Genomic DNA, 284,954 nt, shown 5'->3' with positions numbered 1-284,954 from the left:
TCTGGCCCTTCATTCACCAAAAGCATCACATGTTGCTAAGAATCAGCTGATTGTACATGCATCTGCCCCCACAACCAAACAGAAAGCAACTTAAGAGAAGCACTTGAGATGACAATGAGATGACTTCCCCAAATCTTAGAAATGAGGCTGGCCTCTGATAATTAAACGTTTTATAAAAGCAGGATAGAAACAGAGAAATATAATGTCCCCTGTTCCAGTTATTAAACTGCTGGCTTTCAGCTCCAAACCCACCTTTCCATACCCTGCTCTGTGGTGCTGGCTGGAATTCTGAAAAACTGCACTTTTGCTTCACCAGCAGCTCTCTTAGTCTCTGCTAATGTGGGTGCTCAAGGGAGCTACAAGTCTGGAAGAGGAAAAGGCTTTGCTCTTTCCTGTTTGCTTTTTGTGGAGTTGTTTTGAGCATCACTTATTCACTGCGGCAACAGTGGTGCAGTGTCTTCTTGTAGCACCAGCTGAGTCCAGTTTGCAAGTTTCTTCAAAACTTGCAGACCAGATTCTAAGTCTTGATAATTCCAATGTCTTTCCTTCATTCCTTTCAGCCCTAGAGGTGGTAGATGCTTTCTGCAGTCACTACCCCCATGAGAGCTTAGAGTTCTTTTGATCCTTTCCGGGGGACCTACTTAACAACTTTATACCCTGTTAACAATTCTTTATATTGACTTACATCTGTTCAAATAACTGGTATTGCTTCTCTCTCCTGACTCAACCCCGATTGACACATTCCCTTGAAGGGGCAGAACATCCCCTGAGACCAGATGCAACTGTATACCTAAATAAAGACATAAAATCTTCAAAAGAAAGATAATGTCCTTCAGCAAAGGGTTTGTCAGCGCCTGGCCCAGGGAGGGTCAGAGAATAAACCCCAGGATGACATCCTCAGCAGTGACAAGAGAACAGACCATCACCATGGATAGCCTGGATGACTATAAAGACCCCTGCTACAGACTGAATAGCTGCTCCATGTGCCCCCTACCCTCTGCCCCACCATCCATTCATATGTTGGAAACTAATGCTCAATGTGATTGTATTTAGAGTGGGGCCTTTAGGGGGTGATTAGGTCATGAGTGTGGAGCCATCATGAATGGGATTGGTGCCCTCATAAAAGAGACTTCAGAGAGCTTCTTTCCCCTTCTGCCATGTGAGGACACAGTGAGAAGATGGCTCTCTGTGAACCAATAAGGCAGCCCTCATTAGACATCAAATCTGATGACGTTTCAATCTTGGACTTTGCAGCCCCGAGAACTGTAAGAAATAAATATTTGCTGTTTATAAGCCACCCAGCCTATGGTATTTTGTTGCAGCAGCCTGACCAGCCTCTACTGGAGGATAAAACCACCCCTTATAAAACCACCCTTATAAAAGCAACCTCTACTGGAGGATAAAACCACCCCTTAGTGTCTGCAATCAGATGCATTTCTTGCTTCTTTAAGCACAGGAGCCCTTTGATGGTCAGGTATAGTCTGGATGAGCAAAACAAACTGTTAATCTTATATAGGTTTGGGGAAGAATTCGTTTGGGGATGAGGTTGGTTTCCAAGCAGAGAGAGGAGCGACACCAGCCTGAGAAACCTACTCACTGCAGTGAATCTGGGGCAGCTCGGCTGATTCTCAAAGCACAGACTATCACTGGTTGGTTGGTTTCAGATGCAGGTTCAGTGAGATGAGTTGCCGTTAACCTATTAGGTTTAAGACCAGTTCTGGTGGTTGCTTATTACTAAGGCCATAGAACAATCAGTCTTTTCAAAACTATGAGGGTGGGGGCTTTTTAATATTCGCATCCCACTCGGACTTCTTGCTTCCATCTTTGTATTCTACAAGCTAGTCTCAACACAATCTGGTCACAGCAACCAACTAGATATTTTTCGAAACTTAAATCAGATTTTGTCATTCCCCTGTTTGCAATCTTCCAGTGGATTCCTATTATATATAGAATAAAACTAACCCTCACCACAGCAGGGCCAACAAGGCCCTTAGTAGTAGCTGCCTTCTCCTTAACCCTTCTCTTCTCTTCTCTTCTCTTCTCTCTGCTTTTGTAATCCAACCACCCAGGTGAAGTCATGATTTTTTTTTTTTCCTGTTCCTTCTACCTGGAACACCCTACCCTTCACTTCTTACTTGGAAAACTCCTATTCATCCACCAGGTCTCAACAGAATCATCACCTCCACAGGGAGGACCTCCATGACTACACTCTCCTCCTGCTTTGATTGGTGGAATGTGGGGAGGTAAGCCTAATCATTTTCCTATTACATTTATCACAGTTTATAATCACACTGATATGCTTGTTTGCTTCTTTATATGCTGTCTGTCTCCCCTGTGTCACTGTGAATGCCAGGAGGACAGAGACCATGTTTGTTTTGATCACTAACATACAGCCACTAGCTAGCAGACACGGAACACTCAACAGATGTTTCTGGAAAGAATAGACAGATGATCATATGTAGAGGTCTTCCTAGATTAACCAGAGCCTCACCTCATGGTCACTTTCGGCAGCCAACCCTCCACAGCCAACCCTACACTTCCTGTATCATGGCTGCCTCAGTTTTTCAACAAATGGGCAGCTGCTCTGGACAAACTGAGCCAGTTCTGCAAAACTCAGGGAGGTGTCTAGTGAAGCAAAGTGACCACAGACCAGTTAAGGAACCCCCAACCCACCCCAGGCTCTGGGTTCCATGACTCAGCTACAATTGAAGAGAATGAAAGCAATGGATGGCGAGATGGGGTCTGGAGTCAGCAAGACTAGCTCATTCTCCCCACCCCAACAACGCCCCCCGCCAACACACACACATATCTGTTCAGGCCGTTAACACCAACTCTCATTGACTGAATACCTCTCTAAAGTAGAAGCAGGACCTTTACTTGCTTTTGTTTGTGTAACCCCTGCACCAGACCCACGAGTGAGTTCCTACTACTACCCCAGGACCCACAGTAAAAATGGCAGTATTCAGCCAGCATAGCCACACCAACTGTTAAAATATTGAAATTATTCCATATTCATTGGTAAATAGTAGCTGCCTCAAACCACTCTTCCCCAGCAACCCTGACCTCATCTTCCATCTCCAATGGCCCACATTCTAGTAAGTAAAAGGGTTAAAGCCTTGGCCATACTGTGGGGGAGGCAGAGGGACTGTCTCCTGGGACCCTGTGGGGAGGGGCTGTCTGTTCTGATCTGTCAGTACTGGTACCTCCCTGGGTGCTAAATGTTTTGCATTGTTCATTAGGACTGTCTGCTTTGTTGTAGCCAAACAAAATGTTGTACTATTGTAATGTGGTTACTCTTGGACAAGCAGATTCCGGGGGGCCAAGCTGAGCAGTGGCTGGAGGCTTATCTCTGGTTCAGACAGATGCAGGGGATTCTAAGGCCAGCCACCTAGCGAGTCTACAGCCTCCCTGAGCTTGAATACAAAAAGCAGCAAACTCACCACCAAGTCCCAGCCTGGTTACCATTTTCAGAAGCACTGAGCCCTTGCTGTGTGTCTGCTCTGAGTGAGGCTCTGTACGAGGAGACTTGCCAGGGGGCACTCCAGACCCAAAGAAGGGCAGTGTGGTCATTTCCAGGGCACAGACCTGGTCAGAGTCCACTTGTTCAAGCCCCAGATCTGCCACTTAATAGCAGTACAGCAAATGACCTAATCTCTCCGTCAGCTTCCTCGTGTGAAAAATCAAAGTCATAACAATAATTCCTCATTCAGGGGGTCGGGGTAAAGGTTAAATTAGATGCAGTATGTAAAGTCCCTAGGAGTAAATAAATTAATGCAAAATCCTTAAAACAGCCCCTGATCCCCACTCCAATGTTATATTGCTAAGTGGCAGCTATTATTTTTATTTACTGTGTGCATTAGAAATTTTGCAAATCTCAGCCAGCTGCAGTGGCTCATGCCTGTAATCCCAAAACTTTGGGAGGCCAAGGCAGGAGGATCACTTGAGCCCAGGAGTTCGAGACCAGCCTGGGCAACATAGTGAGGCCCCCATCTCCACAAAAAAACTTTAAAATTACCCAGGAATGGTGGCGCATGCCTGTAGTCACAGCTACTCAGGAGGCTAAGGCAGGAGGATCGCTGTCCAGGAGGTTGAAGCTACAGTGAGCCATGATCGCACCACTGCACTCCAGCCTGGGAGACAGAGTGAGACCCTGTATCAGGAAAAAAAAAAAAAAAAAATGAAAATTTTCAAATCTCATTGCTTCTCCAGTGCCACACACACACACACACACACACACCCACACACACACAACCAGCTTGCTTGATGTTGGAAGGTGGCTTATGATGCCAGCAGAGGGTGCTGGTCTCCTGCAGGCGGCTTGAGCACGCCCTCCCGGGGCTGACAGCCACTGCTCACCAAGAAAGTCCGGCCCCTTCCTGGGCTCCACTCACACAAATACACCATAACCACCACCACCCGCCACCCACCCCCCCACCCCCACCCCCAACCCCACCCCCACCCCTCCGCCACCCACTTCCTGGAAGAACGATCTTCGCAAATTAAGTTATTGTGAGTTATGTGAACCCCTAGCCTGCAATCGCTGGTGCTAGACTGGCTGTCTGCCTCCTGCCCTTTTGCTTCCCGTTTCAAGAACCAAGTCACCATGAATTTTCTTAATGATACTTTTATTCTCCTGTTTTAGCCACTTTTCTTCTCTTTCTATCTGAGGCAGAGAGTGGTCTTAAGGGAGACAGCGCGCTATTGCAGAAAAGACAGAGGCCTTGAAATTAAACAGAGCCAGGTTTAAATACTGGCTTCACCACTCAACCAGGTAACTGTGGGCAAATGTCTAAAGTCTCTGTGCCTCAGTTTCCTTGTTTGTAAAGTAAAGGTGACAGCAGTATGTGTTTTGTAGAAACATGAGGATCAAATGAGATAAATCATGTAAAGACCTTAATACACAGTGTCATCTATATCCAGGATTAATAAGTGTGAAAAAAATGAAGAATTAAATGCACAGTGGAATGCTGTTTCCACTGAGTGGTATAAAGAGAAAGTCAGACTGACTGGGTACCAGCCAGGCTGAGGTGCCTTAGCAAGTTTTTCACATCTCTAGTCTTCAATCTTCCTCATCTGCAAAATGGGCACACTAATATGCCATAGAAAATTGACAGTTTTAAGTGTGATAATGTGTATAACAGCCTCCAGTATAACCCTTGGCACATAGTAAACCCATGATAAATGCTAGTTCTATTTCCTTTAGCAGATAAATGAAGGTTTTGACATGTATGAGCTACCATGTAAAAATCCTTTTGGGACGGGCACAGTGGCTCATGCCTGTAATTCCAGCACTTTGGGAGGCCAAGGTGGGCAGATCACTTGAGGTCAGGAGTTTGAGACCAGTCTGGCCAACATGGTGAAGACCTGTCTCTAATAAAAATACAAAAAAAAAAAAAAAAAATTAGCCGGGCGTGGCAGCAGGTACCTGTAATCCCAGCTACTTGGGAGGCTGAGGTGGAAGAATTGCTTGAACCTAGTGGGTGGAAGTTGCAGTGAGCCAACATCACACCACTGCACTTCAGCCTAGGCAACAGAGCAAGATTCCATCTCAAAAAAAAAAAAAAAAAAAAAAGGGCCTTTTGGTGTGGTGGCAGGGATTGTATTTGACAATAATTCTATGTGAGAAGGGCCATGATTAATCTGTAAGTGTTTAGAGAGATTTAAGTATAAGTCAAGTTCATAGAAACCTTCCATTTACCCACAGGTCATTTTTGTTTATTCAATGATGCAACCATTATTTTACAAGGTCAAAATAAGATATTGACCGCATATTATGTACTATAATAGATACAATAGATATGTTCTAGGTAGTAGAGATACAGCTATGAACAGGACAGTCAAGATCTCTGCCATCATGGAGCTTACAACTAATGGAGAAGTCAGAAAACAAAACAAAGTAATATGACATGCAGTGCTAGGGAGAAGGCTAGAGCAGGTTAAGGGAAGAGAGGGGTGGAGGGGCTGAATGATAGGAGACAAAGTTGTCAGAGAACACTTGGAAGAGGAGATAACAGAGCATGGCCTGAATAAAGTGAAGATGGAAGCCATGTGATGAGCTGGGGGAAGAGCATTCCGGGAGAGGGAACGGCAAGTGCAAAGGCACAGAGATGAGAAGAAACTGTGTGTTCAGAGAATGGGAAATTAGTATGTAAGACTCAAACAGTAAGTTAGCAGGAGAGTAGGAATAGATTAAGTCTGAGAAGTAAAGTGCCAGATCATCTAGGGTCTTGTAGACCATGGTAAAGATTTTGTCTCTAAGCTCCCCACCACTCTAAAGATGGGCCATATAGTCCAGGTGCGGTGGCTCATGCCTGTAATTCCAGCACTTTGGGAGGCTGAGGCAGGCAGATCACTTGAGGTTAGGAGTTCGAGACCAGCCTGGTCAACATGGGGAAACCCCATCTCTACTAAAAATACAAATATTAGCCAGATGTGGTGGTGCACACCTGTAGTCCCAGCTACTTGGGAGGCTGAGGCAAGAGAATCTCTTGAAACTAGGAGGCGGAGGTTTCAGTGAACCAAGATCATGCCGCTGCACTCCAGCCCAAGTGACAGAGGGAGACTGTGTCTCAAAAACAAAAAATAAACAAAAGTCAAATGTATTAGAGAACTGAGAGGGGTAGATAATTCACTGACACAATACGTACTTATGGAAGACCTACTATAATTTTACAATTTTATAATTTACAATTTATTGAGCACTTAAATGCAGACATTTTGCTAACTGTTGTACATTTATAGTGATCTCACTTCTCATAACAATCCATTAAGGCTGGTACTGTTATTCTTCCCATTGTACACATGAGGAGACAGGCTCAGAGAGATCAAACAGCTGGTAAATAGCACAAAGGTCTATAAGGTTCCAAAGCTCAGAATCTCTGCTATCCTCTCCCACGTGCCAGACACCATTGCATTTGTGTAATCATGACATTCAGTTGCAGGTACTCCTCCTATTTGATCCCAGCCTGAAAACAGGGCACCTGAACCTAGTTGCCCACTGGGAGCAGCTGAGGTGGATGGAGGAAGAGGGATCTAGAACTCTGCACTTCTGTGCAGTCTTCGTGGAGCTGTCCATCAAGGTGCCTGCCCTCCTTAGCTAAAGTGTGGATGTGTTACCTGAGCTCAGCCAGTCAAACCCTTGCTCCAGGGACTTTGACTCTTCAAAGAAAACTCTGGTCAAGAAAGGGAAGAAAAACATAGAATTGATTCACTTGCCTGCCTAAACTCTCAAAGCATCTCCACTTTCTGTCCTTTTCTAAGCCTGATTCTCCAGCTTCCTGTTACCTCTGTGAGTTAAACACTAGCCTGCCAATAACATCTTTTTTGGGTAAAGTTAGCCAGAATTGATTCCTAAGACTAGCAATCAAAGAACCTGCACTGGCAATATCAGGGGAAAAAAATGACACAGTCTTGTAAAGCTAAAGTGAGTGATTCATTCCTTGGATAAATGTGTATTACGCAGGGCCAGGACTAGGATGAAGCAAAGTGAGGCACCCAGGGTACAAATTTAAGGCTTTCATCTTCAGTGTTGTGTGAGTGCAAGATTGACTCTAACAGCCCTCTCTACTATCAAAGTTAATAATAAAAGGAACGGAGAAGATCATTTCTCTTTCCATAAGAGTATGAAGTGAGTGTCCCAAGTAGGCAGGTAGCATTTGGCACCTTCTGTGCTGTGGCTTTGTCCCCTACCACATCATCATCCTCATCACAAGGTCAAGGCTGGGTCCAGCCAGTGAGAAGGAGAAAGAGTAACTCCTGCCAGAGCTTTAGCAATGTTAGTTATGGCTAAGCCTCAACCTCCTCAAGCCTCACTTTATTCACCTGTAAAATAGGACTAACAAACAAAAACCATATTTAATTCCAAGATGTTTTGAGGATCAAAGGAAACAACATATGTAAAACTGCTTTGCAGACTGCGCAGTGCCCTATGTCATTACATCGTCTCTTTGCTGAGCATCAGTTTCTCTATCTGTAAACGGACAACTGAATACGCACCTCCCAGGATTGTTGTAAGAATCTGCTAGACGAACGATTAAAGTATAAACTTTGGAATCCAACAGGCATAGCTTGGCATCTTGCTCTGCCCCTCACCAACTGTAAGATCTCGGACCTTCTCTGCGCCTCAGTTTCCTCATCTGCAGCGAAGGGATCACGATGCTCCCTCCACCACAGGGCTGCTGTAAGCATGAAGAGAGACAGCAGGAGTGAGTCCTTGGCGCGGTGCCTGGCCTTGTTCCGATCCGCAGGTGCAGTGACGAATGCCACCTCCCACGGATCCCTTCCAACAGCACAGCTGAGTTGTACCCTTCTGCCTCTGCTCAGCGCCCACGGTCAGCCCTGGGTGCCGGTATAATTAGCTCCAACTCGGTGGTGAGCAGCGCGGCTGCTCACAGCCTCTGACACGACTGTCACCTCCCACTCAGTTCCCCAAACCACAGCTATCCCCACTGTTGAGTGTGCGGTTAAGTGCCCGCTGGGCACAGGGCGGAGTGCCACCAGAGGCCCGCTTAGAGCTCACAACCTATGATTTGACACAGGGAACAAAAGCCTTTTCCTTCACTCTAGGACTGCATACCAAAAAGAAAAACAAAAGTTTAGGGAAAAAGAAAGCTGCCTCTTGGGTTTGTTGGGAAATTTCGTTCCTTTAGACCCTGTAGCCCGCAGGGGAAAGGCGTCCTGTTTCTTTAAGAGGCCTCCACTGGGGGGCGGGGACGGCCGGCGTTTTTCCCCTCTACCGGCAGCTGTGCCCGCCCCTGCTTGAGTGACAGACAAGCAACCCAATTGAAGAAAGAGAGTTCAGCGTGACGGCGAGTCGGAGCAATAGGAGCCCGGCCCGGCCTGTGCGGGGCGGGGTCCCAAGAAGGCGGGGCGGGCGGAGGCTGGAGGAGCAGCCGAGGGGAGACCCGGGAGCGGGAGCTGGGCCTAGGTCGGCGCCCTGGTGAGTGAGGGGCGCGCTGGGGGATGGGGCGCGGCAGGCAGTGGAGAGGGGCCTGGCCTGAAAGACGCAGGGAAGAGAGGCCGGGCCGAGCGTTGCGGCCTGCGTCTGCCCGGGTGGCTGAGGGGCTGAGAGGGCGGGCCTGGGCTGGACCGCGCCGGTTCGTCAGGTCAGTGACGGGTGGCGGCCCCGGCCGGGGCCTTAGGAAGGGAGGTGAGACCGGGTCCTGGACCCAGAAGGGGCGTCGCGTGGCGGAAGAGGGCGGGCCAGGCAGGCGCGGGGGCTGGGCCGGGCAGCGGTCGGAGGGAGAAGGAGGGAGGCGTTGGGTGGGAAGATCGGGGAAGGAGGGCAAGGAGAGGGTCTGGAAGAAGCCGGAGAACGCTCGGGGCGGACCCGCACGACTTGAAAGCCCGGGGTCATACTCGACTTGGAGTCCGCTGCCCGCGTCCACCAGTTCGCCCTGTGGATCCTGCCGGCTCAGTAGCCCCACCAGTGCATGTACTTTCCACCTCCTGCGCTCTCGCTTCAGTTCAGGCCCCTCTCGCTTCCTGCCTGGACAGTTGCAGTGTCCTAAGTGGTCTGGCCGCAGGCACAGGGGCCCCTCTCCTGTCGGCCTCTCACCGTGCCCAGAGAAACCTTTCCTTTTTTTTTGGAAACCTTTTTGAGACGGAGTCTCGCTCTGCCACCCAGGCTGGAGTGCAATGGCGCGATCTCGGCTCACTGCAACCTCCGCCTCCCAGGTTCCAGCTATTCTCCTGCCTCAGCCTCCCAAGTAGCTCGGATTACGGGCGCCTGCCACCACGCCCAGCTAATTTTTGTATTTTTAATAGAGACGAGGTTTCACCGTGTTAGGCTGGTCTCGAACTCCGACCTCAAGTGATCCGCCCGTCTCGGCCAGAGTGCTGGGATTACAGGCGTGAGCCACCGCGCCCAGCCGAGAAATGCAGAGCAAATCTGGATACTTAAGGCATGAAACTGGCCCGGCGTCCCACCCCTTTGTAGCGTCAGATCCAGAACCTCACCCAGGCCCTTGATATCTGGTCCCGCTGACCTCTCCCGTCTGTCTGTTCGTCCGTCCGCTTGCTCAGTGCTCTCCACACACTGGCCTCTTTCTGTTCCTTCTGCATCGCAAGCTCCTGCCTTCCTTGGGGCCTTTTATTGAGTATTCTTCCTCCCTGGTCTGCTCTTCCTCTCCCGGCTTAGTCTTGTAAACTCTTCTTCATCCTTCAAATCTCCACTTAAGCATCACTTCTGCAGGGAAGGCATCCCTGTCCCTGACTCTTCGACCAGTACCCCACTTTATCACCCTGGGTACTTGTCCTTAGCAACACTTGTACAACTGCAGTTGTACATTTATTTACAAAAGTGTTGATATTTCTCTGCCCATCCCACCAGATTGTAAGGTCCACGAAAAAGATAGTGTCTGGTTTTGCTTCATGTTGTATCTCTAGCATCTCACACAGGGCCAGGCACTATAAATATTTACCAAATAAATAAAGGCAGGGTTTGAATTTGGCAAGAGGAAGGGGATGTGAATGGCGGTCACCGATGTCCTACCTGTAGGGGAATGAAACCGACAATTGGAATGCTTTTTGTGTGCCAGGCCCTATGCTAGAGTGATGCTGCTGTCTAATAGAAATGTAATGTGAGTTATAGATATAATTTTAAATTTTATAGTAGCCACATTAAAAAATGAAACAGCTGAAATTATTTTAGTAATATATTTAACACAATATATTCCAAAATTATATTATAACATAATCAATATAAAATTATTAATGGGATATTTTATGTGCTTGTTTTTTGTACTGTTTTTGAAACCTGGTTTGTATTTTACACTGAGGGCAGCCTGTGCCACTTTTCAAGTGCATAGCAGCCACCTATGGCCAGGGATTGTGGTATTGGGCTGTACAGTGTCACACACTTTATATACCCTCTAGCATATTCTGAGATAACTATTGTTATCTGCACTTTACTGCTATCAATAGTGAAGTTTCTAAAAGAGGTTGCCTGCCAGGGATAATTCTAGAGTTTGTAAGTGGAGGAGGTGGGATTAGGACCTCTATCTGTTATCTTCCATCTGGTCTTTCTGTATACCTCATGCTTACTCTAGGGAGGTGCAAAGGAAGTTTGAGGATACAGGAAGTAGGGACCAAACTTCTTTAAAAACTTCAGTGTACAGCATATTCTAGCTTGTTCTGTGCTGAGATAGTGTGTCCAGATGTAGCAGTATCACCTGCCAAGGTGGCTCAGCAAGAAGCATATTTGGTGCAGTTGAAGAAAACCCTGCAAGGCAAGTCCTTCTTTGACCGTCACCACACCTCGGCCCAGCCTGGACTAAGTCTGGTCCCAGGACCTGGACAGAAAAACATACATACCATGCAGCATCTCAGAGGTGCTGGGAATACTAGGCTTGAGTTTACAGCCTGGCTTCTTTCTCTTTTTTTTTTTTTTTTTTGAGACAGAGTTTCACTCTTGTTGCCCAGGCTGGAGTGCAGTGGTGCCATCTCGGCTCACTGCAACCTCCACCTCCCGAGTTCAAGTGATTCTTGTGCCTCATCCTCCTGAGTAGCTGGGATTACAGGCATACGCCACCATGCCCGGCTGATTTTTGTATTTTTAGTAGAGACAAGGTTTCACCATTTTGGCCAGACTGGTATTGAACTCCTGATCTCAAGTGACCCGCCCACCTTGGCCTCCCAAAGTTCTGAGATTACAGGCATGAGCCAGCACACCCAGCCTACAGCCCCAGTTCAGCAGTTGCTCACTGAGTATCCACCATGTGACCAGCCCTGTTCTAGGCCATTTTTGGTGATTGGGCGGTGTATGTCATAGCCTTCATCTTCGGGATGCTTCAGGTATACTTGGAAAGACGAGACTGGATCACATAAAATGACTAGATGGCATGCAAGGCATCATGTGGTATAATGAAGAGCCAGAATCAGTATGGGCTAGAGGCTGCAAAGGGGCTGTCTTGGCCCAGCTGCATGATGTGTTTTTAAAAATGTTGGATTTAAACTCCTCTAGGCAAGGTGGTACTTTGCAGTGTTACAGACCCTACGTGGAGGCTGCTTGGTTTATTTACTTACCTGCTTGGCTGCCTAAGATATTTGAATTTTTAACCCTATTAGGCATGCTATGCTGGTTTACTGTGAGTCACTAGAAAATATTTGTTCAGCACTTATTATTTGCCAGGCATTGTATTGGCTGCTGCTTTGGAACTGATCATAACATTTTCCAAAGTTCTTCCACTGGGAAACAGTAATAATAATAGTGGAACACCAACAAATGCTTTGCCTTTTGTATTGACTTTCCTCCTGGACTGCCTTCACATATGCTCTCTCATTGTGTCAACAATACACAATATACCTGCCTAGCAGGTAGGGCTTTCTGTGTTGGGGAAACGTGGTTTCAGAGCTTTTGCAGTTTCTTCAGGTTCACACAGTTAGAAATCTGCTATTATGCTTAGTGCTTTATTATCCCACTTGATGCTCACAACAGCTTTACAGGGTAGGGTTGATGCTAATCCCCATTTTATAGGTAAGGAAATTGTTAGTGCTAGGATCCAAGTTCAGGCCTTTCTCACTCCAGAACACAGCTCCTAACTGTTAAGCTACACTGCCTCACTAGAAGGCCAGAGTTGGAAGAGAGCTCAAAAACATCTAGTGCAGACCCCCTGTAGATCAGGACCTGAGGTCCAGAAAGGCTTGTGCTTGTGGCAAAGCTGTGCTGCAGGAGGAGGACTAAACCAGAAGTGGAGGACCTAGGCCTTCTTTTGTCCCTAACTGGTGGCATGGCCTTGCCAGCTTCTCTGGACTTCAGTTCCCTTATTTATATAATGAAAGGGCTTGGCCTGATTTTACGCTGAGAACAATGCTGTGCTGTTATGGTCGGTATTGAAGGAGTTCACAGCCTGAGGTTTTAGTCATAACCCAGGACTCCTCCCAGCACACCACACTCTCTCCCTACCCAAGGTCCATCTCCTTGTGTAGCCACCGTTTTCTGAAGTTTAATTCTGAAGTTCATCTGTATTTTCCATCTCAGTTTCTGTTTCCTCTCATTTCCAAAAACCGAGGCAAGTGGTTTGTAAACACTGACTTTCTGTAAATTCATCTCCTCAGTCATTGTAGTTAGGGATTTGGAAAGTTCTAGGCAATTTCTTTTAAAGGCATTTAGTTAGGTCTGGAAGCACCCTGGAGGGAGTTTTCCTGTAGAATTCTATGGACACAGCTATGTGGCAGGCAGTGTGCTGCAAACTGGGGGAAGAGTAGATGGGGGAATAGACTCAGGCTTCTTGAGTCCTTGCCCTCAGGTTGTCAACTTTCCTGGAGCTGTGGGTCGACCTGGCCACCTGTTAACATCATCTGGAGTTTATAAATGACCTGGGGTGTGCATTCACAGCCAGAGTTGAGAACCACTGTTTCTCGGACTTTATCTGATCTAGAGCCTACGTCAGGCTTGAACCCACCCCCAGGATCTTGTGTGAAGACAGATTCTGATTGGGTGGGTCTAGGCTGGAGAGGTGCTTCCCCATTACTACAGGCTCCCAGGGATACTGCCGCTGCTGGTGTGCACATCACACCTATGGTAGCCAGGGAAGAGACTGCACATAGAGAATTGTAAATTAGTAGGATCATGAAGGTATGTATAAAAGACTGGGATCACAGATGAGGCTGCAATTAAATTTCCCTGAGGTAAGAGGATTAGGAAAGCCACATAGAAGAGTGATTATCTTAGCTGGGCCTTGAAGGTTGAGTAGAAGTTTGCCAGCTGGACAAGGAAGAGGAAATAATAGCACAAGCAAACATACAGACTCAGAAGAGCATGGTTTTTCAGGGAACAGGGGGTCTGGCGAGAACATGGCATCTGCAAAAGTGAGTCTGAAAGCCAGTTCCACCACAGAGCCACGGTGGAACTGGAGTAAGTTGAATGCTCTGCTAAGGAGCTTACTTAAACACTATTCTTTAAGTATAGGAACACTACAGAAGGTGTCTATGCAGGATAAGAGAAGACCCAGGCCGTTCTCACAGCAGGAATCAAGATGAAGAAACCCAAACAGTTCCCCTGCCCCCATACCCCTTCTCACCACACTTTTCCCTCTATGTAAGTTTGTGGCTTTTAACCGTGTTTGAATGAGTCCTGTGTCTAACACACTTCAACAAAAAGGGGACACTTCAGCTGCTGTTAGTACGGTGGTCCTTCCCAGGGTTTCCAGCAGTAAACATAAGAACCTTAATCTCTGCCAGTCAAATCCTCCCTTTTCTGTACCTCAGAGTCTCATCCTCATTCAGTGGACTGAACTAAGGGAAATTGAGTCACTTCTCAGATGAGAAGATTGCAGAGGGGAAGCCTTTATAGAGATTGTGTTCTCGATTAGAAAGAGGGCGTGACTCCAACTTGCCTTCCTGATGAGGTTGCATTCTGTTGCAGGAAACATAAACCAAACTTAACCCATGCCTCCTTCACCAAATCAAAAGCAAAATAACTGAACAAAAAGCACGCATCCATTCTTATCCTTAAACGAATAGGGGAAAGGAGGGGAACTGGAAACCTGGCATTCTTCATCCCAAATTCCTCACTAATAGGAGGGGATCATCTTTCACTTCCTTCCTTAAGATGGGTTTTCCAACCCTGCTGTCAGAATCCAGCTCTGTGAAGCAGCAGTCACTGCATGGGTGATTGATAAGCTCCATGGGGCTTCTGTAACAGTGCTGATTTTATAATCACACCTTCTAGAAGCCACTTAGAGACTGCTCCATTGGAGACACTAATGTTCCTATTTTTCTCTACTTTTCCCAGCTCTATGTTTGAAAACCTGGCCTTTCATTCTTATGACTTACAGTAAAATTGTCTTCAGGTCAGTGTGTGCCTATCTCCTGTTTTGTAGCATTTTGAGTTTTCCAAATCATCCTTATAACTGTAATGCTTAAAGAGGAGTGGAAGGGAGAAGGGTGGAGAGTTGTTTAATCCGGAAGGGGCCCTCTGGGCCTGGATGTGGAACTACAGGTCCCTCATGCTGGTGGTTTGCAATTGAGCTACAGTACTGCTGAGTGGCGGAGCAAGAGGCTATTTATAACCCTGAGAATTTTGCAATGTTATTGAATTCCTTTGACCTAATTTCCACTTCCTTTCTAGAATGAAAATGAAGGGAGTAAGCAAACACGTGCTGGAAGGGTTCCCTATAAGGAGATCCTTTATCCTGGGAATATTATCTGGCGAACAGAATTATTTCTAGTCTCCTATCTCCTGATGTTTCTTTTCCATAGGGAGAAAAGCAGAGGGATGTTTTCCTCTTTCTTTTAACTAGAGTTAGGGGTGCTAGCCCTGATTTTTCAGTAAGACTTATTCTGATGTTTGATATGAAAACAACAGTTTTTTATTTTATTTTTATTTTTTAATAGAGACAGGATCTCACTCTGTCACTCAGGCTAGAGTTCAGTGACATGATCATAGTTCACTGCAGCCTCAAACTCCTGGACTCAAGCAACTCTCCTGCCTCAGCCTCCTACAGGCACATGCCACCATGCCCAGCTAATTTTTTATTTTTTGTAGAGACAGGTCTTGAACTCCTGGCCTGAAGTGATCCTCCTGCCTTGACCTCCCAAAGCATTGGGATTACAGGTGTGAGCCACTGCGCCCAGCCAAAACAAACTGTTAAACAATGGAAATACTTTGTAGTTAAAGGGTATTGGGACAGAGAGGGAACACCAGACAACCTGCACAGTTCATGTCTGTCTGTCTGTCTGGAGCCAGCCTGGTTCACAGGAGTGGAAGAAGTCAGAGCCATTGGGTTTAAGCAGACACAGGTGCTTACTGAGCCTTCACTGGACACCAAGTGCTGTGCTAGGTTATGAGACTGCAGAGTTATACCTGTCCTGGAGGAGGAGCTAGTGGAGATAGGTAAATATGTAACTGTATTAGAGTATGACAAAATCATACTCATTAATGGAAGTATGAACAGGATGCTATGAGAACACAGAGGCCCCTATCTTATTTACTTTTGCCAGGGAAAGTAGAGAAAGCTAAGACTAGTACAAGGAGGAGGTAATATCTGAACTAGGCTTTGATGCTTGAATAGGAGCTCTTCTGACAGTCAGTAGGAGGAAAAGAATGTGCAGAAGTACAGAGGAATTGAAAGAACATGGCCTGCCTTATAGAAATAGCGGGTAGTCCAGGGAAGAGTGGTTGACTGTAAAGGACCAAATAGCACATGAGGGAGTGTGGCCCACCTGTAGACAGTGGAGTGCTGTCTTCTGTTACAATGATGAGTTCTTGTTGTGAAGGTTTCTGAGCCTCAGTGTGCTCTGGTTTCAGATACACAAACCAGAAATCTCCACAAAGCATCTGCTGCAGGTCAGTGCAGAGCCACCTGCTTTCTCATGGCTTTCCAGCAACACCAGACAACCTGGGATCAAATTCTAGCTGTGCCACTTGCTAGCTGTGTGACACTGAGCCTTCTACTTAACTCTTCTGTGCCTCCATTTTCTTATCTCTAAAGTGGGGATAATAACATACCACACAGCATTACTGTGTGGATTAAATGAATTAATATATGTAAAGCCTTAAAATAGTGCCTTAGCATTATGTAATTGCTAGTTAATGTCATCATCTCTAAGGAAGTATTAGGTAGAGGGATGAGAACTAGCTTTAGAGTCCTAAGACCTAAGCTTGAGACCCAGTTCTGATGTGTTGGGTTGATTTATTGTTTTATTTCTTATCCCTCCCTTCCTTTTTTTTCTTCCTTCCTTCTTTTGGGAGGGAGATGGAGAACAAGTTTGTCAATCCATTTGAACTTCAGTTGCCTTACCTGTAAGATAGGAATGTTTTTCAGAGTTCTTATGAGCATCAACTATAATAATGATATAGAAGTGAGCAATCAACTATAAAGAGGCTACCTGGGCTGGTAGTGGCTCACCCGTGTAATCCCAGCACTTTGGGAGGCCGAGGCGGGTGGATCACCTGAGGTCAGGAGTTCAAGACCAGCCTGGCCAACATGGTGAAACCCCGTCTCTACTAAAAATACAAAAATTAGCTGGGCGTGGTAGTGAGTGTAATCCCAGCTACTCGGGAGGCTGAGGCAGGAGAATCGCTTGAACCCAGGAGGCAGAGGTTGGAGTGAGTCGAAATCACACCATGCACTTCAGCCTGGGTGACAAGAGCAAGACTCCATCTTAAAAATAAATAAATAAATAAATAAATAAATAAATAGGCTACCTGTACGTTACTATTAGATATATGATTACTATGAAGTTACCATATAACCGATCTGTTTCAAACAAATCAGACTTATCTAGTGGATAAGAGCAAACCAGAGCAAACCCATGGGTTTTGCTCTCGTTAGTTCAGCCATCGTTAATTAAGTGCTTACCCAGTACCATCATCGTATGCCAGTGATGCTGCTGTCTGCTCGGACCTCCATTTTAGAGTTCCTGCAGAGCTTGGGGGCAGTTTTGGTCTTAGGCTTATTAGTTGCAATGAGTAGAAATATAGACTAGCTTAATTTATAGGAGTTTTATTGGCAGGATACAGGTGGACTTTCAGGTACCCCAAGCATAGGAAGTATAGCCACGTAATCTGGAAAGTTAGCAGGTAATGGCTTTTCCCATCTCTTTCTGATTTCTGGCCTCAGCTCATTTAGATATTTCTGGATTCCTCCTGCAGAATAACTTCCTCTGAAAGACTCTTGGTTTTTTATTCTCCATATCTTTGGCTTATGCGAATCTTTGGCTTGCCATGGTATTCACTCTGAAGCTTACTATGATCTTACTTCTCCAGGGCCATTATCACCCAGTTCCCTTAGTCTGTGTCTTTTGTATGTATGTATGTATGTATGTATTTATTTGTGATGGAGTCTCATTCCGTCGCCCAGGCTGGAGTGTAATGGTGCAATCTATGCTCACTGCAACCTCCACCTCCCAGGTTCAAGCGATCCTCCCTGCCTCAGCCTCCCAAATAGTTGGGATTACAGGTGCCTGCCACCACGCCCGGCTACTTTTTGTATTTTTACTAGAGACGGGGTTTTGCCATGTTGGCCAGGCTGGTCTCAAACTCCTGACCTCAGGTGATCCACCCGCCTCGGCCTCCCAAAGTGCTGGGATTACAGACATGCGCCACCACGCCCATGTGGTGTCTGTGTCTTTTGGCCAGTCTGTGTCTTTTAAATTCAAGAGAAAGAATTGGAATAGTTTAGCTAAAGTTGGGTATTCACTTTGGTCCCATCAGCTATGGCAGGGTTGTGGAGAGTGTCATTCAGTTCAGAGAGGCTGCCTGGGCTTTCTGGGAAGGACAGAGTCACTGAGAACGGGGGCTTATTAATATCTTTCAAATAGTTTGGTGGTTGCAAATCTCCATGCTTTAAAATGTGTATGAATTTTTGAACAGCCGAGAATCATTCAGGGCTAACTTTAATGAAGAGAGTCAATCTAGGATATGTCATATGGGGTCAACAGAAAATAATAGCTATAACCTAATGAGCTTTAGCTTATTTATCTCCAAAGATGGTGTTCGGAAAGGAGTTAAAAATCATGTGGTTTGTTTCTTAGCAGCAGCATCGAAATTAAGGAAGGGTGTAACTTCATTTGGTAAGGACTTTAAAATGGGCATCCTCACTTGGATTTTTTAAATTCCACTTACAAATCATGGACTTTTAGACTTAGAAGGTACCTGAGACATGCTTTAGTTCTACACTCACATCTTTCAATAGAACAAAGCTGAGATTTGGTTAAAGGGGCATGGGGTATACATTGTGAAAGACCTAGGATTGGGTTCTGAGGCCTTTGGCTATAAATCCAGTCACTTTTTTCAGCAGGGACAATTATTCCAGCCCAGTGCTCTTTCTGTTGTACCTTTTGTGCCTGCTTATTTTAAAAATAAGAAGAAGCCAAACTAAACAAATGATCTAAAAAGTCATATCGTATAGTTCCATTTATATGAAGTACAAAAACAGGCAAAACTCATGGATGATGATAAGAAGTCAGAAATTCCCCTTTAAAGGACTGGAAGGATTGACGGGAAGAGGAAATATGAAGTAATTTTCTAGGGTGATGAAAATGTTCAGTGTCTTGTTTTGAGTGGTGGTTACGAGGAGATGCATGTGTATATTTATATATACAAACATATGTACCTTTAAGCCCTCTGCATTTTATTGTGTGTAAATTATACCTCAGTTTTTAAAATTGACCTCACAGCCGTGCAGTCCTGTCTACTAATTGCAGGAGCTTTGCCGATAAGGATAAGGATGCATCTTGAGGCATCCAGAGATTGATGGCGCCACCCCTGGAATGAGAGGTCCCTGCCTTCCTGTAACTGGAGCAGAGCATTTTCCCCAGAAATTATGCAGATAGGGCCAGTTTCTTTTCTGAGGTTTGTTGTGTGTCTAGGCACATAAAAATTACATGTGAAAAATTCTGCCATGAGCTGCAGAAGTTACGGAACCTTTCGGGGCCGTAAGACCAACCCACTTCAATCCCTTTAGGCCGTGTTTAATTGCAGTGGACAGAAGTTGAGGCTGGCTCAGAGGAAAAGGGGGAAGCATTGGCCGAAGCCAGTCCAAGTTCTGTCCCCCCATTATGACTTACTAGCTGGGTGACCTTGGGCACTTAACAAAACACTGAGCTCTAGTTGTGCCATCTTCCAATGGAGGTGATAATCCTCTTCTGCCTAATCCATGGGGCTGCTGGGAGGACACAATAAAATAAATGAAAGCACTTGGAAAGCTAGTTCCTTTACATTGTCATGGTCTGGAAATGTTGGCTTTTTATGACAGCAGACTTCTGAAGCATCCAGGAAATGGTCATGAAAGCATCCCTCTTTCTGAGGCCGGTGGGCTTGTCAGGAACAGGACTTTTACTCCTTTTTATCAAAGAGGTTTATACTTACCAGGCTGTGAGAACTGACATCTGTGTTTGGGCTGAAAAATTGATAGCATACATGCATAATAGCCTCGCGACAGTTATGCTTTGTACGCCAGGAGAGGCAGGTGGTCCCCATTAGCGAGGCATGAATTGTGGGTGAATGGCTAAACCTGGAGGATGCAGAAAGGTCTTTTTCATTAAGAGAGAGGCCTCTCCTGAACCTGTAGGCAAGGAGTATAAATATACATTGAAATAATCCATCAGCCAAGTGACTTTCCTTCGTCAGACCTTGGAGAGAGAATGCTTTAGTTACTGCTTGGAATACCAGTAAGCTATCAGAGTTGCCTAGGATACCAGTCACATGGGCCCATCTTCCAGACTTGCTCAAGATGATTTATTTTCCTTTATTTTGGAGAGAAGTGGGGGAGGGGGTCAGAGGTACTTGCAAAGCCTTGTCCTTGTAAGAGGGGCACTTATGTGAGGATATGCTTACCTCCCTCCACTTGAGTTGTCAGCCGCCCTTGCCCTTGGCAATAGGGACAAAAATAGCATTTCCTGTCCCAGTTCTCTTCCCCATTTTCTGATGTCGTCCCACACAGAGGAGGCTTTGCATTGTGTCCTTTGAGGGGAAAGGAGTGGCATCGATGAGTGTGGGGGAAGCAAGAGAGCATGAGGCTGGGCCCCGCTGACGCTGGGATCTTCCTAGGGTGACTGCAGAAAGAAGTTGCCTGGCTCCTCTAGCTAACCACTCAACCAAGAAAGGCTGTCTATTCTTATCTGTCTCGGAGCATATGCTTCTCTCCTCCCAAGGTCTCAAGACAGAAATTTGCAGTAAATACGTTCTTCTAGCACTGAGTCCTCTTGACTCTTAAACTGAAGCGCCACACTGGCACATCCTGCTGCTGGCTGATCTATGGATGATAGATTGTTTGTCCCATTTCTTCTTGCTGATAAAATCTCAAGAAACAAAACCCCAAGGAGAGGTTATGGTATGATCTAGGAAAATTCAAACCAAGTAGTTTCATGTGTTACTTTATGCAGTGTCTGTCTTCAGACTCTTCAAAACATGTAACAAGAGTGAAAAATGAAGAAATACTCTGACTTTTTCTACCTTTCTGATTCTTTCTCCCCAGGCAGCTGTGTCTGTTTTTGTCTCACAGAATTAGAGCCCATTGGGAACGATGCCACCACCATCAGACATTGTCAAAGTGGCCATTGAGTGGCCAGGTGCTAACGCCCAGCTCCTTGAAATCGACCAGGTACGCTCCTGAAGTGAGAAGCAGTGGTTCAAGGAAAGGCACCTGGGGAGCGCATGGCAGAGGACATCTTGAGGGATGGGGACCACTGGCAATCAAGAATAAGAACCAGCAACAGGAAGCCTAAGCTTTGGGCCTGGCCTACCCTAGGGAAGGTCGGTCACCATGGCTTGGGAGAGGCTTCCTCTTCAACAAAAGCTATTAGGAAAGAAGTTCATTCTCATGCCCCAGCTTGACCCTACTTGGCAGCCCTCTTGTCAGAACCTTGGCATGAGTAGGATGTTGCTGCTGTTGAAGGCTTTCTCTCTCTCTCTTTCAGAAACGGCCCCTGGCATCCATTATCAAGGAAGTTTGTGATGGGTAGGTTGAAATGACCTCATTTTCGACAGTGGCAGCTCCGACTGAAGGAGCACTGCCACACCTCAAGGGGAGTTCTGGGAAGGATCTCCAGTTAGGCAGGTCCCCAGCATGGGTGTCTTGGGAATCATTGTCTTGGGAAGGAAGTACAGTTGACAACAATACCCCTAAGACGTTTATACTTCTTAATTTTTTCCTTAAAGTCTAGCATTGCTCTGCTTGAGGTCCTGGTAGGATCTGAGACCCCTCCTCAGTTCTGCACACCTCCTTTTGTGGTGCTCATCTTTACAAAAGGCTGAGGCCATGATTTTTTTCAACGTGACAACCTAAAGCTTTGTTTTTTCCCACTGTATTCCAAATAGGCCACCCAATCCCTTGAGCAACTCTATTGAAAATTATTTATGAGCAGCTTCTGGACAAAAGAGTGGCCAAGTGGGATATACTGTTTTTCTCTTGCATAGGTGGTCGTTGCCAAACCCAGAGTATTATACCCTCCGTTACGCAGATGGTCCTCAGCTGTACATCACCGAACAGGTTAGTACAGGGAGAGGCAAAATCACTATGGGCCTTGCTTGGAAGTAAACCACCCAAGGAGACACACTATTTATCTTCACTCAGCATCCAGGTCGCTTTCATGTGTTGGGTAAAGAGTCACTCTCTGGACAGACTGGGAAGCACCAGCCCTTGTTCCTCCCTAGTGGCTGGAAAAAGGTGACTTTTACTTCGTGAGGGCCCAGGGTGCTAGAAGAGGATTTTAGAAGCTCTTTGCCAAGGAACAAGCAGGAGAAGAGGGCCCAACTGAAGAGCTTCAGTTACATCTACTATAAAAAAGACAACATTATTGTTGATTCAACTTGCTTGTACCACTTTAACATTTTATCTTAGTTACTTTTTTTGTTTGTTTTTCACTACCTAGACTCGCAGTGACATTAAGAATGGGACAATCTTACAACTGGCTATCTCCCCGGTACGTATTCTTCCTTCCTTAGGAGTTTATTCATGTCACAAACAAATATGGGCACCTACCATGGGCCAGGTTATGTTCTAGAAACAAGGACTCTGGAGATGAGAAAGTCAGTCTTTTTGTATCAGGAAATAGTGCAGGAAAATAAGTCTGTCTTGGTTCTCATCACCTAGTGGGGAGTAAACAAATGCAATAGAAGGCCTGTCTCAAGGGTCTTGAGAGAAAGTTGCTTAGGGAGCTGTGGGAACTCACAAAAGGGACCACCTAACTCAGCCTGGAGATTTCCAGAAAGCCTTGCCAGAGAAGGGGTCACTTAGCTCAGATGTTAAAGGATGAGCAAGAATTAGCTTGAGAAATAAGAAAAGGAAAGGTATTCCAATCAGAGAAATCAGCATATGCCAAGGCACAGAGGTGTGCTGTGTTTGGGAAAAGCAGGAGTGCTGGGTGGCTGGCAGCTTTTAGCAAACATTGAGAAGCCAGATATTCAAGGCTCCTTGATGGCCTGCTCATAGCTTTGAACTCTGTCCAGAAGGAAACTAGGGACATTGAAGGATTTTAAGCAGGAAGATATTTTATGTTTAGATTTTAAGTTTTAGAAAGATCACTTGAGTGACCGTGTGGAAGATGGGCCTTAAGAAGAAGGTTGGTGGTAGTAGGAACCTTTGAAAAGGCTAAGGAGGAATGTTAAAAGCCCAGTGAAGGCAAATGGTAATGGAGATGAAAGGATGGATTTGAAGAGTATCTAGGAGGTAAGCTTTATGAGTATGGTGATATGCTGGATGTGGAAGGAAAGGGGAGAATGGAGGATGAGCCTGGTTTCTGCAAGAGCAGCCCTTAAAGGTCACTAAGGAAGCAACCAGAAGGGTAGAAAGAACACCAAGAATGTGAAGTGACTGAGGAGCTTTGGGCAGGGAGAGTGTCAAGACTGAGGAAAGTATGGTCTGCAGTTTTTAATGGGCAGAGAGCTTTAGTAAACTGAGAACAAAAAAGCTGTCTAATGACTTGGGAGGTGAAGAGGACATGTGATATTCACAAAAAAGTGATGTAGGGAGGCCAGGTGGCCAGACTGAAGCGGGTCAAGTAAAAGAAAGGTAAAACAGTAAGGACTTTGAGTCTACTGCTGTATCAAGAAGCTTGGTTTTAAAACACAGAGAAGGTGATAACACGAAGGGGACGTGGAGTCAAAAAGATGTGCTTTTTAAAAGCAGGTAAAGCATTCATGTGTTTCACAAATCAAAAATTTTCACAGAGATGTAGCAAAAGGTCTCCCCCCAACTCCTGCCCCCATGTGCCCAGTTCCCCACCTTTCTGACCCTTCATGGTTCTTGTTTCTGTTGCAATGTTTTATGTGCCCTTAAGAATGTGTTCAGATGGAAGAGAGGAAGGTTGAAGGTGCAGGAAAGCAGGTAATCAATAGAACAGGACCTTAGTGGACCAGGAGAGGAAGGACTCAAAGCCCAGGTAGAGGGAATCACCTTGACTGCTAGGCCCATGAGGAAGACAGCCAATATGGTTGCACCTTTGGTTACATTTGTAGAAGGGCAGCCAGAAAATTAAGGGCATGGTGTCACCTCTTTTCTTGGTGCAGAGAGACTGGTTCATCTGAGAGGAGGAGAGATACGAAGTGATATCAGCCAACGTTTACTGAATGCCTGTATTTTGCTAAATACTTTGTGTAATTAAATCACCTAATCTTTACAAACATCCCACGAGATAGGTACTCTTGATAGCCGCATTCTGTAGACAAGGAAACTGAGGCTTACAGAGGTTAAATTACTTGCCACGTGTCACATAGCTAATAAAGTAGCCAAGCTCGCTCTCAGACCCAGGTCTGTCTGACTCTAGGCCCATATTCGTCCCATCATGTTCTTCTGCCTCCCCCTCTTCTCCTGAACTCTTCTTATCTTAAGGACTTCATTCTTCCCTCCTAAGCTCTGGTAATTTAATACGACAGCCTGGGAGTTACTCACTTTTATGGAAGTGCCAACACATTTCACAGACCTCTTGCACAGTGTAGTTGGCTTTCCCAGAAGCACATCTCTCTGGAGCAGGAGGCAGCAGCCCGGAAATGCTGTCTCAGGAGGAAAATTGACATTTGGAGTTGGAAGTTTCTAAGTGGGATGCAGACCAGTGCTCTTCAGATTGTTCTATGCTGTGCCCTTTTCCCGTGGCGCACATTTTGTCCACTGTAGAGATAGTGAGGGCTTCTTTATCGCAGAGAGCATTGTGCTTTGAAGGGCCATCTTTGTAATAGTAAAAGAGAGGCAAAGAAAGGGGAGAGGGCCAGCAGGCCCGACTCCTTGGCGGTAGCAGGAATTGGGCTCCAGTCATTTGCTTAACACTGAGAAAAAGGAAAGAAGACAGGAGTGTTTTGCTCTTAAGTCTCTTGCTTTCTAGTGGAGAACATTAAATTAACACCCAAAAAACAGAGAATGATGAAACAATAAATTGTGAGGCACTATATAGTAACAAGCTCAGCAGAAGGAAAGCCCGGTGAATGCTAGAGGAGGGATTTTAGCCGCAGCTTGCAGAAAAGGAGGCGGGCATCCTGCTAGGAAAAGTTCATGTGCTAGGAGGAGGTTTTGTCTTCACCAGACTGCATTTTCAAAAAACGATTGGAAAATTGTTTCTGGCTCCTTGATGTTCTTAAAGTTTCCCCAGAACTCTCACTTTGAGGAACAATCATACGGATTTTGAGAGAAAGTTTTTAAAACATTGCCAGGCTTTTCACATTTTCAGATTAAAAGGGACCTTAGAGGACATCAGATCAAATTCTTCACCCAATGCAAGAATCCCTTCTACAGCGTCTTTGACAGATGGTTGTCCAGATTCTCCTTGATTGCTTCTGGTGACAGGGAGCTTAATACCTCAAGAGAAACCTCTTCTGCTGTCTAACAGTTTTATAAATTTCATTTTATTTTATTTATTTATTTATTTTTTGAGATGGAGTCTTGCTGTGTTGCCCAGGCTAGAGTACAGTGGCATGATCTTGGCTCACCGCAGCCTCCGCCTCCTGGGTTCAAGCAATTCTCCTCCCTCAGCCTCCTGAGTAGCTGGGATTACAGGCGCATGCCACCATGCCCAGCTAATTTTTGTATTTTTAATAGAGACAGGGTTTTACCATGTTAGTCAGGTTGGTCTCGAACTCCTGACCACGTGATCTGCCCGCCTCAGCCTCCCAAAGTACTGGGATTACAGGTGTAAGCCACCGTGCCTGGCCAATTTTATTTTATTTTTTATTTTTTATTTATTTTATTTTTATTTTATTTTTTTTTGAGACAGAGTCTCCCTCTGTCTCCCAGGCTGGAGTGCAGTGGCACGATCTCAGCTCACTACAAGCTCCACCTCCCAGGTTCATGCCATTCTCCTGCCTCAGCCTCCCAAGTAGCTGGGACTACAAGCGCCCGCCACCACGCCCAGCTAATTTTTTTGTAGTTTTAGTAGAGACGGGGTTTCACAGTGTTAGCCAGGATAGTCTCGATCTCCTGACCTCGTGATCCGCCCGCCTCGGCCTCCCAAAGTGCTGGGATTACAGGCATGAGCCACTGTGCCCGGCCTATTTTTTATTTTTGAGAGAGAGTCTTGTTTTGTTACCCAGGCTGCAGTGCAGTGGCACAGTCCTAGCTCACTGCAACCTTGAACTCCTGGGCTCAAGCAGTCTTCCCACCTCAGCCTCCTGAGTAGCTAGGACTATAGGTGTGCACCACCACACCTGGCTCATTTTAAAAATTTTTTCGTGGAGACAGGGTGTCACTCTGTTGCCCAGGTTGGTGTCTAATTCCTGACCTCAAGCAATCCTGCCTTGACCTTTCAGAGTCATGGGATTACAGGCATGAGCCACTGCACCCAGCCAGACAGCTTTAATTAATAGAAAACCTTCTTCTATTAAACCAATATCTGTTTCTCTGTGATTTACCATCGTTAGTGGGCGTCCCAGATGTCTCTGGTCTTCCCTTGGTAGAAATTTTTTAAATCCACAGACCAAAGTGGTACAGAAAAGATGCAGATAACTATAGATTGGTTTTGGCATACTAATAACTCCCTGATTGATCCCACAAACATTTATTTGGCAACTCCTAAGCAGTGTGAGAAAACTAGTTCTGCCTCAGGTTTGGATGTCCACAGAAGGGCCTCTGTGAGCTATCCACAGAGTAGTAACCTTCTCCAAGGAGCAGATGGCACATATGTTGTCCCTGGCCTCCTAGTCCCGGGCTGCACGCCAGCTGATGGAGAGGACCCAGTCATCCAACATGGAGACCCGGCTGGATGCCATGAAGGAGCTGGCCAAGCTCTCTGCCGACGTGACTTTCGCTACTGAGTTCATCAACATGGATGGCATCATTGTGCTGACAAGGCTCGTGGAAAGTGGAACCAAGCTCTTGTCCCAGTGAGTATGACTAAGGTCTCGTTCCAAGGACTTTGATAATTTACTACATCCCACAGGGCATCCTAGTCTCATTTCCCTTGAGTCAAATAAGGAGTTTATTGAGTATCACCTGCGTACAGAGCAGTGTGCCAAGCACTAGAGTCCATACCGAGAGACAGAATTCCATATTGTGGTTCCAAATCGTGTAGTCTATTTGGGATCTCACAAATAATAGTACAAAACAGTACTGTGCCAAGTGAGCAGTAAAAATAGGGGCTAGAGAAGTCAGGAGGAGAGCGGTCAGGTGGTGACAGACCTGTTAATTGCCGGAAATGATTGGTCCGATGAGGGTTAGCGAGCAGATGCTCCAGTATCTCCCAGGTATCTGTTTGTAATCATCCCCTGCTCCTCCCTCTCCAGTCACCTCCCATCCCATACAAACACACACACACACACACACACACACACACACACACAGAGGCCTTCCTTTGTGTTTACCACAGGTTTCAACCTACCCATTCACCATCACCCTGCCACACTTTTGCACAGGGAGGAAGAGACCAGAACTTTGTGATACCCACAAGCATCTTCATCATACCTCAGAGTTGACATGCATGTGGTGGGCAGCTGTGCCTTATGAGCAGCAGTCAGTAAACTGGTGCTTGGAGCCTAACCTGCCGAAGAGGGAATCAGAAATCTTCTCAGCCCATAGATCAACTATTGAAATTTTCAGCCAAATCGAGTAACTAATCAGAGATATTTGTTTTACATATTGGATCTTCCAGGTGTACTGAAGTCCTGAAGCCTTCAGCTGTTATCAGCACTGACATAGTTCTACAGTCTCCCGAGAGTGCAGGGTTAGACTGGCCTTAGTTTCTCTCTCTTTAGCCTGAGGATAATACCTTGCAGTATTATTGTGAGAAGTATTGTTAATGAGAATGCGTCTGAACATGCTTTGTAAATAGGAATATCATCTGTTAATTCTAGAGCACTGTACAGATATATAAAGGATTAAATGTATAAGGAGAAGAGAAAACATTTTAATCCTTATTCTCTACCAGCACTAGAATAAGAGCTTTGCATAAATCATCATCATGCCCTCTCTACAACCCTGCGAGGTTAACGCTGTGAGACTAATTTGATTTTACAGAGGAAGAAATTGAATTTTGAAAAGATAAAATTTGCTTGGTTAGTAAGGTGGACAGGAACTGAACCCATCTCTTGCACTCTACTGCCTCTTGGCCTAAAGGTTAACATGGCATGTACACTTCCTTAGGTTCCCCCGACAGGTGTTGGAGTTTGACAAAGGTCCAATGTCTTCTTTGGTCTTGGGGAATAGATAAGGGATTCTGTGTCTCTGGGATGAAGCATATGGAGATAGAAGATCTAATTACCCAGCAGCACTTTTTTTCTTTTCTTTTTTTTTTTTTGCAGCGATAGATACCTGGGCTGAATCTGCTCTACATCTGGCTAGGTGTGCACACAGGCACTTACAGTTACAGTTGCATCGACTGATTTCCCATGGGGTGTTCACATTAAAATTCATCTTTTTTGTGGCTGCCCTCACACCTGTGTTTCCCAATCTGAATCCTTGTCTATTTTGTGTGTGTGTTGCACGTGTCTCAGCTACAGTGAAATGCTGGCATTCACCCTGACTGCCTTCCTAGAGCTCATGGACCATGGCATTGTCTCCTGGGACATGGTTTCAATCACCTTTATTAAGCAGGTGAGGCCTCCAATATTCTGTCTTTCTTTCCTCCCTCAGCTGCCAGTTCACAGGGCTTAAGGGGAGATACAGGCAATATCGCCATTCTGGTGAGACCAGCTTTATATCCCCCGGGGCCAGATTTTTCATCCTCAAGCTCTGGTCTTCTGTGGCTTCTGAAAGATTTGCATTTTGTTATACTCTCAGGGCCTGCACTGAGATGGAACTGAACCGTCAGAACTAAATATGATCAGAGTAGAATTAGATCGTCAGTGAGACTGGGGATAAAGCCAGCCAGTCAACCAGTACTAGCCCTGAGTCTTTTGACCGACTTCCTGAGCTCTCTCTTCTCTTTGTATTAAAAAAAAAAAAAAAAAGTACATTTCATTTGTAATTCTGCCTTCTATTTACAAATCTGCAAGGTAGCCTGTTTGGATTGTCAGACTAAGCTCAGTGGGTAAGAGGGGTGACTTCTGGTTTTACCCTCCTTTCTTTTACACAAAGGAGCAGTGTCAATTCAGAAAACTAAACTAAAACCAATGAATAATATTCTATCTGCTGCCCTAGAGCTTCACCTATCATTGGCTTAGGACATTGGGACTCCCTGACACTGGACACAAGTGAAATGACCATGTGTCAAGGATATTATAATGAGGACTGAGAAGAAGGATTAGAGGAAAAGGCTTCAAGGTCCTTTCTACCTCTCAGAAGTCTAAGTGTGTTTAGGGAGAATGTGTGTCAGTGGAGGTACATGGAGATAAAATAAGATCCCAGTATCAGTAAAATTCTCTGCTTTTGTATACCACTTTCTCAAGCTGGAACCCTTATTTTGATAAAAAGAATTAAGCTTTTAGATTCTGAACAATCACGATTAAGTGGATACTATAATCTGATATTAAGGTATCCATGCCAAGGGAATCCCTGGCACATTGGCCAGGGTAGCTATAAACCAGATACCACTATCCACCTAGCAACAGCTGCCCAAATGTGAAGCAGAGAGAGCTTCAAGGGCTAGCATCAGATGCTTATCTTCTATCTTTCTTGGGCCCTGAGCTTCTCAATTGATGTACCATCTCTGGGTCTAGATTGCAGGGTATGTGAGCCAGCCCATGGTGGATGTGTCAATCCTTCAGAGGTCCCTGGCCATTCTGGAGAGCATGGTCTTGAACAGCCAGAGCCTGTATCAGAAGATAGCCGAGGAAATCACCGTGGGACAGCTCATCTCACACCTCCAGGTGTGAGTAAAAGACCCTACACCTCCCTCCCTTCACTCGTATGTCTTCTTCTCTCCTCTTATTTTAAGTCTTCCAATCCTACTCTGCTTTGCTTATATTCCAAGCTGCTGATTGGCTTCTATATTCATTCATCACCTCTTCCACACTCCTGCCAGAATTTCTCCCATCATTCAGACCTGATCATGTCATGCTCCTGCCTAACATCCTCTGTAACTCTCTCTGCCCCTGAGGTTAAAATGAAGATTTTCCCAGTCTTCCCATACTACCCTGGTACCAGGCAAAATTACATGCTTTCTCCCACATGGGCCCAATAGTCTCTGTTTGTACCTATGATAATTGGATAAAATACTGGATTTTTATTATCTGTTGCCCATTTTGAACTTAGAGCCCCCTGGAAACAGACCAATCATTGTATCCCCTGTTTTGATTTAAGTAGAGGCTCAATTAGTACTTGTTGAATGAATGCTCACTGAACTGATGATGCGCTGTGGGTGATTTGTAAGAAGTATCACACAGGGCGTGAGTTTGGAATATCAGTTCAAATCCAGGCTCTTGTGCATACTGGGTCACTGCCATCAGCAAGTAACCTAGTCTCTTCTGGCCTCAGTTTCTTCATCTCTAGAATAGGTTAATCATCTTCACCTCTCACCCTGTGAAGATCAAAGGAGATTTTTTAAAGGTCCAGCATAGTGGCCAGTATGGGTTAGGTATTCAGTAAATTCAGGGACTTTTTTCCTTTGTTTGTTAGGACTCTTATCACATCCTAAAACATTTTGCCAGATAATGAGACCATATGACAAATGAACCCATTGGAGTAATGTTTCTCCCATCTCCGTTGTTTTTACTTCACTTCCAACCAACCTACACCATGTAAGGAAGCTGGACTTTGCAAAACAGCGGTGGCACTCCTGTTGATTCTCTTCTGACTGTTGCTCACTTCTGTCTTTTTGGACATTGTCAGAATGTTGCCAGAATCCCCCACCAGTTCAAGGGGAAGTCATAGCTCCCAGATTTGGGAGTTTATAGTGGCCCTGTCTTCGCTCAGCTATGCTCCCAACTTGCTTCTCCCCACTAATCCAAGTAAACAGAAAGCACAATTATTTCTTTGCAACTCTGATTTCTCCTTATCACTTTTTTTTTTTTTGAGACGGAGTCTCGCTCTGTCACCCAGGCTGGAGTGCAGTGGTCGGATCTCAGCTCACTGCAAGCTCTGCCTCCCGGGTTCACGCCATTCTCCTGCCTCAGCCTCCTGAGTAGCTGGGACTACAGGCGCCCGCCACCTCGCCCGGCTAATTTTTTTTTGTATTTTTAGTAGAGATGTTAGCCAGTGTGGTCTCGATCGCCTGACCTCGTGATCTGCCCGTCTCGGCCTCCCAAAGTGCTGGGATTACAGGCTTGAGCCACTGCGCCCGGCCTCTCCTTGTCACTTTTAAGGAATTTTCAGCCTCAGCTTTCTTTGCTTTTCTTTTTTGAGACAGGCTCTCACTCTGTCGCCCAGGCTGGAGCACAGTGGCATGATCATAACTCACTGCAGGCTCAGGCGATCCTCCCCATCTCAGCCTCCCGAGTAGCTGGAATCACAGGCACACTCCATCACACCTGGCTAGTTTTTTTTTTTTTTTTTTTTTTTTGTAGAGACAAGGTCTTGCCGTGTTGTCCAGACTGGTCTCAAACTGTTGGGCTCAAGCAGTCCTCCCACCCCAGCCTCCTGAGTAGCTGGGACTACAGGTGTGAGCCACCATGCCTGGTCTAGCCTCAGCTTTCATACCCAGTGAGCCACCAAGGTTGATTAAGGTGAGAGGGACATTATAAACTCCAGATAGAGAATTCTGATCTTCCTGTAACCTCACATCTACCTCGCTGTTTTTTTTTGTCTCTGAATTCAAGTGGCCCCAGTTGCCTCCCGAGGGATGATAGGGGAACGTGGCGTTTCATAGGGGCCAATCATGAATACTTTCAGCCCACAGCTGTCACCAGAACTTATATTTGGGCTGAGGAACACTTAGTGCCCTCTGTTAGACTCCCTGGGTACCATGTGACTAACCAGGAAGCCTGTCAGACCCTCTGGAAAGACAGCCACAGAATGCACCCAAGACATGGCAGGTGGAGATGTCAAGTACCAGGATTGTAAGATTCCAGAGAATGATTGTAGTTATTTTGTTTGTTCATAATAAAAGAAGTTTATAGTCAAAGACTTTAAAAATACAGAAAAACCCAAAAAGTAAATTATTTGCCCATTATTTCACCTCCAGACATACCCACTGTTAAACATTAAATTGAATGTCCCTTCAGTATTTTTAACAAAATCGGGATCTCATTATATATACTATGTGGACCTTGATTTTTTTTAGCTGAATAATATATCTTGAACATTTCTCCATGTCAAAGATTTTTCTAAAAGGGTAGTTCTGCGTCTTTTTTGAAACCTAGACACCTTTGAAAATCTGGTAACAAGTATGTACTCTCACCAGTGTGGAAAAAAATACCACTTAGTTAGCAAACTGCATAGAACAATTTCTGTATCATTCCTGGGGTTCACAAACACTCTAAGCCCATCCCTGAATCCCAGGTTGAGAATCTTGACCCTAAAACATGACTTTTAATAACTAATTAAGATTCTCATATGTATAAACAGTTAGCTAATGTGATCATTTGGATTACTTCCCATTGTTTTTTAAGTAGTACTTTAATGAAACGCCTTATCAGTAAATCTTGCACAGCTCTCTGATTACTGTCTTAGGATAAATTCCTATTAGTGAAATTGCTGGGTCAAGAGCATGATCACTTTGCTTATAATCTGTGAGTGATTGTTTTAAACCATCTCTAAGCATCATCTTGCTGTTCAGTCTTCTAATCTCCCTCTGCCTTCTTTCTCCATTGACACAGCTCCAACCAGGAGATTCAGACCTACGCCATTGCACTGATTAATGCACTCTTTCTGAAGGCTCCTGAGGACAAGAGACAGGTCTGTGGCTGCCTTTTCATATTTTTCATCTGGGCTTTTCTGAGAGAATTCTCACCCCATGTACTCTTTGCTGTGCAGAAAGCACAAATCCAGCCATTTTCCCAAGAGTCCTTCTTCCTAGCCATCTGGTCTGGAGCCCAGCAGGGTGGCTTTGCTAAGGAAGACCCAGGGAAGAACTATGAGGGGAAACCAGCTGGGTCTTAGATGAGAGCAGGGCCCTTCAAACTTTTTCCTCTAAAGGGCCAGAGAATAAATATGTTTGACTTTATGGGCCATACTCAACCTTGCCATTGTAGCCAAAAGCAGCCTCAGCCAGTAGGTAAATGAATGGGTATGGCTGTCTTCCAATAAAATCTTATTTACAAAAACAGGCAACAAGCCTAATATGGCCATAGTTTGCCAAGTCTTGGATTACAGTATCAAGAATAAGGAAGAGGAGACCCTGTGGGTAAAGGGGTCCAATATGAATGGGACTTTGCACTAAGTTTTATGTTTAAAGGTTCTCTGGATGCAGATTCTAAACATCTTCCTTCCCCTGTTCATTGACTGTGACATTATGTAGATAGCTCTGCCTCTGTGAACCTTAGTTTCCTCACCTGTCATATGGGAGCAACAACGTCTGCCTTGTTTACCTCACAAGGATGTCTGAGGAAAAACAAGATCCCTGTTTCACAAATGAGGAAACTAAGAATCAGCTGGGTGGTGGAACAAGCACTGACCTAAGAGTCAAGGGGCCTGGGACCAAGTATTCTCCCTGCTGCTGGCTGGGCAAGTGTTTGTAACCTCTTTGGGTCTCAGTTTCTCTTTCTGTAAAATGAAGGGGCCAGTTTAAATGATCTCTGACAGCCGTGCCAACACTAACATTCTAGATTTCGCTGAGAAAAGCCTAAGTGGTGTTAAAAGTAAGACATTTTCGTTTTCTGACAATCTCATGGGCTCAGTAAGATGAAATCCAAGTGGGATCATGTATGTACCTAGCTCTTGGTAGATTCTAGAGGGAAGACCAGAAGCATCTGTGGTTCTGTCTGTCCTTGTCTTTCTTGGATGGCTTGGCTCTGTTAATCTGCCTTCCCGGTCCTTGTTTGAATGTAAGCTGAAAGCTCATTCTGTCTGCTTCTCTCTGTGCTTTTGCTTTCTGCCGGCAGGACAAGCACCTTAATCCTCTAGACCTGCCTGTCACTGTAAGTAGCACCGCCATGTGGAAAGGGCCCCGGCTTTTCCAGGTGGGGAAGTCAAAGCTGGGCAAGAAGCTCATAGTCTGATCTAGATGTTCAGGGCATGCCAAGACCCAGGGAAAGGTTGTGTGCCATGAATCTCCTTTGTCAGGACACTTAGGGAAGTACTGCAGATTAGAGCCACAGAAAGGATTAAGGGGGTACCTGCCCCAGGGAGTGTGGCCCCAGCCTTCCTTTATAACTTGCCTTTGCATGGGTCTGTGGTTCAACTAGGGAAGACCAGACTCAGAAACAGCTTGTGACTTTGATCTAGACAATACCATGGATGCGTCACCTTCTTACTTGCTTCAGTGGAAGAGAAAAGGTATCCATGCCCTTTTTGGACTCTTACTAGACCGTAGGAATCTGAAAAGGTTTAGACAATCGACAAAAGGGAATTTGGATGCTCATTTCTTCGTTATAGGGAACTTTAGAGAGGTCAGCTTTGCGAGGAGATGAAAGGGGATAAATGCCTCCCCCTCACACCACAGAGAAGCTTTTGGTCTAAGACCTTTATATTCTAGCTACAGACCACTGTCAATTACCCACTTTGTGAGTTGTCCACAGCAAGATTTAATCTCAGTCGACTTCCTGTAGTTACCAAAGAAGTTTCTAGGCCACTGTCCTCCTCTGCTAGCCAGTATGTATTCAGTGAATGCAAAGTAAAATTAATTTAATGTTCCTGGCAGCATCAGCCATTTGGAATATGGCTAGAAATCCAGAAGTGTGAGAGAGGGGCCTTTAAGCTCTGAGAAAAATGACACAGAGCTCACAGATACTACTCCATAGGAGAGGTGTGACAGCTCCCTCAGGCCCACTGATTTAGGATTCTCTATAAAATTAAATGAAAGCAGCAGTTTAGAAAATGAAGTCATAGTAATTAACATTAGGAAGAAGTGATGGTAGACACTGGAAGGAGGAGACAAGAATTATGAAAAGCTGCCAGAAAAATTAAAGGCATTGTAATCTGGGACCATTTTGTTTATGGGAAAATAGCTTCACATCTCAATAGCTCCTCAGGGTATCACAGTGTCACAAACACAATACAGAATAATCACTGATGTTCTTTTTGATGAAGCTGACTCCTTAGCAGTGATTAAATTATCACTGTAGTCACTTCAGAAGTAAAGATATATATATATATATAAAAAATATATCTTTAAAAGATTTGCATAAGAATGGTTAAAATAATGGTTCTGAGAGAACCCTTAAAGCTTTGCTCCCTGGAAGATTCATTTATGTAGGGTACTTGATTTCCGGGGGGGGGGGGGTGCTAAATAAATAAAGCACTATCAAAATCTGGATGAAATATTATAAAAAAGGTGAGCCTGTTATAAAAAATTACCCAAAACACCGGACCTATTGTTCTCTAAGCCAGTTAGAACTGAATCCTAGACTACTTACTGTTGTAGAGTGTCCAGGCCCCAGCTGTCTGCTGTAGGGTGGGAGGGGGTTGCTGGACCAAAGCTCTTCCAAAGTTTGGAGTCAGTGCTTCACTAGAGTTCCTTCTAGCCTTAGCGGTGGAGTCTGCCTGGCATGATGCATGTGGCTTGGAAACCATCACGCTGCTGTGTGTCCACGTGCAATGTCCTTGTGACACAAGTGTCTCATCTTCAAGCAGTCCACATCTCTCTTTGAAGACAGTGTAGTTGATTGTGCCATTAGGAAGGGAAATCCTATTTGAATTAATTTGCACTCACAGAAATAGGGAATGTTTCAGAGTGTGAAATACATTTGATGGTCAGTGGATTGTCATTCATTCACCCACTTTTCATTTGGGAGGAAAAGAATTTAAGAAAGCCAAAAAGGCTCAGAATTACGACATCACCTTCCTCTCGAAGTAGTCACAGGTGTGTGCCTGCCACCCTGCCTTATATTTGCTTATTTTCCTCCATAGGATATGGCCAATGCATTTGCACAGAAGCATCTCCGGTCTATAATCCTGAATGTGAGTTCCTGGAACACGGTGTATTTTGCTACTATTTTGTTACTATTAATCACAATTATTACTGTTATTGTTATTATATTATTATTGAAATTATTAATGAGTGAGGAGGACACACAGAGGAACCTTATCAATAAGTAAAAATACCTCTCGAACCGTAGAGCTTTTTCCTGTGATCCTCTGTGAGCAGAGTTGCCTCTAGGCGGCCATCTCACCAGCAATTGCAGTGACTCCAGAGAGGGACCAAGACCAGCTCTACTGTTTGTTGCCCTGCAACTCCAGAATTTTTATCCAGAGGGAATATGTTAAAAAAGGCACAAACAGGGAAAATAACTCATCCAGCTGACACTGATTAAAAACCTGAATTGTGGCCGGGCGCGGTGGCTCAAGCCTGTAATCCCAGTACTTTGGGAGGCCGAGACGGGCGGATCACGAGGTCAGGAGATCAAGACCATCCTGGCTAACACGGTGAAACCCCGTCTCTACTAAAAAATGCAAAAAACTAGCCGGGCGAGGTGGCGGGCGCCTGTAGTCCCAGCTACTTGGGAGGCTGAGGCAGGAGAATGGCGTAAACCCGGGAGGCGGAGCTTGCAGTGAGCTGAGATCCGGCCACTGCACTCCAGCCGCGGCGACAGAGCCAGACTCCGTCCCAAAAAAAAAAAAAAAAACCTGAATTGTGTATGGCACTGACAGGACTAAGTAAGCAAGTGTATTTGCTCTCAAAGACCTTCTGGCCCGGTAGGAAAGACTAGTGATCATAGTGCGGTGTGATCCCGGTTTGTGGTCTAGGAAAGGATGGAGGAGGAGCAGTGAGTTCTGCCTTGAAGAAGAGTGTTTCCGGAAACTTTTAGAGGAATGTCTTCAGGTGAGCCTTGGAGGATGAGTAGGCAGACCGAGAATAACAGGAATTTCAGCCAGAGGGTAGCCAGAACCCAGAAGGAGGGTGTGCAAGGAGCAAGTGGGTGAGGAGGCTAGAGAGGTAGCGAGGACCAGATCAGGAAAGGTTAGTCTCATTCCTAAGGACAGCTGAGGGCATATAATTAAGCTGGTGAAATAACCAGACCAGATTTGCATTTTAGAAAGAGCACATGAAAGACATGTATTTGCTAAGGGGTGCCTGAGGGAGGAGAGCAGAGCAGGAGTTGGCAGGGGGATCTGGAAAGAAGTGTAAATCCCTGTTACCACCTGTAGGGTGGAGTAGGGCCGATGTTGGGAGGTGAGGCCGGTGGGAGTGGAGGAGGAGAGCCAAGGATCTGAATTAAAAGGAGGCAACTTTGGTCAGGTGCAGTGGTTCACACCTGTAATCCCAGCACTTTGGGAAGCCGAGGCGGGTGGATTGCCTGAGGTCAGGAGTTCAAGACCAGCCTGACCAACATGGTGAAACCTGGTCTCTACTAAAAATACAAAAATTAGCTGGGCGTGGTGGCAGGTGCCTGTAATCCCAGCTACTCAGGAGGCTAAGGCAGGAGAATCGCTTGAACCTGGGAGGTGGAGGTTGCAGTGAGCCGAGATGGGGCCGTTGCACTCTAGCCTGGGCAACAAGAGCGAAACTCTGTCTCAAAAAACAAGTAGGCAACTTTATCAATTGTCAGAAACAAGGGAAACCTGGGAGACCACAGTGAAGGGAATAAAATGAAAAATTAGAAGTCAAGTGTAAGACTTAAGCTAAACATGGACTTTGGAGTCTGCCATTTTTCAATCTTTGATCTTGAGCATTTCACATAACTTCTCTGGACTTCAGTTTGCTCATCTGGATATGAGGACTAAGTGAGGTAATGTACATACCACGCCTAGCAGGGTGTCTGGCACTCAGTAAGCACTCTGCTCATATTGGCAGAACAGGATGCAGGGGTGACAGGATTGAAGAAGTAAGCTCTGAGCACTTGTGAAGCTGAGCAGTCAGCTGCTCTAAACATGCAGAGTCTGCCAGACTTCACCTTGCAGAACCAGCTTCTCCCTGCTGGCTGCTTCCCTGGTCACACCCAGCTACCAACCTGGCAGGAGGGGCCCCAAGCCCACAGGAGTACACAGGTTCCCACACATTCCTGTCTACACTCCTCAGCAGCTGTCCTGGTCACCCTCTTCTGCATGTGCGGGGATGAGAGTGCCCTTCTGAGGGAAATTTAATTATATTTGAGACTTTAATTGTGTTAGAAGTTCAACTCATTTCTGGACAAACCTTGTGAACAAGTAAAGATTTCACTATAGAAGGCAGTTCAGCTTCAGGACTCAGGACTTAAGTGGCCTGGCAGGAAATGGCTAATGCATGGTCTAATGCATGGTCACTGCAGTCCAGAGACTTCACTGAGTCAAGCCAGAGAACTAAGACACTGAGATACTTGACAGTCAAGTGAGACTTCAGGTAAAACCTCAAACTGTCACTCATCAAACTGGAGCTGTACTTCTTTAAGCCATTGATGCTAGGATAATTAATTACCTTCCTGCCCTGATGTTTCTTAAGTTTGAGAAAGAGGATTAAAGAGAATGATTTCCACCTCTATTCAAAGCTGTTTTATAAATTAGGGAGAAAAGTGAAGAGAGAGGAATAGGATAGACAGGGAGATAGAGGGAACAGTAGAGAAGAAAAGCCTCAGAGTGAGGCAAAGGAAGAGGTATGGAGGGGAAAAGAAGTGGCGATGGCAGTGAAGAATCCCTGGCCATAAGAGAAACTGGGGGGAGTGGGAAGGAAGGGAAGTTACGGGGCAGGGGGCACAGAGCAGAGAACAAGAGAGTAAGGCTGGGGAGATGAAAGAAACAGTGAGACTTAGCTAAGAAGAGCGATCTGGCGCTTAAGAGACAGAGGGCGTGCCTGTGACAGGGCGGGAGCTAGAGGACAGGACATGGTCACCGATTCAGGGGGAGGGAGGGATGCAGGCAGAGGCCTAACTCCAGCATGTTAGCACATGCTATGGAAGTGCTGTCCACAATGGTGGCCACTAGTCATGTGTGGTACTTTAAATAAGTCTGTTGTGACTGAGGACCTAATTTGTAATTTTAATTTCATTTTAATTTAAATATCCATATGTGGCTCATGGCTGCTGTATTAGGAAGTGTAGATATACAGAAACAGCTAGAAAAAGGAGAGACCACTGGAGTCACAGTAGGGGAAGAGGTCTAGAGCAGGACCATCCAGTGGACACAGAACCCAAACCATGCACATGATTTTAAACGTTTTAGTAGCAGCATGAAAAAGGAATAGGGAAATTCAGTTCAATAATATATTTTTTTGAACCCATGATATCCAAAACGTTACCATTTCAACAAGTAATAAATGTGAAATATTACTAATAAGACATTTTACATTTTCTTTTTTCCTACTAAGGCTTCAAGATCTGGTATGCATTTACACTCACAGCACCTCTCAGTTTGGCCTAACCACATTTCACGGGCCTGGTGGCTACCAAACTGGACCTCACAGGTCTAAAGAGATTGATCTAGAGTCAGAGCAAACTCTAGAGAGAGCTGATCCAAAGTTAGAGGGAGCTTTAAAAAGATACTGAGTCAGATACCTGCCTAAAGTCAGAGTGCTCCAGAGCATTGCTATTCAGTAGAACTCTGTTAATGGAAGTGTTCCATATCTGCATCGCGGTAGCCGCAGCCACGGTGACTACTGAGCACTTAAAATGTGGCTGGTGCAACTAAGGAACCAAATTTTCAACTTAAATTTGTTTTAACTGATTTAAATGCAAATAGCCGCATATGGCTAGTGGCTGCTATACTGGACAGCACAGCCCTAAAGACAGGGCTACTGAGTAGGGAAACTGAAGGACATAGTGGTGGTACATGTGGGAAATGGGGGAGAGTCTCATTTCGGCAAGAAAGAACCAAGAGGGACAGGATTCATGATGGTGGGTGAGACAGGGGGAGTGAGAAATACAAGGGAGCAAGAAGGGAAGCACGATATTGTGGGAGTGAGAACAGGATAGTGAGAGACAGGAACATAATCAAGGGTTGATCAGCTAGGACAGACAGAGGGAGACACAGCATGCGAAAGAAAGACAGAGACAGAACATGAGATAGGACCAGGGGACCTAAAGTGGGGGGTGGGCATCAGAGGGACAAAGGAGGAAGTGATGGACCCTTAGGGGAACGTGGGGGCACAGAGACAGTGGGGAGGGAGAGTCAGGAGGGAGAGGGACATGGTGTGGGCGGCACAGGGAGCAGGGACAGAGTGATAGGAGAGCAGAGAGGACAAGCAAAAGGAAGGAAGGAGAGAGGGCCGTGGGAGGGAGCTGGTGGGAGAGTGAACTGTTCCTCCTTTGTGTAGCTATCTCAGTATCACTGAAAGAAAATGGCCTTTCCCAAAGCCTCTCTGCTTAGTGAAGCCATCCAAAACATTTTATTTTTCTAAGGGAAAAACAACTCTGCCTCCATGCACACCATCTACTGTTTTGCATTTAGTAGGCCTGTGAAGTGCCTGATTGGAGGAAGGTCCAGCCGCCAATGTTCTGTATCATAGCCTCCCCCATTTCTGGTGTGGTTGGGTATAGCCCCTGCCTTCACTCTACTTCCCCTGCCCAGGGGAATGCAGAGGAAGGGATGGTGCCTTTCAGGCCTGCAGTGAGTCATCTCTGCCTGAACCAAGCCCATTCATGCTCCTATCGCCTTCTAGAATATGAAGTCCTTGTGTGTCGGAGGAAAGTTCTGTTCCCTTCCCAGCATTCATTCCTTTTCCTTAGCATGGATGTGACCCTTCATTAAAAGAGATCAGTTCAGTCCCCTGCTCCCTGCCTGTGCTTTTTCTAGCATGTGATCCGAGGGAACCGCCCCATCAAAACTGAGATGGCCCATCAGCTGTATGTCCTTCAAGTCCTAACCTTTAACCTTCTGGAAGAAAGGATGATGACCAAGATGGACCCCAATGACCAGGTAGGTGCTAAGTGGGGCAGCTGTTTTCTCATGGCTGTGGTGCAGTCCAGCCTTAGTCTGTGTGCCAGGCACTGTGCTTGGTCTTTGTCTGCAGAAGTAGTTTGCATCTGCTCTAGAAAATCTAGCATGATCTGTACCATGAGCCAAGCCCATTTCTGTCCTGCTGTGGTAGAAGTGATGCCTCCTAAGGGACTGATTGGGGCCAGAGTTTGAACCGGAGAAGCCTGACTCACTGTTTTTTTTCCTTGCTCCCTTGGTTAGCTGATTTACCTGCTGACTGTCTGTTTCACCTCACAGGCTCAAAGAGACATCATATTTGAACTGAGGAGGATTGCATTTGACGCAGAGTCTGATCCTAGCAATGTCCCTGGGAGTGGGACGGAAAAACGCAAAGCCATGTACACCAAGGACTACAAAATGCTGGGATTTACTGTAAGTACCTCAGAGCATAGACGGTTGTAGGCCCTCCCCCTTGATGGGAAGTCAATGGTGCCACCCAGCCAGAGCCCTGACAAGCAACCCCATGGTGACCCTGGAATAGATGACAGTTAGGAAGCTGGTGGGACTTTAATGTTTGCTTTGCTTTGTTGATGGTGAGTCTGTGAGTTTATGTGCAAAGTTTGGCCCTGTGAAACGAATCCATCTGTAGGGAGGTTGGGGTCAGCTAGAGTGGGTAGAGAGGGGACCTGTCCTCCTACCCAAACTGCTAGGTTCTTTGCAAAGCTAGTGTGAATATTTTGTGATAGAGTAAGGGCTTGAGGATGGAGTTAACTGAAAGAAGTATTTCTTGCATACCTACTCGGTGTGCAGCATCTTGCGAAGTAGGTTCTGGGATGCATGGTGAGGCGGCTACCATCCAGCACTCAAGAGCTCACAGTTCAGTGGTGGTGATGGCTGTGAAAAGAGCTAGGACAGAGGTGGGTGCTGAATGGTAGCAGCATCAAGAGGAGAGGTGAGAGGGCATCCCCTCAGGTCCCTGCACACAGGGAGACTACTACATCTCAAATTGTGTGTCTTTATTTCTCTAGAACCACATCAATCCAGCCATGGACTTTACCCAGACTCCTCCTGGAATGCTGGCCTTGGACAACATGCTGTACTTGGCTAAAGTCCACCAGGACACCTACATCCGGGTAAAGGCAGGGGAGCTGGCCTCAGTCCTGGTGCCACATCTCCTGCCTTCCTCCCTCATCTCCCTAATCCTCCCTTTCTCTTCTCCTGACAGATTGTCTTGGAGAACAGCAGCCGGGAAGACAAACATGAATGCCCCTTTGGCCGCAGTGCCATTGAGCTCACCAAAATGCTCTGTGAAATCCTACAGGTTGGGGAACTACGTAAGTCTCTGCAGCTCCCTCTTCTTCAGCCATTCTTTGTCATCAAGAGCTCAGTGAGACTGGAAATTATTATAAACAGTTAAATGTCAGTGGGGCCGGGCGTGGTGGTTCACACCTATAATCTCAGCACTCTGGGAGGCTGAGACAGGAGGATCACTTGAGCCCAGGAGTCCAAAACCAGCCTGGGCAACATAGTGAGACCCCTGTCTCTAAAAAAAAAAAAAAAAAAAAAATCAAAAAATTAGCCAGCTGGTAGTGCATGCCTCTAGTCCCAACTACTCGGGAAACTGAGGCAGGAGGATCGCTTGTGTCAGGAGGTCAAGGCTATAGTGAGCATAGTCGTGCTACTGCATTCCAGCCTGGGTGACAGAGTGAGACTCTATCTAAAAAAAAAAAAAAAAAAAAATTGTCAGTGGGACTAGACAACCTTAGGTGGGTTTTTAATTTTGTTTTTTTTGTTTTAAATCACTGCATCAGCTGATAATTTCCATCTTATCCTTGTTTATGGGAATCATGGTTGTTGCTCTGTTTGAGCTGGCAATTTGAATCATATTCCAAAGCTACCCCAAGCCTGTAGGTAAGAGCTGGCTGAGTCTGTAACAGGGTAGAGGGAGGGCAAGAAAATGCACCCTGGAGAAGAAAGCTAAGGAAGTGAGAAACGCCCATCCCACACTCCCCATTAGCTGCGCTCCTTGGTCTGCTGTTGTTCCTCAGGACTTTGGTGCAAAGTTTCCGGACATGAGCTCCCAGGCCCTTGTGGACAGAGGCTTCATCTTCTCCCTGTTTTTTCACTTCCACAGCAAATGAAGGACGCAACGACTACCACCCGATGTTCTTTACCCATGACCGAGCCTTTGAAGAGCTCTTTGGAATCTGCATCCAGCTGTTGAACAAGACCTGGAAGGAGATGAGGGCAACAGCAGAGGACTTCAACAAGGTCAGTGTCTCCAGGCTGCTCTGAGGCCCACGGGAGGAGACCATCACACGACAGCCTCTGACAGCTGGCTGGCACCTGGAGAATCCCTGAGCTGGAAAAGCAGCTTGGTCTGCAGAGCTGAGTCACAAGACTGAGGCATTGGAGAGCTCAGCCCCATCTGGTTGTTGCTCCCTCTGTGATCTTGAGCTTGTTTTCCACTTGGTGCCTTAGGCCCTCATTTGTCCATTGAAGTTAGCACTTGTCCCTCCAGTCCTCCATAGAGGTCAGGAGGATAAGCACAGAAGACTCACTGGTTTATTGAGTGCTTACTCTGCAGGCACTGCTGTAGTTTTGTGAACTGGGAATGTTAGCAGAGAGAAGAGTGGACACCCTGGGTACTTAATCGATTGTTATCCCTCGGTGCTTTCAGTTCCCACTCTATGCAGAGCACTGTTGTGCCAGGCCCTCAAAAGCTGATCATTTAGGGGTTGAGTGTTTTGAAGTTGATCATCTCATTATAAAAAATGTGGAAAGTATAAAGAATAAAAAATTACCTGTATTTACACCATCCAGTGACAAACATTTTTGTTTTCCCCTAGTCTTTTTTTTGCCTATGGGTTTTTCCTTCATTACCGAGATCATACGGCACATGCAGTGTGGTATCCTGTTGTTTTCTTTAACAGTTGTTTTAAGGGGACCAGTGCATTTTTTAAAATCACCACAGCGTGCCAGGCACTGTGTCTGCCTTTTATGTGGTGTTTCATATTCTTTTTTTTTTTTTTTCCCAAGACCTAGTTTCACTCTTGTCACCCAGGCTGGAGTGCAGTGGCACTATCTCGGCTCACTGCAATCTCCACCTCCAAGGTTCAAGTGATCCTCCTACCTCAGCCTCCTGAGTAGCTGGGACTACAGGCATGAGCCACTACACTTGGCTAATTTTTGTATTTTTAGTAGAGACGGGGTTTCAACATGTTGGCCAGGCTGGTCTCAAACTCCTGACCTCAGGTGATCTGCCTGCCTCTGCCTCCCAAAGTGCTGGGACTATAGGCATGAGCTACTGCAACCAGCTGGTATCTCATATTCTTTATGACAACACCTATCAGGAGATGTGTCTTCCTTTCTCTTGGTTTAGAGATGAGTAGATCACACCTAAGGATGTTAAGTGACTTGCTGAAGGGACAGAGTCAAGATGCGAACCCATTTCTTTCTGACTACAAAAATGCATGCTCATTTCCCCACACCATTGACCAACTGAAATATATGGGAAATAAAGCATCTATCGGTGTCAGTCATGTGACCTGAATAACCTTAGATGGTTATTCATTCTTAGATGAAGGTATACCTATTTCACCCAGCAGATGTCTGTAGTGCCTGCCCTGCTCAAGACTCTGGGGTAGGAAAGAGCCTTGGTGCTCCATAATAGGCCTGTCCATTTCTCAAGAATAATGGTGTGAGTTGGCTGGGTTCTTCTCCTCTTAGGTTATGCAAGTCGTCCGAGAGCAAATCACTCGAGCTTTGCCATCCAAACCCAACTCTTTGGATCAGTTCAAGAGCAAACTGCGTAGCCTGAGTTACTCTGAGATTCTACGACTGCGCCAGTCTGAGAGGATGAGTCAGGATGACTTCCAGTCCCCACCAATTGTGTAAGCTCCATCTCAGGGGAGGCTGGCGGGGGAGGTGGCTGCCAGCTCTGCTTTCCTTCCAGAGCTCCACTGTCCCCATGACCTTCCGCTCACTCCAGTGTGTGTCTGCCCCAGGGAGCTGAGGGAGAAAATCCAGCCCGAGATCCTTGAGCTGATCAAGCAACAGCGCCTGAACCGGCTCTGTGAGGGCAGCAGCTTCCGAAAGATTGGGAACCGCCGAAGGCAAGGTGAGAGGAGACAGGGCAATCCTTGCTGCCAGAAAGAGCCTGCCTGGATGGCCCCTTTTGTGCCCAGGCCTTTCCCAGTACTGTCGTTGCTCACCTGTTTGGTTTCTCTTGTGTTCCAGAACGGTTCTGGTACTGCCGGTTGGCACTGAACCACAAGGTCCTTCACTATGGTGACTTAGATGACAACCCACAAGGGGAGGTGACATTCGAATCCCTGCAAGAGAAAAGTAGGTTCACTTCTCTGTTGATGTGTCATGGTCACTGGACTTGTCAGGAGACAGGAGTTCTAGTCCGGGCTGTTTCTAGCTGATCATCTGGGCTTGTACCTGTCACCTTTCTGGACCTGTTTCTTTATCTGTCAGTGATCGCGTCTACCTGGCCTACTCAGTGGGGTGGTTTGGAGAAATAATGAGTTCACAGGTGTGAATGTGTTATGTAAAGGGTGGTACATGACTAAGTAGAAAGGCAGCAGTTAAGAGGAGAAGCTATGAAGCCAGACTGCCCACATTCAAATCCTGGCTTTCCTCCTAATTAACTTGAATCATAATTAATTGCAAGTTAGTTCTCCCCTGTGCCTTGGTTTCTTCTCCTGTAAAGTGGGAATAATAGCCACACTTTCCTCCTAAGAGGACTGCATGAGTAATGTATGCAAAGCACTTAGAAGAGTGGTTGGCCGGTAGTCAGCATAACTGTTAGCAGCTGCCACTGCTGTTGGCAATGATAGCATCATCACTGCCATTATTGTGAAGGGGAGGAGAGGGGAGTCACCAAGGTCCCATTCCTTGGGGATATAAATCTAAGAGCCCTGAAGTGAACCTCAGTTAGCTTTGACACAGCCTCACTGGGCCATGGTCTACAAGAAGGAGGGAACGGTACAAGGCCACCCTCCCCACCACCCTCACTGAGCTCATACAGCAGCCCTTGGAGTTTGGGGCTGAGGCTTCCTGTGCATCTGCCCCAGTACCTCTGTTCCAGCACTGATGCAGGCACTGACCAGCTTGCAGCATGAACTTCCAGAGACTAATTCCCATCATTTATCAGTTCCTGTTGCAGACATTAAGGCCATTGTCACTGGGAAAGATTGTCCCCACATGAAAGAGAAAAGTGCTCTGAAACAGAACAAGGTGAGTGGAGAGGCCAGTTTGAGTAGCTAGCCCAATGATAGTTGGAGAGTGCCATTGGTGGTGTTTATTTCCAGGTGCATTCTTACCGTCTTCCCCTCTCTATTCCTGAATGTTTTATTAAGAATTTTGAACATACACAAAAATAGATGGAACCTCTGTATATGCATCACCAGACTCAGCAACCATGGCCAATTCTGCCCATCCACTTGTTTCTCTCCTTTATCACTTTGAAGAAAGTCCCAAGTATCACACTGTTTCATCTGTAAATATTTAGTGTACATCATATAGTATATAACATTACCACCAGTCCATTAGCACACATAACAGGAAATGAAAGTAGTTATTTCAGATCAAATACTCCACTGATGTTGACTTTCTACCAATTGTCTCATAAATGTCGTAATTTCTCTACAGATATATAAATGTTTATATGCATACACACACACACACACCCCCCATCTTGTTTAAACCAGAATCTAAGACTGGTCTTTTAAGTTTCTTAATTCCTAAGTTCCCCCCGCCCCCCACCATCTTTTCCTTTGCAGTTTATTAGTTGAAGAATCAGATTGCTTGTTTGGTAGTTTCCTAGCATCTGAATTTTGCTGATTGTTTCCCCATGGTACAGTTTAACTTGTTCCTCTGTCCCAGATCTGTAAATCGGCAGAGGGATCTAGAGGTTTGATCCAGTTCAGGTTTAACTTTTTTTCTGGCCAATGTCATCAGTGGTATTATGTTCTATCAAGAGGCACATAATGTCTGGTGGTCTCTCCTTTTGTGATATTAGCAGACTGTTGAAGCTCAGTGCCTCATTCCATTAGTCAACTAAGGTTTGCAAACTCATGATATTTTGATGCAGTCATTGCTTTTCATTTATGAGCTGAACCACGAAACTTGCCCTTATCTACTATTGGTTTCCCAGTGGTACAGTTTATATAGAAAATGAGAATAAATGCTGATTCTTCTTTTATGTACTTACTTTCAAAATAATGAGTTAGTTCCCTGGTATCATGCAACAGTGACCAATTTACCGTGTGTGTATGTTTTGTTTTGTTTTTTAATTGTTAAGATATTCCTGTGCCAAATACATCATGATAGAGGTTGTTAGTCATCTTGGTAATTAAAAACTTTTAGGATAACTTACAGTCATGGATTGTGACCTTCCAGGGTTCTGAGTGTTGAAAATGACTTTTTTCCAATCTTAAAAATATCACAACATCTTTGATGTGACTTGGGCAGGGAGTGGGTAAGTTAAGGTTGATTTATGCTGGGCCTAATCTCCAGCCACACTTGTGGCTGCCTAGGAGCATTGATGACATTCATTTGAATCAGCATGTTTGGTGATGATGCCGAGTCACTAGGACTTTGGCCCAGATCTTGATGTGCAGACCCCAGGCTGTTCCATCGCTCTAATTTAAACCGTTTCTCCTTCAGGAGGTGTTGGAATTGGCCTTCTCCATCCTGTATGACCCTGATGAGACCTTAAACTTCATTGCACCTAATAAATATGAGGTGAGCAGTGTGATGCTACCTTGGACAACAGAGCCATTTCTGTAACTCTTTCGTTGGTGCCAGGAATGAACAGATCAGGAACGTCCCCTGCGGTGGGTGGCTGCAGTGTATCATGAAGGCTGTAGAATGCCAAGGATCTGTCACACTCTGGATTGTTTATCCGTGAGCTGGGCTCTCCACATTACTCTTCAGCAGCAGCCGTAGGTTGTCATTACAAAGACAAGGTCAACTAGGAATGACTCATTTACTTGGGACTAGGAAAATTCTCCCCTTTTCAGTTTCTCTGTGGTCAACTACCCAAGAGAACTTGACAGATCCTTCCTCCCAGGGGCTTCTGGTCACATGTTGTAGTGGATCCAGTGTGGACTTTGAAGCCAGATGGAACTGGTCCTTCTGACAAGGGCCCTGTAGTTCCATCTCCAGCACTGGAAGATACTAGATATTAAATGAGTGGTTGCATTTGAGACCCTAGTGCCTGGTGAGCTCTGAGAGCCATCACTGGGAACTAGAAGTAGGGCTTATGAAAGAGGAGACACTTGGGCAGGGCCTGAGCTGCTGCTAGTGGAATTTTATTGGGAGGAAATGAAGAACAAGCAAGTGGGGAACCAGGCAAGCAACGGTGTGGAAAAAGGAAAATGGTAGCAGAGGAAGCAGAAAGAGTTAGGGAGCAGTGGGATCAGAAGGCTTCCTGGTTACCCCCTCTTAGCATGAGACCCACCAGTTCCATTTCTTTAGTATTTACTCTTTAATATGTATTGACTTGATTGATTTTAATTTACTTTTTTTTTGGTGGCAGGGGAAACAAAATTGAGATCCTGCAATGACTCCTGTTTGTGTCTTGCTTCTTTTCACCTAATACATATTTCCCTTCTCTCGCTTCTCATTTTGGGGTAACTTCAGGTAGATGATGCCCCAGTACTCAGATCTCATTTTGCTGTATTCATTCATTGCATTTTTAGGTTCTATTTCATATTATTTTAAGGAGTTGTAATATAAAACCCCTTATAAAAACCAGATATCTTGAGAAAGTGAAGGATCACCTCCCAATTTATCTTTGCTATCATTCCAAATCAGTTTTGCCTATACTGATTAGTTCCAAAAGGAACTGTTGTGAGCCCCATCAGAATAGAGACCTTGGCAGGATCTCCTGCTGACCGGGGGTCACGATGTGACATTTTGCAACTTGCTCCCCACAGTACTGCATCTGGATTGATGGCCTCAGTGCCCTTCTGGGGAAGGACATGTCCAGCGAGCTGACCAAGAGTGACCTGGACACCCTGCTGAGCATGGAGATGAAGCTGCGGCTCCTGGACCTGGAGAACATCCAGATTCCCGAAGCCCCACCCCCCATCCCCAAGGAGCCCAGCAGCTATGACTTTGTCTATCACTATGGCTGAGCCTGGAGCCAGAAACGACGGTACCCAGGAGAAGGGATTTTGGGCCCAGGAGAAACGCTTAAAGTCTGGTGCCTTGTCTTTTGCTTGTACAGAATCTGTAGTGATTTTGGTGGCCAGTAAATGCCAGCCATTTCTCAAACCCACCTCGGACCACCCAGAGTTTCCTCTTGGTCCCTGTCTACTAAGAGTCATGAAGGCAGGGTGCTCTGCCCACTCCATCACCATGAAGCCTGGGATTGGGCCACGAGGAACAAACAGCAGATGCCCTTGCCTTCCAGTCCAAGAAACTGCTTCTTGAAATGGATTTAACAACAGCCACTCACCTTTTCCTCCTGAACCTGCTCTCTGATCAGCTGAATCCCCACGTAAGCAAGAGCTGGCCCAAGAAAGGCTGCCTGCAGAGGACAGGTATGCTGGGCGTGTTGAGAGCCTTGGAGTGACTACCTGTATCTCAGATCTGAGTACAGGCCTGGGGCCTTTGCTTTTGTCTTTTTTGATGAGGGCTCACTCCAGCTTCATATGGTGCCAAGATGTTGCTGCTTCTGAGGTTGGCTCTAACATCTCTGGTCTTTAGAGCCACCAGATCTCTATGGCCCATACAGATATCAGAGCAGATGGAAATTTTTCCCTACAAGCGCTCAGTCTCATCCTGGCAAGTCAAAGACCTCCAGGCCAAGTCCTGCCCTCTTAAGTCTCCAGGAACGCTGCAGGGAAAACCCAGCTGAGGCCTGGGCCTAGACTGTGGTTAGGTCACTAGATTCTACCCCTCTCCCCCTACATTAATACCTTTTCCTTCCTCAGAGAGAAATCTCCCACCTAACCTGAATTGTAGCCCCCTCCAGTTTGCTTTCCTTTGGCCTTCCAGACCCCAGGAAGTTTGCCTTTCCTTCTTAGCGCTATGGTTTCTGCCATTGGCCATGATTTCAGGGAGCTGGCTGAGGCCAGCTGAGGCCACACCTGTGCCAGTGGGGCTTCCCTGGTGCTGAAGCACTTGTAAACCACACACACAGCCTCTCTCCCTGGACATACGTTAGCACATTGGCATTCAGTATTGGTGGCCTGGCATGGTAGGTACTACCCAATGAAGAGTGTACTATATATTTTCATTACTATAGGCCATACTTATACAGACATGTATATATATTTATATAAGATCTACCTATCTTAGGATGGAACCTTGGGGAAAAATAAAATTGAGGGGAAGTAAAAAGTATGTAACGCTTCCAGTTGTGAGCCAAGATTGTAACCAGAGAGCAGCCAGGAGCTTCCTGTCAGTAACCATGTTTTCAATAAATACTCTTTCATGTACAAACTGTGGTTCCTGTTAACAGCTGTTTGTACTTGCCCCCTGCCCAATGGTGAAGATTTCACCTTGACAAGACTTGATCTCAGTGTGTCCGGGAGACTCTGTAGAGCTCCAGCTGGAGCCCTTAGTCACCTTCCAAGAGTCCCTTCCTTCTTATCATTCGCTCCTCCCACACATACACACACACACACACACACACACACAGACACACACCTGCTGGTTAACAGTGTTCACAGATTGCTGCACTGGGACAAAGCGTTTTCTGCTCAACCCTGCCGGGTACAGCAGGGTAAGGCATACTGTACACCCCCATGAACACATCCTCCCTCTTCTCCCTGCCAGGGCCACAGCCAGGGAACAGCTCGAGTACTTGTGCCTTACAAAGAAGACATGCTCTTTACCCTGTGTGTTGCCTGTGCTTAGTGCCCAGCCTTCCAGCTGGTGTTTTAGGCTGTTGCTCCAAACCTTGGCCTTGGTAACTGGGAGACTTGAATGAGGGTAGTGATGAAAATAGATACTTTCTCTTGCCCCTAAGAGAGAAGGGTGTGAGGACAAGCTATTTCAAAAGGCATAGAAAGTGTATGCAATACAAGCCTTGAGGACTGAATAAAGCCAAGACCTTGGGCAGTGATGGGTACCATTGTAGGTGCTTGGTAAGCACTGAATGAACTATGCCTGCATGATGCCAGCTGGCGGCGGTGACAGCAGCAGTTTGCACAAAACACTTACACTCTGGCCTTGAGCCTTCTGTTCAGAGAGGCCAGGGATCCCAGCTGAGTCACTTGTAAGGAGCCATGTTTGCAGCTGGTCTTACTGCCGGAGAGCCCAGGAGGCGGCTAGAGGAGGGCAAAAGGCACAAAACTGGGTCTGAATGTGCAACCCTAGCTTGCCCTGGCCCAATGTTCTCCTTGACTGCAAATGCTGCCCTTTTAATCCATCCCGCAAGATGAAGAAAATACGAACTCCCTAGGCTGGCATTTTGGGGCGACTGCAACCTGCCTCTTGACTACTTTAACCACCACAGTTATAAACAACCTGAGCCCCAGGCACGGCTGGAGGCTTCTCACCCTCTTTTAGGATTCTGCCATTTCCTCTTTCTGGGATGCTCTCCCCCTACTCAACCTATTGAAGTTGAGATAATTCTTAGAAAGTTTCATACAGAAAATATTTCACAAATGTTTCGTATTACTTCTGGATCGCCTAAGTTTTAAGTTGTAACGGCCCCAGCCGTTACAACTTAAACTCCCAGAAGAAAAAGCCCATGAGATACTTATCTTCGTGGTTCATTCCACGGTTGCCTAGCACTAGACTGGACATAAGAAAAACAATTTGTTCAGTAAAAGTAAACAAGTGACCATTTTTTGGATGCCCACTGTATGCAGAACACTAGCAGGTACCGGGGTTCCAAAGCAAGCCCCTGATTGAGCGCAGGAGAGACGCAATCACACTGCTGTGCTCTGAGCCTGAGGGACTCCGCGGAGGACAAAACTGCGCTGTACCCCAGAAGGACCCGACCACCTCAGAACCGGACCACAGCAGACGCCCCGCCCCTGTGCTGCCTTTTCGCCCCGGCTCCGCCCAGCCCCTGGGTAGCTTCCGGCGGAAGTTACCGCCCCTGCCGCGGTTCGGCCGTGGCATCGCCTCGCACTTCCGGTGGGAAGATCCGGCCGGGAGCTCACCAGGCCGAGGTGAGTGGGTGCGCGGCAGGCCTCCCGGCGCACTCCCAGGGGCTGGGGGGCCGGGGCTGGAGACGGGAAGCGGGCTCCCCGCCCGGGCTCTGCGCGGGTTGGCATGGGGCACGCCACGCCCCTGCCCCTCCCCGGGCCTTAGTTTCGCCGTCTGTGGAGGGGGCAGGGGTCTCCAAGCGCTCTCCTGCCGTGCTTCTGCCCGACGCCGGCTCATCTGGTATTTCTTGAGCACGTGCGACGTGCTGGGGTGCGGGACCCAGGCCAGAATCGGACACGGCTCTGCCCTCTGAGAGGCTGCTTCCCGCGGTGGGATTGGGGCGGGCAGTAAACACGTGAGCAAACAAGGAAACGTCAGAGGTGGGAAGTGCCACGAGGATTGGGAGGGGTGGGGCATTGGGGAAAGTATTCAGCCCAGCGGAGGTCTGCGGAAGTGTACTGAAGACATAAAGAACAGCAAGTAAAGAAATACACAGGCTTGATGTGTTTGACGCGTGGCAGGGGGCCGCTGTGGCGGGTGCTGGGGCCAGTGGCAGAAGAATGAGGTTGCAGCGGCCTTCCTTGTGGACCAGGCTGAGGAGCTGGGCTTAGCCTTAGGGCATGGTCTATTCTGTGTGCTTAGGCCATCTCTCTGGCTGCTTTATAGTTTCCAGGCCTTAGAGGCGAAAGTGGAAACAGGGAGACCAGCTAGACGAGTGGCAGTCAGCAGACTGTGGTAGTGGGAATGGAGAGGAAGAGAAGTAGAGGGGTCAAGAAGTGTATTGAAGGTGGAACTGACAGGGCAGGATTTGAGAAATGACGGAAATAAGTGGCCAAAGATGATTTCATCATAGATTTTTGGTTTTGGCTTAAGTAACCGAGTGTATTATGCTGGCATTTACTAAATGACTCTGGGATAGATTGGGAGCGTGAGAAATAATTATGAAATCTTCTTAGGGCATCTTAAGTTTTAGATATTTGGAGTGCAGCTACCAAATAGGCAGTTAGATAATACTAGTCTGATGCGGAAAAGGTCAGGGCTGATGTAAAGAATTTAGAAATCATTGGCAAGTGGATTGGGTAGGATAAGATTATATAGGGTAAGATTTAAGAGAGAAGAGAAGCCAGGTTCCAAGCTTTAGGCACCCAATTTTTATAGATTGAGTTGACAAGAAGGTGCCAGCAAAAAAAGGCCAAGAAAGAGTCCAGAAAAGCAGAAGAAAAACCAGGAGAGTGTGGTATCGTAGCACCTAAGAGAAGATTTTTTCTAGGAGAAGGAAGTGATCCATTGTGTAAGATAAGAATAGAGACTAAGCCGGTGGGCGCGGTGGCTCACGCTTGTAATTGCAGCACTTTGGGAGGCCAAGGTGAGTGGATCACCTGAGGTCAGGAGTTCAAGACCAGCCTGACCAACATGGAGAAACCCCGTCTCCACTAAAAATACAAAATTAGCCAGGCGTGGTGGCACATGCCTGTAATCCCAGCTACTCAGGAGACTGAGGCAGGCGAATCACTTGAACCTGGGAGGTGGAGGTTGTGGTGAGCTGAGATCGTGCCATTGCACTCCAGCCTGGGCAACAAAGAATGAAACTCCATCTCAAAAAAAAAAAAAAAAAGAATAGAGACTAAGCCTTTGAAGGGGCAGCAGAGAGGAGGGTGTGGTGACTCAGTGGAGCAGCAGAGATGGGCTGAAGTGAGGGCAGGGAGTGCATGAGTGGGGCTGGCAGTGCGAGGCCTTCTGGGGAAGTTTCACTCTTAAGGGGACCAGGAGGGGAGTAAGCCTCTATCATGAGCCAGCATTTAATGCTGTACCTGATGCCACTTTACAGTTGGAGAAACCGAGTCCAGTGGTCAAGTAACTTAGGGTCACAGGGACACCAGGATTTGATTATCAGTCTCTAACTCCAAAGCCCACACTCTTAAGCGCTAAACCATGCTGCCCAAGTTACAGTTAGGAAGATTGAGGGAATCAGGTGCGACAGTGATGCACCAGCCAGCCTTACCTTGATGTGACTGCTGCCTCCAGCTAAGCTGCTCTCTGTGGAAAGTGGGGCAGAATATGGACTTTGTTTCCTGAGCAAATGAGATTTCAAAAAGAGTATTTACTCCTTTAAATCTTGTTTCCCTTATAAAATAAGGGTGGGGACCTTTTCAGTTTCATGTCTGTGTCTCCAGTGGTAGGCCTACAGGAGCGCTTAATAAATGCCCATTAAGTGCCTAGATGATCTCCAAGGACCCTTCTAGCTGAGATTTGGCTTTGTGTTTGTGCACAGGTGACCTTCTGAATCCCAGTAAGAAAATGAGTTAACTTGGAGACGTGCTTCTTGTAGGCGGGGTAGCCATAGGGACTTCTTGGAGGCAAGGGACCTGGCCAGGTCTGTGAAGGAAAGTCAGTATTGAACCTCTTTTTTATTACAAATATTTTGTAACAGTCCCTTTTATTACCCTAAAATGAAACATATGATTAATAAAAACAGCCTACACATAATTTTTGAAAAATCAACAATGCGACCGGGCATGGTGGCTCACGCCTGTAATCCCAGCACTTTGGGAGGCCAAGGTGGGCGGATCTCCTGAGGTTGGGAGTTCGAGACCAGCCTGACCAACATGGAGAAACCCCGTCTCTACTAAAAATATAAAAAATTAGCTGGGCGTGGTGGCGCATGCCTGTAATCCCAGCTGCTTGGGAGCCTGAGGCAGGAGAATGTCTTGAACCTGGGAGGCGGAAATTGTAGTGAGCCGAGATTGCACCATTGCACTCCAGCCTGGGCTTCAAGAGCAAAACTTCGTCTCAAAGAAAAAAAATAGTAAAATAAAATAAAAATAAATCAACAAAGGCCTATGAAAAAGGAAAGTAATTGATAGTAAAATAAAGTAAGTTTCAGTATGTAAGTTCCTGGGCACAACAATGCTGGAAGTCGCAGTGAAGCTGTCCCTTCTGTGTGGACCCTCTAGGAGTGTGATTTCCACAGACGCAGACTGACACAGTCGTGTTGTGTCACAACTCAAAAACCACTAGTGCCATTGCCGTAGATGATGTGGTTTCTCCAGAATGGGAACTTTGGTGCCATTTTGAGACCAATTTTGACCATTTTCAGTCTCCCTTCATTGTACATAGGCATCGTATTCTTGGAAATGTTAGTTCACAGCAGAACCATGGAAACACTGCCCTGTGTTTACATGTAAACAGTTACTTTCTAGGTTCAGCTGATTATAAGCTAATCTTTCACCTATATGAATGTCAAAGTCATGCGGGATGCAGAGCAGTAATTGGCTATGTGGACTGCCCCTTCTTTATCCCTGCTCACTGAATGCCAGGAGCATATCCCCAAAATACCACCACAGGTTTCCAAAGCTACTCTGAAGACAACTGTAGCCCTGGAGATTCATTTGGACACAGCCAGCTCCCTGTTTGCCCCGGAGAGGGGAAATAGTAACATGGGTTCCAGAGTGCGGAACAGAATGTAATGGCTCCCTTCGGAAATGGTGGGGTGGGAGATGGAGAGTGTTTCTGATCTTGAAGCCTAGGAAGGCTTCAAGAAGAAGGTGGCGTTTCAATAGGATGGGAATGTCTCAGAGGAGGAGCTGTGGTTGGGGGCACACAGATGAAGCAGCAGGTATCACATAACGCTGGACCTGAGGCTCCTCCAGGCGCAGACAGGTCTACCTGGCATGCTCCGGGCAGTCATCCGGGTTGGCTGGATTGACAGGGAGGCTGGGAGTGGTTTCATTTGGCAAGACCGTAAGGCAGGCACCGCTTCCAGGCAGTAGTGGTTAGAGCCTGGTCTTAGAGTGTTCCAACTGTTAGAGTGGTTTCCTTCTCCACTTTTAACCCCTAAAGACCAGACCAGTCCCCTGAAAATCGCATGCCTGCTGTCTGTCAGTCATCAAACCAAACGGAGAACTTAAAGTATGCCAGGTGTGCATAAGGCCAGTGTGGACACAGTGTTCCCTATCTTTGTGCCTCTCATAGTCTCTCAGTGGACACAGACATTACTCAAATCACACCCTGCACAAGTGCTATGAAGGAGGAGGAGGAGAGCCGTGAAAGCCACCTGTATCTAAGGGGACTGATGAAGGGGATGGGGGGAGGGTCCCTGAAGAAGTGACCTCTGAGCTGAAGATAGGTAGGATGGATGAAGGACTGAAGGGTGGGTGCAGTGTTCGTTCAGTTCCTTTGGACAACGGGAAGAAAGCTGGTGTGTTTGAGAAGCTGAAAGGCACCCAGTGGGGCCAGGTCCTGGAGAGCCTGTGGCTGAGACTGGGAAGACCAGCAGGGCCAAATCAGGCCATGGGAGCCCAAAGAAGGGTCCTGGTCTTTATGAGAAAAGCACTGGAAACTGCTGAAGGGTTTTAAGCAGTGGCCCGACATGATCAGATTTGTGTTTTAAAAGGTCACTTTGGTGGCAGTTCATGGAGATTTACTTGAGGTGACAAGAGAACAGACATGACATGGGTCTCTGGGAGTGCCTTGTGTCATTGTGGGCAGCCCCTCCGGAGCCCTGAGTCACGCAGCCTTCAGAGGCACCCATGGCTACGAGAAGTGCAGTCTCTGCCCAGGGCTCCAAAGCTGCCCTTTTTCCCCAGCAGCAGACCTCGGGACCTGTGAGCGTTGCATCCAGTTAACCATGGGAAGGGTCAGCACCAGCCACCAGCCCCTTAGGTGAGGACTCTGCCTGGGGCTCCGCTGATGGTTCCAAATCATGGAGCTGCAGAGAGCTCCTCCAGCCAGGAGACGTTCTTGGTGAAAGCTGTGGTCCAGCTGCACCGGCTCTTCCCGCACATTGTCTTCAAGAAAGGTGCCTGCCCCCGCTGACTCAGGAGCTCGGGTGCTGCAGCTGCCACGAATGGGGAGGTGGGCCCTCGATGTGGCCTTTGTGTGGAAGGCGGTATTGACGCTGGGGCTGGTGCTTCTCTACTACTGCTTCTCCATCGGCATCACCTTCTACAACAAATGGCTGACAAAGGTACCGGGAGGCCTTGCTGGGGCAGGGCGCTGGGATGAAGGTGGCTGGAGCCGTGGCTATAGTGCCCTTCACGTTTAACAGGAAGGCACAAGCTTCAGCCAGTCTAACTGGAAGCCAGTTACAGCTGGGCTGGAACAGGGCCCTCCAAGCCCGCCATGCCGGGGTTCCCCTTCAATGTTTGGATCCAGGGAAACCAAGGAGAGTGGGAGGTGTGAAGGGATGAGCTGGGGAAACGGGCTCAAGCAGCAACTGTTTACCCCAGTAGAGAAGTATTTCAATATTTTAATAAGTGATACAACGTAGTGGGCCGCTCTCACCTGAGAATGGGCTGTGAGGAGGGCTGGGCAGGTAGCTCACAGGTATGTTGAACTGGTGGAGACAGCACCAGGCTAGAATTGAGCCCCTTGGCTGCCACTTGTCTTTGTGACCTAGGAGTCTGTCATTCCAAGCGAAGATACTGTACCTAAGGGCCCTTCACACATAGCAAGGTCCTCATGAACCACCAAATGAACCCCACTCCAGCAGAGGGGCAAAGAGGAAGAGGGAGCTGTTGGGGGGCAGGCTGTCTAAACCGAGCCGGGGTGTCTGCTTTGGGCTCCGTACAGAGCTTCCATTTCCCCCTCTTCATGACGATGCTGCACCTGGCCGTGATCTTCCTCTTCTCCGCCCTGTCCAGGGCGCTGGTTCAGTGCTCCAGCCACAGGGCCCGTGTGGTGCTGAGCTGGGCCGACTACCTCAGAAGAGTGGCTCCCACAGGTAGGTGGGGTACCTCGGTGAGGGCAGGGCAGGAAGAGGGGCTGGGGAACCATAGGATGAGAACAAGAGAGACACCCGCGTGTCTGGAAGCCGAGTCCGTCCCCTCTTCCTGCACTGTTCCTCCTCTGCCCTCTTGACCTGGCCTCCCTCCACCCACGCTGCTGCCTCTTGCACACTGCGTGCCTTCCCACTGCCCCACCACACACCCACAAAACCCCTGCTGCACCCACGGCCCCACAGCTCCCTCACCTGGCAGCAGACACCGAGCCTGGAGTGTGGCCTCGGGCCTGGAGATGAGTGGTGAGCAGTTAGGGTCCCTGCCCTCGCAGGGCTGTGACACGGACGTGGAGGGCACTACGGAGCCCAGGGAGGGGGACCGACCCAAGGCTGGGGCCCATGGCTGGTGGAGGAAGATTTCCTAGGCCAGGTGCTGAGTAGGCCGAGGGCTGAAGGATGCATGGGACTGATTGGCCCTGGGAGGAGGGGCCCTTGTGGCCAGAGGGAGATTTAGTGCCAGCTGTGGAGTCTGGAAGGGAACTCAAAGTGTTTCAGGATGCTGAGAACCCGGTGCTGGTCAGAGGAAGTGGGAGAAATGAGAACTGAGAGGGTGGGTGGGGCTCACATCCTGGAGGCCGGGTTCCCCTTGGAGGAGTTGGTGTTCCATCCTGAGGAAAAAAGGGTTTCCAGTAAGGGATCAACCAGATCGGGTTAATACCTCTGCTCAGGGGCCAGCCGGAGTGTTTGTACAAACCACGCTGGCCCAGCCAGTTGGAATGGGCCCAGCCCTAGTGCTAGAGCAGCCCCCCACCGCTTTGGGGCTGGGTATTAGCCCTTTAGTTGCTGATGGAAAAAAAGGACTGAGGGCCCCAGAGGAGGCCCCGGGATGGTTCAGAAGTGGGGGACACTCAGGTGCCTCAGGGTGCCAGCCCACCCCAGCAGAGTGTGGACCTCCCACACCGTCCTGTGGGTGCCTTTGTCTCCACAGCTCTGGCCACGGCGCTTGACGTGGGCTTGTCCAACTGGAGCTTCCTCTATGTCACCGTCTCTCTGTGAGTACCGGCCATGCTCTGCTGCCTCCCTTCAGGCTCAAGCTCGCTGTCTGTCCAGCGGGCTGTCTGCACACCCGGCTGCCAGGCCAGCCACTCCATTACTCTCTGGGACCAGCCCTTGCTCTCTCAGCCTCTCTCTGACACCCAGCAGCTCTCCGGGAATTCACCAGCCTCTTCTGTAAGCCCAGCGCAGAGGGGATGCTGTGCCCACCTGCCAGGCAGCATGGGGAAGCCAGGGAGCTCACCCAGAACCCCATCATCAGAGTAGGGGAGGGCAGGCCGCAAGGCCATAGACAGGCAGCCACTGGCGGGTGGTACACGCAGTCGCAGCAGAGCCCTGTGTGGCTTGGGACTGCACAAGAGTTTCTTCTTCCCTCTGATGTTTCGCTTCAGAGAGCACAATTTCTGCCTCCTCGTCCTCCCACTCATCGTCCTCCCACTCCTCATCCTCCCACTCCTCGTCCTCCCACTCCTCGTCCTCCCACCCCTCGTCCTCCCACTTCTCATCCTCCCACTTCTCATCCTTCCTTCCCGCTCCTGCTCTGCTGAGGGTCAGGTAAAGAACAGGACTCAGGGAGCTCAGCGTCAGACCTGCAACCTCTTTTCCCTGGTGATAACCAGAGGCCCCTTAGTCAGAGATTCCTTCTGGTTAAAGGTCGCTTATCAGCTCAGATGACTTAGCCCAGCTCTGTTTGGTCATTTTGCTCAGTGATTTGTGCTCCTGCTCCTTTCTTGGTGATGGGTCTGAGCCCTGGGCTCCATCAGTGCATTGTGGGTAATTTTGCTTCCAGGTACACAATGACCAAATCCTCAGCTGTCCTCTTCATCTTGATCTTCTCTCTGATCTTCAAGCTGGAGGAGCTGGTGAGGGCCCAGTGTCTCTTTTGTCCCTCCTGCCCCCACAGATGCTAAGAATAAAGCAGGAGTCCGAGCAGTGACTTGTCCCGCTGTGTGACAGAAGAGATAAGCCCAGTCCAGGTGGCAGTAGATCCCTTTCTGAGAAGGGACCTAGACATGGGCAATATTCGGAGTATTTAGAAACCAGTGTGGCAGGGTAATGACCAAAGGTGAAAGCACTGCAGGATGTGGGTCCCAGCAGAGCCTGGTCTAGGAAGCTCCCTGCTGTGGGAGGCAACAGCCATGTGTGTTAGGCCCAGAGGGGGAGGTGGGACCTCTTGGGGGCCTAGGACAGCCGTCAGTGTGGCAGAGCAGGCAGGGCTGTTGGCATACCAGCTGACCGTCAGCCCTGCATGCTGACATTAGTGGGCAAGGACTGTCCAGGACCCCGTGGGGTAGAGCTGGAGGGTGGGAGGATTTCCTACCCCAGGGGCAGCCAAGATGGCTGCTGACCCCAGGCTGCAAATGTGACGAACCGTTGACCCTCAAGACCCCCGAGTTAGCTGCCACTGCTCCCCATCCTACCAGCGTGCAGCACTGGTCCTGGTGGTCCTCCTCATCGCCGGGGGTCTCTTCATGTTCACCTACAAGTCCACACAGTTCAACGTGGAGGGCTTTGCCTTGGTGCTGGGGGCCTCATTCATCGGTGGCATTCGCTGGACCCTCACCCAGATGCTCCTGCAGAAGGCTGAACTTGGTGAGCACATGCCACTCACCCTCCAGAGAGAGGAACCGCAGCACAGGCAGGGCGGAGGCAGGGCAGGGCCAGGCCAGACCTGATGGTAACCGTCCCCCGCCCTGCAGGCCTCCAGAATCCCATCGACACCATGTTCCACCTGCAGCCACTCATGTTCCTGGGGCTCTTCCCTCTCTTTGCTGTATTTGAAGGTACGTTGGGCCTTCCCTCTCGAGGGCACCTCAGTGCAGCAGACCACAGATCCCTGCCCTGAGCCCAGCACAGTGGGAGCTGCAGAGATTATTGAGATCAAAGATGTAGTCCCTCCCCGGAAGCGCATGGTTTGGGGGACGGCCAGACATAAACAAAATGGCTGGAGTCCAGCATGATAAATGCTACAGAGAAAGCACATATAAAATCCAGGGAACAGTAACAACAGTAAGTGTGTACAGAGCCCTGAAAGTGCACCAGGGCTGTTCTGATCTTTTTAAACATGCGAACTTATTTCATCCTTCCAAAAACCCTGTGTGGCAGTACTATTATTCCCCATTCTGCAGGTAGAACAAAGTGAGGCACAGAGAAGTAAAGATAACTTGCCCAAGGTCCCATAGCTCATAAATGAGCCAGAATTTGAAGCCAGCAGCCTGGCTCCAAGTGTTCCAGCCCTCCTCTTAACCACCGTATCCTGCCTCTAAGGAGTGGGGAATCAGGGATTGTTCCAAGATGCTGGAGTAATCAAGCAAGTCAGAAAGGCTTTCCTGGCCGTGGTTTTGGAGGGTGAGTGGGATTGTGGCAGGCTGCAGGGAGCAAGGCATCTGGGAAGTGGGAATAGGAGGTTCAGCCATGTCCAGGCATATAACATTGGGATGTGTGTTCAGGGAGTGTGGACCGTGCGGGATCGGCAGAGGGTGGGCTTCCAGAGCTGGGGGCTGAAGGCCAGGAGCCAGCACACAGGAGCCTGGGGACATGGTCAGTTGTTCCTCCACTGTCGTTGTCCAAGAAAGAGGAGAGCCCTGGAGAGTTGTGTAGGCTGGGAGGTGTGGCGCCACCTTCCTTTCTTTGATGTTTTGGGATTAGCCTTTGTCCCCTTTCTGTTTATCCTTCCTCCTAGAGTCCCCTCTGTAATACCTTCAGGGTCATTACAGAAAATTCTGTCCCACATCCATTTAAGTTTCAAGCAGTGAAGCATCTTGAACCTCCCTAAGAAAATTATTTTGAAACCCCGTTGTCCGGGAAACTTCTATTCAGGGCCTCATTTTTTTCCCTCTTTAAAATCTCTCCCCATTCCTTCATTATGCCCCCTTGTATCAAACGCCACAGTCTCCCCTCCCGGGTGTTTACACCATGCCCCATCTCTGCAAAACCTCATCTGAAAGCCCCTGGTAGTCGTCACTTAGCAAAGCTGCATGGATTTAGCTCCTTTAATCTTTTCTGGTAAATTAATCCCCCAAGCGCCTTCATTACTTATGTTGCTTTTCCCCGAATTCCCTTCAATTTGCCGACGCCTTTGCAGTACTGCTGAGCCCAGCACCAAACAAGATGTCCTACAATGTGAGGCTGTTGTGCCTGGGGGGGACTGTCACTCAGCATTTCTTTGGTGCTTCCCTCCAAAAATCTCAAAATACTCGACCAACTTCCAGCTACCACAGGTGTCTCCTGTGCCCAGTTCTGGGCCCCCCTTCACCCTGTGCTAATACACCACAAGGACTTTCCTGTGGGAGGGACGCCGGGAGTCATTCTCCCAGATGGACAGTGTTGGAAGGACCATGACGACTCCGAAAGTCTAAGCCAAATTTGGGGTAGGGGGTGTGCATGCCTGTGTTTCTGGAGCAAGGGGCCATGGCTATATGTGTTTGCATTTTCTTTTTGGGAAATGTTCATCAAGTGGCACCGCAGGTTGGAGAAATACCAGTCTGGTCCCAGGCCTCTCATTTTATCAGTAGAGAAACTGAGGTCCAGAAAGGGAACACATCTCAGCCCAGATTCCTCAGCTTTGTACTAGCAAGACCTAGATTAAAATGAACGTTTGTAGGGATAGAATTTTGACCCTGTTTGTAGGTAACCTGGCTGAATTGTAGACCAAGGAGCTCCGTGAGTGGGCTGGGGCACTGTTAGTCCTTCCTCACTTGGTGGCTGCCCTCCCTTCTTTAGCCCATTGGTTACCACAGCTCCAAAGACCCCATGAAGTCAGCAGCCTTGCGCCCCTTCCCCCAGACCAGTAAGTGAATACCGTCCAAAGGCTGAGGGCACTTCCGTCCGTCTTTCCATGCAGTGCTACCCCCCTCTACTTTACCCCAGAGGCTCAGACGAGCCCTCCCCGTCATTCTGTTAGGATCCCCATCATCCCGCTTGGATCCCATCATCCTGCTAGGATCTCCATCATCCCGCTAGATCCCATCATCCTGCTAGGATCCCATCATCCCGCTGGGATCCTGTCATCCCGCTAGGATCCTTATCATCCCGCTGGGATCCTGTCATCCCACTAGGATCCCATCATCCTGCTAGGATCCCATCATCCCGCTAGGATCCCCATCATCCCGCTAGGATCCCCATCATCCCGCTGGGATCCCGTCATCCCGCTAGGATCCCATCATCCCGCTAGGATCCTCATCATCCCACTAGGAACCCATCATCCTGCCAGGATCTGGCTTCTATTGCCCCCAGGCTCTCTGGCAGCCATCACTGCTTCCCTGGTTTCTCCAGGTCTCAGGCCATCTGTGTGGGATCACTTTATACCTCCCATGCTTTTTCTCTGGGTTGCAGACAGTTAGCAGGTCTCAGTAAGGACTCACTATGACGATGGAAGATCTCATGTGGTTGGCATTGGGCTGGCCGAGGCAGCCCAGGGCCCAGCCTCCCACTCTCTCTCCCCATTGATTTCAGGTCTCCATTTGTCCACATCTGAGAAAATCTTCCGTTTCCAGGACACAGGGCTGCTCCTGCGGGTACTTGGGAGCCTCTTCCTTGGCGGGATTCTCGCCTTTGGTTTGGGCTTCTCTGAGTTCCTCCTGGTCTCCAGAACCTCCAGCCTCACTCTCTCCATTGCTGGCATTTTTAAGGTACAGACTCGGGGGTGATGCCATTCCTGTCTTAGAGGGGGAGCCCCCAGGGATTTCTCACTAGCAGCTCTTGCACCTCAGGGCCCTGCAGAGACGGAAGTGCCCCATTAGGTGCCAGGCACTTTGCTGACTGCTGTGCTGGCCCCTCCTTCCGCCTTGACCACAGCCCTTTGAGAGGGTGTGATCACCTGCACCCCACAGACAGGGACACAGATGGAGAGCCAGCTCTGACTCCCCTAGGCCTGGGGCGCATTCACATTTTACCTTGACTGCCAACTCTGGCATTGGGCAGTGGCCTGGAGCCACAGGTTGAACAGCTCCTATCCAGACTCATCAGGAAAGAGTTCCATGATTGACTGGCGGTGTCCTCCAGGGCCACAGCCAGGGCTAGTGAGACCCTCAGCAAGCACCCCTGTGGCCAACCTCGCTGTACCTCCGCCTCGCAGGCCTGTCCTTCCCTCTCACACCTCTTCTCACTTCTGCCTCTCCCTCCCACACATTTACTTTTCTCTTTGGCCAGGCACACACCAATACCAAAACAGTGTTGCCTAAACCCAGAAATGCAGGCCTCTCTGAGTGTCTTCTGGGAGCCGGCCGCATGCTGAGGCATGGCTGTGGTTCTTGGACAAATGGCCTCGCCAGTCCCTTTTGCAGTCTCTGTTTATAGAGAGCCCCGGGACCAGTGTGTGTCTTCAGCCCAGGGTAATGCAGCATTCTCACGCAGAGGCTCAGGGCTCCCTTCTGTAACTGCCTTCTGGGGCAGCCGTCCTTGATCCTTGTGGATACAGCACGATCTGGACACCCTGGTCCCCAGCGTGGGATCCGGTTTGCCTCTTTTATTCCTGACAGAATTCCGTGACAAGCACCTCTGTTGCATCTCACAGAGGGAGGCTGGTGGGACAGCGCCGCAAGCCGGCAGGGTCCCCTGACCTCTCTGCCTGCTTGGGCCCAGGATTTCAGACAGATCTTGATCTACCCACCTGAGTGTACCCAGTACCCCCACCTTCCACCCTCCTGGCCAAGTGGCCAAATCCTCCTGTTGATCACACTTCCTCCTGCTTCTCTGCCCCCAGGAAGTCTGCACTTTGCTGTTGGCAGCTCATCTGCTGGGCGATCAGATCAGCCTCCTGAACTGGCTAGGCTTTGCCCTCTGCCTCTCGGGAATATCCCTCCATGTTGCCCTCAAAGCCTTGCATTCCAGAGGTAACCCGGAGCCCCTTCCAGAAGCCTCTGTTTTCTGTTCTTCTCCCTGTGACTCTTAGTGATTCTGATGCAGGAAGTGTGCGCGGTGGCTCTGCTGCCGTCTCTTCTCTAGGAAGATGCGGGGGTCATCTCCAGAGTGGGTGGGTGGGGCCTGGGTGACTCAGCACACATGCAAATCAGAGCAAACCAAGAAAACAACGACTGGGCCTGTAACTGTGATCTCTCTCTATCCCAAGGTGATGGTGGCCCCAAGGCCTTGAAGGGGCTGGGCTCCAGCCCCGACCTGGAGCTCCTGCTCCGGAGCAGCCAGCGGGAGGAAGGTGACAATGAGGAGGAGGAGTACTTTGTGGCCCAGGGGCAGCAGTGACCGGCCAGGGCAAATGGCTTAGAAGCAGGCCACTCTCCAGCCTGCTGCCAGCACTCACTGTGCTCAAGCCCCCGGGGCTCTTCATGGTAGCTGGGAGCTGTGGATGAGAGTCAAAGGTGGTGGGGCCAAGCCAGGGACTCCTGACTCTTGTCCCTCCCTTCAGAGCTTGGTCACACAAGGGGCGAGCACCAGGCCAGCCTGGGACCTGGCCAGAGCTGGGCCCAAGCAGCGCTGGAGTTGGAGTCACTGCAGGAGAGGGGAGTGGGCTGGTTCTTCCCAACCACTTCCCAGGCTCTGACAGCCAAGACTCATCTCCAAGGCACCGCAGCTTTCTAAGGGGACTGGGTTTGGACTGGGTTTTGGATCTCGAGGAGCTGGAGCCTCATCACCTGGGTGGCATCTTTTCTCAGAGAGCAGGTTTCTTTATAGTTTGGAAATAAATGGTTCACGGTCCACTGGCCACCTCGTGTTGCTGGAGATGGGGCAGGGAGGGACAGTGTGGGCCTGGCCTCTCCTTTCCTTTCCCTGCCTGGGGCCTTCTTCAAATGACTGGTCTTAGGCCAGGCCTCCTTCGTTTCTTGCTTATGTTGGAACACCAGTGCCCTCTGCATGGGGCCCCACTGCACCTGCTGGCGGGAAATAAATGAATATTTGCTGAGCACTGCATTCTGGAGACTTTACATGTTTTCACAGCCTAGTTTGAATATGCCACTAGCTGTGTGACCCTGAGCAAATGACCTAACATGTCTGTGCCATAGTTTTTTAATCTGTGAACTGGGGATAATAATACCTATCTGAGAGTCCTTTTGAAGATTGAGTCATTATTAGTAACATTAAATGCTATATAAGCGTTTCTTTTAATCCTTTTAACAACTAAGAGACTAAAGCCTGGAAAAGATAAAGAGCTGCCTAAGTGGCTGGGCTGGGATTCACATCCAGGTCTGTGTACCTCTGCATGCACGTGCCACACGTGACGTCCACACTGTCTCCTGGAAGGGTTTATGGGCCCCGGGGCCTGGGCCTTCCACTCCTCCTTGGCCAAGTCCCACCTCTTCTCTAGACTACAGGCCTGTCTCAAATGAGGAAGGGAGGGGGCAAGACCCTGATTCTGATGTGCTGTGGACTGAGTCTGCTGTAAGCTGGTTCCCGGGCCTTGGGAGACCCCACCAGCCATTGGAGACTGCTTTCCAGGCGCAGTGCTCCTAGGCACTCACAGCAGGTGGCGCCATTGCACCACACTGGCTCCCAGAGCCCAGCCGCCCTGCCACGGCTCTCCAGACACAGGCAGAAAAGGGGTGCTTGGAAGAGGACAGTGGGTGTCCATGGGTGGGGACAAGGATGGGACTTGTTCTAAAATTGTTTTCACAGGTTGGAGTCACTAAAGCTCGCTCAGTTAAGCGCAGGAGAACTTTAATACTTTAAAAATGGGTCTGCAAACTTCCTGTAAAGGGCCAGTTAGTAAGTGTTTGGGGTTTGGGGAGCATAGCATATGGCATCTGTTGGAGCTGCTCTGCTATTGTAGCACAAAAGCAGCCATAGACGACACAGACCCAGGGTGTGGCTGTCCCAGTGAAACCTCATTTACAAAAGTAGGATCCAGCTTGCCGGCTGAAGTTTGCCAGCCAGAGAACCCTCAAGAATTCTCGAGTCCAGCTTCCACTTCTGCAGCAGGAGGCTAAAGCCAGGAGGGGGCGGTGACTAGCCCGAGGCCCTCAGAGCTTTCGTGCTCAGGAGGAGTCAGACCGAGATTTGTCTCTAATTCAGATTCCCAGCACAGACTCAGCAGGCGGAGGTGGAGCACCAAGGGCGCTCGGAAGCGGCCCGTTATCTGGCTCCTGCACCTCTGCCCCCCTTGGATTCCACAAGCTCAGAGGCCAAGATTAAAGGAGGCTCGTGCTCCAGCTGGATGACGTGGGGAGAGCCAGCCAAGGAGAGGGGCCAGGGCCTCCGTCTGAGAAGCTGCTTGGGATGCAGGCCGCTTGGGCAGTGGGGGGAGCCTGCCAGAGCCCTGCTGGCTCAGGTGGATGAGACCTTCCTGTCTGCTCCCCCACTGCCCGCCTCCCAGCACATGGAGAAAGCGCTGCTGTCTGGTGCAGTAATTACAAGGTGCAGAGCTGGGGCCCTTACCTCGCACATGTTGGGTTCAATGACAGCCCTTCATTTAGCAGCAATTACCAGTCAAACCTAAAGGAGGGCTCCTTCTCCTCCCGCACCCGGCCCACCCAATCACCTGGCCTCACAGGCCAGACAGCGTCCACCTCGGTACTGAGCCCTAGAACCACCCATGCTGTCTGCAGTCATTGCATCTCAGGGCTGCAGCATCACCATGGCAACGCGGTGCTTGCACAGGTTGAGGGAATCTGAGGATGTGACTTGTCTCTCCAAGGCTGTGGTGTCTGTCCCCACACAGCCCCCCAGCTCCGAGGCTTCTGCAGAAGGGGGCGGAGAGAGGAGGGCTGACCTGCAGATTTGAGTTTTAAGTGCTTACATGCCCACCGCCTCTCCCAGGAGCCCACAGTGGAAGGAAGGTTAATGCCCCCAATATGTGAGGATGTCCACAGTTGGTGCTGTGGTGGCAGTGAGAACAGGCTGCAGTTTGCCTGTGGGAGGGACCTGAGCCATCAGGCAGGCCCCGGCATACCTTCATCTTCACTCCAGTACCCTTTTCTGCCTTAAGGGCTCAAGGGATTGTCTCCATCTGTTTCTGCTCCATCCTGCTGTGAAAAACCTGAAAATCCCAGTGGCTTAAGAGTAGTTAATATGGCACCAAGAGAATTCTCATGATACTTGCTGCAGCTTCCTGCATCACACACTAGTGATGGACTGAGGGTGGGGACTCCCAGGCCATCCATTTAGGTCGACAGCATTCAGTGAGTGCTGGCCACATGGCAGACACTGCTGGACTTGGGGACAGAGACATTCGTTTTTGGAGTCAGCGTTCCTCCCAGCCCAGGGAAGTGATGAGGCGGTGGGCTGGGGAATGGGGAAGAAAGAACAGAACAGACTGTTCACTGGGCACCATCTAGGCCTTTGCCATAGGTTATTTAATCTGTAACAGCCCGGTGCAGTAAGGACTGATTGTATTTCTTTCCTGGCTGTGGCAACTAAGCTCCAAGTGGGTAAGCATAACAGTGGCTAAAGACACAGCCTCCAGATGCCGTAGACTGAGAGACATGTCTCTCTGTGCTGTGATTAGCTGTGTGCTTTTGGACACGTTGTTGATCTTCTCTGAGCCTGTTTCCTTGTCTCTACAGAAGGAATAATAATATATATACCTGAAGGAAGCTACTGTGAAGGTGAAATAAAATAATGTAGGTAAAGCACACAGTGCTGGGCCCATAGTCATCGCCACTCAGGAAGTGGAGCGGGAAGAATGTCACATAACTCGCCCAGATGAGAGGAGGAGCCAGTGTTGGAGCTCTGGCCTTCCGAGATCCCCATCTCTGCTGCAATGTCTGGTACTGAGCATGGACCTAACAGATGCTTTTTTTTTTTTTTTTTTTTTTTGGAGATGGAGTTTTGCTCTTATTGCCCAGGCTGGAGTCCAATGGCGCCATCTTGGCTCGCTGCAACCTCCACCTCCCGGGTTCAAGCAATTCTCCTGCCTCAGCTTCCCAAGTAGCTGGTATTACAGGCACCCACCACAATGCCTGGCTAATTTTTTGTATTTTTAGTACAGGGAGCTCTAAAGCTGAGACGCCTTTCAGAGTTGTCCCAAGTCGGGGTGCGAGGTTCATGGCTTTACACCACAGCATTTTTTGTATTTTTAGTATTTTGTATTTTCGTATTTTAGTACATGTTGGCCAGGCTGGTCTTGAACTCCTGACCTCAGGTAATTCACCTGCCTCAGCCTCCCAAAGTGCTGGGATTACAGGTGTGAGCCATCGCGCCTGGCCCAGATGCTTGTTTTTTGTAGGAATTTCCACTAATGGAAACTAAAGTGGGGGATTTTACAGGTTCTAACTTCCAAATGACTTGCCCTGTAAGAAGGGGCTGCTCCCTCCCACTGCCACCCATTCCTGCCAGTCTCCAGTCTCCCAGCCATCCCATGGAGTCTTCACCCTAACTGCACAGCCCTGACATCAGCCAGGTCCCTTCACCCCTGCTTTGTAGTAACCAATTTGCTTGACGTCTGTTCCCATGGTTATTTAGTTTCGTTGGCAACTAACATATTTCCCAGGAACAAGCCAGCAGCCCCCAGTCCCATCACCATCCTGCTGGTGGGGCCGTCTTCTTCTGGATGTCGGATGAGAACTCTCCTGCTGGGGAACAACAGAAGGACAGAACACAGAACCAGAGGAAAATGCATTCAAATGCATCCCGTCAGTGTTTCTGGACCATCTACAATGTGCCCTGCCCAGTGATCGCTGCTGGAGATATAGAAGTCATTAAAACAGTCTCTGTCCTCAAGGAACTTCTGTAGGGCTTTTTATTTTATTTATTAGAGATGGGGTCTTCCTGTGTCTTCCAGGCTGGAGTGCAGTGGTACAATCATAGCTCACTGTGACCTTGACCTCCTGGGCTCAAGTGATCCTCCCACCTTAGCCACCTGAGTTGCTGGGACTGCAGGCTTGTGCCACCATGCCTGGCTTCTGCAGGGCTTTTTAATCCAGTGGATTCCCTGGGAAGTAGATTCAGAGATGGAGATTAGAGTGCAGGACATTTATTAGAAAGTGGTCTTGGAAAAATTACCTGTGGAAAGGAGAAGGTGGCAGGTTAGGGCAGAGGGGAAGTTAAGCTTCACGGCAGTCCTGCCAAAAGCCTCAGCCAACCCCACAGGGAGCTCTAAAGCTAAGATGCCTTTCAGAGTTGTCCCGAGTTCGGGTGAGGGGCTCATGGCCTTACACCACAGCATTGACCTGTCATTGGGAGTGAGCCTGCCCCTGGAAGGAGATGTGACTTTGGATAAGGCAGTGTCTTCAAGACAACCCCCAAAGAAGGCTGACTGCTAAGGGCTGTCTGTTAGCCAAACTCCCAGCAACTGAGGAGATAAGTCCTTGACTCCCAACTGGAGATCTCAACACCACATCACAGTGTCTACCACAACCAGGGTCCACAGTCTGGCTTTAGGGATGACCAAGAATCTTTGAAGAAGAAAGCAACATCCAGCATGTGTGTGCATATATATGTTTTTCTGGGAGACATTGACCTTGACCCCCAAAAGATTAAGAATCATTGGTCTATGGAAAGCCAGACTCATTCAAAACCATGTGATCAGAGATGCACATGGTAGTTGCTCAATAAATCTAAAAGGACAGATGGATGGATAATCGATGGATGGGTGGGTAGATGGACAGATGGGTGGATGAATGGAGGGGTAGATGGATGATGGATGGCAGGATGGATGGATAAAGGATGTATAGATGGATGGGTGGATGGATGGGTAGACGGATGATGGATGGATGAATGGGCGGGTGGATGGACAGATGCCATAATAGTTGAATGTATGGGGGCCGCAGGAAAGGGAGCAACCGCCTGGGTCAGGAGAAGAGCAGAGCTCCAGGAAGAGCTGACCCTTTTGAATTGAGTCTTGAAGACTAAATAGAAGTTTGCTAAGCAGGCAAAAGAAGAAAGGCGTACCCTGCAAGGGGAAAGCAGATGCGAAGGTGCAGAGATGTGCGTGAGCTTCAGGATGGTGTGTTGGGGTGCTGTGAGAATTTGTTCACCGTGGCTGGCCAGATGGCTGGAAAGAGGAGGGGGAAGGGAGCTACTGACCCACCTTTGAAAAGAGGAGGTATCCTGATAGGATTGTTCCATCATGTTATTTTGAACAAGTAAGTAGATCCCCTCCCCACCCCACAACACTCAACAGTGGTATCTCTAGCATGAGGAGGGGGAAGAGGGAGGTCCTAAAATAATTTCATGCAAGTGAAGAGCGTTGGGTCATTTACCACATCCTTTTCCATGCTTGAGTTCCTTAGTCCTGCAGTCCACCCTGGGAAGCCGTTGGTTGTGAGCAGCCCTGCTTTCCAGATATGAAACAGGCTCAGAGAGGCTAAATGACTTGCCCAAGGTCACTCAGCTCATTAGCCACCAAGCAGACAGCCCTCTAGCCCAGCAGGGGCTTACACCTCCCAGAGCTCAGCAGCCCTGCGGTTGGGATGGCAGGCAGCCTCACTACCCTCCTGGGATTAGGTTACTCTGGCTAGGGACAGAAAAGATGGCCCACTGCGGGGGGCCCAGGGCCTGGCGGCATCCTGCTGACAATATTTTGCTCTGTGAGGAATCCCCCACTGAGCTCAAGTCTCCCATCCTGTTCCTGGGCTGCCCCATGAATTAAACATGCCCCCGTGGTTAACTCAGTAATGCTTTTATTAATAGTTAATTACTCAACGCGCACTGGGGAAATGAGACTCACTCAGGCCTCGTAAATTAAGGCAGTGATCTCGTGAAGGAGGCCAATGGGAGTTCATTACCCCAGCCCCTTCCGACATTGTACCTCTGGGTTTGCCATTTAGCAGTGCTAAACGAGATGTGCTGGCGGGGGCGGGAAGGGGAGACACGCGGGGACAAGGACCTTCTGCAAGGGGAGGCGGGAACTGGAGGATGAGTGTCCACCGGTTTCCTAGGAGAGAAAGGGCCCTAGGAGATGGGGCGGAAGCGTCAGCTAGGAAATGTGATCCCTGCACCTTGGCAGCTTGTCATCTGCCTGTGTTCCCTGTCACTGCTAGGGACTCACAGCCTCCAGGGATTCCCAGACAGGGCAAAGCCGTCTGTCTCAGGTGTGGGACTCCCTCACCCCATCTGGGCCTGGAACTGGCCCTGCCCCAGCCTCTGCTGGTGGTGTCCCCCCTCGTGCCGCCCATCAAGCCCTGGGTGGTGAAGAGCAGATCCCAGGCCCTCCCTCCTCAGAATCCAGGCCCCTGCCTCCCCCACCCCTGCTCTCTCATTTCACAAATGTCGAGACTTCCCCTTCTAGTTTTTGTTGTGTCTGAAGCCAATTTCCCATCCTGATTCTGCTGCTGAGCTGGACAAGGGGCTTGCGCTAACCTGGTTTGGTTTTTCTAAATTTAACTTTCTCCCAGGTTTTGTTTCCCAGGAGACAGAATCCCCTCTATTTATCTTCCTAGGAGAAGACAGCCAATGTCCGCTTTGAACCTACTATGTGCCAGGACCTGCCCCTTTGGGTTATGTTCACTGGCTTTAATTTCTAGCCGTGTGACTCCACCTCCTGGGGTGTCCATTTCTTCATCTGAAAATGGAGATGATCATAGGACCTGAGTCTGGAGTTACTGTGATGATTAAATGGAGTGGTTAGACACTGCTCAAAACATGTCAGCTCTCTCTCTACGGGGCAGCTGTCATTACTTGCTTCTTCACAAGCATGCTGCCAGTTGGAGACCGTCCCCATTCTACAGATAAGCAAAGTGAGGATTTAAATACCTTCTTTGAACTTGCCTTAAGGACACACAACCCAGAACTTCCTGTTGCCAAAGTTTATCATGTTCCTTCCTTAGAGGCAAAGTGGAGCCCCGATCCCCACTCTAGGAGGGCACATTGGCCAAGCCCAGGAACCAGGAGAGATATGCCCATCTGTCCTTGAGTCACAGGGTCTCACCAAGGTAGTGTAGGATGAGACGCAAGGCCCTGCAGTTGGGCTGGCCCAGGTGCAAATCCTGCCATACCCACTAGCCATCATTTTAACCCCTGGAGCCTCAGTTTCCATTTCTAGAAGAATGGGCTCAAGGTAGCACCTGGCTCCTTGGGCGGCCATCAGGGCTTCCGTTTGAAAGTGCCTGACATCTCGTAGTCAGCTTTCAGAGCTCTCTGCACCTGGGCTGCTTTATCTGTAACTGGGGATAACAAAAAAGTCCCTTGCTGGATTGTGGAAGACCCCACAGAGATAAAGGGCACCAATCTGCCTTTCGAGCAGGCAAATGTAAAACAGGTGAGCTGCTGGTGCAGAGGTCAAGGCCCCTCAAAAACAGTTTAGTAGAGCTGCTGGGGGTTAAACACTGCCCGGGTGGATGAGGTGACTGCTGGCTTGATGAGGTCTCTCGTGGATCCGTGATGCAGAGGGTTGGGGACAGATCACCACCCAGTGCCCTCCTCAGCTCCCAGCTGCTTTGCCAGGCAGAGATCAGTCTCTCAGCTGTGACTCCCCGGGACTGCCAGAACCACAGGCAGGCAAGAAGTCTGGGGCGGGAGATTGAAGCCTCCCTGGTTAGGGAGCACAAGTCGTGAAGGAGTGCGGCTCGGGGTTCATATATAATATGTAGCGTCAGATTTAAATGTCACTGCTGCAGGCAGCTGACCCGGGTCCCACACAATGGGCCGCAAGGGGCAGCGTCACCGCCTCTTCATCTTCCTGGCGGTAGCTGACCAAAGGGAGGGAGATTTGGTTTCTTAAAAAACTAAACAGTTGTTGAGCACTCTGGCGTTGCCTGGGCAACAGCTGAGGGGGAGAGAGAAGCATCTTATTGTTTAAAGTTATTCTTGCTCGATTTCAAAGGGCTGCTCTGAAAAGACCACATTCTCCAAGCAGCACGGCTGGTCCTCTCCGCCGTCCCCGCCATGCCATCCCAGCTCCTGCCCTCCCTCAGCCCCCATCCCCACTTCCCAGCCTGAGGCTGCAGAAGGGGTTGTAGCTGTGCTGGACATCAGGGCGCTAGAGACAGCCTCCCTCATGAGCTCTGTGCGTTCATCCCCAGGGCAAGCAGAAACAGAGACAACACGCCGTGCTACTGCAGCCGCCCGCGACCTGGACATGTGGGCACAGGGGCACTGTGGTGCCTGGTGACTTAGGGGTCAGCTCAGCACAAGTGCCTGAACTTGGGAGCAGGCAGGAAGGGACGGGGGTGTCTCCATCACATATGTTCCAAATGTGGGCATCTTGGTTTTCAAGCCCAGACAGGGATAAGGAGAAGCTGGCCATGTCATGTCATTACTCAGGGGCAGTAGCTAAATGCAGCCCCGTGCTCACTCAAGAGCATGCCAAGTGGCCTGGTGTCTGTGCCCCTCTGCCCCTCCTGCAATGCTGTATTGGAATTGTTTATTCATCTCTCTTCCCCACGAGACTGTCAGCTCCCTGACAGCAGGGCTGCGTCTATTCATCTCTGTGTATTCTTACAAGCTACCTCAAATCCTTTCAGGAGAAGGCAAATTGTGAAGAGCTGAATGAGATGTACATATATTTTTAATTAAAAACGTTTAGAGGGTGAAAACATACACATAATACAGAATTCAGAAGATTCGAAAGGAATAAAAACCCATGTGCCCAGTTTCCCTCCGTGGGGGCACTCCTGGTTCCCAGCATCTGGTGGATTCTTCTAGAGATATTCTGCTCATATAGACACAGATGGGCATCAAATAAGATATGTTGGCCGGTGCGGTGACCCACGCCTGTAATCCCAGCACTTTGGGAGACCGAGGCAGGTGGATCACTTGAGGTCAGGAGTTCAAGACCAGCCTGGCCAATATGGCAAAACCCCATCTCTACTAAAAATATAAAAATTAGCTGGATGTGGTGGCACATGCCTGTAACCCAGTTACTGAGGAGACTGAGGCATGGGAATTGCTTGAACCTGGGAGGCAGAGGCTGCAGTGAGCCAAGATCAAACCATTGCACTCCAGCCTTGGCGACAGAGTGAGACTCTGTCTCAAAAAAAAAAAAAAAAAAAAAAAAAAAAAAGATATGTTATTCATACCTCCAGCCCCTCTATCTAGCACAGGGCCCAGTGCATAGTAGGTGCTCAGTAAAAGCATGTTGAGTGGATGGATGCCCAGATGAACAGAGGTGGATGAAGGAGGGATGGGTGGGTGGGTGGTGGATAGGTAAATAGTTGCAGCTCTTACACTATTAGTTATCTTTTCTTACAGATATCTGGGTTCCCCGAAAAGAAATTACTTGAGACAAAGACGGCAGACCCAGAGTTAGACACACTGAGTCTGGGGGGCTATGTTATTTGGAGGGAGATGTCCAATAAGCAGTTGAATTTGTAGTTGTACCCAGTGGGAATTTTATTGTACTGCTAATAACAAAACCAAATTAGAATTTCTTGAATCCATAAAGCCCCTCCTTGATATCAAGAATATCATCGTCCCAAAATGCTTTTGGGGACAGTGGCCTTCAGCCATCCTGTTCATGTTCCAGGGAGGAAAAAGAGGAGCGAAAGGAGGAGTCAGCTTCCTATAAAAAGCCTGTTCACCAGATGACAGCTCCGGTATCTCCAAAGCAACCCCTCGCTTCAAAGGAGGCTGGGAGAATTGGCCTCTGAGCTGGGCACATTGCTCCCTCAGGTAATATTGGGAGATTATTAGTAAGGAAATGGAAAAAGAGGAGGCTACTAGCAGTCTTTGCCACATGGATGAAGAATCTGGAGAGAGAGCTGGCTGGAGGATGGCGATGGCAGGAAAGCGAGTTCCAGGAGTGGCATAAGCCAAAGCAAAAGGATGAAAGTTAATGGTTCTTTTAGTTCCTCATAATCTCTGCAGGCTCCAGTCTCAAGATGCATCCCGAATGGGGCCACTTCTCCAGTCTCACCCTGCTCCAAGCCACGTAATCTTTCACTGGATGGTTGTAGACCTCTAGCTCCTGGTCTCCCTGCTTCCCCTCCTACCCACTGCTCAGTGCCTCATTCTCTGCCCCACAGCCAAAGGGATCCTTCTAATCGATAAATCTGAATGCATCACTCCCAGCCTCAGAACCTTTCCATAGTGTCCCACCTCAATGGGAATACAATCCCAAGTCCTCACCAAAGCCAGGTCTTACATCATGTGTGGTCCCTGTGCCTCTCTGTTCTCTCCCATTGCTGGTCACTTTGCTCCAGCCACCTTGGCCTCATCGTTGCTTCTTACCCTGGAGCCCTTGGACTTGCTGTTCCCTCTGCCTGCAATGAATTTGACTCAAATCTTCGCATAGCAGCTCCTTTGCCCACTTTAGGTTGCTGATCAAATACTGCCTCCCCAGAGAGGCTTCCTTGGCCACTCCAGTTAAAACCCGCCCCTCCTCCCCACCCATCTCCACTCCAGGAGTTAATGCATCTGGGGCCATGTACCCTTTGGCCCTGGTGAAGCCTACAAAGTCCTTCTCAGAATAATGATTTTAAAGGCATAGACGAAAATACATAGATTTACAAAGGCAGCCAATTATATAGAAATCGTTTTCAAAATATGTACAAAACAAATGAGTGATACAGTACCAGATGCACTTCTTTATTAATGCATTAAATAACAAGATCTAGTGGCAGTTCTATTAACCACCACAATTTTGAAGCAGTGATGAGTGTCAATGATATTTCACAATGTATGCAACAACTGTAATGTGATAGGAAATATCTGATTTCTATTGGTGACAAAGTCACAGGCACTGCTAATACTACCGTGGTATGTTGCCAACATTTATAATTGAAGAAAAATGCAATATTTTAGTTACGGGTTAGAGAAATAAAAATGTAATTTTTTCCTCATCTAACCTCACTGACCCCCTGAATTCTATCTCTAGAACCCTTGGGGCAGGGGGAAGGTCTGCTTCTATTTTTTTTTTTTTTTTGTAAGTCCCTTTCACTGCCCGACATCAAACATTTATTCGTCAACTTGCTTTCTGTCAATTTTTCCCAGAAGAGCAGAGATTTTATCTGTTCCGTTCTCTGCTGTATTTTCAGGACCTAGAACACCTGCCAGGCACATAGTTGATCAACAAATATTTTTTAAATAAATGAATAAGCAATAGAGGAGGTTGGAAAGACAGGGAGGTTGGAGGCAGGTGCGAGGGGCCTTGAAAGCCACGCACAGGGAGCTCGACTGGACTCACGCTGGGAGGGGACACCAGCCTGGAAGAGGTCACTGTGCCCAGGGCAGCCAGGCTAATAGGTGGGGTGACTGGGGCATGAGCAGACTGGCTGTTACCACGTTCCAGAGGCAGCTTTCAGAGGGAGACCCAGGCACACACGAGTCCCTGCATCAGCTGTGGATGTTGGCATCCACTCCACTCCCCCGTCTCCCAGCTCCTCCTCTGGTCCCCTGGAGGTTAAGCAGGAACCTTGGAGAAGCCAGATTCAAAGCCCTGTCATCATTCTTCAGCCTTTCCCAGGCAGTAATAGTGTGTCAGGCACCAAGGGCAGGGCCCATGGGGCTTTGGGAAAGGAGAGCCCCAGAGGTCATGATGCACCGCCGGGACGTCTCCATGGCAGCTATTGCAGACAGACCTGGTGTGTTGGACCCAGGAACCACAGATCACCCCTCCCAGACTGGGGCTGGGTATTCAGGGTCATGAATGAGAAGCCAGGGAAATGACCAGCTTCTGGGATCGGACCCACTTGGGTGGAATTTCAGCTTGGCTGCTTGTTTCCTAATTGCGTGCGGTTGAGCAGGTCACATAACTGCTCCAAGCCTCAGTCTCCATTTTTTTTCCTTGAGACAGGGTCTCACTCTGTCTCCCAGGCTGGAGTGCAGTGGTGTAATCTTGGTCCACTGCAGCCTCAACCTCCAGGGCTTAAGCGATCCTTCCACTCAGCCTCCCAAGTAGCTGGGACTACAGGCATGCACCACCAGGCCTGCCTAATTTTTTAGCTTTTTGTACAGCCAGGGTCTCCCTATGTTACCCAGGCTGGTCTATAACTCCTGGACACAAGTGATCTTCCTACCTGGGCTTTCCAAAGCAGGCTTTCCATTACAGGTGTGAGCCACCGCGCCCAGCCTCAGTCTCCCTTTCTAAAATGAGAGTGGTTTTTTCTACATCATAGATGTTGAGTGAGGATTTAATGTGGAAAAATAACAGATCTAAAGCAGCCAGCTCAATGCCAGATGCATGGTAGATGCTCAACAAATGGTTGCCCTTGTCCTTGTGAAAATAGCAAAATGACTTGACAAGGAGGCCAGTAGTCCCTCTGAAGCCAGCATCCCCTCATAACCAGCCTCAACACCCTGTCCACAAAGGAGTAGGGGGAGAATAAGGTGGTAACCTGGGAGCCAATAAGCTGAGAGTGAAGAGAAAAGACATGTTTTGGAACCATGTCTGGATTCAAATCCCAAGTTCTGCAGGTTACAGCTGTGTGACCTCAGGTAAAGCACATCACCTCTCTGAACCTCACTTTTCTTTTTCATAAAACAAAGATAATCCCTTCTTCTCATAGTGCTGTGAGGGTTACTGGACAAGTGTGCACAGGATGTGTGAAAGACCCCTGGGACAAGCCCTGACCCGAGGTCAGCACTCAGTCAACAGCAGCCTGGAATAGGTGATCACAGCCCAGCCCAGAGAGGGAGCCGAGGAGGATACAGCTCACAGGATTAATGCCTTGCATTTGTCAAGCGTTTCACACTGTAGAAAGAGCGCTCGCTCACAACCATCATTGCATCTGAGCCTAATTTCAGCACTTTAGGAATGAGAGGATGGAGAGTTTTTAACTTTTAAGTTCAGGAGTTACAAGTGCAGATCTGTTATACAGGTAAACCCATGTCATGAGGGTTTGTTGTGCAGATTATTTCGTCACCCAGATACTAAGCCTAGTACCCATTAGTTATTTTCCCCTGGTCCTGTCCCTCCTCCCACCCTCCACCCTCCAACAGGCCCCAGTGTGTATTGTTCCCCCTTTGTGTCCATGTGTTCTCATCATTTAGCTCCCACTTGTAAGTGAGAACATGCAGTATTTGGTTTTCTGGTCCTGTGTTAGTTATTCTGCTAAGGATGATGGCCTTCAGTTCCATTCATATCCCTGCAAAGGATATGATCTCGTTCCTTTTTTATGGCTGAAGGACGGAGAGTTTAATTTACTTTTTTTTTTTTTTTTTTTTTTTTTTGAGATGGAGTCGCACTCTGCTGCCCAGGCTGGAGTGCAGTGGAGTGATCTTGGCTCACTGCAACCTCCATCTCCCGGGTTCAAGCAATTTTTCTGCCTCAGCCTCCCAAGTAGCTGGGATTACAAATGTGCACCACCGTGCCCCGCTAATTTTTTTGTATTTTTAGTAGAGACAGAGTTTCACCATGTTGGCCAGGCTAGTTTCGAACTCCTGACCTCAGGTGATTCACCTGCCTCAGCCTCCCAAAGTGCTGGGATTACAGGTGTGAACCACCATGTCTGGCCCTTGATCTACATTTGACAAAAGAGACACAGAGCTGTGGTGGCGATGGACTCTCAGAAGCAGTCTGCTCAAAGGTCGCTCAGTCAGTAAGGTTTGGGGCAGGATGTGAAGCCAGTTATCTCCTTTCCTGTCTCTTTTCAAAATAGACACTCATTCATTCACTCAAGAGATGGTCCCAAGCTAAGCCCCAGGGAACTGGCAATAAATAAGGCAGACATAGCACCTGCCCTGAAGGAACTTCGAGTCCTGTGGACTCAGGATGCTCCCCCCACACTTCACCGATTTGAAGGAAGATCTATATTTGCTAGATTTTCCATCAAAGAAGGAAGCCAAAATCTAGCAATCTTGCCCACTTGCAATCTTGCGTCACTTGCCCAAGGTCACTCAGCATCAAATCTAGATGACAGATAGGGAAGTGCCTCGAGTCTAGAGTTATGGCCATGAATAGGAGCGTTCTCTGTCCTTGGGGATGACATCCACTCACTGATAAGTCCAGAGATAGACACTGGGATCCCAGGATGAATAAGAGTCCTAAAATGAAGGATTCCATAGCCAAATGCATTGGGAAAAGCTATACCATCTCCACCCCTCCCTGCAAGTCTGCTGCTCCTGAACACACTGTAGGCTCTCTGGAAATTTCTACAGAAAGAAACCACTTAACTCAACGTTTCCCAAACGTACTTGACCATGTGAACCTTTTTTTCCAGCCACACCTACTGAATTTGGAGTATGATAGGCAGAGGAAAGAACCACAGGCTCTAGATGGGATCAAACTGTCAAGATATTAAAACCCAGAGGAGGGAAGGTCACTTGCCCAAGGTTACTCAGCATCAGATCTAGAGCCTGGGTCTCCATACTGTTGCTATCATGAGAAGGATCCTTAAAGCATATCCTGCCTGGCCTCCTCTCTGAGAGGAGTGGCCCTAACAACCTGCTACGTGAGAGTTCGTTCTGGAGCAGCTGATTCGTTCCTAGCCTTTGTGCAAATTACAAGAAGGTACCACCCTCTTCTGGGCCAACAAAATCCCATGTCATGGCACGTGGATTGCAAAAGTGTAGTATGGGCTGGATTTCAGCCCCCTAACCCTTGGCCAAGCACCCTGGTGCAGGACACAACCTGTGCAACTGTACATGGCCACCCTTATTAGACCCTTTCTCCTCGTTCCTCCTCACTCATTCCACCCTTGGCCACTTCATATGAGGGGCGCCCTCCCCTCAGTGCTGGGCTGAGGCTGGTGTGGAAACAGCCCAGTTGTTGGGGCTGCACTTCCAAGCCCCAAAGTGGCATCAGCCAAAGGTGCTGACTCAGCAAACCTTAATTTATCTCACAGGCCAGGGGTGTGCGTGAAGCAATTAGTGAAATAATGGTTATGTCGCACTAAAAATTATTTATAGAGTCACCGTGCACACAGCTGTGATTAAATTAGACAACCAGGGGGACTTTAACTGCTGGCAGAACCAGCATCCCAGGCCCGGGCTGCAGCTGGCTGGGGGTAGGGCAGGGTCACGCTTCTGGTCTGCTCACCCACTCCAGGCAGCTGAGCCAACCCTGACCCAGGCCCGGACACAGGGGGTCTACGTGGGCAGGGGTCTTGGGAGGAATCCCCATCCCAGAGAGTCTTCGCTGCCAGGACCCCTGAAAATAAACAAGTCGGGGCTTTCACACATTCAAGGCTGAGCAGCAGGAAGCTTTGCTCACATGGAGCCTTCCACAGCCCTCCACCAGTGAAAGAGACGTGGGCTGAGAACCAGAAAAGGTGGTCCCAGAGCTCCGCGGGCTTGGTGTTGACTCCAGTGGTGGCCCCTGAGAGCCCAGATCCCAGCTGGAAACCATAGATCGGTGGAGCCCTCTTGTTTTACAGTTGGTGAAACAAAAGGCCAGGGATTTCCTCTGTCTTGTTCTTCCAGCAGACATCAGGAGACCTTTGATCCAGCTGGGATCCTGGATGAACCCTTTCCCCTCTCTGGACCTCAGTGTATGCCCCTGAAAAGCAAAGTGTTGCGCAGGCAACAGATACTGATCAAGCACCTACTGCCAGCTGGATACTGTTCTATGTTTGTATTTATTGCCTTATTCATGTTTGCTTATATTCTTCTTTAGCTCCTCACAACATTCCTATAAAGTACGTATTATTGTTCCCACTTTACAGATGGAGAATCTGAGGTTCAGAGAGGTAAAGATATTTGCCCACAGTCACGCAGCAAGTGAGGCAGAGCCATTTTTCTAAAGGCCCATCAGACTCTAATGATAGAACATGGTGGTCCACTGGGCTGAGATGCTGCAAAACGAAAACAGAACTTCCTTTGCACTGGCTCCTGCACAGGACACTTGAGATGCCTCACTTCATTTCATTAGCAGCCCCTCAGGGTAGATGGGGAAGCTGAGTCACAGAGTGATTCAAGCCCCCTGTGACTGGCAGGGCTTATTTTTATCAGCAAGACCTGAACTAAGGAGCTCCAAAGGGGTTGCAAATTGAGCTGCCCACAGGGGCCCAAGCAAGTACCAAAAACAGACCTGGATGGTGGCTGTGGCCATCTGGACTCACTTGCAAGCTCTGGCTTCAACTCCATCTGTCACCGTGATGCAGCCCCAAGTTCAGGCCACCCCCGTCTAGAGCACAAGCCTTTGCCCAAAGACCAGAGCTACCTGTGTGATTTCAGATTCACCCTGGGAGCTGACGGTACCAGCTGCTCCGAGAGGTGGTAGCCGGGCGGGGAGCGTGGGTGGCAGTCAGGAGGCCCTCAGGGCACTGGCTTCTGGCCTGGCTCATCTGCCAAACCCAGGCCCTGCAAGTCTGGCACTCTCATCTAAGCTAAAGATAGTTTCAGACGATTTCACAAGAATCCCAAGCCCAGTCACCTTTTTACAGCCAGGGCACCTTCTTGGACCTCCCTGGCCCTGCCTCTAAACAAGCTCCTAGTGGCTCAGAGGAGTGGGGTGACTGGGCAGGGCCTCAAGGCTCAAGGCTCAGGTCTCCCCTAGCCCCCTCCCCTCCCCTTTTCCAGCACCTTCCCCGATGCCTCCCTCATGCTCTGCTGTGAGCAGGTGGGTCCATCTCTCCAATCACAACTCTGCAGGCAAAGGGGATGAAGCTTGCTCTCCAGATGCCTCCTGCCCAGTAGCATCTGATTCAGGACCCCACAGGAGGAGGGCTAGAGCGGGAGAGGCCAGAGGATTAGGAGGAGCTGGCTGACCCTGGCACCCTGTCTCCCAGCAGGTATTCCCCGGGGAGTAACCTCTTACCCCACAGGACACACCCTCCCCCTCCCTATTCCCCAGCCCCTGCCCAACGTGGCTCCTCATCCAAACCAGGGCTGGCCTCTGGGTGCTCCTGGGTATGCGTGGGGCCTGTCCCCTCTCTGGGTCTGCCCTGAGTCCCGCTGCTGCCTCTGGCCACTTAGCATGCAGCCCTGGTTGTGCGACTGCAACAACCAAATGAGATTAGCTTGCCTGCTCCAGCAGGTCCCCACTTGCCACCACCCACGGCCCTGCGCAGCCGCCAGCTGTTCTCGGAGCCTCCCACAGCCCCAGCCTGCCATCTCACCCCCATCACAATTGGGCCAGTGAGGGGAAGGTGGGGAGAGGGTAAACAATCCTGCCGACTTTGTAGCCCCCAGACCCACCACCACTCCCTGCCAGGCCTTCTGGAGTCAGCAGTTGGGGGTGGGGATGCAGAGGGAGACAAACAGGATTCAGGATCCGTCCTTGCTTGTATTCCTGGCCAGTTCTCCTCCTCACGCCTGTAATCCCAGCACTTTGGGAGGCGCAGGCAGGAGGATCACTTGAAGCCAAAACTTTGATCTTGAGGCCAGGCGTTTGAGATCAGCCTGGGCAACATAGTAGGACCTCGTCTCTACAAAGTTTAAAAATTAGCCAGGTGGGGTGGCACATGCCTGTAGTTCCAGCTACTCAGAGGCTGAGGCCGGAGGATTGCTTGAGCCTGGGAGGTCAAGGCTGCAGTGAGCTATGATCGCACCACTGCACTCCAGCCAGGGCGACAGAGCAAGACCTTGTCTCAATAAAACAAACGAAGAAAACTTCCTGGTGGGGAGCAAATCAGAAGAAGGGCCTGGCTGGCTTCATCCAGACTGCCCCTCCTGTTGAATCCCCAGCCCAGCTGCCCTCCCTCCTCTGCCCTCATGGGCCACAGGGGAGCCAGCAGAGGGGCCTGGCTCAGCCCCAGGCCTCCCTGCAACCCTCCCAGTCAGTGAAGGGTGTGGCAGGAAAAGGGGCCCAGTACAGCCCGAGGAAGTGTCCAGGGTCTGTGCAGGAGACCGGCAGGAAGAGAGTTTTCAGGAAAGCTGAGCTCCCAACCAGGCGACCGGAGAGGCGAGAAACCCCTTTGATGTCAGGACTCAGGTGCGGGTGTCTCATAGAGGATTTCCCTGTTCCTGCTGACAGCCACCGATGCCTCCCCGGCTGTGGTCCTGGCTCGCCTGTGTGCGCCAGCAGCTTCTCTCTCTGACCGCCATGTCCCCATCCTTCCCAGGTCTCTATCCCACAGACCCCCTGCCCAGCCAGCACTAAAATCCTCTCGAGGCCACCCCGAGGCTCCCTTCCTAGCTGGGCTCCCACCAAGCCGCTGCCCAGCATGTACCTCTCCTCACCTCTCTTCGTACTCCTTGCCTGTATCTCTCCCCTTCTTCCCCTACTCCCTTGACCTTCGAAGCCCAGGCTGCTGGCTCCCACGCTGCACCCTCACCTCACACTTCAGCCCTGCACGTATCAAATTACGCTTCTCTCTACACGCGCTTGCTGTGTAGCTTCGGGCAAATCACTGAACCACTTTGAGCCTCACTTTCCCCATCTGCAAAATGGGAGTGATCCCTGCTTCTCTCAAGGGCGGATGTATGGCTCAAATTAGATCACAGCTGTGCCTGCCCATGTGAATTTAGAACAGTCCGAGGGGTTATTCATCGGGGATGACGGTTTCTCCTGGGCTTGTAGATTTCCGCATGGATCTTTGTCACGGCCACACGGATGCTGCTCAGTATGGTTCATTTGGAGCAAACATGGCCCCTTCCATAGTGGACAGGGATCCCTTCCAGCCTCTGGCCACAGGCAGATGAAGGGAGCTGCTGCATGCAAAGGCAGGAGGGTGTGGATTAGGAGCCATTGTGGGAAATGGCTTTCTTATCACGACACAACCGGGATTGCCAGGGCCAACTCTGGAAATTGAATTGCTCCCCGACTCCAAGCCCCCTCAATACCTCTTCCCTCTGCTTCCTGCTCCCTCCCTAGCCCTATCCCCCATGACAGGGAGAGACCCAGAGACAGAGATGCAGGATAGAGCAATTACAGGGGGCAGCGGGGGTGCTCAGAGACTGGGGCAGAGATTGGGGGACCAGGAGGCAAGGGCAGGGTTGGCAATGAGCCAGAGGCAAGGCAGGGATGCGGCCACAGAGGGGGCCACTCAGGAATTCAGTAGACGGGGGGTGCCACCCTCCCCATGGACTCCTGTGCCATCCTGCACCCGCCAGACCCGAGCTTTGGCCAGCCAGGTTGGTGTCATCTCCTCTCTGTTGGCCCCTCTCCAGCTCCCACCTTGGCGCCTCTGCAGGGCCCGGGAAGGGCCCTGATGGCCAGGGCAGAACCCTGGGCTGGCGCCCACAGGTGCTTGGATGTAGTCCCAGTGAGTTCCTGGCAGAGCCAGTTTGCAGGTGGTGGGGAGCAGGCCCAGTGGCCAGGGGCAGCCAGCTGCGTAATCAGGCGGGTTCTCACCACAGCCAGCCCAAGGGAGGAGGCGCACAGGGAGGGGAAGAGGGGGGCCTGGCCCACCTGCCTCCAGCTCCCCTGGCAGCCCAACCTGGAGTCTCTCGGAGGGGACCTCAGAGTCCAGGAGGCTCAGGATGAGCTGCCGGAGGCTGTGCAGGGGGCTAGGACCCCATGAGTAGACCTCCAGTCAGCCCAGCCCCCAGGCCAGATGCAAAATCAGGAGCTAAAGGCTGCTGCCTCCCAGCCTGGCATGGTCCTGCCTCCCCTTCCCAACCCAGCATCTTGGTGTATAGCCTAAAACTCTCAGACCCTTTCATGAACTGACCCCTGCCTTCAGCCTTTAGACCCTCAGCCCAGAAGTAGCCCCTTCCCTCAAAGCCCTCTCTTCTCAGCCCCAGCTCACCCGTCTCCCTCCAGGTGCCCACCTGTGACTAGCCTGGTGCGCAGGAGCTGCAGCAGCCAGGGAGCCCAGCATGGGGGGACCACAGCCCCAGGACCACGTGGCTTCTTCTCTACTCAGCCCACCCTGCCCAAACACATAAACACTCTCTGTCTCTCATTCATTCACAATGTATTGCTGAATCTCAAGTTCACATGTTATCAGCTCCAGGGACCTCTTAATTCAACCTCCATTTACAGGTGGGGAAGCTGAAGCTCAAGACAGAATGGACTTGTCCAAAGTCACATGACAAGGGAATCCCTCTAAACCCCAGCCAGCCCTTCCCTCCAAGGATGCCCTCCCCTGGGAGTCCCCCTCTGGCCTCAGGACTCTCTCTGCCCAGACTTTGTGGGTTCTCCTGGCCTCTGCACTCACCTGCGCCTCCCAGACCTGGCCAATGGCAGGGCCCCAAAGTTAATAAATCAAGGTGACTTTGGGGACAAGAATCGGCCTCTTTCTCCCTTGTCCCTCCCATTTGCATAATCCTGGCTGGCAATATGATAATGATGTTTGTTAAAGACAGAGCACAATAAATTAATACCGTTAAGTTGTTGCTGCAAAATGCAAAGCAGGTAATTTACTGCCAGCGAGGAATGGAGCCTTTAAACTGTAATGGATTAACTTTCCCAGCAGCAAATATGTCCCCCGAGGGAGGGAGGGAGGGAGGGAGGGAGGCGGGTGGGCTGGGCTGATGATAGGGGGGCCTGCCTGCTTCCCAGGGTTGGGCCAAGTGTCCAAGCCAAGATCTTAGGCCTGCACCTATGTCGGCCCCTCCCCCATTGTACAGAAGGAGAAACTGAGTCCACTGCAAGACAGGGAGCTATGGAAGGCCACAGCAGGGCTGTGGTGGTGACCTGGGGGCTTTGTATGACAGCCCATGACCCTCTAGAAGAGGGCGCCACAGATGCCTTATTTGCACACCTGCTCTGGTACGCTCAGGAGGAGCTCCTGTTGCAGACCCTGAGCCTCCTCTTCCTTGAGGGGGACTAGTGGTGTCCTCCCCAGAATCCCCCAGGCCCAAGAGAGGCCTCAGCTACAGAGTCAGTCCTAGCCCAAGGAGGGAAGGATCCTGGGTTTTGTCAGGACTGAGAGGAGGGGAGTGGGAAGTGGAAAGGGGAGTGCCAAGAATGGGGTCAGACCTTGGCCTGATGCCCTCAGATACTGGGAGGGAGGGGCTGTGAAAGCAGAAGAGGAAGGGGTCTCTTGAGAGGAAAGGCGAAGTCTATGGTTGAGGGGGAGGGGAGTGGGACGGCGACAGCAGGGAAGGTGGGTGGGCGATGGGAGGCTGGCAGGCCTAAGGAGAAACTCAGGCACTGGCCCAGGGCCCCTCAGGGGCATCTCCTCCACTGGGGCTCACACAGCTCCATGGGTCCCTAGGAGAATTGCCGCAGCCCCAGCTCAGGGCGGGCCGGCAGGCGGGTCTCAGGGACCCCAGCAGAATTCTAATTTCTCATTTATCTCTGCAGCTTCTCCTGTGATATTAAAGGGGCGACGCTCTGCAGTTGGCTCCCAGGCTAATTGGATTTGGGCCTCCTCTCACTCCCTGGTGAGGGAGGGGGATGTGGCAGCCTTGATGGGGGAGGGGATGTTTGAGGACTTGGGCTGAGGCTGTGGTCCAAGGCCAGACTCCTGGGCTACAGTCCTGACCACCACGTGGCCTTCCTAAGCCTCTGCCCCTCTCCGGTCCCTGCATTCCCTCATCTGAGATGATGATAATGATGTTAATATTATTAATAATAAAAAACAACAACCATGATTTGCATAGCATTTCCTAGATGTAGACACTGTTCTTAGTGCTATTCAGGACAGCACTCCTCACCCCCTCATCGTAACAACAGCCCAGTGCATTAAGTATGATTACGTTCATTGCACAGACGAGTAAACTGAGGCATGGAGGGGTTAAGTAAGTTGCTCAGAGTACAGACAGCGCCCTCGGTGAATGTCTTTCAGGTTTGTGAGAGGCCTAGAATCCCAACTTTAAAAACCCAGTTATGTTCAAATAGACCTGAGGTGGGGGTATTACTGCCAGCACCCATTTCACAGATGAGGAAACTGAGGTCTGACCCATATGTATTTTTAGCTTTAATTTTCTGTGACTCCCACCAAGGGCTCCCTTCCCTCTCCTCCACCCCAGGGCCCAGGGCATTTCCAGGGTAGGAGACTGGGGCTTCAGAGGGTGCGTTCAGTGCAAGAGTCTGAGGTGGGGCAGGGGAACTTGCTCCCAACACCTGCCTTTCCTCCATAGGCCCCGCCTTTCTCCTTTTCTGAGCGGAGGCCTCTGTCCCAGCATCCTCCAGCCCTGCTGGGGTCCCTTGTCCCACACTGCTCATCTGGAGGGAGAACCTCACCTCCTTAGCACAAATTAATTCCCAGATGTACCCCAGATGCAAACCACACAGCTCTGCAGGTCCACAGTGGAATAATGGAGACAGGAGGAGGCCGTCCATGGGAGCCTGCTCCCCAGTGACCCTAGAGCCAGGCCCTTTACACATGTTGCCTCATGTTATCTTCATGATAGACCCACAAGCCAGTGCAGCTCCAATGCCCATTTTACAAAGAAACAGAGGCTCCCGTGGAATGTTCCAGGCCAGGCCACACGGCAAGGACCTGATTGAGCTGAGATTCAAACCCAGGTTTATCTTGATCCAGAACCTGAGCTCTGGATACATCCTCCTGTGCAAGAGAGAAGCTGAGACTCCTCTGGAAGTTCAGTGTCAGAGGGCCTGGAACTGGAGCCCAGGATGACTACAGTGGAAGGAGTCCCGCACTGGGAACTGGTAGACCTGGGTTTCGATCTCTACCTGGCCCCAGACTCACTGTGTAGTCCTGGGTGAGTCATTTGGCTTCTCTGAGCTCAAGGGCAAAATGCAGAAACCACAGTGCCTAACTTATGGGGCTATTGTAAGTGTTACAGGAAGTACAAGCAAAGCACTTATCACAGTGCCTGACACGTAATAGGTACTCAACCCAGGCTAGCCATCATTCTGTGGACGTATTCATGCTCACCTCCCAAGGTAGCACCTGGGCAGAGCTTTGCTCTTTGTCATGGTCTCAGAGACTGCCAGAGCTAGAAGCATTGAGCACAATGCCCTTGCCTTTCAAATGGGGAAACTGAGGCACAGGGTTGCAACAAGTGAGTAGCAGGGCAAGGACTCAGCTCCAAGTGCCCTGGTGGCCTCCCTGCTCAGCAAGGGTGACAGTTCTCCTTCCAGTCTCCTTTTGCCCTGGGTGTCCGCATCTGTCTGTCCAGGCGTCCCTCCCTGAGAGGCCAGCTGGATGGCTGACCCCTGCAGCTCTTTCTAGTCCAGCCGCTGGCAGGAACCAGCCGGAATAAATGCAAAGAGACCCCCTCTGGAGGCTGCTCTTGCCGTGTCCCCCGTCCAAATGTTAATTTTGCCAGGGCCTTGATAAATCTTCCTGTCGTCTCCATCCGCTCGAGACACAGATTTCATCTTATTGAAAGGTGACACTTCTGCCCTTTGGTACCAGCTATCAATTTCAGGCGGCGATCAGAGTGGAGAGCAACGAAGAATCAGGCCCCATTAACTCCCCTTCTGCCACCAAATCCTTCCTTTAAACCTTTTGGGGCCCGCCCACTTGAGATGTCTGCTTCACCTGCCCTTCCAAAAAGGTGTCAGGACCTCATCTTTAGCCTTTCAGGGCATGCCTGGCTGAGTTACTTTCTCAGGCCTCCAGAGCCACTTTGCTGCCCAGTGGGCAGACTGAAAGAGTCAGGAAATTAATGTCCAGCTCTTAACTGATGACTCTTTGAAGCCAGAGTATAAGTACCCCAGATCCCTTACCCTTTGTTGGGGAGTGGGAGTGGATTACTCTGTGATGTGAGTTCTCTTCTCCCTCCCAGAATTCCCCAGCAGAGTTGAGCTCCAGTTGCCCACAGTAGTAACAGGCTTGATAAAGCACCCAGTATTGGCTGCCTGCCTTTTCTGTCTCACTTTCCCACTGTCCTACTGGTGCTTCCTGAGATCATTTCCTAAATAAATTACTTGCCCTTGAATCCATTTCTCAGGGTCTACTGTGGGAACCCAAACTGTGGGAACACCGAAGATTTTTTAGCATCTCAAGATGGAATGCACTCTACTAAGCAGTGGAGATACAAGAGGTCTGACGTGTATTGATTGCCAACTACATGGCAGGAATCATGTGTTTTGGCTCCTAGATCAATTTTTCATTCATGCTGCCAGACAGCTCTGGGAGGACTTGTCCCAGTTTTACAGATGAAGAAACATGCTCAGAGAGGTGAAGCGACTTACCCAAGGCCACACAGCCAGCAAACAAGAGTCAATATCCAAATCCAGAGAGCACACTGCCTTATCTACTCCATTCTACTGCCTCAGATAGGGGCATGAAATGGAGCCAGGGCTCACTTCTAGGTACAATCAGCAGTGCAGTTGGGTAAATTTCTCCTGAGGGCATACTATGAGGCAGGCAGCCTTCTGCAAGGTGCTTAGGACAGCGCAATGAAAAGACACAGTTCTTGTTCTCAAAGGGGCTGGAAGTGGTAGGGGAGATAGATCTGTGAAAGATTGTATGGCTGGGACCTCTCCCAGAGTGCGCTGCAGCCTCTTCCCTGCAAAATCCCATCTTATAATCATAGGACATTCATGCAGCGGGGCAGCTGAGAGGTTGTATATTTCAACACATTATTATATGGAGGCCACCGAGGCCTCAAGAGAGGCATTCACCCACAGTTCACTCCATGGCCAGGGCTCTCGTGTTTGAACTCAGCCAAAGATTTCTCCAACAGGGCCACAGAATTCCTCAGGCTCACAAGCATTCTGAAAACTCAGAAGTGTCTAAATTAAAACAAAAACAAACAACAAAAAAATCTTGCAACATAAAGTATTTAAACTTCTATATGAACTAAGGAAAAATTAATAATTATAGAGACTTAAGAGAAAATATTTGCATATCACAGGTAAAGGGTTAATAGCCTTAATATACAAAGAGCTTTTGCCAATCAATAAGAGAAAAACAACCAAAAAAAGGGACAAAAGATACCAGCAGAAGATGCCAGTGTAAGGAGTTAATGCGAGAGCTTTGGACTTCGGAGGATCCTGAGGGTAGTAAAACTGTTATTACTTGTTAAATAAATGCTTATTCATTATTAAAAAATCCATTTGGACTGTGGGTCGCATGCTACTGCTTGTTAAATCTGTTAAAGTGCTGGGAGTCCTCCCAGATGCCTTATTTACAGTTACAATGACAGAGAAAAGTGGCTGAATGCCAGAGTGACAACCCTGTTGTGGGATCCACTTCTTGCTCCCTCTGCCAGTTCCTTGCCTTTGGTCCCCCAGTCCCAAACAAAGTGGCCTTAGAGCCAAATTGCCCCTGCAGCTTGGGTAAGGCCGACTAAAGAGGAGTCTGGCCAGTGGTCAGAATGCATAGGCTCGGATCCTGGCTCTGCCCCTGTGTGACCTCCACTCTCATCTCTATAAATCAGTTTCCCCATTTATAAAATGAGTGGGTTGGCACCAGTGGTATTGGAGGTCACTGCCACACCAACAGGCCAGCATCCCGGGGTGAGGGTGGGGGTGTAGGGAGTGGTGGGAGGAGATTTGGCACCTACTATCTCTCATGTCCCCACCTTTACACCATAGGGCAACTGCTGACCTCATTAACTGGAACTCAAGTAAGGAGCCCTTTTAAGCAACAAAGATTTCAACTTACAGATGAAAAGTCAAAAGCCCAGAGAAGAGCAGGCACCCACTTAAAGTTGCCTAGCCTCTTCAGGACCAGAGCCTGGGACTCAGGTTCCTTCCCTCCCTCCTTGGAAGGGAAGCAGAGAGGCCAGAGGCAGATCCAGAGCCTGGATTTTGCAGTTGCTGGGAAGCTTTATCTGCTCCTCGCACTCAGCGCTGCCTCTCTCCTCCTCCTTGACTCCATGGAGATCCCCCACCCTCAGGGCCAGAAGCACCTTGCAGCAGGAGAACCTTGTCAGCCCAGCGGGGTCCTCCTGGTCCTCCCAGTCAGCCAGACTCCTCATCTCTGCTCTGAAGACAGCCTCTGGCCCTGAGTGAGCAATGCTGCGCTCCACGTGCTCCACGCCCCCTGATGCTCGCTGTGGGAGACACGGCCTTCCAGGTGAAGCATGGTCCTGTCAGGAAGTCACCGGGAGGGGTATCCGAGTAGCAGGGAGCACCTACTGTCTTTCCTTTCCATGTGTTTTATGTCTCTTATCTTTTGACCCTCCTTCCATTGCTCCTGGGGGGAGGGGGTCAGTGTGTACCCCGTGATGGCAATGGGGAGATCAGGATTTGGGGCCAATTCTGCCACTTACTGTGTGACTGTAGGCAAGCCATGTCACCTCTCTGAGTCTCTCCATAACCAGGGCTGTTGTAAGGAAACAATTAGATAATAAATGAAAGGTATTAGCACAGTGCCTAGGACCTAGGCAGAGGTCGATAAAGATTAGCTCTTATTGTTATCTGAAAAATGGGATTAATAATATCTAGCCTAGGATTCTTGGAAGGGATAATGACATAATGCATCTGAAACATATGGCAACATAGCAAGGGCTCCTTTAGTGACCACACTGGGGCGAGATGACTCTGAAACAGGGACATTCAGCTCATTTTTGGGCAAGGGGCCTAATCTCATGACTCCAAATGCTCACCAGGATCATGGCTCCCTCATTAGCTCCCACCTGGGGCTGACTCTGGCCCTGGCCAGCCTTGGGGTGTCATCCAAGCTGGAGATGCCAGCCTCGAGGGTGGGTGGGAGCCGGGGACCCAGGAAGACACACATGATCAATACTAAGCCAATCTCTTACAAGATTCCCCCGGCCTCTGGTATCCAATCGTAAAGAAAATCACTCAGCACACTAGGGAGATGTGAAAAATGGCGCAGATTACAGTTTGGGATGTTCTGAGTGAGAGTGAGTGAGTCTGGGATTGTTTCCTGCAGTAAATAATTCATTCACTTTAAATTTCGTGGGTTTTTTTTTTCTCACCAGCTCCCTTCCTGCCACCTCTGTCTCACTGCCTCTCCTGCCAGCTCCCTCTCAAGTCCGCTCTCCGCCCTGGAGGCTCCCACCCCTACCTCGGTTCAGGCAACCCCCAAACCACCAAGGAGCTCATAATACAAATGTTTTGAGTCTGTTAATGACACTAATCGTCTTTTGCTGCTAATTAGTGATGCTGCCAAGGAAAACTTCTTTGTTAATGAGGCCAAGGGCCACCCAGGCAGGAAAGCCTAGTTGGAAAAGGTTGCAACTCAGCTGGGAGCCAGGCGGGAGCCAGGCAGGCGGGCACCAAGGAGGCCCCTGGCAAGACCAAGGGCAGTCTGGCCGGTGATGGCTCCTACCCTGGACCCTGTCCTCTGCCTCACATGCTATATCACCCAGAGAGGATGACTTGAGTGGGAGGCTGGAACTTGGGCAGGGGTCAGGTGAGTGGAGGCCAGGGAAAGAGATCTGGCTAGTGGTGGTCCCTTCAGCCCCATCATAGACACTGCCAGGCCCCAGATCAAAAGCATGGAACAACTCCAATCTGAGTGCCAGTTCTAAGACCCAGGGCTCAAATATGCGAATGGTGCACCCATGTGGAACCTCTTAGTACACAGTAGCGGAGGGTCCGGCAGACAACTGTTCAACAAGTAGACCCTGGGGAGGTGCTGGGTCCCCAAACGCAGATCAGACTCTGCCTTGATCTCCAGGAACGCCTAGCTTGGTGCAGGGAGACAGACAATAATGGCCAACATTTATCGATCACTTACTATGTGCTGGGCACTGAGCCAAGAATTTATGCCCACTGCTTCACTTATTCCTCCCCAAATCCCCATGAGCTGGGTACTTGTGTGGTTTGGAGCGTTTTTGTTTGTTTTTATTCTTCTGATAGGTAGCCTTTTTTTTTTTTTTCCATTGTACGGATGAGAAATAGAAGGCACAGAAAGGTCAAATAACTGGTCCAAGAGCTCAATACAGCAGAATCAGTAAGTGAACTCAGGCACCTGGATCTAAAGCCAGCTCTTTGAACCCAAGCCCTTTAACAGAGAAGTAAGAAGACGATTTTCATTCAGTGTGCACCAGTCTGGAATAGGAGAGGTTTGGGGGTTGTAGTCCTGGGTGATGAGTGAGGCTTCCAGGAGGGGGTGAGGTCTGGTTCTTGAGGGGTGCATAGGAGTTAGCTGGGGGAAGTAGGAGGGAAAGTAGAAAGGAATTCCAAAAGATGGGACATTGTGAGCAAAGCAGGGCAGCACTCAGGTGGTCTAGCGATATCTGAGGGTAAGGAGTGCAGTGAGAATGGGGAGAGATCACTCTGGGGAGCCCGGGAGAGGGGCTGGAACCGCACCGAGGGCCATGAAGATCCATACAAGGAGAGCAGCAGAGAAGACCTGACTTCAGGACGCTCCCTCTGGACTACAGGATGAAGGAAATTGTGAGAAGGACAGACAAGGGAGACTGGTGATAAAGAAGGAAAGGGCTGGCCAGGGATTGCACTTGGGCCGTGTGCTACTGGAATGGAAGGGGAGCAAGCAAAAGGTGATGGATTGAAAGTGGAAGCAGGATGGAGGAGACCAGGAAGGCCACAGCAGGCTCTTAGGAAGATACGAGGAGGGCCACCTTTCTTCTCCTCCTCAGGGAGACATGCTAGGCATCTCGGGATGGGGACACAGCCTGCCTATTCAATCCCAGCTTGAGCTGCAGAGGGGCCAGACACCAGGAGCTGATAAGGCAAGAAGTGCCCCCAGCCTGAAAGGCCACCTGGCCAACTATATCTTCTCCTGTGGCACCTAAAACCCACCATTTCAATTTCATTCCCTTGGATTAAGCATTGCCTGTTCTCTGGTAGGGAGATCATATCATACCATGAACTCTTTGGAGACAGCATTGAGGACTCAAATTACATATCATTGTTTTCAGGGGCAGCTTTCTGGGGTTCCTCCAGACAGAATAAATTGTTCCTTCCTCTGTGGTCCCAGAGTGCCTCATATGGATGCACAGCCCTGATGATACTGGAGTAAGGTTTTTTCTGTCTGTCTTCTGTATTAACCTGGGAGCTCCTGGAGCAAGATAACAGAGCAAGATCACAAGAGATCCTTTGTTTTGTATGTGTTCTTGCAAATGAGCATGATTTTGTATAAATGCAGTTTTTCGTATGTATCTCCCCTCCTAGACTACGAGCCCTCTGAAAGTGGTCACTTGTCTTATTTTATATTGTTTTATTTTATTTCAATTATCATAAAGTAACATTGACTTTCTTTGGGTATATAGCTCTATAAATTTCAACACATATATAAATTCATAGACCACCATCTGAATGCACATTTAATTCAAATAGATGGCATTATGCTATAGATCCCAGTTGGTTCCTCATTCCTTTCATCTCATGTTTTAAAGATCCATCTATGGCCGTCTCCGCACTTGTCTAATAGTTGCCAGGACCTCTGCAGGGTGTGTCTCCCATGTCTTCCCCTCCACTCCCCCAGGGAGGAGAGGTGGGTTGCCTCTAACTCCCCTCACCACGATGTGGGCACGAGAATCCTCAGACTTGTTCCTCCCAGTCATGCTGATAATTTCACTGAGATTTACACCAGGAGCAGAATCTTTGGGCCATAGGGGCATCATATAAATAATGATCTCTAAATGCCGTGTCACTCACAAGAGTGTCCTGGCCCATCTTGGAAGATGACCCATAACCGGCTGGGTGGAGCCAGCACATGCCACTAGGGCTATGCCAGGTGTTTAAAGGTTGACATCTTTCCATTCTGGTGGGCAAATAGGTACTTACCTGTGTAGAGTTTCCCAAGGGCTCAGCCTACCTCCTTGACACCCAGCTCTACCCCAGAACACCTGAGTCTTCCCAGGATCCAGCAACTAACGGGTTACAAGTTGCCCAGCAGGGCCCCCAGGGTCTTGCTCCAATGGCCATTATTAACTATTACACATTTTGAATATCGTCCTTATCCATAACCCTGTGCAGGGGAATGAGGCAGAGAGGGGCTCAGAGGTTGAGATTCAAGTCCTCTTCAGCCAGCCTTGGCAAGCCCCCTCCGCTTGCTGGATTCCCACAACGCAAGATCAGCGCTCGCCAGACTTTCCTGAAACATTCTTCTACAACCTCTTAGCCACTCTGGGAGCTGGGAAGTGGTTCTCCTCATTGGACAGATGAAGAAAGAAGAAACAGGCCCAGAGAGCAGAGGTGACTCGCCCAAGGTCACACAGTGAGCAAGGAACAGAGCTGTGACCCAAGAGATTGAAGACCAAGGTGAACCCCAACACACTCCTGCTCTGAAGGTCCCCACACCACACCACATCACACCACACCACATGCAGTAAAATGCACCAACTCCCGCTTCAGACCTCTCCTATGCATGAGTAAAGGAGAGGTGAACAGAATTGGTGCTGACTAGTTGGCACAATGCTAGATTTTGTAGACATTTAATTAAACACCCATTAATTTTGATTTTGCAGTTTTCTTTTTGTATTTTGGAGCTTATCTTTTCTTTTTTCCTTTTCACATGTCAAACTTTTCCATAGGCCCTTGACAACTGCTTGAATGCTCCCTGTGGTACAGGGCCAAGTCCTATCTCTCTGTCTCAGTCTTGGGACTTTTGGAGACCCTTAGGCTGTGGCCAATCTGTGGAGAAGGGAGCACAAAGATCAGTTAGCTGAGGTGCTCTCCTTAAGGACCTCAGGTCTGCCTCTGAGACTCGACATCCCCAAAGAAGAAGGTTCCCCAACGCAGGAGGTCTGTGCTCTGGCAGGTTTCAGGAGCTCAGCACAGAGTCTCAGGCCCAACAGGGGGTGGGAACAGTGCATTCATTGCGGGGAGGCTGGAAGTTATTGGTGAACCTTTTTAAAACGTGGGGAGGTGGGGTAAAGTGGGGACCTGGAATGCCAGGATTCCAGGCTTAGCGCCTTGGTCCAAATTAATAATAACGCCAATGATACCTACCTCTGTTAAGCACCTACTGGATGCCAAGCACTATACTTCTATCTTGTTTAATCTTCATGACATCTGTGGGATTCAAGCAGGGCAGATAAACAAAATATTTAACCTTTAGTACAGCACGTAGGATCAATCAGAACATTCACCACTGAGGCTGCAGCAGGTCCTCATGACCCCCAGAGGAGCCAACCTTTAGTTTCTGGACCTTGGCGAGAGGAGGTGTCCCTAGGTAAAATGGGAGCAGGAGAGAACATTTGGTCCATGGGTTGGCCAGGACAAACATATTGCAATTTTTTTGTGTGTGTGTGACAGAGTCGCGCTCTGTCACCCAGGCTGGAGTGCAGTGGCATGATCTCAGCTCACTGCAGCCTCCGTCTCCTGAGTTCAAGAGATTCTCCTGCCTCAGCCTCCTAAGTAGCTGGGATTACAGATGCCTACCACGATGCCTGACTAATTTTATTTTTTAATTTTTAGTAGAGACGGGGTGTCACCATGTTGGTAGGGTTGGTCTCAAAATCCTGACCTCAAATGATCTGCCCGCCTTGGCCTCCCAAAGTGCTGGGTTTACAGGCATGAGCCGCCATGCCTGGCCCCGTATTGCCATATTTTAACAAGTCCGGCTGAATATTGGTTCAGGTCATAGGCACTACTACCATCTGCTCCACTTTACAGTCAAAGAAACTGAGGCTCAGAGAGGTGCCACCTCTAGTGGGGAGGCGTTACCTGAATTCAGACCTAGGGAGGCTTCGCTCCAGGGTCTGCACCTTGAACCATTACGCTTCTAATGTTTAACTACCTTGTCCCAGGCCCAGGCACTCACATTCTGGCTACTTTCTCTTCTCCCCAAAGGTTTCCCTGCAGCTTCCGGACTCAAAGGGCCAATGGCAGCTCAGGCAGGAGGAAGGGAAGGGTTAATTGGGCCACAGCCCAGGGCAGGCGCAGCACCACTCTCGGGCCTGGCAGCCTCTGGCACCTGCCCTGGCCTTTCATCTCCACAGGCTCCAGGTGAGAGAAGCCAGAGTCAGACCTGCCAGGGACCCAGCAGCGTGGCTTCCCTTTGATTCCCATGGGGCCCAGAATCAAAAGCAGGCGGCAGTGGCCAGTGCCTCAGCATCCCCCAGATGGCAGCCCCATGCTGCCCTTTTCCCTTAACCACCAGCCTGGCCTGAGCCTCTGCAAGGTGAGGCTGGTGGGGGGCCCAACCTGCGAGATTCTCAGGGGACAGGCCAGAGCCAGAGAGAGGCTGAGGGATGCTCTGGGGCAGAGAGGAAGGAGGGACAGCAGTGCAAAGCATGGGTTCAGGCCCAGGACCAGTTGTAGGAGGTCGGGGGGAGTTCCAGGAGGCTGGAGGGGGAAGAGCGTGGGCTCTGAGAAGCAGAGAGCTTGACCATGGCCCTTCCCGGAGGTGCTGGCAACCTCGTGGGGTTCAGGTCTCAAGGTGAGAGCTGCAGGGGGCTGGTGAGAAAAAGCAGCGAATTTAAAAGGAATTAGTCAGGAGGAGGTGACAGGCCCATTCTGAAGCAAGATGAATGGGTTTCAGTTGGCGAAAATGATTCTAATTTATAATCTGCTTCTTGCTGCCGCTCGCCAATTAATTCTCTATAGATACATAAATAGGCCGCATGTTTGCTTTGCTTCAAACGTAATAAACATTACACTCTGTCCCCTTCTTTTGTGCCGGTTCCTGTCATGGCATTAGTCCCCACAGCTAATTCCTCACACCTGTCTTTGCCGCTCAGGGGAGCAGGGCTGAGTGGGGAGGAAGTGCCCAGCTCCAGGAAACTCGAGGCACCAGGAGATAAATTGCCGATCCAAAAGCTGCCAACACCCGCAGCAAGCCCGGGCTCCCCACTCAGGAGACGCCCAGGCAGCGAGGGAGGGAGGGAGGCACAGGGGAGTCCCTCCATCCTCCTTTTGAGACTCCTGTGTCACACTCTTTGGTGTGGTGACCATCTTCCTAATGAGGGATGGAGGGAGGCATAAGATGCTTCCTCCCATCTGTAGCCTCAGCCCGCTGGGTTCCAGACACACCAGGCCCACTCTGCTTCAAGCTTTTGCACTTGCCATTCCCTCTACCCCAGGGAATGACTCCTTTACGTCATTTTAAAAATTTCTGAGTCTCACTCTGTCACCCAGGCTGAAGTGCAGTGGTACAATCTCTGCCTCTCAGGTTCAAGCGATTCTCCCGCCATAGTGTCCCGAGTAGCTGGGATTATAGACACATGCCACCATGCCCAGCTAATTTTGTATTTTTAGTAGAGACAGGGTTTCACCTTGTTGGCCAAGCTGGTCTCGAACTCCTAACCTCAAAGAGGCCTGCCTCGGCCTCCCAAAGTGCTGGGATTACAGGTGTGAGCCACCACGCCTGGCATTCTTTGCATCTTTCTTCATGTTTCACCTTCCCAGTGAGATATTTCCCTGACCACCCCCCTCACTTCCTAAAACTGACGCCCCCTCTTCAACTCTCCCCATGCTCCTTTCCAGCTTTTAATTTTTCCTTGGTACCATCACCCTCTGACATTATATGTATTTTGTGAATTTATCTTGTCTATTTTCCTCCCCAACTGGAATGTAAGAGCCCCTGAGGTCATCCCCACATTTGGTGCTATATTCTCAGTGCTTGGTATGTAGTAGATGCTCATTAATATTTGTTGAATGAATGAATGAGGTGGGGAGGGAGTGGGAGGGAGCAGCAGATGGGAGCCACAGATTGAAATGACACCTTACTTCTCGTCATCTCATCTGACCCCTGAGAGATGGCAAAACTGAGGCTAGGGGAGGCGAGACTTGCCCAAGATGACACAGCGAGTTAGTGGCAGGGCTGGTACTAGGATCCCAGTCCTTGGCCCTTCTCTAAGGCAGCTCAGGCCAGGAATACACCTCCCAAACGTCCTTCCAGGTGGGGTGTTGAGGCAACTGAAACTCAGGGAGGTGACGTGACTTGCCCAAAGTCACACTCATTTAATCACCAAAATGATTGAGTACCTACTATGTCCCAGGCAAGGTTCTAGGAGATGAGGATGTAGCAGCAATCAGGACAGAAAAGATCTCTGCCCTCCCAGAACTCACATCCTAGAGAGAGAAACTGGCATTGGGTGAGTTGATAAATAAATGTAAATGTTAGGAAGTGGTAACAGCTCAGAATTTAAAGCAGGGTGAAAAGATCGTGTGATGTCACGGCAAGATGGAATAGAGGTGAAGTGCCATTTGCCGTGGGTTGGTCAGGGATGTTCTCTGTAAACAGGTAACAGCTGAGCAGGAGCGCCACTGACAAGAAGGAGACAACCTTGTGAGCACAGAGCAGGACCGGGATTTCCACTTGGATCTGTCTGCTCCAAAGCGTGTATTTTTCCCCACTAAAAATGAGCATTCCTGGCAGTAAGGAGCACTATCAGGTGAAGGAAGAAGCACTCAGCTCTGAGTGGGTGAGGTATGAGTTGAAGTCTGAAACCTCGGTGAGAGAGAACAGATAGCAAGGGATGGAGCAGAGGTGGCTCAGCCAGAGACCACAGGGGCAGAGGCCTGGAGGTAGGAATGAGACCTTCAGGCAGAGGTGAGCTGGCTCTAGGGGAAGCAGGGAGCAAGCCCTGATTTGTATTGTTTATCATTTCTTTTTTGTGGTGTAAATATTCTCAACCTGGCCAATTTCAAGGGCTTGCCAACCTGGCTTGCAAAATTCCTGGGAAAAGACTCTAACAATTGGCTTTGATAAGCCAACACAAACCAGTTCCAGCACACCACTGCTTCAGGTGTCAATCAGAGGGTGGCCAGACAGCATCCACACAGGGAAGAAGCAAGACATGGTTTGGAAAAGTACGTGTGGAGCAGAGAGTCCTGGATCCCGGAAGGGCTCTTGGTCATCATGACATTTTCCCCCACCACTCCTCCTTTATTTTATGCAACAGAAAACCAAGGCCAAGAAAAGAAAGAACTAGAGACGTGCCCAAAACACAGAGAGAGTTGAGGTCGGAGCCACAGCCGGAAGATCTTAGGCTTCTCAGGATATCTAGCACTTTCTCCGTGGCATCCAACTGCCTGTTCCTAAGAAGTCGTCATCTGTGATGGCCCCATCAGGCCTGAGAGTCAAGGAATCTGCTACCCGTGAGAGGTGGGAAGAGGGAAGCAAACAGGGACATGTGTTGTAGGTCCAGTGGAGGTGGGAGAACTTCATGCCTCCTGCTGGTTTAATACTTACGCTGGATTTCAAAAGATAGATAGGAGTTTTCCAGCAAAACAAAGCAGAGGGAGCTCCAAGTGGCAGGGACAACATTAAAAAAGCTCCGAGTTTGGCACTACCAGAATATAAGGTACGAGAAGGAAACAGTGGGAGAGGAAGCTGGAGAGGCAATGCCCTGTTCCTCATGCTGAAGCCATAATGGTGGGCTTTCAGGTAGCTGCAGAGAAGCTATTTTTAGATGGGTACCCCCCTCTTGCCAGAACCAGATGAATGAAATCGTACGGCAAAGTCCACTTCCTCATGGGTGAGAACCTGCAGGTGAGGGAAGGCCTGGGTTCTGTGGCATGTTGGCCCCAGCCCTTCTGGTGCTCAGCAGGTCACTCGGCGCGGGGTGGGTCCCTCATCCTCATCCCCTTGCAGATCCCCTTTCGCTTCCCACTGGCGGGTCTTCTCCAGGCCAGGAATAGAACCTCACATCTGACAATCCTCAGCGGTGTTTAAATTTAATGGGCCTTTCTGCTTTTTTCTTCCTCAGCACCTGGGCTGGGCGCCCTGCAGCAGCCCTGAGGAGAGGCAGGTGAATAATTCAGGGAGAGTCGGTGTTTGAAGTGTGTGTGGGGAGTGTGGCAGGGCTGTCTCACCCCACCACCCCAGGGAAGGGGGTTCAGGAGGGAAGGTCCAAGTGCTCAGTTTCTGCTCTACTCTGCTCTGTCTTTAGGGCCTTTCAGGGAAGCTCAGGGGACTCTTATTCCCATCTCCACGCAGCCACCTGCAGTGTCAGGCCTCAGGGCTGCAGAAGCTGTCTAGGGCTGACATGAAGAGAGAGGGAAAGGGGGGAGGCACGTCTTTCCCAGTGGCTTTGGATCTGGGTCCAAAGAGAGAGACAGAAAAGAGACAGAGTGTGTATAGGAGGCAGAAGGTTGGGACCTAGCCCCAAACAGAGGTGACAGGAGTAGGGTTAGGGACCTGGGATGTGGGCTGAGATGTGCATGCCCAGAAGAGCTCCTGGTGTAAAGCTGGATCCTGGCCTGGGCCATAGCCACTGTCCATGGTGCTGCCGTTGTGCTCGGGCCCTGGATGGAGTGCCAAGTTCACAAAGCTTGCAACTTGGCAGGCGCTGGCCTCCTACTTTTCCCACCCGGCCCCACCCCAGCCCACCACAGACAAAGTAGCCTTCCCATTTTCTAACTTCGGCACCTTTCCAGCATTTGCATTCATTTATTCACGCATACATTTAACAAGTATTTATTGAGCATCTACTATGTGCTGCATTGGGAGGATAGTGCAGTGAACAAAACAGACTCAATTCTTAAGCTCCTAGAACTTGTGTTCCATCCCTGCACCCACTTCCTTCAGGAGAAAGAGGGGAAAGGAGAGGAAGGAGCTGGCCTTAAATTCCTGTTCGTCCCCTGACTTGGTCTGAGTCGTCCAGCAAAGCACTTTCTCTCCCGTCCAGCAAGTCCACTTTCTACCGCTGGTTTCCCCAGCGGTAGCATGGGGATGATAACCCTGTTTTGTGAGTTGTTGCTGCTGTTCTTCTTATTAATTACAGCAAACACTTATCCTAAGTGCCTTACAAGGATTTGCTCATCCAGTCTTCACCATCTCTATTTTACTATAAGGAAACTGAGACGTGGAGAGGTGAAGTCACTTGCCCAGGGTGACACAGTGGCAAGGGGCCGTGATGGGATTTGAACCCAGGCAGTCTGGCTACGGGGTCTGCGAGGATTAACGCGATGAGGTGGAGGTGTTTAAGGGCGCAGTGGCCTCGGCCCCTGTGGCTCCCGCAGGCTCGCCCTTTCCCCTCCTGGAGCCCCCAGCCATGGGCGGCTTCCCCGTCCCCACGCAGTCCCCTCCCCCTCCCTGCGCTCCCGTCGGCCCCGGCGGAGGAAGCCGGCTCCGCAGAGGCGTAGAGCGCCGGGAGTCCCCGGTGGGCGCCCTCGTTCGGGTCCCGGGTCCCTCTGGGGAGGGGCTGGGGTGTGCCCCGGCTGCTCCCCATGCCCCCTGGCGGGCTGACGGCCCCGTCCCCGCGCTGACATTTCTTTGGTTGTTCATGTCACTGCCCTTCAGTCTGCGCAGTTTTACAAATGTGCTGGCGAGATGAAAGGCGCCGGGAACAGCGACTGGAGAGCAAGTTCGGAAAAGCTTTTAACTTCCAGCTCCCACAGACAAAGCGGGAGGAGGGGGAGGAAGGGAGGGAAGGGAGGGGAAGCACAGAGTGGGGAGCGTAGAGGAAGGGAGCGGGAGGAGGGGAGTGGGAAGGAAGGAGGGAAGGAGGAAGAGGAGAAGGAAGTGTGGGGAGAAGAGATAAAGGGAAAAGGGGCGGGGGCGGGGGGCGGGGTATGGGGAGGGATGAGGACAGAGAGAATCAGAGTAGGACAGGCAAGAGGAGACAGAGGGAGATTGGGTGCCCCGAAGAAACAGAGATGAGAAGAGACAGAGAAACAGAGAGAGGGAGACAGACACGGGGGCAGAGAGAACAGGACAGAGAGGGGGGAAACGGAAAGAGAAAGACAGATGCAGGGACACAGCTAGGAGATAAGCAGATCGGGGGAGGGGAGAAGGGTGCTAGAGAAGATGTAGGGGCAGGTAACAAGAGACTGACACCCATTCAGAAACAGTCAGAGAGACCAGAGACACTGAGGGGGAGAAGACAGAGACAGGAGTGGAGGGAGTCAGAGAAGGGAGGATAGATGGACAGTGAATGAGAAGGTGACAGACAGATAAAGAGATGACAGAGAAGTGTAGAGAAGAAGAGGAAAAGAGCCAGGGAGAATAGCAGAGCCTGGAGCTAAGAGCAGCCTCCCCACCCCCAATACACACACATACACACACCCTTCACTGACACCTGCTCAAACTCACAGGCTCCCTGGAGCAGACCCTGCTGTTAGGGCGCTCAGACTAGAGCAGGGGCTCTCAACTGGGGGTGACTTTGCCCTTCAGGAGACATTTGGCAATGTCAGGACACATTTTTAGTTGTCACAACTGGGGAGGGGGTGTGCTGCTGGCATCTAGTGGGTAGAAGCTGGGGATGCTGCTAAGCATCCTACACGGGACATGCCCAATGACAGAGAATTATCTGGCCCAAATGTCAATTGGGCCAAAGTGGAGTGACCCTGGGCTAGAGAGAGAGAGATGGCCATGCACCCAGATGACTACTCCAGGGGAAAACATGTCCCGTGTGCCAAGACAGGGCTGTGTGCCCTTCTGATGGATTGGGAAGGAGAATTCTCACATGCGCCTCCTCCTGGAATCCTTCCCTCGCCATGCTTCTCTCCCCAAGTCCTTCCTTACCCTACCCAGTCCCTGGAGGAGTGGTGTCTCCCTTGTTTGTAGACTCACCACACGATATAAAAAAGCACAGGTTCAAGCTCTAACTACAAAGCACTCGGCATTTTATTTGCCCAGAGGCAGTACTGCACACTAGTTCAGTGTGCAGGCTTTGGCCCCAGCCTGCCTTGGTTTGAATCCCAGCTCTGCCACAAACTAATTGTGTGACCTTGGGCACATTTCATAGTTGCTCTGTGCTCAGTTTCCCCATTTTAAATTTATAAATTTGTTGAGAGCAAAAGGAACTAATCTGTGTAAAACGTTTAGGAGAAGGCTTGATACATGGCACAGGTTCACTAAACGCTAACTATTGTTACTATCATCTCATTTTCTCTTCACATCAACGCTGGGGGAAGTGGCTTGCCCATGGGTCTCACAGTCTGCATGTGGCAGAGCTGCTCTCAGAGCCCCGGTTTGCCCAGTTCTTCCTCTGTCACACCACACTGCCTCTTGCTGCACCTTCCACACTGCAGCAGAAGTCCCAGCTTACCTTCTCCCAGACCAGAGTAAGAGATCTGAGCCAGGCCCAATGCATCAACCTGATCTCCCTACTTGCCATCTGAATGATCTTGCTATTTCAACGCTGTGTCTCAGTTTCCTCATTTGTAAAATGGGCTAATACTAGTACCTGATTATTGTGAGGACTTAAAAGCAAAACTATGGCACACAGCAAGTGCTCAGTAAACATTCAGTGTGTTCTCAGAGCTTAGCCGAAGTGCTCACAACAGAGTGGATGCTCAGAGAAAGTCTGTTGAAGGAAGAATTGGAAATAATGGTAGAATGAGCCTGAAATTAGGAAACATTGGGGTAGGAAAACCTGAGGGCCTAATAAAGAGTCATGGGGAGCTGGATGCAGCAGCACATGCCTGGTGTCCCAGTTACTTGAGAGGCTGAGGCAGAATGATCACCTGAGTCCAGGAATCGAGCCTGGACAACACAGTGAGACCCATCTCATAAAAAAGAGAGAAGAGAGAGACCAGAGCAAAAGAGAGAGATGTGACAGCAGTTCATTCAGTAACATTTATTGAGCACCTACTGTGTGCATGTAGATGTGAGAGCAACAGTGTCCCAGGCCAAAACAACCTGTGGACAACTAAGTAGGTCTGACTCTGGAGATGAACAGCACACACCGGGGCCTGGAGGAAGAGGCGAAGAGGGAGTGGGAACTGGAGCAAACAGCAAAAGTGAGTCAGAGCAGGAGGAGAGAAAGAAAAGTGAAGAGATGCATCTGGAAGGCTGGCCTCTGGTCTCCGAAAGCATGAAAGAGTGGAGGCTAAGAATAGAGAGGAGAGGGATGGGGAAAAGGAAGACAATAGAAAGGCAAGGCTGGAAGAGATCAATGAAGGGAAATAAACCAAGAGAAGGACTTAGGGGAGGGAACAGCCTGGCACAGTGGAGAATACATCTCAAAATAAATAAATGAATGATGGAGTTTAGTAGGTGCGGCCGGAGGGGCAGCCAGCAGGAGAGGTGATTCCAATAATCAGGGAGAAGGACTAGGGTGTGGAGATGGAGATGGAAATTGGGAAAGGAGGCGAGGAGGAGAGAAGGATAGGGATGAGGTAGAGCCGGGGTTCCTGGAGGGCCCTGCCCCTTCTTTGCCATGAACTTCAGCACCTGATTGTGGGTGATTAAATGGCTGGTCATTGGCAGCTTGGCAGGACAGAGGTCTGCAGCTGTCCAGTCTCCTGTTATCCTTCACCCACCTATCTGGAAGCCATGGGGAGTAGGGGGGCGGGTAACTCCTAAGGGGACCCACAACCCAAGATAAAGTGTGGGTCGATGGGAGTCACTGGTCCTATCCTACCATCAACAACCTCAAATTGAAAACTCAGGAGTGGGGGTGGGAGGGTCTCTTCCATTAGGCCTCATCCCAGAGAGATGAGGCGGTAAGGAGAGCCAGGCAGCAATAGAAAGAAACAGGACCAGGTGGAAAAAACATCAGGGAGCGGACCAGCCGGATTTTTTAAAGAACGGAAAACCCGACCATCAAGGAATTTCTGGGCAGTGGGAAGATTTTATTGGGAGACTTCTCCAGGTCAAGGTGGCACCAAGTTAAGGATGGAGGCGTCTTGTTTTGCCTGCTTACTTTGTTGGTTACAGGGATGTCCAGCAGAACCCTCCAGAGGAAAAGCCCACAAGGTTCTCTCCCGGGTACACCCGACCTCCCACCTGCCTGGGGACTCAGCCCTAGGCACCTGGTCTCTGTCCACCTCAATGCACAGTGGCTGTTTCTGAACTGGCAGATCTGGTCTGTGCAAGGGGCCTTTCTGGGCAGCAAGCCAGGGGTGGCCACTGGAGAAGACTGCTCCTACCCTCGCCTGAGTCCCCGCTCCTCTGAAGGCGGCCTGCCGTGGTAGTCGGGGGCGGAAATGGGAAGCCGTAGTTGCAGTAAAATCAGGTGGGGGAATAGGCTCCGGTCTCAAGCTGCGGCCACCGGGGGAGCTGCCAGGCGGGGAGGTAGATGGTCCCCCTCCTGGGGGCGCTCCCTCCGCGCGGATCTAGGGTTGGAGGAGGGAGGGGCACTGTCCCCTGTGGGGTTTCCTGGGACTGGGCCGCCCGAGAGAGGGAAAGGCCGTCCCCTCGTGGCGTAGGAGGGGCGCGATCCTTGGGGCGGGGGCCGGGGCTCCCCGGCTGCGGGGGTCCGGGCCCGGCGGCCGCCTGCGGCTCGGCACTGTGCGGCGCTCCTGCCCGGCGGGCGCTGCATTCTCCGAGTCTCCACCAGAGGCTGCGGGAGGAAGGAAGGGATCCGTCCCTTGCACACTTCCCCCCTAGTCAGACACGCACACTCCCTCGCTCCCGCTCGCTCGCTCACTCCCTCGCTCTCTCGCTCTCTCGCTCACACACACGCGCGCACACGCCGCCGCGGCTCCCCCTCTCGCTCCCGCTCTCCCTCCGGCTCCTCCGGGCGGCCGCGGGGCTCCGGACTCGCCCGTCGCCCGCGCCGGGGCTTCCGCCCCACGCAGCGTCCCGAGGCGGCAGGACTGGGGGGAGCCCCGGGCCGCTCCCCGAGGTAAGAGCGCGGAGTGCCGCGGGAGGGGCGGCCGGATCGCCGCCGAGGGGAGGCTGCCCGGCTGGGAGGGAGCCCCCTGGTCGGCGGGAGCTGCCGGGCAGGCGGCGCGGGGGGCGAGCCTCCAGCCGCAGGAGGAGCCGGGGTGCCTGCGCCCGGCCCTGCGCGCCCCCTCCTCTCGGCGGGGCGGGCGGGGAGGGAGTTTCCCACGTCCAAACTTTCCCCGGCGCGGAGCCGAGCCGCCTCTCGGCCCAAAGCCCGCAGCCCCCACCCGTCCCCACAACCTCGTCCGCCGCGCGCCCAGGAGCCTCCGGGACCCCCGCGGGCCGAGGGGTGGCAACGCCAGGGGCCGAGCCGGCGCTCCAAAAGGAGCTGGGAAGGTGGCGCACAGCCCTGACGCGAAGGCTGGGACCCAGGCGTTCCCGGTCCCCCAACCCGGCTAGCGGGGCTCGGCTCCCCGGCCCCTCCCAGAGGCGGGGTCCGGGGCCGGGAAATACCGCACGGCGCGAGCGTGTGCGCGCGGTGTGTGTGTGCGAGGTCGTGCCGCGTCCGGGGGCACCCGGAGGCTGACTCCAGCCGCGGCGACACGCATGGCTCTGGCCCCCTCTGAGCCGGGGAACCGGCCCACAGGGACCCCTGCCGGCCCCACCCGCGCGACCCTGTTGCCCTCTGGCCGTCGGGCGGGCTGGCGGTGAGCGAGGACCAGCGCTGCCCTCTTCCTTAGGACTCGACTTCGGAGACACTGTCCCCGATTCGGAAGAAGGACGGGGCCCCCGACCGCCTAATGTCCAAAGAGAGCGCCACTTAGGGCTAACCCTCGGGGGCCGCGGCGTTTACTGGGAAGAGTGGACTGCGTGGGCGCGCAGGGTGCTGGGCAGCCCTGGGTGGGCACAATGTGGACCCGTCTCGCTCGCGCCTCCCGGCTGCCTCTTCTCTGGCACTGTCGGGCCCTGTCCCAGGCGTGGCTGCAGCGGGCAGAGCTGATCCAGGGTCCCCCGAGGTCTCCCCGAGGTGCAGGGCACCCCCTTGTGGCGGGCAGAGAAACTGCTGTTTGAGGCCGCTCAGGGCTTCCAAGGCGCTCGCTCCTGGGAACCTCTTCTCTCCCACCCCTTCGGGCGTCGCCAGGGTTGCGCATGCCAGCTTTTTTTTCCGTGGGGCTGATTCCAGCACTCCCCAGCTTTCTGGAGCTGGCCAAGGTGCCCCCAGCACAGGCAGCGGCTCATTCGAGGGCTTTGGCTGTTGCCAGCTCTCTGTGGCCCCTCCACTCAGGTTCAGGATCTCATCCTCTTCTCCCACTGGTCAGCGCCACTACCCTATATCAGCATCACCACTGCCCTGGGGCCCAAAGGCTCCACCCTAACGACCATGACTCTTTGTCCTTCATTAGTATCCCGTGTATGTGTCCTTCAGTGCCCACTCCGTCCCCCTCAGTTGCCTCTAGTCTACAGCCCTTGTTGAAATTTGGCCTCTACACCCATAGTGACATTCTTTGGTCTTTGCCCATCGATGACCATTTCCCCGTCCTCCAGGACCCATCTTCTGTCCTGTCTGCCTCAGTTTTTCTGTAGCACTCACCTGTTCCCTGCCCCAGTCATTTCTCTACTTCACCCTTATTTCCCTCCTTGTCCCAGTGTCTGGAACTCTCCTCTTCCATTCCTCCTGGAAGGGAAGGGCATTGCCAACATTTAAACACTGCTTCCTGGAGATGTCCATGTGCCCTTCTGGGACCACCACTGCCAGTGCCTCGGGGGCAGGTACTTTATAAAGCCAGCCAGGTCTCTCTCAGCTAAGGGACACCTGTACCTCTTGTGCGTCCCCATCAGGGGGCCCCTGGAGACGAGAACCCCTTTCCCTATTCCTAACTGTGATCAGCATATTGGAGACCACCTGGGCTGCCCTCTTTTCTATTTTCAAGGATTGGCAACAGCGGCCCGAGGTCACATGGTAAGCTATACCCAGAGCCAGAATAGGAACCCAGGCATCTTGACTTCCAGGCCTCACCAACGCTCCTTATGTGTTGGGTAGGCCTGGGGCAAAACAGAGCCATTTCTTGGCTTCATGCTGCAGGCAGGACAAGAAGACACTTGCTTAAATTCAGCATGAAGTGTTCAAGTTAGACCCCAGTGCTCCCAGTCCAGTGTGGGAAGAAAGCTGTTGAATGCCTTTAGCAGAGAAGCCAAGTAGCAGAAGCAGAGGACAAAGTTTGGCCCCTAAAAGTGTGTTGTGACCTCCGGGTGAGTCACAGCCTTTCTGTCAAAAGGGTGGCTGTGATCTCAGGATGTTTCTGGTCGTGCTCTGGAATAATCATACCTAGAGGCTGGAACCCCCGATGCCCCTGCTGCTTCCCCAGGCATTGGTCTTTCTGAGGGCTTTGCAGGAGCGCTGCTTTCTGAAGCCCTCTGACGGGGGCCGGGCCATAGCTGGGGCAGGGAGCCCAGGAGGGCCCGTCTCTTCCCGAGTTGGCAAAGTTCGGAGCAGCCAGTTTATGTACCACATGGGCGATAAGAGTCAGCCAATTAAACTTCCTCTCCTCTCTCTGTGTTCTTCCCTCTCCCCTTTTTCTTCCATCAGGAAGCTCCAGTCTGAAATGCAGCCTCAGGTAGAGGGAGAGAGAGTGAATGATTTCTGTTTATATAACACGGGCAGCAGCTGGCACTGCACGGCCTGGGAGAGAGTGGGGGAATAGAAGACCCTATGGTGGTGGGTGGGCTGAGGCCTCAGGGCCGAGGACTTCCTCATTCCTCCCCATAGCTGAGCCAGGAAGGGTGCTGGGGCTGGGGACCAGGTGGGGAATCAGGCTGAAAGGAAACCCAGGCCTCAGGCCAGGCTCAGAGAGAAAAGCCTCATGCCCCCAGCAAGAGTGGGCACACCCTCCACCCTGGGTTCCTCAGAGCACCTTTAAGATGGAGCTCTCGAGTCAGGGCCTCTCCTTCCTAGAACCTTGTGTTTTGATTCTGGCCCCTGTAGAGACAGCCTAGATATTTCACCACCAGGACAGGCTCTGACCTCAACTTTTCATCAGGGCAGGCGGGCATGGTAGGACTGTCTTTCCCCTCATGGAGGAGACAAGGCCTAACAAGAAAGTTGTCTGTGGAGTGATTTGAGCTCTGTGTATCTGGCAGGAGGGACATTTTCTCATTGATGATGACACAGAGTGGCTACTTGGAAACAGAGGTGCAGGACAGGAAGGCTGGAGGCATGGCTGTTATATGCAGTTGGGCAGGTTGTTGACTGTCCAAGGACATTTAATGCAGGAGGAGAGTGGGGACTGAAATCTATTTTAAGCTCCACTGTCCAAGTCAGGTGCCTGCCTGGAGGAGGGGAGCATCTTTCTCTAATTTGCAAAAAGGCTTCATATACTTACCAGCCATGGCCTGTGGGGCTGCTTACCCCCAGAGAAGGATCCCTTTCTTTAATTACTCCAAAGGTGGCCCATCTGGGGGTTAAGGATATGTTCACTGCTCACTCCTTAGCTCAGTTCTCTTACAATGGGCACACACCTTTCTGAATATGTGGATCTGATTTCAAACACATGAGGTGCAGAAACCTGGAGGAATTCCCTTCTCCCCCCACGTTTCCCTTCACGCCCCATCAGCAGGCTCCTTCCTGCTGTCACATTGGGATTAGGCTGGGAACTTCTTGCTTTGTCGTCAGACCCACAAGCCTTCAGCCATCCACTTGTTACCAGCTCTTTCCTGTGCATAATATAAATAGATGATTAAGCGCGTAGGCATTGGAGTCCAACCAGCCTGAGTTTGTGACTTGCTGGCAAGTTACTTTGCCTCTCTGAGCCTCAGTCTCTTGCTCTGTGAAATGGAGGAAAATATAATACCTGTCTCATTGGGTTGTTGTGAAGATTAAATGTGCATGAGCATGTATGGTCCTGAGCACGATGCCTGGCACATAGGACACCCCATACGTAAAGCAGTATCGTTATTATTCATATCTCTCCGTTTGTATTCCTTTGTTCCCATGGGGTAAAGGTAGTGGTTCCTCCCTGTTTGGTTTTGCACATCATTTTGGCTGCCTGCACCCCTGCAGGAGGGGAAGTGAGTTAGGACCACCAGGATCTGTCTCTGACTTCAGGATCCTTCTTCCTTTGCCTTGAGGAAGGTGGAGTCCCTGCATGCAGCCGGCAGTGTAGGAACATGTTCTAGAGTCCCACAGATTCATTTCATCCTAATCTCTACCTTTTCTCCCCTCTCATCCATCTCGCGATCCCTGCTCCAGCTCAGACCTCACTGGCTCATGCCTAACCTGTTGTGGCAGCCTCCTCCCTGGCCTCCCAGCCTCTGATACCCTCCCGCTGCAACCCCTGTGGCAACCAGAGCGTATTTTCTCTAACGCAGGTGGGATCGTGTCACCGGCTTGATTAAAACCCTTCCATGGCTCCCCATTGCCTACTGAATTAAGTCCAGACTCGGCACCATGACATTCAAGGTCCTTGTAATCCGTCTGCATCCTCCTTTATCTCCCACTGTGCTTCCAATCTGACACTCCTGCATCCAGCCCCACCTGCCCTTCCACCTGAACGCCCTTCCCTGAAGATATTCCAAAGCATTAAGGACCCAACCCAAATAGCCCCTTTTCGTTGCATCACCCATCTGCCTGTCTGACCATCCATTCATTATCCAGTTTAAAATATATACATTTACATATATACCTAAAGCATTTACTATGTGTTAAGCATTGTGCTGCATGGTAGAGACACAGTGGTGAGCAAGCAGCCTGAATCCCAGCCGACAGGAGTCTGGTGGACCAGGGAGGAAGACGAACAATTCTCATAACTGTGACAGCCAATGGGCGGGGCAGCAGAGGCTTCTAGGAGGAAATGATGTTGAGGCACACCTGCAGGCTGTCTCGCGGTTATCTATGGGATAAAGGGGGGTAGGGAGGAACAAGAGACGGAAGGCAGCCTCCAAGCCAAGGGGTACCAAGGCCCTAAGAGGAGGGAGAATAGCAGAGGAACTGCGAGTTCAGTTGGCTGAAGTGGGGTTCAGGGAGTGGGAGTCACGGGAAACCAGGCCAGCGAGGTGGGCAGCAGCCAGGTCCTGTGGGTCTTGAAAGCCACACAAGGAGCTTGGCCTTCATCCCAAGAGCAGTGGGGAGCCACACACAGGTTTTCAGCATGGGAGCGGCGCATGGAGATTCACCATTAGAAGCCTCATCCTGCTGCTGGGTGGGGAAGACCAGGTCCTGGGCTGCTGGTGTCTGATTCTGAGTCATGGAGGGGCACTCACTCGTGAGGGTTGTGGGAGTGGAATGGATAGAGCTGAGTAACTGCATGGGCATGGGGGAGAGAAGGAGTCCCCATTCCTGGCTCAGAAGGCTGTGTGGGTCGTGAAGATGCTACATGAAGAGGAGAAGGGCTTTCAAGAAGAGGTGGGGACCAGCTGTGGACAGGTCGAGGTGAGATCCTAGTGGGATACATGAGTGGGGATGCCTGATGAATAGTCATGCAAAAACATCTAGGCCCACTCAGAGAGTTCTGGGCTGGAAACAGAGTTTTGAGGCCATGAGGAAGGAGGAGCTCACCATCCAGGATGAGTCTGTAGAATGGAAAGAAGCTTGAGGCGCTCTCAAGGTTCGGGGACAGGTTCATCCCCGGAAGCCTTCTTGGACTCAGCCAGGCACACGTGACTCCTGTCTGTATTTTGAACCTCTGTAGCAATTAGTTTAGTTTTCTTTTCTCACTGCCTGCCTTGTGTCATCTGCAGCACATTAGATCAGTGTTTTTCAACTGGGGGCAATTTTGCCCCCCAGAGGACTCTTGGCAATGTCTCGAGACATTTTTGGCTGTCACTACTGCGTAGAAGGCTGCTGCTGTCATCTGATGGGTAGAGGCCAGGGATGCTGCTAAACCGCCTACAACGCACAAGACAGTCGCCCCACCCCACTGCAAAGACTCATGTAGCTCAAACTGTTGATAGTGTGGAGGCTGAGAAACCAAGCCCTGGATGAGAAGATCTTGAAGGCAGGCGCTGGGCTTTCTCATTTTTTCCTCCCTAGGGTCTAGCGTGGCATATGGTGCAAAGCTGCACTCACTCCATTCACTGAATTAAATTTGGGTGTGAGGAGAGGGGGCCTGAGGCCATGTAGCCTTGAAGTCTGAGCTAGAGTTAGGCCCAACTCTAACCAGGGTTGCCTGGCCCCTCCCCAGAGAGCTGGACCATGCTAATACACAGGCACTTAGAGAGGAGAAAAGGATGCACTGGCTGGTGGGGAGCTCCTGGATCCACAGATATATATATATATATATTTTTTTTTTTTTTTTTTTTTTTTTTTGAGATGGAGTTTTACTCTTGTTGCCCAAGCTGGAGAGCAATGGCACAATCTTGGCTCACTGCAACTTCTGCCTCCTGGGTTCAAGCAACTCTCCTCCCTCAGCCTCCCGAGTAGCTGGGATTACAGGCACCTGCCACAACGCCTGACCAATTTTTGTATTTTTAGCAGAGACAGGGTTTTACCATGTTGAGCAGGCTGGTCTCGAACTCCTGACCTCTGGTGGTCCACCCGCCTTGGCCTCCCAAAGTGCTGTGATTACAGGCATGAGCCACCACACCCGGCCATATATATATATTTAATAGGCAAGTTACAGATAAACAAAATGAGAAACATGACAACCTAGTAATTAGGTGCACGGGCTCTGGAAGCAGACAGAGCAGAGTTGAAGTTCCGACTCTGCCACTTAATAGCTGAGTGAACCTCAGTTTCCTCATCTAGAAAATGGTTTTAATAAAACCTACCTCCAAGGACTCTGGAGCAATGAAGTAATACAGACAAAGTGCTTAGCACTGCACTGGGCTCACAGGAAGCATTTAACACAGAGTGATTCTCTATGTGTGTGCGTGTGTACATTTATATATATATGTATATATGTATGTATCTTTTTATATATGAAAGCATTTTTAATTAGCCATAATTTTACCACCACTTGGCTACCATTTCAGTGCATATCCTTCTTGACATATATAGATTTTTAAAAAATAAAAATGGCATCTTGCTTTATACATATGCCTCCATAACCTGCTTTTTTTCACCCTATAATATATTGTGAATGTCTTGCCATTTCGATAAATATACATCTACATCATCATTTTTTAAGAGCTGCATGGTTCTCCATTGTGTGGCTGGCCCATAATTCATTTAACCAGCCCCCACTGTTGGACATTTGGGTTGTTTCCAATCCTTCGCTATTACAAACAATTCTGCCATGAACATCCTTGTACACACATCTACACGCTCTTGTCCGATGATTTCTTCAGGGACCACTTGGACATTTTTGGCAGGAGGCGCGTGGCCCTGACCAGATTCCTCAAGTAGAAGCCCTTGGGGCCAGCAAAGAGGGGCCTGGGGGGGTCCCTGGGGAAGGGAAGGATGCTGGATGGCAGAGAACTGTTTTGGCTTCTGGGAAGTAGGTCCAGATGTTAACACCACAGACCCCTCTGTGAGTGAAAAAAGCAGAAGGCCCCGCCCCATCTTCTTTGTTGTCACCGTAGTGCTTGCAGAGTAGGGGAGGGGAGCTGGGGAGGTGGAGTGTGTGTGTGTGTGTGTGTGTGCGTGCACGCGTGTGTGTGTGTGTGATGGGCAGAGTGACAGGCACCAGGCAGGAGGGGGACACAAGGTGGATGGGCCCAGGCAGACTGATGGATGGGTAGCAGAAGCAGGTGGATCCAGGTCAGCGGGTAGACAAGATGATGGGTAGGTGACAAGCCAGACAGACTCAGGTAACTAGACACAGGACTGTGGCCTCACAGCGGGGCCCACATGGACCAGAGGCTAAAATTGTGTATTCAGGGACAACAGAGAGTTCCTAGGAGAGGCAGCCCAGCCCCCGGGCCAGGAGGCTGCCAAGGCTTGCGTCTTCTAGGATCCAAGTGACTGTGTTTAGGGTTATGCATTTTTGAGTTGAAAGGGCCTTTAGGGACTGACCAATCCAAGCCCATGATACAGAAGGGAAACTGAGGCCCAGGGAGAGGCTGGAACTTGCCCAGGGCCCTATGGTGTCTCAGAGCAGACTGAATCCTTTGCCCCTAGCTGAGTCTATTTCAGTGTCCATTTATTCAAATGGCTTGAAGAGAAGGGAGATGGGTTGGCAGGGTGGGAGGGGAGCTGGGAGGTCAGAATGAGCCTTATCATGGCTTTTCTCTGTCCTCCCCACTCCAACAGCACTATTCATGACACACGACTGTGCGCTGTTGAGAGAACTGCCTGGGAGCCAGACTTCCAGGGTTCCCATCTTCGCCCTGCCACTTACTAGCTGAGTGACTTTCTGCCTCAGTTTCCTCATCTGTACCTACCTCATAGGATTATTGAGAAGGTGAAATGAATTATTAGAAGTAAAGCACTTAGAACAGTGCACTTAGGCCCATATTCAGTGTTCCATAAGCCTTAGCTACTAATACTGTGCTATTTTGCCCTTATTTTTTTTATTGTTTATTTATTTATTTATTGAGACAGAGTCTCACATAGGCGTGAGCCACTGCACCTAGCCATGCCCTTATTTTTCCCCTTGAATTCTGTATATGTTTGTACGCACCTGCATGCTCACACACACATGACTACATGAGCAGGCTGTGTACCTTGGAAGGCAAAGGTTGTGTCTCTCCTGTGTCCTAGCCCTCCAACCATCGAGACCCTATTTGCCAGCTGGGCACATAGTAGGTGCTCCATAAATGCTCTTGAGGAAGTGGCACACTTGGCTCTATCTGGTCGCGGGCACCAGGGGAGGCTTCGTGGGGAGGCAGCATTTGAGCTGTGTATTGAAGCTAGGATGATGCTGCCGCAAGTGGAGGGTATGGGTGGAGGGTGGGGGTGCTTTCCAGCAGGTGGGAAGAGCGTGAGCAAAGAGGAGGAGCTTGGCAAAGGCTTGGGTGCCAGCCGGTTGCCCCGTTGACCAGGGCACAGAGGACATGGAGGGGAGGAAAGACAGAGAGGACCAGAAAGGGAAGTTGTAGCTGAATGCAGATGCGTGGAGCTCCAGGCTGAGGAATGTAGGCAATAGGAAGTTATTGAAGGTTGCTGGCTGGAATTAAGCTGTAGAAAGAATTTCCTGTTGGCAGTGCTTTAGGATGGACTTGAGGGAAAGAGAAAGGAGGCAACAGACAGGGGCAGCTGAAATTGTCCAGGAGATAAGTGGGGTGGGGGCTTAATGAAGTTGTAGAGAACAGGGGCCAGGGAGAAAGGCCCCAAGGAAATAGGATCAACAGGACTCAGAGCTGTTTGCTTGTGGGAGATAAGGGAGACGGAGGAATGAAATATGACAAAGCTTCAGGCCTGGTGTCTGGGAGAACTGGGGTCCATTAACCAAATTAGGGGAGCCTATACTTGGGATATATAGGGGAAAATTGAGATGCCAGTTGAGATTATTCATCCAGCCAGCATCCCATCTAAGCCAGCCATCCATCCACTCATCCATCCACCCACCCATCCATCCATCCATCCACCCATTCATCAATCCATCCATTTATCCAATCCATCATCCTCCAGCCCACCCACCTCCATTTAAACATCCATCTGCCTGCAGTTCACCCCTCACCCACCTCCACCCATTATCCACCCACCCATCATTTACAGTCATATCACCACCTTTCTTTCCATCTTCTTACTACTCATCTCTCCACCCTCATTCACCCTCGAAGTCTACCAACTTCTCCATCCATCCAAGATACATTTCTTGTGAGCCTACTATGTGCCAGGCTCTGATAAAATCTTAACACAGCATTTGAAGATATCTGATCCTAAAGATAATGATTAGAAAAGCCAACGAAAAGGACCAGAAAGATTTTACCTAGAAGAGAGAAGTTTAAGAGGAGACTTTATGTATCCAAAGCGATGAAGAATGGAATGAACAGTGGCCTGTAGATCAACCTTTTTGTTCTATTTCCAGGACAGAACAGAGGAAATGGGTTGCACTTGCAGCTAGACAGATTGAGGTTGGCTGTGAGGGAGGACTACCTTATTGATCATTACAGGTGTCTGAAGTACCGACCTGATAATGCATTTGGGCTGTAGGAGGATATCAAAATCTGTAGAGGTGACTTTGAGGAAATGGGTGCAGAGTGGGGCATTTGTGGAGGAGTTAGTAGAGGGGGCGTCAGGATCTTGCCTTGAGGAGAGGTGGGTGGGGGAGTGGTGGAGCAGAGGACCAAGGTGAGGGGACCATCAGGGGCACAGGGCTGTGTAAGCCAAGGAGACAACCCTGTGGCTAGGATGGGTCAGCCGAGGCAGGGCACCCGGGTAGTGGGTCAGGGAGGAGATGGCTGCATTTAATCCCCAAAACAAACTTGGAGGAAGGGCCTTCCCACTCTCTCACTGCCCCTGTCCCTTCATAAGCCACCATTTCTCTCCAAGCCCTCATCCTCTTGGAAAGCCCCAAGCCCCTTCCGGAGCCTCTGTCCCCTGCAGGTTAGCCCCCATCCCCTCACTGAGCCCATGCTCTCTTTTCTGAGCCTTTATGCTCACAAACCCAGCCCTGCAGCCAAGCCCCTGGCCAGATCCCCACCTCCCACAGAGTGCCCGTCTCTTCTTGGAGTCCCCGTCTCCTTGTGGAGGCCTGGTCCTCTCACGTGATAGAGCCCCCAATTCCCCAGAATCTCCACAGAGCTTCTGCACCCCCTGTGAAAGCTCTAACCCTCCACAGAGCCCCCAGCCCTCCTGGAAACCCATCCCGTCCCTGAGCCCCCATCCCGTCCCTGAGCCCCCATTCTGTCCCTGAGCACCTCCTGTCACTTAGCTCCTGGTCACCTTCTGGCATGCCTCCCCCTTCCAGAGCCCCTGTTCTCTCACAGAATTTCTGTCCTCCGAACTGAAGACTCATCTCGTCTCTGAGCCTGCATTCCCTCAAGGAGCCCTCATCCCTACTCACAGAGCCCTGGCCTCCTCACTCAGCCCCTGCCCCTCCTAGAGCCCTCGAGCAGCCCCTGGCTTCCTCCCAGAGCCCTCATGCCACTCTCTGTCCCAGGGTACCAGCCCTTGAGGTCCATGAGGCACCATCAGCCGGCAGTGGGTGGCCCCAGCTTAAAGTCATTCCCAGGCCTCTGCATCAACTCAGCCAGCTTCAGGCTGGGAAAGAAGCCCCTGGATTTGGGACCATAAGACCCGCCCCACAGCCTACCTAGGACCGTGGGGGGCTTTTGGGACAGAGGGACTTGTAAGTCCCCAAGTGGGCTGGGCTGGGAGTGGAGACCTGCAGCTTTGGCAGCTCCATTAGGCTCGGCTTATGGGCTGGGAGAAGCTGGAGACTCTTGCTGCTTCTGGTTAGAAAAACAATCACAAATTAGAGAAAATGCTTTGGGAAATTGCTGTGCTGCGTGAGAGGGAGGCTGCCTCAGGAGGGAGGGAAAGAGGCTCCTAAGACAGCAATGGCTCCCTGTGGCCTCGCCTGTCAGCGCCAAACCATCTGCTTGGCGTTCAAAGCCCCATCTCGTCATCTGACATGATCACCTGATGAGCTCAGACACAGACCTGCTAGGCCACTGCTCCAGGGCCCATTCCCACCTGCAAACCTTTGCTCACCTGGGCTGTGCCCTTACATCTATTCAATCTCAGCACCCCCTTGCAGCCCTTTGCGAACCATTGTTACCTGTCTTGCTTCTCTAACTGGTCCCTTGAGGACAGGAATCATGTCTTTTGCTAATGGCAGTCAGAGACAGACAGATCTGGGCACCAGTCCTTATTGGATACATTTTAGCTGAATGGCTTTGGGCAGGTGTTCGACTTTCCAAGCCTCTGTTTACTCATCTGTAAAATGAGGAGTGTAAGACCCCCCCTTGCTGGAATGAATGAGATAATGCGCACATAGTGTCCTCATAGTAGGTACCAAATTAATGAATATGCCCCTCCCTGCCTTACAGCCAGCTCAGGACTTTGGGCTGTGAGAACCAGCATTGATCTACAGACATCCACTTATTGATAATGTCCTCAGGTGCCTCCTCTCTTTGTATCTGTCTACCACTCCCTGACTGTGAAGATACAAAAGGGGAGCACAGAAGTTTCAGGACAAGCACTTGGGAGGCTCCTGATATAAAAAGATGAGGCAACAGGCCAGGCGTGCTGGCTCACACCTGTGATCCCAGCACTTTGAGCACTTTGAGAGGCTGAGGCAGGAGGATCACTTGAGGCCAGGAGTTTGAGACAAGCCTGGGCAACATAGCAAGACCCCGATCTCTACAAAAATTTAAAAATTAGCCAAGCGTGATGGCACACGACTGTAGGCCTAGCTACTTCAGAGGCTGAGATAGGAGGATCACTTGAGCCCAGGAGTTTGAGGCTGTGGTGAGCTATGATCATGCCACTGTACTCCAGCCTGGGCGACAGAGCGAGACCCTGCCTCTACAAATAAATAGATGAGGCAATGAAAGTTGAATTTTATGAGTCTTTTGACTATCAGGCAAGACTCAAGCTGGATCATCATCTATCAGGAGGAATGAGAATGGCAGCCCAGAGCTTGGATTCTGGAAGCTGGACTGCCTGGGTTCTGCTCCCTGAGCTGCCCCCCTTCCTAGCTGCCTGTCCTTATACAAGTAACTTAACCACCTCAGTTTCCCCATCTGTAAAGTGGAGATGATAATCACAGTAGTTGCGTTACAGGCTTGTGGTGAGAATGAAACAAGCTAATGTTTGTAAAGTACTTAGAACAGTGCCTAGCGTTTGTAAACCCTATGTAAGGGTTTCTTTAAAAGTAAATGTGATGAGGGATTCGGGAACACAGGAGTGGACAGCAGGGAGCTCAGGCCGGGTAGGAAATGGGCTTTCAGGAGGGAGATTTTGCAGAGCTAGAGTCCAACCAGCTTCCCATCAAGTTGGCCTCTTTCTGAACAGGGAGAGCACAGGATATTCTCAAAGCAAAAACACTTTTTCTGGAGACCACTGGGGTGCCTCATTTGGAGAAGGCTGGGCCAAAGGACGTTGCAGGGAGAGGTGGCCTCTGCAGAGGGCAGCAGGGAAAGACATCCAGGGCTCTCAGAGACACCCCAGAACCGCACAGATCTCACCTGCCAGTGAGAGGCTCTTTGCGTGCCTGTTCTTTTCCTGGCAGTGAAAGACAAGGCCAATTGTGTGTGGCCTTCGTGGAAAAGGTCTCAGAGAATTCCCTCCCACCGGATGGTGAGCAGAGAATGAAGGGTGTGAAGGGGAAACCCCTCCCCAAGCACAGGCAGCTCTGGAACAAGCCCTGTTACTATCTGCTGGGTGCCAGGCCTGTGCTGGGCACTGGGAAGGTGCAGTGGGTCAGATACATTCTCACACTTGAAGAATGTGGGATGAACAACCAATGCCAGGAATCCCACTTCTCCTTGTGCCTCAGTTTCTTCAGTTGTCCTCTTCCCTTCTACAGAGTGGACTTTTCTTGCCCCTTTCTTTTCCTCTTCCTCCCAAGCCCCCACCCACCCACCCCAGCAGAGAATGGGGGGAGGCCTGTGGAGGAGGGAGAGTTTGTACAAACAGGGGCACAGTTGGAACTTCTGATTGGTTGGTCAGGGCCATTCTTTTCCCTGGTTGCCATAGCAGCCATTTCCCGGGGTTGTCAGTGATGAAACTCATAACATTGTTTTCAAATAATCCGTGTAATTGAAATAACAATTGAGCTGTTAACTTGTCTCTCACACCCCAGCTAGGACAGATCTTCCTCTTTCTGTACCCTCCTACCATCCCCAGGAAGCTCTGGTGTGTCCAGTCTCCTGTCTGAGGCCCCAGCCCCTTCCTTGGGGCAGGAGGAAGAAAGAGGAAGTTGCATGGCTCCCCAGCATCAGTATAGAATCCTAGAAACTCAGGACCCCACAGCTGAACCAGAACTTAGAGAAGAGAATCCACTTCTTTTGCAACCAGAGACTCAAGGAAGCGAAGGGGCTTAACTAGGGCCCCACAGGAAGGACACAGCTGAATGAAGACATCCAGTCCTGCTTTTAGGTGAAGGTTGAAGCTGATGTGTTGCACTAAGGGTCAATGCATAAACCATAAAACTGCCCCCTTTTGATGTTGCAGGCATATCTACCTACACCTACCCCCATTTTACAAGTGAACAAACTGAGACTCCAATAAGTTAAACATAATGTAAGCGATTTTTTGTTTTGTTTTGTTTTTTTTGAGACAGTCTTGCTCTGTCGCCCAGGCTGGAGTGCAATAGTGCAATCTCGGCTCACTACAACCTCCGCCTCCCAGGTTCAAGCAATTCTCCTGCCTCAGCCTTCTGAGTAGCTGGGATTACAGGCATGTGCCACCAAGGCTGGTTAATTTTTTGTATTTTAGTAGAGACGGTGTTTCACCATGTTGGCCGGGCTGGTCTCAAACTCCTGACCTCGTGATACGCCCACCTTGGCCTCCCAAAGTGCTGGGATTATAGGCATGAGCCACTGCGCCCGGCCTCCATGTTTTTATAACTTCTCAGAAAATACCTGTTGAATGGATGGATCTCAAAGAACACAGACCACCTCTCTCCTCCCTACCCCCAAAACCAGGAACTGAGATCTGGTTGGTTTAGTCAGAGGACTTCTTGGAAGAGGGGTTGTGGACAATTTGGGTACATGTGGCTCAGATGAAGAGAAGGGTGGATTCCTTGAGGGACTATTAGAGGGAGGGAATTCCAAAGTGCTCCCCCTAACCCCAGCCACCCGTATCTTAGGTCGGAGACTGCACATTCAGAAACATAAACATGAAAAACATAGGTTCCCTGCCTGATCCTCAGAAAGTCCTGGGATGGATTGAAAAATGGAAGAAGCAAGGCCTCTTCTACAAGCACATGTCTCCATGCACACACGGAGACGCAGGTCTGCACAGACAGCTCCCTGTAGCGGCAGCTTCATGGAGGATAAAAGCATTTTTTATTAAGCGTCTGGTTGCTGTCCAAGGTACTCTCTGAGTCCACAGAGTGTGTGGGTGGCTGAGACGACAGGCCATTGCTGGGACTGGGGATGGGGGCAGCTTCAGACCAGATGACAGCAAGAGGTTGGCCTCCTTCCCTGGATTCTAGAGGGTTGTAACCACTAAGGGGTCTTGGCAGTCTCCTCCCCCGCTTCATTCATTCTTACTTACTCAGCATGTACTGAGCATCTACTCTGTGCCAGGCACTGTGTGGACCACAAAAACATTAGGATTAGGAAGACCCAGGGTCTGTCTGCAAGGACTCTTTTGGTCTAGTGGAGAAAACACACACACGCGTGTGCGCGCGCACACACACACACACACACACAACCAGTGGCTGGTGCTCTTCTAGAAGCACCAGAACAGAACAAAAGAGGGAGTGATTAACTCTGCCTGCAGGAATCAGAAAGACCCCCTGGAGCAAATGACTTGGGCTCAGTCTTAAAAAGATGAACAGTTCTCCAGGTGAATAATGGGCAGGAGAGCATTTCAGAGGGGCAGCATGAACCGATGCAGGGAAGAATTCATGGTTTAGATCACAGTGCGAAGTTTTGTGTGACTGGAGTGTTGGCTGCTTGAAGGTGAATGGCGGATTGAGGAGAGTGGGTTCTGGAGGGGGCAGTGACTTGCCCAAGGTGCCACTTTGAGTTGCAGGCACAGCCAGGACTAAGACACTGGATACCCTACGTTGTCAGAAAATCAGAACATCAGAGCTAGCTGGGTGTTTGCGATTCTCTAATCCAAACTGCCCATTCTTTGGATGGGGAAACAGAGGGTGAGAGATGTTGAGTGCTGTGCCTGGGGTCCCACAGTATGGGTGTAGCAGTATGGGATTTGAAATCTGGTCTGTTTGGCATCAAAGCCACAGCTGTTTTCCGAGTGCCACAGCTAGGAGCAGAGCGAGCCCCACCTCGGCTCAGCTGGAGAGCAGAGGGCTCTGGCAAGGACAGGCTGCTCATGGGACCTGTGCATTTACTGGGACAGGCAGCCCACTCCTGCCACATTGCTGGCACTCAACACTCACCCTGGGGGAGGGAGACTCCAGCGGGAAAGCTTAGTAGGCATGCCTTCCTCTTGGCTAGAGTGACCTGAGTCCTACCACCAACTCTTTGAGTGACCTTGGGCAAGGTGTGACCCTCTCTGGCCCTTTTTTCCGTGATCCGCGATGTCATGGGAGGATCTTCCTTTGCCGACCATCTGGAGCAGTCATTCTCCTTTGGGGTGGGAGAGCAGTTGATTTTGGCCTCCAGGGAACATTTGGCATTGTCTAGACAACAATTTTGGTTGTCACAACTGGAAATAAAGAGTGCTACTGGTATTCAATGAGTAGAGGCCAGGGGTAAAGCTAGACATCTTACCCGGAGCAGGACAGGCCCCAGCATTAAAGGGTTATCCAGCCAAAATGTGACTGCTGCTGAGGCTGAGAAACCCTGAAGCCTGAGGCCATTTGTAAAGGTCAGATATGGCCACAAGAGTGGGCACATAGGGCTGTGCAGAGGTGCACCCCAGGCTACAACGCAGAGAGCAGAAGTGGCCTCGCTGTCAGGCAGACCTGGCTGTGTTGAGAGGTGCTTCACCTCCCTGCGCCTTGGTTACTTCATCAGTGCAGCAGGGGCAGTAACAAGAGCACCTATCTCGGGAGACTACTGAGAGGGTGTGATGAGATGGTCAATGCCAATGATAGAAGAAGCAAATGGAAAACAGAAGCCTGGAGCCAGCTCTGGAGCCAGTAGGGCCGCTTAGGACTATGGGATTTTAGGCAACTTACCTAACCCCTCTGCCTCCGTATCCAATCTGTAAAATGGAGATTATAGTAGTACCCACCACACAGGCCCGATGGAGGATTAAAAATGAGTTAACTGATGTAAAGCATTTAGAGTGACACAGAGTAAGTGTGATGCAAGTGTTAGCTATTATTATTTGGTTTTGTTTGTTTGTTTTTTGTTTTATTTATTTATTTATTTGTGAGATGGAGTCTTACTCTGTCTCCCAGGCTGGAGTGCAATGGTGCGATCTTGGCTCACTGCAACCTCTGCCTCCCAGGTTCAAGTGATTCCCCTACCTCAGCCTCCTGAGTAGCTGGGATTATAGGCGCGCACCACCAAATCCAGCTAATTTTTGTATTTTTAGTAGAGATGGCGTTTCACCATGTTGGCCAGGCTGGCATCGAACTCCTGACCTCAGGTGATCCACCTGCCTCTTCCCACAGTGCTGGGACTACAGGAGTGAGCCACCATGCCCAGCCAGCTATTATTATTTGAATTCTGTCTTGAACAAGGCAATCACATAAGTTGCAGAGGGTGCATCAGACACCAGGCCCTCCAGATGCCAACTCTCTGCAGCTCTCCGACTATCCATGCCGCACCCCCAACCTTCCTCCCTAACACACCCCCCATAGAACCTGCTCAGGCTCTCTGCAGTTCTGCAAAACTATTAGTCTCTCTCTCTCTATGTCTCTCACCAGCTCCCACCCTGCTTGTCTGTAGCTTCATGAATTTCCTGACACATTGGGCTGGCCCTCTCCTCCTTCTCCCTCCCCATCTCCACCCTAACCCCCTTCCTCTCCCCTAGAGTCTGCCAGAGCCAGAAACAGCTGTCAGCAGCTCCATCCAGGGGAGGGGGACACAAGTGTGCCCGCACCTGACTCTATAGCTCAGGCCCACATCACACCAGCCCTCCCCCTAAACACTCATATTCTGACTCCTGGCCCACTTGGATTAGCCTTGGCTAACCCTTTAGAGAATGAATAAATCCTCCAGCATGGGGTTTCTCAACCTCAGCACTATTGACTTTTGGAGCTGAATAATTCTTTGTCGTGGAGGGCTGTCCTGGACATTGTAGAATGTTTAGCAGCATTCCTGGCCTCTACCCACCAGATGCCAGCAGCACCCTCCTACCCAGTTGTGACAACCAAAAACATCTCTAGTCATTGCTAAATGTCCCCTGGGTGGCAAAATTGCCCCTAGTGGAGAAAAACTGTTCAAGAACTTGACTATATAACGTGAGCATTTGTCTCATAGTGTCTTGGCAAAGAAGCTTTGAAAATCTACTAAATATCCTCAAGTTGAGCCCCTCAAGTTGATGCCACCTTCAACTTTGTCCAGTTTTCTCACCAGTTTTCGTTTCTTGACCCATTCTCAAAACCAGTTGACCACAAACATTAGGCTCAGCTCCCAAACACTCAGCCCTAACTAGAATTCTGAATATTAACGTTAAATCCAAAACTTCAACCTGTTTTCCAAACTCCAAACCTTAATTCAGACCCTAACCCTAAACTCTTGGCCCGTTCTAAAACTTTAGTTTCCTGAACTTCCAACAGAATTCTAAATCCACAGGTTAGCCTCAAACATGAAGCCCAGTTGGAAACCTACACTTTCAGATCCTTCCATCACCAGCTCCTAAATTTTAATCCCTATTCCTTCTGGTCTCTAGAGATTCCTTGACTCATGTTTCTAGCTTCCTTCCCTCCCAGGTGACCCCAGGTTCTTCAGGAATGGCAGGAAAAGTTCCAGTAGGCAGCTCTGTCTAGCTGTAACCCCTCCCTCATATCGCCCCATGCAATCCATCTGGAAATTCTATTATTATTCATTTGTTTATTCAAACATTTGATGAGCACCCACTCTGCAGACTCTGTGTTGGACACCAGGAAAGCAGTGGAGAATTGGATCCAGTGGCTTCCCACTATCTGCTGGGGGAGACAGACAAGCAGACAAACAGGAAGACAGATAGATAAAAACTCTGCGAGTCATTCAAGAAATATCCACTGAGCACCTATTATGTGTCATGTGCTGTTCTAAATGCTGGGAATTCAGCATCAAGCAAAAAAAGACAATACCCCTAAAATCATGGCACTCACATTATAGAGAAAGGAGGCATCCATTTATAACATATCAGATGGTGATAAGTTCTATGGAGAAGGTGAAGAAAGCAGAGTGAGGGGATATGAATGGCCTGGGGAACTGAGGAGCTGTTTTATTGCAGGTTGTCAGGGAAAGATGCATGGGGTCAGCTATTTGAGTGGACCTTCGAAGGAAGGGAGAGAGTGAGCCAGGCAGACATCAGGGGCAAGGGTGTTCCAGGCAAGAAGACCAGCAAGTGCAAAGGCCCAAAGGTGGGATCATACCTGATCTATTCAGAGAAGAGCCAGAGGGCCAGTGTGGCTGGAAGGGAGGGAGAGGGGAGGTAGGAAAAGGTCAGAGAAGCAACAAGAAGCTAACTTATGTTAGGTCTTATGAGCCATTTTACTCTGAGTAAGACAAGAAGCCAAAAGAATTTTGAGAAAAGGAGTGTTATGGCCTGATTTATGTTTTAACACCATAACTGAGAACAGTCTGCAGGGGGCCAGGGCAGAAGCAGGGAGACCAGTTAGAAGGCTGTTGCAATCATCCAGGTGAGAGATGATGGTGGCCGGGACCAGGCTGCTAACAATGAAGGTGGCAAGATCGGCCAGATTCTGGATCTATTTTAAGGTAGAGCTGGCGGGATTTGCTGATGGATTGGATGTGGGGTGTGAAGTCAAGACTGACTTCAAGGCTCTTGGCAGAAGCAGCTGGAAGGATGGAGTTGCCAGTTACCGAACTGGGGAAAGCTGGAAGAGGAGTAGTTTTTAAATTTATTTTCTCATTATTTGTGTGTGGTGGTGGGTAGCACTCAGGAGTCCGGATTCAGACATGAGGGTTTTGAAGTGCCTTTTAGACGTCGCACTGGACAGGCAAGAGGCTGTATGTGTTGGGTTTTGGGCAGACATTTGAGTTGGACACACACATTTGGGTGTCACCAGCAAATCCATGGGGTTTCAAGCTGCAGGGTTGCATGTGGTCATCTGAGGAAGAGTAGCCCAAGGACTACACTCTGGGGCCTTCCAAAATTTGGAGGGAAATGAGATGGAAACAGCAGAGGAAACTGAAGGAGCCGAGAGCTCTATGAGGTACAGGGTGCTGGGAGAGGTGTGGATGTGGGAAAAAGACCAAATCTGGGGTACCAGGGAGGGCTTCAAATATTAGAGGGGACATTGGAGCCTGGCTTTGAGTAATTCATACAAAATGCCCCATCAGACAAGATTGGGGAAGGACATTCTTCCTGGAACAGTATATGCAAAGGCTCAGAGGCCTCCAGCCACTGGGGCATGGTAAGCTACATGCATGGTTCCTCATCCTCCAAACTTGCTACTTCCCTCTCTTCCCCAAATCAGTGAATGGGGCCACCTCAATATCTTACCGAACAGGTCCTCATCTTGCACCTCCCCATAGCATCCCTACTTGTCCGGAGGATTCTGCCTTCTGTATGTCTCTAGAAATAGCCCACTCCTCTCCAACCTCACTGCCCCCACCTACTTCAAGCCACCATTACTGTTCACCTGGACAACACCCTCCTCTCCCATGTCCCTGTTTCATTCTCAGCCACCCGACGGGGGACCCCAGCAGGTGAAGGGGTGGGGACCAGTCTGCTTCACACCCACAGTGGTCTGGGTGAGTTCCAAACAGAATAAGGTTCATGCCAATCCTCTGCTTCAGAAGCTTTAAACAGCTTCCCATTACTCTTAGAATAAAATCTAAACTTTAATAAGGCCCACGAGATCCTGCACAGTGTGGCCTCCTGCCTGCTTCTCCTGTCTCATTTCGACCTTCTTCCCCATAGCTCCTGACGTGCCAGCCTCCCCGCTGCCTTTCAGGTTCTCAGCTTGGCAAAATCCATCCAGCCTCAGGGCCTCTACCCAGGCTGTTCCCTCCACCTGACTGTCCTCATCCTCACCACCCCCACCCTCCAATCTGAGAACAAATCACTTTCTCGGGGACCCCTTCCCAAGAGCTCCAGACTAGTCCAAGCTTCCTATCAGATGCTCTCCTTGTACCTTTCTTTTATAGTCATCATCGCATGTTTTAATGAAGTCGTGAGTTAATAATGATAATAACAGCTAACGCTTACGGAGTACTTCTTGCTCCGTAGTAAAAGATCGAAGGAATATTGAGTGAGTCACATATCTTTTTAGTTATTTAAGTCCTGACACACCCTGGGAGGTAGGTACTGTTATTATTCCCATTCTACAGAGGAGGACACTGAGGCCCAGAAGAGGTTATTCATGCAAGGTTACACAGATAATAAAGAGCTAAACTGTGACACAGACCCAACGTCTGTCTTTTCTGCTTGATATTAAACTCCATAGGATGACGGACCATGCCCGTCTTGTTCACAGCTTCATCCCCTCCATCCCTCAGAGGGCTTAGTAAATGTTTATTGAATGAATGGATGATTGATTGAACAGATGAATAAATGAATAAGAGTTTGAGCAGCACAGGGCGCCATGGTATTGCAATGCAAGCAAGGAGGCTGGAGCCACAGAAGGGATGAGACATGAAGGACCCTGAATGGCAGACAGATGAGTCTGGACTTGGGTCTGGGCAACAGGAGCCATGGGGCTTTCTTGAGCAGAGGAGGGCAGAGCTCAGATAAGGATGTTAGACAGATCTAGCAGCTGGCTGCCACGGAGGAAGACCACAGGTGGGGTCCTTCCCTGCCCAGCAACCAGGCAAGGCTGGCACCCACCCCCTCCCACTCAGCCCTATTAGCATTCTGTGTGTGGCTGGGCTCCACAATTAACACAAAGGTACAGTCATTCATTCTGACTGGTGGACTCGGGGGATCAGCGAATCAGGGGCTGGCTGCGCAGGGCTTCTGCTGGGAAGGCATGTCACAGCACAGCGGCCACCGAAATGAAAAGCTATTAATAATGATCCTGGAACTTCACTCCCATCAGCTGTTTGTTTAAAGGTGTTCCATACTTGGAGCTGCCTGATTTGTGTGGGCAATAACGCGCCCTGGTCGGTCCGCACCTTTTAAAGCAGCGCTAATGGGGTGAGACTGAGACCCCAGGGGATGCTGGGGAATCAGGCTCGAGGGCCAGGTGTGGTCAGATTTGGACCTTGACTCCCTGCCCAGCATCAGAGTGGGAGAGCTGAAAGAGCCAGGGAGCTGGGTTCAAATCCAGCTTGAGCATGTCTCTTTCCCTCTCTGAGCCCCTGTTTCCTCATCTTCTCTTTGAGTAAGAGAACACCTGCCTTACAGTGTTGACAGGAGGATCCCATGAAAAGCATACAGTAGGTGCTCCACAATGTCTTAGTTTTCTCCCCTTCCTCTTTTCCTTGTAGAAAAACTCTCCCCACCACCTGCCAGCCCTCTCCAGGAAGGAGAAGCATTCAATCTACTTAAATGTTTATCGAGAATCTACAATTGTATTTCACATTTAAATTCCTGAAGGCCTCACAACAATGCTGGGAGAGACGTCGCGTCGTGCCCATTTTAGAGATTAGGAAACTAAGGCTCAGAGGAGGAAGAGATATGCCTAAGGTCACCCAGTTCAAAATCCACTATGTGGGAGTCCCAAACGGGCAGAGATTGTATATATTTTATCCACCACTGAGTATCCAGCACCTTGCCCAATGCCTGGTATGTCACAGGAGCACAATGTATATGTGTCAAATTGAAAACAAAAAGTGTCTGAACCCTGAATCTTGCCTCAGAGGTCCAATTCCCTTTCCATCATTTAATCTCAGTGGTAGAAACAGTCAGGAGACCTGGATTCTATCCCCAACTCTGAGGTAAGTTGCTTAAAAGGGTCATTGGATCGGATGACCGTAGGGCAGAGTTTCTTAACATCAGCACTACTGATATCTTAGGTTTGATAATTATTTTGTGTATAGGTGTTTGGGGGGAAGGAGTCCTGGGCTCTTTGGGATGTTTAGCAGTATCCCTGCCCTCCACCCACTAGATGCCAGTAGCAGCCTCTCAGTTGTGACAAGCAAAGATGTCTCCAGACATTGCAAATGTCCCAAGGGTGGCAAAGTCCCTCCTGGTTGAGAACCACTGCACTAGGAGCTTTCTCCAAATGCACAAATTCTGCACAGCAGAGGTCTACGTTGTGGTTGGGGGAGTGGGGGAGACTTGGCCTGTGACCCAGGAAAAATGTCATGTTGACATTTTCACAAAGTCTCGTTTTCCCATTTGGCCTGTGGGAGAACAATTCTCCTTTGGCAGAGCCAATCACCAGGCAGTTCTGCTAACAACGCTGCAACCTGGTCCACAGAACGGATGGTCATGGCGCACACAAAGGCAAGCTTCCCAGAATGCAGCTAAACATGAGAACCAATGAGTCCCCACCAGGCACAGGGGCGAAAGAGAAGTCTGGAGCTGTTGGGGATGAGTGAAGGGAAAGTGATCAGCACTGGGTACAGTGGTCAGGTTGGGGGTCAGGGGAAAGCCTGAGCAAAGATGGAGAGGCTGGAATGAGTGCTGATGAGGAGTGAGGGAAAAATTATCTGTGCCCATCCCAGAAGGATAAACACTTTTCAGACTTTCCCTCCCATTTTCCCACCTAGTAAAGCTGCACTATCTCGGCAAGAGACACAGTTTCTCCTGGCTCTAAGTCATCCCCTCCGTGCCTCCTTCCCACAGGGACTCCTTACACAGAGGTGGCCTGGAGAGACAGAAATGGTGTGAGCTTTGGTGTCAGACACCAGGGGTTCTAGCTTCAGATGGGAATCTATAGCCCTGTGGCCTTGGCTCACATGACAAAGGGCAATATTAAAGACACTGAGCCACTGGACCAGCATAGTCACTGATCCATCAGAACAGGGGACAGTTGAAAACAACCGACAGGGCTAGCTGGACATCGGCCCCGCCTCTGAGTCTGCACCTCCACCTCTGTACATCTACCTCCTGGGGTCGTCAGGTGAAATGGAGAGAAAGCACCCAGCATAGCAGCTTGCATACAGCAGGCATTCAATAAATGTTCCTTGGCTTCCCCCAAAGATCCCAGAAGGTGTTGAGGTCTGAATTCCCTGCAGTGGGTCCCTGAAAGACATCATTCTTTCCAGATGTTGAGGAAAGTTGTGAACCACTTCTTCCAGCCGGGGCTTAGGAGCAGGGAGGCTGAGAAAGCTGGTCTGGGTGCAAAGAGGTCAACTGCAGTCAGGGTTCACTGATCACCTTTGTCCCCCTGGAGGTCTTCGTCCTGCCCGGGAACTCTGGCACACCTTCCTGTCATGCACTCCAGGAAGATCTGGGTCTGTGCATCGGAACCGGGCCAGCCAGCCCCGTCTGAGTGTGTATAGGCAGGTTGTCACTACGAAATCCATTTTCTTATCTCCTGCCATATCTATTTTTCTAATTCTTACTTAACGAGCTCCCCTGAAAATAAGAAAATCATTGGAACAATTTCCTTAAGTGTGAAAGATTAGTCTGAAATCGGCATTAAGGGGACTAATTACCTTCATTCTCCCACCTTTCCGACAGCCGTTTGTTAGCTGTGAGGACTCATTCATCTGCTGCTCAGGGAAGTCAGGCAACATTTGGCTGTGGTGGGATCCTCCGCTCCTGCTTTGGCTCACTGGGTGTGTGTATGCATATGTGTGTGCATATATGTGTGTGTGTGAGATAGAAACATACAGAAATGGATTGGGGAGCAGAAAAGAGTGGGGCCCAGGACTCCATGTGCAGCTGCTCCCTGGGACTCTTTGGTGATGGCGGTGGGGGTGGGGAGAGTAGACATACAACTCAGAATCAAGGGTGGGTGGGTACCTGGGGAGGTGCTGGCATGAGCCAGCCACACACGGTCTGCCAAGCTCCTAGAGGCCTGGATTCCCTGCCGCTGACTCACTGAATGACTATGGAGAAGTCTCTGTGACTTTAGGCCTCAGTTTTCTCATCTGTAAAATGAGGGCCATTTCTTGTAACTACAGTAATGACAGCGATATCTAACTTTCATTTTCATGGGGCAGGCACCGCACGGTGATTCCACTCCCTCTTCATCCTCACCACAGCCCCAGGGGCAGCTCCTATCATTAGTGCAGTGTACAGATGGGAAAGTGGAAGACCAGAGATGTTAGGGAACATGCCCTAGGTCATGCAGCTGGAATCGGAATCTGAGTCTGTGTAATTCTGGAGCTCATGTCCTGTCCACTTTGCTCAGACTCCAGACCTCCCCCTGCACCCAGAATGCATTCCCAGTACACTTGGAGGCTGAAGACATAGGTTCCAATCCCCAACTTGAGCTCACACCACTTGTGTGACCTGAGGTACATCCAGGCATCTCCCTGAGCCTCAGTTTTCTCCTCTGTAAAATGGAGACAGTTATGCTTCTTGCCATAATTGGATGTGGGGGGCACCCCGTGCCATACTGCATGCTGTAAACAAAAATGAAAGGATATGGAAGGCAACGGATGGCAGTGGAGGAGGGCCAGGAAGAGGCAAGAGCTGCACAGAGTCTCTGGAAGCCCCGGGGCATGAACCCGGATTTCTGGACTCCAGGCTCCCCTAGACCTGGCTAGCTGCTCCCACTCCTGTCCCTAGCTTTGAAGAACCTGCCTTCCTGAACAAAGCTCTGAACAGCAAGAAGGCTTGTGACGAGGGAGCAAGTTGACAAATGGTGGTGCCCAGAACTAGGCAGGGATTACAGGTTCCAGCATCCAGCCCAGGACTTGGTATGGGGGAGGGGCAATCACCCACCCACCCACCCTTCCCTCCCCCGGGAAGAACTTACTGGGGAAGGCGGATAAGCTCTGAGAAGACGACGGGAACATCTTCCATTTTCCATTTAACCACCCGATATTGAATTATAAATAATTCATACACCTGCCAAACATTTGATTAAAAGAACCCAATTCGCACTGCATTTGTCAAGGGGTAAGAATTGCATTTGGTGTTTTTATTTTAATCTGTCCTTTAACTCTTTTACGAATATTTATTTATACTTGGCTGTCAGGTTTTATTCTATTTGCCCTGATTTTATTCTGGCTGTAGCTGGCATTTTTTCCTTTCCCTTTTTATTTTGTCACTTCTGCCTAGTAGTCATGCATTTGAGAGCCCAGAGGTAATAAATAAGGAAGCGATACTCCTTCTTGCTCTCTCAGGGCACTTGGCCCCACCCATCTCCGCCCATTGTGTGTAGAGACCCCTTTCTCCCACCCCCTGGGTAAATCCACTCCCACCCCTGCTCCCACCCCCCCCCCCCCGGATAAATCTACTGTGAAATCTAACCTGCCAAACTCAGGGTATCCTGGGCACGTTGTATTCATTTCTGTCTCTGGATCTTTGTCTATCCTGTTCTACTACCATTCTCTTCCCTCTTTGCCAAGCATGGTGTAGGCACTCAATAATTATTTTTTTTAATGAATAAATGAAGCATAATCATCAGACTCATCAGTATGGGTATCTTTGGGGACAAAAAGGAAGGTATTGGTATTCAAGTCTAGTGATAGGAGAAAGCTGTCATAGTGGACCTTAGATCCAGCTCCTGCTCTGCCAGCTGCGTGAATTTTGGTAAGATACTTCCATTCCCTAAGGTCTGCATTCCGTCATCTGTAAAAGCATCTGTAATAACAGCACCCGCGTCAGACATTGATAGAAGAATTAACGCGTGTGCCCCGCACATAGTAAGCATTCAAAAGCCAGAAGCTATGACTTTTATGATGAACTGTAAACTCCTTCTCTCACATCCTGTCCATATTCCACCTGTCCTTCCTGCCTTTCCCTTGAATCTGAAGGTCTGGGCATCTGTGATATTATGCTGAATGCCAGGTGTGGGTCGACAGATGTGTCTGTGACAAACAAGAAAAAAGAAAAACTGACCATTTCCCTTTGTTGGCTACCTGCCTTCACAATAAATAATGCACTCTGTGTTTGTTGGAGGGCTTACATGGGTCGGTTTGTGAGTTGACATAAAAACTTGTTTCTGCCAAGTGATTCAGGTGAGCTGGGAATTTCCTTGAGACCTGTGTCAATGCTCCCTGAATACAAAGGTAGGATGTTATACGCCCAAGAAAAGCTGTTGACAAGGACAAGAGAGTATCAGGGTAGGTGTATGTGATTTTTTTCCGTTTATAAAATGCGTCCTCATATACATCACAGGTTTTCTTTCAATCTCCAAGAAAATCCTAGCATCTTTCAAAAGGCAGTCCAGCCACCCTACTCTTCCCTGGCCTCCTACAATCCTCCAGGCATCTCACGGGATTAGAAGAGATCTCAGGGCCCCATCTGTCACCTGAATTGTTCACCACAGCCTCCTCAAGGCCTCCCTGCCTCCAGGCGGTCTCTCTGCCTCTGGGCTTCCCTTCCAAAGCCACACTCCGCACAGACAACATGTCCTTTCAGAAGTCTATTTAGCCATTTCACTCCCTTGATCAAACCTTCAATGGCCCCCTACTGCCCTAAAGGTAGCGTTCAAGATGGCCCCAGTGAGCTGACCCCAGAAATCAATTGAGATTGGGAAGACCTTTGCTTGTGAGTAGGTCTGCCACCCCAGTTAGATTGTGGTGACTTTTCCTGTTGTCATTGGTCCTTTAACCCCACAAACTTCCTGAAGTCAAATCACAAACTTTCCTGAGAATCTGCTTTGTGCCGGACACCGTGGCTCACACGGCATTCAGGGTTAAGCCAGACACTGCCTAGGACTATCCAGGCCCCTGCTCAGAGTTGGAGAAACTGTTGGAAGAGGAAAACAGAGCAGGACATAACATTCATTGAGTGCCCACCATATACATTTTGCCCACAGCAAACTACAAACTAGGTCTTATCTTACAGAGTGAGGAAGTGGCTTGCTCAAGGTCACCTTACGTGACAGAATTGAGATTCAAATCCAGGTCTCCCTGAGTCCAATAGCCAAGGTCTATCCTCAGCACTACACTGCCTCCCAGGGAATAGTGAGTGAGGGTCTCAAGAGAGAAGGCAGTCCGCAGACCATATGCTGAGGTCTTTAGGGCCGGTTCAGATGGGACTGTGGTACTTCTGCCTGGAGACTGCCAGGCCCCCGGAGAAGGTGCTCAGAGGACCCTGCCCCCACCATCATTATCCTAATGACAACAATGGCCAGCAGGCAGTTTAAAAGATATTGTTGTTGTTGTCCTCAGAGCCTCACTCTGTCACCCAGGCTGGAGTGCAGTGGCACGATCTCAGCTCACTGCAACCTCCACCTCCCAGGTTCAAGCAATTCTCCTGCCTCAGCCTCCTGAGTAGCTGGGATTACAGGCGTGGGCCACCATACCCAGCTAATTCTTGTGTTTTTAGTAGAGATGGGGTTTCACTGTATTGATCAGGCTGGTCTCAAACACCTGAGCTCAAGTGATCTACCCACCTCGGCCTCTCAAAGTGCTGGGATTACAGGTGTGAGCTTCCGCACCCGGGCTGTTGTTTTTACCCCAGAGCTTGAAGCAGCAGGGAGGCTCAGCCTAGGGAACCAGACAGCCCCAGGTGTGACTCCCAACTCGTCCCCATGACACGTATGTGACCTGGGACAAATCACTGCAGCCCTCTGTGCCCCAGTTTCCTCCTCAATAGCACAGAAATTATAATCCATCCCTCAAAGTCTTGTTGAGAGGATGGAGTAAGGTCACGTGGGTAAAAAAATGCTCTGTCAACTAGAAAATGAATTATACATTCTCTCTGCACGTATAATTTGATCCTCCAAACAATTTAGTGAAATAGGCAGGGCAGAAATTATTTAAATAAAGTGGTTAATTTCTTTTAAAAATAATTTTAATTTTATAAGAAATACCTGAATCCATTCTCTTAGAAATCAGGGCGCTGTCGATGAAGCTGAAGTCCCTTCCCCACCACCTCCAATCTGGTCCCCTCCCACTTCCTCAGCGCCAGCTCCTAGGATGAGCTTAGTATGTATCACTGCAGACCATTTTTAGACTTTAGCATACATTATATGCACCCACAGAAAATAACTAGCATTGTTTTGTGGTATTTTTAATGTAAATGGATTCATACTGATGTATCACTCTGCAATTTGCTTTTTTCTGTCCAACAACGTTTTTGAAAGCTATCAATGTTGTCATATATAGCTCTGGTTCACTCCATTTAAGTGGCTGTGTTCCATCGGATGAATACACTCCATTTTATTTGTCCACTCCTTTAGCGATAGACCCGTAAGATGTTTTCCCTTTTCCCCTTATCATCAGCCATGCCATGTGACCATCTGTGTACACACCTCCTGCTGCACATGCCGATATTTCTCTCACACCGACTCCTGAATCATGAGTTTTTTTACGTTTTCAGCGTTAAGAGACCAGGGTGGGGCTTATTAATAATGATAATAGTTATCATATACTGAGCTTTCGCGATGTTCTAGGAGAGCGTATGGGCATTATCTCATTTAGCCCTTGCAGTAAAACCATGTGGGAGTCAGGATTCTCTCCAGTTTTCAGAAGACACTGCTGAGACCCACCCAGAGAGATACAGATTCCACTTAGAGCCACATAGCTGGGTTGAAACAGTGTCTGGACCAGAACTTGGCCTTCCTAAGCCCGGATCAGCCCCTCCCCCTAGCAGCTGTCTTTCCTGCTGCTCTTGAAGATTTAGGGCAAGAATCTCTTAAAAAACTAACTGGGCCATTCTGGACCCAGGGCCAGAAATCCACAAAATGGCAGGGTGCAAGGGCTCACAACTGTAATCCCAACACTTTGGAAGGCCAAGGTGAGAGGACTGCTTGAGGCTAGGAGTTCAAGACCAGCCAGAGCAACATAGTGAGACCCCGTCTCTATCCCCCACAACATTTGTTTAAATTAGCCAGGTGTGGTGGCACACACCTGTAGTCCCAGTTACTCGGAAGACTGAGGTGGGAAGATTGCTTGAGCCTGGGAGGTCAGGGCTGCAGTGAGCTGTGATTGTGCCACTGAACTCCAGCCTGGGTGCCAGAGTGAGACCCTGTCTCAAAAAAAAAAAAATAGATAATAATAATAATAACAATAAAAACAAAACAAAAAGTCCACAAAATTCCAAGTGGCAGGTCCCTTCTGATGATATGAAAGGTATGTCTGTCTAGGCCATCTCTAGGTCAGAAGGTCCATCCTGAGTTTTCCTTACTCCAGACACTGGCGGCTGGGGTGGCAGAGGCAGGACTGGAAGGGGCATTGAACCATGGAGTTTTAGTCTCCTGGAGCTGAAACAACCTTTCAGGAGAAACTGAGGCCTAGGGCAGAGGTGGGGAGGACTCACTGAAGGTCACGCAATGCACCAGAGATGTTCAGGACCAGGAGATTGCCTGGGCCCCGAGGCCAGCTAAAGGACTTGCAAGCCCAGGCCGGGGCTAGTGACCAGCACGAGAAGCAGAGCTGGGGACTGCCCCCAGAAGTGTAGAACTGGAGGGTGGTCCCCCAGAGGGAGTGCCTAGGAGCCCAGGGAGTGAGGCCTGGCTTTTGTTCCCAGCTCCCTGGGGTCCCCACCCCCTGACCACCCTTTCGCTCCTCCTCCTTTTCCTCCTCCTCCTCCTCCTTGTCACCTGTCATCACGGAGGATCCTTCCTTCCTCGGCCAACGCCTCCTGCCCCCTACCTTCTGCCTGGATCTACACTTTCGCCCCCTCTCATTAGCACTGAGCACACCCAACTCTCTCCTTTAAGAAAGCCCTCCCTCGGCCCTGCCTTCCTCTCCAGCTACCGCCCCCTCCCTCCTTCCCTTCAAAGCCCAACTTATCAAATTGTCTTCGCTTCACTCTCCCACTCACTGCTCAGCCCACGCCAATCTGGTGCCCGCCCCCTCCTCGTTACAACCATCACCAGGTCACCGGCGGCCTTCCTGGTGCTGTCACTGAGGATGCCCTGATCCTCACCTCAAGGGGCCCTTCCCCCTTGGTCTCTTATCAGCACTGGACCGGTGGGGGGCAGGCCCTCTTCCAAACTCACCCCCGCTCTGATTTCCTCCACCCCACTCTCTTCTGCTATTCCTCCCACCTCTCTGACCACCCATTTTCACTCACCTTCACCTCTCCTCCCCCACCTACCCCTTCATTGGTTAACAACATTTATTAGTTAAAACGAAGAACTATAGAGAAAAAAGCCAAACAAAAATGACTTAAAATCTTACCTATCAGTTATTCCCTTATTCATTTTTTGCAAAAATAGATGTGGTGTGTGTGCCACCTGCATAAGCCCATGCTGTGTCTACAGAGAGAACACAGAGAGAACAAGGCGGTGACAGTGCCCTCCCCACCTGGCCTGTTGCTCTCCCAAGGTAAACCCTGCAAACCCTATCTTCTAATACCTTCTAGAAAAACGTTTTGTTCATACACCACCATATATGTCTTGATATTAAGTTTATTTACCTCAAAGGGACCATTCTAACAGCCTGATTTGTACTTGTGCCCCCCTTTAAATCTTGGTGCTGTCCTGGCCTTTTTTTTTTTTCTTTTTTTTTCTTTAGAGGTGGAGTCTCACTAGAGGCAGGATCTCGCTATGTCGCCTAGGCTGTTCTCAAACTCCTGGGCTCAAGCAATCCTCTCCCCTCAGCCTCCTAAAGTGCTGGGATTACAGGCGTGGGCCATTGCACCCAGCCTGGGCCTTTTCTTATTCTTCACACTGCCTTGAGCCAGCCATCTCAGCCACCCTGTAGGGTCTTTGTGGTGATAAGACCGGATTCACTTCTTGCCAGCTTTAATTTCTTCTCTGGATTCCAGACCCACAAAATCAACTGTCCATTTGACATTCCCACTTAGGTGGAGAAGCTCACACTCTTTATGGATCTGGCATCTTCCCTGGAAAACAGAAAACTGTCTCACTTTCTCTGGTCCCACCCACCCCCATCTCCCCAAATAGCTCCACTGCTCACCCCAGCCAGCAACCTGGGAGTCACCCCTGAAAGTCCAACGTCGTCATTAGACTGTGTCTGCACACTGGATACACCACTTATGTTTGTGGAGCCTCATCTGTAAGATGGGGATGACAGCAGTTCCTTTCTCCCGATATAGTTGCTGATGTGTGGATTAAAGGAGATAGAACCTGGAAGGTGCTCCGGGTAGCCCGGAGATACTTTCCTGGCACAAGTATCTGCTCACTACATGCTGGCCATGGTTATTAGTGTCCATGATCCCTCCCTATCCTTCCCTTTGCTGACCACCTACATCCAATCAATTGCCTACGACTGTCAATTTTCCCAACCAGACTGGCTAAACAGTCTCCTATCCAGCCTCCCTGAAGCAACTCCAGCCCCTCCAGTCTGTTCTGCTCTTGACAGCCAAAGTGATCCTTTAAAAGGTGAATCTAATCACTGTCACTCCCTTGTTTAAACGCTTCAGGGATCACCACATGTCTAAAGTCCAGGGTCTCTCCTTTGGCTTCAGGCTCTGCAGAGATTCAGTCAAAGAGTTCCAGCTGTGTGTGGCCAGCATCTTCTCTGATTGGTGGGTGCCCCACTGAGCTCACTGCTACATATTTGGACATGCCCAAGGTCTTCTGCAGCCTCACACCAGCAGCCACCTCACCAGCATCTCTCCTCTGTCCCCCTCACAGTTCATATTTCAGCTGGAACAAACATCTATTTCCCTAAACAGGATGACACACTTTCTCCCTGACCTCTGGGCCATCATATATGCTGTTGCCTTGGCCTGAACCCCCCCTTCTCCCCACCCCCACCTGGCTAATTTCTACTTATCTCCAGGAAGACCCTCCCTCATCCTGCTCCCATAGCAGCCTTTTGTAAAGTTCTTTCACTCGTGATTTCTTACCAAAGGGGCTAAGAGGGTTTCCCTCTATTACTGGTTTAAAATTGTTTTTTGCCTATGGTCTCTACCACTAAAATGCAAGACATCTAGGGGTGAGAGACTTGCTCATTCAATGTGCTTCTGAACGCTCAGCTCCTGGCACAGAGAAGGCGTTCAGACAATGTTTGTTGAATCGCTTATTAATTCAACCACTCAACAAATATTTGTTGAGCACCTTTCTGTACCAGGTACTATTCTATGCCCTAAGGATACATCAGTGAATTGAGCCAACAAAGATTCCTATCCCCTTGAAGTGTATGTGCTATGGAGGAGAGAGGGTGGCCAAAAATAAACATCATAAATAAGTAAATCACATAATATGTTAGAAGGTGATAAGAGCTATGGAAAGTAAAGAATAGAGAAAGGGGTGTTGGCAGAGCCTTGGAGAGGGGCTGTGATTTTAGGTGGAGTGGTTGGGTTGCTTTTCATTGAACAAAGATAGTCATATGGCAAGGGAGGGAGGCCCACAGCTATGGGGAAAGGAGCATCGAGACTTAGGGAACAGCTACTGCAAAGGCAATCAGGTGGGAGAATGCCTGCCAAGAAAGGAAAACCCAGCAGGCCAGCAAGGCTGGAGCAGAGGAACAGGGAGAGGGGAGCGGACAGGGTTAGAGGGGCCACAGGGGCAGATCATGTAGAGCCTTATAGAAACACTGGCTTTTGTACTGAGAAAAATGGGGGCCACTTTTTCCAAAAGCTTTATTGAGGTATAATTTACATGCTCTAAAATTCACCCATTGTAAGCACACAATTCAATGAGTTTTCATAAATTACAGAGTCGTGCAACCACCACGCAGTTGCAGAACATTCCTTTCACCCTAGAAAGAGCCTCCGTGCCCATCTGCAGTCAATCTCCATCCGCACTGCCAGCCCTAGGCAACCATTTCTTTTGCTTTCTGTCTCTATAGATTTGCCTTTTCGGGACATTTCCTATAAACCAAGGCATACAATGTATGCTTTTTGTTTTGTTTTTCACATTTGGCTCCTTTCATTGAGCGTAATGTTTTTGAGCTACAGCCGTGTTATAGCAGGTATCAGCAGCTCATTCCTTTTTATTGCTTAATAGTACTCCTCTGTGTGGATATACCACATTTGCTTATCCATTCACTGGTTGAGAGGCTTTGGGGTTGTTTCTGCTTTTTGGCTATGTTGAATCGTGCTGCTATGAACATTTTCCTATGAGCCTTTATGTGGACATAAGTTTTCATTTCTTTTGTGTAGATACCTAGGAATGAAATTGCTGGATCGTATAGTAAATTTATGTTTAACTTTTAAAGAAACTACCAAACTGTTTTCGAAATGACTGCCATGTGGAGAATATTCTAGAGTGGAAAAAGGATGGAAGCTAAGGGCCCAATTGTTTCATTAATATCATTAATTAAATAAATCCACTGGGTTTAAGGAGAAAGGCGTTAGAACCATCATCTGTAACCTGGGCACATGGTGTCCAGGTCGGCACCAAAGACCCTTGTTGAGGACCTAGGCCAGGGAAACCCTGGCTGCAAACCCAGCCTTCCCAGCCCCAGAAAGGAGCAGAGAGCCCCGTCATATCCCCACCCCTCCCTCCATGCTGCCCAATCCCCAGAAAGCTTCCACGCAGCCAAAGCGTGAAAATTCCCAGTTTAAAGAAGAATCAGCATCAGGCATGACTGTCGAAACTGCGGAGCCCTCTCCCCCCAGGGAGATGACAAAATTTTCTTTGCAATTAAAATTCCTTTGAAACTAGGACCAAGGAAAATGCAGAGGAGAAAGCGTTTTAAACTAAGGGAAATACTCTTCTGTAGCAATTACCATGTGTGCATTTCAACAAAAGCTGTTGCCTCCTCTCTCCCCGCTCTTCCCTCCTCCCAGTGGCTGCAGGGAACTGCCCCGGTCCAGCTTGGCTTCTGCATTCACACTGGGCCCTGGGGCCTTCCTTGGCCCTTTTCCCTGACTGGTCCCTGCTTCTCTGCCCACTCCTAGCTCTTGGATTCCTCACACATTCCAGCCTTGAGTTCAGGCCTTTACTACCATGTCCACTTCCTGTAAGTCCTTTACCAACCCAGTGGCTTATCTGCCAAGATGCAGTTCCATCCTTGCACTCACCTGTCTGATACCCCCTGCTGTTGTCCCTCCCCATTCCACGTGGGTCTTTCCCTCCTCTGAGCTCACAGCCCTGCCTCTCTGGACAGCTCACGGAGCTCTGAGCACAGTGCTCTGTAAGCGTCTTGGCCTGTGAGTGTGATGTTCAATGCATCAGAAAGAGTAGGACATTGGACACCTGGGTTTCCTTCATTCATTTAATCAACAAATATTTATTGAGCCCTAATGATGTGCCATGCACTGTGCTAAAGTCCTAGGGATCAGCCATTTCTGTGTTTAGAAACAAGAGGCTAGGTTTTTGGGGCCAACCCTTCAGCTAAAAAGGGCTAAGAATGCTAAATAAAATATAAAAGGTATCTTATTAAAGCATCAGAGAGCTGACAAGTAAACTCTTTGTAAGGAATTACCAGGAATTATTAGGTCAAAACTGAGGGAAAAACAGAAACCAGAGAAGTCAGAGAGCATAGAAACTGCTTTTGTCCAGAGGGCATTTGCTGATCCTAGAAAATCTGCATTTGTTTTTTGATGATCTCACGGCATAAGGAGAATTGAAATCCAAGTTCATGGCCTGAACAAGGTGGAAAATCAGGTGAGAGACTCTCACCAAAATAAACTGGAACTCCAAAGGATTCACCCTTGGGGTAAGGGTGAACCAGAGATGACCCAGCCTTAAATCATGGATTGGAAGCCTCATCCACACAATTTGGGTATGCCAGGGGACCTCAAGCCTTTAATTTTATTTAATCACAGAATGGTAACACCCACAGCCATATGCAAATGCTCACTAGAAACAAATACCTTTATCCTGGGCTTTAAATTATTCCTTAAAATAAAATTCAAGTACAATGGCCAACATGCAGTCGAAGATAACCAGACACACCAGAAAACAATGCATAATGAGCTAAGCACTGGCAGTACAATGTGAGCAAACAAATGACATCCCTTGTTTCATGGATCTTACAGCCCAGCAGGGAAGACAGACATCAACACTCTTAGCAAGGATACTAACAATCTCTGCTAGTAGAGGCGTTTCTGTGTCCTCAGTTTACTTTGCTTCTCAACAGCTTTCCTCATGCTGACCTCTAGTTCCGCTCTTGGTTTCCATGACAGACTCTTGGATGGCTTCCAACCTCACTGGCAGCTTCTTCTCAGTCATCGTGCTTCCTTCTCCTCCCCTATTTCATCTCTGATGGTGGTGTGCCCCAGGGCTTACTTCTGGACCTGTTCTCTAGCTCTCTCCAGGTGATCTCATTCATTTCCTCAGCATTAAATATCATCTACATGCTGATGAATTACAGATTTATATCTCCAGCCTGGATTTCTCCTTGGAGTTCCAGACTGTTTCATCCACTGTCTGTGACACATCTCAACATGTATGTCTCAGGAATATCTCAAACATAACACATCCAAAAAGGAACTCTTGCTGCCTCCCCAACTCTTCCTCCCCAAATTTGCTCTGTCGTGGTAAGTATCACACCACCATCCAGTGTTCAACCAAAAACCTAAGAGTCATCTTAAAATTCTGGATGGAATTAGAATGGGGATGGGGATGATGTGAAGTGGTCAATTTAGAGAGTTATTTAGAAGGTAAAGTGGACCAGACTTAATAGATTGCCCCATTGGGGGTGCAGGGATGAGAGATGCCAAGCATGACTTCCAGCCTTCTGGCCTGGAGCACTTGACAGATGAGGGTATCATTCACCAAGATGGAAAACCCCAGAGAAGAGTCAGTTTTAGAGAAGAGGCACATGTTGAGTTTGAAGTTTTTTGGAGACCTCTAAGTGGAGGCATGAGAGGGCAGCTGTATGTTTATCCTTGGGCTTCAGAGGAGAGGTTGGGCCTGAGGATACTAAGCTTGGGAGCCATTATAGTATTGATAGTAATGGAAACCATCAGCATGGTTGAGATTGCCCAGGGAAAGAGTGAGGAGTTTGCAGGTGGGGTAGAGAAGGACGCACCTGCAAAGGAGATACAGAAGGCATTATTGGAGAGGTAGTAGGGAACCCAGTTGTTTAGTTTTATATTCTAAATGCTGCTGAGAGTCAAGTAAAATAAAGATTGGAGAACATCCATTGGATTTAGCAACATGGCAGTCAAGGTGACCTTACTAAGCCATCTCGGTGCATGTTGGGAGTAGAAGCCAGATGGCAGTGGGTTGAGAAGAGTAGGAGGTGAGTAAAGGAGATAGTGAGTATGATCAGGCAGTTTTCCGAGAGGTTTTGCTATTAAGGGAAGGGGTTGGGGAGTATAGGGAGGTATGTGCTTGGTTTTGTTTTTTAAAGATGGAATCTACTTGAGCACGTTTAAATGCTGATGCCTACAAACCCCTTAGAGAGGGTTGAAGGTAATAAGGCAGGAGAAGGGACAATCCATACTATAAGGTTTCTCAGATTCCAGGAAGGTTTGCCTAGGCTCAGACAAGAAAAGGGCCATTTCCTCTGTTGCAAAGAGGAAGAAAAGAGGATGGACATGGATGTGTTTCCTCATCTGTAAAATGGGATAATAACAGTGCCTACCTTGGAGGGCTGTGATGGGGCTTTGATGAATGGATGTTTACAATGGGTTCAGCCCAGGGTGGTCCCAGCAGGTGGTACAGGCTCCACAAACAGCAGCTGCTATTCATTATCTTCCACTCTCATGACTGCTCCACTCTCGCCTGTGGGGAATAATAATCAAACCTCACTTGGTTACAGCACTTGACTCTTTCCAGAGGATTACTTTTATATTCATCATCTATTCAAGCTTCACAACGAACCTGGGATTCCTGTTCCCTGTTTTACAGAACAGGGCACTGAGGCTCCGAGGGATGAGGTGACCTGCCTAAGGTCACACATTTGGTAGCAACAAAGCTGGAAGTCCAGCCCAGATTCCACTGCCAAATCAACCCAGCTCCTGCCTTAAATATCATCGACATTAAATACCATCTACATGATGAATTGCAGATTTATATCTCCAGCCTGAACTTCTCCTTGGAGTTCCAGACTGTTCCATCCACGGGGTAAAGATGGACACAGACTTAGGGTCTCACCACCCCTGCACATAGCCCCTGCAGTATAGCCCTGTATGGGAACTCCATTTCTTTCAATACCGGCAGTGTCTCCTGGAGAAAGGATTCCCATGAAGAATCCATGACTAGAATCCATAGCTTTAAACTCAGGAAGAAGAGGATTCAGGTTTGAACAAGGTGCCAGTCTCACCCCCCTTTCTTGTTCCAGCCCGAGACCGGAGATTAAGGAAGAAGGCAACTTATCTACCAGCTCTATCGCTTGTCAGGAGAGGGGATAAAGTAAAAGCCCCCTCAGGCCTGGCTCAGTGCTGCCTATCTGTCACCCCAGATGGGGCCCTGCTCACAGTCTGGGGTGAATGATTTGTCCAAACTGCACTGCAGTCTGCAGCCCCAACAGGCCTGACCTGGAGATGTAGGACCTGTGAGAAATATTCTCTCCCTCTCTCCTTTCCCATCTGTTCCCGGCACCACCAGGTCAGAATGAGTGCTCCCATCTCCAAGCTAAGAGCCAGCCCTGTAGCAAGGTGCTCAGGCTGGCTGTGCCTTCCCTTTCTACTCTCTTCCCCTAGGCTCTCTGAATAGCCCTTCCTCCAAGACTTTGTTCAGGTTCTTCCCTCTGCCTGGAATTCCTTTCCCCTTTGCTCTATATGGCGAACCCCTACTTATCCTTCAAGGATCGGTTCAAATGTCTCCTGCTGCAGCAAGCCTACCTGACTCCCTTGGATAAAAGCAAGTCTTTTTTGAGCACCTACTACATACTGGTTCCTGGGTGAGGCTCTGGGGTATGGAGATGAATCAGACCTCGGCCCCTGCCTCCAGAGGTCCAGGGTTGCAGTCCAGTAGGAAGAAGTCACAAGGCTGGAAGTCCCTGAGGAGGTGGATGGGGAAAGCAGGGGGTAGGCTTGGCTCAGGGAGAATGGTGACCTCAGGCCCCCGGCCCAAGAATAAAAGCAACAGGCCAGTTTCCCTGGTAAAGCAGGCACCCTTACTTGTCCCTGGCAGGCTGGCTCCTCTTGGCATCTTCTGTCTGCACAACCACCCACAACAGGCCACGTGGAATGGAGAGAGGGTGCACGATGTGGGGAGCCCCAGGCTCGGAGCATGGCTCTGACGTCAGACTGCCTGTGTGATCTTGGACAAGTCACCTCTCTGCATTTTGTCTCCATGGCAACGTGGCAATAGAAATAGGATCTGCCTCATAGGGTTATGTGAGAAGTAAATGGATTACATTCGTGAATGCTTAGAATGGTGGTTATCCAGCACTTGACAAAAGTTAGCTATGCTCAGTACTATTTATTATTTTACTGGCAGAAGATTTGGGACCCACACTGTCAGCTCACCCTGTGCACTGGAGAAGTGCACCCCCTCTCTGGGCCTGTCTCCATCAGGAAAATGCGGAGTCATGGATTTCCAGCTTTGATATTCTGTGATAGGAACGGAGACAGGGCTGGTAATTGGAGCAGGATGGGAATGAATAAGAAAGACCCGGGGCAGAGCGGGACGCTGAGCAGCAAGGAGACCACAGGCAGCCTGCTGTGGTGGTGAACCATGAAAGACCAGTCTGCAGAAGAGTTAGCAGCCAGACCACAGAGGGTATTCAGTGTCAAAATAACCCCTCTGAGGGGTCACAGGGCCTGATCAATTATTTGGCAACTATGTCTAATCATTAGAGAGAGAACAGGCCCACCAGAGAGGAGTGATTTCCCCATCACTAGGGGAATGTAAGCAGGGGCTGAGATCTAAGAGAGATTTGAACATCCAAAAGCAGCCGCTGGGGAAAGAAGGAGTGTGCCAGAGTGCTTCAGCTACCTCAGCCCCAGAGTCAACTGCTTTCTTGGTGTGTGACCTTGGCAGTGACCTCATGCTGCCTGGCCGCAGTTTATCCATCTATAAAATGGAGGAGATGGTTATTGTGAGGGTCAGATGTGGTAGTGTTGAAGTGCTCATGATTGCTGGGGTTACTATGACCTCTCGGCCTTGGCCTCTGAAGCCCATTCCTGCCATCTCTGGCCTCTCTGCTCTCCCATTCTAGGAGAAGGCAGCCGGCCGTGCTGGAGTCTAGGGCTGAGGAGGCTCCAGCCTGAAGCCTCCCTAAGGAGCTTGCCATGGTTACCAGCTGCCTGCAAAGAGAGGCCATAAATCCCGAGCCCGGGGTGGTGGGAGGGAGGGAACCCGTGTGTGGGGTGGGAATGGGGGCAGCTAAGTGGAATTGAATCTTGTTTAAGGAGGAGGCCCACGCCTCCCCGGGCCTGTAATTTACTGCGAGGTTGACAAGATGAAAGCGGAATTTTCAGTGGCATAATCGCTGGGACCTCGGGGAGCTGCGGGAGATGAGCTGCGAGGCAGCCGGTGGCCGCCAGGCTTTACGCAAGATCTGGGGCGCTGATCCTGCTGTGATCACAGCAGGCGACAGACCCTCAGAGCGGGGCCAGGACCATCTGGATAAGCCCAGGCTCAGGCCGCATCTTGCCTGCTGTTGTCTCCAGGGCTGAGGTCGGCCCCCAGTTTTTAGCAGATTTTATGTAGTGGATCGCACCACCCAGGACGGTTTTGACCCTGTAGCTGCTGACAGCCCTCAGCCAAAATGAGTTGCCTCACCCCAAGTCATGCCTTTAGGCGCGTTGGGGGGCCCATGTCCAATATGTGGTAGATACATGGATTCAAAGGCCTGACCCCTTGCTCAGTTTGGAGCACCCCAGCTCCAGAGTTCCCTGTGGGAGCAGCTGAGGCCCCTGCTGAGACAGCATCGCAGTTCAACTTCTCTCTCCACGTGGTCCTGCTTCCCTCACCCCTGCCACGGTGTTCCTGAGAGCTCTCCCGCAGTGAATCTCCCGCAGGTGAAGCTCTGGCTCAAGGCCTGTTTCCAGGGAGCTGGACTTAGGGCCTTCCCTCACCAGGAGATTTGTTTCAAAGCAGTGTTTATAAGTAGCATTGGAGTAGGATACTGGCAACTTCTTTTACAGATGGAAAGACTGAGGTCCAGGAAGGGAAGAAACTCATCCAAGGTCCCACATGGTGTCAGGGGCAGAAGCTGGGATTCCGGACTCAGCCCACTAGTCCAACTCCTCCATTTCACAGATGGAAAGACTGAGGTTGGGAGACACCATTCAGCTGCAGAGCTGAGTCAGGGAATGGAAGCAGAGCATGCTGGGGCAGAAGCTACTGCTTTGGAGTTGGCCTGTAGCCGTGTGGTTCTCAGCAAGCCACCTCTCTTCTTGACACTTCTCTTTGTTCATCGGTAACTGGAGAGACTAAAGCCCATCTCAGGAGGATGGTGTGACAACTGCCTAAAATAATAGCGATAAGAGCTCGCACTGGTTGTGTGTGGGAATGAGCCCTTCACACATACCTTGTTGAATCACTGTGAAAACATGTAGCAGTTGGCTTGCGGCTGGGCACACAGTTAGTGTACAATGCTTCATCTCTGTTCCACAACTTGCTGACCACCTGCTCCAGAGGATCTCAGGCCAACATCAGAATCTGCTACAAGCTATCCCAGACCGAGGACAGGCTCTGGCACCAGACTTTCCTAGTTCAAGTCATGGCTTCTCTCACTTTCTGGCTGTAATCTTGGACAAGTGGCTCTACCTGTCTGTGACCCGGTTTCTTCATCTGTAACATAACAATTATAATAAAACAGATGTGGCACAGATGAAGCAAGGTAACCCATGGAGGGTGCTTAGCAGAGTGGTCAAAAAGTACAGCCTCTTCTTTTTGCTCATCAAAGGCACGATCTCTGGCACATAGAAAGCACCCTATTAGAACATGTGGAAAATGGCAAAAAAAAAAAAAAAAAAGCACCCTATAGACATTCCTGTTAGTACTATTATTATCCTTACTGAATCAGAGGCTCCAGAGGCCTGGGAATGTGATTTTGAACAAGCCCCACCTTGTTATACACCAGCATGACCCTAGTCCTCTGATGAGCCCTGAGAACTGCAGTTTGACCTTCCATTGTACAGAAGTCTAGCGAGGGCAGGGACTTGCCCAAGGTCACCCAGTGTTTTGGGATCAAAGCCAAGCTCCAACCTACTCCACTTGCCTTCCGGCCTAGAGAGCTTTCTCCTGTACCACAAAGGGACAGGTTCTTTAATGTCATCTGCTCAGGTTGCAATAAAAATTAACTATCCCGAATATGTGCATCATCAAAGCAGCTCCAAGACAGAGAAAGGACTAAGAGAGACTGGGATGAAATGTGTCACACGTGCACCTGGGGTCTCCAAAGCTGCTCTGTAATGGCTCCTAGGAGCCCCGCCTCCCCGCCCCGCACCAGCCTGCAGGTCCTTCTCTGCCTTGGTGAGACACAATGCCAGGCATAGGGTGGTTGCTTTGCGAGACCTTCATTGAGCAGAGCTGAGGTTGAGGCTTGACCCCTGAATGGCCCAGGTTCCAGTCCTCTCTCCCCACACAGCTGTGCATCCTACAGACAGCCACAAGGTCACTTGGGGCCACCTCAGTTCCCACCCCAGCCCAGAGTGGGTGAGAGTGGGAAAAGAGGCCTTCTCCCCAAGGCTGCTAGAGTAGAGGCAGGATGTGTGAGGACAAAGGACCCTGCTGTAGCGTTCCCCCAGTCTCTGCCCCAGGAATCCTCTGCAACAGATAAACTAAACTTTAATAGACTCAGGTCCATGGAGAGCCTCCCTCTGGCTGGAGCCACATACCCAAAATCTGGGTAGGGAGAGAGAGAGAGACCCAGAGGGTTCATCTGGGCCCCCAGTAATTCAGTAGGATGGAGGAGCTGAGATCAAGAGTGTGTGTGTGTATATGTGTGTGTGTGTATGTGTGTGTGTGTGTGTGTATGTATGTTTCTGTACATCTGTGTGAATGTGTGCATAGACCCCAGATGTAGCAGACGGAACAATAGAACAACAGTGGGCAGGCAACCAGGAGGTGGAACAGGAAAAGAAGTAGGAAGAAGAAGAGAAGAAGGTGGAAGGGAAGGAAAAGTGGGAGAAAAGGGGAAAGAAGGAAAAAAAAGGAGAATGGATGAATGGATTTCTAAGTCACTGTATTCATGCAATGGAGTACTATGCAGCAGTGAAAAGGAACACATACAAGAACAAAGACAAATCTCACAAACATAAAGCTGAGAAAAAGAAGCAAGATGCAAAAGACCGTTCAGTATGACATACAAGCTCAAAAACAAGCAAGACTAAACTAAGATGGTCAGAAATGCATAGTCGGGAGACAACAAGGAAATGCAAGGAACTAGTCATCATAAAAGCCAGGACAGAAGGAACCAGTGGGTTATGGTCAAGAAGGGACACACAATAAGAGCTTCTGAGGAGGGGACTATTTTCAGTATTTTGCTCAAAGTGTGGATTCAAGGGTTCATTTTATGACTTTTCGTTAAACTATGCGTTTATGATTTGTGCAGCTTTCATTATCAAGGCTGAATTTTACAATTTTAACTGATTATGAGAAGTAGAGAAAGAGGAGGAGGAAGAGGGGAAAAGAGCAAGGAGGAGGCGGTTTGGAGGGAGAAGGGCCTCCTGGGACTCTGCTTGGCTGGCACCACGGCAGGGCCCTGCCCCCATCCGGACGCGTTTGTAAAATGGAATAAATATTGACACGGCCAGGATGGTATTCAATTTGTCCTGATCACTGGGCTGCGGTGAGTTCTGACAGGGCGCGGTGTAAAACAGCAGCTCGGGATGTAATTTCTACTGTCAACATGATGTACAGCGCGGCTCTGCCTGCGGCACCGGCACGCAGGCAGGGCGGGGGCGGGGCAGGGAGACAGGTGCAGGTCAGGGGCACCTGCGGTGGAGGGTCCCAGCAGGTTGCCACTGGGCAGGCGAGCAGTACTAGCCAAGGAGTCTGCATGTGTACACGGTGTGTGTGTGTGTGTACGGTGTGTGTGTGCACGGTGTGTGTGTGCACGATGTGTGTGTGCGCACAGTATGTGTGTGTGTACACGGTGTGTGTGTGCATGGTGTGTGTGTGCACGGTGTGTGTGTGTGCACACGGTGTGCGTGCGCATGGTGTATGTGTATGGTGTGTGTGTGTGCACACGGTGTGTGCATGGTGTGTGTGTGCACGGTGTGTGCGTGCACTCTGTGTGTGTGTGCGTGCACGGTGTGTGTGTGTGCACACGGTGTGTGTGTGGGTACAGTGTGTGTGTGCACGGTGTGTGTGTGTGTGTGCACTCATACATGTTCATAATTTGCACGGGAGGTCAGGGATAAGGAGGGACGCAGGCCTGGGTTAAGTCACCTCAAGTAGCTTGGGGGAAGGACATGGTTCATGCTGAGAGCCAAATGCAGGCCTGTCCTTTCCAGCAGCCACTGAGCACCTCCTGGCCCATCCTCATTTTCCTCCCACAGCCAGTGCCTGTTTGAATTCCAGATCCTCCACTAACTAGCTGTGTGACCTTAGGCAAGTCCCTCAACCTCTCTGAGCCACTGCTCCTGCTTCTGTAATAGAAATTTTGAAGAGAGCTATTGTGAGGATTCAATCAGATCATTGATACAAAGTGCTCTGCATGGAACTAAGTGTTACCTCTTATTATTAGCTAATTGGATGGCACCGTGCCTGGCACATAGTAAAAGCGCTATAAATGTTATCTATCATTATTCTTACTGACTCAGAATCAGCTCAATGTATGCAACTGGCCTCTCTTTCTTCCTTCCCTGTGCCTTTGATCTGCCAAGGTTGTTCCCCAAAGGAACAAAGCTTGGGACACATCCCACTGTGTCCCATTGCCTAGCTTTCTGATGGAGTGAAATGAGATTGTGAAGGGGATAATGATAACTGACTTCATGGGGTTATTGTGAGGAATAAATAAGTTAATGCGTATAAAGTGCCAGAACAGTGCCTGGCTCTTAGTAGGTGATCAATAAACGTCAGCTAAAACAAAAATAAAATCCGGGGAGTCACTCTTGATGTCTCTCCCTCCCTCGTCCACTACGTCTGATTCATCACCAACTCTGGTCCATTTCGCTTCCTAAATATTCCAAGTCTGTCACCTTTTCTCCAACCCACGCCGGCCTCCCTGGTCCGGGCCACCACCACCCTCTTCCTCAGACGCTGCCACCACCTTCTCATGAGTCCCCCACTTCCAACCTTGTACATCCGCAGTTGTTCTTCCAGCAGCAAGCACGGTGACCTCTTTTAAAACACAACCTTGAACACATCTCCTCTGCCAAAAGCTCTTCAGTGCCTTCTGGTTGAGTCAAAATCTCGACTCCTCCAGGCCCATCCTCAGCTGTTTCCCTAGCCTCTTCCCTTACACTCTGCTTTGCCCGTGGCCTTTCAGTCCCCTAAATATGGCTCTGCACATTCTGCCACCTGTGCCTCAGTACATCTCACTCATCTTTTGGGTTTCAGCTAAAAAACCCCTTCTCAGGGAACTGTTCCCTAACTTGCCCCACCCATCCCAAATGAGGTAGTGTCCCCTATAAATGTGGGGGTTCCTTGTACTTTCTCTTTGCAGATCTTGGCACAGTTGGTAATTGTGCATTTATTTGTGAGGTTGTTGGACGAATAAATGTATCTCCACACACACACACACGCGCGTGCACACACACACACACACACAGAATGGAAGGCCATGGGGACAGGGACTTTGTCTGACTTTCTAACTGCTGCATCCTTAGCCTGGCACATAGTAGGTGCTCAATAAATATTTGATGAATCCGTAAGTGGAACAAGCATAGAAGAGCAGTCTGAGGGATGGGGTGCAGCAGTAACCAGGCAACCCCACCGTGTGTTCTTCCATTCATCCATCTATCCACACATCCCTTCATGGATTCACTCACACATTCAGTAGTGCAAACTCTGAGCACAGCACTGAAGTGTGAGCTGGAGGACAGAGAGCAATAATGAAGCATCCACAGCCAGTGGGCAGAGTGCTGAGGCCAGGACAAAGAAAAGCGTGATTCTGAGACACAGGCTCAGATAAGTGTGAGCTCTCCAGGGTCGGGGGAGGAGGCTGAGAGACCGCATGGAGGAGAGGGCAGTGGGGCTGGGAGCCGAACGTTGAGTCAGAGCTGGATGTGGGACAGCATGGGAGAGGGGCATTGTTGGCAGAGGTGACAGCAGGAGCAAAGGCCCAGAGGCATGAATGTCATGAACAGCAGGTGGTTCCATCTGCCCAGGGAGAAAAGAGGCAGAGGCAAGATGTAGAGTAGGCAGGTCCCAATCAGGCAGAGCATTGAGTGGGCCACGTGGGTAGTGGGTAAAGGTACAGGCTTAGGAGCTGGCAGATTGGAGTTCAAATCCAGACTCCACAACATAGCAGTAGTGTGACCTTGGGCCCATCACATAAACTCTTTGTGTCTCAGTTTCCTTATCTGAAAAATGGAAGCAAATAACAATATCCACCTCAAAAGGCTGTGTGTGGAGTCATTGAGCATGAAAAACCTTCGTTACTCTAAACAGTAATGAATGAATGCTAGGCCTGAGTCTGGGCTTTATCTTAAAGGGGAAAGGCAGCAAGGAAGGTTTGGAACAGGAGAACCATCCAGACTGAGTTGGGCTTCATGAAGACGTGTGCGGCAGCGTGTTCGGCATATAGCCTGGGGCAGGGGACAAGACTGGGGGCCCCGGGTCAGCCTTTGCAGATGAGGTGACCGTGTATATGGGGTGCATAAGACCCCAGCTCTGATCATCCCCTCTCCCCTGACCTTCCACCTTTGCCTCCCTGGGTGATGTTCAGCTACCAAGCCCAGAAACTTTGGGATATCCTGCTCCCACTCCACCACCCGCCTCCCCCACACACAAATACACTCAGAGATGCAAACACCCTCCATCCAAACACTACACGTGCATCACTCACAGGCCCCAGAAATAGCCCTTGGGCTCAGCACACGAAGAGCAGACCCCCATTTAGTCTCTCGCTCCACACTTACTGAGCACCTAGTGTGTGCAGGGAGCTGTCCTTGGTGCTAGGATGTGGTACATGTGCATGCTGCCCCTGCACACATCAGTGATGCATATGCATGCGTGTGTTCAGCCTCACACATGCTCATGTGAATTGCAGGCACGCTGAGGCAGTAACTGTTTGCCTCCTTCATTTGTGGCTCCATCGTGCCTTGTACCTTGGGGTAGGAGGCATTGAGAGGTGAGCAGAGACAAAGTGGATCTTCCCAGCACCCCTCCATGCCTCAGTAGCTCCTGCATTACACCAGGAGCTATTCTGGCCCAAAAGGAGAGCACTGAGCTGGTAGAAATAATTTTCCCCCAGGGAGAAGACGGCAGCCAAGCACAGAGAGCTCTGGGCTCAGGATCCAGCAGGCACAGTGCCCTTGGGACTCAGTGGGGGCAGACAGGAGCCAGACTGTCAGGCACCGCTCCCACTGGCAGCCCTGGAAGCCAGGCAGGCATGGAGAGAGGCCACATACAAGCCAGGTGTGTTGGGAGGAGTGAGTGAGTGAAGGAATGAATAGATGAATGAGCTGCCTCTTCCTGAACTACCCTTTCCCCCAGCCTGAGTCTGGTGCTGGAGCAGGAGGCAACTCCCACACCCTGTGCAACTCTTCACTCTTCTTGACTCAGGCTGCACTATAGGCCTGATTAGCACAGTTGTTAAATAAATACGTGAGTGAATAAATAAATGGCTGAGAGGATGAAGTTCTCTAAACTCTCCTTACCTGGCCAGGATACTTTGTGCATAATAGGGTCCAGTAGTATTTGTCCAGGGACCAGAAATAGTAATAACAACACTAGTCATTCTGACGACATTCACTAACATTTATTGCCAAAACCACAGATTCCTTCACATGCCTCATCTTGCTTACTCCTTACGTTGGCTCTGGGAGGTAAGTACTATTATCCCTGTTCTTCAAATGAGAAAACTGAGACTCAGAGAAATGAAGCAAATTACCAAGGTCACACATAGAGTAAAATAATGGAACTGGAACTCAAACTGTGGTCTGACTTTGGATCTCGTGGTCTTAGGTCCCCTGAATGTTAAGAGATTATCAGGAATTTGGGGGAGGAGGCAGGGGTGCCAAAGCCCCAGGCAGCACCACAAAATCTGTTCTACTTTGTTCTGTCTGGGGGTTGCTCTGTGCAGCCCCTCTTCTTGGTCTTGGCAGAGTGAGAGGACACAAATCCCATGACAAGTACGATAAGAATGCCTTCCCCTGTCCCCAGGGGGAAAGACAGATGACAAGGGAGAGCCTGGAGCCACCAAGCTGGCAGTCATACAGCCTTGGCAGTGACGATGCCAGGGCATTGAGAAATCAAGAAAGGACATGCTGGCCATCCAACCAGACTCCGGAAGTACAGGCAGCAGCAGTGATGCCCACAGCTGGCAACTCCCCAGTGACAGGGAAAGTCATATTACCCGACCAGCCTCTGAAGTCTGTCTGGAGCAAGCCTCTCCTGACTCCCTCCCAGGCCCCAGTTCTGTGCTTAGCTCTGCCAGGTATGTGTGTGGGAATGGGGAAAGGGATGGAAGAGGAGTAGGAGTGGTCTTTGTCTTTCGGAAGTTTGCCATTGCAGCAGACAGCAAGCCCCAAAGGGAGACACAGCCAGACAGGCCTGAGGGAGTTCAGGGAAAAGAGAAAGAGAGTCTGGAGGAAGTGGAGGCTGGAAGTGGATTCAAGACCCCGGGTGGCTTAATTCAGTAGTTCAAAAACATCTTCAAGGACACAGATTGTTCTGTATTTTCTTAGTAGGCCTCTTTGGCCTCTTGGTGTGGTTCCCTGCATCATCCAAAAGTGGCTGCTATTGCACCAGCCATCACCTATTTCCACATGCAGAAAACAAAAAGGTCCTCCTTAAGGCATCTCTTTTTTAAGAATAATAAAAATTTCCCAGAAGCCCACAGAAGATATACTTTTATATTTCACTGACCAGAATTGTGTCACATAATACTTTCTAAATCAATTGCTGGTGGGGAGAGGGGTCTGGGTCCTATTGGTTTAGACTAGTCACTATTAACAGAGGAGGGACTGAGCACATGGCCGAGCTGAGGGCAAATATTGAAATGAAATTGAAACAAGAAAGAAGGATGAGGGATGAATTGGCTGTTTGCAGCCAGCCATGTCTTTTGTATTTCCCATAACTCTTTTTTTCTCATTTCATTTTTGTTCTTTTTTCTTTTGATAACTTTGGTACCAATCATTACTCTTTTTATACACCATAAAACCCAGCCAGACTACACTATTCACTGTATCCCATTCATGTCCTAGGTTTCCTCTGCTCATGCTCATTCTTCTGGTAATTTCCTACTTCATCTCCCTGTGTCCAAATCCTCTTCACCTTTCAAGGATCAGCTCCAATGCCCCCCTCATCCAGGCAGCCCTCCATGGTTGCCCAAGGAGATAGGAGCTCTTCCTCTGAGCCTTCACATCTGTGCATGAGTTTTCTATACTTTCCATTTTCCTGGTTTTATTTTTTGTTGTGGGATTTTTTGTTTGGGTTTAAAACAATATTGGTCTCTCCTGCTCATCTTTGAGCACGTGCATTTAATTTGCAGAGCACTTACACGTGATGTGGCACATAGTAGGTCTTCACTAGATTTTAGTTCCCTGATAAATGAGCAACTGCCAGGGATTTCTCTCATTGGAATCTGGTAACTTGGCCACAAACCTGTTAAGGCTCCTTTGTGAAACTTGCCAAGGACCCAGCACAGAATCTGGTACCCTGTAGTTCAGTAAGTGTTCATTGAAAGGATAAATGAGAAAATGGTACACGTGAGGTATACTGTAAATGCTGAATGGCTGTTGCCACCCTCTAGATGGTGAGCTCTTTGGGAGAATTATGCCTCTAGGTTTCCATCATCCCAAGAGTACCTAACGGTCTGTCTGTCTCACTACGGAATGTTCTGTAAGAGTTTGTGGAATGAATGAATTAAGGAATGGACGTCTCTACCGTAGGCTGTGACTGCCTTGAGAGCAGGGATCACATCTGGCCTATTTCCAGGGCTAAGAAGAGTCAAGTACACGTAGTGTGGCTGTAATGTGTATGGAAATGCTTCATCACTATTGGTAAATAGACGCTGTCCCAAACCCCCTGAAGACCACCTGACCCTGTCATTCTAGCCCCTACCACAGGGATCTCCTGGACCTGCCCTCTCCTTGGCCCCTGGGACCCTGCAGTCAGGGTGGTTGATGTCTATGCTGCCTCAAGTTGTTAATATTTCTCGTATTGTGCCTGCCTCCTCTGTGTGTCCCCCAGAGTGACAGGGCCTCGACAGGACCCAGAGCACAGCAGGTACTCGGTGACTGCCAGAGACTGGAGCTGTGGGACTCTCCCCGAGGCTGTTGGGGAGCTGGGAGACAGGGAGCACACCCAGGGTTGGGGCTGCTCTCCTCTTCCCATACCCGCTAGAGGAACCCAGCCCAAGGCAGGAGCAGCGAGGATCTGCCGAGTCACGGGAGCCTGGGCAAGGGCAGAGACTCACCTGTCTGGCTGGGCCCTGTGGCAGGAGAGATGGGAAGAGTACAGGAGGGGATGCAGGGAGAAGGGGGCTCTTCTGGCCCTCCCCACACAGCTGAAGCTGCCCTGGTTGCATTATGTGTATGCTGATTTGTGTCCTGAGCCTCTGTCTTGAGCCATCTCTACTGGGATGAGGTTGGGGGGCGGGGGCAGGCAAATGAACCTTCACAAATCCCAAGAGGGGCCGTCACCCACCCACACATGTCCCCACCTTCCCTCCTCCCGGTTCTCTTGAACCTGCTCCAGTCAAGCGTGTGCACCTACCACTCCACTAGATCGCTGCCAGCAAGGTCACTAATGACCTCCGCCCCACTAACTCCAATGGTTAAGTCAAAGTCTACATCTGACCTGTCAGTAGGATCACATGATTTATCATCCAAACTGGGGGACATTGTTAACAGTTATGCCGTGGAGTTGTCCCAGGCACAGTTGGACAGATGCTCACCCTGCAATGGCAGCATTCGGCACAGTTCACCACTCTCTCCCTATAGCACTTTCTTCTGTTGGCTCCCAGAATGTCTCCCTTTCCCTCCCCTTCTCTCTGTCAGTCTCTTGCTGTTTCCTCCTCATCTCCTGGATCACTATAGCTGTGGTCCCCCAGCATTTGGTCCCCAGATCTCTTCTCCATCAACAGTCACTCCCTGGTGCTCTCACCCAGTCTCAACTTTACATGCCACTCAAATTCCCAAATTGCTACCTGCAGCAGGACCTCACCCCTGAACTCCTGGCCATAGGCACAGAAGCCTGCTCTGCATCTCTGCTTTATGCCTAACAGAGATTTGGGGTGTAACCTGTCCAAAAACTGATTGTAACACATCAAGGTCAGTTCCTGACCACCCCCAAATCTGCTCTTCCTGCCGTCTTCAACTCTGAATGAAAGGAAACACCATCATTGCCTCTGCCCAGGCTGAGGGCATGGTCACACTCAGTTGCTGTCTTCCCATGAACCCCATTTCTGACCCATCAACATATTCTGTGGCCCAGCATCTCCACTGCTCCCCCTTGATCAAAGCCCCTGACTAGTCCTCTGCCGGATTATTGAAATATTCCCATAGGCCCCTCCCAACCCCAGCATCTGCCTATCTTAACGCAATAGCCAGCCAGCATGATTTTTTTTCTTTTTTTCTTGAGACAAGGCCTCACTGTCACCCAGGCTGGCGTGATCATGTCTCATTGCAGCCTTGACTTCCCCAGGCTCAGGTGATCCTTCCACCTCAGACTCTTGAGTAGCTGGGACTACAGGCACATGCCAGCACACCCAGCTAATTTTTTTTTTTTTTTTTTTTTTTTTAGAGACAGGGTTTTGCCATGTTGTCCAGGCTGGTCTCAAACTTCTGGGCTCAAATGATCCAGCTGCCTCAGCCTCCCAAAGTGCTAAGATTACAGGTATGAGCCACCGTGCCTGGACTTTTTTTTTTTTTTTCTTTTTTTTTTTTAGAGACAGGGTCTCACTCTGTCGCCCAGGCTGGAGTGTTAGTGGTGTGATCACAGCTCATGGCAGCCTTGAACTCCTGGGCTCAAGCAATACTTCTGCCTCAGTCTCCCAAGTAGCTGAGACTACAGGCACATGCCACCTTTCCTGGCTAATATTTTTAATAGTTTTTTGTAGAGACAGGATCTTGGTATGTTGCCCAGGCTGCTCTTGAACCCCTGGCCTCAAGGAATCTTCCTGTCTCAGCCTCCCAAAGTGCTAAGATTACAGGCATGAACCACTGCACCCAGCCCGGAATGATCTTTTAAAACATAAGTCAGATCATGTCACTCCTCTGCCCAAACCCTCTTAGGGGTCTCATCTCACTCACAGTAAAAACCCAAGAGAGCCTGTAGGCTCTGACTACACCTCCACCCTCTCTGACCTCATCGGCTGCTGCTTCCCCTGCACTCACTCCACTTCAGCAACACGGGACCCCCTCATGTTCCTCCTTCCCACTAGACACGTGCTGCTGACCTCAGGGTCTTTGCACTTGCTGTTGCCTCAGCTTGAAACCCTCTTCTCCCAGTTTTGTGCACAACCCCTCTGTCCCTCACTTCAGATCTCTGTTTAAATCTCATCTTAATGACAAGGCCTTCCCTGGCTACCCTGCATAAATGATCATTTGTAATAATGATGATAGATGGATAAACAGCAAATCCCACCATCCCCAGAACTCCCTGCCCCTTACTCTGCTTTGCTTTCTCCACTGCACTTGCCATTGTCTGACACGTTATTTGTTTATTGTCCGTGTCCCCACCTGGCAAGGACTGTACCTGTTTCTTTTTGCTGTGCCTAGAACAACACAGAGTGGAAACTCATAAATATTTGTGAAATGAAGGAATGTACATCAAATCCTCATGCACACTCAGTCACATAAGTGACTGCAGACACATGTTCGCATGCACATAGAAGCCATAGGCATATATGTAGACCCTTGGGCAGACGGACAGATTATAGGAGGTGAGGCTGAAGTGTGGACAGGGCAGAGCCAAAATTAATTGAGCCAGGCCTGGGCTCAGTTTTTCATTTCATTTGGGATTAAACAGCTCTGTGCAGTAGGCTGAGACCTGAGGACCAGGGAAGGCCACCAACATGCCCCAGGTCTCATGGGAGGGGTTCCCAGGAGGGCTGAATGCGGCTGCAGGACTCCACAGCTGCCTCCCTGGACCGATTTTGAATGCCAGGACGGGGTCCTGTAGTCACCATCCATTCAGGAAAAGCAGCTGGAGCAAGAAAAGGAGGAAGGGAGGAAGGGAGGGAGGAGGCCGACATGTCTGTGGCAGCCCTAGCAGGGCTGTGCAGAGCAGTGAAGAGTTGGCAGGCTGCCAGGGCACCTAGCCAAGATGCCTGAGGGAGGACCTGTAGGCTGAGGTATGAAGGGCCAGGAGCAGGAGGGAGAGGTGAGGATGGGAGGGCCAGGGCTCCACCCTCAAACAATAGTGCAGACTGTGCCCTCACGAGTTGGGGCAGGCTTGCCCTGCCAGTGGTGACTCCAACACTGGGTTGCAGTCACCTAGAGGTGCATTTTTTCCCATTCCCTGGAGATGCCTTATGCCTGGGGAGTCCAAGTGCCAGGTTCGAGGCACCGCTTTGTTGACAAAGTAGGCTTGATAGAGTCCTCCTGGGCTGTACTTTCCCCCTCTCTAAAGTGGGGATCTTGGCCAGGCACGGTGGCTCACACCTGTAATCCCAGCACTTTCAGAGGCCCAGGTGGGTGGATCACCTGAGGTCAGGAGTTCAAGAACAGCCTGTGAAACCCCATCTCTACTAAAAATTAAAAAATTAGCCAGGTGTGGTGGCATGCACCTGTAATCCCAGCTACTTGGGAGGCTGAGGCAGGAGAATTGCTTGAGCCGGGGAGGCAGAGTTTGCAGTGAGCCGAAATCACGCCACTGCACTCCAGCCTGGGTGACAGAAAGAAATTCCGTCTCAAAAATAAATAAATAAAATTTTTAAAATATATAAAGTGGGGATCTGACTCCAGGCCTTTGCCTTGGACAGCCCTTCTACCAAGAGTGCCTTCTCCTCCCCAACACCCCAAACTCCACATGTCCAGATGCGTCCTGCACTTTAGCTGCAAATGCCATCTCAGCTCATTCCACCCTCTGGACCTTTGCACAGGCTGTTCCCTCTGTGTGGAACGATTTTGTGCACAGCTCCTTCTTATCCTTCCAGACTTGGCCCAATGCCACCTCCTCTGAGAGGCCCTCCCTCCTGATATCGTATCTTTAACAACGCACTCACTCCATTCCTTCCATCATTCTCTCTCCACTTCCTCCTTCTTTACTTTTCTTCTCAATGTTTACCACTCCCTGAAATTATACTGTAGATTAATTCCTCTATTATCTGTGTCCCCCACCAGAAGGTCGGTTCCACAAAGGCTAGGACTTTTTTTTTTTTTGAGATGGAGTTTCACTTTGTCGCCCAAGCTGGAGGGCAGTGGCGCGGTCTTGGCTCACTACAACCTCCACCTCCCAGGTTCAAGCGAATTTCCTGTCTGAGCCTCCCGAGTAGCTGGGATTACAGATGCCCACCACCATGCCTGGCTAATTTTTGTATTTTTAGTAGAGATGGGGTTTCACCATGCTGACCTGGCTGGTCTCGAACTCCTGACCTAAAGTGATCCACCCGCCTCAGCCTCCCAACATGCTGGGATTACAGGCTCAAGCCACCACTCTCGGCCAGTACTTCATTTTTTTATTGCTATGTCCCCAGTGCCCAGTACAGGGACTGGCATTAGAGAAGTGCTGGTAAATATATGTGGAAAGCGTGAAGGAATAACCAGAAGAAAAGCATCTCTTTGTTGATAGATCGCTGAATAACTGATTGCATCTTGCTGTCTTAAACAGAAAGCGATTGTTAACGTATGTTAGATAAATGAATGAGTGAAAAGATAAAACGATGTTCTGTCTCCCTGCTTGTAGCAGACCCTCATGTTTGGTGACTGAATGAATCTCAGAGCCTCCCATCCTTGTAAAAGGTGTTAGAAACAAAGAAATAAAGGAAAGGAGGGAAGGAGAGCAACAGCTGGGTGCCTGCAAACACTGGCACATCTCCCCTTGACATGCCGCTCCATCGACCTCCACAGCCCTCTCCAGAAGTGGCAGCAGCCTCCCTCCAAATTCTCTCTCCCTTCAGCCTCTCCCCTCCTCTGCATCCCTACAGGGCTGTGATGGGCCCTGGAGCTGCTTGTTGGAGTTGGGGGAAGAGTTCCCATGGTGCACGCAGGGAAACCTTACGCTCCAGGAAATGAAGACTTTGGAGCGGCACCTCCTCCTCACCCACAACTTCAGCCTCGTTACGACCAGCCCAGGTCGTAATGCGGGGAATCAAAGCCAGATCCCTGGAGGCGGCAGCACAGAGCAGGGCTTGCAGAGCAGAGCTGTCAGGGTTGGGGAGCCTGGTGCCCAGGTCCATAGAAGTCATTCTACACCTAGGCAGGGTATGTTCACAGCAGGATCATGGGTCCTCCTGACCCCATGAGTTCAGGCTGGGCCTATAGGGAAAGAGGGAACAGCATGTTCCAGACCCCTCCCTCCATTCCTACCTATGGAGTGTGGACGTTTTCCCATTGTCACAGCCCAGAACTACAGTTTAACCCCCTCACTATCACCCTCACTTTCCAGCGATGACTCCCCACCCTGAAACTCCTTCCATAAAGATTTTCTGGCGCAGATGCTAGAAAAAAGCACTGGGGAATTAGGCATCTGCAAAATAGGCATAAGACAACTTTCAGAGTTGTAATTCCCATGAGTCGAAGGGATGGCATTGCCCACTGTGATGCTGGGTTAAAGAAGGTGGTCTGCATTTCTTCCTCACTAGAGTCAGGCCACTTCCTTTGTTCTCAGGAAGATCTGGCTAGGGCCAGGTCAGCCCCCGACCCTGACCCTGCTACACACCATCTGCCCAAACACACACCCCTGTTCACAATCTAACTCCCCATACTGGCCAGACCACTCAGCCATCATGCACGCTCTCCTGCCTGAAATGCCCACCTTTTCTTCCCATCTGCTCAGATGCCACCTCCTCCAAGAAGTAGCCCTGATTGTCTCCCGCCTACCTTCCTTTTCCAAACACCCAAGCTCAGTCCCTTCCCTGAGCCCCACAGGTCTCAGGTTGTCCACACACAGACACTTTTATAGCCCTGATCACATGCCACCTGGCATTTAGGTTGTTTTAAGAAGGGTTTCACCTTCCACCCCACTAAACTGTGAGCTTATTTACCTTGCCCCTGGCAACCAGCCTAACCTGGCACAAAGTTGAAGCTTGGTGGAACTGAGCTGTTGCACTGAGCTGAACTGGACTCAGGGGAAGAACAAGTGAGGATTGAGCCCCTCACCTCCATGCACTCCTCTCTGTCCCTGAAATTCCTCCATTAAGCAGCATCGCTGTCCCCTGTAAACACCCACATTAAGCCATTATTCATCATTATGGCTTGAGTAGGCGTTAGTCCCTCAGATCCTTTCCTGCTGAAAGCAGGATCTGATGGAGAGAGGGGAGGAGAGATGGATGGATCTGGGGACGGCAGGCTGGCCCAGGAGTGGGGAGGAAAGGTGTCTCTTGGACTGTGGGAAAGAAATGTTTTCTGGGGTCATGTGGAGGCACCAGAGGCAACCTCAGAGGGGTTGTGACCCTGCCTGGAGTCACTGGGGGTGTCTCCAAGCCAGGCCCTCTGGGACTCAGGTGCTCTATCCCTAGAAGCTGGTGTGGGGGTAGGAGCATATCAGAGGGCCTTCCTTTGGTGCTTGTTTCAGATGGAATGGCCTGTCTGTGTCGCGATGGATAGGAAGGCAGGCGTATTGGGTAGTGGGCTGGGTGCTGGACTTCTGTGCACCGAGGAGGCCTGGGTCTTGGGGGCTCTTGAAGATGTCATCTAGAAGCACCTGGGTTGGGGGATTTCTGGGGGCTGAGTAGGGCTGGAGACATCGTCAGCCAGGTCAAGGGCGCCACCTACTAGGGTCTCTGCTTGTGTGGGCATGAAGGCTGAGCTGGGGAGGGGCTGTGAGAAAGGCGCAGGAGGTTGGGAGAGCAGGGGCGTCTGATGCCAGGTGAAAGGAGAGGCTGCGGTGTGCGGGAGAGGGCGCCTACTAGACTATGGGCTCCAAGAAGAGGGGACCACTGTGAGTCGCTATGGTGCCTGTCCCACCCTGCACAGTACCAGCATACAGAAGGTGTTTAGTTGGTACCTACAAGAGGAAAGATAGACTCAACTTGCCCACGCCCCTACACAGAAGCCCCATCTGATGTTTTCTTGTTTCTCTTGCAGGCTCCTGATGGAAGGGGAAGGCCCCTAATCCTGGCAGGATCTGCCGGCCTCAACCCGCATCCTCTCTGCGCAGGAACCATGGCGCTTCCCCGACTCTGGAGCTGTCCAGGCGCTGCCTGGTGATCCGCACGCGACGCGGCGAGGGGGGCGCGGGCGGGGACCCCGGGGGCTGTCCATGCCCCGGATGCGGCCGCGCCCCCTCCCCCTCCAGCCGGGCACCCCCGAGGCTGGGCGGCGTTCAGGGCCGCGGGCCTGTCCGGGTGCCCCGTCGGGGGCGACATCCCGGCGGCCGCGCTGAGGCCACCATGTGACACGGCGCCGCATCGTTGTGCGACGGAGCAGCGGCGCCCTGGTGCCTCCCGTCCATGCTCCTGGGCCCCGGCCCCGCGCAGGCCAAGCATGAGGCCGAGGCCCGAAGGTAGGGGGCTCCGGGCGGGAGCCGCGCTGTCCCCCGCGCTACTGCTGTTGCTGCTGCTGCTGCCGCCGCCGCCGACGCTGCTGGGGCGCCTGTGGGCAGCGGGCACGCCCGCGCCGTCGGCGCCCGGAGCTCGGCAGGACGGCGCGCTGGGAGCCGGCCGCGTCAAACGCGGCTGGGTGTGGAACCAGTTCTTCGTGGTGGAGGAGTACACGGGCACGGAGCCCCTGTACGTGGGCAAGGTAAAGTGGGGCCCCACTCCAACTCCAGATCCCAGGACCCTGAGGACACCCACTGGTAGATACAAGAAACCCTAGTTCACCTTTCCTTTTAAATCCACGTTTCATGTGCCTCCTTCTGCTCCCTGGCCAAAGACTGGTAAGGGAGTCCAGAGCCCCACTCCCACTCTGCCTCACGGCCTCCTCTCCTCCCCCTCATCTTAGAGAGAGCCCAGCAGGCAATCCCAGCCCATCCTGTAGCTAGATGCATGCGGGATTTAGGAACGAGTTTGCAAATCCGGTCCTCTCTACTCTACATACTCTAGCCACTCTGCTTAAAATTCTTCAGCGGCTCCCTATGCACTTGGGGTCTAGCCTAAATTCTATCCATCTATCCATTGATTACAAAGATCTGGCTCCTCCTCCAGCCTCATCTCCTGCCACACTCTCTGAGTTTCAGCCTCACTGCCCTTCTGTTGCTGTTCTGAAAGTCAGTCAATGCCCCATGCACACTCCTGCCACTGCCCCTTTGCCTAAGTTGTTTCTCCCGCTGAACTGCTCTTTCCTGCTCCTTCACGGATGACCTTACACTCACACTACAGCTCCAAGGCCACTTTCTCAGAGAAACCCTTCCTGCCCACACCAGACTAGGACAGATCTGCTGTCACATCCCCCTTGAGGTCCCAGCATCTTTCCTTCATAACACTTTAATTATGCATGTGTTTGTTTGATTGTGCAATTAATGTGTGTCTTTCCTATTAGACCATGTTTGTTTTACTGGCCATGAAATCCCCAGTGCCTAGCACAGACATTGCTTGCAAACGGTTTATTAAGTGAATAAATGAATGAATGAATGAAACTACTTTCTCAAACTCTCTGAGTAAATGCTGGTAAATCTGGCTGAAGATCTGTGCCACAGAAGTATAAGAAGCTGAGAAGGACTTTTATTCATCCATTCGATTCCTGAGCCCCTTGTGGGGCCCGGGTGTGATGCTGGGGAGAAAAGGCGAGTGAGGGCCGGGCGCGGTGGCTCACGCCTGTAATCCCAGCACTTTGGGAGGCCGAGGCGGGTGGATCACAAGGTCAGGAGATCGAGACCATGGTGAAACCCCATCTCTACTAAAAATAGAAAAAATTAGCCGGGCGCAGCGGCGGGCGCCTGTAGTCCCAGCTACTCGGGAGGCTGAGGCAGGAGAATGGCGTGAACCCGGGAGGCGGAGCTTGCAGTGAGCCGAGATTGCGCCACTGCACTCCAGCCTGGGCAACAGAGCAAGACTCCGTCTCAAAAAAAAAAAAAAAAAAAAGAAAAGGCGAGTGAGATTCAGCCTCTGCCAGTTTAGGGATCCCCAGAGTGGCAGAGGCACCCTGGTGCATAAAAAGCTTCACGAGTCAGCACTGGGCACTGAGTAGGCAATCATTAAATAGTATATTTTGTCATGTCTCTTCATGGAAGAGAAAACACCTGAACTGGGTTTTGACGTAGGTGTAGGAGTTCATCAGGCTGGTGGGAAAGAGGACGTAACCTATGCAAAGATTTGGAGGCCTGAAAATAGCTGGTTTGCTCAGAGCCTTGTCAGTAGTTGAGGTGTTGAAGTGGAGGGTGATTGTAGGGCATGAAAGTAGAGTGGTGGCCCGGGACAGTATCTGGCTTTTGTTAAGGCCAATTAGCTTTCCAGGAAGTCTTGGTCAGCAATGTGGGTGGGCAGAGACGACTCCAGAACTTCCTGTGTGCTTAAATGAGTCTGGGAACTGGGAGGCAGTTCTGAGGCTCAGAGATCAGGATCCCCCAAAGCTATTTTCCCCTCCATACATGTGGCTGAATGAATGAATGAATGAATGATTCCCACGAATTAAGCTGAGCAAGGATTTGACAGACAGAGCTCAGATAGGTTCGAGGCCTTGCTCAAGATCATCCAGCAACCTAGTGGCAAAGCTTAGGACTCCTGACTCCCAGTCAGGTGTGGGAGATGGTGGCGCTGGTAGAATGGGGTGAGGGCTGGGGATGGAGTGACCAAGGCTGCTATATGATAGGTAGTAGCCAAAGGTGAAATCGCTAAGAATGAAGGCTTTGGAGGCAGACAAACCTGAGTTTGAGGCCTGGTTCTGCCAACCCCTTCACTGTGTGACCTTGAACAAGTTCCTTTGCCGCCCCAACACTCAGTCTCTTCATCTGTAAAAATAGGGGCTCAGAGAGCCGGCTTCCTAAGGTTGCTGAAGATTAAAGAAGAAAACAGAGCACATAAAGTGTTCAGCCTGCGGCTTGTTTGTTGTTGCTGTTTTTTATTATTCCCATATAAAGTACTTAACCCTTAAACTGCAAGGTGGAAATCATCATTCCCTTCGGTAGGTAAAGAAACCGAAGTAACAGAGGGCAAAGTCATAGTCATGGGTGAGTGGCATGGCCAGGACTTGAATCTGTGTGAGTCAAAGTGTTTGTTGCTGGTGGTGGCGGTGGTGGTTTCATTTTTGTTTTTGTTTTTGAGACAGAAACTTGCTCTGTTGCCCAGGCTGGAGTGCAGTGACACGATCTCAGTTCACAGCAACCTCCACGGCCGGGTTCAAGCGATTCTCCTGCCTCAGCTTCCCAAGTAGCTGGGATTACACCATGCCCAGCTAACGTTTGTATTTTTAGTAGAGATGAGGCTTCACCATGTTGGCCAGTCTGGCCTTGAACTCCTGACCTCAAGTGATCCATCTGCCTCGGCCTCACAAAGTGCTGGGAGTACAGGCGTGAGCCACCGCGCCCGGCCCCCTGAGCTGAAGCTTTTAAGCCCCCAACAGAGAAAGAGAAGAGGCCAATCCCAGCCTGATTTTCCAGACCCCTCTGAGACTCTCAGACCTGGGAAAAGGCCTTTGGTCCAGGAAAACCCCAGGGACACAGGAAAGGACTGATGCATCTGCCTAAATATCAGAGGAGGTGGTCATCTGAGGCACTTCAGCCCTGCTGGCCGCCCAGCAGCTGGGGCTCTGCAAAAGCCTCCCCAGCCACCCACATCCTGAAAAGATGAGAAAACCAGCTTCTGACTCCCGCTTTCATCTGCCCCTACCTAGCCTTTATCACCTCAACAGCATGAACTGACCCCACCCCCCCATCTCATGGAACCACAGTCTATAAGCAGGGGAGGGCCCTGTAGCTCCCTTCATTAGAAGGAGGGGAAACTGAGGCCCAGAGGCAGAGAAGATCATGCCAAGGCTACACAGCAACATAGCTGCAGAACCAACCCAAGAAGCGAGGTCTCCTAACACAACCTCCATGCTCACTTCAAGAGCTTCATATTAAGCAGCTGCTAGGAGTCAAGCACTGTGCTGGGCCCAGGGCCCTTTCTGTTTCCCCCAGCAACCTCTCTCCACAATTGCCACTGCTGTTGGGACTTGTCACCCTCCTCCTCTATCACCTTCACCCAGAGCCCCTGCCCTGCTGTCTTACTCTCAAGGCCATCTCCAGAAAAGCACTCCAGCCAGGGAGGAAGAGGTTTCATCTCTTTGCAAATGTTGACCCTATGTGCACTTTCTTATGAGAGGTGGCATTGTGTGTGGTTAAAGGGCCACCTGGAGCTGTACTGCCTGGGCTCAATTCCCAGCTCGGCTGCTTGTGATCTTCCTGACTTTGGGCACTTTACAGTTGTCCCTCGGTATCTCTCAATGGGGGATTGGTTCCAGGACCTCCCGTGAATACCAAAACCCAATATAGAATAGCAGAGCATTTGCACATCACCTATGCACATCCTCCCATATACTTTAAATCATCTCTAGAGTATTGATAATACCTAATACAGTGTAAATACTATGCAAATAGTTGTTATACTATATTGTTAAAGAAGGACAAGAAAAACATCTGTACATATTCAGTACAGACCCAATTTTGTTTCTGAATGTTTTTGATCCTTGGTCGGTTGCATTCACTGATGTGGAACCCGTGGATACAGAGGGCTGACTGTATTCACCCTCTCCGTGCCTCAGTTTCCTTATCTGTTAAGTGAGGCTATTACTAGGACCCAGCTCAAAGGCTGGCCTTGGAGAGTCAATGAGTTAGTACTTATCAAGAACCTAGAATACTTGCTGGGTCCTGGCACGTGCTCAGTAAGTATTCACTTTTATTATTGTTAAGTCTCACCTTGTAAGTCTCACTATTATTGAGAGTTCCACCATCTTGAGTGTACCATCTAACTACAAACTCCCACCCCAAATCACAAAAAGTATTTTTGGCAACTTAACATTATAGCTTCTTTTTTTTTTTTTTTTTTTTTTTTTTTTTTTGAGACTGAGTCTGGCTCTGTCGCCCAGGCTGGAGTGCAGTGGCCGGATCTCAGCTCACTGCAAGCTCCGCCTCCCGGGTTCCCGCCATTCTCCTGCCTCAGCCTCCCAAGCAGCTGGGACCACAGGCGCCCGCCACCTCGCCCGGCTAGTTTTTTGTATTTTTTTTAGTAGAGACGGGGTTTCACCGTGTTAGCCAGGATGGTCTCGATCTCCTGACCTTGTGATCCGCCCGTCTCGGCCTCCCAAAGTGCTGGGATTACAGGCTTGAGCCACCGCGCCCGGCACATTATAGCTTCTTACCACTAAATGGGGGGAAGTTTGTCATTAGCCCACCCCTCCCCACCCTAGGAATACGAGCTTGGGCTTTTAAAAGCCACCTGTCCCCTTTCCAGCTGAGTCCCTCGTATGTACGAGTGCTTGTGTGGGCACACACGTGAATGCAAACACACACTCTCATACCACGCTCTCTCACTCTTCAGGAAGAAAGGACTTCACCACGGTTTCAGTTAATTCACTGCTTCCTGGTTTCCCCCACCCCAGGGAGCCGCTCGGAGCATCCGTCCTTGTCGAATTCTAAAGGTAGCTTAGCAACAGCACCATCCGCAGAGTGAACCCCAGGCGCCCGACGGTAACCTATTTTACAACCACCTCCTCCATCACTCGCCGCCAGGCTTCTGTCAGCACCCACAGGAACTGCTGGGCCCCGCGGTTGTCACCCAGGCTCCACACGAACAGCTCCTTCTGGGGCCCTGCCCCCATTGGCAACCCTGGCCCACCTCTCCCCGACCTTCTCACGACACCCACCCTCAAAGCAACCTCCCAGCATTTCCATAAAATCTGGGTACTCTGACTAATCCCTTTTCCGAACGGTAATTTCCCCCGAGGCTTCTGTCAGCTGGATGTGGATTTTGTAGGATTTTTAATTTTTTTAAAAAAAGATAGAATTATGGGGTCAGCACTTATGACCAACTCCTGTAGGCGGTGAGATCTATTTTAGATATACGGCAGGATTAAAGTGGGGAGGAGAGCAGATTTAATTAAGTTGCTAATATTTAAAGAAAATTGATGAACTCCTGGTTTACGAGTAGCACGGTTGTGAACAGACCCCTCATTCCGGGGAGGCTTTTTATTTGATTTGCTTTCCGTTTAAATCCTGGACTTATTTTATTTGCGTAGCCGCACTGTCCGTTTAATTGTCTTTAATAAGGAAAACGTACCTCTGCTCGCATTTAATTTTGATTTAATTAGGAGGAAGTAATTAATGGCTTCATAAATCCCATTTTTCAGCCCCCTGGGATGAGAAACCATCACTCTTGTGTTTTTCGTGTTGTTTATGATCAAGGGATGGGGCTTGAGGGGGATTTCTCCTCCAAGGCTGGCCACACTTGATGTGGTAGAAAGAACTCTGAATGTGGTGTCAGGCTTTGGAGCCGTCTCTCATTACCTGTGTGACTTTAGGTGGGGTTTAGACCCTCTCTGGGCCTCAGTTTGCCCACCTACTCAATGGGGAGAGAGTAAGTTCTGATGCACAAGATGAGACATCAGTGAGATAGCAGTAAAGGGTCTAGAACTGTGCCTGGAGTGTTTTAAGTTCCCAGCGATTGTCCATGTGTACCTGGGATTTAAGAGTGGCTGAATTCTCCAGAAATCCCAGAAGACAACTAGGGGAGTCTGATGACAGTTGTATACTTTATTATTCATGTATTCAATATGTTTGGTGCTGTGCCCCGTGCTGGGTGCTGGGGAGTTGGAATAAACAGCCAGATGCTTGACCCTCAAGGAGCTTGCAAACTCACACTCACGTGCACACACACACACACACACACATTCAACTTTGCCACCCCCTGTATTTTCTCTGCAGGTATTGTCAGGGTACCTAGTGCGTGCCAGGCACAGAGAGTTCTGACATAGACAAACCTAACTTAGTCCATACCTTGAGGCCCATGACAGCTGGGGACACAGATGTGCAACACTAGAAGTTACAGGAGGGTGTGGAGTGGAGGGGTTTGTGTACGGGGCAGGAACGGAGCAGGTGAGGTCTCTTCAACCAAATGAGAGGGCATCTGAGAGGGCTGCCTGGAGGAGGAAACAAGCTGAATTTGAAAGACAAGAAGGCATTGATTGGATCATGGCCCCTAGATCTCCAGTGGGTCAGGATTTGAGTCTGTGTGGTTCTTGTATCAGGAGATAGGGGATAAACTAGGTGACCCCTCAACCCCTCCTGAGACCAGCACAGGAAAAGGAGAGGGAACTAATTTACATTGAGCACCTACTAAGTGCAAGGAGCTTCCATATATTATCTTATGAATCTTCAGAATATATATGGTGAAGCAGTATCAGCCCCATTTACAGATGAGAAAACTGAGGCTCAGAGAAGGGTAGCCACTTGCCCAGGCGCATGCACAGGTTGCTGGCAAAGCTGAAGCTGGTACAGAGCTGATTCTGACTCCAAAGCACGTAATCTTTCCTGATGTGTGGCTTGAGGTTCTTTTCCAAATGGTAAAATGGAGGCTTAGAGAGAAGAGGCCACCGATGACTGTGGCCTGCAGGGCACAGGGCAAAAGACTGGTGTCAAGGCCACTGTCCAAGCTGTGCAGCCCAGTGGCCACCTGGTAGCCCACTCCTTCCCCTTTTCTCCCTCATCCTCTGCCACAGGCATTGTAAGCAGACTAGCCAGATTCCCAGAGACTGCAGAGAAACCAAACTGGACTTTGGAGTCAAACAGACCTGGGGCCACCTCAGTCTCTTCACCTGGAAAATAGGGATACGTTTGCAAACCCCACAAAGTCAAGCTCAATTTCTGCAGATGGCCTGCAACACATGTGTGACACATAGTGGGTGCTCAATAAATGAGAGCACCGTCTTCCATCCTCCACTCACAGCTGAGAGTCCTGAGAAATATCTTCTTAGGGCAGAGCCACAGGCATTCTCCCTTCACTCTGGAGCTGGGACCCAGGCAGGCAGGGCAGGCAGCCCCAGCTGGGCCTGAATTCGTAACTCCCAGATCTTAGCTCCTGCCCAGGCCGATTGCCCCTGTCTGACTCTGCGGTCCCCAGAGAGCAGCCAGTAGGCCCCAGGGTGAGCTCTGCATCATATTCCACAGAAGATGACATCACCATAGGCTCTACTCCCTCCTCTCCATTCCTCACTCATAAGTGAGCCCTGCCTGGGATCTGAGTTAAAACATCAAGGGCTGCAGAGACATGATGGAGAGCCAGGAGATGGAAAGGGAAGGAAACAACCATTAGCAGAGTGCTTAGGTCAATGTAAACATGCTCTCATCTAATCCTCCCCACACCTGTGCCAAGTAGGGCTCGGTCTGATTTCTCAGGTGGAAACACAGGGGCTCAGAGAGGTAAAACTGACAAACCCATGGTCCCAACATTAGTGAGTAGTAGAGTCAGGAGCGTGCTTCCCGCAGTTAGCCACGTGACACAGCACATGACTTCCCCTCTCTGTGCCTCAGTTTTCTAACCTGAGAAATGGGAATGATAATGTTTCACAGGGCAATGATGAAGACTAATAAGATTATAGCTGTTAAGCATCTCTTCGAATGGCGTCTATTCTATCACACTGCTCAGAAGTGTTTGCTGATTAAATAAGCTGACAACAGATCAGACTGGGAAGCAGATAGAGCCACCCCAAAAGGGAACAGAATCACCCCCTCTCACCCCATCTCCCCTGGGGCAATGGTAGAAAAAATGTATAAACAGCAAACAGGAGAGACAGGTCTCCTCATCCTCAGCACTGCCAATGATTCAGGGCCGATGTCCTGAAATAATTTTATTGGGGGCATTAAACTGAGTTATGAGGTTTTTACAATCCAGCCACTTATGAGAAATCTATTAACAGTAACTGGACAGGAAGAAGGCTTCTCAGTGGAGCCCAGGACGGGCATTAATTGGGGCAATCTATAACAGGACGGGGACCCGGAAAGGTTCCACCAGACGCCTCCATTTAGTCCCCGCAATTTCTGCTGAGAATCAGCAGACTCGCCAAAAAGAGAGAGATGCCCATTAATCGGCTAATGAAATATGAAAATGTTTATGGGCCATTCAATCTTCCAAATGGCACTTCTATAATCCACCTTTCAGACACAAAGTTCTACCAGCAGAATTTATACCCCAGCTCCTCCTGCGTGGCAGGGGATGGGCTTTTGTCCCCCTTCGTGATGACTTCATGGGCACCTGTTCTCCTGCTGAGTGGGCTGGGGTCCACAGCACCCCAGCCTGAAAGGAACTTTAGGGGTTCTCTCATTCACACTCCATCTCCATGGAAGCTTAGAGAGGAGCAGGGACCTGCCCAAAGCCATTAGCTTCATCGGAATGGATTTTCCTCTGCACGAAGCTGCCTGGGAGATTTGGGCATTGGAAGATAAGGACTTAGGTGTTTCTGATTGCAAGAAAACAGACTTCTTGCTGGTTCCTCACCCAAGAGATCTCAGGGCAGTGGAAACAGCCTGGAATCTGGAGCCTAATAGTGCCTAGATTAAATCCTGGTTATATATAGCTAACATTTAGTAATAATATAATAATAACGATGGCTACCATTTATTGGGCACTCATTATGTCTCAGACAGGGCTGATTTTCAGCTAGTACAAACTGGTATAGTTGTACTGGTTGTTAAAACCATGAAAAACCTCCATACTTGTAGTAAACAGTCCCTCTCCTCTCCCTCGCCCCAACTCTCTCAGCCCCTTGGGCCTCTCTGTGATCCAGCAACCAAAGGGTTCCTGCCTGGCCCAGCAGGGATCCTGCTGCAGTACCACTGCCTGGGCAGTGCACCCACCATGCTGGCTGTTAAATATTGTAAATGTCACCTGGTAACACCTGCTAAGGGCCTTGTGTGGATTCTCAACTCAGCAAACCCCTCAGTACCTCTGGGAGGAAGATGCTAATATGATTCCCATGTTACAGATGAAGCAACTGAGAGCCAGAGAGGCAAAGTGATGGGTGAGGACGCACAGGGAGGAGATGTCAGAGCCAAGGCTGGGCCAGGTTGCACTGTCTCTCCCCTCCCCTGGGCTCCTCTCTGGAGGCTTTAGATGGAATAGGAAAGCCCAGTGTGGAGTCAGACCAGCTCTTCCAGTGGCCTGACCTTGAAGGACCCATTCCACTTCTCCAATCTTCATTAGGAAATGGGGAAAAAAATCTGTAAAATAAAGATAGCAAAACCTACTCTAGCAGGTTTTTTTAAAAAGCATCTTGAACTAGAAAAGTACATAAATTGCTTAGCCAGTGCCTAGCACATAGAAGGTGCTCTTTCAATTGACATCCCTTCCTCCTCTCTCCCTTCACTCCCTGCCATGTGCCGTGTCTTGAGCCTGGTTCTCCATATACCAAGATGAGGAAGATGCCACCCCAACCTCCTGTGGTGCAGAGTCTAGGGAGCGGTGGACCTGTAATTCACAGTGAGCTCATGGACCAGCAGCCTGGAAGTTTGTTAGAAATGCAAAGTCTGAGGCCTGGCCCCAGACCTACTGAGTCAGAATCTGCATTTTAACAAGATCCCCAGGTGAACTGCATGCATAGTAGAGTTTGAGAAGTGTTGGCTACAGCCATCCTACAAGGCTGAACATGATCACGATGGCTTGATGTACTGAGAGATCCCGGAGGTGGGGAGAGACTGAGGATCCAGAAAAGTTTTCTGAAAGAGGTGGCATTTTTGTTGCACTTTGCAAGATGAGTAGACTTTCCAAGGGCAGAGAAACAAGGACAGGACTCAAGGCAGGATCCTCAGGGCTGCGCGTGCTAAAGGGGAGAGAGGTGTGGAAGTGGTGCTGGACTTCTATGTGAAGGCAATGGGAAGCCACTGGAGGGTCGTAAGCAGGGAGGCCACGTTCAGATCTGCTTCCAAGGCTGATAGCTCTGAATGCAGAGGGGAAAGTAGAGTCCAGGGACAGGGAGGGCCCCAGAGGACTGAGGAAACGCTCCAGGCCCGGGATGTAAGTGAGCGTGGTTGCTGGGCCTCAGTGTCCTCACTAAAGATGTGTATGTGTTGGAGAAGAAATGGGCTTAGGAATAGGCAGCCAATGGCATGGGACGGTGAAGCCAAGAGGAGCTTCCTCCTCAGCCTCCACCTTGCCTTCCTCTCTGCCTCCCCAGATCCACTCCGACTCTGACGAGGGTGACGGGGCCATCAAGTACACCATCTCAGGCGAGGGTGCTGGGACCATTTTCCTGATCGACGAGCTGACAGGCGACATTCATGCCATGGAGCGCCTGGACCGCGAGCAGAAAACCTTCTACACACTGCGGGCCCAGGCTCGGGATCGCGCCACCAACCGCCTACTGGAGCCCGAGTCGGAGTTCATCATCAAGGTGCAGGACATCAATGACAGTGAGCCCCGCTTCCTGCACGGCCCCTATATTGGCAGCGTGGCCGAACTCTCGCCCACAGGTGGGCTGTGGGCCCTGGGAATAGGGGGTGGGATCAAGGTGATCCCCAAGGGGAGTGGAGCCTGCTGGGAAGGGGAGTAGCTGATCCTCTGGGAGGGACAGGAAAGACAGAGCCTGCTGACCCAGGATACAGGGTACAGATGTGAGCTCAAGTGCCCCCTGGGGTCAAGCATAGTCCTGGACAAAACCACACACATGACCTCAGCCACTTCCATGGACACAGCTCCCCCATGAATGTGGATCTGCATGTGGACACAGTGATGCCCTCAGACATGCTCATACAGCCACACCCAGTCACATATGTAGGCACAGCCACAGATCTGGACATGCCGCATGCACAAGCCCAGCCCCGCATACAACTCACCACTACAGTGGTATACAACCCCATTCATAGATCCAGTCCCCAACACAGGCACAGCTGGACAGAGTCACACACACAGGCACAGCTGGACAGAATCACACACACAGGCACAGCTGGACAGAATCACACACACGGGCACAGCTGGACAGAATCACACACACGGGCACAGCTGGACAGAGTCACACACACAGGCATGCCTGGACGCCTTGACAGAGCCCTTCACAAAAGTTCAGCTGCACATGAACAGATACAGCACAGCCCTTGACAACAACCTCCACACGGACATACTCCCATCTTCAGGCACACACACCACTGGGAACAGCTAGATTGGGACACAGCTGAAACAGGGCCCAACCATACACTCAGACCCACGACTGCACACCCTGACATAGCCACGCACAACCCTAGGCAGGAAACGGGCCCTTATGCAGATAGCGCTTCTGCACAGACTCAGCCATGTACAGAGACAGAGGCAAAAGCCACAAGCAGACATGAGCATCCTAGGGTCCAGCTCCCCTGGTGTGCAGCTGTAGACAGGCATGGGCACAGGCAGATGAATGAGACAGGCAGCTCTGTCTATAGCTCAGAGAAAGCCACAGCTCACCAAAAACCCAGCCAGCTAGGGACAGAGCCTCATACAGAGATGGCTGAGCCCCCAGACACAGATTCAGTTGCACTTACCTGGGTATGACTGCACACACACAGGAGCACTGCACACATGATTATGCCCATAGAAAGTGAAGTGCACACACACAATATACATCTCCATGTAGACATCAGACACAGCCATACTCAGAAAGGGCCATGCACACAGGAGCAGGACACTGAGGCTAAAGCTGCATGACTCTGCATGACCATGAAACCCCCAGACCGTTTCTGACCATCAAGGCCTCACTTAGCTCAGGGCTTCTGGGGCTGTGGTAGAAACTGGAGTCATGGGGTGAGGGGCACAAGCCAGTAGCCGCCATCTCCTTCCCACCATGTTGCTCGAAGTTATCTGCAAGCCAGGCTAGACAAGAAGCTGCTGCCCTAGGTCTTAAGCCACGCTCCATTGCTGACTCGCTGTGGCCAAAGTTTGGATGCTGTGCCTCCCTGGACCTCCCAGCTGTATGGCTGCGTGTCAGAGGCCAGGAGTACTTGGGCTCTAGGGAGAGAGAGCTGTCAGCCCAGCTTCCCCAGGTTGAGCCAAATCTGGCAGCTTGCTGGGATAATGAGCAAGCAGCCAGTAAGGGAAGAGGAGAAGGTGAACCAGAGAGAATGGTGAGCAAGGGATGAGGGGGAAATAGGGAACAATGAGGCTGTGGATGTGGGTGCCGACTGGTGTACACACACAGGCATGCATGCATGCCTGATGTACATGTGTGTTCCACATATATATGCAGATGTGCACACACACACCTAGCCAAGAAGCACTTTAAGGCCTATGTGTGCATGTGACATGTTGTGTCTATATGAGTATATTCATTCATTGAACAAATATTTATTGAGTACCTACTATGTGCTAGGCCCTGGGAACATGGCAGTGAAAAGGCAGAAGATTCCCTACTCTCATGGAGGGCCCATTCTTCCTAAGGAAGACAGACAATAAGCAAGTGAACAACTAGATCATTGGTCCAGTAAGGCTTCTCTGAAGACCTGGAGGAAGTGAGAGTGTGGCCCTGGGGGAAGAGCATTCCAGGCAGAGGGAATGTCACATGCAAAGGTCCTGGGGTTGAATTCTGCCAAGAAAAAACAAGATGACCAGATCATGCAGCCATGTAGACCATAGCCAGGGCATTGCCTTTTATGCTGAGCAAACTGAGATGTCAGTGGGAGGTCTTGCTCAGAAGAATGACATGATCAGGACCCCACGGCTGTTCCATGAAGAATAGATGGAAAGAAAAAAGGGCAAGAGCAGAAGCAGGTGGCCTGTGAACAGGAAGTGATGGTGGCTTGGAACAAGATGGTACCAGTGGAGGTGTTGAAAAGAGGTCTCCTTCTGGATATATTCTGAAAGCATAATGGATTGGATAATGGAAATTGCTAATGGATTGGATACGGAGTGTGAGAGAAAGAAAACTCAAGGATGACTCTTAGGATTGTAACCTGAGCAATTAAATAGATGGATTTCTCTTTACTGAGATAGATTTGGGGGATGAGAGGAAATTAGGAGTTTGGTGTGAAGTATGTTAAGTTAGAAAAACGTATTAGGCTGCCGAGTGGAGATCTTGAACAAGACAGTTGAATATCCAGGTTCGGAGAGGGTCTGGGCTGGAGAGATAAATTTGGATATTATCAATGGCAAAGACATATGGAATTTCAGAGCCTGGCAAGAACTTAGCAATTAATTTTGCAAATGGGGAAATTGGGCCTCAGAGAGGCAGTGACATGTCCAAGGTCATGCAGCAAGTCCCTGACTTTCTAGGTCCAGCAGCCCCCACCTACTGACTTAAACTCACAGCCCTGTCCCCCTTCACCTAAAACTGACCTGCACATTTCTGCATTAAAAAAACCAGAAAGGTGGGGCGAGCAGATGCTAGAGAAGGAAGCAGGAGCCCCATCTGAAGGACTAGAGGAAAGCAGGTAGCCTGGGAAAGGCTTGAGCGAGGGAGTGACGTGGGAAGACTTGCATTTTAGAAAATTCCCTCTGCTGCACTGTGGAGAAGGGCTGAGGATGGGGAGGTGCCGGGGGAAGAGCAGCCTCATCTCCACCATGGTGGCTCCTCCATGACCACTTCACTCTCACTGCGACTCTGAGAGGTGGTAGGACTGATGGTAGCATTCCCATTGAACAGATGGGAACACTGAGGCTCAGAGAGAAGAAAGTATCTACAGTCACATAGCAAGTCAGTGACAGAGCAAGTTGCTGGGCATGGCTGCCAGGTTGTTGGAATGGCAAGGGTCCTTGTTTCACAGGTGGGGAAACTGAGATCAAGAGAAGGGCAAGGACTCATCCAAGGTCACGCAGAGAGTAGGAGGCAGAGGCAGCCCCCAGTTTATGAGCACCAGCCTATGGAGAACCAGCCCTGTCTTGACTTCCTCTCCCAGCCCACTGACTCTCACAGTCCACTCAGAAAAAAGGTCGAGAGGGAGGGGGACTCAATTTGGACCAGCTGGGAACTCAGGAGGGGGAAGGGAGAAGCAGAAATTAAATTAGTTTATTTCATTTGAGCGACTATTTGAAGGGGAAGCAAATCTGACACCAGGGTGCTTGCAGAGACTCCAGGCAGCTTTGAAAATCAGTCACAATTACTGAACCTCCTGATCCGGCTGCGGAGGGCGGGGCCAACAAGCAGTACCAGGGTCCGGGCAGCTTCAGAGATCAGAGGGAGCAGGGACGCAGCTTGGGACATGAAAGGCAGCAGCGCTTGCAAATTAAACCACTCACAGCTTAAAAGGGAAGGGAAGTGTGCCGGGGGCCTCCAATGAGCCACGCTTCTGAGCAGGGGCACACTAGTCATGTTAAGCCTCATGTAGCCAAGTGGGTCCTGAGTTGATAGTCAGGATGCCTGACTCCCTGCATGACCTTGGTCGACTTCCTGCCCCCTCTGGACCCCAAGTTCCCTTCTGAGCATAGAGAGGGTTCATTCAAGCATCAGATGTTTATTGAGCGCCTGCTATGTGCCAGGCACTGTTCCAGGCACTGGGGATTCTTAGGAAACCTACATACTATAGCAGGAGAGAATCAGGACAGAGATAAGCAAATGTGTAATATGCAAATAAATAATTAAAAATATAAAATAGGCCAGGTGCAGTGGCCCACGCCTGTAATCCTCGCACTTTGGGAGGCCAAGGTGGGCGAATTGCCTGATCTCAGGAGTTCAAGACCAGTTGGGCAACATGGTGAAACCCCATCTCTACTAAAATATTAAAAAAAATTAGCCAGGCATGGTGGCATACACCTGTAGTCCCAGCTACTTGGGAGGCTGAGGCAGGAGAATTGCTTGAGCCAGGGAGGCAGAGGTTACCTAGAGCAGAGATCATGCCACTGCACTCCAGCCTGAGTGACAGTGCGAGACTCTCTCTCTCTCTCTCCCCCCCACCTATATATATATGCACACATATATAATGAATATTAATATGCCTGATGGTGTGAGTGCTATGCAGAATAAAGGAGTAAAGGAGTTAGGAGCAATTTGGGGGAGTGCTATTTTAGACAGAGGGGTCAGGGAAGGCCTCTCTTTCTGAAAGAGGACATTTCTGAATAAAGATCTGAAGGAAGGGAACCAAGGAGCTCGGTCAAAAAGTGGTTTTCAAACTTTTTTGTGCATCCACATTACCTGGAGGGTTTGTTAAAACACAAATTGCTGCCCTTGTTCCCCCAGCCTTTCTGGCTCAGGAGGTCTGGACTGTTAGAAATGTCTGCATTTCTAACAAACTCCCTAATGCTGCTGGTGTGGAGACCATACTTGGACAACCCCTAAGCTACAAGAAGAATGTTCCAGGCAGAGAGAACCACAAGTGCAAGGGTCCTGAGGCGTAGCATGTTTGTCATTTTATTTGAGGAATAGCAGGGAGGTCTGTGGCTGAGGAGAAGTAAGTGGGAGAATATCTGGAGTCTGAATACCTCAGACAATGGATCACGCAGGACTTGGTAGCCATTGAAAGGTTTTTGGTTGTACTCTGAGTGAGACGGAGAACAGAGGAGTAATTGAATCCAGCTTATATTTTAAAAGAATGACTTGTTGGCTGCCATGTTGAAAACAGACCGTAGGAGGCAAGGTTGGAAGTAGGGAGGCCAATGAGGAAGCAATTGCAATAGTGCAGCAAGAGGTGATAGTGACTTGGACCAGTGTGGATGGTGAGACGAGATGGAATTCTGGATGTACATTGAAGGTAGAGCCAACAGGGTTTGTGAGGGATTGGATGTGGGGAGTAAGAGGCAGAGGAGACAAGGATGATGCTGAAGTTTTGAGCCTGAGCAACTGAATGGATGGAGCTACTGTGGCTGAGATGGGGACTGCTCCAGGAAGAGCAAGTTTGCAGAATAAATTAAGAATTCATTCTTGGGTAAGTTAAGATTGAGGTGTCTATTGGACGTCCAAGTTCAGATGTCAAGGTGACAGTTGGATCTATGAGTCTGGATGTCAGGAGAGAGAGGAGGCTAAAGATACAACTTTGGAAGTCAACAGAGAGAGGGAATTTACAGCTTGAGGCTGAATGTGTCAACAGGGAGTAAGTTTTAATAGACAAGAACTGGACTAGACACTCTTTCAGTGTCAGGGAGCCACACCCCTTCCCTAGGCTGTCACAACCTGACCATGGGATGGCAAGAGGATTTCACAGGTCTCCTACACCCAGCTCAACTCCTCCTACTTATTCATGCCAACCTTGTGCAAGATACTATGCCTGGCACTATTGAAGATACCAGAGATAGAAATGATAAATTCAATTCAATGTGCATTTACTAACCACTACTTTATTCTGGGCACTGCAGGGGATGTAAAGATAAGTAATTCAATTAAATCCACAAATGTTTATTAGCACCCATTATACACAAGGCCTCCAATGTACTTGGCTCTGTAGGGCTTGCAAAGATGAGTCACCCAACTTAGCAAACATTTATTAGCACCTACTTTATACATAGCCCCACAGAGGATAGAGAAGTAGTTGTTTTTAATTCAGTAAACACATATTAGGCTTACTAGGTACATAGAACTTTGCTAGGTATGTGGAGATCACAGATGAGCAAGACACCACCCCTGACCTCAAAGTGGTAGATCAGTTTCATCTCTTGTGCTAACTCAGATCAATTGGTAGTGACTGTCGGGCTGTATTGAGAAGGACTCTAAGATCTCATTCAGCCTTGGTAGGAAAGAATGCCATGATGGATTGGTGATGTCTGCCATGGGCAAAGGAAGGAGAATGTCATAGCGCACATGCCATAGAATTGACATTGCCAGACCATGGGATTAGGGCTCAACAGAATGTGGAAATGGGCACTTTTCCACCTATTTCAATTCCTCTGTGAGCAGCATCTTTAACAGATGGGAAAAGACTGTTTGGTTGTACAGCCTGCATTTATTTGGATATTTACTAAATAATAGCGATCAGCAAGCCTTGCGTTCACAGAGCTATTTCTCTTTATTCTCACAATCCTGGGGAATAAGCAGGATCGGTATTAGTGTCTTCATGTTACTGATACAGAAATAAATGCAGTGATTTTTCTGAGGTTCCACAGTAAGAGCTGAAGCCAGAACTAGACCCAGAAGCGGAAACCAGAACTTGAGTTCCTTGGCTCAGCATCCATAGCTTTCTTTGAGGAAAGAGTCGCAACCATTTCTTGCACAGAACTTTGCAGCTTGAAAATTCACTTTCACATCCCTAATCTCATTTCAGCCTCCTAGGGACTCTCTTGGGTTAAGTACTGACATCCCTATTTTACAGCTATGGAAACTGAGGCTCAAGAGGGGAAGGAAAGTAAAACTGGGAGAGCACACTATCTGATTCTTAAATTCGGTGCTTGGGGAAACAGAGAGGAAAGGAGGAAGGCAGGAAGGAGTGTGTTCCCCAAGAATATCATTTGGAGAGGGCAGCGGCAGGCTGGGAGCCTCCAATTGTCCCGTCTATAGCTGGAGAGAGTGTAGCTCAGCAGCCCGCAGGCCCAAGCCAGGAATCAATCGCTGGTCTCTGCAGAGACAACTTCTAAAGATGTTTTTAATTAAAGTCCAGGAAGATCTATACGTGCAATATCTCCTTGCCTAGCAACGGCACTGGCTCTCACCACCCGGGCTGTGGGGAACAGGACAGGAGGCTTCTGGTGGGGAGAAGCAGCAGACAGGAGCAGAGGCCCTGGCCCTCAGGAGTCGGTCCCCTGGCCCAGGTAATCTGGACAGGGAGGAATATATCCCTGTCTCTTTTCGTCTTTTCCATCAACAAATCATTCAACAAATATGAGCACTCTCTGTATGCCAGGCCCTGTGGCCACACAGCATTAGGGTGCAAAGGTGATAGAGCTACCATCCTGCCCTCGAGGGTCTAGCACATAGCAGGTGCTCTGTAGATGTTGAGAGAATGAATGGAACTGAATCATAAGCAAAAATGTTTGCTTTCTGCCATGGGTAGAAGGATGCTATCACAGATACTTAAAATGTTGCAGACCAAAACAAACAAAGTCACGGGACTGCCTAACAGAGGGCCTGGTAAATGTTGAGAGGACAGAAGAGCCTGTGGGTCTCAGTTTGGGATATGAGAGTGCTCTCTCTCAGGGGGACATAGCAGATACACACACACACACTCAGGGGTTGCCTGGATGGGCAAGTCCATGGCTAGGATCCATAAGGAAAGAAAGGGTGAGAAGAGGAGGGTGTTTCGCGTTCCCTGGAGACTTTAGAGGAAGGTGCTCGCAATGCAGGAGGTCCCTCACCCCACCAGGCCAAACCTCACCTTCCTCTCCTAGTTCTCCCTCCTGCTCTGCCCCCTCTTCCTGCTCTGTATGTACCGCTGTCTCTGTTCTATTTGCTCTGTCTTTGTTTCTGGATTCCTCTGGTTTCCTACTTAACCTCTGTGTTTCTACCGCTTTCTCTCTGTCTCTGCCCCACAGACTTCTGTCCCTCTGACCCTCCTTTCTCTGTCTCTTACCCACTTTCTTGACCCCTCTCTCTGTGCCGCCTTCTCTGTCACTTGTCTCTGGACCTGCCTCCTCCCATGCAGCCACTTTCCTGCATCTCCTGTGTGTCATTCATCTGCATTAGGCTGCCCTGGCTGGGAGGCTGGAAGCAGGGTCAAGGCCAGCCCAGCCAGCCGGTATTCTAAGTGATGATAGAAGAGGGAGTTGGGAGGAGGGCAGCAGGGGTGGATGTTGAGAGGGGGCTTGTTTCCTGTGTAATCTGAGCGTTCCCAGAGACTCGACAAGTGGTGTTTAATTTTTAATAGAAAGCATTCTGCACAGTGCTGGCAGCAGCAGGGGTGGGACTCATTTTTTATAAATGTTTGAGAAGCTAAATGTGAGCCTAGGGTTTCCCCAGGCCCAGTGGGGTGGCGAAAGGAGGTAGGGAAGAGGCAGGATGGTAATAATTACAAACGTCTTCATAATAATGACACGTGGTCACCTCGGCTGAGAACTCTGTTCTTTTCCAAAGTGCTTCATCTCTTTCTCTCATTAAGGGGTCTCCCACACCCAGGGAGGCAGGAATGATAAAGTGTTATCTCCATTTTTACAGAAGGGGAACTGAGGCCCAATAGATTGGGAAGATTTTCCCACAGCCACACAAAGCCAAGGACAGGGCTGGAATGAGAATTTATGTCTGTAATCCCTGAGCTCCACTCCATGCAGCACCATCCACTCCCAGAACCAGCTGGGGGGCTCCTCCTGGGGGCTCTGGAACTTGAGTCTGGAGCCTCAACTTCACGTCACAGATAGCAAGGATCAAGGGATAAGAAAAGAAAGAATTCTGGCCTGGGATCCAGGACACACATTCCAATTCTTGTTCCACAACAAACCAAGCCAGAACAACCCAGAGATGAGGAGTAGGCAAGCCCCCTCCCTCCTGATGCTGGTGTCCAAGGGTCTCCTACTCAGGGAGGCACAGCCCCAGGTGCCTTCTGATAATATGGAGAGAAGGGAAAGGAATGAACTTCTGTTAGGCACCCATGACACACTGGGTCCTTAAATCCATCATCTCTAGTCCTCATAGCAGCTCAGAGACTCAGAATGGGCACCCCTTAATGTTACAGGTGAGGAAATGGATCAGAAAAGGTAAAAGATGTGACTGACAGTGTAGAGTGAGGAAGTGGTGGGACTTGAAACCAGGACTCTGTGATGCCAAAGCCCACCCAGTCTCCATGGAGATGTGAGGGGCATCTCCTCTCAAGAGTGTCCGACTTCTCATGCTGACTTCAGCTGGAAAGAGCTCTGATGACTTGGTGGCAACATCATCCTACCTGCTTCCTTCCAGATGTCAGTCTCAGAACAGGCTCAATTAGTCCAGGAGGGCAGCATGCTGGCTAGGCAGACCTGAGTTTGAATCTTTCCCTACTGCTTACTAATGATGTGTCCCTGGGGAAGTCATTGAGCCCCTCTGTGACTCAGTTTCCTCATCAGTTCAGTGAGGGGTTGGGTTTAGGGCATCAGTTTTTAGACCGAGAGGCACTTTAGATGCACTCTGGAGATTGTGAAAATACCTTTGCCTGCGCTCCTCCCCAAGAGTCCTATTTACTTGGTCAGGGATGGAGCTCTGCATCAATGTTATTTAAAGTTCTCAAGAGATTCTAATGTGCTGCCAAGTTGAGAAGCTCAGTTTCTGTGCTCTTCAAGGACCAGCCTTTCCATATCTAACATTCCACATGGATCCATGGGCCCTGAGATCCTGTTTAGCCAAGAATCAGTTGGGCAACCCTTCCCATTCCAGCCTGGACCTAGGCCCCTAACCACCACTTAGCAGAAGGACTGGGCGGCAGCACCACGGACAGCAGCCCGCTCCCATCAACCAGTCCCAGCTCTACTTCTGGAAGTCAGGGCTTGAACCAGCTGTAGGGGAGGGAGAATCTTTTTTTTTTTTTTTTTTTTTTTTTGAGACGGAGTCTCGCTCTATCACCCAGGCTGGAGGCTGGAGTACAGTGGCCGGATCTCAGCTCACTGCAAGCTCCGCCTCCCGGGTTTACGCCATTCTCCTGCCTCAGCCTCCCGAGTAGCTGGGACTACAGGCGCCCGCCACCACGCCCGGCTAATTTTTTGTATTTTTAGTAGAGACGGGGTTTCACCGTGTTAGCCCGGATGGTCTTGATCTCCTGACCTCGTGATCCGCCTGTCTCGGCCTCCCAAAGTGCTGGGATTACAGGCTTGAGCCACCGCGCCCGGCCAAGGGAGGGAGAATCTAAACCCAGTTCCTGTCCTTCCCCTCCTCTTCCCTCCCCTGCTCCTGTGTCTGAGTCTTCCCTCTCTCTCTCTCCCACCTATCTACTTCTACTCCAAGCAGCCCCTCCTCCTACCTCTAAGGCAGGATATATGTGGGCTTTGACATCAGATCCACGTGGGTTTGAAACCTGCCTCTCTTCTGCACCAGGTGAACTTGTCAAGGTACTGTCCTTGGTGCTGAGCATAGAAATCTGAGTTCTCACAGTGATCCACGGGAGTTTAGTAGTATTCTTACCCGTCTCACTAATGAGGAAATGGAAACACTAAGAGGTTCATTACTTAACTTCACTCAGCCTCCATTTCCTCCTCTTTAAAGTGAAAATATTAAAAGCTTATCTGAAGGCCTTGTTTTGTAAATTCTATCACATACAAAAAGGGCTTATATCATAGTATCTAGTACAAAGTTGTTATTTAATAAATGGAAACTATCTTTATCAGTTATTGAATAATGATACATAATTCATAATGGATTTCATTATTAATTCATGTTTGCACCCTTCACTGTGCATAGCAGTCTCCTCAGCTGTGAAATAGGAACGGGGCAGGGGTGTGCTGGAGTCAGCTCATACCAGCTCATGAGAGCCACACTTTGATTTTCAGGAGTTTTGTGGGCCAGTTGATATCATGTTGGTAGCTTGAAACTGGGCCATGGTGAGAATATTTACACCATGGAAATCAGCAAACATTACAAAGCAGGGCACTCCTCCCCACCCCTTCACCCCTCAGAGCTGACTCACCAACAAACCACTGCATCTATGTCACAGAGCTGGTGTGAAGTCTGCAGGAGAGAATGGACATGATGGGGCACTGTGAAATATAAACTGCTGAACCTGTAGAACCCCCCCTCGAAGTGGTCCCACAGTAGCTACAAGCCTGGCACCCTTTTGTTGGCCAATTCTGGGGAGCTGCTGACTTCTAAAGAAGGTGGGAGGGCGTGTGTTGCCCAAGGAAGCCATTCCCCTGGGGCCTGGGAAACCAGTGGTGAATCACTGACCCTTTACCATTCCCACGTGTCGGCATTAACTGTAATGGCTGCAATAAAGAATCCTGGATTGGGGAAATGATTCCATCATCCCCTCGGGAGTCTCTGAGATGCAGCCAGGGAGAGAGAGAGCTCAGCCATGTCTCTGGGGAGTCACTCAGCCCTGCATTGTGCTTTGCCCAGGGAGTGGGAGGGACATGCGGGGGGAGTGACAGGGAGACCCGCTCTCATAACAATTACAACAGCCACTAGTTATTGTGCACCCACCATGAGCCTGATGCTTTACGTATCTTCTCCCATTTCAGCACCTCTGTGAGGGAGTCATAATTGTGCCATTGTGTACTGGCGTGCTGTGCCTCTTGAGACGACAACAGTAACCTGCACTTATTGGGCTCTTGGCATGGTCCAGGCACTGTCCTCGGTGCTGGACGTGGAAACTGAATTCTCAAAATGATCTCAGGAGATTTGTAATACTACCACCCTCATTTCGCAAAATGAGGAGATTGAAGCACAAATGGGTTCATGATAGATCCAAGGTCAAACTTCTAATAAGTGGCAGTGCCATCGCTGGTTGTGACTCAGTGCACCAGACCACTGTCCCCAAAGTCACTATACTTGTGCTGACACTGCTTCCTAGAAGGGACTTGGCATCCCAGAGTCCCGGGTTCAAATGCCACCACTTCCTTACTCTGTGCCTTCAGTGAAATCTTTTCCCCTGTCTGACTTGATTCCTCCTTTATAATATTAGGTGGGGGGACCCACTCTGCATCTCTGAGACACTATGAGGATTAGAGATGATGGATTTAAGTGGCTGGTGAAGCCAGTGTGTCATGAGTGCTCAATAGGACATAATTCCTTTCCCTTTTCTCTGTACCAGCAAGAGGCACCTGGGGCTGTGTCCTCTCTGAGTAGGAGACCCCTGGGCACCAGCATCCAGAGGGAAGGGACTTGCCCGCCCCTCTTCCTCAGCTTCTCTGGGTAACTCTGACATGGTTGACACGGAGCTGAAGTGGCCAAAGAGACAGGCGCATTGCAGGGACGTTTTAGGAGACTGTGGCTGGGAGGGGGAACCTGGAGAGGGAAATGAGAAATGCAAAAGAGTGAAAAATAAATACATGTGTCTGTCTGGAATGATAGAGGGCCCCGGGCTGGAGGCGGGAGAGGCGGGCGCCAGGCTGGGCTTAGCAGAATTGCTGCAGTAGCACTTCCAGATTCTCACTCATTAACCAGGCAGTGAACTGGCCTCACCTCCCAGCATGCAGGCCTCCTGGCCCAGGGAGCCCAACCCAGCCCCAGGAGGGGCCTGCCTGGCCCCACCGGCAGGCACCCAGCAGAGGGCATCTCCCTGAGGTGGGGTCTCCATCTCCTCCCCTTCGGGTCATATCCTGAACCCCCAAGACTCACTCTTGAGTCTTCCACCTCACCCTCTTCTTTCTGGAAAGGTTTGGATGGACTCAATGGCTTTGTTGGCCCCTCCACCTGACCCTCCCCCACCCTTACCCCCACCCCCACTTGGTCTAGCCTCACGTCCCAAGCCCTGCTTTCGTCAAATTGAACATGATGTCAAATTAGAGCCATCTCTGGGACGGACCGAAAGAAGCTCCCAGTTTAATGAGGCAGCGTCGAAAATCAATAACTTAATTGCTGCTGTTTGATGGACTTTTATCCAATTTATACTCTACCCAGCTGTCTACGTGCAGAGCATGAGGAGAAGTGTGTGTGTCTGTGGGTGGGCCGTCTGGGCACCCAGGGGGAGGGGCGAGGAGGGCACCAGGGCCCGCAGCCAACCACTTTCCAAAGGGAAGGCTGGGTACTGCCCTCTCCTGCCAGGGGCCAAGAGACACTGGCCTCTGACCCCCGATGAACTGGTCTGTCCCTCTGGGCTGTCCCCTACAGCCATGATGCGGGGAGAGGAGGCAGAAGTCCCTTGAAGAATCAGTAGGAGCTGGAGTGGGTAGAACGGCCCCTGCATTGGGAGTCAGGTCCTGGTTTCCAATCCTGGCTCCAACTGACTGTGATGACTGTAACTGGCAATAATGATTGCTGCCATATTGAGAAACTTCTCTGAACTGCTCTGTGCTGGGAGTTTAGAATTCTTCCCCTCAACCTAATGAACCAAGCACTAGGATTCAACTGGCTTTGCTGAAGAGGTAACAGACTCAGAGAGGCTGTCTTTCGTTGCCAGAGTCCTACAGCTGGGAACCACCCCAAGGGGACTTGAATCCAGATCTGACTCCATGGTCACATTTGCGCCACTAAAAAGGGCTCAAAACAGGAAGAGGGTTGGGGCTCAGAGTGGGGATGGGGACCGTGAGGGGCTGTCTTCGATGGCCTCCCGCAGGTCTCCCCTCCCAGCTTCCCTGGGGTGAGGCGAAGTGGGGGAACGAGCTCGGCAGCCCCAGATGACCCCTGTCTCGCTTGGTCCCCCGGGCCCAGGCACGTCGGTGATGCAGGTGATGGCCTCGGATGCGGATGACCCCACGTACGGCAGCAGCGCTCGGCTGGTGTACAGCGTGCTGGACGGCGAGCACCACTTCACCGTGGACCCCAAGACCGGTGAGGGGCGGGGCGGGGCCAGAGGCGGAGCCGTGGGGCGGGGTCAGGGGCGGGGCGGGGCGGGACGAGGACCATCCCAGACGTCTGCTCTGAGCCTTCTGTCCCAGCAGCTCTGAGGAGAGCACAGGGGGCACCTTGTGCACAGCAGGAGTCCAGGGTCGCAGAGAGGGAGGGGCAGCCAGGCAGGAAGAGGGAAGGACCGAGGAACAGAAAAGGAATGGGATGGGGGGGTTCTTCCAAAACTGAAAGAGCAACAGAAAGGCAGGAGGCAGCCGCTGTGGGTGCCCTAAAAGGACCTCAAAGGTCCGAACTAAGCGGCTTGTCCTTGGAGCTAAGTTGAAGCAGGCGTGTGAGCTCTTCCGGGGTCACAAGTGCAGTTTGGGGGAGGGAGGATGGCTGGTTTCAGCAGTTTTGAGAGCTCTGCCCCTGTGGCAGTTGTTAAGGACCTGATGGAAAAACACAGGCATCTTTAAGGAAGGGTGTTTAAGACACAGAGACCTTTAAGGAAGAGTGGCTTCTTTCTTGCTTATCCCCCCAACACCATCAAACGATGGTGCAGCATGGCCACCCGCTGTCCCCCACTTCACTCACTGTGACATTAGAACCTGACTAATCTCTGAGAAGCCTTGGGGGAGTGCGAGGAGGACAGGATGAGAAGACTGAAGACCAGAGAGGTGAAGTGACTCACTTGAGGTCACACAGCTGGGAGTGGCTGCTGATTCCGGCGGGGTGCTCTGACTGCTTCTGGGATAGGAGGGGCCTGGCTTGGGTGAAGGCAGGGAATGAGATGTCAGACAGCACAGAATGTTTATCAAATGCCATTGTGAGGCTCACAGCCCTGTGGGGCAGGAGGACAGGCAGATATGTGGGGATTTGGATGCAAGACTTCTTGGATGCAGTAGCAGCAATCTAAAAAGGATAAGAAAGTGTCTGCGGGGTGCAGTGGCTCACCCCTGTGATCCCAAGACTTTGGGAGGCCAAGGCGGAAGGATCGCTTGAGTTCAGGAGTTTGAGACCAGCCTGGGTAACACAGAGAAGACCCCATCTCTACAAAAAGAAAAAATTAGCTAGGCATAGTGACAGGTGCCTGTAGTCCCAGCTACTCAGGAGGCTGAGGTGGAATGATTGCCTGAGCCCAGGAGGTCGATGCTGCAATGAGCTATGATGGCACCATCACACTCCAGCCTGAGCAACAGAGCAAGATCCTGTCGAGGAGGAGGAGGAGGAGGAGGAGGAGGAGGAGGAGGAAGGTGTTGCCAGAGCAAGATTTCAGAGAAGGGCATTCCGGGTAGAGGAGGAGGAGGAGGAAGAGGAAGAAAGTGTTGCCAGAGCAAGATTTCAGAGAAGGGCATTCCAGGTAGAGGGTATGGTGCAGGCCAAAGTTGGGAGAAGCAGAACAGCTTGGAGGCATGAGGGGAATTGTAAGCAGCTCATGCTTGGGCAATCAGGTTTGTTGAGAGGTGACATCGAGAGGGTGGCAGGGGCCTGGCTGTGCTGGTACGAGCCAGACTAAGGAGCTTGCATTTCATTCTAAGGACAAAGCTGGGAAGTAGGGTTGGGGGGAGTTGATGGATTTGGGTTTTGGGTTTTTCTTTGTGTGTTTCTTTTGTCTGGGGGAGAAGGGAGAGGATTCCAATCCATAAGCACAGTTATAATTGTATTCTCTCACACAAAGTATCTTCCTTATTTTTTTTCTCCCCACAAAAGTAATACATTTTAGAAAACATTCAAACATTAAAGAAATGCTAAAAAGAAAGAAAAAGAAAGTGTTTCCCACTCTATCCCCAGTAATTGCAGCCCCAAAGGTAGCCACTTGGTGTATATATCCTATGAGATCTTAGACTCATTCACTCGAAAATATTAAGTCATGTTTAATAGATAATACATCTCAAGGTTCAAAATTCAAAAAGTCCAAACAGGCATTTAGTAGCAATTCTTCACCCCATCCAGTCCCCCAGACACCCAGTCTGTATCCCCAAGGCAGCCAATGTAATTTTCTCATGCATCTTCCAGAGCTATTCTGTACATGTACAAGAAAATAAGGTACATGTATTTGTTTTATTTTTTTACATGAATGGTAGCTATAAACATACTATACACACGGCTTGCCTTTTTCACTTGACAGTACATCTTGAAGATTATTCCATATCAGTACATAAAGAGCTTCCTCATTCTCTTATTTAATGGGTGTTATGGATACACTAAAATTTATTTCACCAGTCCCCTACCGGTGGACACTTATGCTGTTTCCAATCTTTTGCTACAACGAACAATGCTACAGTGAATAACCTCACACATACATCATTTTGTGCTTGTGTGAGTATATCTGCAGGATAATTTTCAGGAAGTGGAGAAGCTGGGTCAAAGGGCATATGCATTCGGAATCTCGATAGATAATGCTGAAATGTACCAGATGACACTCCCGTGAGTCACGTGTGAGAGTGCCAGTTTCCCCTCCTAGTCACCGACAGTGCAGGTTCATTGATGACTTCTAAGCAAGGAAATGACATGCTCTGGTTTTCATTTTAACAAGATCCCTCGGGCTTCTGCTACAGAGCTTGGCTCAGAGGCAGGAATTGGAGGCAGGGAGGCCCTAGAGCCCAGGATGCCCAGCATAGAGTCCCAAAGGGCAAAAACCAAAAGCCTGTGCCCTTTCTTGACACTCGCTCAAGACTCCTTAACCTACCTGTCTAGCTAGGAGGCCAGGGATGATGAAGAATTCGTAGGAGGATTGACTGAGATGCCAAGAAGAGAGAATGGGGGTGGCAGTAAGATCCTGCAAAGGACAAACCTTGGGGGCCAACACGAATCTGCAGGACTAGGTTGAGGGAGGAGGCAGAGTTTCTTTCCACGTAGTAGGATTTATTCATCTAGACAAGGGGTACCACCAACAGAAACAGGAGGAGTGTAAATTAAGAAAGCTACTAGAGCAGAGGAATGAGTGAATATGCCCTGGAATCTGAGGCAGAGCTAAATAATTCAGCTTTAACCATATTGGCTTTAAGATAAGAGAAAACAGGGAAAGAAACACCTAGAACTTCGAGCAGGCCATGTGAAATACAGGTGTGGAGCTCCAAGAATGGTTGGGGCTCTTAAAGCTTCAGTTTCCCCATGTGCACGGGGGAGAGTCATACCCATCTCATGTGATGGTTGTGAGAATTCAATGGGACAGTTCACTCATTCATTCAACAATTATTTATTGAGTGCCTATTATGTGCCTGGTTCTGTTCTAGGCACTAGGAATGTAGTAGTAGGCAAATCTAAGGCTCTGCATTCATGGCACTTTTATTGAAGTAGAGAATATAGAAAATGAGCATGTACACATGTAACATAATGTAAAGCAGTGACGAGTGTGAGGGCAAAACCTAATGTAGAGGAAGAACTTAGATTAAGACATCACAGCCGGGCACCGTGGCTCATGCCTGTAATCCCAACACTTTGGGAGGCCAAAGCAGGTGGATCACTTGAGGTCAGGAGTTCGACACCAGCCTGGTCAACATGGTGAAACCCCATCTCTACTAAAATACAAAAATTAGCCGGGCTTGGTGGCATGTGCCTGTAATCCCAGCTACTGGGGAGGTTGAGGCAGAAGAATTGCCCGAACCCAGGAGGCAGTGAGCTGAGTTGCAGTGAGCTGAGATCGTGCCATTGCACTCTAGCCTGAGTGATAGAGCAAGACTCCATCTCAAAAAGAAAGGAAAGAGAAAGAAAGCATGTTGTTGTTAAAGAAAGAAAGAAAGAAAGAAAGAAAGAAAGAAAGAAAGAAAGGAAGGAAGGAAGTACAAGGAAGGAAGGGAAGGAAGGAAGGAAGGAAGGAAGGAAGGAAGGAAGGAAGGAAGGAAGGAGAAAGAGAGAAAGAACCGCAACAGCCTTCTGTAAGTTTGACCAAAGGCAGACCAAGTGCAGTGAAGGTATGAGCCATGCAGATTCCTGGGGACCAACAATGCAGGCCAAAGGAACAGGAAGTGTATAAAGTGCTTAGCCTGAGCCCTGGCACAAAAGGATAGTGATAGTGATGAGGAAGGCTTCATGCATTCAGCCTGAGGAGGTGGGGACCTTAGGGTTGATAAACCTTGGGGAGATGGGGGGAAGAAAGAACATAGAAATAAGAGAAGGACCAAGACTGAGTCTTGGGAGGTGGCAAGGCTGGGCAGATGAAGGATCAGAGAGTGGGGAGGACATGAGAGTGAGAAGGACAGCCAATTTCTAAGAAACAGTATCCCCCACTTCAGAGGGCCCAGAAGATGGTGACAACTGGGAGGCCACAGGGCCTGGGGGAGCAGGAACAGTTCCCAAGAGGTCAGAAAGTGAGGAGCAGGCAAGGCAGGTGAAGGAGTTCAAATGGGGTCCCTGCTCCAGAGTCCCTCAACTCTTCAGTCTCAAAGGGTCCTTTCTGGCACGTCCCAGGAAGAACCAGGTTTTGCCTCCCCTTGCCCACAGCCCCACGGCAAGAGCTGCCCTGGTGCCATTCCCAGCCCCAGCTCCATTTCCCCAGCCAGGAATATTCCGCTGATGCGGGTCTATATATAGCAGCTGCTGCGAGGTACAGTCTGTTCTCGCTGTGCAGATAGCAGGGAGCAGAGCCGGAACGGGGCCTGGGAGGAAGGTGTGAGGGAAGGGAGGAGGCGGGGCGCCGCGAGGCCCCAATGCCAGAGGAGGAATTAACTTGTGTGTTTTAAAGGCCAGGCCTGCCAGCAGGCCCCCCACAGGGCCGACAGGGATGGCATTTGCGGGCTAATGAGGCATCACATGGGCTCCAGGGCCCCTTTTGCAGCATTTGGAGGGGACGGCAGGGGCGGCCAGGACAACAGCTGGAACTGGGGACGATGGGTGAAGACAAGGCTGCGGGAGCTGAGGCCAGGTTATAATTACCAGCCCCCGCCCACCACCACCCCAGCAGGAATAGAAATATTCTGTGAGATTTCAAGATCTCTGCTGAAAATTCTCAACTGAGCCAGAGTCGTCCATTTTACAGGGAGAGAATGAAACTAACATTTGTTGAGCACCTTCTAAATGCCAGATCCTGGGGTCAGGATAAGGAACTAGACCTGGTTTCTGCCTTCACGGAGCTTCTTCTCTAGCAGAGAAGCAAATAGATAGTGACACCCAGGTGTGAGAGGGGCAGTGGAGGGGCACTGGGAGTCAGCCAGTCAAAATGTTTGAGCACTTGCTGAGTGCCAGGCCCTATAGATACGAGACGAACAAGACCAGCATGGATCTCTGCCTCTGTGAAACTTACTTATGGAGGTATCCAATCCAGAACTTGAGAAAAGAGATCAGCAAGGCATCTCCAAAATGTGAGGCCTGCTGCTGGAAGCTTCCTCTCTTTCAGTACTCTCAACAGCCCTACCAGGTGCGTGTCCCCATTTTACATAGGAGGAAACAGAGGCTCAGAGAGGCCCAGGAACTCGCCCATGGTCAGCTAGCATGTAAATGGTGGAAAGAAGACTTGAGCCTATAGCTGTCTGGCCCCAGAGTCCTCCTTTTCACACTGCAGCCTATCTGATTCTGTGCAGCCCTGGCATGTGTAGTAGGCCCTCAGCAAGACTGTAACAAATGAATGAGTGAATGGATGAAGTCAAAGAGCTGGAAGGCTTCAAGAGCAACTTCATGGACTGATTTGGAATTTTTGTACCCCTAGATCTTTCAGAGGGCAATAGTCTCCACCGTGCTTCTCCCAGCATCAGGAGGAAGAGAGTGGAGTAGAACATAGTAGATAGGAAAATATGTTATCAATTCCTCCCTGCCCTGCACAGGGCCTCTTAGTAATGTGACTTTGCCACTGTTCCAGGCAAGAGGTGGAGTCTGTTTCCCCACCCTTTGAACCTGGGTTCACCTGGGACTACTTTGGCCAATAGAATGTGGCAGAAGTCATGTTATGCAAATTCTGACTTTAGGCCTTAAGAGACCTTGCAGCTTTCACTTTTACTGTCCTGGAACACAGTCCTGAGACTGCTATGTAAGGAAGCCAGCCTACTGGAGGATGAAAGAACCAATGTGTCCCCACCGACAGCCAAGACCAACTGCCAGACATGTAAATGAGCCATCTTGGACCTTCCAGTCAGCTGCTCCTCCGGTTTAGGCTCAGCTGTGTGAGTGAGCCCAGACAAAATCAGCAGAGGAATGGCCCAGCCAACTGGATTTCTGTACCAGTCATCCAGAGCTACGTAAAAAAAGAAAAAACCCCACCTCCAAAGCGTGGTAGCTTAAAGCAACAATAATTTATTATTTGTCACAATTTGGTGTGTCAGCTGGGCAGTTCTTTTGCTGGGGTCACTCATGCAGCAACAGTCAGCTGTCGGGTCGCTGGGAGCGACTTCGCTGGGACAGCTGGCATGACTAGGCCTCCCTCTCCATGTGGCCTTTTATCCTGGGCTTCTTCACAGTACAGTGGTCTCAGGATTCCAAGAGGACAAGCCGCAGCATACAGGGGCTTATCAAACCTCTGCTTTTGTCGCACTTGCTGATGTCCTATTGGCCAGCGCACACTTGCTGATGTCCCATTGGCCAGAGTCAATGTGGGAGGGAATGACCCAAGGGCATGGATACCGGAAGGTGTGGTTCACTGGGCACTGTCACCATAGCAACCGACCCTGTTCCCTGGATCCCCAGAACAAGGCCCAGGGGCAGTGTGGCCTCTGGAGACCCAACTCACACACACCCAGAGAAGGCACCTGAATCCTACACGCTATAAGGCTTCAGGACCAGTTTCCAAGTGAGAAGAGTGTCGTGTCCCCAGTTCCTCAGGAGCTGGAAGTGACAGGGACAGCAAAGAGGGCAGCCACATGGAGCCTCTCTCACTCACAGAAGTAGAGCCGGACCCCTGCTCCAACCCCTGCTCAGATCTGGGACACTGAGCCTTTGGTGCCCAAGCCCATAGATGCACAGTGACCCCAGATCCTACCATGAATCCTCTACATTCACTGAGGTCCTGGATGGCAAGTGACCAGCACAAAGCTTAGCACACAGCAGGTGCTCAGCTAAAGTCACTCCCTCTTCACCTTTCCACCTGGGACCCCCTGCTCCCTGGCCTGGCGGCTGCTGCACTGTAAGCCTACCTGCCCTCCCCTCCCCACCTCCCACCATCTCTCTTCACCCTTCCTGCGTCTCCCTCTCAGTTTTCTGTATGTCTGCTCCTGCTCTCTTAGTTGTTCTTTGCCCATTTTTCTTCCCTCCTCTCTTTCTCTTCCTCTTTGTTTCTCTCCAGGTCTCTGTTTCTCTCTTACTGTCTCTTTCTGGGTATCTCTGACTTTCTCTCTGGTTTATCTACCCCCCCATCTTCCCTTCTCTCTTTCTGTCTCTTTCAGCCTCCCTCTCTCTCTGTTCCCCTCCCCTACCTTCCTTTCTTCCCTTTTCTTTGTTTCTTTCCTCCTGTCTCTCACTAGGTTTCTCCCTGCCTCTCTTTCCCTGGGACTCCTTTTCTTCTCTCTCTCCTCTTCCCTGTCCATCACCTTCGCTCTCTTCCTCCCCTCTGTCTGCCTTCTGTTCTCTCTTTCCAACACCCCGGGGTGGAGAATATGATACACTCCACCTTCCCTGTACAGCCCCTGCTGTCCAGGGCTGCAAAGCCTCAGTGTCCTGGCTATGCACTTTCTACACGTGTGACCTTCAACAAGGTACTTAGCCTCTCCATGCCTCTGTCTCCTCATCTATAAAATGGGTATAATCACAGCACCTTCCACATATGAATATTGAGAGGATTAAATGAGGCAATTCACCTAAGGTGCTTAGAATAATAATAATAATTTTTATTACATGTAATTCTCATGAGATGAAATCCTGTACGAGTGGTTCTCAACCAGTCTTGCCCCAGGATCCATTTGACAATGTCTGGAGACAGTTTTGGAACTAAGGCAACGGTTAGTGCTGCTGGCATTTAGTGGTGGGAGGCCAAGGATGCTACTAAATATCCTACAACGTGCAGGTCACACACACACACACACACACACACACACACACTATAGAGAATTATTCTGCCCAAAATGTCTGCAGTGCCAAGTTTGAGAAATCCTGTTGTTTAAGTCAGTATGGTGGTTGTCCCATTCTACAGATAAGGACACTGAGGTTCAAAGAGGTGAAAGGATTTGCTCAAAATCACATGACCAAAGAAATGGCAGATCTGGAATTTATCCCAAGGCAATCCACTGCCACGACTCCCCTGTTCCTGGGAAGACCAATGGTGGCAGAGAAGGGGTCGGGGGGGGTCTACTGAGGCATTGAGAAGGCCACTGATAGAGGGTTTGTGCGACCCTTGATTAGACAGAATACCCATTCCATATCTGCATGTGATCCCATGAAAGTGGGACCACCCCTTAGGCGCCCCACCTCTGGCTACCCTACCACAGGTACACGCAGAAATACACACACAAACACATACACACACACACTACAGCCTCTCCTTCCATTCTGTTGCCTGTATGGGAATCTGGGGACTGTTGGGGGACATCAGGTGTCGGAGCTTGGGTTTTATGGGGCGCAGCAGGGGGCTGCTGGTGCATGACTCCACCTGGCACACAGGCCCCAGGCACCACCTGTCTGTCACCACCTGTGCTCGGCAGGTTGGAGTGGGTGGTGGGACAGGCTCTGAATGTCTCATCGACTCCCCTGCCCTACCTTTGTCTCTTCTACCGGCAGGGAGACAAGAAGCCCAGTCTTCCCCACAGCAGAATTAATCTTGTGGTCACCCCCACGCCTGCTCCCCTCCCCGCTTCCAATAGCAGCTTGGAAGACTGTCTGCTCAGCGATTAGCTGATGCCTGGACAGAGGATCTAGGGCCTGGAGAGGGTGGCGGTGGGCCTCTAGGGCTGAGGGATAATTTGGTTGTGGGAGGAGGGTGTGAATAAGAGTGTGTGACGGTAGCTATGAGTGTGCACGTGTGTAAGGGACTTTGTATGTGTTCTTATGCCCATACTGTACAAATGTGTGAACTACATTGCATGTGTGTATACAAGTGAGTGTGACAGCATAGTGAGTGTACATGAGTGTGGACATGAGTCCAGTTCACACCCACCAAGCTGCTGCTCCATGCCTGGCTCTGGGCTGTGCGTTACTGACACAGACCTGGTTCATGCATAGAATGTCAAGTGGGGAAACTGAGGCCCCAAAAGTGGGATTAGTTGCCCAGGGGAGTCACACAGTGGCAGGTTCTAGCTTGCAGTCCTCTTTTTAGTAAACCAAATAGTCCGTTCTGTTGCTTTTGTGTTGTGTCTGTGTGAGAGACAACGCATGTGCAATGTGTATGAGCAAGTGTGTTTGAAATTGGATGTATTTGAGGCCAGGTGCAGTGGCTCACACCTGTAATCCCAGCACTTTGGGAGACCGAGGCAGGCAGATCACTTGAGGCCAGGAGTTCGAGACCTGCTTGGCCAACACGGCAAAACCCTGTCTCTACTAAAAATACAAAAATTAGCCGGTCATAGTGGTGCACGCCTGTAGTCCCAGCTACTCAGGAGGCTGAGGCTGGAGAGTTGCTTGAACCCAGAAGGAGGTTGCAGTGAGCTGAGATCGCACGACTGCACTCCAGCCTGGGCAACAAAGTGAGAGTCTGTTTAAAAAAAAAAAAGGAAAGAAAAAAGAAAAAGAAAAAAAAAAGCATATGTATTTCAGTGTGTGTATGTGTTAAAGTGTGTATGAGAGTGTATGTGTATATGTCAGTGTGTCTGTGTGTGTGTGTTTGTGTGAGAGGATATGTATTTGAGAGTATGCGTGTGTGTGGATCGTTGAGTGTGTATTTGAGAGTGTCTCTGTGTGTTTGTGTGTATGTGAGTATGAGTTATTTATGAGAACACATCTGTATGGCCAGGTGTGAGTATACGTGTGTCTGTATGGATGTGTGAGTGTATCTGAGCCTGTGTGCGTTTCTGCACGGGCAGGTAAGTGTGTGGGTTATCTGTATAGGCCTGTATGCAATTCTGTATGAGTCTGTGAGTGTGAGTGTGAGCATATGACTGGATCTGTAGGGTATATGAGTGTGTGTTTGTGAGTGTATCTATAGGAATGTGTATGAGTTTATGAATGTATCTGCATAAGCCTGTGTGTGTTATTCTGTGTGAGCCTGTGTGAATGTATCTGCAGGAGTGTATGTGAGTATATGAGCATGTGTGTGCATCTGTGTGAGCATGTGTGTATGTGTGAGTATCTGCATCTGTATGAGCAAGTGTGTGAGTCTATCTGTGTGACTGTGTGTGTGAGCATGTGTGAGTATATCTGTGTGGGCATGTGTATCTGTAACTGTATGAGCGTGTGTGTGTGTGTGTGTGGAAGCTGCTGAACCCTGTCCCACATGGTGGCCACATGGATGTCCTTGTGTGGCCCACTCTCCTCCTGAACTTGAATTTCCCCAGGAGTCACGGGGTCTGAATCCCACCTGTACAGGGGTCTCCACATCAGTGGGCAGCTGGTGTGGGGCATCCTGGCCTCACTCTCACTCACCCACAGGTGTAATTCGGACGGCTGTGCCTGACCTTGACCGCGAGAGCCAGGAGCGCTACGAGGTGGTGATCCAGGCCACAGACATGGCGGGTCAGCTGGGTGGCCTCTCGGGCTCCACTACCGTCACCATCGTAGTCACCGACGTCAATGACAACCCTCCCCGTTTCCCACAGAGTGAGTGAGGCCTTCCCAGAGGAAGGAGCGTCTGTGTGTCTGTCTGTTAGCCCATCCAAGCCACCTGCCGACCCCAGCTTCCCTTTAGACTTCTCACCAAAAGAAGGGCTTCCCCCTGTCTGTCTGTCTGTCTGTCTGTCCTCCCAAGCCACCAGCTATCCCCCAGCCCTCCTCCAACCATGCCTCCTACTAAGGAAGACTCCAGGGCTGGTCGATGCCCCACAGAGCCAAGTAACATGCCATCACCTTCCCAGACCTCCTCTTGCTTCCGGCAGAGGGGGAGCCCCAACCATCCACCCTTCTGTCCATCCTCCAAGCCCTCACTGGCCCCTGCCCACTCCCCTAGCCACTTGTTGGACAATCCCATGCCGCTGACCTAGGCTTGCAAAGGGAAGGTATTGGGGAGAAAGGGGGCGCCCAGGGATCTAGGCAGAGGCTGCTTAGCCCCCAGACAGATGGAGGTTGTGCAGAGAAAAACTAAGTCTGAGTGACAGGCATTTCCCTCCTCCTCTGAGCCTGGGTAGCGGGACTCTGTGCTTCTGAATTAGGAGGCCTTTCCACCCTCTGCCTCTGCTGGCACAGCGGGGATTGGAGGATGTCTCTGACCCAGCCTCCCAGCTCCCTATCAGCCCAGCCAGCCCCTCTGTCCCAGGCTCAGGCCGAGAGCCACGACAGGGAAGCCACCAAAGCTGGCAGAGACTAAATGCCGCGGGGAGCTGGGCTGATTCCTATCGGGTGAGTCATTACTTAAGGTCTGCTGCTCTCACATTAGGCCCCGCCACAGGGGACTGACCCCCCGAGAGATAAGGGAATCCAATCCCTTAGCTGAGAGCGCAGCATCATTGCGGCCTACAGCCCCAGCTCAGACAGAGAGCGGAGTGGGCTGAGCTCACCAACCGGCTTCCCGGTGCCAGGGAGCCTGGTATGGAAATCATCCCACTGCCCAATCTCCCAGCCCAGCCCCAGCCCCTGAAGGCCCATGCAGACAGGTCGGATGGTGGGACGCACCCCCACCCAGTCTTCTGCCCATTTGTGCCAGGCTTTGAATGAGCTCTGAGCTGGAAGGGGTGGGGCAGAGCAGAGAGGAGGAGGCCAGGGTCCCCAGAAGGTTTGCTTTCCTGCTCGTCCTTCCTTTCCTCCTTCCTTTCTTTTTCTTTCTGTCTTTCTTATCATGAACTATAGCACACAGAAAGAACATAAAATATAAATGTTCAGTTCAACAAATAATTATAAAGCAAACACTCCTGTGACCACCAGCCAGGACCCCAGAAGCCCTAATATGTCCTTTCTGATCATAGCCTCTTCCCCAACTCCTCCCTTCAGTTACCCACCACCTGCTTTTGTGATGGCCATCTTTTGAGTCTGTTCATCTATGTAGGCATCACCAGACAGAAGTCTAATTTCATCCATTTTTGAATCTTATGTAAATGGGATGAATCATACAATACAAAGTGTTTTTGTCTTGCTTTTTACCTCTCAAAATTATGTTTATGAACTTACGTTGCTGGTAGCTATAATTTATTCATTTTCTTTGCTGTATAGTATTCCATAATTGTGTATTCTGGTGGTGGTGGACACAGGCATCATTTCCAGTTTGGGGCTATGGGGAAGGAGACTGCTTTGAACCTTGTTGCCGCAGGTCTCCAGGTGCCCATTTGCACTTGTTCTCTATGGATATAGAGGAGTGAAATTGCTGGGTCATGGGATGTAGTCATCTTCAACTTTACCAAATAAAGCCAAACTCTTTTCCCCCATGAGGAAATGCACATGTCCATTGTACCACATCCTCACTGACTCTTGGTACCGTCACGTTCTTTGATTTGTGTTAATCTGGTGGGTGTCTACTGGTAACTCATGCTGGTTTTCATTCATACACTCACTAGTCCCTCACACTTTTCATTTATGCGACAGCCTGGCATTCTGCCAGGCACTGGGAATGCCTGATGAATAAGAGATGTGGTCCCTTTCTTCCAAGAGCTCATACCCGAGAGAGAGAATAAACAGAAAATGAGAGTAAAAACGTAGTAATTCTAACAATGGGATAAGCTTGGGGGCCAAGGGAGCACAGGAGCAGAGCCTGGAGGTCTGGGAGGGTTCCCTGGAGGAGGTAACATTCAGTGAGACTGGAAGGCAGAGCGGGAATTGGGAAGGCAAAGGCAGAGAGAAGGACAGGGAGAGGGGATGCCTGGAGGTGAGAGAGAGTGAGTCAGAGTTGCAGAATCACAAGAACTTCAGCAAGGCTGAAGCTAGAGACGGAGTGGGGATTGGAGGATGAAGCTGGAGAAGCCAGCAGGGGCCAGGCAGCGTCTTGTAGGGCAGGCCAAGGGGCTTGCATAACTCCATCCCAAGGGCAATGGGGAGCTATGGAACGGATTAAAGCAGGGGAGTGGCATGTTCAGCTTGTGTTTCAGAAAGTGTCCCACCTCGGCTGCTGTATGAGGATGAATCAGAGGCAGCCACTCCATGCAAGGGTTACCAAGACCTGTGGAGCCCCCAAGAGACACATCCCCACAGTCCCTGCTTCAGCTAGGCTGGCCTATCACTTAGCAAGTCATCCTCACCTCGACCTCAGCTCTGGTTGGAAAGCAGGCGGCAGCCTCCATCCCATCTGATCTCATTCCTTCTGGTTTCCCCTCTGCTCCTCCCCTCCAGCCACACGGCCATCTTGCCATTCTTCCAACATGCCAGGCACAGCACCCACCTCAGGGCCTTTGCACCTGCTGCTCCCTCTGTCTAGAAAGCTCTTTCCCAAATATCTGCTTGGCTCGCTCCCTCCCCTCCTTCTGACTTCTGCAGAAATGTCATCTTCTCTGAGAGGCCTTTCTCCATCAGCCTATTTAGAACTGTGTGACACCCTCATCAGCACTCCTGCACCTTCCCTGCTTTCTCTCTCTCCTAAGTACCTATCACCATTGGACATACCGTATGTTTCACTGATGTGATTGTTTAGTGTCTTTCCCTTTCTATTAAGAGTAAAGCAACATGAGAGCTGAAATTTTGGTCCATTTTATTTGCTGCTGTAACGATAGTCCCTAGAATTGCATGATGTCTGGGGACATCATAGGTGCTCAATGTATACGTTGAAACGAAGGAATAACTACCGTTAACATCAACAGCAAAATCAGTATGAAGCCCCACCATTTTAACACAATTTATTCTATTTCTTGAGTAGCTACCAAGTGCCAGGCACTGCACTAAGCATGTTACAGGCGTCATCATCTAAGTTAGTTGTCATAACCACACAGCTGTTAGGAAGGCACCATCATTATTTATTTCCATTTTACAGATGAGGAAACTGAGGCTCAAGGTTACACAGCTAAGACTCCAGAGCCTTAGCCTTTATCACTGTGCCCCTCTGTCCCTGTCACTAGGTAGGGAAACTGAGGCCCAAAGAACTGCAGGCATTTTCCCAAATCAACCAGTGAATAAAATCAAAGGTCAGAATTTAAAACCTCCCTTTGCACTGCCACCCAAACTCCTGCAGGGGACATGCCTCTCCCAGCCCCCACTTTGGCCAAGCTGAGAGCCCCTTTCAAGCACTGTCCTCCATAGAGGCTCACCTGGGCCCCCTTATCCCCTCCCCCACTGCTGGCAGAGGCTGGGGTAGGGGCTGCCTTCATCCCTGCTCATGGCCGTGTTCCCCACAGAGATGTACCAGTTCAGCATCCAGGAGTCAGCCCCCATCGGAACGGCCGTGGGACGTGTGAAGGCTGAGGACTCAGACGTGGGAGAGAACACGGACATGACTTACCACCTTAAGGAGGAGAGCGGCAGCGGCGGCGATGTGTTCAAGGTCACCACAGACAGCGACACTCAGGAGGCCATCATCGTAGTGCAGAAGGTGCAGCTGCCTCAGGAGGGATGGGGGAGACAGACCTCAGGGGCGGGAGGATCAGGGAGGCCTCTGGGCAGCCAAATACCCCCATCTCACTCCACTCAATGGATTAGTTCTCTCTAGAGGCCCAGGACCAACCTGGAAAAACACTGATGGTATCATTCCCCTTTTGCAAACCAGGCATACAGAGGTGAAGTGACCTGTCTGATGGTGCACAGCTGGTTGTCAGAGCCGGGGTTCAATCCAGATGGGAATCCACACCCTCAAACACTCTGATGTGTGCTTCACATCCTTGCCAGGCTCTTCACACTCCTCATTCCCTTTAATCTTCGTGTTTCCCTCTGAAGTTTCCCACTATCCTCATTTTTACAACTAAGAAAATAGAGGCTCAGAGAGGTCAAGGGGCTTGCCCAAGGTGACACCTGTAAGATACATAGTAGAGATTTGAACCCAGGTCTGGAGACTCCAAAGCTCTTTCCTTCCTGAGTCTAACAGCCTTCCTCGCCCACTGGCTGGCCCAGGAACCAGAAACTAAAACTGCAAACTCAGCAGTCCCTAGGGAGGTCAAATAAAGAGCCAAAAATCCATCTTCCGGGACTTGGTCAGGGGCTTGGCAACTCAGGGCTGCAAAGCCCATTAAGACCACCCGCTCCGACCCCACTCTCCCATGGGAGGTCTGAGTCCCCTGCACGAGCCCAAAAGTGGTCATAGGCCTTTGTTTGTATCTCTCCAGGGACAGAATGCTCACTTTCTGCCACTGTCCAGCTCTTCTTCCTCCCATTCAGCTGGCATCGGTCTCCTTAAATCTGTGCCTATCAGCCTGAGCTCTGCCTTCCAGGACCTCCAGAAATATCTGCCCTCAACAGTCCTTCTTTCACTCAGCAAGCACATAATGACCCGCTCTTTACCTGGCATTGAGGGCTTGAGGATAGAGAAAACGCCCAGTTCCTTCAACTTCCTCTCAGAGGATAATAATATAATAGCTACTACTTGTGATAATGTGCTTGCCACGTGCCAGGTGCCCTTCAACTACTTTCTGCGTATTAACTCATTTGATCCTTTCATCAACCCTCTGAGATACTGTTATCGTTCATTTTATAGATGAGAAACCGAGGCCCCGAGAAGTTCGGTAACTTTCCCAAGACCATGCATCTAGCATCGTTCGGTAGGGATACAGGCCCAGGGGGTCCAGCTTTAGAATCTCCCTTTTTTAAGCACTGGTGATTTTCAGTCTTTTGATCTCCATTTGTCCTTAACTGTTAGATGGGCCCATTTTACAGATGGAGAATTGGAGGCCTAGAGAAACCCAGCTTCACAGAGCGGCAGAATCAGGCTTCAAACTTAGCCTGGGGACTCCAGCACAGCATTTGCTCTCATCCCCTGGGCTGCTTAATCTCCCCCACTCCCAGCTCTTAGGCCCCCTCCCGCTGCCTGCTCCAGCAGTGGCGCCTAGGGTGTCTCTGCGGAGTCAGTGATGGCTCAGGGAGCAGATTGATGGCCTGGCTCCAGAGTCCATCGCTCACTCCTAGGCCAGGCCGCCGCCTGCCTCCCGGCATCCTGATTTCCCAGGCAACAGGCTGGAGGCAGGACATGGATGTTTTTGCTGATGGAGAAGTCGGGGGTGGGGGATTCTGAGAGCAATGGGTGGACCCCATACACAGGGCAGGCACCTGCTGTGGGTCTCCTGGAAGGTCACTCTTGCCAATCAGATCGCTCCCCCACCATGCAACTGAGGTTCCTGCAGCTGCACCATGGCTATTTCTCTTTGCTATAGGCAGTGTCTTTAGAAGGCCAGAGCTAACACACAGCCACGGAGCTCATTCATCAGAGGGTCACCCATTAGCACCCCCGATAAGAAGCACAGGCTCAGCATGGATTTAACCAGATCTCAGAGGAAAGCTCTAAGGCAGCCCGGCTTATCGGGCTCAACTCACATTAGTTGCTAACTCCGGCATACCAGGGAATCCTGGCTCTGCTAGTGACTCACTGCTCAGTAACTTCGGCAAGTTACTGAGCCTTTCTGGGCCTGGATTTCCTCATGTGTAAAATCCGATCATAAGAATACAAGCCTCTTAGGGTTGATGTCAAGTTGAGTTAATATATTTAAAGCACTGGCACACAGTAGGTGCTTTGTGTTGGTGAAATAAACTAATGAAATATGCCAACACTGCGCTGGAAGGCAGGAAGTTTGGGTGCTCAGCGCGGTAGCCTGGCGTGGCTGTGTCCCGAGGCAAGACTGTCCTGGAGGAGCCTCAGTTTCTCCACCTGTAACCCACCGAGTGGGTCTGGGTCAGTTCTGCAATGCAGCCCAAACATCCCTGCCGCCCCTGCTGAGACAACGTGTGACCTTGGCCTCCCTCGTGAAGGCCTCAGTGTCCACCAGACCCCACCCACTAACCGGCCCTCTGCTCCCTCCCCCAGCGCCTGGACTTCGAATCCCAGCCCGTGCACACCGTGATCCTGGAGGCCCTCAACAAGTTCGTGGACCCCCGCTTCGCCGACCTGGGCACGTTCCGCGACCAGGCGATCGTGCGCGTGGCCGTGACCGACGTGGACGAGCCCCCCGAGTTCCGGCCACCCTCCCGCCTCCTGGAGGTGCAGGAGGACGCGCAGGTGGGCTCCCTGGTCGGCGTGGTGACGGCGCGGGACCCCGACGCCGCCAACCGGCCCGTCCGGTGAGACCCCCGCCCGGGGCCGACGCCTGCTGCCTGCTATCCCGCCATCGCCCCCGCAGACAGACTGCGGGCAGAGGGGAGGAGGGCTGGGGCGGGGAGGGCCGAAGGAGGGGGCTGCGTGGGGGAGGGAGGCGCGGAGAGAGGCGCACAGGGATGGAGAGAAACAGGCACGGAGCGAAAGGGCCAAGGAAGCAGATGTGAGAACAGTCAATGAGAGAGGCAGGGGAGCCAGGCCAATGAGGCAGAGAACGAGGAGGGACAGACACAGAGGCGGGCACTGCACTGGCGGGGCCTCCGCGCTGCTGGCTGCAGCCACACTGGCTCCCTGGTCTCTCGACTGGGCCATCCCTGTGCCCAGGACTCCCCCAGTCTTCTCCCTGCACCCCACTTCCCTCTCATCATCTCCCTTGGTGTTCTGCTAGACACCTCAAACTTAGGTTCAGAACTGGGTTCCTGGTCTCTCCACCAAAGGAAATAAAAAACCCAAACACCAGTTTGCCTGCCATCATCTCCATCTTGGGAATGACAGCTCTATCCTTCCAGTTGTTCAGGTCAAAAATGTTGGAGACATCCTTGCCTCCTCTCATTCTCTCATGCCTCCCTTCAATCCATTAGCGAATTCTGCTGTCTCTACCTTAAAAATTCATCCAGAATCTGACCACTTCTCACCACCTCTGCTGCTACCACCTCGGTCCAGGCCACCATTTCTTTCGCCTGGAGTATTGCAGTTGTCTCCTCACTGGTGTCCCTGATTCTGTCCTCACCTCTCTTTAACCTAGAATTGTTGCAGGAGCCAGCCTGATCCTGCTCAAAGGCGAACCAGAGCCTGGCCCTGCTCTGCCCAAGCCCTCCAAAGATACCTACAAGGCTCAGAATAAAAGCCCAAACCCTGACAATGACAGCTCTGGCCTCCCTGAACCTCTCAGACCACACCTCCCACTCCTTTCCAGTCCACTCTGCTGCAGCCACACTGGCCCCCTCACAGCCCTGCAAACACACCAAGCTCACCTGCACTCTGGGCTTGTGCTACAGCGGATCCCTCGGCCTAGAATGTTCTTGCCCTAATAGCCCCCTTAGTTTGCTCTCTCACTTCCTCCAGGTCTTTGCTCAAAAGTCATCTTCTCAGTGAGACCTTCTCTGACCACTCTTCCTAAAATTTCAACTCCACCCCAACCCCAAGCCCTGATACTTCCTATCCCCTGTCTTCCTCTGCTGCTTCCTTATTACCTTTCATCATCATCTGACACGCTGCTTTTCTGATTATCTTGCTTGTCTCTCCTACTGAAAGGTAAGCTGTCTGAGGGTAGGGATTTACGTCTATTTGTTCACTGCTGTACCCGCAGGGCCTAGCCCAGGCCTTAGTACTCAGTGAACACGTGCTAAATATGTGGTGAATTAATGATATGTAAAAATAGAGGCCAGGCGTGGTGGCTCATGCCTGTAATCTCAGCACTTTGGGAGGCTAAGGCGGGCAGATCACATGAGGTCAGGAGTTTGAGACCAGCCTGACCAACATGGTGAAACCCCATCGCTACTAAAAATACAAAATTAGCAGGGTGTGGTAGCGCACTCCTGTAGTCCCAGCTACTCTGGAGGCTGAGGCAGGAGAATCGCTTGAACCCGGAGGCAGAGGTTGCAGTGAGCCAAGATTGCACCATTGCACTCCAGCCTGGGCGACAAGAGCAAAACTCTGTCTCAAAATAAATAAATAAATTAATTAATTAAAATAAACTAAAAAATAAAAATAATGATTGAGAAAAGAGGCAGAAAAACAGACTCACAGAGATGTAGAGAGACCAACAATGAGAAGAAGAGACTGGAGAGAAAGAAAAGCCCATAAAAAGAGGACAGGAGGGACTGACCCGGCAGTGTGTAAATAGAGAAGGGCACCTTGGAGAGGAAGCCAGAAAAGGGAAGAAATAGACACAGACACAGGCAAGACAGAGGCAGAGCAGGATGGGGCAGCTGGGGTCCCTGGAAGGGTCTTGGAGCTGCAGGTGATGGGAGTCTCTGACAGTAGCCTAGGTTGGAAGATGTTCAAATAGAAGAGGAGGGAGGAAAGGCTGTAGAAGAAACTGATCCAGAGGAGGAGGTTAGGGGCTGGGGGGATGGCCAGTGTGAGAGGGATGGGAAAGAGGCATTGGGGCTCCCTGACTCATTGCCAAAACCCCTGTACCTAGTCAGTGAGTGACCCCTGAGCTGACTATGAGCCTAGCCCTGTGCTGGGCATTGAGGAGAGGGGGAGGGAAAGTTTATTTGAGGACCTCTGCATTGTGTAACTCCAGAGGGCAACGTCCCCATCATTGTCTGTCTGAATGGTGCTATCAGGATTGTGCAGTGCACAGCCTGTGCAACATTACATGGCAGCCCTAGGTGAGACACACAGATGCTATCCTGCTTAACTGTTCATGGACTCTCAGACTGGGAGATAGCCCCAGGGGTCTGGGAAGACTTCTGAAGGAGGCAGGAATTGACCTGAGCTAGGTATCTGGGTACGGTGTAAATATGAGGAGAGGCACATTCCAGACAGAGGAACAGCTTGTGCAGAACTATACAGGCAGAGGAGTGGTAGGTGTGCCTAGAGAAGAGCAGACCTTGATCGCTATAGGGGGCTGGGGGAGATGAGGCACAAAAGTGAAGTCTAACAGGGCCTCAGAGGCAGGCCGAGGAGCTCAGACTCTGTCCTGAAGCCAAGAATGCCCACGCTGCTTTCACTACACTCACTGCCAATGCCATCCTGCCACTGCCTCTGAACTCCTCTACTCCCTTCCACCTGGGCTGGTGGCACAGTCTCTGAACATCCCCCTTGGCCTCTGGCCTGGGCCCAGACCTCTCCAGGAAGGGCATTGTCACCCCTGTTTGTCAGGGAGCTGAGGCCCAGGGAGGGGAGGAGGATTCTGCAGGCTTTCCCAGAGAGGTAAGAACACGAAGCGGGAGGCGAGTCCTTGGCCCCAGGTCAGTCCTCCCGTCTGCCAGCTCCCCTCCTCTCCAATTCCACTCTCCACACCCCCTCTCAGTCCTCTCCCTCCTCCCTGCTTTGGCTCCCTTCCCTCCTGCTTTTATCTGCACTGAAAGGGCCAACTTTGAAACCTGCTTCTCACCTTCTTTCATCTCTCTTTGCCGGCCCCTTCCCTGGGGCTCCTCAGATGTGGAGGCAGTGAGGAGCTTGAGACTGGTCCAATTTAACACCACAAACATTTACCCAGCTCCTCCTCCGTGCCAGGCCCTGAGCCAGGCCTGGGGACACCAAGATGACTCAGCCAAGGACAGAACTGGGGTGGAGCTTCCAGACTGTGGGGTACAAAAATGGAAACGGGAGGCCAGTGAGGGGCTATGGGAGACAGAGAAGGGGTCCTTGCAGGCCATGTGTGCTGCCAGAGCCCAGCTTGCTCTAAGGGTTCCATTCTGGCAGCGCCTGCGTTCTCAGGGTCACAGGCTCAGGCAGCAACTCGGCATTGAGTTATGCCCGGCACTGTTCTGTGCAGTGAGGAAGCAGAGATGATAAAACAGGATCCCTGCCCACATGGAGTTTGCCTTCTCCTGCAGGAAGACAGACAGCAAATGGTTAAATGGAATAATTGCTGAAAGCACTATGAAGAAAATAGATAGAGTGATAGGATAAGGAGGGATTGGGACCACAGAGGGCCACTTTGAATTGTGTGGTCAGGGATGTGACACAAGAGCTGAGATCAGAATGATGGGGAGTCATCCATACAAAAGTGTGAGAGAAATCATTCCAGGTACAGGGAACAGCAAGTAGAATGGCCCTGAGGCAGGAACAAACTTGGTGCGTCCCTGGAAATGAAGACATGAAGTGGCATCCTGGGAGACTCTGCCTAGCATGGTTTGCAGGACACAATGAGTGCCTGGAAATTACAGGAAAGCAGATGGTACAGAGAGATTTTTCTGAGCCTTTGCACTGGAGATAGTAGAAGGTGCCTCATGTTACTTCATTTCCCTTCAGAGGGTATTGTACTCATTTGACAGATGAAGAAACTGAGAGTCAGAGGGGGAAAATGACTTCCCAAGGCCACCCAGCTCAAAAAGGGAAGCACCAGGGTTTGACCCATGTCTGACCACTTCCTGAATCCAGCCTTTTGCCATTTCACTCCTGCTTCTTACTCTCCTTGTGGTTACTGCGGTTCCTAAACTTGTGCAGTGCTCTCCGCTGTGCACTGGCCACAGAGATGATGGCGTCAGACATGGGCCAATGGGAAGGCTGGACCTGTGTGAACGAATCCAGTGACAGGTCCAGGTACACGTGGGCTTGGACTGAGGCAGGGGCTTCAGGAGCTCCAAGGAGGGGTGAGTAGTTTATGCACCAGGAAGGGGAGTGACAGAGGTTTGCCCCAAGAGGCCCCTGCAGGGGGACGAAGGGGACAAGGCTTGGAATGGGGAGAGTGTGCCCCAGGTTGGAGTGATGGGGAGGGGAGGTGGCAGGGACAGAATCATGGAGCCAGGAGGTTAAGTTTGGGAGCAGGGAGACCAGCTGGACAAGCTCATGATAGGGCCAAGAGGGCACTTGGAGATAGGCTGTGAAGGACCTTGAATGCCACATGAAGAAGTGGAACTTTATCCTGTAGGCAGTGGGAAGCCTTAGAAGGCTTTAGAAGGAGGGAGAAAAGTGCTCAGATGGGCCCACCTCTCAATTAGGCAGGTTTGCAGACAGACCGACCATTTATCAGCCCAGCCATGTTCCCACCTAGCCCCATCGTGAGTTTCCTTTGAACATCAAAACCAACTAGTCCACACTACAGCGGAGGAAGCGAACACTTCGTTTCTCCACCCAGCACTCTGCAGTGTGGTGCAGCAGAAAGTGCAAGGGCTTTGGAATCAGAGGAGACCTGGGTTCAAATCCCAGCTCAGTTGTGGAGTCTTGGGCAAGTCAAGGCACCTCCTCTGAGCCTCGGTTTGCCCATCTCTAAAATAGGCATCATAATAGTATGTGCCTCATTCATAGATATCAGATGTCTACCACATACCAAGTTCTGTGCCTGGTGCTCTCAGGGCTGGAAGAAAGATTAAGTGCTTAGATATAGCAGGCCCTCAGGAAATGGTCATTACCATTTTTCTTGGTAGTCTGCACACCCGTTTTTTCCCTTTCATTCTGCAACCAGTATTAACCACATATAATTTTCCAGGCATCATGTGTGGGCTTTTCAGTATATGCCTAAAGGGAGTGGGGGAAAACAGTCACAGATAGGGTGGAGTGAGCAGAAAGGAATCCCTTGGTTGGGACAGTGGAGCAGGAGGCAGGTTGCTTTGTTTTGGAAGAGGCTCCCCCACTACACCCCAACACACACACACACACACACACACACACACAAGCAGCTTGGGTGGCAGCTACATCATTCAGTTGGCTGCATGTATGTTCATGCGCCCACACACAGGCACACCAGAAAGCCTGTATGTGCATAAGCCTGCAGCCTTCTCTATTTATTATGCCTGCATGCATTATATATGCACATGTTTATGTAGAGGAAAACCACATGTGCACCCCCAGCCAGGAAGCAGCACCCTCCCCATTTTCTCCACCCTAACCTTGACAACAGCAGCATTTTGTGCTGTTGCTAACACATGGAAATGCCAGCAGGTGTACCTGGCTGGCTCCTTAAGAGGATACTCTTAGACGTCTGGCTCTGAACAGACATGGGAGCTTGGCTCTGCCACTAACTAGCCCTGTGTGACCCAGGGCAAGATACCTGGCTGCTTCTCTGAGCCTCAGTTTCCTCCTCTATAAAATGAGAGTGATGACAGTATCTGAAAGGATTCAAAGAGCTCATGACACAAAGTCTTGCTCCACAAATAAAAGTAAGAGCTAATCTGTACACCAAGAACCATCTTAAGTGATTTATTGGTAGTCACTTGTCCAAACCTCACAACCAGCCTGTGAGGTAGGTATTACTATCCCCTTTTTTTTTGAAACGGAGTCTCGCACTATCACCCGCGCCGGAGTGCAGCGGCGCGATCTTGGCTCGCTGCAATCTCCGCCTCCTGGGTTCACGCGGTTCTCCTGCCTCAGTCTCATGAGTAGATGGGATTACAGGCGTGTGCCACCACACCCAGCTAATTTTTTGTATTTTTAGTAGAGACAGGATTTCAATATGTTGGCCAGGCTGGCCTCAAACTCCTGACCTCGTGATCCTCCCGCCTCAGCCTCCCAAAGTGCTGGGATTACAGGTGTGAGCCACCATGCCCGGCCTACTATCTCCATTTTTAAGAGGAGGAAACTGAAGAACAGAGAGATTAGGTGACTTGTCCAAGGTCACACAGCTAGGTTTCAAACCTAGGCAGATGGGCATCAGATCTGCACCCCTAGACACCATTCCCAGGCCTCCCTTGCACATGTGGGTGTACACACACATGAGCTGCCACGAACTCATATTCTCTCCCTGTTCCTCCAGCCTCACCTGTTCTAGTTCCCCTTGCTGCCCTTCAGGTTGTTGTCACCAAATGAGAAGTAGGACTGCAAAATTTAAGCAGAACCTTCTAGACCCACAGCTGCCTCCTGTCCTTCTCAGACTACTGTGTCCCTACATGATACCTCCCTGCCCCCAGGTATGCAAGCCACACACTGGGTTGGGGGGACTCCTGTGTACTCCCCACCAGACATCTCTGAATAATAATTAGAGTGACAATAGTTCCCATTCATGGAGTAATTTTCTGGAACTCAGCTAGGCACCTTACATGCGTTTCATTCTCCCGACAACTTACAAAGTAGGATTATCATCTCTATTTTGCTAGGAATTAAAGATGGAAGTGACTTGCCTGGGGGCAACGCAGACCTGGATCCAGATCCAGGGCTGAGCTGCTGCCTCTTGAGCTGCTGCTCAAATATAATGCACAATCTCACACACACAGGAACACCACTCACATATTGACACACACTGTCCAGCCACAACACAGACCAAACACACAACCCATGCGAGCACTACACGTGAGCTGCACAAGCTTCGCCCCCACCCCACCCCTCCACCCCTACATTTGCCAGGCCACAGTCCCTGCCACACACTGCTTCCTCCCACCCCTCACTGCTTCCCTCCCTCCCACTCACTCTCTGGCTCCCTGAGCTGGAACAAAAACACCTGGGCCCAGCCAGCCGCACTGACCCCCAGCCCCAAGTCTTTAGCTGGTTAATGGCGGGTGCCCGCTGCCCCCGCCCTATGGCCGTGGGAACAGCTGCCTCCACTTAGATTCCAGCCCCTCCCTTCCCCTCGAGGAAAGAACAAAAGAGAAAAATAGGGAAAAGGAGAAGGAGGAAGAGGAGGAGGAGAAGCAGCAGCAGCATCGAGGGAGGAGAGAGGAGAGAGCTGTGAGCCAAGAAGGGAGGAGAAACAAGAAGGCACTTGGCATTCTCCCATCAACCCGGCCTCTTGCCCAGCCCTGTCGAGGGATCAGGAGCCGAGGCCGTGTCATGTCTCTGGTCCTCTCCCGGCCTCTATCCTCCCACCTGTGTCTCCAAGGTTCCTTCCAGCTGAGCTGATGCTCAAGAGCCTCCTTCAACCTCCTCTGGACTCAGATATCTGACAGGGCCAGGCTGGGGCAAAGGGGACCTGAAGCTTCATGCATCGAGGCTTTGGCTGGTTCAACTTTGGATGGACTGTCAGGCTAAAAAGAACTCTGGGAGGGAATCCCCGATCTGGTTTCAACTTGCAGTTCTGTGACAGAGTCGCTGTGTACCCTTGAGCAGGGCATCGGCATCACTAGCTCATGTCACCTTTGTATAAATAAGAAACAGGCCCCCCTTTGATACTTCCTGGTCTAGGACACGTGGCTGGGCAAGCAGAAGGCTCGCTGGAATTCACCCCCGCTTCCCCACTTCGGCCTGGTATCTTTGTGCATGACACAACCTGCACAACCATACTTGGCAGCTCTAAGCTTGGCAAGTTTCCTCTCTGGACCTCAGTGTCTTCATCTGTAAAATGGAGACCACATCAGCCTCAGAAGATGCCTGGCAGAAACCTCTTCTATCTCACTTGCCACTTTATCCCCAGAGTCTAGCACAGACCAGCACAGAGAAGGCACTCAATTAGTGTTTAGGGCATAAACGAATGAATGGAGGGATAGTCGGGGGAGAAGCAGGCTCCAAACTGTTAAGTGCATGCTAGGGAGGAATTATAATCATGGGTCTGAACCTCCCCACGTACTTTCGCCCAGGCCAACGGGACTCAAGGTGACCAGGGGCAAGAAGAATATGGGTTTAGCAGCTTAGGAACAGGATCGAGCATTAAATTGGGGATTCGGGGGATTGGCTTATAATGCCCACTACACCCATAGGTACAGCCCTTTACAGTTTGCCATAGGCATTCACCTCCAGGACAGTAAACATGAAAAGCATAAGGGCTGTCCTGTATGCCCCACCTCTCCTCTAACACCACAATGTGAGGTGGGTAGGAGTCATCCCCTTTTTCAGGTGAGTAAACAGAAGCCAAAGAGTGACTTGCCCAAGGTCATACAGATAGAATCAGTGGCAGAGGATTCAAACCCAGCTCTGACTGCTTTCAGAGCCACGAAGTTCCACTGGGTGTCAACAGCCCCATTTCAGAGATGGGGTAGTTGAGGCCCAGAGAGGTTTGGAAGTGCAGCCAAGGCCTCACTGAGGGGTCATCTCAGGGCTCTGGGCCCCCAGCAGGAAATGCTTCTGGGGTCCTCCCCTCCCCACTCTGGGAGACTACAAAAAAGCCCCTTTCCTCCTGCCTGTGGGAGGGGCCGTGTGGCTGCGCAGGGCCCCCTCCTTACCAGGCTGCTTTGTCCTGGCGCACAATGAGCTCTCGCTTGGCGTTCGAGGCCTTTGTCCGCGCGCAGTCTCGCGGCGCCCCCATCAGCGTTATCAGCATGGGGAAGCAGCGGCCGGAGCTGGCGGGGCCTCTTTGGGCCGCTGCTGCCCGAGACATGTGTTGGACACGGGCCTTTAAGGCCTGGAGCCGCCACACAAAGGCCCGGGAAGAAGGCGGAACAAAGGGCTTTTTCACGCGGCAACTGAAAAGCTGCAGATTAGCTCGCGCGTGCTGCGCAGGCGAGAGGAGCCGGCGGCCGTGTCCCCAGGCCCCCTCCCACGGCACTCGCCCAGCGCGTGTCCACGCCGCGGCCTCCCGAGAAGCCTCCTGATGCCACAACTGACCCCCTCTCCCCTGCTCAAAATTCCCCGTTGGCTCCTCAGTACATGCCAACTGCGTGCTGTACCGGTGTGTTCTGGTGCCGAACTCTTCCGGCTTTCCGGTTCGAGCCATTTTGCAGTGTTTGCCATTTCTGGGATAATGCTCAGCCGCAGCGCCTTTGCACCTTCTGTTTCCCCTGCCCAGAATGCCACCCCCACTCTCGGTCTCTGCCTTCAAGCTCAATTCTAGGGGCACCTCTTAGGGAAAGATAAGAATTGGCCGGGTGCAGTGGTTCACGCCTGTAACCCAACACTTTGAGAGGCCGAGGCGAGCGGATCACTTGACCTCAGGAGTTCGAGACCAGCGTGGGCAACGTAGCGAAACCCTGTCTCTGAACAAAAAAAAAGAAAAAAATTAGCCATGCGTGGTGGCATGCATCTGCAGTCCCAGCTACTCGGGAGGCTCAGTGAGTCAGGAGGATGGCTTGAGCCCAGGAGATCGAGGCCGCAGTGAGCCGGGATGGTGCCATTGCACTCCAGCTTGGGTAACAGAGTGAGACCCTGGCTAAAGAAAGAAAGAAAAAGGGCCGGGCGCAGTGGCTCACGCCTGTAATCCCAGCGCCTTGGGAGGCCGAGGCGGGCAGATCACGAGGTCAGGAGATCGAGACCATACTGGCTAACACAGTGAAACCCCGTCTCTACTAAAAATACAAAAAATTAGCTGGGCGAGGTGGCGGGCGCCTATAGTCCCAGCTTCTCGGGAGGCTGAGGCAGGGGAATGGCGTGAACCCGGGAGTCGGAGCTTGCAGTGAGCCGAGGTCGCACCACTGCACTCCAGCCTGGGTGACAGAGCGAGACTCCGTCTAAAATAAAATAAGAAAAGAAAGGAAAGAAAGAGAGAGAGAGAGAAAAGAGAGAGAGAGAGAAAAAGAAAAGAAAAGAAAAGAAAGAAAGAAAGAAAGAAAGAAAGGAAGGAAGGAAGGAAGGAAGGAAGGAAGGAAGGAAGGAAGGAAGAAAGAAAGAAAGAAAGAAAGAAAGAAAGAAAGAAAGAAAGAAAGAAAGAAAGAAAGAAAGAAAGAAAGAAAGAATCAGTGAGACTGTGCCAGGCACTTTGCCAGCTTCCAGTCCTCACGACAACTGTGGGTACAATTAGCTCCATTCCAATTGAAGAAACTGAGGCTCAGAAAGGTTGAGGGCTGCCCATGGTCACAGCAGTTCACCGTGCAACTAAGATGCAAACCCAGTTGCTTCCCGCTCCTCCTCGGTCGCAAGGGGCTTCTCTCTGCACCTTGTGTGTGTCCCAGGCAGGCGCTCCCTCTCTTGGAGTTGGGGGGACAAGGGCATGGGCTCCATTTGGCACTGGGGCACCTTCAATCAGCCCCACCCTGCCCCTCGCAGGTACGCCATTGACCGCGAATCAGATTTGGACCAGATCTTCGATATCGATGAGGACACAGGTGCCATCGTGACTGGCAAGGGGCTGGACCGCGAGACAGCCGGCTGGCACAACATCACGGTGCTGGCCATGGAGGCGGGTGAGCTGGGCGTCGCGCCCCCTCCAAGGGCAAATATGGGGCCGAGGAGCAAAAGCTGAGGGGAGGGGCCAAGGGCTGGGGGCAGAGCCGAGGCGGCACTGTCAGTCAAAGCCCACGGGGGAGGGGCCAAAGGTTGGGGGCGGGGCAAAGAAACTAGGCAAAGATCTCACAGGGGTGAAGGTGAGGGCAAAAGCTGATGGGTGAGAGCAAAGATCCAGCGGGGTTCCAAGTCAAGCGGATAGGGCTAGTCTCAAGCTAGGCTTTCTTCTCTCATCATTTATTGAGCACCTGCTACATGCCAAGCCCTGTTTTAGGGGCTGGGGATCCAGCCTTGAACAAGACAGAAAAGGTCCTGTCCTCATAGAGAGAACGAGACTATCAACAAACAGACAGAAAGCACGGACATACTATGTCAAGTGTTGCTAAGTGCTAAGAAGAAACAAGGAAAGAAGGAGGCTGGGAAATGGAACTGGGAGGAGGAGGGGCATTGCTTCTCTTAGGGGAACATCTAAGAGATGAGGAAAAGACATTTCAACAAAGACCTCAAAAGGTGGGAAAGTCATGCTGACATCTGGAGGAAGAACATTCCAAGCAGGGGGAACAGCCAGTGCAAAGGCCCTGCGGTGTAATTTGCCAAGCATGTTGGAGGAACAGCAAAGAGGCCAGTGTGGCTGATGAGGGGCAGCATGGTCAGCCAGAGTCATTGGAGGGTCTTTGGACTTTACTCCAAATGAATTTGGAGTCATTGGAGGCGTTTGGAGAGAGGAGGGATGTTCTCAGTCAGGGTACCTCTGGCAGCTGCATTGAGAAGAGCCTGGAGCCTGAGGGGAAAACGGGGGCTTAGCTAGAAGCCGAAAGCAATAGTGCTTAGGAGATAGCACCATGGCCTGGCCCAGGGCAGTAGCTACAGAAGAGGTGAGAAGGAGGGGAGAAGTGGCTGGCTTTGGGATACGGGCTGAAGATAGAGCCAGTGGGACCTGCTCATGGGCTGATGTCCTGGGGAGAGATGGAGACGTGTCAAGGATGACTTCAGGGTGCTTGCCCTGAGTTTCTGGAAGAGTACGTGTACGTGTGTGTGTGTGTGTGTGCATGTGTGTGTGTCTGTCTGTTTGGTGCAGCTAGGGAGAAATGTGAGTTGGGAGAGAAAGAAAAAGAACCCTGAGACATGGCATCCAGGTAAGTAAGGCTGTGGAGGTGAGGAGCTGAGAGCACCGGGAGAGGGGCCAGGGGAAGTGCCTTCAGGCTTCCTCCATGCCCAGAGCAACACTGCCACTGCCGTGGCCTCCACCTGATCTCCCAGCTTCTCTACCCCATCAGCCCTCAAGGTCTCAGGCATCAACAGAGCCACCAGTAAGCAATCATGACAACAGGAATATGGTTGAGTCTCTGAGCTGCAGGTGGGTAGGCAACATTCAAACTTGCCTCTGCCCATCAGGACCCCAGGCCTCTCTGCCCCAGGCCTCTCCTGCCCCAAGCTCCTCCTGCCAGCCCTCTTCCTCCTCCCCTAGCTGCCATCCCCCCATTTCCCAGGCCCCACTGGCCCATTCTGGGGCCGAGGAAGTCCCTAGGCTGAAGTTCCCTTCGTCTCTTTCAACTGCAGTTTAAAAGGAAATACAAAGCTGGCTCAGACCTCAGTGCCTGCTGCTCTGGAGCCTTTGAATCCACTCCTCCACGGCATGAAAGGGAGATAACAAAGGTGGCTGGAGAGGAAGTGGCGGCTGGACTTGGGGGAAGAGAGCTCCCCCTCCTTGCCTCCTCAAACCTGCTCCCTGGGTAGCAACTGAGGCTCTGGGCTGCAGACGGAGCCAGGGAGGACTGGCCTGGATGCTGGGCAGGGATGCCTCCTCTCCCTACCCACAGATACACGCCCCCTCACCCCCTGCCACCAGCCTATCACCAGCCCAATGTCCCACCACCAGCAATAGTCTCCTCTTGGGTTAAGCATTGTGTTTCTACCCAGTGGGTCTCTTTCAGAAAGCAGCTAGAATAGCATACAAAGCCTGTAAGGCTGCCATTTCACAGGAGAGAGAATCAGGGGAGGGGTACTCCTCCACAAACATTTTACAATTTTTAACCTGGCCTAGATGCTTTCTAGCACATACTTTATTGAATTATGATCTGTAGCATGATTAGCACCCATTTTCCTGATGGGAAAATTGAGGCTTGGAGAGTTAGGAAACTTGCTTGCCGAAGATGTGCACTGGCAAAGCTGGGATTTGGACCAGGAGTGCTTGGTTCCCACAGCATTGCTGCATGGCCTCCCTTTTCTGGGCACTCTCCCCTCTCTGAGCCCCACCCCTTTCCCATCCATCAACCCCAGTAACTGACCGTGGGGAAGGAGATGTATCTCTGAAAAGAGAAGACGAGCCACTGGGCTTGAGATTCCCCTTCTCTGAGCTGCAATCCCCAGCCCCTGCCCACTCCTCACCCAGGATATTAATTAATGGGAAAAGGAATTGTTTTGCTTCAGAGAGCTGGTGGGAGGATCAAACAGCATAGCTCATGGGAAGAACTTAGCCTAGTGGTTGGTGCTTAGTAAGTGCTCAGTTGATGGTATCTGTCAGTCTTGACTCTGTTCCAGGCCCTTTGTTGTGATGAGCTCATGAAATCTTCACCCCTAAGGGGTGTCCATTCTACTGCCATCTTCACTGTGGGGATGAGGAAACTGACTCAGCAAGGCGAAGTCATTTGTCCAGATTCCCAACCCCAGCCTGCCTGACTCCAGAGCTCGGCTCTCCTCAGCTGCCCCTCCAGTCCTGTTTCCCTGGTGCTGGCACAAAATCAAGAGCTCTCACAGGTCAGGCACAGTGGCTAACGCCTGTAATCCCAGTACTTTGGGAGGCCAAGGGGGTCGGATCACTTGAGTTCAAGAGTTCGAGACCAGCCTGGCCAGCATGGCGAAACCCCATGTCTACTAAAAATACAAAAATTAACTGGGCATGGTGGCGTGCGCCTATAATCTCAGCTACTGGGGAGGCTGAGGCACTAGAATCACTTGAACCCAAAGGCAGAGGTTGCAGTGAGCTGAGATCATGCCCCTGCGCTCCAGCCTGGGCAACAGAGCAAGACTCTGTCTCAAAAAAAAAAAAAAAAGCTATCACAAATAACTGACCCACTCTTCCTTTTCACCATCTCCATGAGATGAGAACAAACTTATTACCCCCATTTTACAGATGAGGAAACAGAGGCTCAGGGAAGAACAGGGATGGCCCCAAGATCACGAGTAAGTCCAGGCAGGGGCAGGCTCAACCCAAGACCTCCCGCCTCCCAGGAGCCAGCCAGAGCCCCAGGTTCATGGCCATCGGGTCTGCCCACCCAGCCCCATGCCCTCCTGCCAAAGCGTCCATTTGGCTTCCTCAAAAACAGAAGAGAAACTCAGAGGGTCACGGCGGCCCCACCTGCTCCCAGTCATAACAAACATGAGGTGACAAGAATCAGAGGGGAAATATTTATACACAGCGGCGGCGCTTGGTGAGCACCTCGGAGAATGTTGCACTCAGCCGGGAGCCGCCGCCTGTCATACTGGATTACCTCAAAGACTCCCGAGCCACTTAGTATGCCGGCTCCCCTCTCCCCGAACTTCTGAGTCATCCATTCTGCCCATGCAGACGCTCCTTCCACTGACATTATCTTTAACGTTTTGTAATCATGAAATATTAATGACCGATATTGAATTTAAAGTACAATTTGTGTCTGAATCCTTCGGTGGAAAGGGCAGTTGTAAAGGGACAGTCTTCAAAGAGACTGGCTGGGGGGATCTAGGGGAGACTTGGAAAGCCAACACTGGGAGGGGGCAGTACCAAGGGGGGTACCCAGTCACCCTCTCAGGAGTCATCCAGCCCTAAGCTGATCTGGAGGAGTAATAGCTAGATGTCCAGGACAGCAAAGGGTTAACCAGACTCGCCAGAAGCTTCCCCATCTGGGTCACCCCCGGCCAAGTCACGTCTCACAGAACCCTGCTTTTCCCTTCATGCCACAGAGCACGTGTTATGATTTTTAGATGCATCTGTGTGAGTATTCAGTGAAGATCGCTCTTCCTCAGGAAACTGTACCTTCCATGAGGGCAGGGCCCAGTCTGTACCTGCAGCACTCACACAGGCCAGGCACACAGTAGGCATGTGTGTTTACTGAAGGGATGAATGAACGGGCTTGCGTGCCCAGTTGGAAAAACAGGAATGCATGATGGAGAAGAAATGCTTCTAGTCGCATGGCTCCCAGTTGCGTGGGCCTGGACATGCCACTCCCCATCTTGTTACCTTGGTTTTCTCATCTATAAAATGGTGATAATCATACTTACTTTATTGGATGACTGTGACAATGGTAACTATTAATAATAGCAGCTTCCAGCTGGGCACAGTGATTCACACCTGTAATCCTAGCACTTTGGGAGGCCAAGGCGGGCGGATCACCTGAGGTCAGGAGTTCAAGACCAGCCTGGCCAACATGGTGAAACCCCATCTCTACTAAAAGTACAAAAATTAGCCGGGTGTGGTGGTGGGCACCTGTAATTCCAACTACGTGGGAGCCTGAGGCAGGATAATTGCTTGAACCTGGGAGGTGGAGATTGCAGTGGGCCGAGATTACGCCACTGCACTCCAGCCTAGGAGACAGACCGAGACTCTATCTCAAAAAATAGTTAGTAATAGCAGCTTCTATTTACTTAAAGCTTACAATATGCCAGGCATTGTGCTGAGTGCTTTCTGTAAAACATAAATCCCCCAAGGATTAGAAATAATGTGCCTCAAGTGCTTAGCACAGGTTCCTACTGTGTGCCTGACACATAGTAGGTGCTCTATTAAGTCAGAGAGAGAATCTGAGAGGAGAGGGAATGTCAGAGATCATGGGCTCCAGCCCTGTACCCATCCTGTTTTGTACCAGAGGAGACAGAGGCCAAGAAAGGGAGTCCTCCCATGAGGCTTTCTGACTCCCAGTCTGTGCCTCTCAGAAGGACCATAGAGGAGGCCTAAGGAGGCTGGAGGAAGGGGCAGGGATGGGGAGTGAAGGTCGCAGTGGGGTCTGAGCAGCAGAAAGTGCTCAGTTTCTCCTGCAGGGACCCCCCCACACACCCACAAGCCATGTACCCGCAGCCAGTGTTTTCTGGGGCCTCTTATCACCCACCCCAGCCTGGACTGGGCTCTGGGACCCGGTGATGAACAAGGCTTGGCCACTGACCCGAGAGTTCACAGGTGGGTGGGGAGAGACCCACTGACAGTCAGTGACAATACAGAGTGAAAGTCATGGGGTCATGGCGATTCCTGAGGAGCAGGGAGAGACTGTGTGTGTGTATGTGTGTGTGTGGTTTTTGTTTGGTTTTGGTAGAGAGGGGGCTCTCACTATGTTACCCAGGCTTGTGTCCAACTCCTGGGCTCAAGCAGTCCTCCCACCTTGCCCTCCCAAAGCACTGGGATTACAGGCATGAGCATTAGCACCTGGCCGAGAGGACGTCTGAGTTGGGTTTCAAAGGCCAAGGAAGTTTTTCCATGGGCAGAAAGGGGATTCAGGTGCTCCCAGCAGAAAGCCCCCTGTGTGCAAAGGCCTGGGAGCTTGGATGTCCGAGGCCCATTTTGAAAACAGAGAGGCTGGGTGTGGCCAGTCTCTGGGGCTGGAGGGTGTCCGGAGCAGGTGATGCAAGGCGTGAGTGAAGAAGCTCACTGGGCCTGTACAGAAAGGGCCTTGGTGTCTCATGAGGAACCAGACATCTCCTGCAGGTGACAGGGAGCCAGCGCAGGTCTTTGAGCAGAAGAGTGACATGATCAGATGTTTGGTCCCCAATGTTCCCTCGGGTTTATGGGAAGGATGGCTTGGAGGGGGCAAACGTGGAGTCGGGGGAACATATGGGAGGCTGTCAGGCTCAGCTTTGGGCTGGAGGGTCCAGGGCAGGACCAGGGCAGGTGGTTGGGAGCTCCAGGGAGGCTGCCTGGGGAAAGAGACATGTCACAGCTCTACATGGAAGGGGCTGCTTCAAGAGACAGTGAGCTCCCTGTCACTAGAGGTATGCAAATCAGGCCTGGGCTCCCCTTGGACTGGATGACTCCTGGGATCCTGTACCACCTTGAATACCTAACAGACCTCAACAGGAACAAAGATTTTGTGATATCCATGGAGTAGGACAGCCTAGAACATTAGGGACCAGCTCAGCTCCTGGGGAAGGAAAGTTCCCCCATCTCCCCTTTGAGTTTCAGGGATGTTATGATTTCAGGGTCCCTGCTTCACCCAGAAGTCCTCCCCCACCCTTTCCTTGGAGGAACAAACTTCCCCCCAATAAGGTCAAAGCTTCCAGTCTCAATGTGGAAAACAAATAGATCATCGAAGTCCCTCCAAGGGACAGAGAAGGGCACCTGAGCCTCCTGCTCCCATTGTGGGGGCGTGGGGACAGGGCAGGGAGTGCAAGGAGTTCGCTGCTGGCTGCCCTGACACCCACTTCCCTGGAGCACCCCCATCTTCTCGCCCCGCACGCCTCACTGTCCTGCCTGCTTGTCTTGGCGGGTTTGTAATTGGGATGATAAATCTTCCTGCCCAGCTGGCCAGCTCTAATCAGAGCCTGGTGTTTGGATGCAATTTAACTCCCTCGGGGAGGAGGGAGGGGCTGGAGGGCCAGTGGAGAAGAGGGTCCAAGCTCTGCTCAGTCCCCAACACTGCGAGCGAGAGGGAAGGCGCTTTCTTTGAGCTGATCTCTCTCCTCTCTCTCTCCCCCTCCCACCCCACCCCCCACTCTCCTTCCCACTCCCACTCCCACTCTTGCAGCTTCACTTCTCTGTTTCTGTCTAGGCTTCTGTCTTTCTCTGTGACAGCCAAGGAGAGCCACAGAATCCAGCTCCATTTGTTTTATTGATGAGAAAACCTTGGTCAAGAGACAGAGAAAGGGAGAGGCAGGAAGAGGGTCCCAGCACTAGACTGCTTCTGAAATGGAGGGGACGCAACCCCTGATACGACAGAGTCAGTTCATCCAAGAAGGTCTCAGTTTCTCCCCTGCACCTCCCCAGCATCCCTCCTGGAGCGTGGCCATGGTCAGAGATGCCACAGACAGTGGAATCCATGCCTCTGACACACCTTTATTAAGCACCTACTATGTAGCATACGCACAGTTACTGGGGATACAGCAGTAAAGAAAGTATACACAAATTCTGCTTACATTCTAGGGGAGAAGAGAGAGGATGAGAAAGTTCAATAAAAACAGAGGGTGCTGGGTAAATGCTACAAAGAGGAATAAGGCAGGGAAGTGGTGTTTGGTAGGATGGCAAAGGGCGCATGGAAATAAGGTCTTTAGGGGAGGCCTCTCCGAGAAGAAATCTGAGCCAAGACCTGAAGGAGGTAAAGGAGCAAACTCGGAGCAGAGTGAAAGAGGGAGGGTGGAGTAGTGACGAGGCTGGAGAGGCCACAGCAGGATGCTCATGGGGGGCCCTGTGGGCATGGCGGACTTGGGCTTATCCTTGGATCGCCCAGAACCTAGAGCAATCAAGGAGAGCTTCCTGGAGGAAGCAGGGAAATTTGTTCAGGGCCTTGAAGGCAAGATGCATTCTGACAGCTAAAGACAAAAAAGGCAACACCATGTGGTGGTTAAAAACTCCCCTTTAAAACCAGACCCAGTTTCAAGTACCAGCTCCTATGAGACCTTGGGCAAGTCATCTCACCCCTCTGAGCCCGTTTCCTCATCAGTAAAACAGCAACAGTCCCAGTCCCTGTCTCCCACTGTGGTTGACAGGACGAAATGGGGCAGTCCAGACCCTGGTCTTGGCACGTGCTTAATATGTGTTTGTTGCCATTCTTCCAGGGAGGAGCACATTCATAGGAGTGCCCTAACAGGGGCACCAGGCCAGGCCCCGTCTCCTTTGCCCTTCCCATTGGCCCCCAGCCCCATTCCCACGCCCACTCAGGTTGGTCCAGATGTCAAATGAGGAATTCTAGTAGGGGCTGGGATCCTGCTTGGAAGAGATCCACATCCTCCCCTCCCACCCCAGGGCCTTTGCATGTGCTGATCCCACTGCCTAAGACAATCTTTCCTTTCCCTTGCCCCTCATGCAATTACTTCCCAGTCAGGACTCGCCAGGACTCAACAGAAATATCATGTTTTTCCGGGAAAAACATCCTGCATCCCACCAGGCAAGATCCCTGCTCCAAGCTCTCGAAGCTCCTGAGCTTCTTCCCTCAGCCCTTATCACAGTCTGGAGTAATGTCTGTCCCTGCCACTAGACCGAGACCGTGCTGTCTTGTTCATGCTGTGTCCTTGGTACAAAGGAGATGCTTGATCCACAACTGTCAGCAAAAACCACAGGTTTCAGTTCCAGATTGTCCAGTCCAATCCCCCATCCATTATACAGAAGAAACTCTGAGGCCCAGCGAAGGTGAGAGACCTGCCCCACTGCACAGCAGTTCTCCTGCTCCGAGTTTGGTCTCTCCCCGAGGCACCCTGAGCTGCCTAGCCTCCGCAGGTCCCTCAGACCCCCGGGGCTTCACCTGCCACCTCCCCGGATTAATGGTGAGGCAGCTCAAGGAGGAAGTACCGGGCCAAAGCACGTTTAATTTTAATTTAGGAATCGGTTAAGGCTGCAGGCCTGCTCAGCCCCGGGCTGTCAATCAGCCTTCCTCAAGGCTGCATCAATTAGTTTAAAAATATTGAATGTAATTTTGCCTGACACAACATATTGCAGCTACTGCAAAATATAATTTATTTTAGAAGAAGAAATAATTAAACTAATTTGCATGTCAGTCAGCTGAACTGAAAAGCCAAGAGGGGAGGGCTGTGGGGGACCCAGTCCTTGGAGGGGACACCTGCCACTGGCCATTGGGTGAGATCCACTTGGGCCTGGGTGTAAGCTGTAGCTGCCGCTGAATGGACAAATGCCCAGGCAGCAGGAGGGACCCTGAGATTGTATCAGGACCAAGCACTGAACTTGGAGTTGGGAGACTTCGGACCCAACCCCAGGTCTGCTGCTGACTCCCCTAGGGCTGTGGGGAAAATCCTGCCCCTCCATGGACCTCTGTTTCCTCATCCAGAAAGTGGGTTTAACAAGGCCTTCTTCAAGGGTTATTTCAAGGATCACATGAGGTCATAATAAGAGAGTGTTATGAATTGGAAAATCCTACACAGAGGTGAAGATTAATAAACAGATTCCTTGTTTTATCCCAGAAACATTTAAGGTGGCAAAAAATAGGATTATTTTCCATTCTTACAAATGATTCTAATTGTGATAGGAGGGGTTTGGAGGAAGGCAGTCAGGCTGGATTCCCCCACCTCTCAGTCACCGTAGGGTAGTGGTTTGCAAACCTTGCTACAGGCTGATCCTCTGAAGCTGTTGAAATAAATAAATAAATAAATGACCAAGCCTTGGCCATCGGTGTTTTCTAAAGGCTTCCCAGGTGATTGTAACGTACAGCCGTGCTGGAGACCCACTGCCACAATGGCAATGGCAGTGGCAATGAGTGCTGACCTTGGGCAGTCCATGAGCTCTGGGATCCCAGGCCAGCCCTAAATTCAGGAATTCCTAGAAAAGAAAATGCAACTGGCAACTTTGGCAATTTAGAGGTCACTCAGCTGCCCCGCCGCTTAGGTCTGAGACTCTAACTCATGCCAAGGGCATTAGGGCTTTCTCACAAGGTGACCTATGACATTTTAAAAGAAGAGGTAAGAGAAGCCGAGCCAAAGCAAAGGTGCTATAATGGGGGTCTCATCCACAATGAGGATCTAGGAGGGGATCACCCACTCAGCAGTCCATCCTGCTCTACCTTCGACATGGCCCATAGGACCCTGTCTCTCCCTCCAGCCCATATACCCCCACCACCCTCCACTGCAGGGGGAAAGTGCCCTGGCCGCCCCCTCTACTCTCCCCTGCCTCTGCTGGGAGAGAGGCGCCTGTTCCTGGCTGTGGGCCTCGCCCCCTTCTTCCCAAAAGCACCCACCGTCTGTCTGTTGAAATTCGCTGGCAACGCACTCTTAAAAATAACGGTTCACCCGGCATCCCCAGTCACGACTCCCATCTCTCACCCCGGAAAAGCCCCCTGTAATCACTAGAATGGCAGATCTGGTGAGCTTAGAAGATAATGTGCCCCTGGCTAAGGGGAACTCCAGAGAGAAGCCAGGGTCTGAGTTAATTAAGAACTCAGCCCCCTCCTTTTCCTGACTGCCCCCCGCAGGAGGTGGCTGTACCTGCCTTCTTATCTCTATTTCTCTCTTTATCAACACGTGAGCAGCTGCCATCAGCACACAGTGGATCCTGAGTTCACAGCAGGAGGCAGCCGACCAGTCCCACTCCCCGCGAAACTCATGGGGAGCCTGGATACCTGGAAGCTTTCAGGCTGCCCCTAAAAGAGCTCCCTGCCAGCCCAGCCAGAAAGCCCCATCTTCCAAGTCATTGCTTGGAAGTGAGGTGTGGTTTCCTCCTCCAGGAGATGTTCCTGAGGTCACTGGCAGGTAGAACATGTCAGTAATGAATATGTAACCAAGATAGCAGAGGATGGGGCACCAGAGAGCACTCAGAGGTCTGGGCTGGTGAGGGCTTAGAAAGCACCAACACTCAGGGCACTGCTCAGACAGGACAGGCTGGGATAAAGTATTCCACATCCTAGAATTATTTAATGTCATTGCTAATAGGACCCTGCGAGGATGTCTGTTTATTTACAAATGCTTATATAGCACTTGCTATGTGTAGTACACACAGTTTTAAATGCCCTGCAGATATTAACTCAATCTGTCTCTTCACCTACCTATTAACCCGTTTGTGCCTGAGGTTGTAATTTTTTGAATTTTTGCAATCAGACCTTGGCGATGACCTAGGATATAAATAACTCTCACATGCTTAGCATTCCAATAATGGAACGCTAGGCATAAGTGGGTCAATATTGGACCCATTTTGCAGGTGAGAAAATTGAGGCACAGGGAGGTCACGTGACATGGCTCGGATTACACAGACATGTAGCCACAGAGCTGGAATCAGAACTACCCAGCATTGCTCGTAATCACTATGCTCTGTTTATTTTCCAGGTGTGGAAACTGATGTCAGAGAAGGCAGGGTCTTACCCAAGACCAAATACTGGGTCAGGGACACAGCCATGCCTGGAATTCAAGCCTCCTGCTGTCTCAGTCTTTCCAGGCTTCATTCATTCATTCATTCATTCATTCAGCAAATATTAATATGTTAGAATTTACCTGTACCATATCCCACAATGCTGGTAGCCCAGAGATAAATAAGACAGGGACCATGACCTTGAAGACATCCCAACTTGGAGGGGTGGGGACTTCATGGTTTTGCTGGCCAAGATTTTCCTCCCTGGACTTGTCTGGCCCGTTTAGGATCAGGTCTTGAGACGGCAGAAGTCTTGGAGTTTAGTTGCCCCTGACCCACGTCTAGAAAGCGTCCCATGTTTTAGTTTCTCCTTTGCAATATGGGGATAGAAATTGTACCAAACCACAGGATTTCTGCAAGGATACTTAAAATAATGAATGTAGATGCTCCAGGTGCATGCTGTGTGCTCTGTGGTGAGGGGAGGGGTGGCAGTGGTGATGGCAGCGTTGTTGGGGATCAGGGATGTGATGGTGATATTGGTGATTATGATGGGGTAATAGTAGTAGTAGGTGGGCTGGTGGTGGTGGTTGTGGTGACTATGGAAGAGATGGTGGTGGTATTGGTGATGATGATGGCGAAGGTGGTATTGGTGATGGTGTTGGGGTTGGTGGTGGTGGTGAGGGTGGTAATGGTGATGGCTTTAGTATTATTTATGGTAGAGATGATGAGTGTAGTACTAGAGGATGTGGTTCATTCTAATGGTGATGGTAGTGATGGTAGTGATGGTGATGACCTGATGGTGGTGGTGGTGATGGCAGTGGTGATGGTAACAGTGTAAGAATGGTGATGGTGGTACTGATAGTTATGTTGGTAGACGCACTGATAATAATGCAAATAGTGGTATTGGTAATGGCTTAATGATGATAATGGTAATAGTAATAGCGGTGGTGATGGCAAAGGTGGCCATGGTGGAGATGGTGATGGTGGTGTTGATGCTAACAGTGGTGACGGTGTTGGTGATGGCAGTGGGTGCTACTGGTGATTGTGGTGGTGAGGGTTGTAGTGATAATGCCACTGGTGCCAAGGCTGATGGTAATGGTGGTGATGGTTACAGCGATGATTACTCAACTTATGCCCAAATGTTGCCAGTTCTGGTCCTTGTACCAGCTTGGTTAACCCACAAATCTCTCAGCATGACCCCACTGCCTACTGTTGTCCTTGTAGTAGAGAGGAGGCTATCTAGATCTCACACTTGCTGCCTCTCCCCCGCTCCTGTGCTCTCATTACAGACAATCATGCCCAGCTCTCCCGGGCATCCCTAAGGATCCGAATCCTGGATGTGAACGACAATCCCCCAGAACTGGCCACACCCTACGAGGCAGCTGTATGCGAGGATGCCAAGCCAGGCCAGGTACCCCTGAGGGGCTGGGGACTGGGGGTTGCTTCCAGGACTGGCCAGCAGCACCCTCTGCCTGGACCCAGAGTGGTCTCAGCCTCACCACTAGCCCCCTATCCCCTCCTCACCCTTCAGCTCATCCAGACCATCAGCGTGGTGGACAGAGACGAGCCCCAAGGCGGGCACCGCTTCTATTTCCGCCTGGTGCCTGAAGCTCCCAGCAACCCTCATTTCTCTCTGCTTGACATCCAAGGTGAGCCTCCAAACCCTAGGATGCAAGAAGGGAGAGGCACAGTCTCTCTGCCCTGTTCCCATATTATAGACAGAGGGACGGAGGCGCCCACAGGGCCTATGTTGGATCTAAGATCATATGGAAAGTCTGGGCCAAGCTGGAGCTGTTACCCAGCCCACTGGCCAAACGCAAGCAGGGTGTGGGTTGGTGGAGTGGAGGAGGGCGTCCCAAGGATAAGAAATGGCAGATGGGAAGATATAGACAGGGAATAAATGAGGAATGGTTGTGCCAGAGTCCAGGGTGGAAAGAGCCCCCGTTCTGAGTGAAGACTGAAGTAAGCCACGTGCACACACTGCCTACCCTGTAGGTTTCTGGTTTTTTATTTGATTTTTTTTTTTTTTTTTTTTTTTTTTTTTAAAGACAGGGTCTCTCTCTGTCAGTCAGGCTGGAGTGCAGTGGCTCGTTGCAACCTCCACCTTCCAGGCACAAGCAATCCTCCTACCTCAGCCTCCCAAGTAGCTGGGACTATAGATGTGTGCCACCATGCCCAGCTAATTTTCGTATTTTTTGTAGAGACGGGATTTTTGCCATATTGCCTAGACTAGTCTTGACCTCCCAGGCTCAAGCTATCAGCCTGCCTCGGCCTCCCAGTGCTGGGATTACACGTGTGAGCCACTGTGCCCAACCCACCCTGCAGTTTAAAAACTGCTTTGTTCCACTCACATTCCCTTTTTGGTTTTTGGAATTGTTCTTGAAACAAGGTCTCACTTTGTCACCCAGGCAGCAGTGCAGTGGTGCAATCATAGCTCACTGCAGCCTTGAATTCCTAGGCTCAAGCAGTCCTGCGTCAGCCTCCCGAGTAGCTGGTACTACAGGTGCACACCATCATCCCTGGCTAATTTTTTTTTATTTTTTGTAGAAATGGGGTCTTGCTGTGTTGCCCAGGCTGGTATCCAGCTCCTGGGCTCAAACGATCCTCCTACCTTGGCCTCCCAAAGAGCTGGGATTACAGGCATGAGACACCACGCCAGACTCACATTTCTTTCTGCATCCTCACAGCCATCTTGTGAGGTAGTTTTCTGACTCCTCTCCCCATTTTACAGGTGATGAAACTGAGACTGTAAGAGAGAAAGAGCCCTGCTCAGGGTCATATAGGGAGTCAGTGGTGTGGGTAGGATTCAACCCACCCCCATCGCCAGTCCAGTGTGCTTCCTGCCTTAGCGCACCACCGGGAAAGCAAGCTGCCCTGCCTTGCCTGAGTCCACTGTGAGATTCCTCCCCTCTGGCTCTCACAAGTTCCTCATGATGTTGAAGTTTGAACCTTTAAGGAATAGACTGAGGGGAAGGGAGTAGTCACCAAACTGGAAATAAGGGACCAGGCTTAGCAAAGGGTGCGCTATACCACCCTGGCAAGCTCCTGTTCCTCTCTAGTTTTTTGTGGTGGTTGTTGTTTTGTGTGTGTATGTGTGTGTGTGTGTTTTGTTTGTTTGTTCGAGACAGCATCTCATTCTGTTGCCCAGGCTGGAGTGCAGTGGTGCAATCTCAGCTCACTGCAACCTCCATCTCCCAGGGCCAAGAGATTCTCCTGCCTCAGCCTCCCAAGTAGCTGGGGTTACAGGAGTGCACCACCACTCCTGGCTAATTTTTGTATTCTTAGTAGAGACAAGGTTTCCTCATGTTGGCCAGACTGGTCTCGAATTCCTGACCTCAGGTGATCCACCCACCTCCCAAACTGCTGGGACACCTGTTCCTCTCTAAGCCTCAGTTTCATTGTCTAAAATAGGGAAGATGCCTACTGTCCCGGGTGGCTAGGTGGCCCCAGTAAAATAAGGGCCACTGAGATATAGTGTTAATACCTAGAAATATCAATTCCTACGTCCAGCAATTATGTATTGAGCGTTTATTGAGACACAAAGCCTCTGTGTCAGGGTCTGCTCTGGGTCCTGGAAACGCAATAGCAAACACAACAAAACGTAGTTTTATTCTAGTGAGGTGAGACAGAAATTACACAAATGAAAAAGTGTGTTGGGGGTGACAAGTGGCTGGGGTGGAGGAATAATGCAGTCTCCACAAGGGTCTGGACTTGTCTTTCTTCAACCCTGGGTGCCTGGAGCAGTGCTTGGCACATAGCAGGTGTTTGATAAAATGTGTTCAATGAAACAGTGAAAAGTAAAGCAGGGACCAGGCATGTTGGCTCACACCTGTAATCTCAACACTTTGGGAGGCTGAAGTGGGCAGATTACTTGAGGACAGAAGTTCGAGACCAGCTTGGCCAACGTGGTGAAACTCCGTCTTCACTAAAAATACAAAAATCAGCAGGGCGTGGTGGTGCACGCCTGTAATCCCAGCTACTCCAGAGGCTGAGGCAGGAGAATTGCTTGAACCCAGGAGGCGGAGGTTATAGTGAGGTGAGATGGCACCATTGCCCTCCAGCCTGGGCAACAAGAGCAACACTCCACTTCCAAAAAAATAAAAAAAGGAAAGCAGGGTAAGAGGAGAAGCTATCTTCTTAAACAGGGTGGCCTGGGAAGGCCTCTCCAAGGGGATCCATAGTGAGAAGGGACCTAAAGGGTATGAGAGAAAACGACCACCCCAGTGGTAGAAACAGCAAGGCCCCGTGGTGAGCAGGACTGGGGTGAATTAGGAATGGAAGAGACCTGAGTGATTAGAGTGAGTAAGAGACAGGACTGGGAGGAGATGTGGTCAGCAAACCAGATCATGTGGTTTCCTTCTGGCCTTGGAATAGGTCTGGGATCCTTTTCAAGGCCTTTACACACTCACACCCAATGTGAGAGGCCTTAGTGGTCTCTGAAGCCAGACCCGTCTGTACCCCTGGGAGTCCTGTTAAAAACATGTAAGGCTCATGCTTATAACCCCAGCACTCTGGGAGGCCAAGGCAGGAGGATCCCTTGAGACCAGGAGTTTCAGAATAGCCTGGGCAATACAGTGAAAACCCATCCTTTAAAAAAATAATAATAATTAGCTGGGTGTGGTGGTGCACACCTGTAGTCCCAGCTACTCAGGAGGCTGAGGCAGGAGAATCACTTGAGCCTAGGAGTTTGAGGCTCCATTGAGCCATGATCGCACCACTGCACTCCAGCCTGGGAGACAGAGTGAGACTTTGTCTCAGTCAATCAATAATTAAAAATAAATAATGAAAAATAATAAACAGATGTAACAACCAGTGCAGCTCAGATGGCCAATCAGAAAGGACGCTGACCGGCCGGGCGCGGTGGCTCAAGCCTGTAATCCCAGCACTTTGGGAGGCCGAGACGGGTGGATCACGAGGTCAGGAGATCGAGACCACCCTGGCTAACACGGTGAAACCCCGTCTCTACTAAAAAATACAAAAAACTAGCCGGGCGAGGTGGCGGGCGCCTGTAGTCCCAGCTACTCGGGAGGCTGAGGCAGGAGAATGGCGGGAACCCGGGAGGCGGAGCTTGCAGTGAGCTGAGATCCGGCCACTGCACTCCAGCCCGGGCGACAGAGCGAGACTCCGTCTCAAAAAAAAAAAAAAAAAAAAAAGAAAGGACGCTGACCATAGCTTGGAGCAGGACCCTAGAAACCCTGCCATGCCAGGCATTAACTCCTTCGTGGCTTGATTGTGTCAAAGTTGGGAGGCTGCCTGGGGAAAAGGCTGAGGCAGCAGGGAGGGACTTGGGGGGCTCAGTGTCAACAGCTATTTAAACCTTTTTTGGAAGTATTTCAATATTTTAACAACGAGTACAGCCCTGCCTACTCATTATTCCAGTAGTATCTCGAGCTGGTCACAGGAAACACAGCTAGCCTTGGCTCAACTCTACCAAGTTCACCAGGCTTTACAATCCAAGGGGCCCGAGATTCTGCCTCAATTGCTGTTGTTTAGCTGCAGGGGGAGGGTGGGGGCACCAGAGCTGCCATCCAGAGTGCCACCTGGTGTAAGCTCCGGGGACTGGGTGGCAGCAGCACGCTGAGGTCATAGCAGCCGTGGAAGGCCTCCTCCTCCAGTCCCTCAGCCCCTTCTCACTACTTGCCAAGCCCCCTCCTCCTCACTGTATAAATATCTTAGGTGACAAACGGCTACCCCAACCCATCTGTTTCTTTGTACAAATGTGTAGCCAGTTTGGAAACGTGATTTATAAATATTGCCTTTGCAGCCAGGGATTGACACTGATGTATGTCAGGCCAGATGGATGGATGCAGCGCTGGGCACAGATCCCACCTAGAAGGGTGGGGTAGGGGGCTGGGGTGGCCAGCGGCTTCCCCAACTGAAGCCAGCTGCTGCCCAGGAGGGCAACTTGATGCATTCAGGGATGATGCCTGGGGATTCCCCTTCATGGGGTGGAGGAGTGGTGGGGACCCGAGTTCCCAGAACATATGGTCCCATGGCCCGAGACAGCAACCCTGAGAGACAAACATCCCTGTTCTTGCTTGGCAATCTGAGGCTGAGCCAGAGCCAGCCACTCATTTCTCAAATCTGCCTACTTCTCTGTGCCTCCACTACTACTATTATCTCACACCTAAAACACGCGAGAGCTTCCTGGCTGTTCTTCCACATTGACTCCTGCATTTTAGATGATAAGCTCCTTCAACTAGAACACAGGCCCAGCAAAGACAGGGACCGCATCCATCCTGTCCATTGCAGTATCCCCAGGGAGGACAGATAGAATAGTCCTGACAGACAGATGGTGCTCAATTCCTACTTGCTGTTGAATGAACGGGTTTGTCACTAGGTCACTTCTTTGCTTAAAGCCCACCAATCAATGGCCTCCTGTTGCATTTAAGAAAATTATTGGCCGGGCGCGGTGGCTCAAGCCTGTAATCCCAGCACTTTGGGAGGCCGAGACGGGCGGATCACGAGGTTGGGAGATCGAGACCATCCTGGCTAACATGGTGAAACCCCGTCTCTACTAAAAAAATACAAAAAACTAGCCGGGCGAGGTGGTGGGTGCCTGTAGTCCCAGCTACTCGGGAGGCTGAGGCAGGAGAATGGCGTGAACCCGGGAGGCGGAGCTTGCAGTGAGCTGAGATCCGGCCACTGCACTCCAGCCTGGGCGACAGAGCGAGACTCTGTCTCAAAAAAAAAAAAAAAAGAAAAGAAAATTATCCAGATTCTGGCCAGGAGTGGTGGCTCATGCCTGTAATCCTAGCACTTTGGGAGGCTGAGGCAGGCAGATCACTTGAGGCCAAGAGTTCGAGACCAGCCTGGCCAACATCATGAAACCCCGTCTCTACTAAAAAGTACAAAAATTAGCCAGGCGTGATGGCAGACGCCTATAATCCCAGCTCCTCAGGAGGCTGAGGCAGGAGAATTGCTTGAACCAGGAGGCGGAGGTTGCTCTGAGCCAACATTGCGCCACTGCACTCCAATTTGGGTGACAGAGCAAGATTCTGTGAAAGGAAGAAAGAAAAGAAGGAAGGGAGGGAGGGAGGGAGGGAGGGAAAATGACCCACATTCCTTACCACAGCTTCCCAGGCTTTCCACAATGAGCGCCTGCCTCCTCCTCCAGCCTCGTCTTGACTCATTGTAGCTATTACCCTCATTCCTCCAGCCACAGAGGACTGAGTGTCCTCTCAGTGTCCCAGGTCCCTGAGTGTATTATGCTTCTTCCAACCTCAGGACCTTTGCATGCGCTGTTCCCTCTCCCTAAACTCATTGTTCGGGCTCAGGAATCATATCACTTCTTCCAAGAAGCTCTCCCCGAACTCCTAGACTGGCTCAGGTCCTCTGTCATGTGCTCTTCCTATATTCTTCCTTCACAGCACTCACCATGGTTTATAATTGTTAACTAAATTGTGGGTTTGTTTGATTAGCATTGTTTCTCACATGAAAATATGAGCTCTGATCCAGGACCAGCAGTGAGCTGGCTTAGCTCTCTATTGTTTTCTCAGTGACTAGCGTGGTACCTAGCACATAGTAATTAATAAAGATTTGTTGGATGGAGGCCAGGCATGGTGGCTCATGCCTGTAATCCCACCACTTTGGGAGGTTGAGGCAAGAGGAGTCCAGGAGTTCGAGACCAGCCTAGACAATATAATGAGACCTCATCTGTACACATACACACACAAAAAAAACTTTAAAAATTAAAAAAAAATTAGCTGAGCATGGTGGTGCACACCTGTAGCCCTAGTTACTCAGGAAGCTAAGGTGGAAGGATTGCTTGAGCCTGGGAGGCCAAGGTCACAGTGAGCTGAGGTCACACCACTGCACTCCAGCCTGGGTGACAGAGTGAGACCCTGTCTCAAGAAAAGAAAAAAAAGATTTGTTGGATGAATGGAAGGAAGGAAGAGTGCTTTCAGTGGAAAAATTCAGACAAGTCACTTGTCTCTGAGCCACAATTTCCATATATACAAAATGGGAATAATACCACAACTCTTAATAGGTTGTGAGGATTAAACATTACTATGTATTTCAAATATGCAGACAGTCCTTGATGCATAAAAAATATCCATTCAGCGCAAATGGGTCCCATGCCATTCCCTCTTTCTCCCATCTTGCCCTCCAGCCCCCTTTCTTCCCCTGCAGAAGGCAGATTTTTCCCAGCTGGGGTTGACGCACCCTTTGGTGGGAGAGCTAGAGTTCAAGCCTGAGTGTAGGCAGTTTGAACTGTCGAACTTGACTCAACTTTGCCAAGTTCCCAAGGCTTTCCAACCCAAGGGGCCTGCAATTCTGCCTTAATTGCTTCTGTTTGGCTGAGGTGGCCACCAGAGCTGCCATCCAGTGTGACCACCCCATGTAAGCTCTGGGGATGGGATGGCAGCAGAGACCTGAGGGGCTGACCGGAGACCACTAGTTCTCCCAAAAGCTGTGGTTCATTCAAGGATTGCTCTTCAAGACTGGCTCCGTGCCAGCCCTGGCTGGCCATGCAGTGGAGAAACAGGCACACACTAACTTAACACAATGTGACAAGTGCTGTAACAGAACTGTGCATGGCACCTGCGTAGTCAGAGCAGGGAGAGGGGGAGCCATAAATCCTTCCTTCCCAGGGAAGCGGAGAAAGGAGGCCACAAGAAAGGAGGTGGCATTTAGCTGGAGCATGACGGATGAGGAATTTGCCCAGGCAAGAAGGTGAAAAGGGTGTTCCAGATAGCGGGAACTTTATGAGCAAAGGCAGGGCGGCCTAGACAGGGAGCCAGCAGTGGGTGCAGCACAGGGAAGATGGGGGCGGGATCTGAAAAAATATTAACCAGCATTATTGAGCCTTTCTATGGGCCGGGAACTTTTCTAAGGGTTATGTGTGAATTACACCATTTAATCCTCACACCTGCATGATACCCTTTCTGAGTTTACAGACAGGTAAACTGAAGCTTAGAGAAGCTCAGTGGGTTTCCCCAGCTAGTAAATGATAGACTTGCATTGTTTTTCAACATTTTAATGGAAATTCTCAAATATATGTAAAAGGAGATAGGCTAATGGCATGAACCCTCATGTTCCCGGCACCTCGTGGGCAGCTTCCAACTCATGGCCAGTTTCGCTGCATCTGGACCTGCAGTCCACTTCTGAGATGTGCCAAAGGCCACACGTCAGACCTTCCCAGGGCTCCTTCTGCTGCATAGCATCCGTGATGAGAAAGGCCAGATCTAGGGTGCTGAATTGGGGGCGTCTGGGGAAGGGGCTGGGTTAACTGGGGCCACGAAGCATGGCAAGGAACCCAGGCTGCCAACAGATCTCCCAGATCTGGCTCTCAGATTAGAAAGAGCAGACTGAAGACCGCAGGGAGAAGGAGGACTGAAGGTCCCCAGCAGGAAGGCAGGGCCCCCTTTGGCAGAGTTGGCTGTGAAGGGCGGGGCAGCAGCCTTCAGAGCTCTGGGCACTTCGTCCCCCTGCGTGTGCAGAACTGAGAGGGGCCATCAAAATGACAGAGGGTCAGGTGGCCTGACTCCTACAGAACAGGTGTGAAGAAGGCAGGAAGGGCGGAGAAGGGGGTGCCACCTGTCACCTCAGCCTGTGATCCAAGGCCAGCCACCATCCCCCTGCGTCCTGCCTGGCTTCCCCAGTGACAGGCTGAACTAGTGCCATGAGTTCCATTTGTATTTGTTCACTGTCCTCTCTGGCCGCCTGTGTGAAAAAGAAAGATGTGAAGAAGAAGACCTCGACACTCCAGGGCCCCTCATCAGGCCCCTCACCACGCCCCCAGCCCTCTAGGCTCAGCCTCTTAGGCAGAGACTCCTTGTCAGGCTCCAGGACTCTCAACTAGCCTTGGGGTATGAAAGACAGAAAGATCCCACAGCCAAAGGCAGATGCTGGCTGGCCTTCTGCCTTCTGATGACCTGGTCCCTTCTGATGACCCAGGACTTGTCAGGGCCCAACAAACCACAACCCAAGGACCCTATATGACTCCTAGGGTCAGAATACACTGGGAAGCTGGGGTGGAATCTAGAGCAAAAACAAACTATTGAGACAATATGAAAAAAAAAAAAAAAAGACATAGCCGGGACAGGACCTTGGCCTAGCTGGGGACAGAATCTTAGAATAGCTGGGGACCTTGGCACAGCTGAGGACAAAATCTTAGGATAGCTGAAAACAGAATCTTGGGATGGTTGAGGACAGAATTGTGGGCTACATGGGGACAGGATCTTTGGGCAGCTGAGGGCAGACTTTGGGGGACAGAATCTTTGGGCAGCATGGGGCAGAATTTGGAGGCACCTTGTAACAGAATTTTGGGAGATCAGAGAAGAGACTCATAATTCCACTGGGAGGCTGTAGTTTGGGGCATAGGGAGGTAAATCTCACAGTGCAATCAAGCGGTGGCTAGGACAAGGATGCTGACCCCTGGCTCCAAGTCACACCGCACCCCCTTCTTCTGGAACAGACAACACCGCTGCAGTGCACACGCAGCACGTGGGCTTCAACCGGCAGGAGCAGGACGTGTTCTTCCTGCCCATCCTGGTAGTGGACAGCGGGCCACCCACACTGAGCAGCACGGGCACACTCACCATCCGCATCTGTGGCTGCGACAGCTCCGGCACCATCCAATCCTGCAACACCACGGCCTTTGTCATGGCCGCCTCCCTCAGCCCCGGCGCCCTCATTGCCCTCTTGGTCTGCGTTCTCATACTGGTCGGTGAGTCCATCGAGAGCCACCCAGCCCTGCCTGATTGACCCCCATCCTGGGGTCCTGGGTTTCCTTCCTAATCAGCCCCCATGGGGCCTCAGCTTCCCTGTCCACATGAGGATGGGCTGGCCAAATGATCTCCAAGCTCTAACATGCAGCCCCCATGAGGAGTCTTCTAAGTGCAGAGCGGCCCCGCCACCAACTCCAGGGATGAGCTCACTGTGGCCCACCCCCTACACAGCCTAAACCTCACCCTAGCATATATTTTTTTTAATTCTCTTATGTGAATGGTCCCTTTTTAGTCTCTATGTAGGACTTTTAGTAAGAAGGGCTCTTGTGAACCTCACAACCACATGGCCAGGCATATATTATCCCATTTTTCAGATGAAAGCGCTGAGGGTCAGAGAGGTTAGGTGGCTGGTGTAAGGGTACCGGATAGTCTTCGGATTTGATATTACGTCTTCTTACCCTGTGTCCTCTACTCCTCTAACTACACCACCTGCTATTAATCTAAACTGAGAGCAAAATCTCAAGTCATTGGTGGTGGGGAGGGGGGCAAAGTCTACACTGGTTCCAGCCCACTAGCAGCCACTTGAACCCCAAAGTGTCCCCAATGAAGAGGTCAAGTTTCGAAGCTAACCTGGATTTGAGTGGCCATATGCCACCTTTCACAGCTGTAGCCACCCAAGTACAGAAGGGCACTGAGGCCAAAGCTAGAGGAGCTCAAGGGAGGTCCAAGCGCAGATTCTAGCCTTGCTGTGCTCCCTGGGAGATGTCAGCTGCCTCCCCATGCCCTCGCTGCCGAGCACTGGCATGGCCTCTGTCCACCCTCTGAGGACCTGCCCAAGGCCAGGCTGTACCTCCTCAGGTCCCAGCAGAGGCCCTGGGCAGGCTTCTCCTAGTTGGGAAGCCCCCCTTCTCCCCCCACCCCAGCCCATGGCTCAGAAACCCTTTTTCCAGAGGGTACACTTTAGAGCAGTTTCATTTTCCGAGGCAGTGCAAACAAATTTCTGCCTAATTGCCCACAAACGAAGACAGTGCACATCAGTGCTCTAAAGGTGACGGGCGGAATCGCTGATCAGGCCTGGCACATCTGTCGCCCGCCGCCCGCAAACCTCACCATCTGCTCCCGTGGGCATCCCCCTCCATAGCTCCCAGCCTCGGCTCTGAAAGCCATCCATCCATCTTTCCCACTTCTCTCCTGACACCTTCCTTCCCTGTGCCCTCCCTCCAGGCCTGTCCCCAGCTCTCATGCTCTTCCCTGTCACAGGCCACCTTGTTAGGTGGTGAGCAGGTGCCCTGCCCCATAGCCCTCACAGCCAGCCCTGGCCACTGGAGCTGTTTGGAGGAGCAACAAGAGTCCAGTGCCCAGCACAGTACCTGGTACATGTCTGTCCATCTGTCTGTCCATCCACCCACCATCATTTACCTATACATCCATCCAGTGAGTCCCTCCCATGTGCTAGACACTGAGATTTAGCAGTCAGCAAAAGAGACTTAAAAGCCCTGAGTAATTGAAAAGTCGGGGTTGCTAACACTGAGATGGGGGAGACTCGGGGTGGGGAAGGGGAAAAGATTAGTATTTCACCTTTGGACCTGTTAAGTTTGAGATTCGCTTGGTCAACAAGAGGACATGTTGAGTAGGAAATTGAATGTACAATCTAGATTTCGGGGGAGAGGTTCAGGCTGGAGGCTGAGATATGGGAATTGTCAGTTTCTAAATGGAACTTTTAAAGCCGTTGAGACCAAAGGAGAGCTCCAAGAGAGGAAGCATGGATACAGAACTGAGGTCTGAATCCTAGGACATCTGAGTTAAGGTAGGCGAGGAGAAGCCTGCTTAGAAGATTGAGAATGAGTGATCAGTGAAGTTGGAGGAGGAGGAGGAGAATGTGGAGTCTTGGAAATCAAGTGAAGAAAGCCAAGAGGGGACAAGCATTCATTCACTTACCCGTGTCCTCCATCCAACTCTTCCTTCAGTCATTCATTCACTCAACAAGCATGGTTCAGGTGCTCACTGCATGCCAGCCACCAAGATAGAGGAACATTTCCCAGGTCCTCAAGGGTAGCTTAGGATGTGTGTTTTGGGGAGGAGACAGACATGGTAACACAGCAGGGTCTGGTCTATGACAGAGCTGTGGCTTTCAAACTTGAGCTGCCTCTTCATGTTTGCAGGTCTGGTTAAAACACAGATCCCCCTCCACTGCCACAAGATCCGTGCCAGGATCCAAGGGTCTGCATTTCTAACAAGCTTCCAAGGGGATGCTGCTGTTGCCCAGGGGCTGCACTTTGAGAAACAGTATGATAGAGGAAGGAGCCCCGTCCTGGGGAATCTTGGAGGGGAAGGCACGGAACTTGGCCTGCAGCTCTCAGGGAAGGGTTCCTGCAGGCCTTGACCTGCAGGAGAACCAAAGGGCTGAGTAGGAGCTCAAGACTTCTGGTGTGGCAGAGGAGGGTGAGGGTGAAAGAGAGGTCAGGGTGAAGGACATCTTTCACTCCCCCAGGTCCGTCTGTTTCTCAGCTGCCTGCTACACACCCCCAGCACCTAGAGTCCTCAGAGAATATATCTCTTCATAGAGCTGAGAAGGGAGACCTCAGGCCTCAACACCCGGGAAAACCTTTAACACTGCTCTCCCATTGGCCACCTCCACCCCAGAGTAATCTAGCCTCGATTTGCATACCTCCCGAGATGGGTAGCTCACTACCTCTCCAGACACTCAGCTCAGTTTTGATTGTAAGAATGGCTTTTTGAAGAGAAATCCAGGAAATCTGTAGGAACGTTGAGACTGGGTCCACTCTGCTGGCGGGAAGCGGGAGGAGATGGGGTAGAGGGTCCTCCTAACGCCGTGGGCGGGGCTTGGCCCTCAGTCGCCCCCTCTGTCCCCCTGGCAGTGCTGGTGCTGCTGATCCTCACCCTCAGGCGCCACCACAAGAGCCACCTGAGCTCGGACGAGGATGAGGACATGCGGGACAACGTCATCAAATACAACGACGAAGGCGGCGGCGAGCAGGACACCGAAGCCTATGACATGTCGGCGCTGCGGAGCCTCTACGACTTCGGCGAGCGCGAGGACGGCGGCGGCGGGCGGGGGCGGATCCGCGGCGCGGGCGAGGTGGCTCGGGCGGGGGCGCGGGCAGCCCCCCGCAGGCCCACCTACCCTCCGAGCGCCACTCGCTGCCGCAGGGGCCGCCGAGCCCCGAGCCGGACTTCTCAGTGTTCAGGGACTTCATCAGCCGCAAGGTGGCGTTGGCGGACGGGGACCTATCGGTGCCGCCCTACGACGCCTTCCAGACCTACGCCTTCGAGGGCGCGGACTCACCGGCCGGCTCGCTCAGCTCGCTGCACAGTGGCTCGTCGGGCTCGGAGCAGGACTTCGCCTATCTCAGCAGCTGGGGTCCGCGCTTCCGGCCCCTGGCCGCGCTCTACGCCGGCCACCGCGGGGACGACGAGGCCCAGGCCTCCTAGCCCCGCGCCTTGCCGTCGGGGCGCGGCTGCTCACCCGCCCAGCACACGCCGGGGCCCCCAGGACAACGCGTTTCCCCGTGGACCCCCTTCCCTGCCCTCCCCAACCCTCCCTCGGCGGCCGGACGGAGGAGGACTTGCTAGGAGCGGATTCTCTCGCTCCTCCTCCTGTGGGGGTGCAACTTTGGGGCCCAGAGGTGCGGGATTCTGACCAACGGCATTAAAACTGAGGCGAAACCGGGCGCGGCGTGGCTCTGGGGTTAGAATGGGAGATGGGGGTGGCGTTGCAGAGTCGGGAAGGGGCGGGTCACTCAATCCTGGCCTGGGGGAGAATGCTGGAGGGAGCACGCCGCTGAGATGCCCCCACCCCAGGTTTCCCCCATCAGAGTTAAGAGGAAAGAAGGCTATTCATTTACTAAGCACCTACTGTGTGCTGGGACGCTGTACAGAGACCAGCTCAGTCGTCAGAGAAACCATGAGGTGGTGTCCTGCACGGAATAGAAGGGGAAAGGACCCCAGAGAAGTGGCTGTGACCCGTCCAAGGGCACCTGGCCAGTGAATGGCAGAGCCTCTGGCACTGGCCAGCTGCCTGGCCTCGGGCAAGTCACTTCACTTCTCTGGGCCTCAGTTTCCTCATCTGTCAAATGGGGTTAATAACAGAACCTACCTCGAAGAGTTGTGAGGCTGAAAAGGGTTCATATGTGTCAAGTGGTTAGGACAGTGCCTGGCACATGGTAGGTGTTCAATAAATGCTAGCCTTTGTTACTATTCTTATCTTTGTGGTTCTTAGAAGCCTAGTGTGTCTGCCTCCAAGGTCTGAGCTCTCTCCCTTGCTCCAGATGCCCTTCCCCTTTTCCCTACATCTCCAAGGGGAGAGGAAAAGGTTGCAACTGTCAGCTCCTGATCCTGCCCTGCGTGGGGGATAAGGACACCCCCAGCAACTGTGGAGCCTTCAGGAGTCTCAGACCACACTGAAACACCAGCGGAGCCAAGCAAGAACAAGCTGGGTGACTCCAGGACTTGAGTGGATGCAAGGATTGGCAGGAGACAGAGGGGTCAGAAACCACTGGGTAAGGGGCGGGGACCTTATCTCTCTGGCTTTGGAACCCATCAGTTTCCCCACTCATGGATCCCAAATTAAGAACCCCTGGACTAAATCACCTGAAGAGTTTCCAACTCTAAAACCATATGATTATAAGATACAGGTTATCTGTCCTCCCACCTCCCCCCACACCCAAGTGATTCATTCATTCCACATTGATCCAACATGAATTCCAGCTCCTGCTAGCTGGGCATCCTTCATCAAGGTCCTCCACTGCTGAAGCCTCAGTTGCCTTATCTGTAAAATGGGGGTAATGATAGTCTCTTCCTTAAAGGATTATTAAAAGTCTTAAATGAGATAGTGGATGTTAAGCTCTGAACTCAGTGCCTTCCTGACGTGGAAAGTTCCCAATAAATGCTTGTTAGCCTTATTTTTCTTACCCTCCCAGAGGGCTCTCATTCATTCCCACATTTGCCAAGGTCCACTGTGATAGATCCACAGATGGCCAGTATGTCCCAGTGCCTTACCTGCATTATTTTCTCTCATTTAGGTACTGTCAGCCCCAGTTCACAGATGAGGAATCTGAGGCTGAGAGAGTAGTAAACTGCCGAGGGTTACACAGATGATAGGTAGTTCCTCCCTTCCAGTAGCTCAAGACCTAAGTTGGAGGAAGGAAGTGGATCAGGGAGCTGAAGCAGCCAAAAATAATGTGTTTGGTAAGAGTAGTAGAATTAACAGAATAAGATCTCCTGGAAGCACTAAAGAAAGACTGAGTAATCCTGGAGGGCTTCCCAAAGGAAGTAACTTCAACTGGGTCTTGAAGAATGCGTATGGGATGTGAGGTGGCCAAGCGAGCAAGAGTATTCCAAGAGGAACGAAGAGCATCTGCAAAGGCTGGGGATGGGGAGAAGGCAAGAAGGATGTGGCAGTTTCAGGAAGGGTGTGTGGCCCTTGGGACTGAATCACAGGGTGGAGGAGTGGTGGGACATGAGGCAGGGAAGGCTGGTTGGAGGTAGTTGTGAAAAGAACTTGAAGGCCAGGTTAAGGAACTTGATAACTTGCTCAACTTGAACATGCCTTCTAAAGTCCATTGAGAGTGGCCAGTAGCAGGGATGTGGGGTTAGCATGGTAAGCCCAAGTGGAGGGAAATCTGGGAACCCCCAAATCATCCCATGTGGGACCCTTAACCCATGGTTCCTATAGCTCATGCTACAAATGGGCATGTTAACTTGAGGACCCCTGGGGAGAGCTGCAGCCACCTCTCTTACCCCTGTGTGCCCAGCTCTCACATACAGAAGCCCAGCAGCATTTCTGAGGTTGGTTGCCAGCTCCATTGTAGAAGGAGGAAACTGAAACCCAGGGGAATAAAGTGGCTGGTTCAAGGTCTCCCAGCTAGTATAGGACAGAGCAGAGATGGCACAGGTCCCCCTGGCTCCAAGCCTGCCCCTTCCACATGCACTGGTTGCCTTAGCAGATACTGACCCTGCCAAGAAGGAGGTTACAGGCAGAGTATATGTCCAGAGGGACACATGGACATGAAGTCATAGGTCCCTTGAACATCCTGTCTAAACCTCACACGTGGAGAATGACTTACCCAAGGTCACACAGAGTCAAAGATCTTGCCAGAAATAAAGAACATTATTTATCCAGATTCGCCTTCTGAGCCTTTGGCTCTACTATTTACCCACTGTATTATTTCCTTCTTTCTTTCTCTTTCTTTCTTTCTCTTTCCTTCTCTCTCTCTCTTTGTCTTTCTCTTTTTCTTTCTCCTTCCTTTCTTTCTTCTTTCTCTCTCTCTCTTTCTCTCTCTTTCTTTCCTTCCCTCCCTCCCCCCTTTTCTTTCTTTCTCTCTTTTTCCCTCCTTCCTTCCTTCCTTCTTTCCTTTCCCTCTTTCTTTCTTTCCTTTTTTCTTTCTTTCTCTCTCTTTCTTTCTTTCCTTCTTTCTTTCTTTCTTTTCTTTCCTTTCATTTCTTTTCTTTTCTTTGCTTTGCTTTGCTTTCTTTTCTTCCCTCTTTCCAGGGTCTTGCTCTGTCACCCAGCCGGAGTGCAGTGGCACAATCATGGCTCACTGCAGCCTCAATATACCGGGCTCAACCGATCCTCTCACCTCAGCCCCCCAAGTAGTTGGGACTGCAGACATGCACCACCACATCTAGCTAATTTTTTGTAAAGATGAAGTCTTGCTATGCTGCCCAGGCTGGTCTCAAACTCCTGGGCTCAAGTGATCCTCCCTCTTTGGCCTCCCAAAGTGCTGGGATTACAAGCATGAGGCACCACGCCCAGCCATTGTGTGGCTTCAGACAAGTTATTTATCCTCTATGTGCCTCCATTTTCTTATCCATAAAGTGCATATGCTCAGACCAGCTACTTCATAGGGTTGCAATAAGGATAAAATGCAATAGCAACAGCTAACACTTACTGAGCATTTTACATAAATTAACTCATTTAATCCCACAACAACGCAATGAGGCAGCCCCCATTTTACAGGTGAGAAAACTGAGGCACAAGAAGGTTAAGTAACTTGTGCAAGATCAAATGACTAATAAGTGGAGATGCTGAGATTTAAACCTGGGTGCTCTGGCCCCCAGAACCTACCCCGTCAGCAGCACACACAGTGTCCGGCACACAGGAAGCCCCAAACATATGTCTTGGGTGTATCCAAAAGTCCCTGTCTGTGCTCAGAGAGCTCATTCCTCTACCCACCACCGCATTCCACAGCCTGTAGAAGTCCTCAAGCCTCCCCATGATTTCTGCTAGTTCCAGAGTGAGGTGTGGAGGAAAAGGTAACATTCCCTCAATCCCCTTTGCTTCTAGCTCCTGCATCCACGCTTGCTGTCTCCACTGGGTGCTGAGCCAGCCCACAGTGAAATCCAGTGAGTCCTGCCCTTTCACTGGGTTGCACAAGGTGTCTACTCATGCCAAGCATTTGTGAGCTTTTCTGATGACTTGGGGTCACAGAGGAGGGTTTTATGGAACACACAGCTTTTGGTCGTCTGTCTCATTGGTTCCCACCAGGTTCCCCAAGAGTTCCAAATCCTCTCCCTGTGTTAGGCAGAAAATATAACCATGCCAGCTCCAGGCTCCAAATAAGCAAACCCAGCTCTATCAAGGAGCTTAGAAAATAAAGAGCCTTCCACTTACCGTGTCTGCCCTCCTTACAAGCCATCTAGGAAAATGAAAAGAAAAATATTCCCCTTTTATTGTCGTCATCATCATCATCACCATCATTATCATGGGATAAAAGAGTATTCAGGGTCTTGAGCAAGAATTGATGTGCAATTGGCCAAGGATTTCAGAACCAGGGATATTAATGACAACAATGATGATAGTAGTGATGACGGTGACAGCACACTTATGTAGCATTGCGGCATGCCAGGCCCTGTTCTCAGCACTGTACATAATTAATACTAAGATAAGTAAATCTCATGGAGAATGGATGCCGTGTTTACTGTGTTTAGTGCTTTTACATAATTTGCCTTGTTTGATTTCAAGCAGGTGCTTTCATTAGGCCTGTTTGATGAGGATGAGATGAGGAACCCAGGGCTCACAGATGACCCGCGCTTTGCCCAAGGGCACGAAGCCTTTAAAGACCTGAAATGATTTTACACTCCCACCCGCCACAGCTCTGCACAGGGCCTAGATGACTCTGATTCTGAGTCGAGTTTCTGGGAGGACAGAGAAGCATGTTGGTGAGAAGGGGAGGCACTCCAGGGGGATGGCAGAGCTGGGAGCAAGATGGACAGAGGGGCCTGGCTGGCTGACCACTGTCCAAGCCAGGGTCTGTGTCTCTGGTGTGTACCAATGTGTGTGTGTCCTCACGTGGCTGTGGACAAGCACCAGGGAGGTGGGAAGCCAGTATTGAGCAGCACAGGTCAAGAACTAACCTCCCACCTCCTGATTCAGGCAGCTCAGAGAGCCGGCTGCTGTCATAGAGGGCGTCTAAGCGCCTGCATCCGTCAGCCAGCCGTCATCACAGCCCGCCCCCAGGTCACAAATTAGCAGCTCCACTCACCTCCTGCCAGCAAGCACTCCCAGGCCAGCTCTGTCACTGGTCGCTGAGCCTTTGGAAAATGCAACCCTGTCAGCCCTCACTCTGACGCGAGATGGCTCATGTTCCAGTGTGTGCATGAGCATGCCAGTACATGAATGCACATGTCGTACCCACAGACACGTTCACACCTGTGGGCACAATGCAGACATGTTCACAGCGATACACACAGAGCATATCCCTGCAAGTCTGCAAATGTGGACACATGCCAGCATGCTATGCATGCACGGGAGGCAAGCTCTCATGTGTGTGCTCATGTTTGTATTCAGAGCATACACATGCCTGCCATAGATAAGTTCTCTTACATGCATGTACATGTGTCCACTGGTACTCTTCAATAAGCAAGCATATTTTCCCATTCAGGTATATACTCATACACATTCACTAACATATATGTGTCCCCAGAAACTTCCACTCAAATACACAGCACATATGTGTGCATACCCTCACATGTGCTTCTGTGCATGAACATACAACTCCACGCTCTCATTCTCAGTCATATGCACATTTGTATGCACTCACAGAAAAGCAAATGTAACCTCAGGAACAGTCCATTACAAACTCCAAATTCAAATGTATGGTCCCATAGATGCATTTGTACATGTGAGCACACAGGTCTATGTATATGAACATAATGTACACGATCACCTACAAGCACCTAAACAAACAACCATCCTCCAACAAATGCTCAGATCTGCACCAAGCACTCACACACATGCAATGGTATACGTGCATCTGCCTGTCTCCGTGTAGGTTCCTCAACTTCCAGACAAGGTGTCCTCAGGCATTAACCACCTCTGTCCACATGCACCTTTAAGCAGGCCCAGCACAGTTCACTCATACCCATGCCCCATGTGCCTAACTCAACCCCACAGACAAGCACGCACATAGACACGTGCCTCTAAAGCCCATCTCCCACGTGTGTGGAGTCAGATCCTTGTCACATGGATGCACACACACCCTCTCTGGGGCACAGCCTGCCCAGTCCCAGACCGTCAGGTGTGCTGGGGACAGCAGGAATGGTGCCCACACGCAGAAATCGCCAGTCACGCAGAATTGCATCTGCCGCAAACTTCTCATCTGCTGTGCAAATGATGATTAAATGTTATTGTGTAAGAGAAAACAGCAAGGAGGGATTCATTAGCTTTATTGTCAGGAAGGATTCCATGGGCTCCAGCTCCCAACTCCAAGGCTGGTTTAACCCCCTGTGTGCTGGGGGGTGCCATGCCCAGACGTGGGATTGTTGAAAATGAAGGCCCCAGGGATAGAGATACCAGTGCTGGGCCCACATGAGCCCATCTGGGTGCAGAGAGCACTGTACAGAGAGTCAGAATGTGAGGGAGCCACTCCAACCTTGCCTCTCATTTGCGTGTGTCCCTGGACCCATCATTTCATTCAGCAAATAATCGCTCATCCCTACCATGTCCCCAGGAATCTAGAGCCACAGAAGCCATGTTCCCTCTGGGTGCGTGTGCCTTCTCAGATGGAGAAGGACAGTCTCCCAAGAAAAGAGCTTAAGCAAAGGTTTTGGGGACTTGGAGAAAGTGGAAGCAGTGCAGGACTTGTTCAGGGAATAAGGACCTGGACAGGTCCGTTGGGGAACAGATTGCAAAGGGCCCAGCAGAGCCTTCCAGAGAAATTGGGTCTTTTTCTGACAACAGTGGGGACCCATGAAAAGTATAGGGATAGGCTGGACAGATAAATTGCAGGGTGCCCAGTTAAATGCGAATTTCAGATAAATAAAAAATAATTTTTCTAGTATGAGTATTCTAAATATTGCACAGGACATACTTATGCTAAATCACTTATATATTACTTATCTGGAATTCACATTTAACTGGGAATTTTGTATTTTTATTTGCTAAATCTGGCAACCTTATGTATAGATTTGCATTTTAGAAAGATTATCCTGGCTACTTGCCCAAGCTGGATTAGAGGATGAAAGAAGTGAGAGGGAGACCAGTGAAGAGAGGAGGTCACAGTCTCACTTTCTTCCTTAATCAGAGAAGCCCCAAATTTTAGCTGGGTGTATGGCCTTCTATTACAAAAACCACATTTCCCAGCTTCCTTCACAGCTGTGTATGAACCGTGCATGAACTGAGTCCCAGCCAATAAACAGAAGCAGAATTGTCATGTAGCAGCTTCTGGGACACCTCTTTGAAAGGCTGCCGACTCATGCCTTTTGCCTCTTTTTTACTGACCCTTTCTTCTTTTTGCTGGCTGAACACAGTTGAGATGGCTGGAGCTCAAGCAGCCACCTTGAGCCATGAGGACAAAGGTCATATCCTATTGATGGACTTGGTTCTTATCAACCTCATAGAGCTACCATACCAGCCCTGAACTTCCCATCTCCAGACCTGGCTCACATAAGAGACTAATAAACTTCCAACTTGTCAAAGTCACTGACACTTTGGTCTTTTGTCTCAAGCAGCCAAACCTAATTCTAGCTGATGTGAAAGGCTGACACAGGACTGTCAGAGAGAGACATCGAGGCTTAAACTGGGTCAGTAGATTTGAGAAATAGTTTAGAAGGAAGACCCAGCAGGAGTTGGCAATTGACCGGGTGTGGGGATGGCGGGTAGAGGAGGTCAGAGACTTCAGCCTTTGAGTGACAAGGGCGGCAAAGCTGGTAATGAGCCAGAGAACCCAGGAGAAGCCTGGGATCTGGGGTCAGGAGAGATCAGTTTGATTTTAGACGTGCTGAGTTTGAGGGGCCTGCAGGCCACATGCACAAGATGTAGAAATGTAGGGCTGGAGCTCAGGAGGAGGAGCGGAGGCTAAAGAGGTCTTTCTACCCGCTGGTGACTTCAGGAGAGCTAAAGCTGCAAGAGTAGGAGGCACAGGGACAGTGTGTAAAACGATGGGATCTGACAGTCAGGGGTGAGCCCTGCGGAGCACCAGAGGCAGGTGGAGGGAGAAGAGTCACTTGGACCTCAGTTTCTCCAGCTGTGAAATAGGGGCAGCTGAGAGGGGTAACCTAACAGATTCCTAAAGCTCCTTCCTGATCCGGCATTCATGAATCTTAAGGTGTGATCTTAGACCATTTATTTTATCCTCCCTGGGATTCCGTTTCCCCTTTGGAAAATGAAGCTAAAATAGTAGCTACCCCATAGGGTTGTTCAGAGGCAGAAGTGGTCCCCCACTAAAGCACCTAGCTCATCCCTGGCATACAGTAAACACCAAATAAACAGCAGCTGTTAGGACATGGAAGAGGTGGCATGGTGTAGGGGGAAGGAGGGGTGAGGACAAATCCTCTTTCCCATCCCAAGCCCAGGAAGAGGTTGGAAACCTGGGAATCCTCTCTGCGACCTTTAGTGGGCACCTCCTGTATGCAAAGACATAGAGCTATGCAGAGAGAAGATAAAAATGGGGAGAAAATGTACTTACTTTTGAGATGGTGATAAAGCCCAGCCTTGCCAGGACAGCTTGAAGGAAGGTAAGATCCAGGGAGAGGGAAGGGGCTGGGAGAGGGACGGGGTGGGATTATCTGAAAGGTCTCCCAAAGGAGGCTTCTAACTGAGGCCTCCAGGGAGGAGTGCTTCAGAGCAGTTGGAGAGAAGAGGAGGCCACCGCTGATCACAACACACACATCTGTGGAATGGGTCCATGGGGAGCAGAAGGGCAGTGAGAGGAGAAGCCCTTGAGCACTTCACAACCCCTGGATTCATGTCCTAGGGCTGCTGTAATAAAGCACCACCAACTGAGTGACTTAAACAACAGCACCAAATGATCTCCCAGGCCTGGAGGCTTGGAAGTCTGATACCCAGGTGCCAGCAGGGAGGTAAGAAAGAATCTGTTCCAGGCCTCTCTCCCAGGCTTATAGATGGCCATCTTCTCTCTGTGTCTCTTAACATCGTCTTCCCTCAACACATCTGTGTCTGGGTCCAAATTTTCCTTTTTTATTTTTATTTATTTGTTTGTTTGTTTGTTTATTTATTGAGATGGAGTTTCACTCTTGTTGCCCAGGCTGGAGTGCACTGGCGCTACCTCGGCTCACTGCAACCTCCACCTCGCAGGTTCAAGGGATTCTGCTGCCTCAACCTCCCGAGTAGCTGGGATTACAAGCGCCCGCCAACATGCCAGGCTAATCTTTATATTTTTTGTAGAGACAGGGTTTTGCCATATTGGCCAGGCTGGTCTCGAACTCCTGACCTCAGGTGATCCACCTGCCTCGGCCTCCCAAAGTGCCAGGATTACAGGCATGAGCCACCGCGCCCAGCCCAAATTTCCCCTTTTATAAGGACGCAAGTCATATTGGATTAGTGGCCCACTCAACCCCAGGATGACCTCATCTTAGCTAAGTACATCTGCAATGATCCTATTTCCAAACAAGGTCATGTTCTCATGTACAACTACTTCGGGAATTCAACATATGAATTTTAGGGGGACACAACTCAACCCATGGCATCCCCCATTCCAGGCTCAGCACCAGCTCACAGACCCCTCCCTCATCAGGCTCCCTAATGAGAAGTCTTCCCACTTTTTGTGGAAGTTTATACTCAGGTGTGGTCAGAGGGAGGAGGCCTTGGAATTCTGATCACCAGCTAGGATGGGAATGGGATGGAGAACAGTTTTCTCCCTACCTCTTCCCTCCTAGCCACTGATTCACTGAGACTCTCACATTTAACTACACACACACACACACACACACAGAGAGAGAGAGAGAGAGAGAGAGAAAACCAGAGACCCACCCATATATGTGAAGTCTCACACAAAGACACACACACCCACGCAGAACCCTCACACACCCACGCAGAACCCTCACACACGAAGACACATGCAGAGTCATATATATAGACACACGTGCTCACAGACCACAACTCACACACATCCCCAGACACACAGATGCATGCTAGCACACCCACGCAGGCACAATGACAACCACATAGAAGGATGCACAGGGACACATCTGCATTCTCACAATCACACACACAACACAGATATGCTTGTGTGCATTCTCATGGGCAAATACACCCACCCACAATGATGTCAAACACGTGGTCACAGGCATTCACGAGCACTCAGCCTCACACAGACATATGAGGCCGCTTACATACGTAGGGCTTTTTAATCCCATTGTGGTTGGCAGATCCTGGCATCCACGCACCATCCCCCTGGCCTCACAGCTCACTGTTCACTCTCTGGTAATTGGAGTCAATTTAATCCCCATCCCACCCAGCCAATCACAGGCCCCACAGAGCAGGCAACCATTAAAATGCCCCACCACGAGGGCAGTGAGGCAGAGACCCTCCTCCCAACTCCAGTTTCCCCTTCCACCTTTGCAGTTGAGATGGAATTTATAAACCTAGACAACCACACACATACAATCAAATACTATTCACAGAATCATACACAATTGTGCACACACACACAACTACACATATGGGCACAGGAAGATCGTGTACACAACAAATAGAAAAGGTTCCATGAGATAGACGGTGTCTGTATCTATACGGTACATACAGTCTCACAAGTTAGTGCAAATGCGTGTACACCATGCAAGCAGTTCTACTAATGCGTGTAAACTCTTGGAGAACATGATGGAGATGGAGATGAAGAACACACCTACAACAGCCACACACAGATCTCCAGCTGTGCTTACTGAACTCCCTCCCAGGGTGTCTGAGTGTTTGTGCACACGGAGGCGGAGGTGTACAGGTGCAGAGACATTGCCACATGTGCACACATGCATGCACACACCACACGCACAGGACCCCTCGAAGCCCACTCTGTGTCCCCACAGAGGCCCGTGGTCCTCGCCTGCTGAACCCAGAGATGGCCCAGTTCCCCAGGCTGATTTCCCAGGGGAAGGGGGGCCACAACCCCACCTGTCAACCTGCTATTTGTCACTCCATCACGGCCAGTGCGCTGACATTCAGAGCCCAGCACTGAGATGATCACATTTAGCTGTAATGTACCACAGATTGCACTGACATTTGGAAAATATTCCACCTCGGGACCCATTTGACTTCAAACTTTTCTCCTGGAAGAGGAGAGAAGCAGCAGCAAGGACCTGCAATAGTCTCAGCCTCCCAGGAGCTGAGAATCTGGGCCTCACCTGCCAGAGACCCAGGTATCCTGGCTGCTCCTTCTGCAGCTACCTGGAGACAGGAGGATGAGGAAGAGGAGTAGAGGCTCCCAAGGATGAAATTCCGTATCATACATCAAGTCTTTACAGAAGATCCACTGGGAGTTCCCCCATGTTTGGGGCCTGGCGATATCTACCTGCTGTCAGTGGCACACTCACTAAGCGCCAGGCCTTGCTTTCAGCATGTCACATACAAGACCTCATTTGGCAGTGGTAATGTGAGCTAGGAACTGTTATCATTCCATGTGAATGATGAAATTTCAGAGAGGTAAAGTGACTTGCCCAAGGTCACCAAGCTAGGAAGGACTAAAGCTGAGGTTTGACCCCAAGTCTGTCTGGCTCCAGAACCCTCCCTTTTTACACTCCACAAAATGTGTCACAAAATCAGGCAAATGCTGACTCCTTCCCCAGGGCCACTCACCACCTTTTCCCTTCTCCCTTTCCTCTCTTGGGCTTCCTTTCTATCCTCTCATTTCCCATCCTCTCTGCTTCAGTAAGCAGAACTAGTGCTCCCAGAATGATAGCACAGTCTGGGACAGCTTCCTGGGAGGGAAGAGGAGGGGATGAGTAGCACCTGGAAGCCCAGAAGATTGGATGGATAGGATTGGCATCTGCAGAATCAATGTGCAAACCTCGCAGAAAAGCCTCTGGAAAATACTTCATTTTAGAATGGAATGGTTGGACTTTTCCTACGTGACAGCTGCAGACACTCCGGGCTTGGATGCAGGAGACTTGCCTGGAGTGGCCCAGCCCTCTCTGAGGTGCCCAGCCCAAGATCCAGGCAACAAGTCTATCAAAGTAATCTAATGGCAGCCAGAGACGTCTCCACCCATTCCCCAAAAGAGGAGCTGCAGAGAATCCTGTCGAACTAAATGGATTGGGAAAAAACGGTGAAAATGTAGACAGGGCGCTAGAGAGTGAGGAAAAGGATATTTTGAAGGCAGGGTGAAAATGACATGGCCTCAGCTAATCCAAAAAGAGATAGAAGAGGTAGGGAGACTGTCCAGATCTCTTATGAGCTGATTAATCTTCTTAAATAACTCAGAGTCCAACTTCCCAAAAGGCAAAAGAAAGTTAGGTTAATCTACTCTAAATGATTCCTGAGCTTCTCGGGGTGGCAATCAATACCCACACACACTCTCTCTCTCTTCATAAGTAATTCTCAGCAATTACAAGAAAGAGGGTTTTGTGGAAATGACATTCTAACTGCAGAGAGAAGCCCAGGCAAGGGAATCAATTGGCCTCCAGTGGGAAGCCAGCCCTTTCAGTGGGGGAGGCTGTTGGACAGCCACCATCACATCACGTCTTGGGCCACAGAGTCCACCCTCGGTCCGTCTGCCTGCAAGAGCTTTAATTGAGTGGAAGAAGAAAGGCCAAATGGGGAGGGTGAACCAAGATCTCCCACAGGAGCAAAAGGTTTCTACCCCACCAGCACCCATCCTTTATGCCCTAGGAGTGATATCAGTGTCTGTAACTGATGTGCTTGAAGCATATCAATGCTTAACAACAACACGTCAAGGATACCATCATCAATGAAAGCATACCATCATCGATGAAAGGATACCGTCATTGATGAAAGTCATCAATGATGACTTTGGGGTCACCATAAGCACTCATCACCAGTAGCCTTAGGGCTCCATTGCCTTTATTCTCAGGAGTACCCATCAGTGCCCATCCCGAAGCCTGGAGGGGCATTCCCCTGATGCCCCTGAGCAGAAGAACAGTATCTTTCTTGTTCATCATTGTATCTCCACTAGCCATGGTGACTGGCACATAACAGAAGCACAGTAAACATCTGTTGAGTAAATGAATGAGTGAGTGAATGTTCTTGGGAAGGATGTGTGCCTCTTCTTGGTCCTGTCTACCACCCTGTCCTCAGAGCCTTACACAGTGCAGTGCATAGCCAAGGAGAGGGCTCCATAAACATCTGTTGATGTGTGGGAGGGCAGGTGGGGGAATGGTGGATGCATACGTGATGCAGTATGCACACGTGGAAGGAAGAAAGAAGGCCTTTGGAGCACAGTCACTGCCCCTCTGTAATGCCAGGGAATCTGCCTCTGAGACTGCAGAGCTCAGCACAAAGGAATGCCAAGAGGGAAAAGAAATCTGCCTCCTGCACCGTCCCTAGGGGTCTGGGCCCCCACATGGCTAGATGGTTTTGGTTGATTCTCCCCTTTGCAGTGGGGATGAGGGTAGGCATGGAGGCAGGCAGAGGCAGGGAGAGTCTCTCACCTCCTGGACCTGCTCTCCCCACTCCCATCCCACTTCCATCCGAATACAATTTTCCAGAATGTCCCTAGGTTCTGGAGGGAAAGCTCATTACCTGTGATCTGGCCATAAAAATGTCAGTAGCTGCCTGGCGGCTGGGGAGCCAGTTGCCATCAACTCAGCTTACCAGTGGCGGCGGGAGTCAGCCTGGCCTCTCCGCAGCCACCAGCTTCATGTAGACCCAGCCGTGACCTCTGGGAGAGCTGACCACTCCATGACACTTCCAGAGGGCACCTCTCAGGATGAGGAAGGCTCAGCCTACCTGCTGTTTATTCAGCCTTCACTGCGTGCCACTCATTCCCTGTGCCACTGAATGCACATCCTCAGGACAACCCTGGGAGTCGGGTCCAATCACTAATGAGCTCCGTTGCACAGTTGTGGAAACTGAGGCTCAGAGAGGCGGGAGAGAAGTTGCCTAAGGTCACACAGTGAGCATGTGGCAGAGGCAGCCCTCTAATCCAAGTTGATCTGACCCCAGGGCCTGGCTGCTATGGAAGGTTGTTCACAGCCCATGCCACCAAGGTCAGCATTGTCATGCAGCAGCCTGGGACAGGAGCAGCCTCACTGCAGGCAGGGTGACCAGATGGCAACAGGGAGCACCCCCATCTCAGTGACCTCTATTCTCTGACCTCTGCCAATCGGTTGGCTGCCTCCAAGATGTCCCCATCCCATGGGATCTGTACCTCGAGTTAGAAGGCAGACATGACGGCACCTGACTGGGGAGCCTGCTGGCCCATAGCACATCTTCATGCAAATTAGAAGTCACTCGTCATCCAGATGAGGGCCTGGAGGCAGGCCTTGTGCCGTGGCCAGCCTGCACCACCATGATGGCAGCCCTACCCTTGCTCTGAGACCACATTCTGCTCTTAAATCACAGAACCTTGGAACTGCAGTTCTAGAAACATTATGGAATCGATCGGTGTTTTCCCTGTCTCAGCCATTCAAATACCATATTCATGATTTCTGCTGTATCCAAGTACCACCCGAACTATTATTTACTTAATGTTTTTCTTCCCCCAACAACCTCCTTTTTAAGCTTAGTTTTATTTTGAAAGCAAAACTTCCATCAGTACATTAAGTGGAAAAACAGTAACACAGAACATAGACGGTGATGTAAAAATAAGCACACTAAACAGGCTACTGATGCCGGGTCTGATAACATTGCCTGCAGAAGGCTTCAGCCTGGGTCTTATACCCTCTTTATTACAAAGGAAGATTACTGAGTACTTGAGAAATGATAAAGACACACAATCCCCAAACCCAACTTTCTCTTTGACGTAATGGAAAGACTGAAAGAGGACTGAGGAGGGAGCACGTTTCTCACCAAGTGACAGTTCAGTGTCATTTAATGCCATGTAGGGATTGTCAGGGATGTGCAAACTACACCCTTGTCAGCACTAGCATCGATGCTGTCCGGGTTTCCTCAAGGTAGCCCCCCTGGCCACTGCATCAGTCCAGTGCAAGAGCTGAGGACCCTCTGCTTGGTTCTTTCACTATTTGCTGTGTGTCCTTGGGCAAGTCCCTTCCCCTCCCTGTGCCTCAGCTGGACAATATATTCTGTGTGAATGCTTTGACTCTGATATTCTAGAATTCTAAAATCTTAAAGGGATGATTATGTCATCTAGGATCTGGATCAGCAAACTTTTTCTGCAAAGGGCCAGAGAGTAAGTATTTTCCAGCTTTGAGAGCCACACAGTCTCTGGTAACTATGCATCTGTGTCACCATAGCATGAAAGCAGTCACAGACAAGAAGTAAAAGTGGATGTGGATGTGCTGTGTTCCAATAAAACTTTATTGGCAAAATAGGCAAGGTGCAGCCCATAGATGGGACTTTGTCAATGTCAACCCCTGGTCAAGGTCTAGGGCGATGAAAGATGACCCAAGGTTGGGGGAAATTTCCACCAAATCCAGATCTGTGATGAGTCAGGCATTGATCTCCTATGAGACCCCAGTCTCCCTTCCGGGAAGTGATTCTTCCTCGCTGCCTCCCAGGCAGCCAATAACTGCCTATTCTCTCTCTCCTCTGCTTTCAAAACTTATCCAAAGTGAAAGATCTAAGTCATTCTTTGAGGTGAAAATGATGGACTCCCTCATAGCTGGCACCATCCCCCCATCTCAGTCTGGTGTAGCTGAGACACACACGACCTTCTGGAGATGGACAGATTTGTAGTGGAAATCTCCCTCCTCCACCTGCACAGGCCCTTTCACCGCCTGCACCTATTTCTTCAACTATGAAACAAGGACTGATATGGACCCACCCCTAGGAGATTAATTGCAAGGATTAAAGAGTTCATCTCTACAAAGCACCCATCAAGTATCTGGTGTGTCATAAACCCTGGACACCTGACCTGTTGTTATTATGAATAACAACACTGGCAGCCCGAAGCAGGCCCCCTTGGTCCCTGGCCCCCTTGGCCCACCTCCCACCGACCAGCCCTGCCTGCCGTCCAGCAGGGCTTCCCCACAGCATGTCTGCTGCCCGAATCACTGCCATTGATTTCTTGGAAGGCAGCTTTAGGGTTTTGTGATATTTTTTTTATTTTATTTTTAGTTTGATTTTAAACCCTAGTTTATTCTTAGCGCTTTGAGAGAGGAAGTGAAGATTTGGGAGGCAGGCTGGGTCCTTCCTGACATTTGGTTTTCCTGTTCTTCCACTTCTATTTCCCCCTCCACCCGGCCCACCTCTACTGCATAACTTGTTTCTTCCCCCGGAAGACGTGGCACTGGTGACACTCTTCCCTCCCCTGGGTTGGGATAAGGGGATGGAGTCAATGATTGTGACTTGGGGCCCAGGCACTGTCCCCTGTCCTCCTGCTAATCCCCTATCCCAGCCCTAGTCAGGATCCTTCTGGGGCCTCCTCTTCCCACCCCCAGCCCTGGGCTTAGGGCACTGGGCCAAGGGCTCCCCCAGAACTCTGCCATTTCCTAATTGTGGGTCTTGGGCACACCGTTAAAGTTCTCATGACCTCTGTTTCTTCTGCAAAACAGGTACAGAGGTTCCATCTTGCAGGAGTGTGGGAGGTCCCACGGAGACATCCAAGGCGTGGGGACTTTGTGAGCGCTCTGCATGCGTGGTAGGGGCGGGGGTGTCTTGGTGGTCATTGTCTGACTGGAAGAGGGTCTGGCTGTCTCCCAGGGGGTGCCGGGTCCAGGTAAAAACAGGCAGAGAGGCCTTCCCAGATGGGTGTTTCAAGCTCAGGCTCTGGAGATGTTGCAGCTGCCACTCTGCTACGACCCAGCTGGGACCCACTGGCAGCATCTTAATTTCTGCCCAAGCTCTTTTCCAGACAGGCTGCTAATTAGGGCTAATGGGCAGCTCTCCCTGCTGGCTCCCACTGCCTCTTCCTCCCCCTGCATTAAAGCAGGCCACTGAGCAGGGCCGCTGGGCACATGCCCCAGGCCCCCATTGGCGGGTCCGTCCTCTGGGTTAAGCATCGCTCTCCAAAATCTCTCGGCAGGGGTGAGCTTTTTGTTGTTGTTGTTGCTTTTCCCTGACAAATGCGGAAGATGTGGGGACTAATAGTCACCCAGGGCAAGCAGTTGATCATTCGGTGGCCATGTACCCACTTCCTGCTTATACCAGGCCCTTGGGAGGCACTGAGGACATGCAAATAAGCTGAACCAGAAGTCAGATATTCCTGGATTCAAATTTAGCTTAACCTTGTTCTCACTGTGTGACCTTGAGCAAGGTACTTAACCTCTCTGAACCCAGGTCTCTGCATTTGTGAAACAGTTCCTACCTCATAGGGAAGCTCTATGATAAGAATGAAATGAGATACGGTGGCCTAAACAGTGTCCAGCACGACAGCCATGAAACTGGCTGAGGTCAGGGGGTCATAACGGGCCTTGAATGCCATCTTGAGAAGCAGGACCTTCATGTCAAGGGAGGAATAAACAGTAACTACTATCTGATCACGTTTACGTCTGCTCAACACTTATTAAGCACCTCCTAGGTCCTGAGAATATAAGAAGAGCTACACCTACATAGCACTTACTGTATACCAGGCACTATTCTAAGGGCTTTACATATACTGATTCAACCCTCAAAACAACCCCACAAGGTGGGTACGATCATTATCCCCTTTTATTTTATTTCATTTTATTTTATTTTTGAGACAGAGTCTCACTCTGTTGCCCAGGCTGGCAACTACACAGTGGCACAATCTCGGCTCACTGCAACCTCTACCTCCCAGGTTCAAGCGATTCTCCTACCTCAACCTCCCAAGTGGCTCGGACTACAGGCATGCGCTATTACACCAGGCTAATTTTTTTTATTTTTTGTAGAGATGGGGGTCACTATGTTGACCAGGCTTATCTCGAACTCCTGACCTCAAGTGATCCGCCTGTCTCAGTCTCCCAAAGTGCTGAGATTACAGGTGTGAGCCCCTGCGCCCAACCTATCCCCATTTTATAGATAGAGAAACTGACACACAGAAAGATCTAGTAACTTCCCCATGATTACTCAGTCAGTATTTAATTATCCACTGCTGGCCGGGTGCGGCGGCTCACGCCTGTAATCCCAGCACTTTGGAAGGCCGAGGTGGGCAGATCACGAGGTCAGGAGTTTGAAACCAGGCTGACCAACATGGTCTACCAAAAATACAAAAATTAGCCACGTGTGGTGGTGGGCGCCTGTAATCCCAGCTACTCAGGAGGCTGAGGCAGAAGAATCACTTAAACCCGGGAGGCAGAAGTTGCAGTGAGCAGAGATCACACCACTGCACTCCACCTTAAGCGAGACTCCATCTCAAAACAAAACAAAACAAACAAACAAACAAATAAAACATTTATTGTCTCACAGTTTCTGTAGGCCAGGAATCCATGTGCAGTTTAGCTGGTGCTTGTAGAGCTGGAGATATCACCTCTTTGCCACGTAGGCCTCTCCATGGGGCAATTCACAGCATAGCAGCTGGCCACCCTCAAGACAGAAAGCAAGAGAGGGTGCCCAAGATGGAAAGAAGCCAGTTTTTTATAACCTAACCTCAGAAGTGACATTTCATTACTTTTGTTATGTTGTATTATTTGAGGCAGGTCACTAGGTCCAACTCAAAATCTAGGGGAGGGGGTCTGCAGTAAAGCAAGAATACCGGATGCCACAACCCCATTGGGGGCCATCTTAGAGGGCAGCTGCTGTGGCCGGTAAATAGCAGAGTTGGCATATGAATCCAGGCAGGCTGGCTCCAGAACCCATCTTCTTCATTCAGAATCTGGTTCATAGCCCAATTCCACAATTGTTACCTAAATGATGACAAACTAGATACCATTCCTGCCTTCCTTCCTGAAGCTCTCCATCTACAAAGGGTAGCAGAAAGGTAAGAGGGCAAAGTGGAAAGTGTCACAACAGAGAAAGGCAAAAAGGAGGTTATACAGGAGGGCTTCCTGGAGGAGGTGATGCCTGACTGAGACACAGAAGACAAAGTGGAGCTGACCAAGCAAAGAAGGGTATGGAAGAGAGTTTGGCAACTGGAACAATTTGTCCAGGGCTGGAAGCCTGGTGCTTCGTGTGAAGGCCAATGTGTGTGTAGGATGAAGGGAGTTGAGAGGGATAGAGAGAGTGCTGGAGAGGTGAACAGAGGCCAGGTCATAAAGGGGCAGGAAAAGGAACTTGGATATTATTCCAAAGAACTAAGGAGTCAGGGAAGGTTGTCCACAGTAGGATTCGTGTTTTTAAGATTATCTTGAATGGCATAAATAGAAGAGAGTGATGAGGGGACAAAAATGGGAGTGAGGAAGCTCTTCCTCCCTTTGTTCATTCATTCAGGTAATGCACATTTTGCAAGGACCAACTATGCATATTGTTCTAGTCACTGGGGATACAGCAATAAACAACACAAGGCTGTTCTCTCAGAAGTTACGTTCCAGTAGAAGAGAAAAAGAAATTTGAAAAACTAATACGTAAAAAAGGAAAATTATCAGAGTAATAGGTACTATTGAAAAAAAAAACAGCAAAACAAAGTAGCAAAAAACCAAAAGAGGCACTTTCAACCGGGTGGTTGGGGAAGGCAACACTGACCTCAAACTCAAATGAAAAGGAAGAACTGACCCTGTGAACACAGCATTCCAGAGATAAAGTGAGTGCAAAGGGCCTGAGGTGCCACGAGCCTGGGTGGGGCCAGTTCAGCGAGGCACACCAGGCAAGAGGGAGAAGGACAGGAAATGAGGTTGGAGAAGAAGAAAGAAGCCAGAAAAAAAAAAGGATGGCATCTGATGGTGAGCCGTAGCAGCCAGGAAGAAAGATGGGACTGCTGAGGAGTGATATTAAGAAGGCATAACTACTGGCCTTGGGTAAGCACATTGGAGTAATGATGCTGGGCCCAGTGGACCAGGGGAGCCATAGCAAGTGAAGGAGAGAGGAGATACTGACCCAGCCCTGGCCCGCTTTGCAGACAGGCCTCCGCCCCACAGGCCCAATTGCACGTTAACACTTATATTGGAGGCAGACCCAGGCGAAGGCAACCAGTTAGGCAGCATTTGCATATTTGTTTAATAAAAAAATTATGGATGTACAAAGACGGATAATTAATTACCCAGTATATTTTCCCTCCGCTCCCTCCCCTCCTCCTCACATTACCACCATGGCCCCAATTGCTTTCCTCTCCTTCTGGCTGAGTCAGTAGAATCCCTGCCTCTTCCAAAGGGGGGCACAGGCCCAATAAATATGTACTTATTAAGTGTGTATTGTGGCCAGTCAGGCCTGCACAAGCAGCAATCTAAGACCGTTCTGCCTGAAGTATTTATACCAGTACCTAGGGCCACTTTAGCTATTTATTTTTGCAAAGAAATTAAATTAGATAGTTTGATAGCTTTCAGTGTAATTATGAAAGAAATTTACATGAGATGTTGATGGGAAGGGGGATCATTAGGCATCCAAACCCCAAGGGTTTCCATTGGGTGGGCCTCCCCTTATATCCTCCCCAGCTACTACAAGTGAGTAGGGAGGTGTCCCTCTCAGGGGGAGCCAGAGGGGTGGAAATTCAAATTGCTGGAACATGAGCTCCAAGGCGGCGGGAGGTAGCTGTCTGTTTCAGCAATGAGTTTGGAGCGTGGTAAGTGCTCAGCAAATGCTTGGCATGGATGTGGGGATAAATGGATGCTTGGTTCACAAAACAAGCGGTTTCTCCTCTCTGAGCCTCAGTTTCCCCATCTGTCATAACACCTCCCTCCCCAAGTTGTTCTGAGAATTAAATGAGATAATGTAAGCAAAATGCTCCCCCCTAGCCGTAAGCTTCATTTATTGAGCACTTACTATATGTCAGGAACGATTCCAAATACCATATTGAATCCTTATAACCGTTTTAAGTGGATATCAGTACTTTAATGGATGAGAAAAGTGAGAGTTGACCACCTCGTTACCCCAGCATCCAGGTTTTAAAGCAGGCAACCAGGCTGAGCTCAGCCTCCAATCAAAAGCTGTGCAACCACCTTAGCTTTCTTTGAGGTAGTCAGCGAGGCTCTTTCCCTTGCATTTCAGAGTTACAGCCCTACTTACTGCCTTCTCCCACCCCTACATGTAGCCAGGGAAACCAAGGCCCAGAAACGAAGAGTGAAGAGTGCCAGCGTCCTGCTGCGCGAGCCTGGGCTGGAACCCGGGTCCTGCGCCGCCTCCGCGCTCCCTTGCTGTGCTCACCTCTCCATGGGCCGGATAATTAGCGGTGGCTGATTAGCAATCATTGCAGCCCCCCGCGGGGCAGAGGAGGAAGCCCGGCTCTGGGCTGGGCCTCGGGATGGGGGACAGGGCGATGAGGCCCAGAGAACCCCTGTCTTCCCCTCAGTCCCTGGCCAGCCTGCTTGTCCTGGACAAGGCGGGCTGCAGAGGGCAGTGGGGCGAGGGTCCAGGGACGCGCCAGGAACCCAGGGCCAGGGCAAACGCACTTTAATCCAAAATCAGGAAACCGAGGCTGACTTGAGGGGGCCTCTGGGGTGAGATGGTCTGAATTCTAATCCTGGCTCTGCCATTAAATCTGGCTCTGCCATTAAATCTGGCTCTGTGGCCTCGGGAGTTACTTATCCTCTCTGAGCCTCAGTTTCTTCATCCATAAAATGGGAACATAATAATTGTTGCTTCCAGACCAAGCACTATAGCTCACACCTGTAATCCTAGGGCTTTGGGAGGCCTAGGCAGGAGGCTGTCTTGAGGCCAGGAGTTTGAGACCAGCCTGGGCAACATAGCGAGACTCCTGTCTCTAAAAGTAAAAATTAGGCAGGCTTGGTGGCATGGGCCTGTAGTCCTAGCTGTTCAGGATACTGAATCAGGAGGATTGTTTGACCCCAGGAGTTCGAGGCTGCAGTGAGCTATAGTCGCACCACTGCACTCCAGGCCTGGGCGGCGGTGAGACCCTGTCTCAATAATATAATAATAACAATAGTTCCTTCCTCTTTGGGTTGTTATGAGGACAAAATAAGATTCTGCAGGTAGCACGTCTGACAGGACTTAAGCGCTCAAGAAGCATTGTTTGGCCAGGCGCGGTGGCTCACGCTTATAATCCCAGCACTTTGGGAGGCCCGGGCAGGCAGATCACTTGAGGTCAGGAGCTCGAGACCAGCCAGGCCAACATAATGAAACCCCGTCTCTACTAAAAATACAAATATTAGCCAGGCATGGTGGCACACGCCTGCAATACCAGCTACTCGGGAGGCTGAGGCACGAGAATCGCTTGAACTCGGGAGGCAGAGTTTGCAGTGAGCCGACATCACGCTACTGCACTCCAGCCTGGGTGACAGAGTGAGACTCCGTCTCAAAAAAAAAAAAAAAAAAAAAAAAAAGAAGCATTATTATTATTACCCAAATCCCTGAAAGTGGGGGAAGCCGCTAACTGGCTTTCTAACCAGCGGCTGGATGACCCATGGACGGATGCAAGAGAAGCTCTCCTGTGTGGGCCTAGGAGCAGCTCAAGGCAGCCCTGCTTCCCCCTGCTTTGGGAGCCCCTCAGATCTTGGAGGTGGGAGAGGACAAAACACGGTATTGATCTGCTGGCTGTGTCAGGAGTACTGGGTCCTGGGTGAAGTCATTCGGATGAATCCCATCTCCAGGGGAGGAAACAGGCACAGCCAGCGGGGGCCTTGCACAGATCAGAAATTGTGCCCTGGGCCCCTCTGACCCCATGACCCCTAGGGGTAGGTAGGGGCCAGGCTGAAGCTCCTTTTTCTTGATGGAAAGTCACTTGGGCCCTAGGCGGCCCTGCCAGTCCCAGGCCCCACCAAGGCCCCACCAAGGCCCCACCAAGGCTGGGAACCGGGCTAAACGGAGCAGGGAGGATTGAATAGAGGACGCTAGTCAGGGAATCCTACAGAGGACACCAGACAAGATTCAATTAAAATATCAGCCTTGGTGAGTTCCCCATTTTAATTTTCTACAAACTAGCTTATAAAGAGGGGGATGGAAATGAAGATATTAGTTTTTTTTTTTTTAGAGCCAAAAGGGAAAATCCTTTGAGGATTATATTCCTTATTTCTCTTTAAAAAAAATAAAATAAAATAAAATCACTCTCAGCCAGGCGATATGGGGGATTTTCAGGCTCTCCCTCCCTTGGAGGTGACTTTCAGGACCTGCCTGTTATGGTGCAGGATGGTAACCGCTTTATAACAGAGAGTACCGTCTCCTGAGTCAGCACTCACTGTGCACCTTCCTCACCACCCCTCAGGTCGGCATCGCTGCACCTGTTTACACGTACCTGAGGCCCAGAGAGATGAAGTGATTTGTCTGAGGTCACACAGCTAGGAAGTGGTAGAGCCCAGTTCCAGCACTCATGTGTTTCCCACTGCAGCCAGACTCTTGTTCAGCCAAAGACCCTGGTCCAAGCCTGGTCCTCACTCCGTGGTCCCCATCACCCCTCTCCAGGAACCTGCAGAGTTGAGAATGGAGAGACAAATAGACGCCAGCCTGCCTGCTGCATCCTGCAGGACCCACCAGAGGCCATTAGTATTCCAGAGGCCCCACGGACTTCCTGGCCTTCACCCAAGGTGGGTTAGGCCCCCCTCCTGGCTCCTCCAGGATGGCAGTGATTTCCGACACCACCACCACCAACCCCAATGCAGGGGCTGAGTCTTGTATGCCCTTAGGCAACCTAAGCCTGGAATCCAGACCATTCATCACTGTCTTCTGGCAAAGGCCAGCCCCTGCCCTTTCCCCCAAGTGACTGGCCCTGGCAGCCAGTGCCCTTGGTCTCACTGCAATGTCCTCCACTCCCATACCCCCACCCCATCCTCCTGTCTACTGGAAATAATTCGTTTTGCCAGTGTGGAAATAATACAAGCTCAGATTCAGCAACAGCATACCCTCCCCAGCCTGCCACATAGGCAACAGCCTCCCCACCGAACTCCAAATCCCAAGGGCATTCCCAAGCTCTGCTCCAAGACCCGGGGCAGCATGCTGGCAGAGACAAAGCTCCCCCTCTTCTGGGCTGTGTGCTCTTGAACAAGTGACTTAACCTCCTTGTGCCTCCATTTCTTCATCTGCAAAATGGGTATTATAAAAATCTAGCCTGAAAGGTTGTGGTATGAGTTCAATGAAAGCACAGACTTGCCAGGCCCTGGTACAACAAACGATGCTTGGCAAATGTTACCCCTTCCCTCCAAAAACTGGATGCAAAGGGCCTGGCTGGGATGGGATTTGACATGGGAAGAGGTAAGAGAGGGCTGAAAGAATGAGACAAAGTTTCCATGCCCAGCGCGGTGACTCACGCCTGTAATCCCAGCACTTTGGGAGGCCGAGGTGGGTGGATCACCTGAGGTCAGGAGTTCAAGACCAGCCTGGCCAACATGGTGAAACCCTATCTCTACTAAAAATAGAAAAATTAGCCAGGTGTGGTGATGTGCACCTGTAATCCCAGCTACTCAGGAGGCTGAGGCAGGAGGATCGCTTGAACCGGGGAGGCGGAAGTTGCAGTGGCCCAAGATTGTGCCGCCACACTCCAGCCTGGGTGACAGCGAGACTCCGACTCAAAAAAAAAAAGGCTTCTGATACTGGAGTCCACTGAAGCATCGGGGAGCCTGGGGATGGATAAAAATGTCTCCGCCGCCTTCCTGGCCCTGTGGAAAGAGCTTAGAGTCACAGGCAGGTGCACGAGGGCACACCTCAAACTTCCCAGATCAGTGGTGTTGCAGCAGCTTCCCTGCGCACGGACTGGAGCCTAGGACTGGAGGTGCCAGACGCTCAAGGCTCGGTATGAGCTTGTTGAGGGGGTAACCCTCAGATGCTGCTGGTAGTTAGAGGGCTGGAGTCTAGCTTGAGGAGCTAACTGAATCTGGGGTTGTGTCAGATCCGTGTGTGAGCAGAGGTTTTGGGGGGTGTCTGCACTAGAGAGTGAACCCTGAATTTGGGGCTGACTCTTGTAAAGCCCCAACCTTGAGATTCAGAGTACCTATTAGATGGGTGCAAAAGTGAGTGTGGTTGTTGCCATGACTTTCAATGGCAGAAACCGCATGGATGCTGCGAAAGCTGAGATGAACCACAAACCCGTCTATGAGCCCACGCCTGCGAGAGATCAGAATTTGAGGTAAGCTATGATTTTGGAGTACCCTCACAGTGAACCTCAAAATCTTGGAGTATCTGTGAGCCTATGTATGGGGGTCATCTGAATCTGGATGTGAACTCACATCCGAGGAATGGGGTCTGTTTGGGAACCCAGCTTATGGGGGCCACACCAGCCCTAGAGGTGTGTTTGGGAAGGACACAGGCCTCTCAGGGCAGATCCTGAGAGGATCAGGATTGCTACAGGGCAGATCCTGAGCAGCTAGTGAAGACCCAGTTCCCCATCCTTTTGTTCATCCTGCACGCCTCTTTCAATGCACACAATCCTCATAACCTTGGTCTCACCACTGTCCACCATCCTGGCCTCCCACCCCCAGGTCTGAATTGCTACCTCTCTGGGAATTACAGTTGCTGAACCCCAAGTCTCAGGTGCCCCCATATTCCTTCCTTGGGGCAAGGAGAGTCAAGGGATGAGGGGAGAAAGAGCCCGCCATTCCCTCCTCCTCCGACAGGGCAAATCCTCCCCAGTCGCCCTTCAGGGCCCAGGAAAAGCAGATCCGATTCTTGGGGAGCTTGGAGGCCTGCTGCCTTATCTAAGTCTCTGGAACAAGCATTTTGCATTTATTTCCCCAAATGTGTTGCCGAATTGCGTTCCAGCCCATGGCTCCCAGCCATCTGCAGAGAGAAATCCAGTTAGACCTTGTATAATAAGTTCCTGACAATCTTGCTGAGGACGCTGGGTCATAAAAGTCTCCTGGTTTTATCGCCGGTAACAGACATGGAGTGAAATTAAGTTGTCTTATCAAATTTAGATAATATATATCCCTCTAGAGTAGCAGGCTCTGCATGGGGCTTTCATGGTATGAGCCCAGGAGGGGGATAGGGAGTGGCAGAGTGTTCCTGAGGATGTGGCTCAGGGTGGGGGCCGTCCTGGAGAGCCTGGCAGGACTAACAGGCAGCAGGGCAGGGTTACTAGCATCCCAGGTTTCAATGTCAACTAGACCTGGATTAGAAACCTGGCTCTATCATTCCCATGCTGAGTGAACTTGGAAAATTTACTTTACTGCTGAGGGCCTCGGTTTCCTCATGTGTAAAGCAGGCAAATGCCTGCCCGCTGGATTATTGTGAAATTTAAACAAGATGCTACATGCAACAGGCTTAGCCCAGTGCTTGGCATGTAGTGAGCACTCAATACATGTCTGTGGACTGGACATGGCAGCTCACACCTGTAATCCCAATGCTTTGGGAGGCCAAGGCAGGAGGATCGCTTGAGTCCAGGAGTTTGAGACCAGCCTGCGCAACATAGGGAGACTCTGTTACTACCAAAAAAATAAAAATAAAAAGTCAGCCAGGCATGGTGGCCTGTGCCTATAGTCCCAGTTACTCGCGAGGCTAAGGCAGGAGGATCACCTGAGTCCAGGAGCTCAAGGCTGCAGTGAGCTATGATCACATCACTGCACTCCAGCCTGGGTGACATAGCAAGACCCTGTCAAAAAATATAAAAATAAAAATAAAAACCCTCTGTAATTTGGGAGTGGAAGAAAAATACTATCTGGTCCATTCTCTTCCCATTCTACAGGTGGAGAAACTGAAGCTCAGAAAGGGGGTGAACATGGACGGTAGTCACACAGGCAGACGGGCTTCTCAGCCTCTGCTTCAGGGCTGAGCAATCCCAACTTACCGCCCCCCAGTCAGGCCTTCTGGAAGAGGCTGGAAGTTGCCCTTTCCTGCCTCTGCCTATGGTCCTGCCATTCAGTGCCTTGCCCAGGAAATGGACATACACGGTAGGAAGCCCGGGTTCCTTGGCTCCAGGAATGGACTCTCAGGACATTGCCAGTGCCAGACTTCTCTAGGGCTCTCCAGCTGGTCCTGGGAAGCTTGTCTCACTGTCCCAGGAGGGGATGATCATACCAGAATTGACCTACTTTTCTCCCACAACCAGGATAGCTCTCTCTGACAACTTCACACTTTGGTTTACATACTCCAGTGACGTAGAGATCGTTACCTTACCAGGAAATCATTCCATTTCCCTATCCTGGACTTAAGAAAACCCCAAATCTTCTGACTTCCGAGCTAAGACTCATTCATTCTAGAACCACACCCTGCCACCACAAGTTTCTTTCAGCACGGCCTGAGTATGTGTGAGCCTGTATGTGTGCTGGTGGGTTTCTCTGTGTGTTCCGCACTGTGAGCTCTGAAGGGAGAGGAAATGATCTGGCAACAATTCTGTATCCCCAGGACTCAGGGCCTGGCATGGAATAGGCACTCAAAAAAAAAAAAAAAGAAAGAAAGAAACAGTCACACAATAGCTAACCTTTACTGAGCACTCCATGTCAGGCATGAATTCCACGCATTAATTTATTTAATCATTATAATAACCCTGGGATGCTGTTACCATTATTATCTCCAATTTACAGACAGGGAACCTGAGGCACAGAGAGGTGAGATAACTTGCCCAAGGTCACACAGCCAAGACACGGTAGAACCAGGATTTGAATGGTGAGAGTCCAGAACTGTTACTCATACCTCCCAGGTGAAGATTATTTGGAATTAAAAAAGGGAAGGGGGAAAAGGAAGGGCAGACCCAGGTAAGTATCTCTAACTCTCCGAAGTAGCTTGGGCTTCTGGAGGCCAGAAAACATGTATTACTCATCTCTCTCTCCCAGAATCTAGCACAGTGCTTGGCAAACATTAGTGGCCAGTAAACAAGAAATGTTTATTAAATGAATGTTTAAGCCAGGCATGGTAGCTTACACTTGTAATCCCAGGACTTTGGGAGGCTGAGGCAGGAAGATCGCTTGCATCCGGGAGTTCGAGACCAGCCTGGGTAACAGAGAGAGATCTCATCTCTATAAAAAAAAGTCAAAAATTAGCCAGGCGTGGTGATGCACACCAGTAATCCCAGCTCCTTGGGAGGCTGGTGGGGAGGAGTGTCAAGGTTGCAGCGAGTCATAATTGTGCCACTGCACTCAACCTGGGTGACAGAGTGAGACCCTGTCCTCAAAAAAAAAAAAAAAAAAGAAAAAGAAAAAATATCACACATCAATGTTTATACATCATTGGTATATTTTTCTCCCCCACTATCCCTAGAGCCCTTGAGGAACAGGAACTGAACTACCTTCATCCCTGTAGAGCTGCCACTAGCCCATTCTGTGTGAATTAGGAAAAGGTACCCATTCTGGGCAGGCACAATCCTGTGGATTCCGCTTGGCAAGCTAATGACCCGTTGTGCAAAGAAAATAAAAAGCCCCCTCGCCCGGTGCCAGGGGCCCCAGGTTGGCAAGGGGAGCGCCCACTCTCCTGCAGGTGTACCTTTGTGCAGCACACAACTTGAAAAGCTGTCCATGGAAATTCTGCTGTGGCTTCCAGGGGCCCCGCACTAAGCCTGACCATGCAACAGGCATTGTGTTTGTTGAATGGCTGTTTGGCAGTATTCACCTTTCTTCTACCCTATTTCACCCGCAGCCAGTCTGAGCCCCAAGAGAGCGATTGGTGGAAGAGCCACCAGCTGGGTGTGATGTGGCCACGGTGCTGACGGGGGAGTTCGCAGACGTAAAAGGGATAGGCAGGGTCAGGCATAATTGGTAAATATTTGTCTATCTAATCAGAGGGCCTTTTAATTAGCAATTTCATCCTTGCAACTGGTTTATTTTTTTTTTCTTTCTGCGGGAAGTCAATTAAATGTAACAGATGGAGGAAAACATAGGGGTTTCCTTGTCTCCCACCATCTGTCCCATCCCATTCCACCCCCAGCTGTGCCCAAACCTCATTGGTGGGGCTGCCTGCCAGTTGCCAGAGAAGGGCAGTGCTAGGGGACATAAAAAAGGCGGGATTCCTGACCCCCAGGAAGCCCTCTTTGGTCTCTCTGGCCAGCCCACACATGCAGGCTGATCCTGTCTGCACAGCCTATGACTCTGGGGTCCTAAGACCCTTTGCCAACAAGGTATCTCTTCCCACCTGATCCAGTAGTATAGGGTCTGGTTGCCTTTATTTGAGCTCCCATGACAGGCCTGACAAGGGCCCACATGCAGAAGAGACTCTTGTTTAGTTTAGCAAACCTTTATCGAGTGTCTGCTTTCTGCCAGGCAATGTGTTGGGCACTAGAGACATAAATCAAATAGTCCCGGCCCTTCAGGAATGTGTAACACATTGGGGGAGACGTTTATTCATTAATTTATCCTTTAAATATTTATTAAGCAGCATGTGCATCAAGTTCTGTGCTAGGCCCTGGGGACACAATGATGAATCCAACAGGTCCCTGACTTTCAATAACTCAGTAAGCAGAGGACACAGGCCAGTAAAGTCATGCATTCAATACGTATTTATTGAGTGTCTATGTGAGCCAGGCACTCTTCTGGCTGTTGGGGGCACAGCAGTGAACAACACAAAGTCCTTGTCCTTTCTAGTAGGGGAAAAGACAATCAACAGATGGACGTATAACGGCAGGGGTGATCCGTGATGTGAAGAAAAAATAGTCAAACAGCCATTGTTTGGAGTCGTATGGAATCTTTTTTTTTTTTTTTTTTTTTTTTTTTGAGACGGAGTCACTCTGTTGCCCAGGCTGGAGTGCAGTGACGCAATCTCGGCTCACTGCAACCTCTGCCTCCGGAGTTGAAGTGATTCTCCTGCCTCAGCCTCCCAAGTAGCTGGGACTACTACGGGGGTGCGCCACCACACCCAGCTAGCATCATATGGAATCTAATTGAGCTCTGCAAATATCTGGATTCTTTGGCATGGGCTACAAGGGCCCTGATCCCCAGGCTCCGGCTTTCTCTCTAGGACTGTTTCTCAGCACTCCTCACTTTCTGGGCTGTGTTCCAGCCACACCCACCTTCTGAGGATTCCTCCAACCTGCTGCACACTGTCTTGAGGCTTTTGCCCATAATGTTCCCTCCATCTGGGGCACTCCTCCCCTCTTCTTTGCCTGGCCAACTGCTCAGCTGAAGCGTCCCTTTCTGGGGAGGCCTTCTCTGATCTCTCAGGCTGTGTTAGGTTCTTCTACTGCATTCCTGCAGCCCAGTGTGGGTGTGGCAGGGTCCTCATCTGTCTCCCCACCCTGTCTGGGAGCCAGCCAAGGCCCCAGACCATGTCTGTCCTAGTCCTCTGCACTGTCTCACCAGCACCAAGCTCAGTGCCTGGCACATGCCCCATCCCCTCTCAAGCCCACCTATATTGACTGGGTTGGGTTCAACCAGATGAAGAAAAGAAGGGACATCCCAGGCAGGGTCCAAAATTTGCAAAGACAAAGCAGCTTGAAAGATTCCTAAGTGTTCCAGAAACAAGGATAAGGTCAACATAGTCATTTTAAGAAGGCCAGGGCAAGAAGTTAGAGTTAAGCATAGGCCTTCAATGTTAAACTAGGATGTCTACAATTTATCCTCATGAGCCTATAAACCAACTTCAGTCATTCACAAGAGTCTTCTATGACTTTGCCAAAGATCCATGTGTCCCTGTACTGCTGTTGGCCTTTCTCTTTAAATTATCATTTTCTTCACTTTATTTTTATAACAGCTTTATTGAGATATAATTCACATAGTATAAAATGCACCCTTTTTTTATTGAGAGAGACAGGATCTCACTCTGTCACCCAGGCTGGAGTGCAGTAGCACAATCATGGCTTACTGCAGCCTTGGCCTCCTGGGTTCAAGTGATCCTCCTGCCTCAGTCTCCCAAGTAGCTGGAACTACGGGTGTGAGCCAGCATGCCCAGCTAATTTTTGTATTTTTTTTTTTTGTAGAGATGGGGTGTTACTATGTTGCCCAGGCTTGTCTCAAACTCCTGGCCTCAAACCACCCTCCCTCCTCAGCCTTCCAAAGTGCTGGGGTCACAGGCATGAGCCACCAACCCCGGCCAAATTTCACCCTTTTAAAATGTATAATTCAGTGGTTTTTAGTATATTCACAGAGGCATGCAACCACCACTGCTATCGAATTCCAGAACATTTCTCATTTCCTCCAAAAAGAAATCCTGTACCTTCTATCAGCCTCTTCCCATTCTTCCCTACTCCAGCCCCTGGAAACCACTGACTTTTTTTTCTCTGGATTTGTCCATTCTGGACATTTCCTATAAATGGAAACATACAATAGGTGACCTTTCATGAATGTCTTCTCTCAATTAGCATACTGTTTTCAAGATTCACCCACGTTGCAACCTGTGTCAATACTCCACCTCTTTTTATGGCCAAATGCTATTCCATTGTATGTACATACCACATTTTGTTCAGCCATTCATCCACTGACAGACATTTGAGTTGTTTCTACTTTTTGACTCTTTTTAAATAATGCTACTATCGATATTTGTGTACAAGTTTTTGTATGGATGTATGTTGTCATTTTTCTTGGGTATATACCGAGGAAAGGAATTGCTGGGTCGTGTGATAACACCAAGTTTACCTTTTTGAGGAATTGATGAACTATTTCCTAAGTGGCTGCACCGTTTTACAATCCCACCAGCAATGTACGAGCATTCCAATTTCACCAAGTTTAGCCGTTCTAGTAAAGTGATAATCACATTGTAGTTTGAAATGCAATGGTATCTCATTGTGGTTTTGATTTGTGTTTCCCTAATGACTAATGATGTTGAGCATCTTTTCATGTGCTTATTGGCAATTTGTATGTCTTCTCTGGAGAAATGTCTATTCAAATTCTCTGCTCATGTTTTCATTGTATTTGTCTTTTTATTGTTGAGTTATAAGAGTTCCTTATGTATTCAAGTCTCTTATCAGAAGTTTTTTTTGCTTTATTCTTAAAAGGAAACCTATGTCACCATCTAAAATGGGAAAAAAAAAAAACAGTGACACCTGTCATACATCAAAGGCAACTGTAAAAAATACAACTCATTAATTCAATCAGCAAATAATAATCATCTTCTATGATTCAGGTACCATTCTTGGCACTGAAAATACAGCAATGAACAAGACAGGTAACATTCCTTCTTATGTGGAGTTTGTAATTCTATGGTGGGAAGCAAAAAAAAAAAAAAAAAAAAACTGTCATGCTAAGCAAAAAGCAGGAAGAGAGGGATGCAGTGGTGTCTGGGGTGACTTTGCTGTTGAGTACTCAGGGAAGGCCTCTCGGAGGAGGTGACCCTCCCAGCAGATAGTTAAAGGAAGAGATGTTTCTGAGTGTGCAAAGATCAAGGGAGAGAAGTTCTGGGCAGAGGGAACTCAGTGGAACCGAGCTCAGTAGGTTCAAGTGCAAAGGCAGGGCAATGTGACGAGAGCAGAGTGACCAAGGGAAAGAGGGATATGGATGGAGTGAGAGAAACCAACAGAAGAAAACCCCAGTCACACAGCACTTACAAACCAGAGCAAAGGACTTGGATTTGTTGTAAGCACAAGGGGATGCCTTTGAGAGTTTTAAGCAGTTGAGTGATGTAATCTGATTGATGCTTTTAAAGATCCTCCAGCTGCCATGTGGTAGGTTTGGAGGGAGGCAAGTTGAGAGCGGCATGACCAGCCCAGAGGCTGCAGCAGCCTGCGGGTGAGGGGTGATGCTGGCTCAGACCAGGGCATGAGGACATGAAGGGAAGTGGCTATTCCAGAATATGTTTTGCAGGTAAAGTTGACAGGCTTGGCTAATGGATTGGATGGGGAAGGCAAAGAAAAGAGAGGAGTCAAGGATAACTCCTAGATGTGTGACCATCTACTGAAGCAAGGCAGGCAAGGGGAGAGGCAGAGGAATGGGTAGCACAAGGCTCCGTTTAGGACTTGTAGATTAGAAATACCTATTGGACATCCAAATAGAAATATCAAGAAGGCAGCTGGAAATTGATCTGGGTGGAGAGTTGCATTTGAGAATCAGTGGTGGTGGTTAATGCTCTGGGACTAGATGGAGCTCCAGACAAGAAGAGGAGTGAGGCAGAGTCTGATGGTACACTTGCGTTGAGAGGACCAGCCACAGCAGAAAAAGCAAAACGGGAGACCTGCAGGGAGCAAGCAGTGCAGCAGGGTGGCAAATGAGAAAATGCAGCACTGGGGAGCCCAGAGGGGAAGGTGTTTGAGAAGGAAACAGTTGGAGAAATCAAAGCTTAGAACAAAGCGGCGTTGTTGAGTTCTAACTAGACTCAGTTGTTTGCTGGTGGCTGAGTCTGACTTGACCTTCCTACAGCAAAGGATGTGAAAGACAAACCAGCCCCAAACTGGGGTGCCCTCCTTGGGATCAAAAGAAAACTGTGCAAAGTCTCCCAGGAGACCCAGATCATGTGTCACCTAAGGTTATCCCCCAACCTGCAAGGGGTTCTCCTGACACACTTTGAAAACCACTTTTATAGGGGAAGAGGAGTCATTGAAGGTTACAGATGAGGGGAGTGACATGGTCAAATTAAAGGGGACAGAGAATGGGCCAGAGGAGGAGAGGCTGGGCAGGAAAAGCAGAATGGAGGCTGAAGCAATGGCCCCAGTGAGAGATGTGAGGTCTGGGCTAGAGCAGAGGAAGTTGAACCTAAATGTCTTCAGGAGGCCACCTGAACCCCACGCAACCCCTCAAGCCCCAGAGCCTAACACCTGCATTACCACCTTGCTTTCTGCTCATCCCAAGTCCCATCTCTTGCCCCAGCTCTCTCTGACCCTCCATCCTCGCACTCCTCCATTTTTCAGATGAGAAAACTAAAGTACAGAGAGAGGTCTAGCAAGTTGCCCAGCATCACACAGTGAGTAAATGGTGGAGCTGGGATTCAAACCCAGGGGCTCTTACTCAATCCATATTACAGTGATGGAGAGAATGGAATCCAACCACCTATCCAGCAAGGAACTCCTTCGTTAGTGAGCTATTCCTGTCCAGTGTCAGGCATTTCACCCCCTCCAGGATCAGGCTGCTTTGTTAGTCAGGTGGATTTGTACATCCCTCTTTTTCAGTACCACAGTCTGTCTTCCTATAACTTCTCTCCACTGGCAATGCAGCAGAGGCCTGGGGAGTGGCAAGGTGGCACAGAGGTTAAAGTAAGGACTTGAAAGCCAAGCCGACCTGGATTCATAGCTGTGTGTCCTCCAGCAAGTCGCCTTACCTCTCTGGACATCCATTTCCTCATGTGTGAGCCTGACTGACGATGGAATTGGCTTCTGTGTTGTTAGGATTATGTGGCAGATGCTTAGCCCATTCCCAGGCCCACAGCAAGCTCTGGATAAGTGGGAGTGTGATCCACTTAGGATGACAGGTGACAAGGATCCCATTTAGGATGACAATGTCTGCTCTGTACACTCTGTCACCTTCTCGCCCAGGACCCCTTGCTCCTCTCCCTCAAAGTCATTGGTCCAGGTCCTCAGCTCCCGGCCCTGCTCTACTTCATCCCGTCCTAGGCTTTCCCTCTGCCCCTGCAACTCCCTCCTGTGGCTCAGGTAATCCCAGCTGCACCTGCTCCCCCTCCTAATCAGGATGCCAGGGGCCCCCCACCGCCCCTACCCCCTGCAGAGCCCCATGGGGCTCCTCGTTAATTCCTCTTCCTCAATCAGTTGTGCTCTAGTGGCCTCTCTACTGATTGCCCCTTTGTTCCCTGCCAGGCCGGTGCCTCTGGAAGATGCCCAGACCCACCCACCGCCCCCTGGGTGCAGGCCAGCCAGCCTGCCCTGCCCACCTGGCTCTGTCCATTAGGCTGTGTCTGGGCCTGCAGCCTTCTGAGCGGGCTGGGATGTGAGCGAGGCGTGTACAAACAAAACCAACAGGAACCTGTGGGTGTGCACACACAGGCGCAGTCAAAAACAGATATACTTATGTTAATTCCAGCAACACACACACACACACACACACACACTAAAGAGAAACAGCAACCACCATGCACAGGAGACGAGGTACTCTACACACATTCTTTTAAAGGACATCCACACTAACCAGGAAAACACACATACTTGTGCAGACAAAACCCCACAAATCCAAACCACCAAGGGACACACATACATACACATTCCAGCAGGGGCTCTGTCCACTCCAGCCTGGATTTTGGCTCCCTGCCCCTCCTCCTGCATCCCTGCTTCTTAACTCCTTGGATGGGCTGGTTAATGCCCAAGGCCCTCAGTCTGAGCAAGCACAGATAACGAGGCAAATCTCATTTCCAGAGCAGTCTATGTCTGGCTTCCACCCCCACTCCACCTAATGTGAGCCTGGGGCTGCACTCAGACACGCACCCACCCAGCCTGCAACATCAATAGGTGCTGAGGGTCTGGCTCACTGGCCCTCATCATCCCCCAAAGCCACTGTGCTCCTTCCTCAGAAGGGGAGAGGGTTAAGGTCCCAGGGCAAGACCAGGGCAGGATAGGGAGGGCCTGTCCTGCCCAGTGGCCACAGCAGACCATTGACTACTCAAGGGACCTCATCGTTTCCCCGTGGCCAGGGCTGGCCTTGCTCAGGAAGCCGAATGATCACATCCCAGCCGGCTGGCTGCCTCCACTTCCAGCTCAGTGCTCAGGGTGGTGGGGAGATCCCCTGAGAGCTGGCTGAGGTGGGAAGGGAGGCAGGAAAGCTCTGGCACTCTGGGCTTGGCGAGTCCACTGTGGACCCTTCGGCTCTGAGGCCAGCCCCTGATGCCCCAGCCTGAGACACAGCCATCCTGCAGGATCTTTGCAGGGGAGACCCCAGACACTGCTGGGCAAAGAGGAGGGAGAGGGGGCACCAAGCTGTCCCAACCCTCACCCTGCTCCAAGATAGGTACTCAGCTGAAATATGAAGTCCCACTACAGAGGTTGTTAAAATATTGAACTACTTCCAAACCTCCTGGTAAACAGGTGTGGCCCCAAGCTGTCTGAGTAACCCCAACACTGGTGCCTTCCCTTGGGTCTCCCTTCATTGCCAGAACTTAGGCATGAACATCTGGCACAGCAGGGGGCCTCCACGGCAGGTAATTAAACATGGGAAGCATCACCCAGGCCCTTGGCCCTGACTCTGACTCTGTCTTCACTCCCACCTCATCCCGAATGCAACCCTTCCCACCCCCTGCTTGCTCTCTGACCCTGGGAGTTTGGAAGCATGAGTGACACAGGACCCATCACAAGCTGGAGGGTCCTTCATTCAGCCCCTTAGATAAGGATCCTATTGGGCAAGGGGCTCCACAGAGAGTAGGGGGCATAAGCAGAACGCTGCTCCACCCCATCCAAGGGAGGAAAGCCAGTGAAGTCCCCTCTCTGGGTCTCAGCCAAGGGGAGTGGCAACAGCCCTCCCACCTGAGCCCCAGCTCCTGGCTCGCACCCCTTGCTGTCGCCCCACTGCCAGTCCCTCGATCATCTGTACGGATTTATTTCACAATAATTTCATTTCATCTCTGGCTCCAGAAAGATGGATCGGCCAGCAAGGTGATCGGGGAATCGGTGTTGGGCTCATAAATTTGCTGCCCCTCTATGAAGCTCCCATGAAGTCCCCTGCACTTGAGGTGGGGGAACGGAAGGGGGATGAGTGTGACAGGCCCATCTCTCCCTGCCACCTTCACTGGGGCGGGGAATGGGGGTGGCAGGAGAGCAGCTTGAAAGTCTGAAAAAGAGAGAGTTTCCCTGCCCCAGAAATAGGTTGTCTCTCCACCTTTGTTACAAATAAGGCTATTTGTCACTTGGCTGGCAGGATAACCCGCCTTACCCTGCCCCTCCTCAGCCCCAGCCACAGGAGAGGCAGTCACCAGCTGAGTGGCACTGGGGAACAGGAGCAAGAAGCAGGGGTGGGTGCCCCTTCTCTTCCCCCTCACTGGTCAGCAGGAGGCACTGTGCTGGGCAGAATGGAAGTCTTGTCCCTCCCAAAAGGAGGGAGAAACACACACACACACAAGCACATGCACATCACGCACATCTAACCAGCATGCACACACACCAACACCTGCTAGAGAAGAGATCACAAGTGCAATTGCAGAATCAAGGCAGAGTAGGAGAAAGGAGCATGGGATTTGGAATTGAGAGCCAGAAATTGAATACTGATTCTGCGTGTGGCCTTGGGACGCTTACTCAACCTCTCTGAGCTGCACCTTGCTCAGCTGCAAGGATGACCATACACCCTCAAAGGACTGTTGTCAGGACCAAAGGAAATAATATGTGAAAAGTACCTGGCACATAAATGGCATCAAGAATCACGATTACTATACCCACCCACACCAATCACTCCCTGACTACACATGCACACACGCATGCACACACACACCTCTCCATTCTACACGTCCCTCCATCGTGTGATTTGTCCTTCCTTCCATGTCTGCACAATTCCTAATTGACTTCTCGCCTTTGACCTTCAGGAGCTGCCCAGAATGATGCATCCCAGAGTCTCCTGGGGCTGCATTCAGGTCTTCTACCCTGGGTCCACCCCTGGACATTAGAACCGTCCCCCATCCTATTCCACACAGTCCCTCCTGCCCCAACTTGCCTGCTCCCAGCTGTCCAGAAACCAGTCCCAGAGATAAGGCTAGGTAGAACCTAGAGGTCCTTTGGGACAGGTTGGCTCAGTAGAAGGATGGATACCACTTGTGAAATAGAAGCAGTGACTCAAACAGGGAAATAAAGTCCAGACCAGGGGTCCTCAGTTCTGGCTGAATCTCAGAATCACCAGGGAAGCTCTAAAGAAATATACTAATGATTGACCAGGCGCAGCGGCTCACACCTGCAATCCCAGCACTTTGGGAGGCCAAGGCAGATGGATCAACTTGAGGTCAAGAGTTCAAGATCAGCCCTGCCAACATAGTGAAACCCCGTCTCTACTAGAAATACAAAAATAAGCTGGGCGTGATGGCAGGCACCTGTCATCCCAGCTACTCAGGAGGCTGAGGCAGGAGAATCGTTTGAACCCAGGAGGCGGAGGTTGCAGTGAACCAAGATCGTGCCATTGTACTCTAGCCTGGGTGACAGAGCAAGACTGTCTCAAAAAAAAAAAAAACTGATGCCTGGACTGTGACCATCACACGCCACCTCCATGGAAATTTTATCTAATTGATCTGGGATGTGGCCTGGGTCATTCTAGAGGTTAGGAACAGAAGCTCTGCAGCCAGGCGGAACCCAGCCCCAGCCCGGCTCGCTCTAGCTGCCTGATCATGGGTTAAGGAGCCGCTTCCCCTCTGAGCCTCCGTTTTTCCCATCTGAGATGCGGAGCGAGCCAACCCCACAAAAGGCTTCAGGAAAATTTGGAACACTGGTCTTTAGCACAGGGCCTGGCACTTGGGAGTGCTTAGGAGGAGAAGGGCTTCCTCCCAGGAGCCAGTGGGGCTCCCACAGCTCTGGGTGGCCCTGGAGTTGCTGCCAGTTCCTTCCCTCCGGCACTGCTGTGCCCTCCTGCCTCTCTCCATATTAAACATTAGCCCCCTGCCTTCCTCAAGCCCCAGGCTCAGCATTTCATTCCCCCTGCCCCCACCCCGTATTAACACTTCCCTGGGGTCCTTCAATTAGATTCACACAAGGGTCTCTTCCTCCTCCTGACCCCCAACTTCCCAGACGAGGTGGGAGGGCAGGGAGAGGCGCCTCTGTCCCTGATTTTATCCCATCACTCGGTCCTAATTAGTATTCCAAGGAGAACCCTCTCCACAGGCCCCAGGATTTGTTTGCCAGCGGCCAGTTCCCTGTCTCCCCAGTTCAGAGTGAGTAATTCTGTCCCTCCCAGGCCCATTTAAGGGAGTGAATAATTAGTTACATTCAATTAGGCCTCTCGCTGCTACTGTGGCTCCTGCCTGCCTCACTTGGGGGGACAGGCACGCTAATGAGATGGCACGTGTCTGACGCGGGAGCCGGTGTTAAACACCGCGGACCCCCGGCCCCTCCGCAGGGAGCAGAGAGTCAGAGGGAATGGGGAGGGCTGGGGAGAGTGGGGTGCGGAGGGGAGAAGACAGGAGAAACTAAGGGTGGGGACTCAGGGATGAAGTCAGAGAGGAGTGGAGAGTGAAAGGCAGAGAGAGAAAATGGGAGGTAGGAAAGAAGAGATGGAGAGAGAGGAAAAGCGGAGGAGGCACCAGGCAGAGACTCATGAGGAAAAGGAAAGAGAAACCCCGCCTAAAAGTCCAGGAGGGACTTCATAGGAGTCTCTTCACGAACCAGCATCCAGCCCTACAATGGAATCCCATGCACCAATTAAAAAGCATGCTGTTGCTGGGCGCAGTGGATCAGGCCGGTAACCCTAGCACTTTGGGAGGCCAAGGCAGGTGGATCACTTGAGCCCAGGAGTTCAAGACCAGCCTGGGCAACCTGGCAAGACCCCATCTCTACAAAGAAACACAAAAATTTAGCCTGGGTGTCAGAGTGAGACCAAAAAATAAAAATAAAAGCCATGCTGTCCATTTCTATATAATTGGCATGGAGAGACGTCTGCCGTGCACTGCTAAGCAAAGAAGGCTGCTTACGAAATAGTGCATATTAATAATAGCCCAAGATTTTAAAAAAATTTTTTTTCAGAGAAAACAAGTCTAGAAGGACGCATACCTTGTGGTTAGCAGGGGGCGGGAGGCTTACGAGTGGTCTTACTTCCCTGTTCCTGTTTATTGCTTGGATGGGGGGTGTGGTGCATGAGCATGACTTTTATAATTAGGCAGAATAATAACACTTGTTCAAAAGAGAACAAGGTGAGTCGGAATAGCTGGAGATGGGAAAGGAGGTAGTTAGAAAGCATGGGAGAAAGCAGGGGAGGAGAAAGACGCTGCAGAGGGTGGGAGGGAGCCCTGGAGTGAGCGGGAGGCAGGGAACTAGCTGGGAGCCAAGTCCCAGCAGGATGTGCCAATCGGCAGGGAGCCTCAGGGACAGAGAAGGAGGGCGAGCATAGGAAGAGACAGGCGCCCTCACCCCCTGCCCACTGGCTGTAGCTGGCTGGGTCCAAGCTCCTCACTGACCTTGCTGGGCTTCTTCTGGAGCGCCCACGGTAACAATACTGCTCCTCCCAGGAGAAGCCCCCTCAGGAGCTTCCTCTGTCTCCCCGACTCCAGGACCACAGCATGGATTTCTTTTTTTCTTTCTCTTTTTTACAAATTAAAACTGCATCTCCCCACCCCTACAGGTGGGTTTGTAATTTGCTGTGCCAGAATCAGTCGGAGGGAGAGAAGTCCTTCGGGGCAGGGTCTTTAATAACTTCTGCTGCCCAAGGAATTGACTGCAGGGCCTGAAGGCTTAAGTGGGGGAGCTGGTGTGCATTCCTGCCTGTGGCTGGGGCTGCAGGGGTGGGAGTGTGGGGGGCTGTTCATAGAATGAGGAGGACATCTACACACAACTAGGCTCCTCCCCAGGGAAGTCCCTCAGTCCCAGAGCACCAATGCCTTAGGCCCTGGTTATCTGGGGGGCACGGGCCTCTTAGGTGGATCCTAAGCCCTCTTCAACCTCCTGGTTGGGTGCAGAGAGAGACAAGCCGCCTAGGACCTGTTGCCTGAGCCAACTCTGGACTTTCTCAGTGCCTCTGTTTCCCCACTTATAAAAATAAAAGGGTAGGACACAGTGAAGTTTCCAGTCTCTTTTAATCCCAGCCGTCTGTGACATGCTTTCCCGTGCTCTCAGCAAGCTTTTGTGGGTTTTTTTTTGTTTGTTTGTTTGTTTGTTTTAAAACAGAGTTTCGCTCTTGTCGCCCAGGCTGGAGTGCAGTGGTGCAATATCAGCTGACTGCAACCTCCGCTTCCAGGGTTTAAGCAATTCTCCTGCCTCAGCTTCCCAAATAGCAGGGATTACAGGCACGCACACCATGACCAGCAAATTTTGTTGTATTTTTAGCAGAGATGGGATTTCACCATGTTGGCCAGGCTGGTCTTGAACTCCTGACCGCAGGCGATCTGCCTGCCTCAGCCTCCCAAAGTGCTGGGATTACAAGCATGAGCCACAACGCCTGGCCACTTTTATGGGTTTTTTTTTTTTTTTTTTTTTGGAGACGGAGTCTCACTGTGTCTCCCAGGCTGGAGTGCAGTGGCGCGATCTCGGCTCACTGCAAGCTCCGCCCCCCGGGTTCACGCCATTCTCCTGCCTCAGCCTCCCAAGTAGCTGGGACTACAGGCGCCCGCTACCGCGCCCGGCTAGTTTTTTGTATTTTTAGTAGAGACAGGGTTTCACCATTTTAGCCAGGATAGTCTCGATCTCCTGACCTTGTGATCCACCCGCCTCGGCCTCCCAAAGTGCTGGGATTACAGGCTTGAGCCACCGCGCCCGGCCAATTTTATGGGGTTTTTGACCAGTTTTTGGAATTTAAAAATAGAGAGAGTTCACATAAAAATCCAGATGCCAGGCCGGGCGTGGTGGCTCACGCCTGTAATCCCAGCACTTTGGGAGGCCGAGACAGGCGGATCACGACGTTAGGAGATCAAGACCATCTTGGCTAACACAGCAAAACCCCATCTCTACTAAAAATACAAAAAATTAGCCAGGCATGGTGGTGGGCACCTGTAGTCCCAGCTACTCGGGAAGCTGAGGCAGGAGAATGTCATGAATCTGGAAGGCAGAGCTTGCAGTGAGTTGAGATCACACCACTGCACTCCAGCCTGGGCGACAACACAGCGAGACTCTGTAAAAAAAAAAAAAAAAAAAAAAAAAAAAAAAAAAAAATCCAGTTTCCAGATAATCTGCAACCCTCATTCCTGCTGGGCAACCATTGGAAGGAGCCAGTGGAGGCTGCCCCCCAAAGATGGACAGAGCCTCTCCATTTTGCCGTAGCGTCTGCCACCTGATTTTCCTCCCAGCCCTTTCTCCAGCCCCTGTGGGCATGAGTTTACATCACCCCCCAACAAGTGCCTACTTTCTACTCACTGAATGAGCAAAAACCACAGGCTTTTGAGTCAACCTAGTTAGGTCCAAATTCCAGCTCTAACACTCGAGACATTAGCAAGTCATTTGACTTCTGCATCTCATCTGTAAAATGGGTATTGTAAGAGACCACGTCTTATGCACGGCTGTCATACAGATTAAGGCAATGCATGCAAAGTCCTTAGCGCTGTGCCTAGCACACAGTGAGCACTCAGTATCTTAGCAGTGTCACTGTGCACAACCCTAGCTCTGGATGGGGCACACAGTAGGACCGCAGCCGATGTTTGTTAAGGAAGGAAGTATTCATGACAAGGATGAGACCTGGGAATGGATGAAGTTGCGGAGTAGAAGCTTCAAGAGGCTCAGGCTGATGGGGCCAAGGGAATAAAGGCCTCCTCTCCCAAGTGTGGGCGGGTGTGGGGCGAGCCAGCAAACGCAACTTTACTCAGGGCGTCCAAGCCACCGCCAGGGTCTTCGGGCGTTACCTTGGCGCCACCTTCTGGCTGATGCGCGCCTGACAGCCACCCCCTCCTTCCACGCACCGGGGAGGATCCTACACCCTGAAGAGGTTGGTACTCTCCACTATTTTCAGAACTGGCAGGATCCTTAGAACTCCTAGGGACCCATTATGCATCCGGGGACAAAAGCCCAGAACTGAGTAACTTTCCTGAGGCCACATAGAAAGCTCCTGGCCAGTCTCTATTTAGAACCAGAACGTGCTAACGCTGCCAAGAATAACCACCTCTTCCCTTCATTAGGGACGCTAAGAAAAACAAAATTGCACGTTGTTGTGCATGGGCTGTGCTGATTCTCAGGGGGAGCTTCTCCCAGAAGCAGATCCTGAGACTAGGGATGAATGCAGGTCGTTTATTTGGGAGTTGAACCCGGCAAGCACCAGTGGTGGAGAGGGGATGTGAGACAGGGAAAGGATGGGTATCAATGCAGAGTGCCCACTGGAGGCTCCATGGCTCAGTCCCTCCAGGGAGCCTCAGAGACACTGTAGAACACAGCTCACACTTGTCCCTCCCAAGGGCAAGGAAGCTTGAGCATTTATCCTCCCACTTTCAACCCTGGCTGGCTGAGAGTACTTCGGGGAATTAACTCCCCCATCTACATCTTACCTGGCCTGCCTCTGCACCAAACATGTTTTCAAGACATGGAAAAGCCCTAAGGCAAGTGATCCCCGGTGCTTGCAGTCAGAAACTGGCTGCTTACACAGTATAGGAATATGAATGCTGGCTGGGTGTGGTGGCTCACGCCTGTAACGTCAGCACTTTGGGAGGCCGAGGCAGGAGGATCACTTAAGGTGAGGAGTTCAAGACCAGATTGGACAACATGGTGAAACCCCTGTCTCTACGAAAAATACAAAAAATTAGCTAGGCATGGTGGTGCACACCTATCATCCCAGCTACTTGGGAGGCTGAGGCAGGAGAGTCACTTGAACCTGGGAGGTGGAGGTTGCAGTGAGCTAGGGTGGCACTACTGCACTCCAGCGTGGGCAACACAGCGAGACGACATAAGAAAGAAAGAGAGAGAGAGAGAGAGAGAGAGAGAGAGAGGGAGGGAGGGAGGGAGGGAGGGAGGGAAAAGAAGAAAGATGAAGGCCAAGTATGAACCCTGGGTCAGCAGCATCAATACAACTGGGGAAACTTATCAGAATGCAGATTATTGATCTCCATCCCAGACCCTCAGAATCAGAAACACGGGAGGTGGGGCCCCACAGTCTTTAACAAGAACCACCACGCAGGGGGCTCAGATACACGCTCAGGTTTTGTTGTTGTTGTTGCTGCTATTGTTGTTGTTGTTATTTTAGACAGAGTTTTGCTCTGTTGCCCAGGCTCTATAGAGTGCAGTGGCATGATCTTAGCTCACTGCAACCCCCGCCTCCCGGGTTCAAGCAATTCTCCTGCCTCAGCCTCCCAAGTAGCTGGGATTACAGGCACCCGCCATCATGCCTAGATAATTTTTGTATTTTTAATAGAGACGGGGTTTTGCCCTGTTGGTCAGGCTGGTCTCGAACTCCTGACCTTAGGTGATCTGCCCACCTAGGCCTCCCAGAGTGATGGGATTACAGACGTGAGCCACCGCGCCTGACCCACACTCAAATTTGAGAATCTCTGACCTAGGAGAGAACACAGGGGGCATCAATAGCGTCTGCTGCAGATATTGTCACCATTTGTCAGATAAGAAGTGAAGCAGTGAAAGTGACTCATCCAAGGTCACACAGATGACAGGTGGCAGGCGTGGGTCTTTGATCTCTTTCCACCATACCACCATAGAAGTGAACAGCACTCACACTTAGGCTCTAGGTAAGACATAAGAATTAGGTCCCAAAGTTCCCCTTCCCCACCACCACTACTTTGCTCCACTTTCTAAACCAAAGGCCTCCACCTGGTGCATCCAAATGGTTCTTAAAGCTCTTCTGGGAAGCCTGCCAAGCCAGGTGCCCCTCTCTTGGCTCCCAGCTGCCCTCACAGCCTCCATCAGGATAAGCCCTCTCCGTATCTCCCCTTGCCCCCCATCGCCCC

At 50.4% G+C, this 284,954-nt stretch overlaps 4 protein-coding genes and 2 long non-coding RNA genes across 20 annotated transcripts in view; 3 read left to right on the top strand and 3 right to left on the bottom strand.

The window, feature by feature from the left end:
* LOC103887981 overlaps positions 1 to 8,680 on the bottom strand; it is a 47,177-nt gene extending 38,497 nt beyond the window's left edge. The window contains exons 1-2 of the long non-coding RNA XR_002515106.2: positions 8,576 to 8,680; positions 7,996 to 8,177 (exon numbers count right to left, since the gene is read on the bottom strand). This is a non-coding gene — a long non-coding RNA (uncharacterized LOC103887981). The remainder of the gene's footprint in view (positions 1 to 7,995; positions 8,178 to 8,575) is intronic.
* ELMO2 (engulfment and cell motility 2) lies at positions 2,145 to 50,126 on the top strand. 5 transcript variants are annotated; one of them, XM_009216001.4, is made up of 22 exons: positions 2,145 to 2,243; positions 20,922 to 21,047; positions 21,364 to 21,404; positions 21,863 to 21,935; positions 22,318 to 22,368; positions 26,571 to 26,752; positions 28,358 to 28,457; positions 29,522 to 29,673; positions 32,558 to 32,636; positions 33,782 to 33,817; positions 35,748 to 35,798; positions 40,542 to 40,664; positions 40,962 to 41,096; positions 41,693 to 41,797; positions 41,890 to 41,998; positions 42,799 to 42,935; positions 44,394 to 44,557; positions 44,672 to 44,784; positions 44,904 to 45,011; positions 45,826 to 45,908; positions 47,340 to 47,417; positions 48,614 to 50,122. In XM_009216001.4, the coding sequence occupies exons 2-22, from the start codon at positions 20,970 to 20,972 to the stop codon at positions 48,812 to 48,814; spliced, it is 2,199 nt and encodes a 732-aa protein (XP_009214265.1). In that variant the 5' UTR covers positions 2,145 to 2,243; positions 20,922 to 20,969; the 3' UTR covers positions 48,815 to 50,122. The 5 variants fall into 5 exon arrangements, with proteins under 5 accessions (XP_009214265.1, XP_009214264.1, XP_003904706.1 ...); XM_009216000.4 differs by lacking the exon at positions 2,145 to 2,243 and adding an exon at positions 8,789 to 8,938 and having other exon boundaries at positions 48,614 to 50,126; XM_003904657.5 differs by lacking the exons at positions 2,145 to 2,243; positions 33,782 to 33,817 and adding an exon at positions 8,789 to 8,938 and having other exon boundaries at positions 48,614 to 50,126.
* On the bottom strand, positions 33,610 to 44,965 carry LOC116270815. Of its 2 annotated transcripts, XR_004179096.1 has the most exons (4): positions 44,879 to 44,965; positions 41,460 to 42,057; positions 35,255 to 35,526; positions 33,610 to 34,216 (listed from the first exon to the last, which is right to left on the bottom strand). It is a non-coding gene; the product is annotated as an uncharacterized LOC116270815 (long non-coding RNA). The 2 variants fall into 2 exon arrangements; XR_004179095.1 differs by lacking the exons at positions 41,460 to 42,057; positions 44,879 to 44,965 and having other exon boundaries at positions 35,255 to 36,260.
* Positions 49,231 to 52,119, bottom strand: LOC110740493 (translation initiation factor IF-2-like). Its single transcript, XM_031656805.1, has 2 exons — positions 51,518 to 52,119; positions 49,231 to 50,956 (listed from the first exon to the last, which is right to left on the bottom strand). The coding sequence occupies exons 1-2, from the start codon at positions 52,020 to 52,022 to the stop codon at positions 50,931 to 50,933; spliced, it is 531 nt and encodes a 176-aa protein (XP_031512665.1). The 5' UTR covers positions 52,023 to 52,119; the 3' UTR covers positions 49,231 to 50,930.
* Positions 51,708 to 65,611, top strand: SLC35C2 (solute carrier family 35 member C2). 10 transcript variants are annotated; one of them, XR_002515109.2, is made up of 11 exons: positions 51,708 to 51,808; positions 56,375 to 56,751; positions 57,357 to 57,507; positions 57,748 to 57,807; positions 58,493 to 58,556; positions 59,348 to 59,420; positions 59,944 to 60,150; positions 60,258 to 60,341; positions 63,013 to 63,188; positions 64,262 to 64,391; positions 64,628 to 65,611. XR_002515109.2 is itself a non-coding variant. In XM_021920980.2 (11 exons), the coding sequence occupies exons 2-11, from the start codon at positions 56,632 to 56,634 to the stop codon at positions 64,756 to 64,758; spliced, it is 1,158 nt and encodes a 385-aa protein (XP_021776672.1). In that variant the 5' UTR covers positions 51,708 to 51,808; positions 56,375 to 56,631; the 3' UTR covers positions 64,759 to 65,611. The 10 variants fall into 10 exon arrangements, 9 of the variants coding, with proteins under 9 accessions (XP_021776672.1, XP_021776674.1, XP_009214271.1 ...); XM_021920980.2 differs by having other exon boundaries at positions 59,982 to 60,150; XM_021920982.2 differs by having other exon boundaries at positions 63,054 to 63,188.
* Positions 65,612 to 106,015: 40,404 nt separating this feature from the next.
* Positions 106,016 to 240,959, top strand: CDH22 (cadherin 22). The gene is given in 13 exon segments (XM_021920987.2): positions 106,016 to 106,362; positions 162,967 to 163,623; positions 173,962 to 174,256; positions 187,870 to 187,989; positions 198,427 to 198,594; positions 202,242 to 202,435; positions 204,851 to 205,104; positions 215,600 to 215,736; positions 228,026 to 228,147; positions 228,268 to 228,385; positions 237,157 to 237,408; positions 240,289 to 240,506; positions 240,509 to 240,959. Coding segments are annotated over 12 exon segments (2,490 nt in total). The 5' UTR covers positions 106,016 to 106,362; positions 162,967 to 163,365; the 3' UTR covers positions 240,863 to 240,959.
* Positions 240,960 to 284,954: the final 43,995 nt, after the last annotated feature.

This window comes from Papio anubis, chromosome 16 (assembly GCF_008728515.1).
Source record: "Papio anubis isolate 15944 chromosome 16, Panubis1.0, whole genome shotgun sequence".
Lineage (NCBI taxonomy): Eukaryota > Metazoa > Chordata > Mammalia > Primates > Cercopithecidae > Papio > Papio anubis.
Note: the sequence above shows the minus strand (reverse complement) of the source record. Positions and strands in the feature narration are given on the sequence as shown.

Excerpts from the sequence above, each read along its gene's own strand:
- ELMO2 (XM_009216000.4), top strand. The coding sequence starts at position 20,970 with ATGCCACCACCATCAGACATTGTCAAAGTGGCCATTGAGTGGCCAGGT. Across the intron at positions 41,999-42,798 it reads CCTACAGGTTGGGGAACTAC|CAAATGAAGGACGCAACGAC; the intron begins GTAAGTCTCTGC and ends TCACTTCCACAG. Across the intron at positions 45,909-47,339 it reads GTGCTCTGAAACAGAACAAG|GAGGTGTTGGAATTGGCCTT; the intron begins GTGAGTGGAGAG and ends TTTCTCCTTCAG.
- LOC110740493 (XM_031656805.1), bottom strand. The coding sequence starts at position 52,022 with ATGAGCCGGCGTCGGGCAGAAGCACGGCAGGAGAGCGCTTGGAGACCC. Across the intron at positions 50,957-51,517 it reads GGGCTTGCTTTGGAACCCCG|CCGCCTCCTGGGCTCTCCGG; the intron begins GTACCTGCTAGT and ends GCCCTCCTCTAG.
- SLC35C2 (XM_021920980.2), top strand. The coding sequence starts at position 56,632 with ATGGGGAGGTGGGCCCTCGATGTGGCCTTTGTGTGGAAGGCGGTATTG. Across the intron at positions 56,752-57,356 it reads ACAACAAATGGCTGACAAAG|AGCTTCCATTTCCCCCTCTT; the intron begins GTACCGGGAGGC and ends GGCTCCGTACAG. Across the intron at positions 60,151-60,257 it reads CCTGCAGAAGGCTGAACTTG|GCCTCCAGAATCCCATCGAC; the intron begins GTGAGCACATGC and ends CCCGCCCTGCAG.